General features: G+C 47.6%; 7 protein-coding genes across 28 annotated transcripts; 6 read left to right on the forward strand and 1 right to left on the reverse strand.

Annotated features, from left to right (window-relative positions):
- The first annotated feature begins 10,665 nt into the window (after window positions 1-10,665).
- On the forward strand, window positions 10,666-23,544 carry PCMTD2 (protein-L-isoaspartate (D-aspartate) O-methyltransferase domain containing 2). Its single transcript, XM_032127456.1, has 6 exons — window positions 10,666-10,771; window positions 13,140-13,468; window positions 14,741-14,843; window positions 16,624-16,795; window positions 17,629-17,752; window positions 19,268-23,544. The coding sequence occupies exons 2-6, from the start codon at window positions 13,162-13,164 to the stop codon at window positions 19,648-19,650; spliced, it is 1,089 nt and encodes a 362-aa protein (XP_031983347.1). The 5' UTR covers window positions 10,666-10,771; window positions 13,140-13,161; the 3' UTR covers window positions 19,651-23,544.
- A 1,531-nt stretch (window positions 23,545-25,075) lies between these two features.
- LOC116452755 (peroxidasin homolog) lies at window positions 25,076-70,451 on the forward strand. 2 transcript variants are annotated; one of them, XM_032127453.1, is made up of 23 exons: window positions 25,080-26,335; window positions 36,207-36,278; window positions 43,813-43,884; window positions 44,128-44,199; window positions 47,229-47,300; window positions 48,828-48,899; window positions 50,403-50,572; window positions 52,621-52,738; window positions 54,264-54,433; window positions 54,899-55,171; window positions 55,337-55,453; window positions 57,579-57,737; window positions 58,880-58,992; window positions 60,207-60,363; window positions 61,933-62,041; window positions 62,800-62,957; window positions 64,221-65,724; window positions 66,187-66,321; window positions 66,886-67,094; window positions 67,855-67,969; window positions 68,316-68,409; window positions 68,566-68,672; window positions 69,959-70,451. In XM_032127453.1, the coding sequence occupies exons 1-22, from the start codon at window positions 26,172-26,174 to the stop codon at window positions 68,659-68,661; spliced, it is 4,221 nt and encodes a 1,406-aa protein (XP_031983344.1). In that variant the 5' UTR covers window positions 25,080-26,171; the 3' UTR covers window positions 68,662-68,672; window positions 69,959-70,451. The 2 variants fall into 2 exon arrangements, with proteins under 2 accessions (XP_031983345.1, XP_031983344.1); XM_032127454.1 differs by lacking the exon at window positions 69,959-70,451 and having other exon boundaries at window positions 25,076-26,335; window positions 68,504-68,591.
- Window positions 70,452-73,407: 2,956 nt separating this feature from the next.
- On the forward strand, window positions 73,408-81,322 carry LOC116452757 (tyrosine-protein kinase Srms-like). The gene is made up of 8 exons (XM_032127455.1): window positions 73,408-73,887; window positions 76,120-76,241; window positions 77,101-77,267; window positions 78,180-78,318; window positions 78,810-78,968; window positions 79,869-80,050; window positions 80,205-80,361; window positions 80,729-81,322. The coding sequence occupies exons 1-8, from the start codon at window positions 73,532-73,534 to the stop codon at window positions 80,920-80,922; spliced, it is 1,476 nt and encodes a 491-aa protein (XP_031983346.1). The 5' UTR covers window positions 73,408-73,531; the 3' UTR covers window positions 80,923-81,322.
- A 5,137-nt stretch (window positions 81,323-86,459) lies between these two features.
- Window positions 86,460-89,085, reverse strand: PPDPF (pancreatic progenitor cell differentiation and proliferation factor). Of its 2 annotated transcripts, none has more exons than XM_032127228.1 (5): window positions 88,972-89,085; window positions 88,116-88,204; window positions 87,238-87,312; window positions 86,977-87,073; window positions 86,460-86,777 (listed from the first exon to the last, which is right to left on the reverse strand). In XM_032127228.1, exons 2-5 carry the CDS (start codon window positions 88,168-88,170, stop codon window positions 86,666-86,668), a joined length of 339 nt encoding a protein of 112 aa, XP_031983119.1. In that variant the 5' UTR covers window positions 88,171-88,204; window positions 88,972-89,085; the 3' UTR covers window positions 86,460-86,665. The 2 variants fall into 2 exon arrangements, with proteins under 2 accessions (XP_031983119.1, XP_031983118.1); XM_032127227.1 differs by lacking the exon at window positions 88,972-89,085 and adding an exon at window positions 88,651-88,852.
- Window positions 89,086-104,083: 14,998 nt separating this feature from the next.
- On the forward strand, window positions 104,084-118,847 carry EEF1A2 (eukaryotic translation elongation factor 1 alpha 2). The gene is made up of 8 exons (XM_032127082.1): window positions 104,084-104,251; window positions 105,753-105,975; window positions 110,052-110,231; window positions 111,231-111,527; window positions 115,678-115,828; window positions 117,200-117,456; window positions 117,543-117,777; window positions 118,498-118,847. The coding sequence occupies exons 2-8, from the start codon at window positions 105,832-105,834 to the stop codon at window positions 118,623-118,625; spliced, it is 1,392 nt and encodes a 463-aa protein (XP_031982973.1). The 5' UTR covers window positions 104,084-104,251; window positions 105,753-105,831; the 3' UTR covers window positions 118,626-118,847.
- Window positions 118,848-131,547: 12,700 nt separating this feature from the next.
- On the forward strand, window positions 131,548-206,484 carry KCNQ2 (potassium voltage-gated channel subfamily Q member 2). Of its 20 annotated transcripts, none has more exons than XM_032126794.1 (18): window positions 131,548-131,869; window positions 155,394-155,484; window positions 156,336-156,462; window positions 157,603-157,778; window positions 158,658-158,783; window positions 160,914-161,024; window positions 161,922-162,017; window positions 162,713-162,807; window positions 166,143-166,172; window positions 170,151-170,219; window positions 172,073-172,102; window positions 177,560-177,613; window positions 184,716-184,939; window positions 185,742-185,850; window positions 186,382-186,513; window positions 189,280-189,387; window positions 195,085-195,208; window positions 195,931-206,484. In XM_032126794.1, exons 1-18 carry the CDS (start codon window positions 131,574-131,576, stop codon window positions 196,633-196,635), a joined length of 2,703 nt encoding a protein of 900 aa, XP_031982685.1. In that variant the 5' UTR covers window positions 131,548-131,573; the 3' UTR covers window positions 196,636-206,484. The 20 variants fall into 20 exon arrangements, 19 of the variants coding, with proteins under 19 accessions (XP_031982685.1, XP_031982686.1, XP_031982690.1 ...); XM_032126795.1 differs by having other exon boundaries at window positions 185,745-185,850; XM_032126799.1 differs by having other exon boundaries at window positions 184,752-184,939.
- Window positions 206,485-245,311: 38,827 nt separating this feature from the next.
- On the forward strand, window positions 245,312-266,325 carry CHRNA4 (cholinergic receptor nicotinic alpha 4 subunit). The gene is made up of 6 exons (XM_032127238.1): window positions 245,312-246,107; window positions 247,301-247,452; window positions 250,378-250,422; window positions 250,513-250,622; window positions 259,218-260,598; window positions 265,732-266,325. The coding sequence occupies exons 1-6, from the start codon at window positions 246,047-246,049 to the stop codon at window positions 265,855-265,857; spliced, it is 1,875 nt and encodes a 624-aa protein (XP_031983129.1). The 5' UTR covers window positions 245,312-246,046; the 3' UTR covers window positions 265,858-266,325.
- The last annotated feature ends 3,265 nt before the right edge of the window (window positions 266,326-269,590 follow it).

The following is a 269,590-nucleotide window of genomic DNA, read 5'->3' on the forward strand; positions in this document are numbered from 1 at the left end:
AATGCTGCAGGCAGAACTCCTCTGGGCAGGACTTGCCCCCTGCAACCCCAGTGCTCCACATCCCCAGGAGTGCAGGAACACCTCTGCTATGGATGCAGGTTGAGAGAGCTGGGGTGTTCAGCCTGGAGAAGAGAAGAGCCTCTTCCAGTGCCTGAAGGACCTCCAAGAGAGATAGAGAAGGACTTGGGGAAAGGGTGTGGAGGGACAGGACAGGGGGGATTGCCTTCACACTGACAGAGGGCAGGGTTAGATGGGATATGGGGAAGGAATTCTCCCCTCTGAGGGTGGTGAGGCCCTGGCACAGGTTGCCCAGAGAAGCTGTGGCTGCCCCATGCCTGGGAGAGTTCAAGGCCAGGTTGGAAGGGGCTTGGAGCAACCTGGGATAGTGGAAGGTGTCCCTGTTCATGGCAGGAGGTTGGAATGAGATGGTCTTTAAGGTCCATTCCAGCCCAAACCGTTCCAGGATTTCATGATCTTGTGGCTTTGTGCTCCCACAGGTGGTGTGTGAGCAGAGGAGATGCCATTGGGAGTGGTACGGGAGATGCCAGCCCTGGGATGCGACACAGAGATGGACACTTTTCCCTCCTGGATTTCCAAAAAGCTTCACCAAACTGATCTCTGAGGTTTAGCTCAAATGCTGGGCAGTGGCTGGTTTTTGTCAACAAGATTCGCTCAGTTGCCTCAACCCAACTGTGATGTTCGCAGATCGCCCTCCTGGAAGAACGGAGCCTTTTCTCCGGTAAGAGCTTATGTTTTGAAGCTGCGGCAATGAAGAGAATTTTTCACTGATCACTGTGTTGGAGACATAATTTCTAAAGTTGCCAAAATTCAGTTTTGCTCTGCTGTAGCTGAGGTGAAATAGGGTAAATCACGTTAAGGCCATTTGGAGCTGAGTGAATTGGATCAAATGGGAATTTCAGGCAGGTTCATCACCAAGAAATTCAATTGTCTGATTAACTGAACTGAACTTCTCTGTCTGTCCCTGCACGGAAGCACAAGCACTGCTGGGTTACAGCAGAAGGAGGTGGTCCTACCACAGGCATGAAGGTAAAGGGAGCAGAGTGAAATACAGCCAAAAAGGTAAGAACTGCAGTCAGAAAAGCATAGAGAAAAGTTTGGGTTTCCTAAAGATTTCCTAAAACCTTTCCTTGAGCATGTACATGGCCATGGGTGCTCACTGGAAGTTTTTTTGCCTTCATTTGCTGTCTGCAAGGTGTGCTGGGGCAGTAAACTGGCAGAAGCTTAAGAAAGGCTCAGGATCCCTTAGCCAGTGGTCCCAAATGCCTGAAAACAAACACCCCCAGCAAGGAGGACTGCTGGAGATGGAGCCACACTTGCTCAAGAGTCCCAAGGGCAAAGTTTGAGGCTTTGCTGGACATAACTTGGAGTTGATGGGATTTTGTCCCTTTCTCACAGGAGGAAAAGCAGCTGGACTCATGTTCACTTCACCGGCTGGCACATTGTTTTCCTGAAGGGCACGTAATTGTTTTATGGGGGTTTCGTCTGACTTTGCAGTGCCGAGCAGTTCCTTGTGCCAATATTTGATTATGATGATCGAGCTAATAGACGTGCTCGCCTGTCCTTCCTTAACGAATTGGCTGAGCTGGATAATAGAGCGCTCAGATTTGTGCTAAATTGCAGCTCGGGGAGCCATCACTGGGAGATGTTATCTTCTTGGAACTGGTGTCCTTTATCGCAGGGAAGGGAATTGAATTGGTTTAAGATGGTACACTGTCAGTTTATAGGTGTGCTTAGGAGAGCTCTTAAGCCTCCTGCAGTGGGCGTAGGGTGAGAGCAGAATGTCAGAGCAGTATGGGGTTTGGCTTCAAGGATGCCAGGGAAAAGATACTCGTCAGCATATGGTTGTCTCTAAACATGTCGATAAACCATTGACCAACGAGCCTCATTTGGCCTCGCTGATACCACTGTTAATTGTTAAAAGCTGCTAATGACCCATTCCTCCAGTGGTACCTTCCACTTGTCAGCGTTGACCTAATCTCTCCCAGAGCAGCGCTCCAGCCATGGCTTTCAGCTGTAAGCAGCGAGGGGGGGGTTCTTTCCCAGCCTCGTGCATTTTTTCTGATTGTTGTTCCCCTTGCCCCACAGCTCCTCTGAGTGAAGCCTTGAACCACCTCACCCCACTCCCACAACCAAGGGGTCCTGAAAAACACACAGCTGGGTGGTCAGGAAGGGGTTGCCTCATTCCCATCAGGTTACTGGGGAGAGAAGGCCACTTTGCTCTTCAGAGATGCCATTTAGCATCAAATTCATCCCCTCTGGGCCTCAGAAAGACAATGCTGAGGCTGGGAAGCAATGGGATAGGCTGGAGATGACACCGCAGCCAATGGAGCAGCCCTGAGCTGGAAATTGCTCCAGCACAGCTTGGTTGGATATAAAGGCTCTGGCCTGCACTTGTTAGCACACTCACTTCTCCTACACTTTTACGAGAAGATATATCCTAAAATGACCTCCCACTTTGTACAGAAGGGCTTGTGGGATTGAGGCTTTGGAAAGCATGAGGATAATGCATTCTTCAGACAAACAGCTCTTGTTACTCCAGCTGCCTTCATCCCTGTCTCTCAGCGGGATGAATAAACCAGAAATTGTTGTAGAAACGGTAGTATCTGTTTTAAAGACACTTTCGACCCTGTCAACAAGGAAGTATAAGAACCTCTAAAGCCTGCCTTCATTTCTATGACTGCAGTGCTCCTTTGTTTAAGTGACAGGGACTATCTGTGATGACCTGAGGAAAAATGAGCCATGAAGGGGCAGAACAAGGACATATTCTCTGCCTGAGCTTCCCCAGAAGGACCTGTCCATGCCAAGATGCCCTCGCAGCATCCTGCCCACAGCAGGTTAACACCAGCACATCCTTATTGAAACCAGGATATGCCAAAACTTTTCCTTGCCTCTTCCTTACTCACACCAAGGCCCAAAGTCCACCTACACTGAGCATGAGGCAATGGTTTGGACTCAAACAGGGGCTAACCTGGCCTTAGCACTGCAGGGGAGTTGGTTTTGCTAAGACAAGTCCAAGATCAAGGTCCTCAGGTTTTGCCATTTGTTAGAGGACTCCTTCTCAGGCTCCAATATTTAATAATCCAGCCTAATCATGCTGAGGCTGTTTAGCAATTAAATAACATAAATCCAGAAGCCAGATTAATAAACAGTCTGGTCTGTCTAGAGCAGTCTACAGGGTGGAGAGATAAAACTATAAAATATTTATTACCAGCTTGGGGATGAAGTCATTAATTTAATAACTACCCATTGCTTTGCTTCTTACAGTTGTTAGCAGTCTGAAGGTTGCAGAAGATTAGGTGGGAAACTTACTGCTTCCCTGCTGAGTGGAGCCTTTCCCATGAAAGCCAGGGCCCAGCTCCCATCTGTCACCCCATTACGTTTGGAGGTGGTGAATGTATTACTGTGCCGCTTCCCAAAATAAAACAAAACAAAATTTCTGCTGGCCACATGGCAACCCTCCGTGGGATTTAATGATGACACTGCCCTTTGTGCACAAGGCCACTTCCAACAGCTGTAGAGACTGAGGCAGGGGGATCTCTGACCACACGCACGACGTGGCTCCCACGGTGAGCACGGCCCCAGCAGCACCGCCAGTGCAAGTGCCTTTGGGGACCAAAGCTTTGGCTGCCTCTTGTCCTGAGATGTCGGGAGCACTGTCTGAGCCTCCCTCATCAAGGATTTCTCAGTGGGTCTTCATGTTTTCAGGAGAGGGAACAAGGGTATTAGTTGTGTCCCTGCTGTGATGTGATATTGGGGAGCATCCAGGACTTAGATCCACGCATCTGCTTTGCAGTGATTATGGCTAGAGTCCCCTGATGAGTGTGGTCCCCCGCTGACAGCTACGATTTGCAGCGATGTTGTAGCAAAAGTCATGGGGGGAGAGGGAGGGAGGGCGGCTGTGCGCCCTTGGCATGTTTTGTCATCAGTTTCATCCAGGGACAGCAAAGAGGTGCCAACTGAGGGAGTGGGGTTTGAGCGGGAGCAGCGTGTGATGTGGGACATCACTGCTGATGAGGGGCTGAAACACTGCTAATCCTCCCCAATGGCTGCACTGACAGCAAAGGTAATCCAATTCCCCAAATAATTTAATCAAATTGTTAGCCTGTTTTTTAAAATAAATAAACTAAAAACAGGCACGGCCTGTGAACACCAACCACAGCATGGATGAACACAGGGGTGCAGCCAGCCAGCCCTGCCTGGCCTGTGACTGCTGACTGGCTTGGGAGGGATCAGCTCCAGCAGCTCTTAGTGTCCACGCCTGTTCCTGAGAAGGGCAGGGGAAACAGCTCAGGGAGTACTGAAGGGTCCTGGGGGGCTCCTGTCTTGACAGAGCTCAGCCACCAGCCTTGGAAGAACCCTGTTGTCCATGGGCATCCCCAATCCTCCTCCAGTCTCGGAGAGCTGCAGAGCCACAGGACTGATCCCAGGCAAAGCAGGAATGAGTGGGAATCCTAAGTGGGTGCCTTGAGGAAGTCAGAAAGGTCAACAGGAGAGAAGGTGGGCAGGGATGGAGAAAGGCATCTGTGCTGTACAGGCGAGAAAGGAAGACAACAGCTGTAAAATAGTGCTCTGGCTTCTGAGGCTCCCACAAAGGAGATCCTTGCATGAGGTTTGTGGGCAGCTCAAAACAGACAAGTCCAAACCTGGGTCTCCAAGTACTGGAGATGAGAAGCTCTGGACAGATGGATCAAATGAGATATCTTGGCCTAGATTTTGCACTAAGGTTTAATGACATCACGCTGTGCTTTAGCACAGAGAGAGTGAGATTTTAGGGGTACTTTTAGTAGGGTAGGGAGGAGAAGGAAAGAGAGAGAGAAAATTCTCGTGAATCACAACAGACCTGCAAGATATTTCTATTGTCACCCCAAAAGTAACAGAAATGATTCTGCAGAGCATTCACCTCAATTTTTCTCTCACAGCAGACTAATTTGGAACTGTCAGCACAAGTATCTTTGTCCTGACCATCCTGTACATCCAGCACAGGCAGGGCTAACTGCAGAGGCCCCACTCCAGTATCATGTCATCGCATTACCCTTTCATTTCTCTTATCAATGCTGCCATTCAGTTCCACTCCTTTTTCCCAGCCCTTATCACAGTGAGCCAAAAAAGTGCAGACCATCAGTCAGGAGGGAAAAAAAAAAAAAGAAGAACAGGTGAAATTCTGATTTTGTCAGCTAAAATAGCTTCCAGATGAGCTCTGCCCACAAAGAAGCTGAATCTTGGTGATTTAGTTGCCAAATTTTACATTTTCTCCCTCTCCCCCATCTCTCCTCTCATCTCCGAGCTCAAAGTGGAGTCCTGACACTGCAAAGCATTAATAGAATTAGTGTCCTGCTATAAACTGTTCACTGGGGCTTGTTAGCTCAATTGTTGATGCTAAATTCTTATCAGCAGAGACACCTAAAAGAGCATTAATCAAGAAAGGCTGAACTCCCCGCTTGGGTCACAGAAATTTAATTAAACCCCAAGTAAAACTGGAAAATCATTTTGAAAAGAGAAGAGATGAATGCAAAATGTTTTTCGTCATTTGACTCTGCACCTCGGCAGTTCAAACCCTCAGCCGTGATTTCAAAGAGAATTTTGCCACAGAAAAGGTTGAGGGAAACACAGACAAGACTCTCCTCTGTGCCTCCTTTAATACAAGGTCCTGATGCTCATCCAGGGTAAATAAAATATGGAAAACCACCAATTAAGGCCTGTTAAAGACCTGCACCCACTAACGCAAAAGAGCAGAATGCATGACCAAGCAACACAGTGATCTCCTTGAGTAAGGTTCTGTTATGGTTAAGGTCGTGTTATGGTTATTCATTTACAGATTTGCATCTATTTTCCATTTGCTGTGCAAAAAGTCTCATGCAGCAAACCATTTATTTGGCAGATGCAGAGAAATATCAGTATTGGTACGACCTCGTGTGGGATATTGTGTGTATTTCTGGGACCTCTCCTTGGAAAAAGAAAAGATTAATTTATCCCTGAACAGGTGCAGAGAAGGACTGGCAGAGTGATTAGCAGAACTGAGAGCCTATCTTAGGAGAGGAGATTAAAAGAGCTTGGCTTGTTTAGCCTAGAAAAACAAAGGTTAAGAGGGGATATGATTACTTTTCATAAATACATTCAGGGTGGGAGGAAGGGGAATGATTTTTGTTAGAGGATAATATGGGTGGGAGATCAAATAAGGAATAAATTTCCACTGGAAATTTGAAGATGTTTTCCTGTTGCTGGAGGAGGGAGGTTTTGGAAAGGCCTTCTGAGCAGGATGGATGAGCCCCTGTGGTCTTTGAGGGGACAAATGTGGCTAGCTCAGCCCGACCAGTGAGTCTGCAGGTAGGACACGTAGGACTGCCAAAGGCAAAGCAGGGAAGTGTGACATGGCTGCCATCTGATTGCATTTTTATTATTTATAAATCCATAAAGTCCATCGATTTTATTTAATCCATGAATCACTTGAAAGATCCAGGAATGGTTTTCTTCCTCCATCAATATGAAAAGCTTGGTTTTTGAGGATTTTTATTTGGCAGTCACCTCCTAAATCACGGCAGATGGGCCACAACAAGGCAGCAGAGGGACAGGACAGAGAGCTGCTGGTGCTCCTGGCAGTACCAAGAAGAGATGAAACACCTCTCTGCTCCATGTCCCCACTGCCAGGGATGTCTGGTGACACCTTCTCCCACTCTCAGCCAGGCTGCACCATCTCCTGGCTGCCTTCCTTCGATGACACACTTAAGTGAGATGAATCCAGGGCTTTAGGAGTCCTTTTTCCATGTGGCATTGGTTACGCACGGTGCAATCCAGTGGAAATCAAGACATATGTTCTTCCTCTTGCTTCAGCAATTACTCACAGAGCCCTGAGATGAAGTGAAGCAAGAGGACACACACACACACACACACACACACACACATAGATAAATATATATATATATGTATATGTACACACACATATATCATATATATAGATCCTTTGCATGGGCAGGAGGATCTCAAGCGATTTGCTGTCAGCGTGTTAATATTAATTCTAGTGTAAATGCATATGTCTGCATGCATTTGCATATATGCACGTGTGTGCATATGCATATATGGAATATTTGCATATGAAAGTGGTACAGAGCCAAACTGACCAGAAAAGACAACACAGCATATTTTACAAAATGAAAAAAAATGGTGAAAATATACCCCTATGATTTAATGCTCCCCCAGCTCTTAATTTATGTGAGTCCTCCTGTCACTCACTAATTACCCTGTTGACTTAACCAACCATCTGTATTGCCAGGCTGCAGGTCAGCTCGGTCTGCTGGGCCCTGGCTTGGGGGCTAAAATGCATTTCTACTGTTTGATCTTCCAAATAAATAAAAACATCTCATTTTAACTCATCATCACTGAGTTCAGAAGTTAATTCATGCTGACTGCTGTTTTGAAAATATTTATTAAAGAAACTGTATTAAAAAACATGAAGGTGGAAACTGTAAAACACGGGGAAATAAAGACAAGGAAAAGCAAGAAAAATCTTGGCTTCAGCTTGGCCTTATGAAAATTGCTCACTCTCAGCAATTATCTCGGCTAATGAAGGATGGAGACTGATTCTCTCTGGTAAGACAGTGGTTGCTGAGAGTCGGGACTCGTGCCTGTGAGGGTCCCTGCCCTGCCCCAGCCAGGGAGAAGATGCTGAGGTGCCACCTCCGAACCCCGCGGCAATGCCTGTACTGCTGGGGACACCTTGTGGTGCACGGCTGAGAGAGAAACGCTGCGATTTAAGTGCCACCAAACCCTGCTTTCCCAATCCTACCCCTCTTTTTCCATTTCCAGGGGCTGCTGGGGCTCTCCAAGCCAGGGGCAGCTGCCCACAGGCGTTCGCAGACAGGAGAGAGTCACTGGTCTATTGCTGACTGTAACTCCTGGCGAACAAAGCCCCAGTGAGCTGTAAGGAGGAAAGGAAGGTCTTTGTAAAGAGTAGGGAAAGAAGAAACACAGAGAATCAGTAGCTGGAGATCCGTGGAATTTCAACTGTTCTTTTTTTCTAAGTGTGGGGGTTTTTGCAACATTATCAGGCAGTTTTTGGTATCCTCCAGAGCTGGAGCCCCATGCTCTAACACCCATGGAGGTGTTTTCAGCCATAGCTACACTCTCAAAGAAAAGAGATGGGAAAAAGCTGCCAGGGGAGGAGAAGCAACGGGAAGCTGGGGATGAGCCCATGGAGCAGTGCCAGCGTGGCTGCCTGGGCACAGCTTGGCACGAGGGATTTGGGCCACGTGCAGCAGAGATGTGCAGGACTTAGAGGTGCAGAAAACAACCTGTCCCTGGAGGGTGACCGTGTCTTTTCAGCTGCTCCCTCCCCATGGTGGTGCTCCTGACATGTTTGGGGTGCAGGCAATGAGGTGGGGATTTGCAGTGGGTAAATATCCTCCCTGTGTGTTTCTCCTGGCTAATCCCTGTAATTCTCTGGCTGGAAACAGGGGCTGCAGGTCTCACTGATCTTGGCAGTTTAAGGCTGGAAGGAATCATGAATACACCTGGGAGGGCACAGGGTACTTGGAAATTCCTTAAACACTCTTCAAGTCCTTTCTGGGCTTCCTGAGGACTCGTTGCTGCCAGAAAGAGGCACAAGCAGCGCTCTCCTCTGCCCCTGCGAGCTCTCTGCTGACAGCACAGCTGCTTTAGCAATAACTGCACATTTTTTTACCCAGCTTTTATTATAACAATTTTTGCAAACAAAAAAACCCCCCAAAAAACCAAAATCCCAACTGCTATTTTCCAAGTGATTCCAGCAGCGAGGGGAGCAGATGCTGAATGGAATCACACGTGCAAGGAGTTTGTGTGTCCTGCGTTTGCAGTTTCCAGTGCATTGCCATTATCCCTGAGCCTTCTCCGTATGAAAGATGAGGAGAGCGCAATCACCACGGCCTGGTTTGGTTGAATCAGCAAGGAGGAGTTTCAGAGCTGGCTCTCCGCGAATAATCCCATTCTCCCAGGCAGCTGTCTTCTGCAAAATGAAAGTGCAGACATCTACAGTATTACCCTGCGCCTGTTTGCAGAGTCTGCTGTTATCACGTTAATGAGGGGAGCTGAGATAATCACCTTAAAGCATAAATAAATCTCGGATGCTGATTCACTTTCTCCTATTTGAGTCTCATTTACCAGGGTAATTCTTATTTCTTTTCCGCTGCAGGCTTGTTGTGTCTGCCAAGACAGCTTTTTTTCCACAATTCATCTCCAGAGGACTTGAATTAAGAGGCCTCTTGTCTTGTTGCAGTTTTTCCTTCTCATTTTGCAGCATATGAAGTCCTAGATCCAAGGCCAGTCCAGACAATTTTATTTTATCTGCAGCATCAGCCAATGCTGGGTGGGCCACTTACATATGAAAACAAAGATACACTTTTAGAGGATAATTTCTCTCAGACAGGTGACAGGAGACACCTTTGCAAAAATTTTCCCCAGGTCACTGAAGGAGCTCACACGGGAGTGTAAAATTTAAATTCGTGGCCTATATAACCTTGGCCTAAATAACACTCAGTTGTGGGACAGGGATCCGTCACACTTGCCACAAATGGCAAGTCAGATACTGTGAAGTTTCACAATATTCCATATTTCCCTCAAGCCCCAGCCCCTGGAATCAGGTGAATCTGCATCTCACTGATTTATCCCTCAGTAAATTCACATCTGGCATTTACGGTTGCAGGGAAAAAAAAAAAAAAAAAAAAAAAGGTAATCCGAGCATGTGACTCAAATCGGATGTTCATCGGCTCAAAATGAAGAATATTAACCAGTTCCCACCAAATTTTTTTTTCCTGATTGCCGATGATTTTTTCCCAAGCCTAAGTGATACCAGGACGCCTGGTGCTGGCCAGGCTTCACACAGGAGGGCTGCCTGTGCCAGCTGCTCACCAGCATCTCCCCAGCCCCTCGCTCCCTGCATCCCCTCCCGCATCCTGGGATGTCCTGATCCCACCAGGAGCTGGGGCAATGCGCTGTCACAGCGGCATCGCAGGGCACGAGGCTGGGAGAACTGGGACAACTGGGCGAACTGGGACAACTGGGCGATGAGTTGGAGGAGCAGGTGTAGAGATGAAGCCTCGTGCTGCGAACAAGGGAAGGGCAGAGGGTCCGGGAATGGGGAAAGGCATGCACGCTGGGATGGGGAGATGTTCCCAGGAGCAGTGCGATGGGACAGACGGGGAAAAACGAGAGTCACAGTCTGTGTCTGGCCCTGGTACGCTGCACTGAGTGTGCATGGCAAGGCTGTGGTAGCGGAGTGCTTTCTGGGAGAAGTTGCTGGAAGATTTCCCTGGATCTGATGGGGTCAATTCCAGCCGGCTCCATCCCTGGGACTCCCCTCACGGAACCAGCCGTGGTACAGTCCTGCCCCCCGCGTGGTACGGTCCAGGGGGGCAGCAGTGGTGTGCTCCCTTCCCTCCCCGCCTGCGGCGGTGGTGCGCTCCGCGCGTGCGCAGTGCCGCGGCCGGCGCTCAGCTGGGCAGTGTTTACAGCCCGAGCGCGCCGGCCTGGGCTGCGCCGAGCGGAGCCGAGCGGAGCCGAGCGGAGCCGAGCGGAGCCGAGCCGAGCCGAACCGAACCGAACCGAACCGAACCGAACCGAACCGAACCGAACCGAACCGAACCGAACCGAACGGAGCCGAGGCGAACCGAAACGGGCCGAACCTAACGGAGCCGAGCCGAGCCGAACCGAACCGAAGCGAGCCGAACGGAGCCGAACCGTGCCGAACGGCGCCGAGCCGAACGGAGCCGAGCCATCCGCTGAGGTACCGCTGTTGCCTGAATCACTGAGCGAGCTCCCCTTGGCTGCTCCCCGTGCCGTGTCGGGGCAGGGGTTCCCCGCAGGTCTGCTGGCCGTGAGCAGCTGCAGTTTTGTGCCTTGTGTATTGTTTTGAGCCCTATCCTGAGCGTCGGGCGGCGTTGGTGTGCCTGGGCAGGAACCGCTCCGGGTCCAGGTGTTCTTGCAGGCGTCTGAGCGCAGCTCCTGCCGTCGCGCTGGGCCGGTTCGTGTTCTGGTTTGTTTTTCTCGAAGGGGAAGGTGGCAACGAGGGGATGTTTGAACACTCAAAGGCGCCTCTGATGTCTCTGTTGTGGGCAGCGACCCGAATTTCTGCGTGTGGACTTGGTCCGTGCTCACATTTAGGGAAATCGCTGTTTTGCCTTGGAAGTGAGGAAAATGCACCTGGGTTTGCTGCGGAGGGAGAGGGTTTTGTTTTGAAAAGTTTAATAAAAATAAGCTCTACTTGGTTCCCATTTCCCACCAAGTGAAGCACAGATGTGCAATCACATAAAGAGAGGAGTTTGAATGTCAGTTCTGCCTATAAAGCCTGCATTTTACTGGAAATAAGTTAACGTGCAGTAAAAGTGATGATTTCAGAAGGGACTGACACCTGTTACACTGTGGATATTCCTTGGTCCCATTGTCAGAATGTCTCAGCCAGCAGTTTTTGTTGTTGTTTTCCATGGTGTAGAGCATGGAAGAGCACTTGTTGTCCATGGAGCTGAGCTAAAACCAGGTCAGACCAGTTGTCCCAGTGGGGCTTGCATACATCAGCAGGAATTTGTTGGGGATCCAAAGTGGAGCACTGTTAAAGGCACAACTTCTTGTTCTTGCCTTAAATCTAACAATGTAGATTTTTATACTTTTTTTTTTTAATAGCAAAAAGAGTGGAAGAATGAAGGAGGCCTAAGAACAAAAATATATAAAAGAAAGTCAAGGGAATCAAGGCCCTCGGTGAAGAGAGTATTTTAATGTGGAATGTTAAATAAAGACCAAAGATACAGGCAACCCTGTGTTGCAAATGCAATGAGGTTTTGTGTATGTAAGAGGAAGGGGAAAAAAATAATTGGTAGATTAACCCACCTGAGCCTTCAACCTGATGTGTTCCCACTGTGAAGTAATAAAACACAATCATTTTTTGTAGATAAAATGATGGAGTAACTGTAGAAAGGGGAGGGGTGGCATTTTATTTCAAGTTTTTTAATGGTCTTGAACTGGATTGATGTGTTTGAGACATGAATGGATTAAAAACTGGCTCGAGTTCTCTGCCTAAGTATATCCTGTTTTGTGTGCCTCTACGGGTAATCAGAATGCTGTGTTATTTGAACAACTGTGAAATTTCCTTGCGGTCAGGTAGCTTTGCTTTGTTTCCTCAGAAAATGAAAGTGTATAATTTGCTCTGGCTGAATGTAACAAATAAACCCCAACAATTTCGCTGTAGGCAGATCTTCTGATCCCAAGAATGAACTCCAAAGCTTCTGCTTTGTGGTTATTGCTGTGAGCAGGGAAAGGCATTGTAAATAAACACGTTTGAAAAATCATGGTGTGCTTTCTGGAAGGGATTTTGTTCTTAACATACGAGAAGGGGAGAAAAAGCCAGGTTAATTTTGAGTGGTTTTCTCCCCCTATACATTTTCCTTTAAAACCTGTGGGCTGCAGTGGGAATTCTCTCTGGAGCTGCCGTCTGTGTCATTAAGTGCTTTACTAATGGTGGTGGCTCAGGCTCTGGAGATGAGCTGTGTGAAATTGCATTTGCTAAAGTGCATTGGCTAAAGTAAGCAAGGTTGACAGGTCAGAATTTTGTTGGGTTTTTTGAACCTCTGTGCAATCAACATCCTGATGCATGTTCAAAGGAAATGTAATTTGAGATTTTTCTGGATTTCCTGCCTGTGTCTTAATCTTTTCAGTTGCCATTGATGCTGTTAGAGGTAGAAAGTCTGTGTGTGACAAGAATTCTGACAGACAGCCCAAACTTGCACTGTTGTTTGGGCCTGCAGTGAAAAATGACCCATAAGCACAGGAGCTGGAATAATCCTTTATATAAAAGGGTTCAGTGGAAAAGCTGATGTGCTGGTAAAACGGTGGGAGGGTTTGAAGACAGGCCTTGCACATTGAAATTGCTTATTGTGATTTTTTTCCCCCACTGGTGTCAGGTACTGGATGCCAGCTCTGCTGCCTTTTGTTTTCCATTGTTGGGATGGGGGACAGGAGTGCTGGGGTGAGGTTTTTCTGGAGCTTGTGGCCCTTGGAGTATGTAAAGACCTCTCTCAAAATACTCCATGTACAGCAGCGTAATCTAGTGTTGGAGTGCATGTTCTGTACCTCACCTTGCTTTGTTGTTATTTCACTTTCAGTGTTTATAGGAGGCTGCTGAAGATGGGAGGCGCAGTGAGTGCGGGAGAGGATAACGATGAATTAATTGATAACCTGAAGGAGGCCCAGTACATCAGGACAGAGCTGGTGGAACAGGCATTCCGAGCCATTGATCGGGCAGATTACTACCTGGAAGAGTTCAAAGACAATGCTTACAAGGACTTGGCATGGAAGCACGGAAATATTCATCTCTCAGCACCGTGCATTTACTCAGAGGTGATGGAAGCTTTGGACCTGCAACCAGGGCTGTCGTTTCTGAACCTTGGCAGTGGCACTGGTTATCTGAGTTCTATGGTTGGACTCATCCTGGGTAAATACCTTTTCAGTCACATTAACTGTTTGTGTTAGAGCTTTAAAAAGAGATTTTGAAATCAGGGATGAGGCATTCCTCCACTAATGGAGCTAAAAAGATAGCTGGGAAAGTAAAGAATGTATTAATCCAGCTCGGCAATTTATCAGGATTCTCACAGCCTTCTCTTGGGAAATGGATGGGACCCAGATTTCTGTGGCAGATCAGAACAGGCACCGATGTCGTGGTGGCTGTAGGGGATTCCTGCAGGTGGGGACACAAAGCTGGGTTTGTTTCCACTTAAGCACGACCCCAGGTCAGGATCAGGAGTACAGTGTTGAAACTGGGACTGAGCAAGTCCACAAAAAGCTGTGACTGCACCTGCTCTGTGCCTGGTTTTTGTTCATTTCTGTCTAGACTGAGACATGTTTGAAATCCACTTTTGACTCCTAACTGCCCAGCACACTGATGGGAATATTGTCTGGGAAGCACTGTAGTGCAGCAGAACTGATTTTGTGACCACATCTACAGTGGCACAAAGCAAATCATCAAAGTGTAATTGGACAATTTAAATTCCCCCTGCAGTGTTTCAGTCAGAGTTGTGCTGCCAGGATAGATACAGCAAATGGCTGTAGGGTCCTTTCTTCAATTTTGTGGGAGTGTCCGGAATTTTAAGTGCTGGGATGTTTATTCTCAGGGTGAAGTCTCACTCTCATTTCCCATTTGTGATTTTCTTCTAGGTTTGTTGGCATTACTTAGGATACCAATATGTAGCTCTAGGGCTTTTAAATTCTGTTTTGCAAAAGTTACCCTGTCAGTTCTGAATAAAAAGCATGAGTGTTGAACAACTTCTATATTTTCCAATTTGTTTTTGCTGTTAGTTGAGGTACAATGTATGATGACTGTTCCTGATTTATTGCAGAGATTTTTAGCATATCAGCAAGGGGGTATAAAAATAACATGGATGTGCTAAAACATGCAGGCCATTGGAATTTTTTTCCAGGTGGTCACTTTCACAGCAATGGCATCAGTGTTTCCCTCCTATAGAGAAGTTTCCTGCATAGTTAAGAGCAAATGAGTCAGAATCAATTGTGCAGAAGAGGCTCATTGGCTGCCAGAAATTGCAGGTATAGGATTGCAATTCCCATTGTAGCAGTGAGAGAGCTGACCCTACACAAACACTGACTCTGACACTCATGGAACAATCTGCTGGAGGAAGGAACCCAAAGTGTATCGATCCTGCTGGATTTTGTGTTGTTGCTGTTGCCATTCCCTGGTGTTCTGCACTTGCAGGTCCTTTTGGTGTTAACCACGGTGTGGAGCTTCACTCTGATGTGATCGAGTACGCGAAGCAGAAATTGGATTTTTTCATTAAAACAAGTGACAGCTTTGACAAGTAAGAATGCAAAATGCCTGTTGGGATTAATTTTGTGCTTTTGGCTTTGCTCAGGGCAGTTCTTGCTCCCATGTGGCCCCTCTGGATTCAGGGTAATCTGAGGATTCAGGCTCCTTAGGCTTGCTGAGCTGCAGTGTGTGACCTTTGAAGCTGGTGTGTGTCGTGGGGGAGTTTCGGAAATGTTTGCTGTGTTTTTAATAGCACTGCTGATGTTGCAGGGCTTAGAGGGAGCTGAAGAAGTTTGTTTATTTTTAAATGCACTTGCAGTAACGGCTTAAAACTTGCAAATAACAATACTTGGTAGTGCTTGTGATCTGAGAGCCTGATGGTGATGAGATTATGAAGTGGTTTCTGTGCTGGCCTAATATGTTATATCTGAGAAGAAGGAAAAATGGCATTTTAAAATATGAAGGTAGTTTTATGATGATTAAGTTGGTACTAAAACTGCCTGGGGTTTGATTTATGTTCTTCCTTAGACCCTCCATTCTGCTGCTGTCACAAGTAATAACTTCCCAGCCAGATAACCATTGCTAATAGTAACCTCAGCAGTAAAAGTTGTGGCTGTCATATTTTTGGATCAGTTTCACAGTTTGTTCAAATGGGGAAGCAAAGCATCTGTGAATACCTGATATCCTCCTGTCCTGGGAGGAAGAAAATTAAAATCATGACATGCAGGATTTTAGGCTATTGAGCCTTTTGCTGTTCCTGCTGCCTTGGGAAGCTGCTGAGGAGGGGGTTGTATTTTCTGCATGTTGGCAGCAGACTGAAGGTTTCTGGCATGGATGGTGCTCAACAGGGTTTTTTTCAGTCATGTTGTTATTGTTTGAGTAGATGTTTTAAGGAAGACTTTCTTCTCTCTCCAGACAAATATAGCTATGGAGCAAAAGCGAGCTGAATTCAGAAATCAACATGCCTGGAAAATTGGCATTGCTGAGTGATGTCTGCTGGGTTGTGCTCCTGGAACAGCGTGTGCAGGAACTGTTCTCTGGCTGCTCTGAATGTCCAGCACTCTTTGCAAACCCAGAAAGCTCCAGGAAGTGTTTAGGAATAAATAGGTGCTATGTTGAGCTGCCGCTCAAGATACCAGTAAAAGAATGGATGTGTTGAACACCTTCTATCAAAATCAGCCTTTAAATGTAGGGCTTAAAACTTAGGGAGTTTTGGAGCTTGTAAGAAAACCAGAGGCATCACAGAATCACTCATTTTTCTCTTAAACCGAGTCAGAAATGCTGTAGGCAAAAGGTCTTTTTTTATGAAGGGTGAAATCACAGTTCTTTTGAAGCTGATGGCAAAACTTCCATTGGCTTCAGCACAGCTTACTTCTGTAGCATCAGGTGGTAATTCCCAGATCTAAAAACCAGTTAAAAGCTTTTGAAAATAAAATAAAAATAAACCCAGGTGCAGTCCTAAAAAGACTTTGACATTTGGAAGCACAGGTCTAATATTTGTACTTGCATTTTATAACTGAGTCAGCATCAGGTGACTAAAAGTAGCTCATTCTGAAGAGTTACCTGCAGCTCAAGTATGAAATTATGCGGCCTTACCCTTTGGAGATTTTAATCCATGAATTCTGACCTCACTGTTCTGTGGTTTTGAGACTTCTAGCTGAGGTCTGTTACAATAATGTCTAGAATAGATGGGCTTTGGAGGAGAAATACTGTAAAACTGTTTTGGTTTTTTTTTTCAAGTTTTTAATAGTTCAATTTTTCCAGAATTGTGAAAATAATCTATGTGATAAATTGTCATATTCTTGTCTAATACAAGTCTTCTTCACTTTCAGGTTTGAATTTTGTGAGCCATCCTTTGTCACTGGCAATTGTTTAGAGATTTCTCCAGACTGCACTCAGTATGACCGTGTTTACTGTGGTGCTGGAGTCCAGAAGGAGCACGAGGACTACATGAAGAACCTGTTGAAAGTTGGGGGAATTCTTGTCATGCCTCTAGAAGAGAAGGTTGAGTGCCTTTTTACTCATATTTCAGTTATTCTTAATTTTGATCTTGGTTTAGTCAGTAGCTGCTCCTTTAGCTTGCCCTTGTAGCAGGCTGAAGAAAGAATTAAGTGCACCAGTTTTCACTAGGACTGAAAACTGAACTCTGCACATTCCTAATATTTAAGAAATTGGTAGTTCTGCAGTCTTTCATATATTGCAATCTGTTGTTAATTACAGTTTTACTTTGACACTGCAAAAATATGAGCTAGGTTTTGTTCAGTTCTATAATTTAGTGTTCTTTATGGCAAAACAAAACATTTTGCACCCTGACTGGCTTGTGAAAGAGCATGCAGGATGTCTCTCTTTACAAGTGTCAGTGGGTTCTTTTTAGTAAAAAGTGGGTTAAGTGCCTGACCTTTTACCTCTGTTGGGGAACTTGAGAGGAGCAGGGTGCAGGGTTTTTTCCCAGTGCGAGGCTGTGCAGTGGGTCAGTGTAGGAGATTTGATCCGATGACCTTTTCAGGAGTGAGTGCTCGTGGTGACTCAGGAGTTTTCTCAGAGGTCAGACACAGCTGCTCTGGTCCAGCCTGGAGGAAGATCCGGGCAAGCAGAGTGACCCAAATTACCAGTGCCCATGCTCTGTTACAATAGATGAAGTTACTTGGGGCTAATCCTGCAAGGAGTTCTCAGTTTTTTTTCAAAAAACCACCATTGTTTCTCCTTATCACCTTTTACTATTGCAGCTTCCAGTACTTCAACTTGTCCAGGCAGAAAAGTCATTTGTTCATTTTTTTTTGTTCAAAAATCTCACTGTAGTTCCCACAATGGACAATAATCTACCTGTTTTGCTTCAGTTGACTAAGATAACTCGGACTGGTCCTTCTGCCTGGGAGACAAAGAAGATTCTTGCTGTTTCTTTTGCTCCTTTGATTCAGCCAAACCATGCAGATTCAGGAAAATCAAAGCTCGTTCACTTGCGTGAGTACAGACATTTGTGAGCATGAGGGAGGTTCCTTCTGCTGCTTGGCTGTGAGCTGTAACATCCTTGGGAATCCTTTCAAGGAAAATTACTCCAAGCCCTTCCTTTTTTTGAACAGTTGTCTGTCTTGTGCAAGAATTGGAGTTGTATGATCTAGATTCTAAATCACAGACTCACAGAATGGTCTGGGTTGGAAGGGACCTTAAAGATCATCCAATTCCAATATCCCTGCTGTGGACAGGAACACCTTCCGCTGGGCCATCATTCTAAACACAAATGATTTCTTGTGAAGTTGTACCTGGACTTTGCAGGGTGTTTTATCCTTGTTTTTGCACATTCTGTTCCAGTCCTGAATGATTGAATCCTGTCGTGGTTCTCGGGCACTGTGCCACAAGGAGGGGAAATACACAAGCAGTACCTGTGAACAAATGTTCTATCTGCTCAAAGATTCTCACCCTCAGCAATCCAGAATTATCCTGAACCTGGAATGCTTGAGGGATACAAGTTGTGCAGTTCTTGGTTAGCTGTTTGAAATGCTATCAGTGGCCCCAATCTTTAGATTAAGACTTCAGTGTCAAGAGGCCTCTTAAGAACACATGAAGACAGAGGTACTTTCATAAAGAGATTAGTCAGGCTTTGGCCTTAACCTGGAAAGGTGTCTGCAGGACACAGAGGAGCTCAGGAAACAGTGTACAGCATGCTAGAAAGTCCAGTAAGTGCATGTTTCAGCATGATCTCACTTTGTAGTGAGACCTGCATGTAAATTACATGTAATTATTTCCTGCTTCCTTCACTCAGGTCCCCGGAAAGCTCACTTGTTGGCAGAGGACAGGGACTTTTTGTATCAGTTTTAATTCATTTTAGTTCATGGATCTGTGTGCATCAATACATTTTTTAAACATTTTTGCTGCATTTCTGAGCTGGCAGCAAATAAGTGCAGAAGACAGAATAGTCTTCCAAACCATTAATGTGGGAGGCATTTTAATACAGGAACTTACTGTAATGTTTCTATAATTACTTTTACAAAGTGGTTTCCAGCCTGTCTTCACCCACTAAGTCTGAAGCAGTTTTTGAACAGCATAAATAGTACTTGTGTTTTATAAGTGCAGAGCTTGGCAAAGCTGAAGGAACTGTACAATAGAAAAATCATTTTATGGAAGAGTTAAACAGACTTCAGGTCTAGTTATCTACCACAGGAAAATACCTTATTCTGTGTCATTAAACAGTCACAGCTCCCAGCACTAAGTCTGCATTCATACAATCTTTAAGATTACAATAATTGAGAACTTGAAATCAAAGTAGGAAGTTTTTTAATGAGAGAAATGCACAATTAAATTTTGTTTGGAAAGTTGCAACACAGTTTATCCGAGTTGACAGGAGCTGAATAGAGCTGTTTGTGTAATCCCAGCAGGGAATTCAAATGGCCTAATTTAATCTGAGCAAACAGAACTTTTCCTGGGAGTACTTTTGGGGGAGTTTCTCTGTCTCTGCTCACGGGTTTCGTTTGGTTGCAGCCCCCGTGGCCGTTCGCAGCCTGCAGGACCTGGCTCGCATCGCCATCCGAGGCACCATCAAGAAAATCATCCATCAGGAGGCGATGAGCAAGGCTGGGAACGGGCTGAAGAACCCCCCCCGGTTCAAACGGAGGCGGGTCCGGCGCCGGCGCATGGAAACCATCGTGTTCCTGGACAAGGAGGTGTTCGCCAGCCACATCTCCAACCCCTCGGACGACAACAACAACAGCGAGGACATCGAGGAGGAGAGGCCAGAGGAGGAGGAAACCAAACCCTCTGAACTGAAGCCAGACCCTCCTGTAAACTTTTTGAGAGAAAAGGTCTTGAGCCTGCCTTTGCCCGATCCCTTGAAGTATTACTTGCTTTATTACAGGGAAAAGTAGTTTTTCTTCTTCTAGAAAGCGGGAAGTAGGCAGAGAATAAAGTATTCCTTAGGGCTTGACAAACGTGTCCCACTTGCTTGCCTGCGAATGTGACACCTGAGGCAGTAGGCTGGCTGGGGAATGTGGCTGCTGTAAACTTCGACATTATAGCTTTTTTGAGTTCCTTCTTTCTTCTCAGTTGTGTGCTATAGTTTTATCCTACAGCAGGGATTCCTTAGGAAGCAAGTTGGTGAAGTGCTCAGCTTATGGAAAGGAGGATTTAATTCCCTTAAAACTAACTGCAGGAGATATTCCTAAAAATCTCATGGCTGCTCCACTGAATATGAGTTTGGAAAAACTCCTAAGCAGTTCCCCAAAGACCTTTCCTGTCTGTGCTCTCTCCCACTAAACCTGCCATGTGTTTGCCATGGTGTGTGTTTAATGGAGGATGAAGATTATTAGTTAAAACCTGACCTGGCAAATCTTGTTTCTTCCAGTAATCTGAAAAAGCACAACTTTTACAGAAAGGAAAGAATTTTTGGCATTACCCTTGTGGCATCCAGATTTTGAATGAGAAGGAAAGCATCAGCTCCCCTTTGGTTGGTCTGTTTTGCCTATAAATTATGTATAATTTTTCAGTGAAAAGTGTTTTACAAAATGCTGGTTTTTAATGGAGAACACCTGTTCTGGTGAATGAGTTGGTGTTTTTTTTTTTTTTTTTAAAGCACAGGAGGCAAGTGAGGAATTGCAAAGCTGTTTAGCTTTGACAGGATGCAGGGGTAGTTAGGGTTGGGACTGTTGTCTCTGGAAATGTTTACAGAGTAATTCTGAATGGGGAAAGGGGTAGAGACGAGCTGCAGAGCAGTGAGTTTGTGAAAGCTGAAAGCAGAATCTGGGTTTTGCTGTTGTGTGAGATAACTTAGATCGTCTGGGCTGTACAGAGTGTGGTGCGGAGCACCAGCCTGAGCAGTAAATCAGCCAAACGGAGTTTTGTGGAGTCTGCAGAATGTGAAAGCAGCATAGAGAGCCACATTGGTGCAGTTCTTAGGTGTGTTCCTCTGTGTGTGCCCCTGCTGTGGCAGGGTGGCTGGAATGCAGCTCGTGCACGAGAGTGGAATGAAATTGCTCAGCTTGGCAGGTAATTTTATTCCTGCAACAATGAAGCAGAAATTTTAACAGGCTCACGTGGAAGGACTTGTCACTCTGCAGTTCTGTGGATGTGAGCTGTAATTTTTATTCCCAAGTCTTTCTGTCATGGTGATGGAAGGAGATGCTATGGAATCATAGGATCACAAGATGGTTTGGGTTGGAAGGGACCTTAACGGGACCTCATCTCGTTCCAACTCCCTGCCATGGACAGGGGCACCTTCCATTAGGCCAGGTTGCTCCCAATGCTATCCAGCCTGGCCTTGAGCAGTTCCAGGAATGGGGAGGCCACGGTGTCTGTGGACAATAAAATACTGTCTTTAGAAGAGGTTTACTTGGTTCAGCCTGTTTGAAAAATCTACCTAAACTGGTAAAGGCTGGAAAGAAACCCTGGAGTTTGTGTTGATGTGAAATGGTCCTAAAGCTGGGGGGCTGGAAGGCTCTCCCAGTAGGCAATGAAGCTGTGTTAAGGCATTGCCCCATGAGAAGCACTTAAGTTGGTATCACTTTGATATCTTTTGGTTTTTTTCATGTGTGCTGTCTCCTCATTTTCTGAGGAGGAATGAGTGAAGACTGTATTGCCAAATGGTCCTGAGTTGCACAACTTGCTTCATGAAAAATAGTTTCCAAGTTCTGTGTGGCTTTGAAAATAAATGAGTTGCTTGTATGTCTAAGCCTGAAGTGGAGAACTTTTCCTTGCTTAACAGGATTTTTGTGTTTCTTTGGGAATATTATCTGATAATCCTGTATCATGTGGCTGCTGGCACATAACACAGTCATAGGCTGGGTTTTGCCTCTGGTTTCCTGTCTCCACTTCTGGTCTCAGTGGTACCCCCAAGCTGTCTTTCTCCCTTGGATTTTGATTTCCTTATTTGCAGTGGGGCCGTTCTGTGGCCACTGAGCTGATGGTTTCCTGTAAAGGTGCACGTCCCCGTCCTGTGATTTTGGCAACTCCCATGAATTTCTTTCTACAAATGCAAGTCCTGAATGTGGTGGTAAATAGAGGCTTAATAGAAGTGTGTAATTATTCTCAGTGCTTCCCTACAGGCTGTGCCCTCTTATTGGTTGGAAAATTCTGCTTAATAGGTGTCGTGCCAGGTATGTGCCTTTCTGGATTGTGGCACAATTTCCACACCCCTCCATAGTACAGGGTGCCTCCTGCTTTTGGCTGCCAGGTCATCCTTCAGTTTAGTCACAACACTTTTAAAGAAGTTCCCTTAAAAATGACATTAAACTTCAGGTTCCTGTTAGTAAGCCTTGCAGAGATTCTGTTAAAGCTGACTGGTTGAGAGAGGATTATCTTTCATTTATCCCTTGTTTCATTTTTATCCCCATCCCAGCCCCAGTTGCAAAAGGTATTTTATCAGATTTTTCACCAGATTTGCCTTTTTTATTGCATTTGCTAGATTTTTGTAGCTTTCTATAAGATGCATAAATACTGCTATTTTTTCCTGGATAAGGTTGAATAAATAAATATATATATACAGGAAATTTATGTTCTAGGTTGTCAAATTGTCCCCTTGTCCAAAAAAACCACAGATCTAAGCAGATAGTAGAAATTTTATGTATAATATAACTGTGAAATAGTATTGCTTATAGCCTGTAAATAAAGGGCAGTTGTAAATACATTTTCCCTGTGCACAAGCACTTGCACTGTGGTTTTGTAGGCATTTCTAACAGAGGGGTTGAGGCAGAGCTGGGTTTGTATGGATCTGTGAGCTGTCCAGGAATTGTACCTGCTTTGTTTCCTTTTGTGTTCTAAGTAGTTGTCACTTTTTTTTTGTGTGTGACTCCTTTTACGTTTTGATCCTGCAGTAAATTTGCAAAAAGAACTGAACTTCGAGCTGCTTTAGTCATGAGTGTGTAAGCTGAAAAATCTCTGTATAGAAACGAGAGTTAATTTGGCCTGAGGCATGCAGAAGTGTTATGCATCTTAAACTTTATTAATAAGTGTTTCTGTATCAATAAATTCAGTAAAGACTTTCTAGCCTTCTTACCATGGCTTTGCATCATGTTGTGATTAGAATACTTTGTAGGTGAGTGCTTATTTCCATGATTGGAGGTCAAGACACAAAACCATGAGAAAAATTGCTTAATCATGTGGTGCAGGTGCATAGTTTTAGATGAACTCTGCAGAATGTGATCTCTCAAACCTGATGAGTTCCAAACCTTGACGTCATGCAGTTGTGCAGGATGATTTTTGGGATCAGCACACAGAGAACCGATCTAGATTTAATGTATCAGAGTGGTTAAAGAGTGAACTCACTTCCCTGGCTGTTTGAGTATAAACAACACATGTCAAAAGGTGATTTAGTCCATTTCTGTACTTCAAGGAGGTGCCTAAGCCAACCATGTCAGGAGTTTGTTCTGTGCATTGTGAACTGCAGCTCCCCTCTTGTCCCTGGGCTCTGTCTGGGTGTTTAATTAACGTGGATTTTTAAGAGCTGGTGTTCAAGGCTTTCATTTCTCCAGCACTGAGAACAATATTTTGGTTTCAGCTGTGGTAGGAATCTGATCATAATAGCAAATACAGCTGCTGCTAATTAAGTGAATCTGTTAACCTTTATTCCATAGCATAATTGCCTGTCTGTATGTTTCTTCCTGTCATCTGTGTGTATCATAAATGTCCTTTACCCAGCTATAACAGGAGATTAGTCCAACGTTAATGTTTTCCTTCACGTGATGCGTGCTGAAAGAAAATCCGTTTCTGCTTTGGAAAGCCACGGATGTGTCATACCAATGGTATTGGAAATTAAATTTGTCAGATGATGTTTATGTTCACTTCATTGTAAAACGTAACAACATCACAGTTCCCTGGGGTATAGAGAGGGGGCAGGTCCCCTGAGGGAAATCATTTTACTGCAGAAAAAGGGACAGAAGGGAGAGTTAAAAAATAAAACAAAGGGTGAAGGGGAGAAAAACCCCACCTGAGGGAACCCCCCCAACTTTCTTGCTTTCTACAGGTGTGAAAAGCCTGTGTAGCAGAGGCTGGAAATGCTGGAGCATGGGACACAAGTGTTCACTTCATTCCTGGTGTTCAGGAGAGAAGTTTTGGTTGTTGCTCAGGGTTGCACGCTCCTTTTTAAAGACTTTGTCACAGTGCTGGAAAATAAGAGAAATTAATGTGAGAGTAAGGGGCCTGGGATTGCTGGTGTTCCAGAACTCCCACCAACATCCCGTTTGTCATGAGGGGAGATAGGCAAGGCAGGAGAGGTGTGGTGAAGGTCAGGTGAAGATCTGCCTCTCAGTAAAGGTGTGGGTTGTAGAACTTCCCTTCTTGCACTGAAATGACTCCCTGTGCTCTGTTAAATCTGCTGACTTGGCTCAAGATGCCATCCTTACAAAGTAGTGGGCAAATACCCCTCAATCCTTCCCAAGGCTGCTCCCCCACAGCGCAGCCGGGCTCGGAAATGCGATTCCACAGACCGGACTCGTTCCACAGAAATGGGACTGAGCCCTGGCCCAGCTCTCCTCTTTGCAATACAAATAAACCTGGAAAGGATTTTTTTGTTGTTGTTGCAGAGGGTTGGTTTAGAGCTCAAGGTTTGTGCACCACAGAGGCAGAAAACAAAAGCTTCCTATTTGCAGAGCGGCCAGATGTGCCAGGGGAAATGATGGCTCCAAAATATTGACGCATTGTTTGGAGAGAGCGTTTTTGTTTCTTTTCCCAGCTTTGAAGAACAGCTCCTACCAGCTGTGCTACCCTGTCCTAGCAGAGTCCAGTGTGCTTGGGAAGGAGATGATGTGGGGAGCAATCAGGCTGGAAGAACAGAGAACTTGAGTCAGGAAGATTTTCACGTAACGCGCGTATCCTGGTGCACATGGAGGATGTGCTTCTAATGCACTTAAAGCCTTAAAGGGGAATTAAAAACGGTCGTGTTTAACCCAGAGCAGTCTGATCTCAGCTGCCAGTTGTTGTATAAAGGCTGAAGATGATAATTTGGCCTTTTACAACCCGTTTTTGTAAGCAGGGTTGGCCTGGGTTGGGTTGGGTGGCCGCTAGAGGACACTCTGCCCAAAACCATGAGTTCAGTGAACTTGGTTGGATTTCCAAGCAATGGCAGGGCAAACAAACAGCAGATTGCCTGAGGACTAAGTGCAGAAAGCCTGCAGTATAATTCTCTTTTATAGCTGGAAAAAACATCTTTTATCTTCTATGGCATAAAATTTTAGGTGAAACCCCAAACCCAATGCTCTCCCCAAATGCTCAAGTGACAGAGAATCTGAACTGGGAAGGTTTAAATGTCACTCTCGTGAAGTACTGCTTTGTCACATCGATTATTTTTTAGTGTACAGTACAAAGCATGTGCAGTTTGATGGGAAACCATAATTTGATCTTCCAGGCTCTGTGAGATGGTGCCGTGTTTGAAATTCTTCAAGTACCTTTATATCCTAATGTGTTTTAATACCTCCCTCCTGCTCAATCCACACATTTAGGATCTTGTAATAACTTGAAACCTAAAGATAGGCTGGTTTCACTGTAGCTTCTCTATAAAGGTGATTAATTCAACTGGAAACAAATCCTGCCTTTTGCATCTCAGTTTTATCATCCAGTGGGGAGAAACAAGTGGAGGACTGCATTTTCTACTGCTCAAAATCAGTTGATTTTATTGTTTGTTTCCCTCTTCATCCCTTAGTTGCCTTGAACTTCTCAAAAATCCTGACATTCTTCCAAATGACATCCTTGTAGAAAGAAAGGCCTTTGAAATGAATCAGCTTTCACTCTGCCTAAGAAACTTTACAGATTCCAGGGTGGGGTTTTGTCTTTATTTGCAGGTTTTTTATCTCTGTTAGTGATATCTCCCTTTTAAAATCCCTTATCTGTAACATCCCATGCCCACATCAATGGTTGGAGGCATATTTTTGCTTGATGTTGTAATTACATGTGATAAGAGACAGCCTTTATCCTGGAAGTGTTACAGCACAATACATTTGACAGGCTGCTAGATAAGACTCCCTATTTAGTCTGCAGAGAGTGCTAGGGCAAAAAAATGGACATAAAAACCTTGGCCCTGCATCTTTTGCATCCCAGCTCAGCCCTGGAAGCACGGGGTCATTTTTTGGTTGCTGTCCATGGAGGTGCATTGTGCTTTCAGACAGATGCCCGAGGAGAAGGTGAGGAGTTAACTTGCTGTTCAAAAGAAGCAACAAGGTGAAAATAGATCAAAATGAAGAGTTTGTATTTCAGCGCCACAATTAGAGAGGGGTGGGGGCAGTGTGAGCTCCAGTGATGTGCAGAATGGCAGAGAGGGTGGGCGGTTGGACTGTCAAACTGCCTTAATTTAATTGCAAACACATGCTGATGAGTCCCCTCCTCCTGGACCTCAGGGCTGGGAAACTTTTTTTGTCAGCTCCCTGCAGCTCAGAATTGAGGCAAATACGCTCCAGCAAACACCATGCTGATCAAACCTTCAGCTCTTGGAGGCTTTTTGTATTTTCTCCTCCTGCCTGGTTTCTCCTGCTCCTGCCCCAGCCGCTGCCTGTGCTTCAGGACTACAGTGAGATGCATGCATCTGATGTTGGAAACCATCCCCGAGATCCCGCCCCAGACAAACATTCTGTGAGTAACCACTTCATTTTCCTGCCTTTCTTACCTGCTTGGGCTGTAGAAAGAAGGGAGGAAAAAAAAAAAAGCCAAGGCCAAAGGCATACTTTTATCCTCCTTTTTTCGCCACAAGAACTGCCTCGAGAACTGTTTTGTGCTTTTAAAACATGAAACAGAAACTGCTTCTTTTGGCATCAGTTCATTGCTAATAGGACAATCAAGGGAATTGAAAAATTTAATGAGACTAATTCCAGGGCAAGCACTGGAAGACCGTTTTGGGGAATCAAAGGTCAAAAATATTAAACTGAGCTTATGGAAAGGAGCACAGTTTGCATTTTAGGATGCTTTGTATATGGGTGTAGGGGAGAGGGGAAAAAGAGCAGCTCAGGCTTTTGTCTCCAGTGACACAAACACTTTCCTTGTATATACAACACCATTTCAGTACCGAACTTTTAAGTACTGGTTGTCCGCTTTCTATTTGAACTGTTCAAACCAAAGTTAAGGCTTATTTGGAAAGTAGCAACTGTGGTAACTCAATTCCTTGAGAAATAAGAAGGTGAGGGAGCTGGTGGCTGGGTCCATTCAAACAGGAAAGGTGGAGGAAAAGGATGTGTGATGCTTGGAGACTCCTAAAGAGCTCTTACTGATAGGTGCAGAAGAGCACTTCCCTGTGATTCTAAACTAATCCTGAATTTAAAGGTGGCTTTACGATGCAATGGCACATGACAAAATCTTTCCCTTCGTGCTGCTCTTATCTGATCCCTTGGCTTGGAAGACCTTTTTTTTTTTAAGTAGCTGGAAAGGCTTGTCAAAAATGAATCTTCATTCTCATTCTCCTTAAACTTTGCAAAACTTTTCCAACACGAGTTTGAGCAGCTTTCCCCTGTGCTTGTAACAAAGTCAGTTTTATCTCAGCTAGCACATCCATACTGGCTTTTCTCCCATAAACATCTCACTAATACTCCTAATGCACTTTCTCTGCTGGCAGCCTGTGGAACATGCTGTGGGCAGGATGCTGGCATGGGTTTGCTGCCATCCAGGTCTGCTTTGGTGGGTGCAGACCACAGAGGTTTTTGCATTAGTGGCCCACAGGATAAGATCTACGCTTGCTACAGCTGCCAAAGCTTTCTCACCCCCTGGGCTGGTGCTGGCGTGGTTATTTTCAGCGGGACCCTGCTCAGGACTTGCTCACTGGGCAGTGGTTATGTGCTCTTACAGTAACTTGCAGCATCTGACTCTTCACACTCTTACCAACATTTTCTCCCCCTTATTCCCCTTCATCTTGAAATATTAAAATATTTAAAATACCCTGACACTGATTTTAGCAAAGTAACTTGTTCCTCTTTGTTTAAACCTAGATTTGTTTGAGGGAAGGGTTTTTTCCATTGGCTGAACTGAGGTATTTCTGAGATCATTGAAGCTTAATTCCTGTTCTCTGAAATGAAGCAACGTTTGCTGTCACAGTGGAGCCTGAGAGTGTTTCTGCTAGAGATCCTTTGAGTGCAGAGGGAGGGAAGTTTACTGTGTCACCACCTCTTTCCCAGTTCTGGAATGGTGTGGTTCCGAGCTCCCTCTGGCAGCAGCACACGTCATTCTCTGCACCACCTTGAATGGGAAACTGGGTTTTAAAACATTAAAGGAATAGTATAGGTGTGAGATATAAAAATTGCAGTATTGCAAAGGAAGATCACTTTTCATAGACCAGTATTTTTTAAGGTGGTTTATGCATTTTATTCTCTTTTACTACTGTCTGCATAATTATAAGCAAATAATATGTTGGTGATCAGAGATCCTCACAGGCATAAAGATGGGTGAGCCTGGTGAGTGCTCTCTGTTGGCAGATCATGGGCCTTTGTGTGGCAAGGAAAAATCCTGACTTTCTGGCTATCTTGAAGATCTAATGTACGAAAATACATTTCCCAGCCAGCATCTCATTGTATCTGTTATAAATAGCATTGGAATAATTAAACTTTTTTTGAATTGTGGAAGATCAAGGAATGCTTCTTAACCAAGCCCTGACTCCTCCAGCTTTTTTGGCATGTTAGTGTTTCTCCTGGGAGAACCCTTGTGTCAGACTGAACATTTGGAATTATAGCAAGAATAGTCTTGATCACGGAGTTATTCTGAGCAGAAAATGTGGGATTGGGATATTTTCCACAGTTAATCTTTGGTGTGAACAGGACTGAGTCTGTGACTGCTGCTCCAAACACCGATCCCGGGCTCCAGCTCGGTTCCCTTGAAGAACAGCTGCAGTTTCCAGATGGAGTTTCCTTTTAAGTTGGGAGTTTGGGACTTTCTGACCTCCATGACTCCATGCCACCCTCTCTAAGAATCCTGGAAGAGTGGGGAAGTCTCCTGGCTGGCACAGGCTGTGCTTCACCATTGGCAGATGGCCCCTGGGGCTGCAGCCAGCTGGCGGCACTTGGAGCCGCCCATCGCCTTCTCCGAGCGATGCTGGGATTGGCATGGAACCAGCTCCAGGATTGATGAGCTGTTACTGGCTCCTCTTGGGTTGCCATTTCCCTCCTCCCTTCCCAGTCCCAGCTGGGTACAGCTGAGGATCTGGCCCAAAGTCTGGTTTTAGCGATAGACTATTTATCTTTGGTAATGGAGTGTGCTCGCTTTATCCCAAGCAGAGAATAGGATGGCAGGAACGACTACACGTGGACAGATAAGCCATAAAAACTCATTGTGTAGAACCGCAGATGTATTTTGGCTGTTGTCTGTTCAATTGGAACACGATTATCCAGATGTGATCTGCTGGTTACCGCTGGGATTCAGGCAGTTCTTTCAGCCAGCAGCCCAAGGAAGGGAACAGCTGTGGAACATACACTCCGAAAATTTCAATAGGTCTTTAACCTTCGCAGCCATTTGTTCAGCAGTGTGACATTTAAACAATAAACTTCGAAACGTGTGGGCATGAGTAGAAGAAATCCATGGAAAGAAGTTCCCCTCTGGCTGGCAGCTAATGGATTGCAATCCAATTATCCATGGGTTATTCTTCTTTCTGCATTATGCAGGACACATAATGAATGAGTACTGCTGGAGGAACATAGCTGAGGGCACAGGGCAGGATCTGGGATCTGAGCACATCGCTGGCATGAACTGAAGGTGACCCAGTTGTTCACAGACCTGGTTGCTAATTGGGCAGTGTAAGCATGGCCAGCTTGACAAGTTTTGTTTCCCTTCATCATTGTGCTGCTTTTGGTGCCTGCTCAGTTCCTCCCGCAGGAGGAAGGCTGGAGTAGGACAGGGTGTAGCTCTCTTAGTCTATTAATGAGCACAGTTTGGAGAAGGAATTTTATACATTTGTTGGGGAAAGGTTTACTGAGCAAATATGTTCTTGGAAATGCTGCTCTGTTTGTGGTCTCTGTCGTGTGTTTTGGGTTGAAGAAGGGATTACTCATTTCCTCCGTGTGTGATAATCTTATATGCAGCCATTAAATGCACACCCACACATTCTGCATGTGCCAGGTAGAATGTGTAGTATTTAATCCATATCAAACCTTCTAGAGGTGACCAAGAACTTTATGTTCTATTTTTAGAAGTCCCTTCATCGGAAGGAAAATAGGGAGGGAAGGTATTTCAAACATACTTTCCTTCTAGAAGCATTCCAGCCTCTTTTCATGGCAGCATCCTAAGTCTTGTGATTGTAGCTACCTTAAGTGTTTAAAATCCTACTTTCACTGAACTCCCCAGTGCTTCAGCAGCTGGTTCACACTTGAATATTTGTATTTTTGTTGCACTCACCACATCCCTCTCCCCATAGGGATACCAGGACTTTTTCCTGTGCTCTTTAAGGAGAAGTCAGTATTTTTTGGTGAAAGAATGTGTGTGTATTGTGTGTAAAAACTTTAACGATCATGCTCTTAAAAAAAGTGAAAGACTGACACTTAAGCTACACAAGACCCAATATTCAAGTGTTGATTTTACTTCCTCTGAATCAGGATCAGAACACACTTCAGGAGGAGGGAAAAATTGTCTTCCTTTGATGCAGGCAATACCTTGGGTAGTTGGTGCAAAGGAATTATGCATCAGGTTAAAAGAGTCCTTGCTGCCATGAATGCCCAAGAATAGACTCAGCTGGTTTGAGTGGGATCAGACCTTAATCTTCATCCCTTTCTAATACATAGTAGCTCAAACATTGCTGAATTCAGCATCTTTTTATGTAATCTCCCTACTTAAATATGTGTTTAGGACCAAAACTATGTTTTGGAGGTGTTCCTTGTTGCTCCCCTTCCTGGAAAGAGCTAAAGGGATGCCAGGTGGCATTTGAAATGATTCCACCCGGAATGAGGCACCAGCAGATCCCTCCTGCCCTGGCACTGGCCTCTCAGGCATAGCATTCCCTCCAGTTTACATGCACAGAAAAAGTGGGATCAAACCAGCTTGGTACACTGGCTGCTGGATTATGGTCAAATTCCTGCCCTAGCTGACGCAGAGGGAGCCCTTTTGAAAATCTGACTCCTGTTTGTGCGAGTTGAATCTTAAAAAGCTGGGTTCAGGAATGCCTTTGGTAACTTCTTAATTAAAATCTAGTGTTCCTAGAACTTCAGAATAAGTGGTGTGGCAATGCAACAGTGAACTGCAGCCTGTTCTGCTGAGTGAGGCTCCCTGCAGCTGCTTGTTCTCCACTGTTTCAGCCATGATCCCATCATTTCATTTCCTTGTATCTCCATGTTCAACATATCTTCCTTCCTCTTCACTCTTTGAACAGTCAGATCTTGATGTATTAAGCTGGTAACCAGGACTTGGAAGATCCCCAGCCCTGAGCCTCCCCATGGTCTCCTCATCTGCCTTGCAGTGCTGGCAGGGGTCAGCTGTCCATGTAGGGGTTCTGGGATGAAGGCTGTCATTTATTAAAGCCATCTGGGGACTCGTGTGGGACAGGGACATTCCTGAGTTGGGGAGCTGATGACAGTGAGTCTGGAAGACTTCATTTCCATCTCAGCAAGGCAGCTTTCCCTTCCTGCCAGGACTGGAGTGGTTTGGCAGGACTGGGGAACCTGCAGAGCTGACTGATGTTGTGCAGATAAGTGTAAGGAACAGCTTCTTTCTGATAAGTGTCCTGGCTCTTCTTGTATATGGGAAACTTGACTTATAAGATATTTTTAGAATATGTTTAGGATGTCTTTCATGCCCTTTCTTCACTGGAAACACTGGGAGGAACTTCAACATCTTCTCTGTAAAAGCACCTTTACTCTGGGTGTCATTGTTGGTAATGATTGTGTGGCTGCCACTTTCCAACCAGTTCTGGGCAGAACTGTCAGCATCACTGCTGTGCACACAAAGGATTCTTCTACAAACCCCGTAATTTCCATGGAGCTGCAGTAAAATGCCTCTTGTAGCTAATTATCTGCTTAGTTAACATAGTAATACATGAGTCTGTGAAAACCTAAATAGATTAAACAGAAGTGGAAGTTTCTTGTAAAAGCCATTGATTGCTTTATATGCTAATCACTGATAATTATTTAACACAAGGCTTGCAGGGATGATTGTTCTGATAGCAGCTGAGAGGCTCAGACAGATTGAGTGTCATTCTGTAAAGACCCATTTCCCCATCCATTTGCAAATTCTGGCATTCTTTGTAGCCTCTGTTAATAGTTCCCAAATTCAGAAAAGGTGGCTTACTTCACAGCAGATCCCGGATTGTCCACGTATTCCAGATCACTTTCCTGTCAGCTTGGGCAGGAGGGTTTGGTGAGATTTTCAGCTGAGCCAGTCAAGCTGATGTTGTCCAGAGGGATCCGTGTTGGGTGATGCTGCTGTCCCAGGCCTCCACTCTGTGTGAAGGTAGAAGAGGATCCAGAATCCTTTAGCAGCAGCTGTTCCTTGTGGGAAGGTCATTTGTAGTCCCAGACTGCTGGTCTTGAAATCATGGGGGAGATTTAAATCACAAGGGATTATTTTTTCCCCCCATTTTTCAAATTCCCGGGTGGAAAGAAGTGGGCAGGAGGGAGGGAACCCAGCTGCTGGGGCACAGGGCAGCTGGGAGCAGCTGCCCTGGGAGCAGCTCCGTGGTGGGTCCCTGTAAAAACCACATTTATTTCTGAAAAGAAACTTAAATTTCCAGAGTGAGGGCCCTGGGAATAAAGAGGAACAAGAGTTTCTGTGTGAGAGGAGACAAACTCTGTAGGGAATGTTCTCAATCAAACACATGCAAGCCAGGGAATTCCCAGTGCAGCCCTTCATTGCCAGCGATGCTTTAGGCTAAGGCAAGGTCTGGAGTAAAAACACTAAGGATGAGCCAAAGTATTGGGGTTTTTATATGGTAAAGAGGAATATGTAGGCTCCTCTGCATGCCCAGGGACTTTCTTTGCTGTGCAGGGACCTCCACATTGGTACTTTTAATGCTGTCTGGGGTACAGGGAGCAGAATAGCCTGCTCCATCCTTTGCCTCCAAGGCTGGATCCACCTACCTAAACCGTGTGTGGCTAATGCCTGTCTCATCTGCAGTCCACTGGGTGGTTTATGAGCCTTGCTAATTGCGATATTTGAAAAATCCCCTGAACCTGCAGTTTTAGCCAGTGACCATTTGCCCTTTCTATTTGTAGCAATTTCCTGACATAGTTATTGTATCTATTGCTAAATAAGCAATTTCAGTTCTTTTCATTGTCATGTTTTCTAGACTTCAGATCTTTCCTATTGCTTTCCTTTGGATTCTCTCCAGTTATTTCACATCATTTCTTGAAATGAAGTGCTCAGAGAAGAGATGCAGTGTTTCAGTTCCATTTTTGTCTGTGGGGAAAGCTGTTGCCTTTGTGATGGTGAACAATCCAAAAAGAACTTTGCAAAGGATTTAAAGATAGCTGGGCTCTAGAGAATCATCTAAAGGTCTTACTGGAACAGAAAACAGAAGAAAAATTTAATTATTTCATTAAAATAATGAGCTAAGTTTTATTACATGCTCCTTGGGGGTGGTGTAGTTTAAAAAGAACAGGTTGTCCAGAGAAGCTGGGGCTGCCCCATCTCTGGAAGTGTTCAAGGCTAGGTTGGATGGGGCTTGGAGCAACCTGGTCTAGCGGAATGTGTCCCTGCCCATGGCAAGATGAACTTCGAGGTCCCTTTCAGCCCAGACCAGTTCTGTTCTATGATTCTAAAAGCTCCTGCATGAACCCAGCCCTGCACTGCTCATTCAGCAGCAGGAACTGTCAGGAGGCATCTCCACCCCTGTGCTGCTCAGAGCAGGAGCACCACAGAGAGGTGGAGCAGCCAGGGGACAGCCCTGAGAGCTCTGCTGGTGACACGGGGTCACTCCTGCCAGGCTCTGCCTCCCAGCTGTGCTTTGTTTCTCTCCCAGGTGAACAAGTCACCACTGGGGAGCTCAGACTTGCTTAGAGGGCTCAAGGCCATGTGCAAACTTCCACAGCACTGTTTCCAAGGAGTCCTTTTTGTCAGGTGACCGAAAAAAACAGCCCTGGGATCGGTGGAGCTTGTGGTTTATTTTCCCCTGTGTTTTCAGAGGTGTTTTCTATCACCTGAGTCCTGGCTTTGGCTTTGTTTCAGCCGTGGAAGCCCAGTGCCTCTGTGTGAATGCTGGGCTGTGAAGGATTGCATTGTCTTTGTTCATTAAAATACTCAGAGGCTTTTTGTCCCCACCTTCAGCCAGTGACCCGAAGTTGGATTTTACACTTCACTGCCTGCTCCCTGCTGCCTTCCTTGAGCATCACCAGCTCCAGCCCTGACCCCTGTGTGTTCCTCCCACGTATTTGTAATGTCCCCTATTACCTGCAGCCAGCTGCCGGGACTAATTACAGGGCCCTTTACAACCCCCTGGGGCAGCAGAGTTGGTGTCTGTGCATGGCAGGATATAAATCAAGTTTGCATTTCTTCACCTTTTCTCCTGGTCTAGTCTTTCCTCGTTTCCTTTTAATGAGGCCGTGGAAAACAGGCAGCATGTTGTGCTATCACTGTTGCCAACATTTAATTGTGTTTGGCTTCATGGTGACAGCCATTGCCTTGAAAAATCCATAAGGATGCCCTCAAACTCACATTGTTGGGGAAGAAGGACACGGAACTCCCTCCGAGAAGAAGGGCAAGAAATGCACATCTGAAGCAATGCAAGTTAAGCCAAACACACTTGAAAATGTCAGAGGTGAAGTTTCTGTTAAAAACTGAAATTCCAAAGGGTGATCCTTTGGGGCCGCAGTTTGCCGTGGACAGAGAAGGTGAATTACAATTAGAAGTCTTGTGTTTTTTTAAATATTGTGAAGCTGTGTTTCTTTCTGCCCTCTAATTCTTCTCTGTGCAATATTTACCACTAAGAGAGGGGAAAGATTTCTTTCTATATTAGACTTCTGAATCCTTTGGTTGAAGTGGAAAAGTTAAAGGAAAAAAGTGCAACAGAAAAAAACAAATTCCACGGGCCCGTGTGCTGTTGCATCCAGTGATAACAAAGGGCTAACAAGGCAGAGATTTGATATTTCAGTATAATTTAAGTAAAACTGCCTTTCATTTTCTGCCTAAAATGTAAGAAAATTTATTATTAATCTTTTCGCATAAAAAAACTACATTTTGCAAACTGTTAACCTAAAGAAACACTACATCTTGGGACAAAGGTTTTAAACTGAAAGAAGTCAGGTTTAGATTAGGTATTAAGCAGAATTTTTTACTCAGAGGGTGCTGAGGCCCTGGCACAGGGTGCCCAGAGGAGCAGTGGCTGCCCCTGGATCCCTGGAAGTGTTCAAGGCCAGGTTGGATGGGGCTTGGAGCAATCTGGGGTAGTGGAAGGTGTCCCTGCCCATGGCAGGGGGTTGTAATGAAATGAATTTTAAAGTCCTGTCCAACCCAAACTATTCTATGATTCCATGGTCTTAAAATAAAATCAGCTTTACTCCTTGTGCACCCTCTTCCTGAGTACTTGCTCCAAGCTGTTTCATCCCCCTTGGGTCCTCACTGCCAGTTTGGGGTTACCTGCAATGACTGCACCTTTTTCTAATTTGAGTTTTATAAATGCTGGAATTCTTGTTGATACCTGTCTAAAACCAAGTGTTGAACATGCAGCTATTTGTAGAATCCTTGGTTTAAACTCTGCGTCCAAGTGTGACTTTTTACCACCAGAATGGGCAACCTGTGCTTTTTCCTCTTAAAGCAAATGCCCTTAAAAAGCTGCCTTAAACTGAAAATTAGCTGTGTATTCCCTAAATGTGATAGATCAAGCAGTGCAGGAGAAAAAAAAACCACTTAATTGTGTGCTTTGGACAGAAACCTGCAGCAATCCCCGTTTGTCAGCCTTTTGTGGTTTGTTACAATACACTGGACCACGCAAGGTGCCAAATCAATGCACGTTCTCTATAGAAGTGTTTCTCCTTGGTTAACCAGGTTAAACCACTTAGCTCTTGTTTTATTATCCCATTAGCAATCCAAACCCCATATTTTTGGGTTCCAAGCTGATGTAGTTCCATGGGCAGCCCTTGAAATTTGCCAGAATCCCCATGGCTCCAGTAATTCTAATTGAAGTTGGCACAAATTTGAAATGCAGGCAGCGATAAGCTGTTGTAAGTCTTGGAGCATTGCAGAGCAAAATGGGAAATGCTTATTATATGAGGTTATTTGAGCAGATTTAACCATTTTAGGGCACAGATGGTTTTGGTAGGGAGCTAAATTATGGGTCCACGTGATGATGGGTGTTGCTCTACAAATCAGGATGAGATGCAAGAGTAATTGCACATGGGGGGTTTTGATGCAGACTTTTTTCTAGTGCTTATGGGAATGATCCCTTGAGACCTTTTAGAGCTTAGTTTTCTGTGGAATTAGAATAAAGAATTTTCTCAGTGGAGGCTTGTCCCAGCTGTTGGCTGACTTTGCAGGGCAGACCCCAGCCATTGTCCCCACTCCTCCACTCCCTTCACTGGTCTAATGGCTTGTTTATATCCTCTGCTTTTAGAGATTTACGCTTCAACCACATCAAGGAGATACAACCTGGAGCCTTCAGAAGACTGAAGAACCTCAACACACTGTAAGTTGCACTCTGAGGATATCCATTTATTACTTGTGTTAGTACTGTCCCCTAAAATGGCTTAAAGGTGGCCTTGGGCTTTGAGTTATTTCAGTCAAGTTGTGCATATCCAGCCAAAGCTTTAAAATTCCCTCTGTTCCACCGTGGATCATGTTTCTTACCTGTTTTTATTTAAATGTGGTGTTTAATAACTTTCATTTTTCACATTTAACCTCTGTGTTCAAAAATAAAATATGGTGAATTCTAGCACAGACTGAGGGTGTTTGAGCAGGTATGGCCTGGGAACAGCCCATGAAAGCATTTCTCACCTGGGATCAAGACAGTGCAGGGATGAATTAAAATCTTCTTCCTTTCCATGGTCTCCTCTAATGAATGAACCACGTCAGTTGCTCTACATGAGTTTGACTGAGCATCCTTCAAATGCCATCTTGCCCCTATGCCTTGCCCTAAAAGAGGTGCCTACAGCTGCCCTGCTCCAGGTAGAAATGGGGGTAGAAAGCTGCCCCTCCAGCCTTGTATCCCTGTATGTTGATACTCTCACATCACTGTACACACTGCTCCACTAACCAGCTTTTCACTCTTCCCAAAGGAAATCCTGGGAACCTCTGCTTCTTCTGGCTGCTGCAGGGCTGAGGGTTTGGAGACAGATCTGAGTGCATCTGCACCCCGTAGCCAAGGAGCTGAAAACACACCAGCTCCCAAATCAGAACCAGAAGCTGTGTCAGCACAGCACTGTGCTGGATGTAGCTGGGCTGTTGAGACTCAGATCTAATTATTTGAGTTGTGACATGGTGCTAACAGCCGTAGGATTTCCAGGTCCAAGCCGGAATTCCTCAGCGAGGCAAAGCAGCTCCTTTGGGAACCTGACAGGTATTCACACATTCATGATCCCAAATGGCAACAGAAAGTTCAGGCTGGTTTTTATTGTCTGGCCTTGAGCGATCTGAAGTCCCTGATCCTGTGAAGGTGGCAGAGCTGAAGGAAGGCAAGCCTGGGCAATAAGGCATTCAGTCAGCTCCAAGCAGTTGCAGGAAAAGTAGGATTACAGCAGGACTTTATTATAGAGACCTGCTCAAGTGTTATCTTTGAAAAACCAGCATTTGCCAAAGATTGTTCCACTCTGTGTGTGGGGCTGAGTGGCCAAGCCATGACTGCAGGATGCTCCAGAGTACCTTGGCTGTGGCCCAGGACAAGTGGTCATGGAGTGGGCTGGTCAAAAACTTTACTGCCACTGATGCTATTCATCCAGAACAGCCCAGGTTAGTCTCACAAACTGCACCATGTGGTACTTAATTGCCAAAAATAATAAGGAAGAAAGGATGCTTTGGATGGATGTCTGTCATTTGAGATAGGGTCAGATACAGCGAGAAATGAGAAAAAAATATCTAGAGAGATAATAGAGTCCAAGTCCGTAGGGTTTTGCCTTATCACAAAGCTCTGCTGAGGCCTCTTGATCTCCAGCCCTGCTCTTCCACCCCTGGAGCTCTCCTGAGTCAAGGAAACAAAGGGTTTCAGATGATGTCATCTCTGTGTGATGCAGGCAGATGTTTGGCAGCAGCTCCCAGGACCACCAGGCGAGTTTACAGCCGAGCTCTGGGGAAAATGAGGATGCTGGCAGGGCTTCCTGGGACAGATGCTCCACCCAGCCTGCCAAGCTTTGTAAGGGGTCCTAATTCCTGCCCTGCCAGCACCTTGGACTGTCCAGGTCTCTGACCTGTGCAGGACTTTTGCTTTTGTCTTTCTGACTCCTCCACTCTGCATAGGGGTAGATACAGATAGAGCCTGGCTGGGGGGGAAAGGACCTGTCTCTCTCTAACACCTGTTTGTGCTCCATGAATTTCTGCAGTTCCTTTTCCTTTCTGTCTCTATACTCTCCTGGACAGAGACCTCAAGGACAGCAAGTCCATGAGCAGTACCAGAAGGAATAGGCATGAATGTACCCCCTGCCATCCCTGATCTCATGATTTGGGATGCCAGGCCAGTAAGAACAATGCATTTTCACAGGTGCTGGGCAGACACTCCTGCTTTCCCTAAACAGTGTCCTATGGCCATTGTCAGAGCTGGAATACTGGACTAGGTGAAACGCTGCTCTGAAAAATACTGCATTTTTATAATTGAGTTCTGAAAATCAACCTGATTTGCCAAGGAAACCTTTGTTTAGATAGTACTTCTGATGCTTAGTTTTATTTCCTGGTCTGGCCAGCAAACTGGAACACTCAGTTATTCTCACACTTGTAGTAGTTAATTCCCACGGCTGAGGAGCTTGATAGCTGACTGAGGGAACATTGGACCTCACACTCCTGAAGCAAATTTCTCTCCAGGAACTTTGGTTTGTCCAATTCCCACATCAAAACTGACAAGAGCTGAAGAATTTGCTGATGTTTCTTAGATGGTAAATTTTGCCCAAGGACTTGGATAGCTTTTCAAGTGATAAAGAGAATGAATCCTTTCAAATCCCTGAGAAACTTCCTGGGAAAATTTGTCCAGAAAATTTGAAGTGAGAGGTTTGGAGGATAGAATAGTCCGGGTTCCACGTGCAGACCTCTGAGCTTGCAGCTTTCTGCCATTGAGTTTAAATAAATCTTCCATAAGCAAATAAATGTTTTTTAAAGAGCTTTTTCCACTAATGGCAGAGAAAGAGCAACAGATTCTGGTGAAGCTTCTGTTCTCCATCTCCTTTAGGGCAGGGTGGCTGTTCTGTATCCAAGTTTGACAGTTTATAAACCACCCTGAAAAGGAAACCTTTGTAGCCTGTGTTGGATGCAGGGAAATGGGTTGATAGGAGAGGAGCCTGTGTGGATGTCCAGTGGGGCTGTTCAACAGTTCAAACCCTCCCCTGGCTCCTCTCTGCTTTCCTCTGGTGTGGGAGATTTGATAAATCACAGAGCACTACTTTAGCATTAAAAACAGGAGCCCTGTTTGTGGAAGAGACACAGTCACTGTTTGCTTCCAGCTGGGGACTCCTGGTACAGCACCACAGGTAAGGAGCAGTATCCCAAATCCTGCACCACTGGGAGCTTCTGTGTTGGCTGTGTGCCATTGGAGAAGTTCTCTTGGGCTAAACATCTTAGACAGTTGTAAGATTTCCTCGTCCCTTCCTACTGGCTCTGCTCTGTTCCCATCTGTGCAGATGTGGTGTGTATTTTTAAACTCTTAATATGTCCCCTTGGTACAAAAAAAAAAAAAAAAAATAGGGTAACAGGGAGAGTGAGGCAAAAAAACCTTCATGTATGCCATCCACAAAACCCCCTCAGCTCCAGGACAGCTGTTTTGCTGCAGTTTGCCATCACTTGCTGCATGGCTGAAGCCAACATTAGCTCAGAGCAGCTGCTGGGCTGTGGGAGAGAGAGGAAACTCTGTGAGCCCATGGTGAGGCACAGCCTCTCGCTGCTTCCCAGTTTTTGCTCCTTTAGGTCATTTTTGGGTGGGGATGGATGATGACACCCCTGTGAGGCCTCTCCTTACATGTTCCCACAGGAGTCAGCGCTGCCTGGTCAGCCCAGTTGGTTCATTGCTGTATTTTCAAACCACAGCCAAAGGGTTGCTGCTCCTTGCGTCTCTCCAGCACCATCCACAGAAATGTCCAACCCAGGGACCAAGGTTTCTTAACATCTCCAGTCTGCATTTTGTCCTCCTGAGACAAGAGCACCCTAGGGAACAGCGGCTCTGTGGAGACCACATTGCATGTGCCTCTGCCTGGCCCTTTGCCCCGTCACTGCTCACATCATATTTCTCTTCCTGCTTAGGAGAGAGCAAAAGCACTTCTGCTGAGCCCTGCAGCTCTGCTTCAGGTGCTGCTTGTGAAGGATCTCAGGGCAAACAACAGCAGTAGCGTGGAGTTTCTGTCTTTTACCCTCTAGTAACTCTTGACAGAATGTGTTCCTGCCAGAAAGGAGGGGATGTCAGAGCCTGCTTGGATCTCAGAATAGGAGTTTCTCCCTTTAATATGGGAAATGGATATTCCAGATCATTCTGTCAACAAGGGAGAATGAGTGGTTGAACATAAAACTCACTTTTTCTCCCCCTCTAAATACACTACGTGATGATTTCTATTAGTGGTGTGAGGAAAAAAATAGCTGTTTTTTCACAATGACTGTAGCATGTGGTTTGTCAAATGAAAAGAGCAAAGAGAGCATGGTTTGAGTCTGAATTCTGTACTGTCACATCATTTAATACATTCTTCAAAACAGAAAACCACTCATTTAATGCAACTTAAGCCTGTGCCTGGCAACCTGGGGAGCGGGTGGGGAAGGAGAAGGGAGAGGCAGTCAGGACATAAAACCTAAAGGAAACTGAATATGAAACGTTCTCTTGGTGAATCTGGGCCAGATCTCATGGTGCTTGTATATCTCAAACGTCCCAGAAGAGTTTTGCAGGAATAAAATCTGTGGGATTGAGTTCTCCTGCTCATTTGGAGTCCAATTCACTGTCTGGCATGAAAGGGAATGTCCCATCCTTTTGCTAGGAAATGTGCTTCTGATACTTTTAATTTAGCCTGTTTAGCTACAGGGTGTGCTTAAGATAATGATAGTGATAATGATCTTTCCAGCCTCTGTCTGCCAGAGCACCTATTCCCGGCAGATCTGGGATCTCAGCTTTCAGCCCTTTAAGGGCAGCAGGAATTTGGGCATTTTTGCTATGGATGGCAGCTGGGACTGATAGGCCCAGGCCATGCCAGGATTTTGCCCACTTCTCTGCCTGAGTGAATTGCACAGGAGTCAAGGAGCAGACAGCTGTGCAGGAACTATCCAAAGTCTTTCTAGGAGCCACATGTGCTGCCTTATCCATGGATTTCTCTGAAAGCAGCATTTTGGATTAAGTGGACTGTTAGGGACTTCATCAATTATCTCACTCTCAAATGTTTTCCAGGACTTATTCTTCCATTACAATGGGGAATTCTGAGACAGGAAGCAGAGATGGCTTCTTCCATGCAGTTTTTATTCTTAAATCAGGCAATGAACAAATTTTTAAGTATCAGACGATGAGATAAGAGCCCTGTGTGCTGCTTGCCATCTGAACTTCCAGGATTCATCTTATTTGGCTGGGTCAGTGATTACACTCCCTTGAACTGTACAAAATAGCCAAGACAACAAAACAGACTGGGATAATGCTTTTAAATAGCCCCAAAACACAGCCAGACAACATAATGCAGTTTGAAATCCCAGTGGAGATCAGTCCTGGTCTGAACTCTGAGCATTAAAGATAACAATCAGTGAGGGGCTCCAGCCCGTGGTGCTGCGTGGGGCTGCTCAGGCTGTTGGTATGACCCTGCTCACCTGGTCACTGTCACCTGTCCCCTGGGAGGCAAATGGCCAATGCCAGTTGTGTGACAGGTGCTCACATCCATGGGAATGACATCGATGCTGGCACCCGTCTGTCAGCCCTTTGTGTGCTCAGAAGTGTGGCCAAGGATCAGATAACAGAGAACAAGCTGCCTTGGTTGTGCTCTGGCCAGAGATGAAAGTTGATAGGGGCAGGGAGGGAAGCACTGCTGGTGCCTGTGTTGTCTTTGTCCTGTGGGTAAATAGACAAAAGCCCTCTCCCACACTGCTCTCAGGCAGTTATTTCCAGCCCTTGGGTGTTCAGTCATCAAACCAACTTTTGGGTTGATGCTCAGATGCTGTGTTTCCACTCAGCATAGCTGGCTGTCAAAGCAGGATCGTGTGTTCCAAGGACTTGACATCACTTTTGCATCCTTATGAGTGAGCTCGGGCTGTTTGACCTCAGCTGTGTGTATGGAGCCATTGCTTCCAGCTGTGCTGGAGCTTTGCAGCAGCACTGCCTTAACCTCTCCAGGCTGCCTGTGCCAGCCCTGGTGATGTGCGGTCTGGCAGTGGCACCCACATCCATGGTATCAGGGCAGCTAATCCAGAGAGGATAGTCAAAACAAGGAGAATGAGGTTTTTCTCAGCCCCTTATTACCTGACTTACAAAGTTGTTTGCTCTTAAGTTTCTCATATGCTGTTTTTGACTCTCTGTGTAATTCTCCACCTGAGAACAAGCTGGTGGAAAGCTGGTGTGACTCAGGTGCCTGGAGACAACTTGTGAAGCTGCCATCCCACGTGTGTGCTTCTGACATCTTTTATCTCTCCTGTCATCCCTGAGGTGTTTGATTTTACCTTCATCTTCTTTTCCCACAAGTTTTTTACCATTTCTCCCCATCTCTTTGTCTTTTCTCTCCATCCTTTACCTGCACAAACTGTTTTTCCTCAGGAAGTGACATTGGCTCATAATGCCAGAGGCTGGCTGCTCCTTCTTCTCCAGAAAAGTGGGGCAGAAGATTGGGTTTTACTGCGGGGAATGTGCTGAACTGTCTTCTCACCTGCTGCCTGGTGGCAGATTGTTCCTGAGGAGCAGCGCAATGGCAAAAATCAGTTTGTGAAATGCACATCCTGTGCATGTATTGAATGTGAACCAGCGTTGTAAGGTCTGGCTGCTTGCACTGGGAATTGCTGTTTTTCCTATAACACCAGAAAAATAAATCTTTGCAGTACACAGTCACCGACTCCCTCTCTGCCCACAGCTCCATTTAGGAATTTTAAAAATTAGTGTGGCTGGTGAAATCTTTGCTCTGGGCTATTCAACTCTAAAAGCTCCACCAGCTCTGAGCTTTGCCAGATCTGAACATCAGTGGGACGCCGCAGCGAGAGACCCGCGGGAGCATGGCCAGGCAGCCACGATGAACAGCTAAACTTTGTGTATTACAGAGCTATTTATAAGTGATTCATCGTGTCTTCTTGGTGTTGGGCTTGGCAGGGGCTGCAGGAGAGTGTTCTGCAGGGCTCAGCTGTGTGGTTACACTGCTGCACACTGTGGTTCTTACAGGGCTGGGCTGTTTCTGGTCACTGGCACTGGCCACCATCTGCATGCACAGTCATGGCAACTGCACACACAGGGTACACACGGCTTCCCAGTGCCATGTGGTGCAGAGGTTTTGTATTGAAATCTGGCACAAGGCTCCCTAGACCGAAAGAGGCTGTCTCTGAGCAGCCTCAGGAGTCAAAGTTGAATTTATTTCTTTCTCATTTGCAGGTATCGGTTACAAAGTGGTTAGAGCAAAGCCATCACCATTTTATAGCTCCTATAACTCTGCTGAGAACTGGTGTTTAAAACTGCATTTGTTCTTTTAAAAACTGGCTCTACACTGCCCTGCTCACTTGTTGAACACAACCAGGCACCTCCAAAACCCATCGTGGCTGTACAAGAGTGGCAGCAATGGTTTAATACCTCACTCCTCTACACTTCTGTCTTTGTGGGTCCCTTTCCCTCATCCCTTTCCTGGACAAAATTGTCAATTTGGGGTGAAAACTGTGGCAAAAGGTAAGGAAAATTCTTTGAACACTGCAAGCACTTGGCAGCTCGCATTGACCTGGCTGGTGTGAGTACCCAAACTTTGACTTTCCAACCCTGTTAAATCTTAAATTCTGTGACACCTGAGCTCAGGATTTTTCAGTGGGCGTCCAAGAACAGACGTGCTACAAATCTCACATGTGATGATTTCACCAGCTGCATTTTTCTTTCTTGATTTGAACAGGCTGCTGAACAATAACCAGATAAAACAAATTGTGAGAAGATCCTTTGAAGGTCTGGACAACCTGAAATACCTGTGAGTTGGTAGCTCATTAATTTCTTAACCTCTTTAAGATCTAACAACCCACTTTTCATGTTTGCCAGTCAAGGATGTATTTTCTGTGTTTGGAGTTCAGTGTCAGAGGTATAAAACACGGCTCTTGAGTCCAGGCAGCAAGTTCTGCTTTGGGTTGAGGGTCACTGCTGTTTCCTGTGACTTTCTAGAACACAACTGCTGATCAGTTGGCCTAATGCTGTTTCTTTTCTCTCCTTTTGAAAGCTACCTTTATAAAAATGAAATTCAGAGCATCCAGCAACATGCCTTCCATGGGCTCCGTTCCCTGGAGCAGCTGTAAGTACAGATGAGCCTTGTTTGTGTGCTGTGTTCCCAGGCTCAGAGAGCAGCAGGAACTTAGCGAGGGGTAGGATGAAGCTTGTGCTCTCTTGTCATCCAGATTTGCCAGACTACCCTGGGTTCATTTGAAAACAGCTGGTCTGAGTATTGGATTTGGTTAGGTAATACCGAACTTCCTACGGATGTTCCGCATGTTTTCTCCTGCCCCTAAACATCTGGAGCATAGGAAGAACCCTGCTGTGCTTCTGATGGCCTTGATTTGCAAGGACCTTATGATGGGAGGAGAGAGGGGTCTGCAGGATGGCTGGAAGCAGAAGGCAGCTGCTCTGCTGGGTTTGTGTCTGGGGATTCCTCAAGCAGAGAGTCAGATCTGGTCCTTTACTTAAACAGAGGGTGCTGTTGAGTTTCTCTCTCATCCAAAGCTCTGCTGGGAATGAATGGATGAAGTATGAGCTGGGAGCTGGGGCAGCTGACTATTCCTGGGAGCTACCAGAATGGTGGAGCTCCCATGCTGCAAAGCATCTAGAAATTGCAGTGGGGGAAGATGATGGATCCAAACCAACACAGTAATGACCTTCCCTCAAGCTGCCTGGCACTCTGTGCTGGATCTGGGATGAAGGGAGCCTCGTGTGTTTCCCTGGCAGCTGGAGTCCATCACAGTGACACTCCAGCAGTCCCCACTTGCTCCCCTTCTGTGTATGGCAAAACTCTGCTGTTTATTCAAAGAAGTTTTGTTTTTTGGCTCTTAGTGCTCCGTGCTTGAGGTGAGTGGGCAAACTTGTATTAAAATCTGGCACAAGGCTCCCTAGACTTGGCTCTTCCTAAACTGCGATTGGATTTTTCTTGCTTGGGACTGGTGGAGAGAGTGTGAGCTTGTATATTTGAATCGTAGATACATGGAATGGTTTGGCTTGGAAGGGATCTTAGAGCTCCTTTTATTCCAACCCCTTGCCATTGGCAGGGACACCTCCCACAAAGCCAGGCTGCTCCCAGCCCAGTCCAACCTGGCCTGGGATGGGGCAGCCACAGCTTCTCTGGGAAACCTGTACCAGGCTCTCAACACCCTCACAGGGAAGAATTTCTTCCTAATGATTTATTCTTCCTAAATAATTGAAATGCAGGAATTACTTGCATCATCAGAGAACAGGGATCAAAGGTGAAACTGGTCTAATCCCTGAATTGTTCCCAGCCACAGCATTTATAGGGCTGGAATGTAACCAAGAGTTTTGCTGTAAAAGGAATAGGATCCAGCTTGTTCTCCAGGTTGACAGAAGGAGGACAGAGAGCACAAGAGGACAGAGCACAACTGGAAGTTTCAGGCAATCCTAACAATAGGTGTGCCACCAAGCTTGTGTACAAGGTGGTTTTTCATCAGCCAGCTCAGCAAGGATGCCTGGGAGAAAATTTAGGAAGCTGAAACGGGCTCTAAGCTGAGCTTAGAGAGCTGACGCTGCCCACAGGGATATTTTAGCAGTGAGCATTCCAGACTTGATGTCACGAATAAAAAAAAAAACCAAAACCAACAAACCCACAAAACCAACAAACAATCTGCTAAAGTCCCATCTGTTTTCAATCCCAGACAGGCTGAGCTCCAAAAGAATTAGCGTTGCTCAAACCCTACCCCATTTTCCTGTCCCCCACAAGCCAGCTTTTCAAGAAAAAGTAGAACCCAATTGATGGACAGGATCAGATGCTTTCCTAAAGGTCCAAAGCAATCTCAGCAGACATCTGAGACTGATTAGAGCATGTCCCTCTCTTCCCCACTGTGACACTCCAGTGCAGAATCTGAGTCATCCTCTCCCAGTTTGAGCTCTGATACTGGACCATTTATCATGAATCCTTCCATTACAAATCAAACAGCCATGTGGAGGCTTAGGCAATTATTTCTCAAGGCAGTCAGCTACAATAGCAGAATGGACATTTGTAGATCTGTGGTTAATCTGTGTCTTCTGTGAAATTTATGCCTGTGTGAAATAAAGGAGAAGAGTTTAGGCAACTTTGGGACTGTACAAAATCCATCTAAAGGTCAGGAATGCGTCAGTTGTGCTGGTGAATGTCACAGCTCATGGCAGCAGGGAGGCTCAGGTGTTGTGGTGAGTTGCTCTGCAGGCACCAGGTTTCTTTTCTTGATGGCAAGGGATGACCTGGGGCAGGCAGGAGGTCCCCCAGGCCTCTGTAGTGGCAGGTCACACTTGAGATTTTAGTGGAACTAAAACCATTAACCCGTGCTAGCAAGAACTGGGCTGTCCCTGTTGATGTGTCATTCGGATCCAAGTGTTCCAGATGACTGCGCCTTCCCTGTTTTTGGAGGCTGTGCCTTCCCTCCACAGAACACAGCAACCCCACACCAGCCATTTGGAGATACTTCTGCTCTTGCTGGGTGGATGCACATCCTGGGAGCCCCTGTTCGAATAACAGATAAATGCAGGCTGGAAAATACCTTTGGCTGTATTTGGTCCCACTTCAACAAGGACCAATTTCAAAGTTTTCTTGGGTTGTTCAGGGCCTTTTTCTTCAAATTAATACTCAGCAAACTGATTGTCCACTCAGAAGTGTTGCAATTCCTAGGCTGGGAAGAAGTGCCTTATTGTGAGGCTGTTTCTCCCTCCCTGTCAATCCAGGGGTGTGCTGAGAAAGGCAGGGAAAATTCCTGTACAGTGCTTGGATGGCAGCAGCTGCTGCTGGCTCTCCATGGGCAATAGTTTCTTCCTGTCTCTTAACAGTGCAACAGTTCACAGGGATGGTGGTGTTGGTCTTCAAGGAAGAGCAAATCAGCAAATCTGTCCTTTATTCTTTTTGTGTTTGAGTTTATTTACAGAGAGAGTAAATAATTGACAGGATAGGGAAAGGCCATGTTTGCTACTGTGTTTGCATGTGGAAACTGGAGACACTAAAGTGGATTCTGGCTTCTCAACACCTGCCCTGAGATGAGTGTGACCAGCTGGGGGGCACTGGTGGATTGATCTGGGATGTTCTGTCCCTTAAATTGCAGTCTGCATGATTTCTGTGTGATTTCTGTATCACAGGTATCTGCATTTCAACAACCTGGAAAGTCTGGAGCTGGAGACTTTTAGTGACCTGCCTAAACTTGAAAGGCTGTGAGTAAAGATGGGCTATTTCTTGGGACTAAGAGGGTGAGGAGAAGGGGGAGGGGAAAACCCCTTTATTTAGTGTAGCAGTTTTGGTAGCACAGAGTGTGGTCTTCAAAACGCAAAAAAGCAGCTTCTTTAAAGAAAGAGGTTTTACATAATTGCCGAGTAGGAGGGTGACTGAGGATGTGAAGGGAATTTCCCATTTTATGTTATCTTCACGTTTCCATCTAAATAGGAGTAAATCTGCAGAAAGTCCTACAGCTGGTCAAGCCAAGTGAAATTTTACTCTGAGCATAAGGTCAGCAACATTAGTCACTGTTGGGCAAAGTGAGCAAAAAAAGGGGGTGGAAAAGGGATAAAGTCAGAAGAAAGTCTAACAAGAAAAACACACATCCTTCTTGAAAGCAGTAGGGAAATGGAGTCTCCTGCTCCCCAGGATTGCTTCTAGCAGTAATGCAGCCACCAGCACAACAGTCCATGTGTGGTTCCCACTCCATGGAGAAACCAGCAGACTTCTCTAGGCTGTGTGGAAATGTGCCTTATATCCATACATGCCAAGGAAATAAAATTGTGGGATCCCACACCCTTAGGAAACTTCAGACCTGGATCAGTACATGGCTGATCTCAGTCACTGTATTGGATCCAACAAAAATTCTGGATTTAAATTTTAAAGGAAGGTTTTTCAACATCCAAGCTGGGCAACCAGGCTGAACTCTGGTGCACATGTGTGTGCAGACATTTGCACTCGAGCTGTGCTGCTTTTGTGTTCTCCAAAAAATTCACCTACTAAAATTGCTTCATATCTTTTATCAATTGCTTCATATCTTTTATCAATGGTCTCTTGTGAGCTTTTGGTGTAACCAATGTAAGTAAATTCCCCCACCATTATGGGAATGGGGAGTTAGTTATCCCGTCTTGGTCCCCACTGATACATTTTAGCGCAATCAGGGTTTTTCCTTAAGAGCTGAGGAGTTTTATGTGTGGGCTGAGATTCTGAAAATGAGAATTTGCCTCAGTTTTGTTCAGAGATAAGCCCAGTTTAGGTGGCTGTTGTCTGAATTAGATTTGCTCACGGATTTGGGTTAATAACTACACAGAGTTTAAGGCAGGAGTTGTCTATCTCCAATGGCTGCCTTTGTAAAATTGTCACGTCATCTGCGCAGGGGAAGGAAAAGGTCCCTTCTAAACTGGAGCTGACCCAGGCCCAGAAAACAGAGGGTGGGTCCAATCTGAGGGGATTTTGTGCCCTTTCTCCTCCCTTTGCGAAGAAACTGCAAGGGTCCAGTTTAAACCTGTTCCATCACATCCTGAGTCAGTGTTTCCAGCCCACACCCGCTCTCGGCTTTGGCACATTACATCACACCCACCAAGGGATGAAATCCCTCCAGCTCATGGAAACAAACACGGAATTTAAAAGCTGAGCTCCATTTTGATGAGCAGCCTTTGCATTTAAACTGAGTGGTGACCTGGGGTGTTATCATCCTCACAGTGCAAATACTGAATAATGTTTTGGCATGGCTTCTCCCACTGCAGATTCTTGCACAACAACAAGATTTCCAGGATTCACCCAGGGATATTCTCTCAACTGGAATCCCTCAAGCGACTGTAAGTAAAAAACATTGCCTGCAAAGAGGACTTGTTTATCTTCAATCAGATGGGCAGGACCTGAGGAAGAATGTGCCTGGTTGGCAATGCTTTTAGTTGTTGCACTTCTAAGGCCACTGCTAAGTTTATAAAACAGTTTTGATTGGACCTGAAAGCTTATTTAAGCAGTTAGAAGTTTCTTTATTCTGGTGTCTAATTATAATCAGCTTACAAGTTAATAATGCCACAGGAATGAACATTCCTGGAAAGTCTTCACAACAGTTTGAACCCATAAAACATCCTTGAAAAATGTAGAAAGTCCAGGTCATGGATATGACCTTGAACATGTCTGTAGATCAGGATCTAACATGGAAAGAAAAATCATAGTCATAAAAGAAAAGGCTTGTTTTCTAGATTGAAATTAGTCAGAGGATGCCACGGTGCATGATTCTTTTTCCACGCAGGAATTCCCCAGGGTGCTATTCCCATATAACCTGTCTGTCTCTTAAGCTTACTTCTTTCTTGCTTTGGTTTTATGATCTCTGGAAATACGTTCTATGATGTATTTGGGGGAAAAAAAATGCAAAAAGTAAAGAATTTTGGTGTTCTGCCATGATTTTCAAGTACAATTAAATAATGTATTTCTCACTGCAGCCCTCAGTCATTTCTGCAAGCAGGTAAAATGCTTCACTTCTCTTTAACAGGGAATATCTTGTGAAATGCTGTCTGTAGGTGCCAGAGAAAAAGCTGGGGTGTCTATAAAATACTCAGTCATGGCCCTGTGTGAAATCTCACATTCTCAAATATGTGACCCTGAAAGTGTTAGACTTTTCTTCCATGTTGTTTTTTTTTTTCGGATGGCCCCCACCCATTGACTGTAAAACTGTCAGTGGGGAAGGAGGCACAAACTAATCCCCCTGTAGTCCTTATTTATCCTCACGGATAGCACTGCTCGTAGGAATGAGGTCAGTGTAGGGAAGAGGCTGGGGGCACTGGTAGGTCACTGGAGCTCCATTTGCTGTGGTTCAGGCTTGTGTTACAGTAATAAAAGTTCTTCCAGTTGTGCAGAAATGCTGCAACTCCTCACAGCTGGTTACAGAAAGGGACTGATCCCATCCACACATAAATCGAGGGGAAGATTTTTTTGGCACTAAAAGAGAAAAGCTGTAACAGAGGCAGTTCTTACAGAATTCAGTAAAGGTTGAAATCTCCATCCCAGAGTAAAATCCAATATTTCAGTGTCTCAGTTAGTCAAAAAATGCATAATCCAGTTTAACTGAATCATTTCTATTTGAAACTGGAATGGTTGATGGTAATGCTAGTTTTACAATTAAACCCTTCTACTAGTTAACCATCCTGCCAATGAGATATCTCAAATTTTCACTTGGGATATGATCAAATGCAGGGCAAACCACCCAAGCGACCCTTCACTCCAGAGGACTGCTCTCCTCCTGTGCCCTGGAGAAGGAGGCAGCACAGCAGTTGGAGGCTGGGCACTGAGCTGCCTTCTCCTGGCTCTTGCAGGCGGCTGGACTCCAACTCCCTGTTCTGCGACTGTGACCTGCTGTGGCTGGCAGAGCTGCTGAGGAAATACGCAGAGCAGGGCAGCATCCAGACAGCTGCCACCTGCGAGGCTCCCCGGGACCTGCACGGCCGCTCCATTGTCACCTTGACCGCCCAGGAGTTCAACTGTGGTGAGCGAGGTCAAACCCCTCCATCGGCCACCCTCAGGCCCTGGAGCTGGCCTTTGGTTTGGGAATTGCTTCCTCCATCCCTTTTCCTCCCTCTTTCCTCTGCTGGCATCCTGATTTCTCCCTCCTTCACTGCTGAAATGGGAAAATCCCAGTGGGGCTGCAGGAGGAAGATGGCATTCCCAGAGGTGTTGGAGGCAGCTCTGTTTTGGCTGGTGGGTGTTGTCTTGGCTTTTTGCATAGAGTAGGGCTGGTAAAGGATCTGCTGCAATAGTGGCTAAACCAGGAACCAGAGGAAGTATCCCACATTAGGCTGAACAGAAGGGGAACACTGGGAGAGCTGCAGTGGCTGGAAACACATCTGGAAACCTGTGGGAGAGCACAGAAGACGTGTAGCTGTATGCTTTGTTTGACTGTGGTGTAACTGATGGCTCTTGTTAGGCTGTTATTCTTTAAATTTAGAATTTTAAACTTGGTTTTGTTCTGAAAAATCCTAAAATTAACTGTTTCCCATAGAAAAAAGACAAAGCTCTGATTTTTAAGTGGAGGTAAGTTAAAACTCTGATTTTTAAGTGGAAGTTGGCACAAGCATTGGCTGTAATTCCATGGTACTTCGCTGCTGGTAGAGTCAGTTTGAGAAATTCCCACTCACACAGGCTTGCTGTTAGCATCCCTCCTGGATATGCCAGTCCAGCTGTGCATGGCCCTGCTGTGAGCCAAATGTGTGAGCTCAGCTGGATTTTGAAGAGTTCTCCATTGAATTCAGCTTGCTTTTGTAAAAAGTCTTGACCATTTCACAGCTTAATTTCGGGCACAGCCATGCAAAGAGTTGAGCTGGCACAAATGGGTCTGTGACCTCAACAGAGGGGGGATAGGAAGAGCCTAGGGAAAGCAGCTGGGGACACATGGAGTGGCTGTGCCGCACAACAAGCTGTTCCCAACACACCCCCAGTGCCACAGTACAGCTGTTAGTGCAAATTTGTTCTGGTTTAGGCATGGACACACAGTGGGGTGTCTGTCAAATCAGCCAGAGCACCTGGTGGGAAGATTTTGCTGGCATTTGGCTTTCACTCTGGTGGTGTGCCAGCTGGGAAGACAAATGATACAGAGTTCAGCACAAAGCTCTACCCATGCAGGTGGCTGATATCTGAGTCAGTCTGAAAGCTGCTGGTACCATTAACCCATGGCTTTGAGCAGCTGTGAGCCAGAGGCGTTTTGTACTGTGGGGCAGTGCTGGGTTTGGGCTGTGCTGGCTTTGCCTTTGGGGATTTTTTCTGAGCCATTAACTTGTGGACTAGGGAGTGAGGATACTGACCTTCCACTGGAGGGAGTGATAGGTTCTCAATTTTAGGAATAATCCAGCTGGTTTTACTGGATTACTGGTGAGCATGCAGGCTGTGAAATGGGTAAGCTTTTTGCTGAATCAAGATCAAGCATTCCAGGGCTTGTCCATAAATTCCTCCCTATTTTAGCACATCCTTTCAATGTTTAACTTGCTTGGTGCTGGAGTACATCTCAAAGTGAAGCACACAGTGAAGGGCAGGATGATGAATTAAGGACATAATGAATGAAATCCTGTTGGGAGGGAAGTGGTGTGATTTGCAGGGATCTGGCTCTGTGTTCAGGTGGAGCAGGAAGCTGCAGGCTGCCAAGGGCAGAAAAACAACCCAAGTGAGGACGCTGCTGACTTCTTTGCTTCTCTGGGGGGAGACAGGGACCAGCTCTGTAATAAGCCACTGTACAGACAGATCTGTGGGAACTGATCCACTGCCCAACATACTGAGAATAGGAACAGCAGCTATTCCCCAGGGCTCTTAGTGGGTTCGGGTGAATGATGCTATTCCTTCATGACATTCGCAGGGGTTAGTGAGTTTTGGGGTGGCTCTGAGCAGATGCTGCTGGTGCCTAGGGCTCTGCTGGTGCCTGTTTCTTGGGGCACTGCAGGATGAGTGTTGCAGGATGGGTGTTGTGTGCCCCACCATACCCCCAGTTGGGCTGCAGGTGGTTTTGTGCTGCTTTGGACTGGGTTGTGTTCAAATGGTGTTTTGCAGAGAGGCCTCGAATAACCTCAGAACCCCACGACGTCGATGTGCTCTTGGGAAACACAGTTTATTTCACCTGCAGGGCAGAAGGCAACCCAAAGCCTGCCATTATTTGGCTGCACAACAAGTAAGTCACACGCAAGGAGCCCTGGGGTGGCAAAGGTTTTCAAGCGCTGAGCTCTTCAGTGCCTGCCTGTAATTACAAAAGCTGTTTCACACAACGTTAAAGAAAAGAAGGAAAAAGAAATGGTTATCCCATGGGCTATATTTACCTTCCTTTTAACAGCATTCTCTGGTGACCACGTAATCCAAGTGGTGTTTTCATCTGCATTTGGAATATTTCATCTGCGTTTGTAATGGATTCCAAGAGCTTATAACTTTCCTATAAACATACTCTGCAGGCTGAAAGCAATTGTCTTTTGATCAGGAAAAAAATAAAATTAGTGTTTCATGTTGCTCTCAGCCACCATGCTTGCCATTTGTTAACTGCTGAAATGCTTCTCACTAAAGGCTGACCGTGTTAGGTATGAGGTTTCTTTCCAAAGGGAAAAATCGCTGTGCTCCACTGAAGGGTGGAATTTGCAAATTCGTGTGTAGGTTATGTGCTAGATGCCAGAGTGTTCTGGGAAATGCTACACAATAAAATATTCTGTGCTCAGGCAGTTGCCCACTGTGGAAGAGAAGCTGCTTTGCTGCTTTACGAGCTTCTTGTCTGGTGAAGCCTGAGCAGGGCTTGGTTATTAATAAAAATGATCAATGTGTGCTTCTTCAGCAAACCCCCCACCAGGCAGAGTTTCAGCCCGGAGCAAAAGTTTATGGCTGAGTTAAGTCCCTTTGGAAGGAAGGTTTTGTTAGGGAAATGCTGGCAGGCTCCCAAAGACAGCATTGTAAGAAGGGTAATGATAATAAATGTTCCACAAATGAGATATGACTGGAGTGAGGAGACACCAGGGGAATTAAACAAATGCCCAGCAAGCAGATTAGATTGCATAGTGGGTTCAGCCTTTGTCCCAGGGGGAGAGAGGTCCCTTCTTCCCTTTCAATCATCTGCAGCCATCCAAGATTCCTTCGTGCTGGGACAAATGGGATGCAGCACTGGGACCTTCTGCCATGGGCTGGGATCCAGGAGTCACAGGTCATTGCAGAAAGAAGGAAGATGTTTCACAGCTCTTGGGCTGGGTTGGAGTCCAAGCTGTGTTGGGGTCCCATGGTGACTTCTCAGAGCTTTTTGCTCCTCTGAGGCCTTTGAGCCTTGAGTTTGAATAGCAATGGCTGCACACAAGAACAATATTAATTCATTGTTAAATTTGCACTCAGTGAGTAAGAACAGGCCTTCCGGGCCAGGATGCCCTGACAATGGCAGTGATGCTGTGACATGGGAACAGAGTGCTCTCCTGATGAGCTGTAAATGTCCTGCCTAATTAGTAGGGAGAGAAAAAGCAGCTCACCCATGGAGTAAGCTGGAGCTGGAGCTGCAGTTCAGTGCTGTGAATCAGAACTCTTGCTGCAAATTTCACAAAGTCTCAGAATAGCTCCATGGAACACCAACTTACTGCCATGCAAGCAAAGCCCCCAGAAACCCCAACAGCTCGAGGGGGAACCACCAGCCTTTATTCCTTTCAGATTTTGCCTGTTTGTGGCTGTTTTTTCAGTAATAAGATTGACATGAAAGATGACAGCCGCCTGAACCTGTTGCAAGATGGTACCTTGATGATCCAGAACACCAAGGAGTCGGACAAAGGCGTCTACCAGTGCATGGCCAAGAACATTGCTGGGGAGGTCAAGACACAGGAAGTCGTGCTGCGCTATTTTGGCACCCCATGTAATTGAGCTTTGTGCATCCCTTGACGACCCGGCTGAGCTTGGGGGTGGGAGTGGAGCTAAATCAGAGTCAGTCCCAGCTTTGTATGTGCCAAGGTGTTCTTGGTGTGCTGGGGGACAGAGTGGCTGTCAGCAAAGTGAGGCCTGAACTTAAGGAGTTCCCACTGGAATGGGAAAAGGGGTACTTAGAGATGGAAGGTAGTTCAGCACTGGGGAGGGAGTTTGAAGTCTGGGATGAATTCTACAGCACAAGGGTGAAGGGGACACGGGCGTGGGGATACTCCAGCACTGAGTGAGTGGGTGTGAGGAGGTGGTAGGAAGGTGCTGGGGGCATTGCTCAGAGCAAGGATTTGGATGTCAGGGAAGAACCAGAGTGGGTTGCTGGGTTGCAGAGGAGTCCAAGCAACTTCTGCCCATCAGTGAGCAGGCAGCAGAGCTGGTTCCTAAAGCTTTCATTCCCTTCCAGCCAAGCCCACTTTTGTGATCCAGCCACAGAACACTGAAGTGCTGATTGGGGAAAGTGTCACCCTGGAGTGTGGGGTCTCTGGGCACCCCCACCCCCGCATCAGCTGGACCCTTGGCACGGGCTCTCCTTTGCCACAGGACTCCCGTTTCACAATCACCAGCTCTGGAGGCCTCTTCATTCAGAACGTCACCTTCTCGGACCAGGGGCAGTACAACTGCAATGCCAGCAACTCCGAGGGATCCATCCAGGCCACAGCAAGGATCATAGTGCAAGGTGAGGGCTCCCAGGCTGGTCCTGTGAAGATTCTGTGACATTTCTGGGATACAGTGTTTGGTCAGCGGGGTGTATTTGAGTCTTGTGACTGGTTCTGCTCCCATGAACTCCCCGAGTTTGCTGCCTGAGTGTTTCTTGCTGCTCAGTCACTGCTTTCCCTTCCAGATTCTCCCAGGTTTCTCGTCATTCCCACTGATCAGACAGTAACTGAGGGACAAAGCGTGGATTTCCCCTGCTCTGCTGAGGGTCACCCTCCCCCAGTGATTACCTGGACAAGGGCAGGTACTGCCTCACTTGACTCGTGGTTTCTCTCTCCCAGGCCATCATCCACGGGGTGTGGGTGGGAACAGCTGAGCTGCTGGTTCAGCGTGGTGACTTGCAGGGGTGGCACAGGACAAACTGTGAACAGCACAGACCTAGTCCCACGGGGAGGTGTGTTGTAGATCACCAAGGATGGTGTTAAGCACTGTGGAAGGAGCCTCTTAGATCTCTGTCACAAGGTAGGAGTGTGATGGTTTTCATCAGCATGGAACCCATGGAAAGCCTCACACTTCTTCCTGCAGAGGCTTCCCACCTCCTCTGAAAAGGCAAGGTCTGGACACTCCAGATCAGTGGATATCAATCACAGAATTGTTTGAGTGGGAAAAGACCTCTAAGATCATCAAATCCAACCTTTAACCCAACATTGCCATGTTCACCACTTAACTGTGTCCCTAAATGCCAAATGTACACTTTTTTTGAGCACTTTTGGGGATGATGATTCCACCACTTCCCTTTGCTGTACCACCATGTGCCAGCTCTCTGTCATTGTCCTTGATTTGCTGCCATTGGGGACACACATTGCAGAAGGGCACCATTCACTGACACACCTCAGAGTTTTCTCTTAGCTTAGGAAAAAGGATTTTGGGACAACAGGTGGTGGTGAACTTTAAAAGTCTCAAATAATTGTTAGTGCTGGCTCCACTGAACTGATCTCATCCAACACTTTCTGGGACAGGAGCCAATAATGCTTGGCCCAGAGGTCCTCCAACTTTTCCTTATGCTTCACAAGCCGTAATTAATGGTTTAATGCTGTGGAGTTTGTGGGTATTGTGTTCCAGCTTCCACAGCAATGGCCCTGACACAGAGTTAAGAAGGACCAGCTGAAATTCTGCTCTGCCAGCATGTTCTCCATCTCCTTTAACCTGTTTTCCTCCACTTCCCAGAAAATGTATCTTAGGCATGTGGAAAGGAGCACGATGACAAGAAGTAAGGTTCATAACTGCTCTGCAACCAGGTTTGCACTCATAAATCCTAAATCAAAAGTCAGCCAGGCTTTACAGCGCTTTCACATGCTAAAAGCAGGACAAGAGGAGGGGAAGTGGTGGAGCATTGCTCATCTCAAAGCCACTTTTGACAGCGTGGGGGGATTTTGGTATTTGGAATGAATAAATAGAGGTTGGATAAATGGAGGGAAATGGAATACTAAAAAAAAAATTTGTTAAACTGATGAGTTTTAATAATGTTAATTGGGTTTGTTAAAGCAATTTAGGTTTCAGCTTTTCTCCTGAAATAAAGAAAATATTGAAACAACAGTTTCCAAACCAGAAAATCAGACCAACATATTTAGAAAGACAATGCCAAATGTTCCCATTTATTTGATGAAACAGACAGTTTGGGTAATTGAAGAGTGATTTGCTATCCATCAGGGGTCAAAAAATCTGCAGGTTGCACTAAGAAAATACTTAGGAGGAAAGAAAAAAAAGTTCCAGCTCTTCTCAGCTGATCTCAGCTGATCTGTGTGTAAAGGTGATATTTCAGGGTGATTGATGCTGGAAAGGAAATGAAATGTGTAACTCACACAGACCCTTCCAGTGATGGTGATGCCTTCAAAATCTAGAAACAAAACAAAACACTTTCGAGACAATATTAATATAGGAAGTAATATAAAATCAGGTCTTTGATTGGAGGCCTCCAGGTGCAAATATGGCAAATTGCACACCGAAAATGCATTGAAAATGCACATTTGTTGAAGCATATGTTGGGGCATAGGGCAAGTACAATTTTATAAGTTCAGCAAATTTGCATAATTGACAATAATCCCCAATTAGAAACACAGGTAATGAAGTAATTCCCCCTCTTGGTTCGACCCGTTCTGAAGCTCCCTCCTCGCTAGTTGTTTATGCCTAATAAATGAGAAGATGTCTTGGCAAGGTGCCTTGTCCTTGATTCCCCAAGAAGCAAGATCAGAACTGGCCCACAGGAATTTGTTTGCCTAATAGGAAAAGTGCTGGAGTTAGGAAACCACAGAACTATACAACAACAGTCTGCAGAGCCACGAGCAGACATGAAGAATACATCAAAGCAAAAACCGTTTTGGCATCGATGGGATGAGGACAGGGAATTAACGAGCTGCTCGTTATCCCAGGTGGGCCCTTGCCGAGTGACCGGCGGCACAGTGTCCTGTCCACGGGCACCCTGCGGGTGGGCCGGGTGGCCCTGCACGACCACGGGCAGTACGAGTGCCACGCCATCAGCGCCATCGGCGTCAGGACCCTCGCGGTGCAGCTCTCGGTCACCCCGCGAGGTGAGCTGGGCACAAGGGGCTGCCAGAGGTGTGACACTGATTTGGTGTTATGGGAAATAACCATCTGAGCAGGCAGGGAGCTGCCCCCTTCCCGATGGGTTGGGATTTTGCTCTTCCCTGGGAGCAGACATCCAGCCAGGAGGGCTCCATCAGCTGGTGGGAAATGTTAGAGAGGTTGCCAGAGTGGCAAGGTTTGTAAATTGGAATAAGCTGCTGCAGTTTGGGAGTTGATCATCGGGAAGATTGCTTTGGTAAAGGAAAAACTGGATAATAATAGAGTATATTAATTGAATTCTTACATATATATATATATATATAAATTTTTAAATTTTGTCTCTCCTGCAAAATTAAGAGTAAAATTCTTTCTTAAACAAAATCTTCTGCAAAACATAATGTTTCCTTCTAGCAAACATTCTGCCTCTAGATACATTTGTCTTAAACATTCCCTATCAGGTCATAGGTTCAATCTAAATTTAGGTTTTCTAAAATCAAGACTCTGTAAACCACAAGTCACACAGGGATGCTTTTGTTTAATTAAGGCTTAATTTCTTTTTTCCTTAATTTTTTTAAGGCTTTTGTTTAATTTTTTTTTTTCCCTTATAAATAACCAAACTTCCTTGCTTGTTCACAAATAGGGCAGGGTTTTACTAATGGTAGACTGGAGGGAAGGAAACTCTCTAGAAGCATAAGTTAGTGAAGCTTCCAGCACAGAATTCACAGAATATTTTAAGACCAGGAAGATCAATATAATTACTTAATCTGGCCTGATTAATACTTCAAGAGAGCCTCATCCGATAATTCCCGAAACAAGTCATGATCCCTGTTTCAGCTGGAGCATCTTTTCTAGAAAACCTTTGAATTAAGGATTTTAAATGATGCAGCACATTCCTGTGTAATTGCCCCAAGCAGAGACACAGAGGAGCAGAAAATAATGAACATAAACTACATAAATGAATGAAAAGAGAGCTTGGCAGCGAGACAGAGAGCACAGGGTGAGCGGCTGCCCCTCTGCAGAGCCCTTGCGAGAGCAGCAGCTCAGCAGCTCTGCTTTCTCCGTGCTGAGATGGTTTTTTACCCACAGATTTCTCTATTTTCCTTGATGCATTTCTTACCCCAGTGGCTTTTTTCCCTGTGTTGCACAGTGATCCCTGTGTTCCTGCATCCCCCCCAAGACCTGGTGGCAGAGACAGGCCAGGACGTTGCCATTTCCTGCGCTGCCCAGGGAGACCCTCGGCCCACCATAACCTGGGTCAAGGTACGTGATGATTTCATGCCACTGGGGAAAGGGACGGCTCCTCCGGGGGAGAATTAAACAACTCTCTCCTTCAACACCTCTCCCAGCTTCATTAGTTTCATCAGTTTTGCAGTACACATGGGATAGACACCAACATTTCCACTGATTTGGGGTTTTTGAAAGAACGTTGCAGTTTCTCAGGCTCAAAGCCATGCAGCAAATATTCTCCTGTTCTTCCTTCCAAAGGAGTCACTTGAAGCCAGTGACATTCCAGGATGTTATAAATACTTGATTGACAATCCCTGGAAAAAATAAAAAAACCTGAAAATTGATTTTTTTTCTATGTAGTTTGTCCATATTTTCAGCATTTCTGCTGATGGCATTGGATGATGCTTTTTGGCTCCAGTTTTGACGAGGGAAAGCCACAATCCCTCAGAATCACGCTGCAGCCTTGCTGCTCTTTCCAAGAATTCAATAGGTGAAGTTCTTCAGACTTCTTTCCTGCTGTGCTGTAGTACAACACTTGGGACCTTCCTTTATACCTGCCCTGCCTTTGAGCACAGACAGGCACAGAAAATGCTTGGGCCTCACTTACCCCACAGATCTCTGGTGGAAGGTGAACTTGCCGCTTTCTGTGGGCTCAACCAAGAGTGGGAGCAGAAGAAAAAAGCCTGGAAGGGCATCAGAGCAAGCATTAGGTTGGGGCAGGGCAGCAGAAAGATGTTAAGAAGCAGGGAAATAGAAAAGTAAAACCTAAAGTCACTTCTACCACCAGCCAGGCTGAGAGGTTGGGTTTGAGTGATGCTGTCAGAGCCAGCAAAAGCTGGGATCTGCAGCTCAAGGCCAGCAAAAATCCATCAGTTTCAGGTTGACCTAAAACTGAAAACATTTTGACTTAATTTTGTGCCATGAAACTTTTGTGAGGGCATCAGGGTCTGGGACTTGTTCCAGCCAGCCTGACTGTGTGGGGTGTCTGTGTGGGGTGTCTGTGCCCCGTGGGGAGTTCCTGGGCTGGGCCAGGGGAAGGAGCAGAGCAGGGACCTCCTCACTGTGGGTCCTGTCAGGACCAGGTATCCTTGGACTTCTTTCTGGTTTCCCTGGAAGAGCAATGCTAACATCTGGTGGCCACATTCGTTCATCACATCCATCCCTGGGTTTGCTGAGCAGGCTGAAGGCTGGGGTAGTGGAAGCTTTCTATGCTCTGACACAGCTTCTGTCTTTTGATGGTGCAACAGGAGGGCATCCAGATCACAGAGAGTGGCAAGTTCCACATCAGCCAGGACGGGACCCTCTCCATTCAGGACCTGGGTGTGGCTGACCAGGGCAGATACGAGTGCATAGCAAGGAACCCCTTTGGCTTCACCTCGAGTGCCATGCAGCTCACCATCACCGGTACCGTATCTCCCGCCCTCTCCCCGAATCTTCTCTGGCTCCTGTGTGAGGAGGTGCTGTGCTGTGCCGACAGCTACACTTTGAGCAGATAATTATGTAAGAAATTATTTCTTCAGCTTCTTTGCAGACAGGTCCCTTGGATCGGAGTCACTCCATTGTGAAAGCCCACGCATCTCCCAGCTGCCCCTCGCTGTTTGCTCAGCTGAGCTGCAGTTGCTCCCTGCAAAGCCAAAGGTGTTGTCTTAAACCTCCTTCTGCAAGCCCAGCTGTCAGTGTCCATGTAGTTATTGCCTCTGCTGGGAGGGAGAAAGTTATTAAAATGTGCTGACACGCTCACAGATCATCATCTGACTGAAACCTCACACGCTGGGGGAGGCAGGAGCAGAACGACATTGTTGCTGCACATACAGGGGTTTAAATGTCTGCTCAGTCATAAAATCATAGAATCATAGAATCAGTAAGGCTGGAAAAGGCCTCCAAGATCATCAAGTCCAACCTTAGACCATGTACCACTCTTGGGAATGGGAACTAAATCTGGTTTTCAAGCTCCTGCTCTGTGCGTTAGTGAAGATGTAATGAACAAGGAGGCGTAACTGTCCTCTGCTGGTCAAAGCAGAGGTCAAGAGTGGATTTTTTGTACCTCTTAGAGGGTAAGAAAACTGTCAAAGGAAAAAAGAAATCAAAGGCAAGCAAAAAAGTTTAAAATATAAGTGAAGAGCTGTTCCAGAAACAGCCAGAGTGGATAGTGAGTCACTTATTAGGTGAATTTAGTAACATTTTCCATACAGGGGTTGTAAGCAAGGAGCTGAAAATGGTCTGAAATGTCTTTGTTGTTTGAAATTATTCCTGAGACAATTTCTTGGTTTATTCTTGATTGGTGCCTCATTCACCAGCTGGCTGTAGCATATACCAGTAGCCAACTGGGAACTGGTTTGTTCAGCTGTGACAAAGGCCCTGGCTTAAAAAATGCATCCTGTAGTAATTTTAAAGAAGTGGTGTCTTTTTACTTCTAAAGAAACAACAACAACAACTTCGGTATTTTTGATTTAAAATGATGTAGCAGAGATGTTTATACTAACTTTGAACTATTATTATCATCATAAATGTCTATTAATTACTACCAATAATTAGTAAGTAAAGTGTTCCACAAACAGAAAATTAATGGATGAGCAATATATTTAAATTAATTTCATGAATTTGAGAAGTACCTTTGTGGGAAGTAAATATATTATTTTGGGCTAAGCCACTGTGATTTGTACATTTTCTTTTTACAATTTAACCACTAACCAAAACAGACATTTTTTTTTTGCAAAGCTGTACAGGAGAAAACCCTGAATATGTGCCCACAGACATCTCCTGAAAAAGCCACCTTCTTTTTCAGGCAGCTCACATTCTTCAGAATATCTGTCTTAAAAATAAATTCATGGTGTTGATATTGCAGATGGAAACGCAGTTTGTTCTGCAGTGAGGTCACTCTGGGGCTGGTGCCGGTGCACCCTTGAGCTGGGAGGGCCAAATAATATCCAAGTAAATTGAGGGTGTTTTGTTGTTTCTTTGTGCTTGGGGAAGCCACGGACGTGGGTCGGAGCGGGGACACATTTGTGGCCACGTCGCTGCGCGAGGCCATCAGCAGCGTGGACCACGCCATCAACTCCACACGCACCGAGCTCTTCAGCAAGTAAGTGTGGGAAGTGCCTCGAGCTGGGGCCTGAAGCAGAAAAGTGTTGAAAACCCACAAGAAATGAAGCTTTCTGAAAGCTCATTTTATCACTGACAACCCGCAAATGAAAGCTACGGGATTGTTTCGAGTGTTGGAGGTTGAAGCTGCACCATGTAGGATGTGATAGAGCTTCCCAATAGGCATTTGGGACTCTGGAAAAATGAGATACACAAGCATCATCTCTTAGGTCACTTCTATCTGCATTTTGTCAGCTGGAGTTGGTTCTGTAGATAGTGAATAAAAGAGAAAATAATCAGAGTAGTCATTTTATGAATGCAACTGACTTTGTGGAGGGTGAACAGAAATAATAATATAAAAATTCTAACCATTTCCTCAATAAAAAAAAAATTCTCAAGTGAATATGATTCCCTCCTCTTCTACCCCAATATATGTTTTTATTGGAAGGATGGATAGTTTGTGTTAAGCCCAAAACCTTCTGGGTTTCAGCTGTTGAAAAGTGAAAAAATAAATCGCTATCGCAGAAAAAACCCAGAGATACTGAGAGAATTAAATATGTGCATTTTCCTGGGGAAATATTTCTCTTCTTTAATCATCTGCAATGTGCAGGCAAGCCACGTTGGTCTTATGCACTAATTTGGGGGCCAAGCACTAGACCAGGCTTAGAGCTTGACTCTTGCTGCTTGTAGGGTCTCACTGCCCTGAGCAGAGTTGATTAATTTTAATGATCCTGCATCACTTTTAATTCCTGGAAATAGGCGCCCCAAGACTCCCAATGACCTCCTGGCTTTGTTCCGCTACCCGAGGGACCCCTACACCATCGAGACAGCCAGGGCAGGGGAGATCTTTGAAAGGACCCTGCAGCTGATTCAGGAACATGTGCAGCAAGGGCTGGTCGTGGACATGAATGTCACAGGTAGGAGAGATTTCATTTCCCTTCTTAATTTTGTGCTCAGGATGAAATGAAAACAATGATGTGTAGACATCCAGGAAGTTTAAAATGTGCCAAGGTATATAAAAAATCCCTATAAATGTTGGGTATATGATGAAATGTGTTGTCTGGGTGGCAATTCTTTCTATGTCTCATGGTTTCTTTAATAGCTGAAGGGCTGGTCTTGTGTTCACAGAACTGATTTGATACCCAGGCAATGGTTTGAGATCCCTGTTTTGTAAAGGTTCCTCAGATGGCTATAAAAGCCCTATTCCTTAAAAAATATTAACCAACTAGCTGATGAAGGAATATCCTTGTGGGTCTGAAGCTCAGACCCTCAAGAGCATAGTCTGAGATGTTTCCTGCCCTCCAAATGGCAACGAGAACAATGCTGTGAACTCTGGGGTATTTGGGTGCTGTTACAGAAGAAGAGGGAATATCCCTCCTCTCTACTACTTTGACCTCTTAGCTACAAACTCAGGTAAGTCCCAGCAGCTCAGGTTCCTTCTATTGAAGCAGGATAGCAAACAACAAAGCAACATAATGCCAGAATTACCTAACGAGGTCCAAGCATGCAGCAGCTGGACCCCAAAACTTGCTGCCTGGGACTTCCTTGATACTCAGCAAACATTTTGCATGCTTCTACCTATACGTGTGATTCATCATGGAGCAGGCATGTGTGTCTGGGACCTGTAAATATTTTTTCCTGCCTGGATGTATTCCAGGGTGTGAGGAGTCTCTCTCCAAGCAGCAGGTCTGGGCTGGGCTGGTTGGACTGCCAGCCTCTCCTCCTCATTGCCCTGTCAGCATCCACACAATGCAGCATCATTCAGCGCTTTCGATGCAGCAGCGCCCTGGCAGTCACCCACGGCTTCCTGCTGCTCGTCACGTAGAGCTTGGGTGGGTGATGGAGCTCATGGTGGCAGCAGTAACCCAGGGAGCCATAAAATAAACCTAGAATAGGTTTAGAATAGGGACTGAGACCACCCCCACAGTTTGCTCTGCCAGTGACAAATTTCCAGCTCTGTGCAGTTAAACTCTTTCCCCCTTCTTTTTTGCTTTGTGGGCCTGATGCTATCCTGTGCTTCCTTTGTTTCCCATAAATTCCACAGCAAAAGCATGCTCAGAGCCCCGGCCATCCCATGCCTATCCTGACAGGGATTTGAATACAGAGCTGTTCCATGGGACAGTGGGAATCAGGAGGCTGCAGGTGATGCCTGACCTGGTGCTTTGCCCTTCCCTTTGCAGGCTATCGCTACAATGACCTGGTGTCCCCTCACTACCTGACCATGATCGCCAACCTGTCGGGCTGCTCCGCCCACCGCCGCACGCCCAACTGCTCTGACATCTGCTTCCACAGGAAGTACAGGACCCATGATGGCTCTTGCAACAACCTCCAGCACCCCATGTGGGGTGCGTCCCTCACAGCCTTCCAGAGGCTCCTCAAACCTGCCTACCAGAATGGATTTAACCTCCCCCGAGGGTTTTCCTTGGCAGAAGATGCCAGGGATCTGCCCCTTCCTCTACCTCGCCTTGTCTCCACTGCCATGATTGGGACCGAGACCATCACCCCCGATGACCAGTTCACGCACATGCTCATGCAGTGGGGCCAGTTCCTGGACCACGACATGGACCAGACGGTGGCAGCCATCAGCATGTCCCGTTTCTCAGACGGAGCCCCTTGCAGCGAGGTGTGCAGCAATGACCCTCCCTGCTTCTCCATCACAGTCCCCGCCAACGACCCCCGCGTGCGGAACGGGCGCTGCATGTTCTTTGTGCGCTCGAGCCCTGTGTGTGGCAGCGGGATGACCTCCCTGCTGATGAACTCTGTCTATGCCAGGGAGCAGATCAACCACCTGACATCCTACATTGATGCCTCCAACGTTTATGGCAGCACGGAGCAGGAATCACGGGAGCTGCGGGATCTGAGCGGCCAGAAAGGGCTGCTGAAGCGAGGGCAAGTTGTGCCCAGCTCGGGGAAGCATCTCCTTCCCTTTGCCGTGGGGCCACCCACGGAGTGCATGAGGGATGAGAACGAGAGCCCCGTGCCGTGCTTCCTGGCAGGAGACCACCGCGCCAACGAGCAGCTGGGGCTCACGGCCATGCACACGCTGTGGTTCAGGGAGCACAACCGCGTTGCCACCGAGCTGGCCACCCTCAACCCACACTGGGATGGGGATCTCCTGTACCACGAGGCACGAAAGATTGTGGGTGCCCAGATGCAGCACATCACCTATGCCCAGTGGTTGCCCAAGGTCCTTGGGGAGGCTGGGATGAAGATGCTGGGTGAGTACAAAGGCTACAACCCCAATGTCAATGCAGGGATTCTCAACGCCTTTGCCACGGCCGCTTTCCGCTTTGGGCACACCTTGATCAACCCCATCCTGTACCGACTGAATGAGACCTTCCAGCCCATCCGACAAGGCCACATCCCCCTGCACAAGGCCTTCTTCTCCCCTTTCAGGATCATGCAGGAAGGGGGGATTGACCCCCTCCTCCGTGGGCTGTTTGGGGTTCCTGGGAAAATGCGGGTGCCCTCTGAACTCCTCAACATGGAGCTGACGGAGAAACTGTTCTCCATGGCACACTCTGTGTCACTGGACTTGGCCGCTATCAACATCCAGAGAGGGCGAGACCACGGCATCCCACCCTACAATGACTTCAGGGTCTTCTGCAACCTCTCCTCTGCGCAGGAGTTTGAGGACCTCAGAAATGAGATAAAGAACTTGGAGATCAGAGAAAAGCTCAGGAGGTACTGTAGCCTAGATGTGGAAGCATCGAAATTACTGGAGACCAGTCAGTGAAAAGTTCCTGCTGCTTCCAGTACACCCATGGAATAACCTTCCCAGATACTGTCCCCCACAGATGTTAAGATAGGGTAATAACTGTGGTTTAACAATGGGGTAAGACAAATGAGGTTTCTCCAAGTGATCAGTCTGGTTCTGGGTGGAATGTTGTCAGGCACTGCTGTGGTGTAGCTTGGGAGCAGGTTGAACCTTGGAGCTATTTTCCAGTCAGACTAAACTGCGTCCTATCTGCCCTGGCTGCCTCTTCCAGGGCAGGTCTTTATCCCATTGTCTTTTAGATAGAAGCATTAAAAATATTGTCCAGATGAGTTCCTGACATACAAATTTCTATGTTGGTATCAGATTTATATTATCTCTACTCTTTGAGATCCTCTTAACTTTTTTTTTTAATATTGGTTATCCTGCAGTCTATACGGAACTACCAAAAATATTGACCTGTTTCCAGCACTGATGGTGGAGGACCTTGTCCCTGGGACCAGAGTGGGACCAACACTGATGTGCCTGTTAACGACTCAGTTCAGAAGGCTGAGAGATGGAGACAGGTATTATCATTCGAGTCACCCCAAATCGTTTGGTTATTCTGTTTGGGAGGTTTTTTGCCTTACAGGAAGAAGCAGAATCTGTAATTTTTAATTATTTATTGTCTTATGATATGAGGAACAGTGTTCTCTGTCCAGTGTATTTGCAAAAGCACTTGTCACAGTTACTGTCAAGGTGTCCTTTCTTGATTTAGTGATTCTCATTTCACTGCAGAACACTGGGAATCATTGAGGATGTTCCCAATATCTCATGAAAATGCTAGAAAATGTCCGCAGGAGCTCTTTCATAATCCCTGTTTGCTGCTTGTGTGAACGAGACACGTCTTTGCTTGGTGATGCACTTAGGGCAGGAGCATGGGGGTTTGTGGGTTCAGAAAAAGCCATCTGTGTTTGCAGCCACCTGACACCAGAGCAGATGCTCATTTTGAGGGGTGTGGGTGCTGCCACACAGATGTCGGGGAACTCTTTTTCCTCTCCCAGCCTCACTCACTCACTCACTCACTCACTCCCTCACTCACTCCCTCTTCTCCCACTCCTGAGTCATGCTGTGATTACACCCCACTGCAGATTTTGGTATGAGAACCCTGGAGTCTTCACGCCGGCGCAGCTGACTCAGATCAGACAGGCGTCCCTTGCTCGTGTCATCTGTGACAACAGTGACCACATCCAGCAGCTGCAGAGAGATGTGTTCCAGGTGGCATCGTACCTGCAGGGCATGGTCAGCTGTGAGGAGATTCCTGCCGTGGACCTGCGCCTGTGGCAGGACTGTTGTGAGGGTAAGGAGAGGGATGCTCTGGCACTCACTGGTGTGGGCATCACTCTGGATGGCATTTGTCACACACCACAGCAGCTTTTATGGCATTGTAACTGATTTCTGGCTGCACCACAAGAACCTTGTGTCAGCAAATGGGTGCAAAGGGAACAGAAAATAGAATAGAATAGAATAGTATAGAATATTTCAGTTGTGGAGGACCTGAAGCAATCATCCTGTCCAACCGCCTGACCAATTCAGGGCTGATCAAAAGTTAAAGCAAATTATTAATTATGTCTTAATTATGTCATTATTATTATTATTATTATTAATATTATTATAATATTCAAATACTTCTTAAACCCCAAGAGGTTTGGGACATTGGCCACCTCTCTAGGAAGCCTGTTAGCTTCATTTAATCTGTCTGAAAGCCCCACCTCACTGAGGGCTTTGGTCTCTGGCTGGGGGAGAGACTGAAACAGGACATGATCCCCACCACGTGCCACTTCACAGATTCATTTGGGAGCCTAAATCTCTGCCATTAAAGCACAGATCCTGCCATGGTCCCTCTGTGCTGCATTCTGGGTGCAGATGTCCATCTGACACATGGGAATCCATGAGTGATGCACACCCTGTTCCATACCTTTGTTGCCTCCTTTCCTCTGGCCCAAGAGATGTGTCCAGGGTGGATAGCACAGGAGGGCAGCACTGCCTTGTGCTGCTGAAATTCACGCAGTCCTGCTTTAACACCAGTGCTCACTGCAGACTTTCCCTTCCTTTCCAAGACTGCCGGACACGAGGGCAATTCAGGGCTCTTTCGCAGCGGTTCCGAAGCAAGAGGTCTCCTGGCTTCAGCTACCCGGAGGAAAACCCTGCCAGGCACAAGGCTGACTTGCCCAGGTGTAGTATCACCCCTTCTACCTCCATTTTATGAAACAGAAGTTTTTAATAGTCCATTCAGGCCTCTGAATCTGGCTCCTTGCAGAGGTTTGGGGTAGGGCTGGATCAGTAGAGAGATGCTGAACTCAGCCAGTCCTCCAACACTTCAGTGCAGAGCCCAACTCTGATGAGTAAATACCTGGGCTGAGGGGCTCTTTGGCTGGCATCCCTTGGCAGGTGAATCTGGCAGCTGGGCCCCTCCCTTTGATGCTCACTTGGAGGCTGGTGTTGGACAAGGCAGAATGATTCCCTCACCCAGGAAGCTGCTGTTTGCATAACCCTTTTTACTTTTTATCCCCAACCCCAGAAACGAGGTGCCTTCCCCAGGCCCTTCCTCCAGAGAGAATCTTGAGTCCCTTGTGGCTGAACTGGAGAAGACAGTCACTTCTCTAAGGAAACAGGTAAAACTTGGTGTCCCAATGTTTGTCTTTCATGGAGTCATGAACCTCAGTGAAGAAAACTTGAGCCAGCATTTTCTTCTTGTATTTGGGACAGGTTAAAGATTACCTGTGCAGTGGTGCAAACTCCTCTCAGGGCTGCTGCTTTCTCACCCCCAGGTGAATGCACTAGAGAGCCAGCTGAGGTGGCACCACAGGAACACCAGCACACGTGGACAGGGCAAGAAGACTGGGGACAAATGGAGAAAAAGATGACCAAGTACAAGGTCAGTGTGTTTGTTCTGGGCTGGGGCCCAGTGGGGTCACTCTGGGGGGACACCTCAGCAGTGTTCCCATGCAGGAAGGAATGGAGCAATGAGGTGACGAATGGGACATGAGGTAATAGATTTAAATACAGCAGGTTAGACACTCGTTTCTGCTGGTAATGATCAGTGACTCACTGGAATGGGTTGTCTGGGGATGTGGTGGCGTATCCATTCCTGGAGGTCTGTTAAGAACTGGTTTGGCAAAGATGGGGAAAGACATAAGTATAGGATGGACCGGGTGGATTGGGTGAGGTCTCCTGGGCCTATTCTCCTGTGACTCTGGGTAGGTTTATTCTAACAACATTTAATGTCCTAACCCCAAATCCAGCAGCCTCTGAAGGACCTTTGTGGGGAGAGATATCACAAAGCTCGGTGATGGAGTGGATGGACTGGTTCCTCCCCAGGGAAACAAGGACATTTGGGCAGATGGAGCAATCCATCATTTGCTTACAAACTGGCAGAGATTTCCCCTCCCCATGAGTCACTGTGCTCCTCACTCCTGAAGGCACCAGTCCTCTGTTTGCCCGAGCCAGGGCAGCACAGCTGTGAGGTGTCTATGTAAAGTCCCTGTCAGCCCCTGCCAGCCTGGGGACTCCAGCTGCTGCTCATCAGTGGCACAGTCCTGGCAGAGAGCTGCCAGAACTCCAGGTGTTCATGGGCACAGGGAGCACAGCCTGAGCTCCCTTCTCCTGCTTCCCATGAAGATCTCTGCAGCTGTGAGAGAGAGGCTGAACAGCTCCCTGGCACCTGCCAGTCTGGAGAAGGTGTTGAATGGTTTTTATGTGTTGCAAATGATTTCTCCAGAGACAGGAGCAGAGGAGTTTTGAGAAGTGCAGTTCTGCCAGGCAGTGTGTACTAGAAGGAGCATTCATTCTCTGGAAGTTAGATTAAAGGATGGGGCAAGCAAAGGCTGATCTGTGCTGATAAACTCAGCAGAATGCAGAAAGGGAAGCCTGCAGGTTGGCCAGGCTGTCTTTCAGCATGATTTGGTGTTTTGGTCCTTACAGATTTTCTCCTCAGTGACTCTGCTTCAGAAATGTGACAAAGAGTGCAGTGTGACTTTCGGGTTGGCTTTTCCTTGCCATTGTTTCAGATCCTTGATGAGCCCTGTGTTTGCAGGGTCCCTGAAAAGTTTTGCTGTGGGTTTAAAGGTTTCCCTGCCCCAGACCTGCCAGGCACTGTTCAAACAGCTCGCTCTGCCTCCAGCTGCTCCCACAGAGCTTTTCTGCTTTCATGTGCCATTTCAGGTGCCCTGTGACCTGCACTCCTGCTCTCCACCAGCCAGTCCAACCCACCCCTACAGGGCTCAGAGAGCCACCATGAGACCCCATGATGCTGTGCCTGCTCTCACACTTCTCATACCACTCCCTGTCCCAGGACCACTGTACTTTTGCCTGCATTGAACCCTCTGCACTGACTGTCTACGAGCCCCTCAGCCCCTGGACCCTTCCTGCCCTTGTTGGCCTCCTGGGGATGAGCTCTGCCCTCGATGATGAGAGCCCAGAGTCTGCCAAGGTGCCTCTTTCTTCCACAGCCCCCAGGAAACAGAGACAAATTGAAGCTGCTTTAATGCCACTGTTCTGCTCCGCTCCTCTTCCCATGCACCTCTGTCGTCACCCGTCACTCCTTGTCGGAACTGTCCCATGGACACCCATCCAAACCAATTCATTAAGAGGCAAAACCTTTCTCAAATGCACTGTGGTGCCAGGAAACATCTGGAAAAATCACTAAAAAAAAAAAGATAAAGAAACATGAAGCCCAGAAGAAATCCCAGTCATCTTCTGACACCATCAAAAAGACCAAGAGGAACCTCAGGGTTGGGTGTTTCAGGATGGGGTGCCAGGCACGGTGTGGCCACCCTTGATCCCCAGCTGAGCTTTGCCAGTCGTTGGTGACAAGTGGAACATTCTCTGACCCCACGAGTGACTTACCGTTTCTCAAAACCATTTTCCTCAGCATGACCTGCATTCCCCAACTTTCTGCCCCTTTAGGGGCTTAATTGGAATTATGCTTCTCTTCCTTTTTTTTCCCCTCCAAAAAGGCTCTTTGCTGGAAGATGTATTTCGAGTGTAAACGTAACAGGACCTGGAATAGAACCTCAGCTAATTAGGTGTAATGGGCACTCTCATTAGTGGAAGGGAGCTGCTGGTTTCTGTCAATTAGGCTGGGAGGCCATGCTGTGGTGTTTGACGCGCGGGTGTACACAAAGTGCTGTTTGTGTTTATGGCTCCCCAGTGCTCTGCAGCCAAACCAGGGCTGTGTAGGCAGCTCTGCTGCTCAGGTCTGCTGGTTTTGGTGCTCTCTGGAGGTGCTCTTTAGTGGTGCTAGAACTGAAGTCCCTGTGTACCCACAACCCCAAATCTGTGGACAGATTGCTTTTTAATACATCCTTGTAAGCTGGCCACAGGGACTGAAGAGAAAATACTTGACCCATCAGATCTCTGTACCTTCCTTATCTTTATCACTTTTCCTGCCTCCTCCCACTTTCTTTCCCACAGCACAAGGACCAGAAACTTCTATGAACATGCTTTTTCTTCTTTACTTTTTTTAGGTGTTTTATAGTACCAAAAGGGATTCAAGGCAGCAGGGATGCTCCTGGAACTGAATAGGAAAATAAAGTAAAAAAAAAAGATCTTAGAAAAAGGTTGTGATTTATCATCTCCTTCCTGGCATGGAGCTGAGCTTTGTGTGTGTGTCCTGTGCAGACAGAGGTTTGCAGGGATGAGTCTGTGCTCTGCATGTCTGGTAGGCTCAGCTCAGAGGCAGTATTTAGTCCTCAGGGATGTTTGTCATTTGGAAGTACTCTTTCATTTAGGTGCAAATGAAGATCCAAAGCCTTTCGTGTTGGAAATCAGCTGCACTTGTCTATCGCTGGTACCACTGGAGAATCTAATCTGGCATAGGTCAATAAAGGTAAATCAGGTCACAGTCTCTTTCTGCAGACCAGACGTTCAGCAAGTCCTCATTCAAAACAGTGAGGCACAAACGTTCCATGCTGGATCTGATCAGATCATCTTTCAGGGCACAACCAAGCAGCCCCTTTTGCTCCTGATGGAGTGTGACGTGAGGAGCACACTGGTCTCAAGGGCTGCAGAAGGACAGCAGAGGGGATGTCCCTTCCCTTTGGTTTGCAAACCCTTCTGTGCCCCATCCTCAGTTGCCCTCCTCATGCTGAAGTGGGAAAAATGCACGGAGACTTTGCGCATCCCTGTGTGGCACTGGGGGCGAGGCTGTGAGCTGGGCACGGGGGCAGATCTTGGGGGACTTACCCGTATATTCAGGTGCTACTTGGATAAGGAGGGAGCAGAATATTTTATTAAAGACTCCCTTTCTTCCCAGTTCTCATCTGTTCAGGAATGCAAAGGCCATGCTGAGGAGTGCTCTGTATTCCTGCCCTCTGCCCTGGGCGTCTGTGCCTGGGAGAGGGTGAGGAAATTGCTGAGTCCAAAACCCAGACAAGGAAATCCTTTTGCAGGTTTTTGGCCATCACGGGACACCCAGGATGCAGGACACAGCATGTCTAGAGCTGTTGACCCAAGGGTGGGTCCAGCTTGTTCCTCACACCCCACACGGTTGCAGTTGGCAGCCCAGACTTCTACAATTAATTTTTCATATTCCTTTTTAAGCAGCCTCTTTTAAATCCCAACTACACACCCAAAATGAGCTACAAAGACCAACTGCAAGCAGAGGAGGATCAAAATAATGGACTCAAGGCCAGGAGTGGAGTTGACAGGCACAAAACTCCCACTAATTAGATGGAACAGTTAAATGACAAAGTCCAGGTGGTGGCTGGGGGATTGGAGTTGGGATTTCTCACTAGAGCAGTGATCTCCAGGTGGCTTAAAGTGCACATGGAAGACGTGAGGGGGGAATCTCTGTCCTTTGGCTGATGGCTGTGGGCGGTGGGATTTGGGAGGGGGATTGGAGCATGTCAGTGTCCGAGTGTGACCAGGGCTGGGGAAGTGTGGCTGTGCTGACACAGTGAAAGCTGGGGGCTGCATTCCAGGGCTTGGCTCTGGATGCCATGCTGGCCCTGCATCAGGCAAAGATCTCCTGTTTCTGAGTGGGACCCATCTCTGATGGAAGCTGAATGATCACCAGACCCTGGTGGTTCTGGGATGTGAATTCCCCAGTGACCCTCTGCAACAGGGAATGAGTGTGAAGAGGCAAATGCTTTAGTGGGGTTACTCTGGGAAGTCATCGTAGACTGAAGGAAGAAAGGATCCGGTGTTAGAAACCCCCACAATATCCACCCAGGAAATATCCAAACACTTCAGATCTCTTCTAAGGTTATTTCCTTAATTCTGTTTTAACTCTCCCACATTTGTGGATGCAATTATTGTCCTATGGAAAAAAAATAGCCTCCCACACAAGTGAGATAAAGACTATTAACAAGAGTCAGCCACTTGTGACAAGAGCTGCTTGAAGAACAGAGAGCTGTGTTTATGGTGCTCCGGTAAGAAGCAAAGAGCACACTTTAAAATAATGATTAAATAAAACAACAGCCTTCCTCCTTCTTCTTCGAGAGCAGCAAGCCCGGCTCCAGCTGTGCCTGTCTCCCAGATGTGCCCGTGGCTCTGAGCGTGGGACTCCTGCCTGCAGACTCGTCCCGCCTGCAGACTCGTCTCGCCAGATGAACCAGTTTCACTTTCAGAAATAGGAAGTTCGCCGGGAAGGGCCGGCGAGCGCCCAGACGCGTGCGGGTAACGCGGGCCGGCAGGATGAGCTTCCCGGCCGGCGGCAGGAGCCCGGCACCCCCCCCTCCCCCGGCCTCCCGGAGCGCGGTGGCATAGCCCACCGCATCCAGCGCTTCACCGGGGATGGAGCAGTTCGTCAGGAAGCGTTTGACCTTCCTGACATCTTTCTGGAACAAGCTCCGTCCCCGCTCCGTGACGGAGAGCTGCTCGCTGGGGTATCTTGGCTCTGATTCCGTTTCGCTGAACTCGGAGGCGACTTCCATTTCCTTCATCCCCAAGTCCTCTCTCTGTATCGCTTTGTACGCTTTCACAGCCCGGAGCGCCGAGGAGCTGAGCATAAGCGCAGGGGACAAACTGCGTGTCCTCAGAGAAGAGGGAGAGTATGTCCTAGCCCGGCGGCTGCTGGGGGAGCCGGCCACGGGCTACGTCCCTGCTGCCTACGTGGCCAACCTCAGCCAGGGCACCTCCGCTCACCGCCCGTAAGTATCCGCTGCTCTGGATCCACAGAGGGATGGAGGCTGGGCTAGGGTAGCACATCCCTGCGCAGGGAAAGGCAGTGCTCACCCTCCCCAGCGGCACGGAGCACCAGATCCTCATCCCCTGCTTTGGCCATCAGCAGCGCTGGGGCTGAGCGGGGATCTGCCCTCCCCTGGGCATCCCTGCCCTGCAGCCCCTACAGCTCGTGGCAGTGGAGTGGAGGTGTTGGGCACAGCAAGTGAGATTTGGGGGATGCGCCAGCGGGGAGAGATGCCAGTGCTCCTTCCTGGCTGCATCACTCTCGCACTGTGGCTCTGGGCTGCGATGCGGTGTGATGGTGGGCAGGGGTGCAAAGGCTCCTGCTTGCTCCGGCTCCTCTCCCTGTTGTTCTGCGTTAAAGGGGAGACAGGAGGAAGGCAGGGAACTGGGGAAACTTGTACCTGAGCCCTGCCGGCTCCAAAGGGCTTGGGAGCACGGGAAGAAGCAGTTTGGGTTGGTACCTGCCAGGAAGCCCAGAGCTCTGCTGCTGCCATCCTGCTTACCCAGGGCTGGGGGCTTCCTCCCGGTCGGTGCCTCTCCCAGCCGACACGGAGCTCGGGGGATGTCTCAGCCCTCTGGCAGCTGGAGAAAGCCCAGGCTCCTCGTTGCATAAGGCAGCCTGGTCCCGACACGTCGGGCAAAGCGCCCCGAGACATTGCTGTTCCCTCTGTACTCGGCCCTGAGACATGCCGAGTGCGGGCAGCGCAGAGCTGGGGCGGGCGTGGCACCCTGGAGACCCCTCCGCGCTCGCCCTGTGCTGAGCCGGGTAAAGGAGAGGAGCGGGAGAAGCCCGGGAAGAGCCCCCGATGTGCAGGGGCAGTGATGGGAACCGGTGGGATGCGAGAGACCCTCCCTGCGCGTGCTTTGAGGAAGGCAAATCCAGTCTGGTTGGGCTGTGCTGGGACCACACCGGTGTGGACCGTGGGGTCGGCTCCCTGCCTTATTCCCATGGCACGGGACCCTTGGGCAGGCTACAGCGGAGCGTGTGTGTGTTTGTGTACGTGTGTGTACATGTGTGAGCACCATCCGTGAGCAGCTGGTGCCCAGCCACATCTCGAGGACAGGGACAAGGGCGATGCCACGGCGTGGAAGGCAGACGGCAGGAATGTGCCCGGCTTCCCAGCCGGAGCAAGCCGTGAGCGCACAGACTCCGCGGAGCCGCAGGTCGGAGCTGGGTGGTAATTTGTTCACCTCATCACATGTAATTTCCTGCGCGGCTTCTCAGACGCTGGCGATCCCAGCTAATGACGAAACTTTCGGCTTCTCACGTCCTGGTTGCCTTAGGCTGGATGAGGCTGCCTCTTCCTGTGCTTCCCTCTATGTCGGAAGCCAGCCAGCCAACCTGCCTTTCCTTACAGGAATTCAGTGATGAATCTCAGTGATATGACACAGAAGAGGGATTTGGCTGGGTCCTCCCCCCGGCTTGGTGCTGTGAAGTCCCCAGACAGTGCTGCCACAGCTGGAGCAGCAAAAGGCAATTGCCAGGGATGTTTCCATCGATGCCATTTGCTCATGGGCTCAGAGCCGGTTCTGCCCATGAGCTGCAGGTCAAGAAGTGCAAAGTGATCCTGTGCCTGCAGATGTTGCTCTCATGGCAGGACACAGGGACAGCCTCTCCAGAGCACCTTCCACACAGCACCAGGTGGTTGGTGCTTTATTTACCACAGGCTGTCAGACCAAGAGTGTGAACCTCACGGGTGTGGGATGGACCTGAGACCTGGACAGCTTGATACAGCAGTGTCCAGACAATGATGGAGGAAATGCCCCATCCCTGGCAGTGTTCAAGAACAGGTTGGATGGGGCTTTGAACAACCTGGTCTAGTGGAAGGTGTCCCTGCCCATGGCAGGAGGGGTGGAACGAGATGAGTTTTAAGGTCCCTCCCAACCCAAACCACTCTGGGATTCTCTGATTCTATGAAATGGTCTGCAGGCAGTGAGCCTCAATAAACTGCAGCAAGTGCCTGTAAAGCACTGCCTGGAACAGCCCTGATACAGGCAGCCACATCTACAGGCTCTGAGACACAGACTGGCCACTGTGCCACTTGCTTGGTGGCTGTAGGGATGAGCAAACAGTGGGATCACAGCAGCTGCTCCCCCTGTCTGGCTCAGGAGGTACAGGATCCCCTGAAATGGATACAGACCCATCTGTGCAGCAACCCCTTGCACCACTCTGACCCCTCTGCTCTGCTCCCCAGCTGGTACTTCAGTAAGATCAGCCGAAACGAAGCGGAGCAGCTCCTCCTCTCGCCTCCCAACCAGCATGGCTCCTTCCTCGTCCGGGACAGCGAGAGCAGCAAGGGCGAGTACTCTCTCTCAGGTGACTTTGTGGCAATTATTCAGATAAAATTAGCACAGGGAAAGGTAGCAGGCTGTTCCTGAGGGGCAAATCCTGGTTTGCTTAGCACGGGGTCAAAAACAGGGGAGTACGTTTAAAGCACTTTTCAGCACCTTGTTGAAGGGAATTGGCTGCTTTCTGAAGGCAAGGGGAAAGTTAACAGAGCAGGGATGGATTGTTGAATCACTGTGGCAAAAGAAAGTGCGTGGCTCCTGTCCGGGGTATGAAAGCCATAAACATTTCACTGCAGCCTGATGATGGTTTCGTGGCACTAACTTCCAGGGTTTCATTCCAGCAGCTTTTGTCATCTGACGGTTGTTTAAAAATATGCTGCCACTCCAGATTACCAGGGCCTGGGCTGCTCCCACATACTGAAATCCGAATTCAGGGGGTTTTGGACCAGAGTGCCATTATGATCTGGTTTTATCCCCATAAAAGCAATCCTAGGAAAACCATGGCAAACTCCACATCCCACCTTCAGTCTCTGGGCTGTGGGAGTCACAGCTGCCCCTGGTTTATCCTCTTTGAGCAGCTCCACTATTCTCTGAGCAGCCCATGGTGGAATTATGCCTGACAATAAAGCTTATTAATTATCCCTGATAATAAAGCTGTATGGTCCAAGGAGCCTGGCTCACAATGGCCAGGAGTCCTCTGGGCCAGGAGGTGGGAGCAGAAGGGATGTGGGGAGTGGGATGGAGCAGTCCAGGGGAGAGCTGTGTTGCTTTAGGTTAATTAAAAGACTGGGAATCTGGAAAGGAGAGAGGGTGAAGTCAAGCAGGGAGATGGGCAGGGGCTGATCTTTGCATGAGTTGAGTTTCCCCCAACCTGGGCTTCCCCACAGTGCGCAACCACACGAAGGTCAGCCACTTCCGAATCTGCAAGAGCCCCAGGGGCAGTCTCTACATCCAGAAGGGACACCCCTTTCCCAACATGGAGGAGCTCCTCGCCTTCTACACGGAGCACTGGAAGGTCATCCAGAGCCCCCTGCTGCAGCCCTGCAGCCCCGCGGTGCGTAGGCCAGGCACAGCTCAGCCCTGCTCCCTGGGGTCACCGGGATGGAAAAAAGGAAAGGGAAACGAGGGAAACTAGAAATAATTAGGCTGTCCATTTGGGTTTTGAGCTTTATTAAACTAAATTTAAAGCCCACCATTAGTATAGCTGCCAGCATCACCTTTCATCAGCCATGTTAAGGCTGGGCATGGCATTTATATGCATTTTTGACCAGCCATTTTCTGCAATGTCTTCTCCATCTCAAAGACTGGAAACCAAGTTGTTACAATCCCCTTCACTATGGATTCTGGAAATACCCATGCTTCCAATTTTTTCCTGGGAATATAAGAAAAAAACACATGGCTTTTATAAAGTTTTCATACCAATTAGTGCAGCACTCATAAGTCTAATTACAGTATTAATCCCAAATTGCCAACTCATTTCCTGATTAGAGTTCCATCCACTGATTATGACTTGGAAATAGCAATTAACCATGTGAATAATCCAAGAGCGAAATTGAAAGGTGTGGGATAAAAGAAAGGCTTAATGAGCTGTAGTCTAAATCAGCCATAATATGCAATAATATTAATTCACTCATTTTTATTTATTGGTGGAGATGGAGAAAAGGCACTTCTGAGGTCTGATGAGGAGTGAATTATAACTTGAACTCCTGGTATTTTGTGTAGTCTCCAAACTCTCCCCCTTGCACACCTGGGCTCCCAGCAGGGGTCATGCAGAGGATGCCCCAGGTGTTTTGTGCCCACAGTGAACATTGAGGGAAGGGCAGTGCTCGGGCTCAGCCCCTGGGCACACAGCTGGTGAAGCATCGTGCCCTGCTCCTCTGTGGGCGCCAAGGGCTGGTGCAGGCTCCATCAGCAGGTCCTGCCTGGCTGGCTGGTCCAAGCGTGCCATTCCATGTCCATCTGGCAGACTCCCCCCGAGAGGGACAGCTGGGAGCGGCCGCGCTGGGAGTTCACCCTGCGGAGGAAGCTGGGAGAGGGCTACTTTGGAGAGGTGTGGGAAGGGCTGTGGAGGAACACGGTGCCGGTGGCCATCAAGATCATTAAAGGTATGTGGAGAATCAGATGTTAACCGTGGCCAGCTGAGTCTTGTTCACTGCTGTATCATTCACCCTCCTTCATTTCCTCATCCTCTTGGTCACTGTGACTGTTTTATCAGGCAAACTGCAGTAGGACCTGGCCAGGAGCCACTGGAATATTTCTGTGCACAAACCTAAGCTTGGGCTGCATCCCTATAAAATGGCTCCAGCCAGTGGGTTCGTGATAAGTGACATCATGTCAAGTCAAATGGGTTTGTGATACATAAAATCCTGATGGAACTATGATCCTGAAAATGGGATCCAAAGCCCCATGGAAAACATCAGCTCTGAGACACAGGTTGTGCACACCTGAGCTTTGAGAGCGGGGGGGGGGGGGGGGGGGGGGGGGGGGGGGGGGACGTGAGGAGGTAAAAACGGTCCTCATCCCAGCTGGAGGTGCTGAGGTCCCAACATCGTGTGAGAAAGTGGCTCACAAGGGCTGTGTTGGCTTTTTCCCGCAGCTGACATGAAAGCAGAAGACTTCAACAAGGAGATTCAGAACCTGAAGCGCCTGAGACATGAGAAACTGATCCAGCTGCACGCTGTGTGCTCTCTGGAGGAGCCCGTGTACATCATCACTGAGCTCATGTGCAAAGGCAACCTCCACAGCTACCTCAACAGTGAGTGCTGTGCTGGCCCCACGGGATGGGGGATCCTGGGGCACTGCTTCCTGTGCCCCAGAATCGCCCTGTGAATCCGAATGGGGACCCTAAGAGAGTGCCAGTCTGGTTTCTGTCCTGTTTGGATAACACAGCAATCCATGGGCACTTGGTGGAGATGGTCTTGGGATCACAAAGTCTGGCATGATCCTTTGGGTGTCCACGTGGGCTGGGTTTGTATCAACCCTTGGGAGCCAAGCATGTTGGTTGGGACGTTTGTCCCTCCTTCTCCACCCACCCATGGTCTGCCAACTCCCACCAGTGCACAGAAATCTCACTGCCATGTTTGGGCAACTCCACCTTCTTTAGGAATGAAACAGCCAAACCTCCCCATGGGTTTGTTTGTGTGCAGAGCTCGTAACAGGCCATGGACCACTCATTACCCAGTTTAATTTTCTTGGCCTTTATTTTCCTGACCCAGCACAATCTGCCTTAAAAGCAAACAAAACAAACCGCTCCCACCAAGACCTGTTTCTCTACAGGGTACTCCCCCTCCCACCCACACTGACCTTGTTTCTGACTGCGGCTCCAGCAGCACTTGGTGCCGGAGGAGCTGGAGCTTGCAGGTACAACAGGTTCAGAGGCCTGGAGGGAGATTTGCATGGCAGAAGGTCACCTTTGGCTTTGAATAAGCCATGGATATCTGTGTCCTTGGTGCTCTTCAGAGCCTGCCCCTGTCCCATGCCTGAGGAGCACATGGCAGTGCTGAACGTCCCACACAGCACAACCAGGACAGTTTAGGAGTTCAAATTTGAAGTTTTACATGTTCCCCATGTCCCATATTGTCAGCACAGGGTCTCCTTCCAAACCAGAACCCCCATAATAGATTGCCCCCAATGCTTGGATTGTCTGGATTAACAGGTCCTGAAGGGAAGTCCCTGGGCACCTCCCACCTGCTCAATATCGCCTGCCAAGTGGCGGATGGGATGAGGTACCTGGAGGAGAAGCACATTGTCCACCGGGATCTGGCAGCCAGAAACATCCTTGTGGGAGAGGAACTCACCTGCAAAATTGCCGATTTTGGACTTGCCCGGCTCCTCAAGGTCAGTTCAGCGGGATGCTCTGTTCCCTCCCTCCTACCCACCAGCTCATAAAGTTGCCCCATGCTGGAGCCATTCCTTGCTGTCCACTTTCCCCAAAAACCATGTCTCTGTTGATCACCCCATCCCTCATGTCCCATCTCCCATTGCTTTTCAGGATGACATTTATTCCACCAGCAGCAGCACTAAAATCCCAGTGAAGTGGACAGCCCCAGAGGCAGCCAACTACCGCACCTACTCTCTCAAGTCCGACGTCTGGTCCTACGGGATTCTGCTCTATGAAGTCTTCACGTATGGACAGATCCCCTATGAAGGTAAGGCTGCCACCCCACTCCTGTGCCCTCCATCCATCTGCTGGGCAGCTCACCCATGATCCCCAAAACCAGAGTGTCGTGAATTGTTATATTGTCACTTCCCCAAGGGATATGGAAGCAGCTTCTGGAGCATGAGAAAGTTACTGTCCACTTAGGGTATGGCTTGGAGGGATATTCAGTGGCTGCAGAGTGGGTGCAGGAGCTGGGGGCAGGAAGTTTGTCTGGCTCTCCCACATCCTTTCTTCTACCACCCCTCTGGCAGAGAGACACCATTTCACAGCATCACCAGTCACATCTTGGCCACTGCATGTGTACCTTCAGGGCATCCTTTGGGGACGTCAGACTAGGGGCATCTTCTTCCTTGCAGGAATGACGAACCAAGAAACCGTACGGCAAATCACCAGGGGCTACCGCCTCCCCCGGCCCAGCCCCTGCCCTCCCGAGATCTACAGCATCATGCTGGAGTGCTGGAGCGGCAACACGGAGGAGCGTCCCACCTTCCTGGCCCTGCGGGAGAAGCTGGGCTTCATCTACAGGCGGCTGCTCAGCTCCCTCTCCTGAGGGACCCCTTCCCACCATCCTTCCTGCACAAGCCCCTCCAGGCCAGCTCTTGCCAAGAAGTTCCTTCCTTCTGGTTTGCCCTCTGACAGGCCTACAAGGAAAGCACATCCCCCCAAAAAACAGCATGTGGTCCCTCACAGTCAGGGTGCAGGGAGGCGGCCAAGGGAAAAAGCAGCAATCTGTGGAGAACTCGTTGCCAGTGCTTGGCTGTGTAACAGTTTGGAGAAGGCCCACAGAGGCATCACTCTGAGTTTACATCTTCATTTGCTCAGTAGGGTGGGAGGTCCCTGCTGCTCCCCACACCAACGTGAAGGTTTGCAGTTCATGTTCAGTTGTGGCTCTGCTTATCTTGTAGTGTGTGTTCGGTGTATTTATCAATAAATGTGTGTGCATCCACCCACAGGAGTCCTTGCAGGGCATTGCTGGATGCTCCTCCCTCAGCATGCTGAAACTCCCTCCCAGGAATTATGGAACAGCTTGGGTTGGAAGGGTCCTTAAAGTTCCACGGGCAGGGACACCTTCCACTAGACCAGGCTGCTCCAAGCTCCATCCAACCTGGATGTGAAAACTTTCAGGGATGGATTCAAGGAATCCATCAAGGACAGGTTCAAGGAAGCACTGATTTGCAACCAGTCCCACTCTTGCAACCACAGATAAAACCATTCTTGTGTCTCTTTGGACTCTGTTCATCCAAGTATCCTTGTGTGCCTCTGCTGCCCCTTTCCCAGGCAGCAGCCCCACATGCCCCAAGGACTCTGCACAGTCAGCTCCTGACTGGGCTGCTCCACTCTGGGTTCTTGTCTCACTCACCATCGTGTGGCTATTCCAAGAAAAATCTATGTCTGGGTTCAAATACTGAATGCCTCCTTATCCCACATGCAGGCAGCAAAGGTAAAACACTACATCACCCTGTTTTTCTCTTTATCCCACCCATGGGACAGGCCAAGAGATACTCCCACTGCCCCCAGCTCCTCCCTGATCCCAGGATATGGCCTTGCAGGGGGACCTTGAGCCTCTGGTCCCTCCCAAGCCGGGGCAGAGTTTGCTCCAGCCAAGTCCCTGTTGCCCCCCTGCCCGTGCACTCTCCCAGAGGCCGGGCTGTCCTTGGCAGCAGTGGAAGAACACATGGAAAAGCAGCACTGGGAGCAATGCCAAGGCTCCAGGCTGGTGCAGGCAGGGGCAGCCTGAATGGGGCTGTTGGAGCCCTAACACATTTGTGGCACTGGTGGCAGGAGCAGACATGCTGTGGGTGAAAGGCAACTGGCAGAGGTTTAGAATTCCTCCTGACAAGCCCATTTTGCCTGTTTGCAGGTGACCAGTGGGACTGAGCCAACAGCAGCGTTGAAATTTATAAAGTTAATAAAGTTTATGCAACACTCCCCACGCCTGGGCAGCATCCGTGCTGCGCAGAAGAGCAGAAACAAGTCTGGCTGTTAATTGAACAAGCCTCCAAGCACGAGGGGCCTGGAAAGGGGAGGCAGGAATGTGGTTTAGGGGTGGGATAAAGCCTGCTCTGTTCATGCCCACAGAGCTGCAGCCCTGTCCTGGGAAGGCAGCAGCTCCTGGTTAGAGTGTTCCCAGGTGGAAAAAGTACCAGGCTGGGTTTGGGCATGGTTGCAAGAGGAAATCCTCACCTTACTCAAACATTTTGCAGCCTGATCAAACACTGGAGCAGAGAGCACACCCATGCACAGCCCAGGTCCTCTCCTGCAGGAAACTAAAGACTGAAGCCATATCCAGCAGGTGAAGGGCTATGGCACACTAAGGAAGGGCAGGAACATGCCTGGTGCAGGCACGGTGGGTCTGATGTAGCACAGAATCACAGAATGGTTTAGGTTGGAAGGGACCTTCAAGATCATCTTGTTCCAGCCTCCTGCCATGGGCAGGGACACTTTCCTCTAGACCAGGCTGTCGAACAGCAATTAAGACAGTAAATTTGCAGGTCAGGCTAACACCAGATGGAGCTCAAAAATAAGCAGGAGGAGAAGGGTGTGTATGGGGTGATGGGGCTGGTGTGGGGCTCAGCCGTCTATGGTGGGGTACCTGGAGAAGCCCGTGGGGCTGGCAGGGCACCAGCCCGTCAGACATATGGCCCAAAACCAGGTCACTCAGCAGTCACGGTGACCTCTTGGGGATGTGGAGGGGGAATATGGGGATGTGATGACACGGTGCTGCCCCACAGCAGTTTTCCTTCCTCCTCCTCCTCCTCCTCTGCTGCATGAAAAGCCAATCCGCAGCCTGGATTTTCCCTCCAGCATGGTCTGCTGGGTTCTGGCATTTCTCTGAGTCTTACTTGCTTTATAAAAGTAGATAAACTTGGTGGCCGGGGGTGGGGAGCCCAGATTTTCCTATCTGCTGCCAGGATCTCAGCCTGGGCTGGGCACTGCAGCCCCTCTCCCCCCAAAAAAATGGAACCAGGTTTTTCCTTAAGTCCATTCCACAAAGGCAGGAATGCTGGGGTCCCAGTCCTTCTGGAACCACTCCAGAGTGGGCATTGCAAATCTTGTTGTTGGTCCTGTTGTTACAGGTATCTCCTGCTCCATTTGCAGCCTGGCATGTGCCCCGTTTGCAGATTCAAGGATCGGAGCCTTGACCCAGTGGCATTTGGAAGCAGCCTCAGGCTAATGCGATGTATTTCAGCTGCACAGCTCATTTCTATTTTTAAGGTCCCACGTCAGCCTTTGAAGGGTGAGGGGGAAGCAAGGCTGCTGGAGGGAAATAAACCAAACCAAAACAACCCCCAGCAGCAAGAGGCAGGGAATGTAAAGAAATACTTCTCACTGGAGGTGGCGGGGTGGCACGAGGGCTGCTGCAAGGGATGAGAGTGAGCAGAAAACACCAGCGAGTTTTGAGCAAATATGTGAATTAACAACAGTCAAAACACCACAGAGGGAGCAGAGGTGGGCACATCAGTCCCAGTGGATTTGATGCCATGGGAGGTGCGTGCTTGCCCCTCCAATATCAAGCCCTATAGGAAGAAGGGGATTGCTTAGGGAGGGGTGCTGTGTATGGGGAACCCCTTTGATTGTCTTGCTTCTACTGCCCAATGTTTCCCTTGCTATCCCACCACAGCAGCAGTATGAGGACACAGGAAATCAGCTGGAATCATAGGATCACTTAGGTTGGAAAAGCCCTCTAAGATCATCGAGTCCAACCATTCCCCCAGCACTGCCGAGCCCACCACTAACCCCAAGTGCCACATCCACAGGTCTGTTAAACCCCTCCAGGGATGGGGACTCCACTGCCCTGGACAGCCTGTTCCCATGCTTGGTAACTCTTTCAGTGTGAAAGTTTGTCCTGATATCCAACCTAAACCTCTCCTGGCACAACCTGAGGCTGTTCCACGACATTGTGAAATGAGAGTTTTCTCTCATCACTTGTTACTTGAGAAGAGAGACACCCACAGCAGTGAAGATGGAAACAGGACAAAAATAAACATGCTTGGCTGTCAAATGCTTTTCCAAAATATGTCTGAATGCTGTGAAGGGGAAAGAAAGAGCCTAAAAGCCTTTCAACCCCAAGCAAAAAAGGCAATGCCAAGGGCTTTGCCCTCAAAAATGCCATGAAGCTGCCCAGGAGCACATCTGGGGGCATCTGGACTCTCCCTGTATCTTCACTCCCAGCAGAGAAGGAGTCTGAGTCTGTGACACTTCACAGACATTCAGAAACACAGCCTTGGATTCTGCAGGGTTTTTCCAGGCAGTTTTGCTTCACTGGACAGGGAACCATGGGCACAAGGGCAGCCACTGACAGGTGCTGCAGTCCCTGCTGTAAATCCAACCCACCCCAGAGCAATGTGGGAATGAACTTAACTGCCATCCAGCATCCAAAACCTGGATAGGGGAGCATCCATGTGCTCATGGCATCGCAGAGCAGCTCAGTTAGAGTTGGATCAGGCTGGGGAATGTGCCCAGATGAAAGCCAGGGATGTAGGATTGGTGCCTCTGCTCTGTGACTGCCTCCCCTGGGTGCCTGGGGACAGTTGCTGGGTTTGTCCCTCCATGATCAAGCAAATACAGTAATATTGACTTTACCTCTGTGTGTCCACACTGATTTCCAGGCTTGCAAAAAAATACTTGTCTCTCCAAAATATGTGGCTTTTGCTAGGAACCAGGATCAGAGGAGATCCCTGAGGCAGCCTGGGGGTGAGCAGCACTCAAAGGGCTTTGCTGGGGCATGGGAAGACCCTGGAGAGGTGCCACAGCCACACTTTCCAACCAGCCTTGCCCGCTCTTTCTCAGAAAGGGTCTATTTTATCTTTATTTCCCCATGTTTAGGGAAGTTTAAAGGCTGCCATGTGCTTCCTGGGATGTGCCGCCCTCCCAACAACAGCAGTCTGCTGCCCCACTGGAAGTCACATCCGATCAGTTGCTGCCATGAACATGGGGGTCACCCTCAGGGTGCTGGCAGCCCCTGGGGTCCAAACTGTTCCAGACTGCTGGAACCCCCCTGAAGCCATTCCCCTTGGATGCACACACTTACACAGGGGGAGCAGAGGTGCCAGTGCTGCCCTGGCCCCTCCAAGGCACAGGGGACACAGACCCTCTGCCCCAAAAACAAGGACCCGTGCCTGGGGAAGCAGAGCTCAGTGAAAAGCTTACTCAACACTTTCCACTGTCAGAAACAACAGAGCTGGAAGTGACCCTGGATGCCCCTGCAGAGCAGACAGAAAACAGAGCAGCCACGTGCCCCCAGCTGCTCCCTGCCCTTTTCCCTGCCTGCCTGGGACACCAGGAGGGAAAAATCATCGCTCAAGGGTCCCATGGCCTCAGCTGCAGCCCCTGGTGCACGCAGGGACAGCCCCACTCCCCATGCTGTGCCGAGAAGCAGAGCAGGAACATTTGGCACCTTTAAATCAACCTCTGCCAAGTTTTTTTACTTTCCAGCAGGAACAAAGTTGCTCCCTTCATGCAGGCACCTGCAGGCTCTTGTTTTCCCAGCTCTCAGAAGGATCAAACAGCCAAACTGAGTAATTTGCAGGCAAAAATCAGGCAAAACAGCACTTGGGGCAGTGCAACACATGGGCCAGCTGGGATCCAGGGCTGCCAAACCGAGTGCAGCCCCTGAGCTGCCATCCACACCATGAGCTCCGGCCCGATATCCAGATCCACAAAATGCATGTCCTGAGCAAGCCGTATCTCTCTCCTCATTATGGAGGGGTCACTGTGCACCCAAATCCTCCCCCCAGCCACACCTGCTCAGGCCCTGGCACTCGCTCCTGCCCCTCGAGGTACCAAAGCAGAGCAGGGCAGCCACGTGTTTGGGGAGCAAAACAAGTTCAGTGCCAGCAGGGGCAGGCTGTGTAGCCAAGTAAGGAGAGAAGAGGGTGAGGGAAGGCGTTTGCAACACCACCACAGCCCAGCCAGATCCTCCTCACGTGCAAAACACACACGGCCCAGTGAGTCAGGCTAGCACGTGGTATCTGGCACCACTGCATCCTGCTCTGCGGCCAGGAGCCGTGCGGTGTCCTGGTCCAGCCCCACCAACACCCCCAGCACCGCTCTGCTCCCCCCTCCACAGACAAAGAACAACCCACAGCGTTTTAAAAGGCTGCTCAAGTTTATTCGTTGCCATTGTACAAGTTTAGGAAAAGCTTTGGGAGGGCTTAGTTACACTGAGAGAGAGTAAAAAAGGCTGGAGTGGAATCGTCGGGGTTGCTGCACTTCTCCATCAGAAAGCAGCACCTTTTCCTTGGAGCAGCCAGCTACTCTACAGGGGAGGGGGGGAGCAGCCGCCGACCCGCTCACACCGAGGGCCCCGCGCTGGACTCGCTGACGTGGCGCCTCCGTCCCGCGCCCGGGGCTGCCACCAGGGCACAGGCCATCGGTCCTGTGGCCACCCGCAGAGCTCCCAAGCTGCAACACAGAGCAGAGAGAGAGTCAGCACTCATGCCAACCCCGAAATGTGGCATTACTGCTCTGCATTTATTCCTGCAGCCCTGGGCATGGACATGGCTCATTGGGTCAGAATGCACCTTCGGGGATGCAGCGGGGATGTCCCCAAGTGCCCTGGGTGCTGCATTGGTGCTCCCCTGTGTCACCTCTAAGCACTCACCTCTCCTGGGACTCTGACACCGTTGTCATGGCTGGGTGAGTCGTCTTCCCAAAGAAGAAGCTGGCCCACCACTGGCCGGGGTCAGACTTGGGCAGGTCTGGGGAGCAGTGCATGACACGGAGAGCCCAGGTCACTGCAACCTGGGCAGCCCCATGGCCACCCCAGCCTCATCCCACAGGAGAGGCTGGGTCACCTCCAGTAAGATTTCCCAAGGAGGGACTGGGAGCAGTGTCTCCCTGGGCCACGACAGGTGACACTTACCCGGGCCATGGGGGATGACCTCCCCAGAGTACTCTGAGCTGCAGGAGCTGGTGCTGGATGTGGAGCTCAGGCGCCCTGTGGAAAAATCATGGCCATCAGAACCACTGCTGAGCCATGGTCATGCCACAAGAAGGAAAGCACAGCCTTGGCATGGCTGTCCCTGGGTGCTATTGCTCAGCCTCATCACTAATTCGCTCCAGTACTTGCCCAGTTTAGGGCCAGGCCAATAAAAACCACTAGAAGGGAATACTGTGGAGATTCCAAGAGCAGGGAGCAGAAAAACACCTGAACACCTCTGTAGGAAAAAACCTGCAACCCCAAGGACATAGTTTAGTGGCTTTGAGAGGCCTCTGCAGATGAATTGAGGCCATGAGGATGCAAATTCCTGTGTATAATCCATGTGCTTTTAGTACAACAGCTACGAGCCTGCTGCTTGTTTCAGCTCAGGGGGAATCCTTTAATTCTCTCTGGTTTAAGCAATCCATTAAACCAGAAAGTCTCCCCTGGCTGAGGTACGAGGAGCTACCATTGCCCAGACTGGTTTAGCAGCTCATTTCTGAACGAAAGTGCAAGGTGAAAGTGCAAGGTGAAACCATCCACTCTGGCCCCTACAACCCTCATAACAAGTGAAGGAGATTTGAGCCCCCTCACCAGCTGGTACAGCTGGGCTGGGGGGCCCAAAGGGGGGCTTGGGCAGCAGCACAGACACTGCTGGCTGTCCCCTTTTCTCAGCAAATGCTCACATGGGGCTGCAGCTGAAAGCACAGACCTGAGCTCAGCTCCATCTCTGCAGGAGCCACATCCCCCACACCTGGCAGAGATCCCCCATATGCTCACCCACCACCCCAAGCCCACGCCGGCCCCCAGCCTGCCCTTACTTCTGCGATAGTTGTGCGTGGCCATGAGGGAGCCGCTGGATGGAATGGATGCCATGGTTCCTGATCTTGGTTCTTGTGCAGATCTAAACCTGGGAGCACAGAGGCAGCTGTCAGCACCCACCCCTGCACCCCCGAAAGCTGCAGGGGTGTAAATGGAACCAATGTGACTTCTGGAGAAAAGGGACGTGCAACCCTGCAGTGGGAACGGCGGCTGGTGCTCACTGCACGTGGATTAAATCCACAGAGCTCCAAGAGCTATGTGCAAAACCAAAATAATTCCCCTCATCCACAACCGCCTGCCCAGAGCACAGTCTGCACAGCCCCTTCCCGACCCCCCCTCCTTCCAGGGTGTTTTTCTTGCAGAAATCCAGCTCCCCTCCTTGGATCAACATCTGGAGTTACAAAATCCCAGGCGGATGTTGCATAAGGAGCAAAGAAACATTCAGCTGGGGCACATACCGGGGCTGTTCCTGCAAGGAGCTCCAGCCCCAGCCTGTCCTCAGCAGCCTCCCCATCACCCACAGCCGGTACAAACCTGCCTGCCTTTAATGTGGTGAAATGTTCTGAACTGGGGAAGTTTTTTGCCTCTTCCGGGTACAAACCACCTTCCTGCCAGCAGCTGACTCTTCCCACAGTCTGACCCCTTCTTCCCCAAGAAAGCTCTTAAAAAGGCTCAGGGGGCCAAACGTCCCAGCTGCCAACAGCTGGCGGACACCGAGCCGCATCCGGGAGAAGCAACCTTTCCTCAGCGGGGAAACCGAGGCACGGGCAAGTCCCAGCGCAGCCCCCTGGCAAAGCAAACGCGCCGATCGCTCGCTCGCTCGGGGCCGCCCCGTTCCCCCCGCGGGCAGCGCACCTGGGCTGTGTGCGGGGTCCGGCGTGCGGGGTCCGGCGGGCAGTGCAGGGGGTCCGGGGCGGCGGCCGCTGTCCGCTCGCACCGCACGGCCTGAGCCGCGGCGCTGCCGCTCCGCCCCCGCACGGAGCCTTTATCCGCTCCGGACGCGCCCTCCCGGCGGCCGCCAATGGCAGCGGGGGCGTGGCCGGACACGCCCCTGCCACCCGAGGGGTCGCGATTGTCGCGACGGGGAGCGGGGACAGCCCCCAAGGCCGCGCGGAGCCGCCGCGGAACGCCCCAACAACGCCCGGATCCCGGAGAGAGGGGATTGGAAATCCTGCCCGCCCTTCGCCTTTGAGGTGGTTCAGCTCCCGTTCTGAGCTGGTGAAGTTTTGTTTTTTTTTTTTTTTTCTCCTTTCAAGCGATGCCGCCTTTTACATGAGGGTAAACATGAAAAATAAATAAATACGGATTCGAGGGATTCCAAGCTGGCTGGGCTTTATCAGTTTTGGGAAGGAACGCTTTATTTCAGAGGATAAACTTGCAACAAGGCCAAAGTACAACCTGCACCACAGTCCAGCTCCTCCGTGTTTGGGCACCGGTGAACAATCCTGCTCCATAAATCACTGGTTTTGTGGGACGTGAGTCTGGGAGAGACAAGGCAATGGATGTGTGTACAAGGAAGCAGATCTGTGTAAGAGGAACGGAAACTTCACAGAAAATTTCTTTCTGTATGGAATGGAAATGGGGTTGAGAACGAAACACTCGGAGAGATGCCAGAGCCTTGGGGTATCTCTGCAAAGGCAGTTTGGTACTTGATATACCTAAAATGTTACTCATTTTTTTCTCCCCTAAAATTCAGTAATGCTCCAGAGCAGAGCTCTGCAGCCCAGCATACTGAGGATCTCCAGTAAAATCCTGCACTTTGAGTGCAGCTGTGGAAAAGAGCATTTTTTGGGGGGGTGATACTTCAACCATTTCAGGGATTGGAGGCAGAAGGGAGCCCACCTTGCAGCCTGGGGTGGTTCTGGCACAAACTCCCAATGCAACAAGGTTCACTCCTCCCCCGGTTAGTGTTTTTTCTCATTAATCTGGAGTTATTCTTTAAGCACCAGAATGAGGAACCAGTGCCAGGGGAGGCAGCCCTGGGTTGCTCCAGGGCATCGATCTCCCTGCTCAGCTCATGGGGCAGTAAAAGGGCCGAGGGTGTGTTTCTCAGTGGGGTATGACCACCCCAGCATGGGGACACTCCATGTGAGCCATGTCCCCAGCTGACCCAAGAAGAAGGCCACACTGTCCACTGCCATGGCAACTTCCTGTTCTACTAGCTAAAAAAAAAAAAAAGAGATCTAGTGTGGAAATGTGGAAAAACCCACAAAAACCACAGGACTTTGTGTTGTAACACCTGCTATTGCTCATGGCTTGCAGCAGCAATAATCTACCCTGTATTTGGCACAAATTGTATTGTTTGCTATGACAGTTGTCATGTTCCAATTCCAAAATGCAGGATTTGACTATTCTCTGATTGGCAGTAATATAAAACAGCACATTAGCTTTATTTTACTTGCTTTACAGAATTTCATCACAAGGTAAAATCAGAATCTGTCCCATTAAATAGGCATTGAAAATCTGGACAAAAGTCTCAAACCCATGAAACAGGTGAAAGTTTTAACATAAGATCACATGGTTTTCACAATTACTTTGGATTAATTTTAGGATTTTTTTCTGTGCCTGTCTGAAATTTCCTGGGTCCCTCATGACTGATCTAAATAACTAAAATACTAAAGATTTATTGCCATAAAAGGATTTCTGTTTTCCAAGTGATAAGAATTTTATGACACGTATTGATCTACTGAGGTGGTAGTAGTCACTGAAAGATGGATCTTCCCATTTATTTTTTTGTCCTTTTTGCTATTATTATTTTATTGAGAACATGTGAGAACAATTGGCACAAAACCTTGAGATGCTGATAAACTGATAAGCCGTGCACATATCCGAAGCACTAGTTGATCAATGTATATTAACTAAGGTTACTTGGACAAGGAAATTTAATACTTTCCACATCTCCTCTTGGAAATAAATTTAATAGTCTATCTCACCTCCCATGTGTGTCCCAGTAATCACCCTGTAATTTTTTTTCCCAATTAATTACAGCCTTTTAGATGATGAACGGAGTCTTTCTCATGGGGACATGAAGTCAGAGTATTGCTTGGAAAATGCAGCCTTACATACAAATTATTTCTAAGCAGATTTTTCCCTGTGTCTCACTCATCTCAATGCGTGTTTGGAGACTCCAGAATTTATTCCAACCTAGTTTGCAACTAAATTAAAGGAGGGGAAGGAAACACCAGAAGGAAGATTTCATGCAGTTTGTCAGTGTAAGCTCTGTTCTATTGAGGATTATTTCCTTGTTTTTGGGGGTTTTATGATCTTTATTGTGATTTAAGGAGGAAAGTGCACAGGATTTTTTTTCTGTGTTCTTTCTCTTCTGTTCATGTGACCTCCCTTCCTCATTTTTCATTTACAATGCTCGCTCGGAGAACACACAACAGTGGCAACATTTAGGAGCAGGGCAAGATTTTAATTGTAGTCTTCCAAGGCAATGACGACGACGAACATAAACCATTCTATGTGAATTATGTTACAGCAGAGAATCTCACTGAGGAATAATGAGGAAGCAAACAGAAAATATTTGCAGGAAGGGAAAATTGGAGACAGACCAGATTGCAGATTTCTGTAGGATCTTTTTCCTTAAGCCATATCCCAGCCATGCTACAAATATATCCTAGAGCAGGAATTAACTGCTTAAGGAGGTCGTGCTAATGGGGATGGTTTTAAAGCATGAGAAATTTTGCTGTTTGTGTTTCAACACCAGGGAAAGAGGCATCATTTGGAGTCCACTAAAGTAAATCTCCACGCAGACATCTGACAGGCATGAATATGTGGTGTGCATAAATAAATGCATACTGTGCAACAGAATTCTTATGGAAATTGCCATATTGCAGAGAATGTATTTTAAAAATACTCAAGGTATCAAAAGTGCATCACCTCCTGTGCTGCTTAGCTGCTCCTGGGATATTGGGGGAACGCTTGACATCTCAGTGTTCCTAATTCTGTCAGTGGGCCCCACTCCTGGTGTCACTGAGTCCAGCTTTTGACTGTCACAGGTAATTTTTCCCTTTAGTATTGAGTTTTAGGTCTGAATTTAATTTAGACTGCTGGTGTGATCAAGTTCATTCAGTGTGGGCTTCACTTAATAGATGGGCCAGGGTTACCACATTGATTTGCATAGAAATTAGAATTGATCAAAACTAAATTATTATTTCAAGTTGAAAACCACCCTCTTCAACCTTGCATTCCCATAGAGCACCTCCTAATTGATGAGCTTTTATCGTTACAGAATGGTAACATAATAAATGCAGGTAGGGTGGGATTTTCTGGTCATTTTGAACATTGTAGAATGGATAATAAGTTTGAATCTGAAGAACTTCCCTTTAAATGTTATGAAGACCTGATACATTCTGATATTTTCAACATTATTTGGGAATGAAAAAGGCTTGATTTTCTGCTTCACATTAAAAATGTGGTTTCCCATTTAAAAATTAATCAATTAAGCTTTTGATGTTGGTATTCATGTGTTCTTATTTATTTGAACTTTTTGTGGATATTTTTGCTAGTAATTCCATGGGAAAGTGACCTTGTAATTCAAAGGTACCGTATATTTGCTACATTAAAAGTGAGGTGCTGCTCTGTTTGTTGCTGGGTTGTGTTTTCTCTCAGGATGGCACCACTGAATTTTCTTGGAGAAAGTTCCAGTGCTGCAGTGTGGGGTGGAGGGTGCAGCTCAGCACACCCCGGCTCCTGCCGGACACGGGGAGCCATGAAAAAACCGCGACAATTCCATCCGGGATGCAGGCTGGGGAAAAACCCGGACTGGACTTTTCCTGGAGTACGGAATGGGGAAAAACCCGGACTGGAATTTTCCCAGAACACGGAATGGATACGGGGGAAAAACCCGGATTGGATTTTTCCCGGAGTACGGAATGGATTCTTGAGAAAACCCGGACTGGATTTTTTAAAAAAAATGTAATGGGAGAAAAATCCGGACTGAAGATGATAGTACTCGTTACCTCTCAAACTCAGAACAGATTTTCATTCCCTCCTCTCCCTGCACACCACAAGAACTCATCCTCAGAGCTGAAGAAATCGACCCGGTTTATTTGTAACATGTCCCTGAAATGGAATTTAAAGATTCCGAATATTACTACCCTGACTACCTCCCACCCCCATTCAACCTGTGGGACCTGAAGCGGCTGGGCATCTTTGTCCATGTGGAAGGGGAAATGGATTTCTGTCCCAGGCCCACGGGATCTCTAGAGAAATACATCGAGTGCCTGGTGCAGCTCATAAACAAACCAGAAATTGCATGCCAGCATTTTGATTTAAAAATGCATTTTTGGGAGATCAGAACCAGTTCTTAATGGTTTAACAAACTGGACTGAAACAAACCAAAATTCCCCATGTATGTAATTTGCCAGGCACAGTTTGACAGGCTCCCAGTAATGGCTACATGTTTTCTGCACAATAAATACCAGCCTTGGAGTCACACTGTTACTTCTGTTTGGAATGGCGCTCTAGGTGTCATTCCAAAACTGCCACTCAGCCCCTGGGGACTGGCTCAGGTGACCCTGCCTGGTTCTCTCTGCTACCCTTGGCTTCAGCTGGAGCAGAGGAGACCGACACTGTGCCAGATGAGGATTTTTGGAAGGGCTGTTTCTCACAGAGCATCCAACAATATTCTCCGGGCAAATCTTCTCTCCATGGTGTAAACTTCATTTCCCATACATATTTACATAAATTTGCTGGTGTTTCTCTGAAATTTCAAACACAAGGTAATCTCTGTGATGGGACACAGCTCCTTGATTTATTTATTTACATTACATTAAGCAAAACAGAAATGTGAGGGCTCCTCACAAGATTTTTTTAGGACATCATTGAGGACACAGGGATCTTTACAGAATTAACTCAGACATTCTGCAGATTCCTCTGCCCTCCCTGTAGTTTTGTGGGATTAAAACACAGCCATGCCATTGACACCTGTCTCATTATCTTCAAATGGCAGTCCCTGGACTTATTACCAAAGTAGTCAGGTTAAAAATGATTGTTGAGGCTTAACTATTATTCGATTGCCAGTAACGTTTATCAGTGCTCTTTGCATTTGAACTGACTCAGGGGAGATTGCAGGGGGCAATAACTGGGCTGATCTGGCTCAATGCAACGTAATTGCAGGGTCACTCATGAGGTGTTTTCTATCATGTCCTACACGGTAAGATGTAACCAATAGCAGTATTCTGTGATCATCTTCACCAGCTGTTAAACTGGGTGGGGCAGTGATCGCTATCTCCTACCATGACTCATCCCTGACAAGCTCCCTCCAGGTGCTATCTTTGTTCAATGGGCAATCAAGGACCCACCACGTGACTCATAGAATGACATCATCCCACTGTGAGCTGCTCCGCCCAGGGGGAGGAGCCAAGCATTCCCACCTGGATATAATCTGGGGTTTGAAACAGCACAAGAAGCCTTTACCTCTTAAAGTGGTGCAGGCTAAGAGCTACTACTGGGCTGTCTGGTGAAGACCAGACCCTTCTACAGGATCCCTGCTACAACAGGACCACTTCATTTGGACTGCCACCACCACCACCACCCTGGCTAAGAGGGTGTCATGTTGTATCCTGACCCTGTCAGTGTTTTTGTTCTATTTCATTTAGTTTAATTTTCCTGTTAAATTATAATTCTGGTTTGCAATCTGCCACTGGTTTGTTTTCAAACTGGCACGTTATCAGTTTGTTCATAAAGCTGGAAATGCTTTTAGGAGTCTGTGGTAGTGCTGCAGTGAGGCACTTGACCTGAGACTAGCCAGTGGAGGTGGAAAGGCTATCCCAGCCCATGCACTTGGAGAGCACTTAACAAAAAATCCCTCTTTTGTTTGTGTGTGACCGTGGGGATATTTTCATGCACTGAAAAAAAAGTAAGTTTCCATGAAGAGTTCCCAGAAAACACCTTATATGATAAAGTTTTAAACATTAAAACTGATGTATAGACACCAACCCTCCAATAATCTCTCTGATGTTCTCTCTCTGATTCTGTCCACAGACAATGCCACACTGTTGTTAGAAAAGCAAAGGAGGGGGAGAAAAGGAAAAAAAACCAAGGGCATTTAATGATGAATTCTAAACTCAATTTCTTCCCTGTCCTGTCCTCCCCCCTTCAGACACTGAATTATTTAATGAAAAGATCTGAGGGCACATGAAACACATTACAAAGGAAGATGTCAGCTGGGGTCTCCATTACCACAATCTTCTTGTGTGGTTTTTTTCACTGACAGTCTAAAACCCAAACTAGCCATATTATTTGATGGAGTTTAAAGAAGCAGAAATTTTCAGGGGCAGGGATAACAGTCTTGTTTGTAATGAAAGATAAGCTAATTTCCTTTGGAGTTTTTAATTGCAAGACACAGGGAAGCGATAAAACAACATGAACAAATGGTCTAGAAAGTATATTTGTGATTGGGTGAATTTGTGATGCCAAACTGGTGGCAGCAATAGTGGATCAGGGGAAGAAGGAGAAGTTACTGGGCCAGAATCTTGTTTAGACAGTGCATTTTTGGGGCGAAAACTGCAAACTGGTTACAGAGCACTTGTTCTGATAAATCAAGTTAGGAGAGCCTCAAATACAGAACAGTGCTAAAAGAGTTGCTCTCCATGTTACCCAGCTGAGTTTCTAAAGGGTAACATATCCTCTCATCTGTGATGCTGTAACAACCCTCAGCTGCCAGTGCCATCAGTGGAGACACTCTGGTGTGTGATCTCACTTAAAGATATCACTGGTGTGTTTTAAATACATTGGAAAAAAGAATTTGACTTAGATATTTCCCCTATTTTTATTGTGTATTGATATTAGGGGTCTGTTACCAGAAATTTAGAGATATTAGAGCTCTAGGTAGATCCCGTTTCGTGGAAATGAGAAAGATATAAAAATGCATTTGACTTTTTTTGAGTTTGCTTTATTTAATATGAATTGTTCTCTGTATTCCTATTGCTGGGAAGATAGAAACTTGCTAGTGAGCTATCTGGGAAAGTCAGCAACATTTATGTAAACCAGGCAATGTTCTGTGTAAATTATTGAATATTGGCACGCACCTGGCTGAAAAGGTTGAACTAGAGATGAACTAGATCTACTCAGAGGTGGGATGAAGCCACGCCCACTCATCCTGCAGATCTAAAAAAGGCTTAATTTATGCTTTAGGCTCTATCCCCCAGTGTAGCCTCTGTCCTGGTGTCTGTGCTGTCATGGCCACTGACGGGAAGGGCTCTGCTTTTCCTGATGTCTTCCCTGGAGGACAAACATAAATATTGTGGGAGGTCTGCATAAATAAATACTTCTTTAAGCCCAGATAAATTAAAGAATAAAAATTCATGGAGTACAGTTATGGTCCAGAGTCAAGTCCATAAGTTTAGTGATAAATTTTGGGGTTTACCAGGGTAAAATGCTGCCTGAATTCAGAGCTGCATTTGCTGCACAAACCAAGGTCGTGCAAACGTGGGAGACTGATTTAGTTTAAATCTGGCTCATATATCAGTAACAGAATTGTTAATTGACTACAGAATCGTTTATAGCCACTTACACAATATCAAGGACTCTGATGCTAAATTTACAAGTTTGTTTATCAGGCTGGTGAACAGGAAAACCCTTTCCTTGGAAGCTACTGCAGTTTTAAATGAATTCATTGATATAAAGCTGCTATGTCAAATTCTCAGCAATACACTCCAGTTCTGCCTAAGAGAATGAATCTGTGCCAGTTTACAGTGTCTGAGACTTTGGTCCCATGAGTCCATTTTTAGATTCACATTTTGACTAGAATTGTATTTTAAAGTGTAAGGCAGAATATTATGTGGCATTTTCTTCTACTCTGTTAAAATGATCCCAGTATAATGGAAACAGGGGAAAAAAAAAAAAATCACTTATTTAGGCAGTTTCCAAAACTGCAGTTCTGCAGAAAGGAGGCAAGTGAGTAGTTACATTTAAAAACGTTGGTAAATTGTCAGGAGCACGGATGGAAGAAGAAATGGAAGCGGGAATGTCTGCACAGCTTCAGCAATGAGTCTGTGTTTGTGGGTGCAGTGCACACGTGCAGAGCCTCCTGTTGGCACAGCCAGCTCTGTGCTCTGGCAAAAATGCTGTGGGTTTGGGAAAGTGTGTTGGGTTGACCCTGAGTTGATGGACAGTCTTTAAGACCAATTACGCTTCTCACAATTTACATATTTAAACCGCACAGAAAGGCGGGACTTCCCCTTTTGGTCGGAGCTCGCCTGCTGGAAGGTGGGGGGGCTCCGAGCCTCCCGGCCCCGCTGGGCCGGGCCGGGGCCACTGCCCCTTTCCCCCTTTCTCAGCACCACGGCACGGACCCTGGGTCGCTGGGGGGGACTGTCCCAGAGCCGCAGGCAGCTAAAACCAGCCATGGACTGCTCACAGCTAAACCCATCCAGCGTGGCTTCTGGGAACAGGCGGGTCCCTCTCCTCTCCATGCGGAGCCGGCGGAGCCAGCGGGAGCCGGCAGAGCCTCCTGTCTGCAGCCAGCACACTCCGTGCTGAACTGAAGAGGACACCGTGCAGCCAGCAGCACAGAGGGAGCGAGGCTTTCCCCACCGTAAAGCCCGAACAAGAACACCCTTCAACGTGGAGGCTTCAGAGTCAGAGAGAAAGAAAAGTGAGTCACGTGGGACGGAGCTGGAAATGGCGACAGGAGAGAAGAGGGCGGTGCCGCGATTCTGGCGCGCAGCTTAAAAGAAACCTTCTTGCATGCCGTGGTAAGAAACCGTAATACCACAAACTGTTTGTCTCTTTAATCCATTTGAAGAACATGGGGGGATGGAGTATCCTCGTGTGCCTATGAAGTTTGTGAAGAGTGCCTATGTCAGGCTATATAGAAGTAGTGAGAGGCTGTTAGAGACTTGTGGCGAAGAAAAGCCTCTGTGTGCAGGCCAAAATAACTTATCCTTAAAAAGATGAATAACCCCATGTGATGGCCCATGTTTTGTAGTATGAAAGAACTGTGAAATTCTTCATGGGAGAGATGTTCTACACACAGCAGACTGTTTGTTTCCGGGCGGGTGTGCTGTTGGTGGCAGTTTGGGAACCACGTGCAACTGAAGGAAAACCTTTTCTTCCTTAAGCATAAGAGAAAGACTTTTCAAGAACTGCAACACTGACTAACATCCCATGTTCTGTTATCCCTTGTGTGAGCTGGATAAAAGGAGAGAAGTGCTGGAAAGAGGGGGGGGGGGGGGGGGGAATTTACTTTAATTTTGTTTTGTTGTTTTCTCTTTACTTTTAATTCTGTTAGTAATAAAGCTCTTTCATTGTACTGCAACTGTTTAAGGTTTGTGCCTGCTTTGCTTTTCTCCTAATTCTTATCTCACAGAAGAAAAATAAGTAAATAATGGATATTTTGAATCAAAACCACTACATTTAATTGGTGTTTCTGCCCGGTTTCGAACTCAACCCGCTACATCAATGGTGGAGAATGCGGGCAATTAATGAGCGCTGTGAGATGAAGATTAATTAGGAGAAAATAATAAGCAGAGCAAGTAGAAAGTTATAACATTAAGTAGAATAATAGAAGAAATTTGCTTTGTAGTAGTGGTAAAAATTCTAGGGGTGGAGGTTTATGGAATTTGTTTTCTTTTAGCTCTGGTTTTGCTATTTTAAGTAACTTTTGGGATATGTAAATTTTAAGAAGCGAGGGGTGGAATGTGTTGGGTTGACCCTGAGTTGATGGACAGTCTTTAAGACCAATTACGCTTCTCACAATTTACATATTTAAACCGCACAGAAAGGCGGGACTTCCCCTTTTGGTCGGAGCTCGCCTGCTGGAAGGTGGGGGGGCTCCGAGCCTCCCGGCCCCGCTGGGCCGGGCCGGGGCCACTGCCCCTTTCCCCCTTTCTCAGCACCACGGCACGGACCCTGGGTCGCTGGGGGGGACTGTCCCAGAGCCGCAGGCAGCTAAAACCAGCCATGGACTGCTCACAGCTAAACCCATCCAGCGTGGCTTCTGGGAACAGGCGGGTCCCTCTCCTCTCCATGCGGAGCCGGCGGAGCCAGCGGGAGCCGGCAGAGCCTCCTGTCTGCAGCCAGCACACTCCGTGCTGAACTGAAGAGGACACCGTGCAGCCAGCAGCACAGAGGGAGCGAGGCTTTCCCCACCGTAAAGCCCGAACAAGAACACCCTTCAACGTGGAGGCTTCAGAGTCAGAGAGAAAGAAAAGTGAGTCACGTGGGACGGAGCTGGAAATGGCGACAGGAGAGAAGAGGGCGGTGCCGCGATTCTGGCGCGCAGCTTAAAAGAAACCTTCTTGCATGCCGTGGTAAGAAACCGTAATACCACAAACTGTTTGTCTCTTTAATCCATTTGAAGAACATGGGGGGATGGAGTATCCTCGTGTGCCTATGAAGTTTGTGAAGAGTGCCTATGTCAGGCTATATAGAAGTAGTGAGAGGCTGTTAGAGACTTGTGGCGAAGAAAAGCCTCTGTGTGCAGGCCAAAATAACTTATCCTTAAAAAGATGAATAACCCCATGTGATGGCCCATGTTTTGTAGTATGAAAGAACTGTGAAATTCTTCATGGGAGAGATGTTCTACACACAGCAGACTGTTTGTTTCCGGGCGGGTGTGCTGTTGGTGGCAGTTTGGGAACCACGTGCAACTGAAGGAAAACCTTTTCTTCCTTAAGCATAAGAGAAAGACTTTTCAAGAACTGCAACACTGACTAACATCCCATGTTCTGTTATCCCTTGTGTGAGCTGGATAAAAGGAGAGAAGTGCTGGAAAGAGGGGGGGGGGGGGGGGGGGAATTTACTTTAATTTTGTTTTGTTGTTTTCTCTTTACTTTTAATTCTGTTAGTAATAAAGCTCTTTCATTGTACTGCAACTGTTTAAGGTTTGTGCCTGCTTTGCTTTTCTCCTAATTCTTATCTCACAGAAGAAAAATAAGTAAATAATGGATATTTTGAATCAAAACCACTACATTTAATTGGTGTTTCTGCCCGGTTTCGAACTCAACCCGCTACAGAAAGTTTTGCTTGGCATTACACTCACTTGACTTTACTTAACTGTGCACACATCAAAACCCTTACTCCTCTATCTAACAGAAAAATGACTTTGAAATATACACAGTCATCTTTCTTGGGTATGCATGAAGATGACGTCAAGCATTGTGGTATATTCATTTATGAATAATTCATCCAACTGCACACAGTTATTTATTACTATTATTATTATTAATAATTATGTGTGTATAGCTGGAAAAGACAGGAAAGCTGTAACTGCTGCCTCATGAGAGATGCTTGATCTTAAGAATTTGGTTAGACCAAGATGTGTGATGTGAGAAAGGGAAGACAGACAGTGATAAATAGATCCGATGACAGAAAGGCTTTAATAATGTTGATGGGGAGAAATGTCATTTGTTTGAGATGATTGCCTTGGGAGCACAGGCTACTGCGAGTTCCCTTGGCAGGAGCTGAGCTCGTCTGCTGCTCTCAGTGAGCTGTGGCTATTCAGAGCAGCAGTTTACATTAGAGCACATCTGGATATTCAGAGCACCAAGTCTACATTAGAGCACATCTGGCTCAGCTCTGCAGTCTCCGCGTGGTCATGGGAGCTGAGATGGGCAAGAATGTCAGGAAAGGGCAAGAAAGGCTGTCCAGGTTAGACCAGCCACCCAGAGGAACCTGCATGGGCCCAGAGGCAGCCCTGTTTGAAAACAGACTGCAGAATTCCTGATCTCACATTATTTAGCTCTCTGAGAGAGAAAAGAAGGTGTGGAAGCAGAAAACAAAGAAGCAAAGAGGAGCTTCACACCAATAAACCACTCTCGGACAACATTTTGCTTTTATATTCCCCCTGCAATTCAGAGATATCACAAACACCTCATTGAAATTACATCAAATGTAATGCCATAATTTACTTCTGGCTTAACTCAAGGAAAATATTTACACTTCATGACAGAACTGGGTAAAGTCTCAGTAGCAATTAATCTATATTAATTATAATACCTATTTGCTGTGTTTAGACTTTTAGGAGAGCATGTGAGGAAATAAACTGAACTTAGTGCTGGTGCAAAGTTATTTATCTTGAATTCTTCTTTATGCAGTAAAAATGGAGTACTGTAGGACACCTTTGGTCTGCTTTTCTGATGGCTCTTGCATGAGGCTGGGCTGTGCTTCTTCCTTTCAAGGACTGTATCTCTATTTCTTTGCATAGAAAGAAAACAGCAATTTACAGTCATCCCTCTGTCCAGCCCCAGCTTTTCACTAGTGAGAGCAGAGCTTCTGGAGTAACATCCAGGCTGGCATTCCTCGTGGCTGCCATCTACCCTGCCCAAACCACCTCCTTCAGAGGAGCCCTTTTATAATGACAAACACACAAGTGCTCAGTGAACTGAACACTCACGGGCAGAAACACCCCCAGAGCCAGGCAAATCCAGGCAGGCAGCCTGGGGTGTTCGCATCCCAGATCCATACAAATTACCAGCACTGTGGATTATTCCCTCTCCCAGTCACACTGTGTGGGGCCTCTTGCAGAAAAAAATAAATTCCAGTTGTTATGTATGGGCAAATTGAAATTTTAGTACCATTTAAAGCATCAAATCTGAACTCGGGCTGTGGGGCTGGATGGGGTGGAGGTGATGATGATGATGAAAGGAGTAAGAAGTCCCTGCCATGTTTGTGTGAAGCCTGCCTGTCCCTTCAGGGGGAAGGGGGATTTCTTTTTTTTTTTGAGGCACCCTAAATCATTTGGTGGTGGTTTATGGGGAGGGTGAATCCAGCCTAAATACGATGTAGGGGAATTGTTTCAGCTGGGCCGTGGATCTGATGGCAGATGGAGGGAGATGAGGTGCTAAACTTCAGCCACCCTCAGATTTTGCTTGCTCGGGTCTCTGTTATTTTACACAGCTGAACATTTAAGGGCAAATTTACACCATTTTTGTGAGGGAAAATTATTGCACTCAGGCGTGGCAGTTGAGCTTGATGGTCCCCAGGGACCTCATGTGTTCAGTGAAGTCCTTTGCCCCCAGTGCCAGCCAAACCTGGGCACACAGCTGTGGCTTTAAGCCTCTCGAGGCTGGGGGTAAAGTGGCTTAAGGGAGCTGGGATTAGCCAGGTCTGACAGCCCTCTCTCCTACTCAGGTCCTGGACTATTTATAGGCTGATGGGCTGCCAGGCTCTATTTCAGTGCAGAACAGGCCACTGCCCAGTTCCCTTCGTCCTGCCTGGGAAAAGGGATAGAAACTAAAATTCTGTTTACTGGAGAAGGAAAGGAGACAGGAGCAGTCCATCCCACGCTCACCTGGCAGAGGTGACCAGGATTTACTCCATCTCCATCTTCATTGTAAAACCCAGCCATTACTCTGCTGAGGGCAGTTCCCAGGCTGCCTCAGCCCTTGTGTAAAAAAAGGGAAGAGCACTAAAATATGGATAGGAAGGATAAGGGATTTATAAACCTCTCCCTCCTCTATGTTATCATGCTTGCTGTTCATCTCCAGCCCATCCAAAACTGTGGTAAAGCTTCTACCCCTGTCCCAAAACTAGGCTGGGGTAATCTCTTTAAATCCTCTTAGAGCCTTCTCCTTGGAAGTTTCTTTTTATTTTTCCTGGCATTCAGTGCATTTTATGTTGTGCAAGGAATGCTTCATAAAAACAAAAGATAGCTTGACTATCATATTTCTAAGAAAATACCAATGAGCTATAATATTCATTAAAAAAGGCCTCCCTTTAAGCACTAATGAGAAGTTAGGAACATTTTTATCCACATAATGAGTAAGTTTTTAACCCTCAGTCTAGGAAGGTAAGAGTATCTTCATAAGGGTATCTAATTGAGCTGTTACATTCACTGGAAGGATGGTCTGGGCCATAAAATTAGTCTGGATTATTTCATATCTTTATTCAAAATTAGCTTTCTTTTGACCTATATTTGGTTTTGGGACACAGAAAATTTTGGATTGGCCTTGGAAATGCACAGCTGACACAGGTATGAATATTCTGACCACTACATATTGTTGTTTTTATGCAAAGAAAATGTCATTATATTACTGAAAGAGATTACTTATGGTTTCCTTGTCCTCCTAGGACTTGAACCCCACTTGCTGTTAAATGAGATGATGTTGATAAACCACAAATTCTTGAGCAGCCCCTGTCCATGTTGCAGGTGCAGAAATCTGTTTTGCTCAGTTTGTCCCTTGCTTTGCCACTTGCTCCTGGGCTGATGCGTTCCCAGGGAGGCAGAGATGTGGGGCAGTGCCCTCAGCATCTGCCCATGGTTGTGTTTGTGCCCTGCAGGGACCCCTCTCCTCCCAGCCCCTGTGGGAGCACAGCCCTTCTGCACCACTGGCCCCAGTGGGGGCAGAGCAAGGGATGTGGGATTTGGTGGCCCCCTCCAATCCCAACCCTGTCCCTTCTCTCCCAGGCTGCCACAGGGGGTCCAAGCCCCCCCTTCCATAATTTCTCCTGTCTTCCAAAAAGCCCTTGCCTCCATCTACCTGTCTTCCCCCCTTCTCTCTATCTCTAGTCTCTCCATCTCCTCCATCCCTTCATCTCCCTCTCATGTCTTCATCTTCCAGCTCTCCTATTTCTCCATCTTTTATCCTCCCATCTTACCCCCATCCCTCTATCTTCCATCCTGCTGTTTCCCTCTGATTTCAGTCTTCCCATCCCTCCATTTTCTATTCCTCCACCTCTCCATTTCTCCTCCATTTTTCCCATCTTTCCATCCTTCTGCCTCTAATCTCTCCACCTCCCTCTCACGCCTTCATCTTCTGTGTCTCCTGTCTCTCCATCTTTTATCCTTCCACATTCCTCCCCTCTCTCCATCTTCCATCTCACTGTTTCCCTTTGACTTCAGCCTTGCATCTTCCCATCCGTCCGTCTTCCACCCTTCCATCTCTCCCCACCTTTCCATTTCCCCCATCCCTTTATCTCCCATCCTTCCACCTCCCTCCCATCCCTACACATTCCCTCCCAGTCCCCCGTCTCTCCCGCCTCTCCCTTCTTCTTCTCCTCCTCCTCCTCCTCCCCCCGTCCCCCCTGCGCCTCCTCCTCCTCCTCCCCCGCCCGGTACCGCATTGCCGTAGTGCGGGGGGGCCGCTGCATTGCGCTGCCGCCGTCGATAGGTGGGCCCCTCCCGCGGAGATAAAGGCGGCGGAGCCCAAGCCGGCAGCCTCTGGCCGCCCCGACCGCCGCCCCGGTAAGAGCTGCGGGACCCCGGCGGGATGGGGGGGACAACCGGGATGCGGGGGGGGTGTCCTGCCCCAGGGGCTGCGGGGGATCAGTGCCCTCCCCACCCCGTGCGTGGGTGCTGTCAGCCCCTGGGGTGGGGGGTACCCCGAGAAGGGAAAGGATGGGGCTGGACCATTCCTTCATCCCGCAGGTGCGTCTTCCCGCAGGTGGGAAATAACACGCAAGCCGTGGTGCTTCAGAACATGAAAATCCTTCTAAAGGTTGTGCATGAGGAGGAAAACCTGATAATCCCCCCGAGCTCCCCCCTTGTTCCCCCCACCCTGCCTTTAGAATCATAGAATCCTCGAATGATTTGGGTTGGAAGGACCTTAAAGATCAGCTCGTTCCAACCCCCCTGCCATGGGCAGGGATGCCTTTAGCTCCCTAGGGAAGGAATAAAAAAAAAAATCCCCAATTCCCAAAGAGATCCTGCATCTCCCCCCGTGTGCCAGGGGTCTGCAGGGGGGAGAGGGACCCGCACCCAGGACTGGGAGCTCCGGGACCGGGCATCACAGTGGAGCCGCAAAACGGCCAGATCCGGGCTGGCTGGGTTCAAGGGCAGGAGGGACGGGACAGCCGCGGCTCCTGCTGCCCAGGGAAGCTTCTCGCTGGGAATGTTATCACCCGCATGACCGAATCGCTATTAGAGCAGCAAACTCCTCCTGACCTCCTTTACTTCTATGGGCAGATTCGTGAAATTGGATTTTATTAGACGTCAGATTAAAGCTCCTAATTGTGCCCGGTTTGTGTGCAGCTGCAGAGTCATGGCAACGCCGGGAGATGCCAGGACAGCTCCCCGGATACATCCGTTTGCGTTTTTAGCCTCCTCCCTCTGTTCCATCCAGTTTCATGGCAGCAAAATATAATAAACCCCCCCAGTGCAGGCTCAGAGGAGCCCTCGGCAGCCCCACTGTTGGCAGCCCTGCTTGGGGGAGCAGGCGAGGGCTATTTTTGTCCACCCCATTTTGCAGACGCCCAGTTGTCACCTGAACTGTGCCCAGCTGGGGAGTGGTGAGGGCAGCCCGGGAGGACGGGCACCCTCGGCTCCTCCCAGGGCACCCACGACATGGAGGAGATGCCCTCGGGTTTGGAAAGAGCGAGAAGGCAGCGGAAGCAGCGCGGAGTCGCAGGGAGGTTTTCCAGGGAGGAAGGGCACCTTCGAAGTATCGATGACGTAGCCCTGGGAACTGGGGGTCTCCGCGAGGGCGGTGGAGGGCAAGATGCCGAAAAACACGGCATCTTGCTGAGACTTGGAGGCTGGACGTGGCAGCCCGAAATAGCCCGGCTGGCCTCCTCCGGAGGCAGGCTGGCTCTGACCCAGCACGGGCAGAGCTGCCAGACGAGGCCGGGCACCCCCGGGCGCGTTGGTCCAGCGGGAAGGTGGGGCGAGGGGAGGACAGCCTTTCCCGAAGGGCTGGGAGGGGGCTGGCACAGGGGGGCTCTTTTGACGCCTGCCTCTTCCCCCGCAGCCTCCCCCAAAAGGCAGCTGCGTTCCCACCGCCCTCCCCAGCGCCGCCCGCCCCGGCCAGCCCCGCGTAGCCCAGCAGCATGGGGAAGGAGAAGACGCACATCAACATCGTCGTCATCGGGCATGTGGACTCTGGGAAATCCACCACCACCGGGCACCTCATCTACAAATGCGGGGGCATCGACAAACGGACCATTGAGAAATTTGAGAAGGAGGCTGCCGAGGTGAGGAGTCCGCCCCTCAGCCTGCCCCCAGCCCGCATTCCCTCCCGCGGGGATGCTCCACGCTGATCCCCACGAGTATCCCGCAGGCAGTATTCCCCTTTTGCTGGTGCTGCCCTTCTCTTACCTTCTATTTCTCCCTTTGTTCCCATCTATTTTTCTCCCTTTGCACCCCTGGGTCTTCCCGACTTCTCTGGCCTTGGGAAAATAGGCCATTTGGGCGCTCGCCACCCTCTTTTCCGGAGCTGGGGGACTCCCAGCTGCCGGCTGTTAATGAGGGCAGGGGCACGGCGAGGTCTGCAAGATGGGTTAGGGAACCAGCAGTAATCACCAGGATTCTGGAAAAGCCACAAATCATGGTGCTTCAAGGCATGAAATTCCTTTTAAATACGGTGCACGGGGGGGAAAACCTGATAATCCCTCACTGCCGAGGTCAGGGCTGCCTGAATTTCACTCCCAAGCATCAGCTTCCAGTGCCTGCTGGGGACAAGGTGCAGCATCAGCTGAACCACTCATTTGATCCGGTTGAAAAACCCCATTCCCATTTTCCTCAGGCAGGTGGTCTGGTGTGTAGTTTGATTGGTAGCCTATGCTACAGAAAAGCTGGCTAGAAATCTGAGCATTTAAGTTAAATTCTTTTGTTTGACCCTTATAATGGGGGCATTTGTAACAATTTTATCGTGTGTGCATTTAGAAGCTGTCACACAGCAAAGCACCACCCGATACCTGCAATGTGGCAAAGCCCGAGGTTAAAGAGGAAGAAACAGTCTTGGGAAGAAAAATGTGAATTGGGAGTACTGAGAAATTAATGATGGTAAATTCTAGAGAGGTGGGTGAGCCGGGAACAGCCTGGCTGTGTTATCCATAGGGCAGCTCCTGTCACTCAGAAGATGGCTTGTCGTCATCGCTCTGGGAATCTTTAATGCAGATACCCCTCCTTTCTCCTTTCTCCTTTCTCTTTTTTTTTTTTTTTTTTTTTCTGGTCAAGATCCCACATTTCAGTCACCAAAAAAAAATTTACAGAGCTGCCACTCTTGATTTCACATTTTGCTGTCTGTCTTAACCTTTTTAATTTGCTGATAGCATCTGAGCTAAATCCCTTATTTTCCTGCCTTACTTTCAGCCTTTTTTCCCCATCCTTGAGCAAAGAGCCTATTCCTTCATACAAAATGATCCCTTTCCCTTGATTTAAAATGATTGCTGATATCCTTCCATAAATTCCCCCCTTTACCTATAAGGTCAGATAAGGCATGATAAGGTTATCGTCGATGTGATTGCAGTGGTTTTAATTGAACAGACACTTTCACTGACTTGCCAGGATCCGCGGGCACCGGAGGCTGCTATTAATAGCCTATTGACTGAGCTTACAGACTCCATTTTCTGATGCAGGGCTGGGGAAGGGTTTGCTTCCATTAGGTGGCATTCACAGGAAATGGAGGCCTGCGTGCACCCAAAAAGCCAACAAAAAACCCAGGGTCTGTTATTTTATTTAAGAGAAAAGAGTGAGGATTTCTCCCTTTTTTTTCTTCTGATTCAAGGGCAGAAGTAACAGTATCTCTGAAAGAGGAGTTGTTCTGTTTTTAAAAAAAATAAATAATCAGTATTTGTGGCCTCCAAATAGAAAGCTGTCCCTCCGCTGGGGTTTGATCAGGGAAAATCAGGCTATTTCTGGCACTGAACAGGGAAGGTATTGTGCAGAGCTAGATAATACCCTGGGTTTTTCAACACCAGCTCTGGGTAACTGAATACACCCCGTGAAAGGAGGGAAACTGCTTGCTAAATAAAGGATCTCATTTGTCTTCACGTTACGTGTGATGCCGAGCTCTGGGGGGGGTCTCACACGTGATGAGCAGCTGGTTGTGTGTGTGGACATGGCTGATGGCAAGAAGGTGCTGATTCCCACTCATCTGCCATGGGAGAGCCAGGGGCTACTCTGTGCCTCAGTTTCCCCTTCTGGAAGGGAGGGAATAGGCTGCTGATGGGGGAGAGGCTGCGGGATGTGCTGATTGACCTCCTGCCCGAGAAGAGCCCATTGTTAATTCAATGCACAAATGCACCATTCCCTGCTGTATCTCCTTCCCCAGCAGTAAATGAGCACACTCTGATGACTCCACCCTGTTCCCTGGGAAGGGGGAGTTTGATGTGCATGCTGGAAAGGGTTAACTAGGCCCCATCCCTGGAAGTGTTCAAGGCCAAGTTGGATGAGATTTGGAGCAACCTGGTCTAGTGGAAGGTGCCCCTGTCCATGGCAGGGGGGTTGGAATGAGATGACCTGTGAGGTCTTTTCCAACCCAAACCATTATTTGATTCTAAAAACCTCCAAGCTCCTGCTCTACCCCCTCCCTAAATCCAGTGTCAGGAGGATGCTCAGGAGCAGAGACTTGATTCTGGATTTTTCCATCCCAGTGAGAGCTCACAGCTTCCCAGTGGAGATGGGGCATCACCTCCTCGACCTGGCATCCCCTCTGAGGAGGGGAAGTCTTGCCCCTGGCTTTAGGATTTTGCCTGTAATCCTCCAGAGCAAGCTGCAAAGTCATCGCAGCACTCAGCTGTTATGAAACAGGCTGTCACCATTAATTCTTTGTGCTGGCTGGAAACAGGGCTGGAGTGTGGGAGATGGAGCAGACCAGCCCCCAGGCATGGTGTGGGCAGGCCAGGTTTAGACGTGATGCTGCCTTCTCTTTCTTGGGGAGGCTCATCACTGGAGCCTTTGGTACCTGCCACTGGGAAGTGCTTCCCTCTGACCGGTGATTGGTAATGGGCCAGAAGAAACTGTGGTTGCAGAGAACAGAGGGATGGATGGATGGGAGCAGGGTATCACAGCTCTGACCTTGCATAGCAGTAGACCATTAAATCATCTGCAAACGACCTAAATTCCTTTCTCTGCCTTAAAACTCCCTTGTATCTGAGGCCAAGAGCTGAAGGCCGCGGCCCATTTTAACCCCTCGCTTTGGCCAGGCTCCTCTGACTGCCCCAGCACACAGCGGGGTCAGCAAGGGTGGGCTTGTTGTGCCCCATCTCCACCTCTGCAGGATGCCAGCTCAGACTGGGAGCATGACCTCCACGCTGGAGGGAAATCCAGCTCTCCCTGGTGCCATGACGTCAAAGGGCTCCAACCCAAAGGAGAAGGCACTTCAGAAGTGCCACTGTGGTTTTACCAGGGAATGTGCTTTATCACTGGCAGAAAGATTTACTGGAGCTAATCTCCCCCAGCATGATTTCCTGCATTACAATGTTGGCTGAGATTTTGGCCATTTGGCAACGACAGTTGGTCTGGCTGCAGCTCACAGTAGCTTTTCCTGTGAATTTGCACACTCTGTGGCAAAAATCAATCACATTTCTATTCTGCTCGTAGCAACCATCCCTCATTTCATTTTCTTTTAACCCGTTCCACTCCTACACCCCTGCCAGTTTTGGGCTCGCTCATGCAGCAATGCCCTTTCCCCCTAACCAGCTGCCTCACAGGTCTGAGTCATGGATTAAAATCACAGAATCAGAGAATCATTTAGGTTGGAAAAGCCCTCTAAGATCATTGAGTCCAACCATTAACCTAGCACTGCCAAGCCCACCACTAGACCATGTCCCTTCATATGCATCTCTGTGAAACCATGGGAAATAAAACAAAATAAATCCCATAAACAGACCTTTTTCAATAACTCCATTAAGGTGAGGAGATGGGATAAGTATATAAATATCCTCTCAGAGACATCTAGTGTGACAAGAAGCAGCTTTCCATGTCTCTGTACAGGATTTCCCAGCAGCAGTGCAGTATCCTGGTGTTTCATGGAGGAGTCCTCATGGGTTGCTGCCTTCAGGTCCTGCCCATCCAGCCCTACTCACAAATTCACTTCATTCCAACCTCTCCTGCATCCTGTTGAGGAACATGTTGAGAGCAACATCTCCTTTCCCCTGTATTTATTAGTAAATAGACCACAGCTCTCACTGAATTTAGGGAATTTTGCCTTTAATGTTTGCATTGTGACCCTGTGTGAGCTTGGGAAGTGCCCTGATGGGTGGGAGGCCATCAGCAGTGCTGTGGGCTTGGGTTTCTCACTGGTTCTTGCCTCTGTGTTGGCTAGATGGGGAAGGGGTCCTTCAAATACGCCTGGGTGCTGGACAAGCTGAAGGCCGAGCGTGAGCGTGGCATCACCATTGACATCTCGCTGTGGAAGTTTGAGACCACCAAGTACTACATCACCATCATTGATGCCCCTGGCCACAGGGACTTCATCAAGAACATGATCACTGGAACCTCCCAGGTGAGAAATGGGGCCCAGGAGGCGGGGGCTGCTGGAGGGGGGAGGCTGAGCCTTGTTCACAAGCCCAAGGTCACATAGGTGCAGTGGGAGTCCTTTTGGAGGTGGGGAGTTGAGAGAGAAAACATTGAGGAGTGTCCAGCAGGGTCCAGGGTCCTGCACCTCCCTGGGTGTCTGGGACAAAGGGTGTCTTTGGGCACAAAGAGGAGGTTTCTCCACCCCATTTCCACCCACGTGAGAAGGTGGGATGAATGTGGCCTGCCTGGGATCTGGGATACTGTGAGCTACAGGCCTTTGTGTGAGGGTATCTCCACATTATTTTAGCCTCAGCCAAATGAGATATACAGGAAACTTCCAACAGTCCACTAGGTTTTATTGGATAAAGGAGGCTCCACAGATCTTTTCTCCTTCCTTTTCCTCAAAACAGCTGTCTTTGTCGCACATCATATTGCCAGACCCAATGGTCTACCCTTCCTGAGTAGGGTGGTTTCCTTTCATTGCACTGTGGGACATTCCTGCATCTCCCTGTGACTGGTGGGTGCTGGGTGAACCCCAGCACATGCCCAGTGAGATTTCCATTGAGGTGCCAGCTGGGCTGGGCATGGCTTTTTGCCAAACCCAGGCAGCTTCTGCTGTGTATTCTGGGTACAAAAGTAATCTGGGGAACAGTTTCCATGGCTGGAGTCACACCCATCACCCAGAGAGGTTTTTTGTAAGACTTCAGGGGGGTTTTAAATAAAACCTTGTCTGTAGATGATCAAGATGAGGTCCTGGTCAGAGTCTTGCATCCAAGAGGGATCCACCCCGGTTTCCCACTCGCAATGCACAATGTGGGTCTGGCAAGTCTGAAATAGCACAGCTGGGTCAGTTTTGAGGTGGATCAGCAGGATTATGGGTAGCAGCTGGCAGGGAGTCATCTGGAACTCCCTCAAAGCCCTCAGGAGTGTCACCAGGGCCATGCTCTCTGGGGACAGCAGCAGCTCATTTGCTCTCTCCCCCTAGGCTGACTGTGCTGTCCTGATCGTCGCTGCCGGCGTGGGTGAGTTTGAAGCCGGCATCTCCAAGAATGGGCAGACCCGCGAGCACGCCCTGCTGGCTTACACCCTGGGGGTGAAGCAGCTCATCGTGGGCATCAACAAGATGGATTCCACAGAGCCCCCTTACAGCGAGAAACGCTACGATGAAATCGTCAAGGAGGTCAGCGCCTACATCAAGAAGATCGGCTACAACCCGGCCACAGTTCCCTTCGTGCCCATCTCGGGCTGGCATGGAGACAACATGCTGGAGCCCTCTCCCAATGTAAGTGTGCCTTGTGTTAGACTTCTCCCCCCACCCCGGGGATCCTGACCCGGGCTGAAGATGAACTCTGTGCTCTGCAAACGTTTCATGTGCCCGTTGTGCACAAAGGCCCATGCTGGCAGCACAGATGATGTGCCATGGAGCTCTGCTTGGCCCTGGGCAGGATGAATGGGCTCACTGTTCATGGGTGCTGTGCCCTGGCCAGGCACCCCAGCAGCTAAACATGAGCATCTTCAGGAGATGATCTTGCTGGCTTTGCTTCTGGGCCGGGACTTGAAGTTTTTGCCTTGTCAGAACTCACAGTGACGTTAGAGCAGCCATTGTCACTCTCAGCAGGAGCAGCAGATGTGTTTTTAGGGCATTGTTTTCTGAGGGGAATAACACAGTCTGGTGTCAGGCTTGGAGCAGCTCCCCCCTGCAGCCAGGCTCCCTCATGCTGGGTCTCAGTCCCCTTTCCCACTGATGCTCTGTGTCACTGCCATGGCCAAACCTCCAGTTCCAGTGCTGGGATCTCACTCCCACAGGTGATGTTTTCTTGAGGAAGTATCAGGTTTTCCATGCCAAACCCAAAGTTCTGTAGAGCATCCATTTGGAGCTGCTCCTTTTCCAGTTGGTTTTTACTCCCTCTGTGATGAGGATGGTGGGGAGACAAAGGCAGGGTGCTCTGGGGGGGGCCTGTGCCATCAGTTCACACAACAGAAGGAAGAGCTTAGGAAGGATGGAGGTTTTGGCAGACAGGCTGCCCATAACACTTGTTATTCTGACACTGGTTTTGTTGAAGGAAAAGCTACCCCAGGGTTAGTCTTCTAAAGAAGTGATGGGCTGGAAAGTCCTGGCCAGAGGAAGGTCCATGCTCTTCTGATGACTTCTGTGTGACCTTGAGCAAGTTGCTCAGACCCCAGGAATCTCTTGTGAAACCAATGGGAAATTTGATGCTTAGGGGGACTTCAGGACATCACCTGTGGATTACAGGGCAGGGCTTTGTGACAAGGGAGGCAATCCATGAGTCCAGCAGCAACTGAGGGAGGTCAGGGATCACAAGCCTGGGTGAGGGGAATTCTGCAATGCAAACTCACACAGTCACAAAACACAGCTCCTGCCCTGCACAGGAAGGGCAGCTCACTTGGGATGGTTTGGAAGGAAGGAATTATCGGGGTGCTTGGGAGATTCCTGTTCCCTGAGGAGCAGAGCTGGGATAAAGGTCAGCCACGGCCATGCCAAACCCAGCCCCGTGGTTCCTGGGTGCCTCAATCAGGCAGGCTCCAAATGTCAGCAGCTGCTGGGCTGGGAAGATGATCCTGAACAATTCTCCTATTAATAGGCTGCAGAGGGGAGGCACAGAGCAGGAGCTCAGTGGGCCCCTTCCTCCAGAGGGGTCTCAGGGCAGGTTCCCAGTGTAATGTGCTGCCTGACAGAAGGCAGGGCGTGAAATAACTCTCTCCTTTGTCCTAAGGAGGCAGCTGGCTTCTGGGTGCTGCCTGAGCTGGGGAATTGGGAAGAAAACCTGGCCTGGTCTGGAACAGCATGAGCTCTGCTGGAGAGGGTGCAGGGACAGACTCCTCCTCCCCATATTGCACCATCTCTAGGAAAGCTTAAGCAGGAACCTGGTGTAGATGTCTCTTCTCTCCTTCCTCGCCTGAAAAAGCTCTGATTATTTTCACTTGTAATTTCTGGACAGGTTTCACTGAAGCACAAGGCAGTCAAGTGACTTGTCTGTCTGTCAGGGGACTTATCAGAAAGTGGGGATTAGAGCCATGATGTCCCTGCAGCTCCTGTTGCCTCTGAGCAAGGGGGGTGTGGTGGTATGTCAGGCTGGAACCAGCTCTGTGTGGGAGACTCCAGCCCACATCCCTGTTGCACAGAATCCCAGGGCCAGCTGCAAAAAAATGACAGCTGGGCCGTGCTTCCATCAAAGTTTTGCACTCAAGAGCTTTTTGGGAAATGGGGTGTTCTGTGAAGCAGCTATGTGATGCTGCAGCTGGCAGAATGGGGCCGTTCCATGTGGTTTGGGAGACTTTCACCCCATGGGATGCTGCAACCCAAACACACCCAGTCTCTGGTGCTAGGGAGTGTGGTGGCCTGGGGCTGCAGCTTCAACACTGGGGTGTGTGGGTGGGGGTGTTGAAGTGCTCATGGGCTGGGGAAGGTCAGGGAAAGGCAACTGCTCTGTACAATAGACTTTGAGTGTAGAAGAGCTGGAGCTCAGCTGTTATTTTGGGGGGCCGGAGCCTGTCTACCTGCAGGGTTTGGTCAGATCCTGCTTTTGCCATAGGAGTGGTAGAGTAGGAATTGCTCCTTGGGAAGCAGATTTGGGGAATACATGACAGTGGTTTTATTTGGGTGGCCATAGGAGGCAGCACAAACCAGGTTTTACAGACGCTTTTCACCCTGAGGCCATGCTGAGGTTTCGAAGAGATTTGTTCCCGGAAGGTGTCTAAGTCTTTATCTGATTCTTGGCTTGTCAGAAGTTCCCTGGAGAGAGGGATGGCTCTGACAGCCAGGTGTCATGGGCAGAGGTGGTCATTTCCCCATGTGCCAGAGCTGTGTGGGGCAGAGGGATGGGAGCTGTGGGCACTTGGTGGCTGTCATCCTCGAGAGCAGAGCCCGTGGGCAGGTGGCCACGGGGCAGCTGCTGGCACAGGTCCCTGCCTGGCGTTTGGGCCCTGCCACAGCAGAATGGGGGAAGGTCTGAGTCATCCTGCACATGACACGAGGCTCCCTCGATGCCTGGATGGAGTTTTCATTTAGCCAAGCTGTTGCCTGGTGCTGGGTCTGGCTGCAAGGCAAGAGCTGCAGTGCCCTGGGAAGAACCTGCTGCAAAAGTGTCCCCAGGCTCCTCCTGCCACTGCCATCAAGAAAGACAAGTGGTGTCAGACATGACCCTCTGAAGGGGGCTGACCTGAATGCTTTGGATGCAGGCTGAATTCCCTGGCTGTGTCCAGTCTTTCCCACTCTCCTTCCCAAAGCTGGTGCAGATTGCAGGACAGGAAACCACCCTTGGCATAGCCACATCCTCCAGGGATGGCTGTGAAGCTGGGGGCACTTTGGGGGTCTTGCTTCACCCCAGCTCCCCATGCCCACTGCACTGTGCCACTGGTGTTGGTAAGGGAAAAAAGCCACATCCACAAAGTGTGTGATGGATTTGGGACACACGGGAAGCATTTGACTCTGGAATGGGAAAATACTGTCTAACCCTCTCTGTGCAGAGGCAGGGGAATGGCCTTGCAGACTCTGATCTCTGCTTGTTGTATTAGGGTTGTCTCAGACCCAGGACTAAATTTTTCTTGCTAGCAAGCTCCAGGTGCTGCTACACCATCCAGATGTGCAGCATCATCCCAATAAAGCACTGCAGTTCCCTGCATTAAACCATGGCTGCTGCCGAGCACATTTCCATTCCTCTCCACCTCTTTCTGGCCAATTTTTAGTTTCAAAGGTCCAGTTTAGGTCAGGAGAAGGGAACATCTATGAAGAACAATCCTGCCTCTCAGCAGCTGGGTTTCCAGCATCCTCCCAAGCCAGGGGTTTAGAATCCAGACCTTGGGGGGTGATAGCAAGACTGAGTGGGGAGAAGCGTTTGTGTGGGGCTCGCTTTGAAGGAACTTGGTTCCCAGGACTGAAGGCTGAGCACTTTGTAGCTGGGACTTGGCTGCAGACCCTGTGTTCCCTGTGCTGGAGGCAGCATTCCTGGAGGCTGGGATCCAGGCAGCTGGTGCAGTGCCCATGGATTGTGTTGGAAGTGGGGCTGTGAGTTTGCTGGCTTTAACCACTTCCATCCTTCTTCTCCTATTAATGGATGTCTTGCTCATTTCTAGAAGACAGAGGGAGAGATTGAGCAAAGGGGGGCAAATAAGCCTGCAGGGATGGTGGAGTGGAAGGAGCTCCCCAGCCCCCTGGTAAAGCCAGGACATGGCAGGACTGACTGTATGGAGGTTGTCCTGGTGGGACATCTCTCTGGGTTCACCTCTGGGTGCTGAGGACAGACACACTCAGTGAATGTTGTAAGTGTTCAAGGCCAAGCTGGATGGGCCTTGGAGCAACCTGGTCTCATGGAAGATGTCCCTGCCCATGCCAGAGGGGTGGAAAAAGATGGTCTTTAAGGTCTCATCCAACCTTGTGATTCCATGGTTCTCTGTTGCTGCTCTCTTCTCAGATGCCTTGGTTCAAAGGCTGGAAGGTGGAGCGCAAAGAAGGCAACGCCAGTGGCGTGTCCCTGTTGGAGGCCCTGGACACCATCCTGCCCCCAACCCGCCCCACAGACAAACCCCTGCGCCTGCCCCTCCAGGATGTCTACAAGATTGGAGGTGAGCCCTGCCACTCCTCTGCCTTAACTGGAGTCTTCATTCCATGGGAATTTGGGAATGACATTTCCAGGTGTTGGAGGGATTTGATTCTTCAAACCAGAGATAATGTTGGAGAAAAGGGTGGTAGCTGCAGTGCAAAGGCCCCATTTGAGCCTGGGCTGTCTGGGGTGGAGGGGACATGCCCAAAGGTGCCCAGGGACCAGAAAGGACCAGCAGGTTTGTGAGCTGTCCCCAGGGAACACATGATGCCAAAATGGCTGCAAATTTGTGTGTCCCAGAGATCATGGCTGGCCAGGCAAGTTGGAGGCAGCAAAAAGCATTCTGTGACCCAGATGAGGGACAAGACCAGCAGGGAGGGCCGCTGAAGCTGGTGGAGCTTGGCTGTGACCTGCCGAAGCTTCCCAAATGCTGGTGTCCATCATCGGCACGTCCTCCTGCCGTGCTGTGCCAGCCATGTAGGGAGCGCCGTGGCTGACGCGTGTCCCCTTCCCTCTGGAGAGGTGATGGGGACACTTTGCTCAGCTATAAATACCCTGTGAGTTCTCTCACCTGCTGGCATAAGTGGACAGCACTGCTGACTCCCTGGGGCTGGATTAGGCAGGCACGGCCTTCTCCAGCCCATTCCCACACTTTTCCAAGGATACATGCACTGCAAGGGTTGAACATGGGATTTAGCAGGGTTTTTTATGCAGGCTGCTCTTGTTTGCAGTGGAGATGAAAAGTGGTTAGAGGTCTGTGTCCTCCCCTAGCTCAGCTGGGGCAAAGAGATCTGGTTTTACTGGGAGGCAGGTCCTTGGGGAGCTGAGACACTGTGGGAAGAGGGAAGGTGGAGGCAGCAGGGTGGATGTGGAGGAGCAGATGGGTCCAGCCAACCTTCTCAATCTCTTCAATGTTGTTTCTCTCCATCATTCTTCACCTGCCTCCAAAGGGGAATTTTCCCAAAGTCTCCTGGTGACACAGGCTGTAAAAGATCCCAATCATTTTCTGACCCTCATTTTCTGTCACAGCTGGTGGTGTGGCCGTCAGGGATGCGTAGAGTGTTGTTGCACGCATGCTATGATGTCCTAGTCCTCCAGGCAGGAGGTGCCACAGCTGCTCCAGGAGAAGAACTTTTGGGGCATGTGGATTGAGCAGGACTTTCTGACTGTGGGTTACTTCTTTTTTACAAAACTTTGAGTAGGAATGATGGACTCATAACAATTTTCAATACCCCAGTGTTGATCTGCTGAAAACTTGGGGGTTTTGGGCAAGGAGCAAACATGTTCTTTGGTGAAAACCACCGAAGATGTCTTGCTTTTGCTGAATCCAGGCTCTGGCCCAGCTCTGACCAAGCAGATTGAACTTCGCTGCACTCTGTCCTTGTCTCTGCAGGGATTGGCACAGTCCCCGTGGGCCGAGTGGAGACCGGAATCCTGCGGCCTGGCATGGTGGTCACCTTTGCCCCTGTGAACATCACCACTGAGGTGAAATCCGTGGAGATGCACCATGAGGCCCTGAGCGAGGCTCTGCCTGGGGACAATGTTGGCTTCAATGTGAAGAACGTCTCGGTGAAGGACATCCGCCGCGGGAACGTCTGCGGGGACAGCAAGTCGGACCCGCCGCAGGAGGCAGCGCAGTTCACGTCTCAGGTGAGCAGGGCTGGTGATGCCACCATGCCTCATTTGCCACCATGCCCAAGCTCCCAGCCTTGCCATGACACTGCTCTGTCCCTCAGGTGATCATCCTGAACCACCCTGGCCAGATCAGTGCTGGCTACTCGCCCGTCATTGACTGCCACACCGCACACATCGCCTGCAAGTTTGCCGAGCTGAAGGAGAAGATCGACCGGCGCTCCGGCAAGAAGCTGGAGGACAACCCCAAGTCCCTGAAGTCGGGTGATGCAGCCATCGTGGAGATGATCCCTGGCAAGCCCATGTGTGTGGAGAGCTTCTCCCAATACCCACCCCTTGGTAAGGGAACGGCTCTTTGGAGGTCTCCTGTGGAGGAGCATGAGGGCTCTGTGGGTGCAGAGCTCACATCAGACATGCTGAGCTTCTCCCAGCGGGATGGCGAGGGAGCTGAGGATGTTTTGTTGCTGCCCCATGTGCTGGTAGGCTGGGGTGGGGCAGGCTCTCTGCCGAGCTGAGTTTCTGAAGGCTGGGTTTTCCCTCTGGGAGCAACGAGGTTTCCTTCACAGTTACTAAACCCTGATAGTTTCTGAACACAGAAACATTTTTCCAGTTTCCTCCTCTCTGCCCTAAAACAACTAGTCAGGAGAAGAAAGAGGAAAGTTTGCTCAGTGGAGGCCACCTTTTAAAGTAGGGAAGTGCCATGCTTGAGTTCTAGGATGGTTTGGATTGGAAGGGACATAAAAAAGCCATCTTGTTCCACCCCCCTGCCATGGTCAGGGACACTTTCCACTAGATCAGGTTGATATTGCACATCTGGAAGCTTCAGCAATTCTGGGAGCTTGCAGAGAAGAGATGGGGTTTAAGTTTAAAAAATATTAATTTAAATAGAGGGGAGCCTCAGTACTGGTGGTCAGAGAAAGGATTTATAGCTCAGGAACCTGCTCCAAGGGCAGGGGTAACACATGGCACCATGAGTGGAGGTGTAGACCCCACTACCACTCTCCCAGAAGAGCTCAGCCTCAGAGTCTCACTCGCATTCCCCCTCTCTCCGTCCCTCAGGCCGCTTCGCTGTCCGTGACATGCGGCAGACCGTGGCCGTGGGCGTCATCAAGAACGTGGAGAAGAAGAGTGGTGGAGCCGGGAAAGTCACCAAGTCTGCCCAGAAGGCCCAGAAGGCTGGCAAATGAATCGTGGGCTCCCAGTGCATCGCGCAGAAACCATCCCTGACACCAGGACGCTGCCACCGTCTCCCCCGGGCGCACGTGTGCACATCAGCTTGTAAGAGTTTATATGTCAACGACTGGATGCTCACCATTAAGGTCCAGTGGAAATTCTTTAAAAGGAAAAGCATGTTCCAGCGTTTGTGAGGCTTCATGTTAATTTTACCAATAAAACTGGTGCAACATCCACAGTGGAAAAAAAAAACAACCCAACAAAACCAGACAAACCCCCCCCTCCCAAAAAAAACCAAAACAAACCAACCAACCCAAAAGGTGTGGAGCTGTGTGTGTGTGCATCTGTCATTGAGAGGGGCTGGGTTGGGTGGGGATTGTGTAGTCCCACCTAGAGTAGATGGTGGGGTCGGCACAGGAGGGCCTGGGATGGAAGTAAGGAGGAAGGAAGGCAGTTGTGAGCCCATATTCAGGGCGTTAGCCAGCACCCAGCCCTTCCCCAGCTTGCACCCCTTGACCTGGGTGATTCCCCCAGCCTGAAGCAGCGACAGCTCTCACAGCAGTTGTGATACTCTCCTTAACCAGCTCAAGATTCTAAAATCATTTTCCAGGACCTTTATTTTATTTTTTTCCATGCAAAATAGGCTTAAATTGACCTCCTAGTTATGCCACTGAAAGGAAGGAAAATAGAGCACCCCATGTCTCCTGGAAGGGCGAGCAGCATCACTTTCGGTCTCTGTCATACCCCATCATTTTGGGAGCAGTGACTGAGACTGCCTTCTCTCCCCACCTGCTGCTCTGTCCCCAGGATCCCCCAGCCTTTTCCAAACAACTCAACAGCAACATTTCTTCCTGATTGAAGCCCAGACATGACTCAGGTCTCACAAGAAGCCCCAAAACTCATGGTCTTCACCCAGGGCAGTGTTTTGACTTCCATCACAATCTTGCAGCCCCAGGCAAGGTGTGCACCTCTCCCAGCTCCACTCAGTGCAGCTGTCCCAGTCCAAAGGGCTGTGGGTGCTGAGTGGTTGGGATTGACCAAAAAGCAACAGCCAGGAGCTGTGAGGGGAAAAGAGTGGGAGCACCGAGTGTGAGGAGGAGCAGTAGATGGTACAATGGACCAGGCAGAAGGAGGGAGGTGGTGTGAGAGTTGTGCTGCCACTACAGCATTGTGGGGATGTTTCCAAGGGCCATTTCCTCCCTGGAGGAGGCATTAGCAGCGTGCTGGGGCATCCTGAGCTTGTCTGTGCCTCTGGCTTGGCTTTCAGGAAGAGACAGTACTGGGAACAGGCGGCCCTACATAGTCTCTGTGAAGGGCAGCATCGTGCGAGGCCCTTCCCAGGAGAGCTCCAGAGGCACAAATATCACTGCTGTTTGTGTCACAAAGCCCTTAATGATCCTAATTAACATCTGATGCTCTGCAGCACTGAGTGTCCCCAGGCAGAGCCTCAAGGAGCTGACATCAAGCTGAATTACAGAGAGCTCTGCATAAACTCACCCTGCCTGCTCCCTAGACACTCTCCCCATCCCATGTCCGGGTCTGACAGCCACGGACATGGACCGGCTCCCTGGGCTAAAATCCCCAAAACTGTGCACAGGCCACCAAGGCTCCTCACCCCTCTCCGCACACCCCACATCCACCAGCTTCATCCACAGAAACCAATTTGATGCCAAAGGTCTTTGCAGTACTGGGCTCTCTGAAGTGCTGTGTCCTTGGCATTCCACAAATTGGAAGAGGATCTCGGGATCCCTGCGAGGCACAGCACAGCCACGGGGGAAGGCTGTTTTCCCACTGATACTTTAATCTCATCTTCCAGCTCCTCCTGCATTTCCCAGTTCCCAAGGCGTGTTTTCCCTGAGACAACTTGTGCCTCTTCCTGGGTATTTGCAAGCAGGAGAACATCCTCATGTGCATGATTTTCCTGCATCCTTAAAAGCAGCACCAACAGGAACTCCTGTGGGAATATCCCTCCCATGCTGTTCAGGAACCTCCAGCTCCCTGGTGCCCCATGGAAGCCAGCTGCTGGCACAGCAGGAGTGAGCACCACCGTGGGGTCAGGGGGGGGGGACAGAGAAGAGCAGGAGCAAAGTCTGCACCTCTCCTGCTATTTTAAAAGCAAATACAGGCTTGACAAAACCACGGCTACGTTTCCATAGAAATATGCCAGGGGAGCTGTGAAAGATACTCTGGGAGCACTGCACAAGTGGTGAGGTAATTAATGATGGAACTGCAGAAAAGCAAAAAATATAAAGCCAGAGGACTTAACTCAGACTTGCTCATGGCTCAGAGCAGGGCCAAATTTTCAGCCTCATTTAAGTGTGGGTTGGCACCCCAAGTGATCTGCAGGAGCAGAAAGAAGAGATGGTGCCTGAAGTGAGATCTCAGCAGTAGCAGCAGCGTCCCCCATTTTGGGAGGTTTGGGTCAGGATCTTTAGCGAGACAGAATTAACAGAAATATTGTGATTTAAACCCACTTCAAAGCATAAGCATTTTCCCAAAAGAAAAATATGCTGCATTCCTGGGCATCTCAACGCAGTATCAGTGAAGCCACAGCCTGCCTCCAGCCAAACCTTGGGTTTGAATCCCTTTTGGATCAGTGTTTTGGGACTGGATCAACAACCCACCACGTGCAAATCATTGCCTGGCCCCACAGGGCTTGCAGGCAAACAAGCAATGGTGCCCTTAGTTTGACATGATCCACTTTGGGATCCTACCAAAATGATAAGCAACCCAACAGGCCCCTGAACTGGACCACAGGTGGATTTTGGCAAAAAATTTTGAGCAGTGAGCTCAAGCTGGTTTTGGAACTATCAGCACCGTGTCAGAGCAGGTGGGTGTATGTGACCCATGGCAGGTGATAGAGCTGTGGTGGTGAGATGGATTTCAAAATACCAAATTCTCCTCCAGTTGCTCCCTGCCATGGGCAGGCATGCTGGGGCAGGCATGCTGGGACCCCACAACCCAGAGCTCAGAGGCATTTTTTCATAGCAACATTTATTGTTTTGGAGTCATTTTCCATCCCAGTCCTCCCTGAAGGCGTCGCGGTGGCTGCTTCCCGTCGCAGACTCATCGGTGCCATCTCGTGGAAACGGGGACAAAGTCCTCCTGGAACAGCTGCCAAGCAGAGGAAATCCAGACCCACGTCCCTGATCCTGGCAAGGCAGCACGTCCAAAGCAAAAAGAACAGCCCGGGGAGACGCATTGAGGACCAGAGTTTGCAAATGTGATTGTATTTCCTGAAATTAAAAACTGGTGGGAGGAAAATTACTCGAGGTTGTAGGAAAGTCAAAAACCATCAGGGCGGGCTCCACTGTACAGCTGGGGATCAGCTCTTCAAGAGAAGAGAACCCAAAGGACCTGGAAGAAGAGGGAAGAAGAGAGAGGTGTGTGAGGCTGGATGTGAACCAGCACCCAGTTTCCCAAAGGGACGTAATCTCCACGGTGCAGCACAGCCTGTGCACAGCATGGCACTGATGCCTTGGTGGGGGTTTCTGATGGAGAAGGGAAGATCCCAGGAATGGGACCATCCTTCAGGTGTGAATGGACACCTCTGCCAAACCCCAGCCTGGTGCTGGCTGCTCTTGTGGCATCCACCGGAGATGAAGGAATGAATACTTCTTCTTTCCCACCTCTACCCTCGTGTCTGGCTGTGTGCTGTTAATAATTTAAGGTAAGTTTTCTTAATCCACTGGAGCTGATTGGCTGACTCAGCAGGCATTTGGGGCTGCTCTAAAAAATTTATAAGGCTTTTGCAAGATTGCAAGTGGAATCCAGGCTGCAGATGCTGAGCTGGGGGAATTCGAACTGCCTGGTGCCCTTCTGCACTTGGAGCGGAGTTAAAGCATCAGCCACAACCTCTTGTCAGTCTGGGCAGGTCCCTGCAGAGAGGGGGCACAGGCCACACGTCACTGGCGTGCAGGAAACCTCTCCAGTCAGGGCAGTTGCTCTCCCATGGCTCCGTCATCTGTCACCAGATTTTGCTGAACCCTAACCCCACGCAGGCAGTGAGGTCCTGCCTGTCTCCTGCTGACTCAAAAGTCTTGGTGGCACCTGGAGCATTTCAACAGCATTTGAAGACACACCCCACTAAGGGAGAAAAGCAAATGAGCATCTCCTGACCTCCCATTCTGTTTCTGCTGCCTTGGGTGTCAATGTCACTGACTGCCAGGGAGGCCAAGGTGCCCTTCAGCCCAGAATTCCCAGAGGACATCACCCAAGGGGGTTCTGCCATCGCCTGCTGGAGATGGAGATGCTGAATCATCTGTGGTAGAGGTGGGAACGATGCACATGCAGCACAAAGTGACTACACGACCTCAGAAAGTGACTTCGTCACTGACCGATGTCTTTCCTTGTGTCCCAGCAGGTGCTTCTCCTCTCGTTGGGAAGCTGCACAGCACATTCCACCTTGCAAAGCTGCACTGCCAGTGGGTAGCTCTCCATCCAGCGTGGGTGTGAATCACCTCTGCTCTGCTCTCCAGCCCAAATGTCTGGGCTTGGCCTCTTTCTGAGCAGATCCACACAACGTTGGGCACTCAGGTCTGAGCAGATGGGGCTGGGGCCATCCCCACAGCCTAGGCAGTGCCTGGCCCAGTGGGGATGAGGAGCTCTCCCTGGGTTTAGCCTCCTTGGGGCTGGACACAAATGCCTCAGACTAAACCTTCTTAGGAAAAGAGGGTGGGCCAGACCAAAAGTTGGGGCAAAAGGCTGATCAAGGCAGAGAACATCCTATGCCTGGGTGGGTCTCACCTCTCCATCCCGCTTCCATCACACCCCCTTCACAAAGTCCATCAGCCATCCTTGGCCCCAGAGGTACAAATTCAGAGAGGAGGGTGGCAAACCAGGCCCTCCCCTCTCCCCCCTGGCATTTCGTAACATGCCAAGGAGCAAACCCGGGAGTTTTTGACTCATTTCCTTTAACCACCTCCCTCTACATTCCCCCAGTGTGAGATCCACATTTTCAGGTGCATCTGCAGCCAAGGGAGCACAAAGCAGCAGCTCTGGCCAGGGCAATGCACCACGTCCCATCCTTCTCTTGGCCTGTGCCCTACCCTGTGCAGAGATATTGCTGAGCTGAAGAGAAACTGGAGCTGTAGCACAGCCCAGGGTCCAGCTCCGGGCCAGACCCCGCCCTTCTGCCTCGGGTAGCGTTTGGCCACCACTCCGATGTTTTACGTAGAGGTACAGCAGCATCTTCAAATAACTCATTTCATCTCTGCTCACAAACACTCCTTTGCTGCCTACAAATTTAGGATGGCCTGGTTTTGCTTAGTCTAAATGATTTGCAATCATCCCGTGTCTGGCACTATTCTCGTGCCTTATATCTGCTAAATGTTCTCTGCAGTCCCGGCCAGCCACAGCCGAGCACTAGAGTGATGAGTCTGGAAGCAGCCAGGCTTTGGGATGGGAGTACAAGTAGGGGAAAGAGAAGACGAGGATCCCCGGATATCAGCTTTGTGGGGATGTGATGGGTGTGACAGCAGTTACTTCGCACAAGCTGCGGGTTTCTGAGCTGGGTTTTGGTGTGGGGCGGCAGTGCAGGGGACACAGGAGTGTCTGTGCCAGCCCTGCCACCTCTCACACATCAGCGGGATGGGAAGATCCTCTCCAACGCGCGCCAGCTCCTGGGACACAGCCTGGAATTCTCCCCCAGCACCGACCTGAAGGACTGCGGTGACAAGAGAGGGCGGCTCATGCCGGGCGGGAGGCGGCTGTGATTTATGGGGCCGCACCGGCCCCTCGGATGCTCCGAGCGGTTCCCATTAGAGCGATGGCTGGGAGGGAAGCGCTGCCGCAGGTCGATAGCTTTGGTGTCCTCCCCGCCCATAAATCTCCGCGGGGACCACGGGGGATGTGCAGGGAGCGGGGACAGGGAGGGGCGGCTGAGGCTGAGCGCGTCTCCCGGTGCGGCTGAAGTCCCTCTCGCGGGGTGGCCCGGGCAGCCGGGCTGTGCCCAGCTGACAGCTCCTGTCAGGCTACAGACACAGCTCAGTTTTAAAGCTGCCTCCCTTGCTCTGCCTGCACACGCAGGCGAGCACACAGAGATGCTGAATGAGAGGTTTTGAGGGCACAGCCGGAGCGTCCGGATGCCCAGAGGACAGGAACAGCCTTTGGAGCAGCGTGAGCAAGACAAAGTTGCGAGAACAAAGCAGGGGCTGCATGAAAATCAGGCTGGAAGTGAGGAAATGTCACCCTGCAGGCACAGCACCCGCATTTTTGCCTGGGGGAACGTGCCCAACGTGCTTGATCCTGCTTTGCCCAGCACCAAGATCCCGAGATGTTTAGCAGGTGCTTCCCAGACAGGATCCAAAGTGAGCCCACAAAGAGGCAGTTTCATGATCAGTAGAACCAGGGGTGTCCATTTTCACATGGATTTATGTTTTGAATAATGTCCTGTGGGTTCTCTGATGTCCATTATTATCGTGCCCATGCATCACCATTTCCCGCAGTGAGGAGATTTCTGCCCTCTCTCTCATCACATATTCTCACTCAAAGCCATCTGAAACGTCCCCCCTATCTTTAATAGAGAAGATAAAAATTTCCCAAAAGCTCTGCAGTTATTAAAGGAGAGAAGGGAGATGCAGATGCACATACACCAGCTTACCTAAAGACCTCAGGTTAAAGATAAATAAATCATAAACCCTTGCCCTTTCACGTTCTTTTGATTTCCCAGGTGTCCAGGCTGAAAGACTGAAGGCAGCCTGCAACAAAAGCCCATGGTGCAGGGAAACTACGAATTTAGTTACTTCAAGAGTTTTTCTTTGCAGATGACACATGGTGTGTGCTGTGACAGAAGCAGGAGCATGGAGACAGCCGCGTCTGTCTGGCAGCTCCCCAACAGAACACTTCAATTTTTTAACCTGAAACGTGGATCAAAAGCAACCCTCCTAACTAAAATCAAAATCTAATATTCCTTCTTTAGCATTTTTGGAATGGAAAAAAATTACATGGAAGAAACGGAAAGCAGATTTTTTTAGATTTGGAAGGGGTTTTTTTTAATCTCTCTCAATAATGAAGGGGTAAAATAATTCGCCTTAAATCTTTTCAGTATTTTAGTAATTGGGTTTGGTTTTCTTACTTGCCACATCTGGAGATTTTGACATTTCAGTAAGAAACAAAAAAATTGAAAAAAAAAAAAAGCTTTTGCAACAAAAAAAGAAAACAATTTTTTCACCATGCAGGTTTAGAGCTTTTGCATCTCCTCATGCTGCTCCCCTCCTGCTGGCAGGGACCCTCCCAGCCAGCACCTTGTACCCCCTTTCCCTGCTCTTCTCTAAGGAATACCCCATCCCTGGGACAAGATACAATGGGATTATCTCTTTCACACACCCCTTGTGATCCAGCACAGCTCCCCAAGGGCTGTAACCCCAACAGGGCTGGAATCCCCTCACATCCTGCCCCAGCATCTCGTGCCCTATACACCAACCCCCCTTTTATGCCCCAGCACCTACCAAGGTTGGGCTCTAGAAGGTCCCTCCCAGCCCAGGACACCTGGGACCATTTGGAGCCCATTTATTTGAGCTGGTTTCCCTTCCATGGCAGGATAAAGCACAGAGCAATCTGATGTGCCCCTCCTTGCAGAGATGATGTGTCAGAATCAGCTATTTCAGTATGGGCTTGTTTCTTTTGGATGACAACCTCCAGTCCCTAAATATTCATGCAGGTTTTGATTCAGCTTTGAAGCTGGTGGGAGGCAGGTGCTTGAATGGGAACAAAGCACCTAATGGGCTTTATGGGACTGAGTCCCAGCCAGGATGCAGTTATGGTTCTGGGAGGTGCTTTACTGGGAGCAGAGCCAGTCCTTAGCTGGGTTCCAAGCTCCTGAAACCAGGCAATGCTGGAAGAGCTCCTAGATGAGACCAAGTTTAGTTTTGTTGCTGTAAATTGGGTATTGTGGAGAGCCCAGCGCTGGTTTGGAGACACGGGAAGGGGGCTGCTGGTGGGAAATCTTCTCCATCTCTGAGTGGTCATCCCCAAGGAGCTTGTGGTGGCCATCAGGGTGTGGGAGGAGGTCCTGGAGTGGCCCTGTCATGGGGAATGAGGGCTAAGAGCACTGAGGTGATGGATATTTGATGGTGTGGCTTTGGTCCTTGTGGGTGCAGGAAGAGGCAAAAACCCAAGGAGGTCAGGAGGAACAATGTGAGCACTGGGAGATGTGAGGGATGACTAAGAGAGCTAAATTTACAGAGTCTGGGAAAAGGAAGGCTCAGGGGCAACTGTGGTCACGGGCTAAAAATACCTTCAAGGTAACAGCATAAATGAAGAAAGGGAATTACACGTGGTCCCAAAGGAGGCGAGGGCAGGAGATGGAGCTGGAGGGCAATGACAGAAGCAATTGGGGCAATGGAGAGTAGAGATGGGGAAGGAGACCTGGCCAGTGGGGAATTTGCCAGAAGGGTTTGTGGCAGCTGAGCAGAGCAGAAGCAGAGCAGTCAAAAGGTGACAGGGAAATGGGCTGGGTGCTGGTCCCTCCGTGACTTATTTTATGCTTTGTGGGTGCTCTGAGAGCAACACAATTTAACTCAAGAGAATTCACCTTAAGTTGGATTTTTTTCCACTTGTTTCTCCTTCCACATGCCCAGTCAAGTAGATGTTCTTTCCAGAAACTGGTTTTCTTTACTGTCAGACCTCCACAGCACAAATTAATATTTAGATCGCAGCAATTTTAATCACCCTTAGAAAGGAGGAATATAAATTTCTAGTTAAGAATGGAGTGTGTGTGTCTCCTAAGTCAGTTCAGTGTAACTCAGGGAGATTTCTGTTCATACAGTCAGACGCTTCCAGCTGCAGCTCAAGCTGATCTCATATAGCAGGATTTGTCGTGGGTTTTTCTGGAGCAGCCTCCAACGAGGTCAGTGCTGTCTGAGAACAGGGCAGGAAGATGGATGGTGGCACAGAAATTTTGCATCCAATAAATATGTAATATAAAATAAGCAGCTCTGTCAGCAGCAGGATGAAGGGAGCCTGGCTTCTTCTTATCAGCATGTTGCTTGTAAATTCTGATTGAGGATTTTTTTAGTGACTGGGAGGGGTGGCCTCCTCATGGGTACCTTTTCCTGTGCCTGGTAAAGATGAGAAAGCACTGCAAAATCCCCTTTGGAGGGGGAAGAAGGAGACATTGGGGAGCCTCTGTCTATCAAGGCTTTTAATGAAAATTGATAGAAACTTAATTAGCATTGAAACCGATGACTGTCAGATTTGATTTGAACTGGAAAACCATCTGGTGCATCTTCATTTCAGGTGATTAAAAAAAAAGTCAAAAAAAAATCAGTGGCGATACTATGGTCGTGACTGATTGCCAAGAGCAGCCTTTGCTCTCTGCCCAGTTTGAGCCCTCTTGCTCTCGAGGTGATCCTTCTGCACCAGTGTCCTCACCACCGTGCCAACCCTCTGCAGCTCTGCCCACATCTCCCCCTCCAAAATGTGGAAGCTTTGGCTGAGCATTGCCTTCTATTCTAGCCAGAAATGTCACACTCACCTCTCTCCTTTGGAAATCTGTACTTTAGAAATCTAAATTGTCTCCATTTGTGCACGTGAATTATCTTTCCTGCAGCATTTTTTTCTCTGAGGGCTGCACCTTATGCTGGAGAAGCATCCCCTTCCAGGTTGAGTTCCTTGTATGAACCAACCTCTCTTGGGTCAGGGCTGCTGGTTTCAAAGCCAAAACTGATTTGGCATGTGTTGGGGAGAGTCAAGCAGGGAAGAGACACGAATAATCAATAGACAGGGGCTCTCTGGGGCTGTTTCCTGCTCAGAGAAGAGGATGGGGTGGTGGGAGGTGAGGGGGAGCTGAAGCAGAGCGAGATGGGTGGACACTGGGTGCAGAGAGACCGAGCTGTTCGTGTCTTTTCCCTTGGCAGGTTAGTGCTGCTGGGATGTTGCAGCATCCTGTACGAGGGGAGGTAAAGCCATCTGCTTTAGGGTTTGAAAATAGCTCTGGGAGAGAGCTGTGAGTTATAAAACCCAGGCTATGGGTAGCACAGTTCACACAAACCACCAGCTGGGTGGGGATGGAGAAAGGGCTCCCGTTCAGTGTTTCAAGCAGAAATTTATCCCTGGAGTCATTCTACATATTTTTTACACCAGTCATTTCTTACTACAGCTCAACAATTGCCAGGGGACAGAGCATGGACTTTCTGCATCTTAACATGGATTGATGGATTTCATCCTACCTTCAGGGTCTAAGCTATCTGCCATGGTGTTTGTGTTTTAAAGCCATCACGAGTGTTGAAAGCAAAGGACTGACTCAGTAATTCTGTTTGTTTGTGGAGACATAATGTCCTTGGATCAGATAAAAGCACCTTCCCACTCCTGCTTTTATATACCTCATTAATTCCCAGTGTTAATGGCTGTGTCTTGTCTTCTGCCACCCAGGAGAAGTAGCACACAAGTGACTTCATCTCTGAAATTACCTGCTGCAGGCTCCGTGCAGGACATCACAGCTCAGTAAGTGTTTGTGTCCCAGCTGTTCCCAGAGACTGCTGCTCCTCTCAGGGCTGCAGCTGGCCAGGCACTGGAGACTGGATCAAGGGACAGCTCCTGTGAGCTGGTGGGGTGGGAGGTGGGGCTGGAAAGGGGAAAGCCATGTGTTTCTGAACACTCAACTACAGCTGGCGGTGCCAACCCATGCAATAGTGTAAAAATGGAGTTAGAGATGCCCTAAGAGTCCGAGGTGAAAAGAAAGAAGGGGTGAGGCTAGAACAGGCCTTCATCCACAATTTCAGGCCTTTTCCATCTCTCAAGGACCACTCTGATTACAAAAGGAGGCAATCCTTGATGCCACTTGCTCTCAAGGCTTGTCTTTGTGGATTTGCCTCCCTCCCAAGCAAAGCAACAATCCCTGACAGTCCCTACAACCACGCCGTGCCTTTCCTCAGCTCCCCCATGCCTTGGAAAGGGTGAGATCCCACCCCTTACCTTTCCCACTCTCGATTTCTGGTGGTCTCAGAGATGCAGGATACCCAAAGCTGTGCTGCAGTGTGACACTGCAAATGGCCAACTAATGAGGCAAAGATGAGCGCTTGAATTTAGATTCTTCTTTAGGGCTCACAGACTATTTGTAATCTTGAATTTGTTAATTGAAAATTGCTTCCTTTGTTTGTTGTTGGCCTTTTTGTGGAGGGGGATATTTCCTGCTTTGGGTCTGCGTCACTGGATCTATAATAATGCACTTTGTACATTAGTGCCAGGCACATTTGTAATTGGCCACCCTATTAAAGAACACTAATGATCTTACAAGTGTTCACAAATAATGAATAGAATGGCCCCTCATTGAATTGAGCAATTTATTCACTGACATACTTGCTGATCTGTTTTTCCAGTATTTAACCCAGCTTTAGTTTTCTGTCTGCCTTGCAGAGATGGCTTCTCTTTCAGCCATGTGTTGGAGAGAATATGGGTCACAGGAAACGTTCTGTTCATACAAAATGTAGGGCTGCTCCACGCTTGCTCTTCTCTCAACGTGCATGACAGGGTTTGGGCAGTGAGAGGCAGCAGCTTTAATCTCAGTGCTCCTCTCATCCATTAGTTCTCACTGGGATCCTCCTGAGGAATTAGGAGAGGACCAAAAAGCCAGGACTTGCGAAGTGTACTCTAAAAGGTTATGTTGGTTTTCTCATTTAAATATGAGTTTCAGGAAAAGCTGGTAACAGTACAGACTGGCAGGATTGGTTTTCCAATTAAACACAGCCCTGGGTGGCTCCTGCAGCCATAAAACTCGGGGCCATCATTTTCCTGCTTCCCTACTAACATTGTGTGGAGGTATTTGTGATGAAAGGAGCAGCTTATCTGAGCTTGCAGTTCATTTTACATACAAAAAGTTTTGTCCTGAAGCCTTGTTTTACTTAAGAAGAATATGCAGAGGTGTGCACTTCACAGACCACTTGTGATTTTTTGGGTTGTAAGGGATAGAACTGTTACTGGAAAGGAGCTGATGATCTTTGACTTGATTTTATTTGATTGCAGGTCTTCCCATTGAACTGCTAAGAACCCATTCCATGGAGGATAATTATGTGGGGCAGGCACCTCTGTCATATCTTCTGCAGTCTCCCTGTCTTCTCCTGAGTCCTGTGAAGGTGTGTCAGGAGGAAATATTCCTTGGGGCAGAATCCAGCCATGGTGTAAGGGGGAAAAATGGTGCTACTAGACTATAAATACTGGGGTGTTAAAGAGCTGATTTGTGTCAGCACATCTGGAAATGGACTTCCTATGCTGGGAGTTTGGCTTCTGAACCCCTTGGTGACCACATCATGATGGGGTTTCAGTGCATGAAGGAAGCTGAATTTGGGCTTCCAAGATGATAGGTTGGGCCTTCGGGAAGCATGGAGAAAGGGAATGACTTTGCACGCTGGGATTTGTGAGAGGTGGAGCAGGACTGTTGCCGAGTGGGCTCATGAACATGGGGCATGGATTGGGTCCCTCCTGTGAAGCTGCAGCAATGTCTGCACTCGCTGCCTGTGGGACCACGGGGATGGGCATCCCCTCCCAGGGTGCTGCCCAGCCCTTCCCGGGGGTGCAGAAGGAGCCCTCCCCGTGGTGATTTTGAGGGGGGTGACAGAGCCTGGTTTTGGGAGCGGACACTGGGTTGGGGGCAGGGGGAAGATGTTGTATGCTGATCTGAGAGTGGGATGTCAGAGCCCGCTCTCGGAGGGACCTACATTTGGGGGAACAATGCCAGACCCTGATTTTCTTGAGGGGCGCGGCCGGAGTCGCTTTTTTTTAAATTTTGGGGGGAGAGGAATGGCAAACCCGGATTTTTGGGAGTGGAGGCAGCGCGAGAGGCGGCTGCCGGCGGGGGATGCCAAGGGTTAAGGGGGCGGGCGGCGGCGGGGCGGCGCTGGCGGAGCCGATTGCAGCGGCTCTTGCGGCTTCGGCTGCGCCGGGCGCGGAGCAGCGGCGGGGAGCGCGGGCGGAGCCCCCGCCGGAGCCCCCCGCCGCCCCCGGCCCCGCCGCCCCCCGCCGCCACCATGGTGCAGAAATCCCGCAACGGAGGCGTCTACCCGGGGCCCGCCGCGGAGAAGAAGCTCAAGGTGGGCTTCGTGGGGCTGGACCCGGGCGCCCCGGACTCCAGCCGGGACGGAGCGCTCCTCATCGCCGGTTCCGAGAGCTCCAAGCGGGGCAGCATCCTCAGCAAGCCCCGCTCCGGGGTCTCGGGCAGCGGGAAGCCCCCCAAAAGGAATGCTTTTTACCGCAAGCTGCAGAATTTCCTCTACAATGTGCTGGAGAGACCGCGGGGATGGGCTTTCATTTACCACGCATACGTGTGAGTAAAAGGGTGGGGGGCAAACCTGATGGCAGAGACCCCCGCCCCCTGTTCGGTGTGCCCTCCTCCATCCCCTCAGCCCCCCAAATGCGCCGGAGAGGAAGGATGCTCCAGCTGCAGAGCGGGTGCGGGGAAGGGATGCCGGGTGCCAGGGCTGGTTGGGGAGCCCCGGGGGATGCTGCGGGGGGCGGCGGCTGAGCCGCTGCCCCCCATCCTCTCCCAGAGCAGTCGGGCCGCCCGGCCGGGCCGCCGCTGCATCCCGCATCCCGAATCCCGCATCCCGCATCCCTCGCCCCAGCCCAGGCGGTGCCCGGGGACGGGGCGGTGATGGCCATCCGGGGAAGGGGGCGGGGGGGAAGGAGCTGCCCCTGCAGAGCTGGCGGGTGGCTCCCAGGAGAGGTGCGATGCAAGGAGCCCCTGTCGCCCCCTGCCCGCTCCTGCTTGCGGGGGAAGGGGCTGCTCATACGGTCGGTGCAGGGGGCTGGAGCAGCGGGAGTGATGGGTAGCGACTGTTCCTCCGTCTTGCTTGAAATCACCATAGCAATGCTGTGAGCAGAGGAACAAAAAGCTCTGCTCAGGCACCGTCTCTCCTCCCCCCCACCCCCCAGCATCCTTCCCTCCCCGGCCCCATCTTTGCCTTCTGGCTGGCTGCAGTCGGTTTGGGTCTGGGGTTGGTTCTGGGGCTCTGCTCAGGGTTATGGAGGTATTTCTTGTCCCCCGTGGGAAGCGTCTGAATGGGAGATGTGTCTAGAAAGAAATGCTAATCAGTGTCTGGGGCTCCCTGCCTGTACGGCCGAGCGGTAAACAAAGGAGCATCCCTTAGGTGCACATCTCCCCCCTGGTACCCGGGTTTTGGGCAGAAATGGCCCCGCTGACCCGCGTTTGGCAGAAGGATTCCCATCTCTGAAGCACTGCTGCATAGGAGAGCAGATGACTTCCCGTTGTTCCCAGGATTGCGAAGGGAGGGTCAAGATAAATCTCGGTGTTACTGCAACTCCCTTCCCTCTGGGACTTTCCACAGTCCCACTGGGCTCTTCCGCAGGCCTGGGCTCAGGCTGGGATGCTCCTACCCTGGTGCCAATGGTTTTTTTGTTTAGTTTTTGTGTTTTTCCTCATGGCCAGGGCCTCTGCCAGCCATAGCAAAAGGATTTTTGGGGATTTTTCTGGTTTTTTCCCCCCTCCATCCTTTTGCTGTTATGCTGCTGTAAGATAAGGAGTTGGGATGTGCTTTCTGCTCCTCAGCCATTTTGTACAATGAGGCCTTCCTTGGAGGTGTTGGTGGGACCAGTCAGAGAGGGGAGATCCTGGCTGGGTGGAAGGGGGAGCTTTGCTGAGCACTGCAGCGAGTTGGGGTCCTTGGGGAAGCTCATCCCCCCAGGGAAATGGGAGAGGAGAAGAGAGAGCATCTGTGGAGCTCAGTTGCAGCTACGATGAGGAGTGTGAAGTCCAGCACTGGGCATACTGAGCACCCTTCATGCTGCCATCCATCCTCTGGAGTTGTGGGTGGTTTGTGTCGCAAAATCTTCCAGAACCATGTGGAGGGGCCAAGTGTTCACGTTATGAGCTGGGTTATTGCCTGTGTGTGTGCACTGAGGGTGGGGATGTTGTGTGCAGCATTAAATGCAGGTGAGACCCCAGCTGGGGATGCTGGGGTGACAGTGACAGAGATGGAAGGGGCTGAAAGCCGAATGTCAAGCAGAAGGTGAAGCTTGTCCGTGAGGGCTTTACATACATCTTTGGCTTCTTCAGCTGCTCTGTCTTAACTTCTGACCTGTTTGGCTCTCTGCGGCGGGGTTTGCTTGGGCAGCCAGGAATGCTCCCAGGGCAGGAGTAGGGTCACCCTAAACTGCCCTGTTCCCAGTGCCAGGCTGTTCCCAGTGCCCCCTGGCTCTCACCATGTAGCTGCATCCCCCCCAGCCCAAGTACCTGCATTTGTTCTGGGCTTGTGACTCCACTTGTATCCGCTGTGACACCACAGGGAGCCATGCAAAACCAGCCTCTGCCCCCACCCCTCACGTACCTGCTGGGAAATGGAGGCTGAATTCAGGGCTGAAGTGGTAATTGCACCAACGTCTGTGAAGTGGCAGTGATATGATTATTTTTTTACAGTGCATTGGGAAGTTCTATGGACTCCCGTGTCCTGTACCATACACATGATAGGTTTAGCCTTGGCAGTTTGCTGATACAGTGTTTGGAGAGCTGAAGGATATGGGAAACTTCACACAAAGTTACCAGGATAAGCTCCTGCATCAGTTATCCCCCCTTGCTGCCCGGGTGAGTGTAGTGTGGCCTGTGCCAGGTCTGTGGGTGTTGGAATGGGTTTTGTAACTGGAAGTCAGTAATGCAGACAGGACAGATAAAAAGCTTATTCAAAGATGTGGGAGGATGACAAGATTGCCTCAAGGTCACAAAGTTTGTGTGGAAGAGCTGGAGCCATTTCTATGTCCCGATAACCAGTGCAGTGCCCTACCTGTGCTACTGGGGTCACTCTGTCTCCTCCTGCCCCAAACCCCAAACCCCATTTTGTGCCAAAGCCTGGAGCACAGAATCACCTTTAGCCCTCATCCTGCAGGAATGGCAGTCCTGAAGAAGACTGTGGATGAGAATGCCCTGTCCTGCCACTGTCTTGGGCTCAGTCAGCCCCCCCCTACTACCAGCACCGCTATTTCCCTGCTCCTGCTGCTCACAGGGACTTTCTTGCATGGAGATTTATTTCCAGTGTGCATGAGTTTGTGATGCTGCAAGGCTGGGGTTTAGCTCATAGAGATGCTCACAGACTCAGCTGCCTTTCCAGGCATGGAGCTGCTCCGGGGCTGCTCAGGCAGCTCCCTGCATCCAAAGCCAAGACAAAAACTACTGGGACTCTCCCAGTGTGGAGATGTTTCAAGAAATATGAGAGGTGCCTCTGGGTAAGTACCTCTGCTAAATTCCTGCCTGCAGAGGCCCAGGCTGGTTCTGCACCGGGCCACTGATGCTCTGCCTTGAGATGCCTGTGCAGGTTGCATTTATTTCCAGTGCTGCATCCTAGATCGAATCCATCTGATTTCATTCCCCACCTCTTCCTGCTGTCGATCATCCCCTTTCACAGCATTTCATGCATAAGAAATCAGGGAAATTCAAACCAGGGAAGCTCTCACTCCCCCAACCCCGGTCTCATCTCAGATCTTGCCTCTCTAAAAGCGCCGTTACCTCTGTGAGCAAAAGCACGGTTTTATATTTCTGTGTCATGATTCATTTTTGTGCTTAATAGCTCTTCCTACACTGACACAACTGGGTGACCTGCTCTTGGGAGCTGTGTGTATGATATATACGATATATTTTGCACAACCCCATGGACAGCTGAGCCTGGTGGGCCCTGTTTTTGAGTGTAGCTAGAGGTGCTCTCTGGCTCCCAGAGGTCTGAGCCTCCCTTATCTCTCACCTTCTTCTGATATTTCTCTCAACATCTTTCTATTCCTCCCCATGGGGTTTTTTTTTTTGTTGTTGTTGTTTTTTGGGGTTTTTTTTGTTTTGTTTTTTGGCAGATCCTTAACAATGCAGCACATGGCTTCATTCTGTTCAAGGCTGAGCTGAAACTTGAAAAGTTGAGCTGTGTTTAAAGAGCAGGTCAGGCTTTTTGAGGGGTGCAACAGCACTTCGATCTCAGGGTAGCTCTCTGTACATGTGGGCATTTGGCTTCCAAAATTTTTCCATTTTATTACTCTGAATAATTTTTTTTTCCCTTCTAGTCCTTTTGGCTTGGTTTCTGTAGCCTGCCCTGTGCTCAGGAAGGGCTGTAATACTTGAAAGTGATTTTTGTCCCTACCTGCCAACTTATTTCAGGAGGGATGACTGTTCTGTGCCAGCCTTAGCAATGTACTTGCACTGGGCATCCCCATGGTCTGAGGTGTCTGGAGACACATTTGCTGATCCCTGGGTGAGCTGCTCATGTTGGGTCCCTGAGGTGATGAAGGGGCAGCTTTTGGAGCAGTGGCACGAAAACAGCCTGGATTCAGGCACTTTTAAAGCTGCATGCTCAGGAACCAACACAATTCTTGCGTTTCCTACTTAGAATTTACAACCCTAATGCGTCTCTTTAACTGTGTTAAAAATAGTTTGGGTGCATTTTTCATCTGCATACTGTGCACCATACATTTAGTTAATTAAGCAAGTGCATGGACTTAAATTATAATAAGGAGGAACATTTCCTCCCTGTCTAATTCTATTAAAATTTCCTTGTACCATCTCCATCCCATTTGTTCTTCCCTTTTCACCCAGACAAGCCACCTCTCTCTCCAGTGTCCTGCCTGCATCCTGGCATGGCCATGGCTGGCACGGGGGGGAGCATGGAGAGTGGATGAGGTGCTTCCCTGGAGTTCCAGGTTTTTCTTTGCAGAAGTGGCCTTTTTTGTGACCCCTTTCACTCCTCAGAACTGATAAAAGCATGGTTATTTCACATAGATCCGTTCCCAGATAATCTCTTACATCAGAATTCGGGGTAAATGTGGTCTGACAGTCTCGATTGTCCATCCCCAAGCCCTGAGGAGTGGTGGTTCATGGGCAGCCCTCACCCACAGCCAGGGTTGTTGTGGGCAGGTATGATGCCACCAGACTCAGCCCATCCACCAGCGACGTACAGGGACCTCTCCTGGCTTCTCCTTCCCCCCTCCAGGTTGAGCGGGATGAAGGGGCCAGTACAGATCTCCCACAGGTGCTGATCTTAATGGACCTGCTGGGCTCTCACCTCCAGTGCTGCTGCCCTGAGCTGTGGGGTCGTGTCCACCCCAGGGACCCGGGGACCTTCCCTGTGGGATGCCTCACGAGCTCCTCTCCAGCTGCTTACTCAGAGCTTGGTGGGAGCAACCTGATTACAGTCGCTTTAATGTGTCACGTTCCAGCCATCACATTCGCCCCACACTGACATTAAGTAAATGAAAAACAAGCTGATCCCCTGGGCGACCTCCTCTTTGTGCTGCAACACACCTCAACTAGATGAGTCTCACTATGGCTCGATGTATAAAAGAAAGGAATAACCCAAAAGGCAAGCCCCAAATCCTGTACTAAAGGGAAGATGGGCATAGCTCAAAGAGATATGGTAAAAAAAAAAAAATCAGGTTTCTTGATTTGGTTTTTTTTGCATTTCAGCAGAAGGAAGGGATGACAGGGTGAGACACGGTGTCATTCCTTTGGCAAGGCAGGGTGAGCAGGGCAGAGGATTTGCCTGCCAGGCATCAATGGTGCTCACAAGGATACAAAGCATGTGAATTTAGTGTTTGGCTTCTGGGAGTTAAGTAGCAAACACTTAGCCCTGTATAACCCTTTTTAAGGTAGCCCAAATGCTCAGTTGGTTTCTTAGTTCCAGAAGAACAGATTATTCTTTAAATAGTGGTGACAAGGAGATGTGCCAGTCCCTTTTCCTGCCATGGAATCTCCTCTAGAACAGATATGGTAGAGCTGAGTGGTTCCTACAAAGGGTTAATGGCCTGTCCCTGTTGGTGTGATGGCCCTGTATATCAAAGAGAGGAGTCTCCAACACTGAGCTACACATTTCTTTAGAGTAATGCGGTGATTTTTATCCCCCCATGATCCTAAAGGAACCACATTGCAAAGCCAGACTGTTGTGTTGGTCTGAACTGGGTTTCATGGCTGTATTTAGAATGCATTTAGAGTGTATTTAGATGTACTTGAAGGGTGAGCACATGATGGCAAAACCAGGGAGCACAGAAGGACGGTGGGTGCTGGGTCCTTCACCACCATATATTTAAATGCCTCCTAATCAGGTTACAAGACAAAAAGACTTGGGCTGTTCTGACAGTCACCTGTGACAAAAGATGATTCCACCAGGACTGCAGGAGTAGACCAATGTAAATTTCAATGTAAATCTTTTCTCCCAGTAAGAGCGAGCTGTGTGATGAGCAAGTCGTGTGAACTTCCTCAGTTCCTGAAGCTGTGGTGACCTCGGCTCCCCACGTGGTTCTTGTGGCCTTATCCTGGGTGAGCTGCAAACGCAGCCTCCTGTGACACTGACAGCAGAGGTGTCTTGGGGGCGTCGTGTGCATTTATTGTGAGGCACTGAAATAATTACTCAGTGTTTGATGGGGAGTATCTCACACAAGGCACTGGCTGGGATGGCAAGAGCTGCTTCATTACAGCCTCGGGGCTTCTTGGCTGTATAACTGCCAGTAGATGAGCAAAAGCAGAGAGTTCCTGCAGAACTCTCTGGTCTCTCTCTGGCATCGCTCCAGCCTCTTAATGTGCTTTTTAGATGTGTGGAAAAGTTTTGGTGTTGGTGAGCATCCATCCAGTGATTTTTTTTTTGAGTGGATTGGATGTCAAAAGCAGACTTTTGCGAGAGAGGAAGCAAGAAAACCTCTGGAATCTTCTCACCTCTTGCTCTTGCTGCTGTAGGGCGGTGATTTAAAGCTACATCAGAGTCACTGGGACTGCTGGGTGCAAGCTCTGTAACTGAGCAGTCACTTGATTTGTCTTGGGACCTATAACGTCCAGATGTTTAAGGCGTAGTGGGCTTTCATTGTGAATGTGGTGACACTCAGATACATGCTGGTTTCCTCGTGGAAATCCCACAGGAGCCTCAGTACAGGCTTAGGTGGGCAGGTTTGCCATGTGGAGGTGTCCATTTCTCTCTGTTGATGGCAGAGGGAGCTGAAATTCCCTTGCGCACCTCAGTGAGAGTTGGGTGGGACCAGTCCAGGCAAGGAGGAGAGAAGACAGAGCCTGGCAGGATTTCAAACTGAAAAACAGGAGTGAGTTGAGGCATCTCCCATCTCCTGCCACAGCCTGTGGGAACTGGCGTGTTCAAAGCCAGAACTACACTGTGGACACCCCACCAGGTAAGGTGAATGGGAGAGATGAAGCTGATCCACACTGAAATGGGATGACCTGGATCTGAGATCCACCTTGGAGAATGGAACTTTCATAGCAAACCCCGATCAACTCTTGTGATCTGCAACACAAGACTGGGAGAAATCAGAAGTAATCAATCCTTATTGACACTGGTTGTAGTTCCTAAGCAGCTCCAGTTGTGTTTCAGAGGGAAGTGCCCAGTTGCCATCTTCATTCAGGGGTCCTCCTTTTTTTGCTGCCTCCCACGGGAGGGTGGGACAGGGAAAGAAATGAGAGGACAGGCAAAGGCAGAGGGAATGACTGGGTTAGGAGGCAACTGCTCTTCATCTGAACTTCCTGGCAGTCCATCATGGCTGGTGCTTGGTCTCTTCAGGACAGATCTTGCCTTCGGGAGGGTCTTTCCCAGGCATTCACAAATTCCTCATTTGTAAACAAACCCTGATCTCCGTGGCAGTCCTGCTCTCTCGTTTAGAGCTCTGCCAGCCCTGGGGAGGTGACAGTATGGGAGCAAATTAGGGCTGGGGTGGCAGCGGAGCTGCTGTCACGCACTGCAAGGGATGAGCACAGCAGGGCAGGCACTCCTAACGCTGCTCCCACAGCGAGCCTGTCACTCTCCATGAAGTTATCATGATGCCCAGGAAAAAAATAAACTCTCAGAAATCCTGACTCAAGGGTGGCTTGTGTACCCCTCGTGTGTCTCTTGTGTGAGGGCAGTGGGTTGTGTTTGGGTACCTGCAGTGTCTGTTTCTTGCAGATTTGGGTTGATGTGGTGGGAAAAACTGATATGGGGTGCAAAGGAAAAAGAAAAAAACAGTCAAAGAATAGTTAAAATGAATAGAAAGGGGAAAAGATTGTTCTATTAATATTACAGCAGTGTACAAGCACCCCTAAAGGGAGTAGAAGTCTACAAGCTTCTGTTCTGTCCATCAAGTCAAAAAGAGCCAGTCCCTGCTGAAAGACGGTGTATTGAGCAGTCAAGACACAGAAAAGGTGTAAAATAGCTGTTGGAGCATTGCTGGTAGATGTTCTCTTTGCTCCCCTTCTCTTTTTAACAACATTTCCTGTCGCCTGATTTGCTTTTTGATTGTTGGTTGGTTTCTGTCTGGGCTCCTTGGGTTTGCAGAGGAAGGTGGGGTTGGCTTTGGCCAACCTGTGGTCTGAGAACCTCAGCAGGGCTAACGTTGGGCTGAGAGGATGAAGGTGGCATCTTCCCAATGACATGGACCACCTACAGAGGGACGCTTTGCTGTGATCTGGCTGTTCATTACAGATGCAGCACGTCGAGGGCTGTGAATGGGTCCTATTGACTTTGTCCTGTTGGAGTGTTACATGTGGCAGCGAAATGACAGCTCTGGGAGACGTTCTCCTGCATGTTTATGGGTTTGTGCTCAACTCAGAGTCTCCAAGTGGCCATCAATTGAGTTTATGCTTGCTGGGAGGTTTGTTACCTGATCTGAAGAACATAATAAGGAATGTAAGAGCACTCCATCTTTCACTCAAGAGGAGAGCAAAAGAAGTAAATATAAATATCTGTATATTATAGCTGGACAAACAGGGAGTGAGGCTCTGTTGCCTCCTGCCACTTCAAGCCATATGGTGGCTAAGCCTGAGTGCTTCCAGGAGGGGCAGTAAAAACTAAAACATCTCCCCAGTAACAAGGACTACTCAGTGCTCTGGAGGCAGGTAGACTGCAGGCAGGGCTTAGGCTGGTGTGACCATTGCTTCAATGCTGGACATTGTTATTTTTCAGTGGTTACTCATCCTTCCTCTTCCTTTATGCCTGGCAAGGCTGGAAATGCCAAGTCTTGCCCAGCTGACCTCTTGCTAGGCCTTCCTCCAAGTTTGCTGGGGTTTATTAGCAGTGATTTGTGCTTTAAGGACTAGTGAGATTCCTGAGTCATCCCCTTAGGCAGGGAGCTATTTATTTCAGTGTGTGTGTTACACTCCCTGGGAGTGGGTGTCTCTCTTCCGCTTTTGGATCCTGCCCTGACACTATATAAAGACTCCAGGCTTGAATGAGCAACAAAACCAACCCTCAAACTGGCTCCATCCTTTGGAAGATCGGTGCTGCTGATCCCATCTCTCCTGGCTGAAGGAGCATGGCCGTCTGGAGCATGGGTAGGAGCTTGCATGGGATGTTTGTCCATCTTGGGGTGTGGAGCTGCTGGGACCTCTTGTGGGGACCCAGCACAATGGCTGTCCTTGTCCAGGGGAAGCTCTTGCTCTGCAGTGGCTCATGGCTGAGGGGGAGGTGGGATTTGTACCGTCTTTTTCCCCCAGAGGTTGCTTTGCTGGTGCTGTTGGGTTTTTGATCAGTGGGAGAAGGAGAGATGAGGTGAGTGTCTGTAACAGTCTCCGTTGGTATTAGAGCAGGGACTGGAGGTGCCATGGGCTAAGGTGGATGGGCTCCTCTGAGACAAAGCCAGTGCAGGAATTTCATTGGGTCATTTTTCCCTGGATGGGCCTTTTCAGACACAGCCCATGGCTGCAGAAAGCTGCCCTGCTGTGAATTTGGGGGGGAAGGAGAGCCCCTCACAGAGCACCTCTCTGGGAGATGCACAGAAGCCAGCATGCTAATGGCAGTGTTCATCCAAAAGCTGACTTCACACCCAATTAAGCATCACCCTGAGCCAGAGGGACAAGTCCTCATGTCGTTATGTCTTGAACTCAATTGCTGGCACTTCATGAGGGCTGTGTCTCCATAGCCTGAGGGAACGAAGCATTTAATCCGTATCAGCACTAAAGAAACTTGGTTAATGTGATCTCGTGGTTTGGTTCTTGTGGGTAGGGGACACACATCTCTGTCATGGTCTTTTTCTTAGTTATGGCTATTCCTGTAAGGAAGGGAAAAGACTTAGACAGAAGGAGAATTTCCTGAGCTCTTTGTCTGTAATTTATCAGAATTTTGCACTGAATTTTTCTTCTTTGCCACATTTTCTTCTTATAACATCTAGATGTTTTTAATGCTATTCTTAATTAGCAGCTTCTCACTTACCGTGCCAGCTAATGATGGGATAGGAAGAATTTCTGCACTGGCCTTGTGTAGCTGATGATGTTTTTCTTTTCTGCAACAGAAAACAGATGTAATTCAAAACCTTCTCTGAGCTGCCCCTCCAGGCCCAGAGCCTGTGCTCCCCCGAGGCAGTTGTGGCTGGTGGGAGCATCTCAAGTCATGTTAAATGACACAGAGAGAGCTGCTGGGGCTTAGCAAGGGAATCAGTAGATTAATGGGATAAATAGAATCATAGAATTGGGTTGGAAGGGACCTTAAAGCTCATCTCATTCCACCCCCCTGCCATGGGCAGGGACACCTTCCACTATCCCAGGTTGCTCCAAGCCCCATCCAACCTGGCCTTGGACACTTCCAGGGATGGGGCAGCCACAGCTTCTCTGGGCACCCTGTGCCAGGGCCTCCCCACCCTCACAGGGAAGAATTTCTTCCTAATATCTAACCTAATCCTGTCCTTTGTCAGTTTAGATAACACCATGTAGGTATGAAACTTGGTTTTAAATTGGTGACGGTTTTAGTCTTAGTATGGGGGGAATAATTTGAGGTTGCAATTATAGGGAAAGTGTCTGAATAAGACAAGGGAATGGGACTCTAAAGTTGTTTCTATCTTACATGTTTTACCAGGAGCTGGGAATGTAAATATCTCAAATAGGTGGGACACATCCCAATCTCAGGTTTCCACTCAAGCTTTGGAATAGCCAGACCTAGGAGACCTGCTAATAATTCAGGGTTAGATCTTGCCTGGACTTGATCCATGCATGTGCAAGAACTCGGGCACCTGGGGAGCACCTCCATCGAACCTGCCATTTTTGCTGCCCATCTTTGCAAGCAGCCGCCTGTGGGTGTGCGTTTGGCAGGAAGCACCTGCCCAAACCCCACCCTGCGCTAGAGAAAAAGCTGAACCTCCATGGAGAAATTCATGAAGGTAATGAATTGCCTCTCCATCTGTTTCTGGGGAAGCCCATCTGCCCTGCAGCCACATCCCTGTGGGATGTGTTGGGAAGAGTGGCTGGAGTCAAGACTGACCCTGCGATGGCATTCCCTGCTGGCTGCAGTGGCCTGGTGGGATGTGCATCTCATCTGGGAAAAGCAAGGGCTGGTAAAGCCCAGGGAAGCACCACAGGCCTGATGGGCTCGCTCACTTCTTTTCCATTTGCTAAAAGACGGCAGAAATTAAACGAAGATTAATTAAACTTTTTTTTTCCCTCCTTCCTGCTTCCTCTTGCTCTTTGCTGTTTCTAGGGAAGACTGAAAATATGTGCTGGAGAGGAAGCTCAGCTCTGAGCATCCTTTCACGAGTGCAGCATATGGCCCCCATGGGACTGCAGGGAAAGGCCCTCTAATTATGGGGAATGTCCTGTGAGGCTGGGTTACACAACCAGGATGGAGCTGCTCCTGCTTTGGTTTAGCAGCAGGCTGAGGATGCTGTGACTCCAAATACTACCTGGCTGTTATCCATTCATTGCTTTGTATCACTGTTGGTGTCCTGAGCACACAGCACAGAGCACGCACGCGGCTCCGAGCCAAGCGGGAGGTAGCAGGAGCGTGCGGGATCATAAAAGGGCCATTGGATATTTACAGTGCCCGCTGACATAATTCCCAGACAGCCCGAGCATATCTCGGAGCCGGCTGATGAGTCGCCAGGGAGATCTGGCTCCGATGCTACCGAGTGAAGGTGACTCCTGCCCGGCTCTGGCAGGAGCAGGATGCCCTGGTGGGGGATTCGTGCTGCGGCGTCTGCTCGCGGGCTCCGCACCGGCTGCTGCCGCTGGCTCCGGAGCCAAGTCAGCATCCGGGAGAGGGGTTTAAGACTGTTGCAACTGCCTTGAGCTCTTACCTAGGGGAGAACCAATCCCTTGGCTGTGGTGCTGGGCATGGCCTGGGGTCATGTGCTGGAGGACACTGCTCCTGTGCGCTCCCGGGTGGCTTTGTGCTGTCGCTTAAGATGCTGTGTTGGCTCTGGTCCACGTGAGCCCTGGTTGCTGGTGTGCTTTGCAGTGGTTTTTGTGCCAGGCTTTGTGCTACTCCAGAATGATTTATTGCTTGCTGAGGGTCATGGACGTATCTTGAGCTAGACCTGGGATTAACCTCAGGTGTGCCTCTGTGTGCTGGGGGGAATCATCACCCCCTTTTCCAGCTGGGAGCTGAGGTACAGAGGAATTCAGTGACACAGGATGCCTGCAGCATAAAAATCCAGCATCCCTTCTCCCCAGGCTGTAACCCTAGCCTCTCCCTCCTCCAGCTGCAATAACCATTTCCCATACAGACAAGGAGCCTTCAGGATGTATCCTTGTCCCATCAGGCCTTCCTAGGTTTTGAATTATTAAATATTGTCTCTGATCTCCATTATAAATGTTTTAAAGGCATAGTTACTTATCAGAATAGAAAATGCTCTGGTTTTGGCTTCATCTGCTTATGGGATTTACAATAAATGAGAACTGTTAAAAAAAAAAAAGGGGCTGAAGGTGTTCAAGGCCAGGTTGGACAGGGCTTGAAAAAACATGGTCTAGTGGAAGGTGTCCCTGCCCATGGCAGGACGGTGGGAACGAGGTGATCTTTAAGGCCCCCTCCAACCCAAACCATTCTGTGATCATGAGAGGCTTAGGTGACAGGGAAACACAGAGAAGTAACATCTTTGCAAGAGGATGCCAGTTTTGTCCCAGCGGGCACTGGTTTGTGTCTTCTGTTTAAAACAAAATTCCATGCAAATTCATTAGGGTTAATAGGCTGAAGAGCGTTTGTTGCCGTGACTTCCATGGTGCCAGATTATAAACTGTGCTCTGGGAGTGCTCCTTCCCACATCCCCATCACCTCCTCCTCCCGCAGCTGACAGAGGCCTTGGTAAACCAGCCTGACCATGTTAGAACAGTTACAAGGACTGTACCTCTGGCTTAGAGGGAGCTAGGAGAAGGTGCAGATGCAGAACAGGAGACCCAGGGCCAGCTGCAGATCCAGCCAGCTGCTGAGCTCAGTGCTGGTTTCCCAGCTCCTGGAGCCTGCAGTCCTGGCTGCGGATTGCCGTAATTCCCAAGGTCAGATTCGTGCTCGCTGCTTGTAAGGAATGGGTGGCACCTGCAGCTCTGCAGGAGATGGTTTGAGCAGCACAAACCCAACCATAGTCGTGCTGTTGGTCATTCCCTTGCTGCAGCAGGGTCTTGCCCCACAGCTGGGCACATCTGTGTGTGTCTGTACCAGGCACCTGCAGCATCCCTGAGTGGAGCTGCTGGATGTGACCCAGGCAGGTGATTCCCTGTTTTTTTTCCAGAGGAATGAACTGTGGAAGCTGGCTTGGGACTAAGCTGCGAATTTGATGTGGGATCTCACTGCTGCCAGGCTGGCTCTGATTTCCTCTGGACCCCACGGGAGAGGCACCATCTCCTTCTCGTGTTCCCAGGCTAAGCTGCAGCAGCTCTCCCAGGCAGCAGTACAGCTCGATGCCGCAGGGCTGGGGGAGCTGCTGGGGGACTTGGATCATGCCTGAGAAAAGGGAGTTAAAAGCAGATTTTTGCAAGCCTTTGCCTGCCATTTTAAATGGGAAGGATGTTTCCCTGGCAACGAGATGGATGCTTCCCAGCAGAGCATATGGCTTCCATCGACTTTGATTTACCAGCGTGTTGAAATGGCAGCTAGATAATCTCTCTTCAGCTTTAAAGTGTCCATGCCCTGTGTCCCTGTTCCTTAGGAGTTTTTAAAGGGTCCAGCCCCTGCAGTGCTGCCCCTGCTCCTGTCCCAGGGCTGGGGCTGCTGGTGTCCCATGCCAGGGCTGGGTCTGGGGACCTTTGCAAGGAGGGACCTGCACAGAGAACCTGAGCATCACCCGGAGCAAGGAGCTGCAGGGTGGGAAGGAAAACCTTCCCTGCCTCTGCTGCCGTTGCCCAGGCGAGCAGCTCCTCCTCCTCCTCAGAGATTATAATCCACAGCTCTCTCTTCCTATTCTCCTCCCTGCTTTAAATCATTTTTAGATGTTTTCCACCTTTCACCACACAATCATCTGCCTCCTGCAGCTTGCTATTTATTGTTGTGTTTACTGGCACAGGGAAATAAGTAGAGGGAACAAACCTGTCATTTGCTGTGCGGGGGAACACGGGGGAGCTGCTCTCCGGGAGCTCGTGGCTTTCCCAGGCTGGCTGGTGTGTGCCAGCCCCATGGAGCTCACATGGCAGCCTCCTCTGAGGGGCAAAAACAGAGGGGAAGAGGTTCTTATCCTCACTGCTGCCCATCACTTTGGAAAACTCGATGAAAACCAGCCAACAGGTCCAAATTTTAGGTAGAGAGGCAGCCAGACAGGGCAATCGTTTGAGGTTCATCCATTGCTTTAGGAGTCAGGAGATCCACAGAGATTTAGTCACCACCTGATTGGCGCTGTCTGAGCCTGATTCCCATCTGCCCACGTCATAGCAATGAGCAGCAGTGAGGGACGGGGTGAGGTTTGGGGACTGGCTGGGTAATGTAGCCTCGACTGAAATGAAAAGGTTGTGCTGACCTGTGAACTGCTGCACTGCAGGGATAGCTGGGGGGAACACGCATCGCTCCTCCCCTCTTCCACTGATGGAAGTTTTGGGGGAGCTTTGCATGAGGTATTGTCACCTCTTTTGCAAGAATCCGGGTGAGCACAAAAGCCGTGATCTGCACATGCTCGCTCTCAACACCCGGCCCTGCTTGCAGCAGCCCCCCAAAGCTGCCCAGCTCAAATGAGGCTCCCTCATTAACTGAGGTTGCCTTTATTTCATCTGGCAAGGATCATGGCTTCCCTCCACATCCCGGCGTGTGCAGCTCTCTGGGCAGCCTCTCCCTCTGCAAACGGTTCTCGATGTGTGAGCTGTGCTCACCTGCTCTCCCATCCACACCTGGCCATCCACCTGCAGAATTCGGGTTATGCCGGGGAAGAAGTGAGAGGTGATAGAAGTGATTAATTGTCCTTTGGTGCTGGGGATTAATTTATCAGGTGCAAAGAGCTGGCACCGTCTGTGCAGGTGTCACGAGCTGGCCGATCTCTGCTGTGAGCCAAGGAGGTGCCGATGTGGGTGGTGGCAGGATGATGTCCCCATCGCTCGTGGGGAGCACACAGCTGGCACAAATCTGGCTGCTGCTCAGAGAAACTTTGCTGATGGAGAGGAAAAGGTGGAAAAGGACTTTTGAATTCAGAGTTGCAACTCTTGGGAGACCCAAAATAGTTCTGTTAGTGGTGAAGTTAAGCAGGGATTGACTGGCAGCTGGCGTGATGTTCTCCCCCCTCTGCAGCATAACTGGGCTGGTTCAGCAATTTTTTAGGACTAAAGAGCACTGCCTGCTTAATGATGAGCTCTCCAGAGATGCAAGTTTGTTTTGCATCCCTTTACCCTGGGCAGCTCCTCTGGGCTGCCTGTCTGCATGGCCCAGGTGCTGCTCCTGGAAAGAATGTTCCCATCCTGATGGGAGCAGCTTCACAGACATGGAAAGCACCAGGGCCATGTTCTGCCACCTCTGCCGTGGAGGATGATGACAGCCTACCAACGTGAGGAAGGATGCAGAGCTCCAAAACTGACCACAGGCTCTTTATTTCTGGGGCTGGACCCAATCCTGCATTTTCTCTTGTGCCAAACTCAGGTGTCTCTCAGGCATCACAGGGTTTGGAGCCAGCTGAGCTGGATCCTCTCCTGGGGCAGTGCAGCCCCCTTGGCTTTCAGGGCATTATTCCTGATTTGTGCTGGAGTGGGTGAGAGGGAACATCAATCCTGATTATTGTGGCATTCCTCTTATTCTTCAGATTACTTTTTTTTTTACGTAGCTTGGGGGTCATGATCTTTTGGGAGCTGAAATCAAAAAGCTGTAAGCCAATTCTTTTGCACCTTGGCTGTGAGCTCCTGCTCACTACCTGGGACAAGAGAAGTAAAATTAAACAGATGTTGAAATTACCAACTTTTAGACATATTCTATGGGTAGTTTGCAAATACTCCCTTCTTTTCCCCAAGACTCTGTTAATTAAACAAACCAATGAGCAAATGAAATTAGCAGGGCTTTGGTAATCCTTGCATTTTACACATTGGTGTTATCCATTAGCCTCTGGTTCTCAGAAACCACATCCTTGTCTTCTAATTGTCAAGGAATGTAGCAGGGAGGGGACCCTGGGAAGTGACTGGGGCATCTGAGTGCCTTAGAAATTGTCAGTATCTCGGCCATTCTCCTTCACTCTTATCTGGGAGGGAGCCCAAGAGCAACAGTTCTGGGGTCCTGCTTTTACAGGAGCACAAGCCAAGGGCCTCACCCATGGGGAGACAGGGGTTTTTAAAGGTAACACAAGGATTTTGAGTCATTTAGTTGCCTTTGGTGGGTCTGGGATAGTTCAAGTGGCTGCTGAGAGCTGCCAAGCCCCTGTGGCAGCAGCTCCCTGTGGGTGCTCTCAACAAGGATTTTTGTTGCTGGGGTGCTGGAATTCGTGGTGCTGTGGAACTAGTGCAAAGTCGGAGGTGGGGAAGTGAAGCTGAAGGAGCTCAGGGGGATGGAGCTCGTCCTTCGTGGGCAGGAAACCTCGGGCTCCAGCTGAATAGCTGCTTCTGGGACAGACCTTTGAAAAACCAGCTACTATTCCTGTCTGCCGCGGGAACCAGCCCGATTGGAGACAATCTTCCTATCTGCAATTAGACCAGAGCCTATTTTTATATATCACATTCCCTCGAGGAATGTTTAGATGAGATGCAGCATTACACTTTATAGGGACAGCTTTCTTTTAACCCAGTTTTAGAGCTCACTTAAGTCAGATCGAGTGACTTGCCCAGGTCGGTCAGAGGAGCTTGACCTCAGCAAGAGGAATTTCAATTCCTGCACGGTCCAACCATGCAGCGTTTCCTTGGCTTCTGAAATTTATTTTTCTTGAGGTGTTGCAGAAAAGCAAGACTTAGGAAACAGAAATAAATTGATCTTCATATAGGGATAAAGGTTAGATTAGGAAGGTTTGTATTCCTGTGCTCACTAGCAAGGATTTCTCCAGGGTGGGGGGGAAGTAGAGGCTCTTTTGGGGGAATACCCTGTGGGATGAAAGAGAGGCAGTGCTCAGATTTCAATCTGAATAATACGGGTATTGCATGAGACAGCAACTTTCCCTCACATTAAAATCAATGAACATGATCTGAATAAATGCCTGCACAGACATTTTAAGAATTACTTAAATGTCCAATATTTTATACTCTTAATTTACCTCCCAATGCACTGTAATTACACCGTGGGCTTTAGGATTCTCTCCCATGAACCATTTCTGCAGCTGCATGAATATATTTCTCCCCACCAAATTTTTTGAAAGAAAACCTCAGCCCAGCAGAGCTGAATCCCAGCAGGAACAGACTCTTCTGGCAGGTGCACAGGCTTGATTAATACTTTGGGTTTTCCTCCAGACATCTGGCTCCTCTGAGGCTGCGTGTGCAGGGCGAGGAGAATACGCAGACAAGCATTTCCCAGTGATTCATTCTGGGTGAGGACAAAGCAGAACATTGGAGCTAGAACTTTGCATGCAGTCATTATTATTAATAAGGCTTTTATTCAGCCTAAGTTAAATGATTAGAGCCAGCCTGTAAAAAACCCAAGCAATTCCTTACATTTAACTCCTTTTCCCACTGTAAGTGTTCAGATCTTGATCTCCATTCCCTGGCATTTCCAGATGGCTTTTGTTCTTTGAGGCTTCAATCCAGAAAAGCTCTTAAGCTCACTCTCACTCCTAAGTGTGAAGATAAACAATCCTTTGCTGGACTAGGGATAAGTTATGTCATGCAAACCCAATTTGTGCTCAAATTCCTGCAGTCCGTGGGTTTGGATCAGGACTCTGGCTCTGGCACTCCAGACAGATGATGCCAGTTCTGTTCTCTGACTGTTACAAGTACAGGCAAAAGGCTGGAGGAGCCCTTGGAGTGGAAACTGATTTCAGAAGTGGTGGATGTTGAAGGATAAAATGTATTTGAACCTATATCCTGCTCTTATTTCTGAGAAACGTGCTGCCTAAATAGAAGGAAGGCAGGGAAAGAGGTTTTATTGTGACTTGGTTGTGCAGCTTTGCCATGCTCTTACAGGGGGATTTCACAGATGTGTGGATGTGGCACTTGGGGACATGGTTTAGCGGTGGCCTTGGCAGTGCTGGCTTGGTTGGGCTCGATCTTGGAGGGATTTTTCAACCTAAATCATTCTATGATTTTCCTTCCCATCCCAGCGCCAGCCCTCTAACATGGATCTCTAAGAGCTGTTTCTCTGTAGCTGGATGAATTCTCACCTCCCAGCCCACCATCTAACTCCACAGCCTTCCCTGGAACACTGCTTTGGCCCTCTGGAGATGCTCCAGTGCTCCACTTAGCCGACCTGCTCCAGTGGAAGGTGTCAGCCCCAAGGCAGGGGGTTTGAATTAGGGGATCTTTAAGGTCCCTTCCAATGCAAACCATCCTACCATTCACACCACAGTCCTCAGTGCTCTTTATGGCTTTGTACAGCCGGGGGGCTCTTATCAAGGCTGCTCAGGCATCACCTGGGTGCACTGAGAATGCACAGGAGCTGTAAATGTTGTCCCAGACAGGCCTTTGATAATGATTTATTAAAAAGTTTATAAACCATGACAATCCCTGCCTTGGAGCCAGCCAGTGTGTTTACCACAATGTTTCCCACCTGCATGGATGCTCAGGGATCCTCCAGGCTCATCCAAGGAGCAAGATCTCAGGACAGAGGATGGGGCTGGGCATGGCCAAGCCTGAGGGGATTGAGATGCCATCAGGAGTTATTTTTGGGAAGGAGAATGTTTATTGAGGCACAGCACCAAAAGGCAGGACTCTCCACTTCTATTTCCAGCTCTCCTAGTGAGAGAATTTGCCTTGGGAGATGATTTTGGCTGAGACCGAGGGATGTGGGAACCCGGAGTGAGGTATTTAGGCTTCTATTCAGCCTTGTAAATGAGCAGCCAGGTTGCAAGTCACAGCAGGATTGCTTACATGAATAAAGATGATGGATGCTCCTGGCTAAGGGTAGGTGCCATACGACAAAGTCTTTATCCCTGGAAAAGTCATGGCTTTCTCAGCGTTTTGCTTCTGACTCAATGGAGGTTTAAATTGAGCTGCAAATACTCCCATTCTGATTTCGAGGCTCTCTGAGCACTAAAAGGCATTTGACAATCTCTGTTTCTCTTTGGTGTGGATGCTCTTTCACCTTCACTTATTGTCATTTCTGTATTTTCCTGGCCTTTGATTTACATCAAAGTTTTAGGTACTTGAACTGCAGCATTTTACAGAGCCCACAGCAAATGGATTTACTGGGATTGCAGCTGGATTGCACATAAGCATGTTGGTTTTATTTTAGCACAATTATCAATGTCTTGTTTACATCCCCAAAGTAATTTTCAAGTGTTTTAAATGTTTTAAGTTGCTTTTCATTGTGCAGCTCTCGAATGCCTGTAGTGAAATACTCCTTCTTTCCAGCTTTGCCTCTTCTAATTAAACAAATCATTTATGTCCTTTCCCAATTCCAGGGAAAGCCATCAAAGTGGGCAACAAGCACAGTGGCTTGTTACACGCTTCTGTCACGTCCTCGTGTTGTATCCATCTCCATCACATCCAGGAATCCAGTTGCTAATTAGTGGTGCTCCATCAGAGGAACCCAACGTTTCTGAATGTCAGTGAATGTTATTTGAATATGAGTATTTCAGGAATAAATTTAGAGGCCTTTTAAAATTCTTATGTAAATGGGCATGTAGATTCCAAGGGGGTTTCTTTTGGAAGGCAAATTAGATGATTAACCTGAGCAGCTTTATGATGATTCCATCATGTGCTTTCACTGAGGAGGGGAAAAAAAAAAAAAAGGGAAGGACAATCTTTCCTGTTTCATACCTTTTTAAGTATTTTTATTTCCAAGGAGGAGTTCAGTCATTCCTTTTTCTGTTGCTAACCTGAAGCACAGTGGATATGAAATCTGGATATGCAGATTTTGTGCTGGGATTTAAAAATTGTAATAAGAAGCTTGCATGGGTGTTTTAAGTCAACATAACCTTTGGATGTAAAGTCAGACTTTGGAGGTCTTTGGATTTACTGGTATTAGCAGCAGTCAGATTTGCACAGCTGAGTCTTGGCTGAGCTTAAAGGTCTCAGCAACAGGCGTGGGGGATGTGGGAGCAGCAGGAGGTGCAGGAACGGGCGGTGGGTGACAAAATGCACTGAGGAGTCCTTCTCCAGGCTGGAGACAGATTTCTCCTTCCCATCACTCTGAGGAGGAGACAGTGGTCCCAAACCACTCTGAATCCTGCCTGGAGTTTGGGGGATGCAGGTGCTGACTCCAGCCATGCCTCAGGCAGGACCTGTCTGCTCAGGAGGAGGATATTGTCTTCCCTAAAGCTCTAAGCAGAATTGGCATCTTTAATGTAAAAATCATTAGATGGGACCTAATAAATGTTCCTTATTGCACATTAACATTTCCCAGAGTCAGGCTGCAGACGTAATTTTCTTTCATTAGCTATGTAGCTTTAAAAATTAGATTCATCCCAACTGCTACACTATTTATTGGCTTTTTTCCCTTTCCTTAGCTATCCATTATTATCTGAAGCCCTTTCCTGATCTGTCTGGGTAGATTAGGTGGAATTAAAGCAGAGTCCAGCTTCCCGTTCCCCACTGCCCTCCCTCTGTGACAGCTCAGAGGATACGTGCCCCGATGTGCATGTACCTCTCAGCTTCCCTCTTCCACTCCTCCATCCAAAGGGGATCTGCAGATCCCTCAAGGTCTCCTAGGAGCCATATAGACCTCAACCCCCCCAAATTCAGTTTCCTTGCAGAAAGGTGTCATTCTCTGAGTCTCCTTTTCCAGCCCCCCCCCAGAGGCTGGTGGGCCACATGGTCAAGCAGAGAAGCTGTGCATCACCGTGGAGCTATTTTTAGGATGCTTGTGCAGCTCACCCTGTGCTGAGCCAGAGCTTGCATCCCTTGCTGGCAGGACTGCTCCTTTCCTGGTGTCTGGGACAGGGAGATTCTTTACCCATTGGGACTGAGCCAGGGGGAGGTTTTTGTCCCTGTGGGATTTGGCCATGGATCTCCCATGCTCCGCTGGAGAAGCTGGTGCATTCCCTGCTGCCTCCCGTGCTCGGCAGTGCTGTAATTAATGCTGGCCCTGCCAGCCTGATCTGCATCAGGTCTCCCTGGCAATGGAAGCCCTGGGGAGCCCAGAGTGGAAATTACAGCAGCTCTGAGCTGGCCCTGGGGAGCTGAGGAGCACAGAGAGGCTGGGGATGAGGCTGCAGGGATATGCTGGAAGGGGGAGAAGCAGCACCCAGGTGTCTGACTGCTCCAGTAGCATCTGGAGCTGCCCCAGTTCTCCCTATAACCACGGTTTGCACAACCCATCCTTGGGATTTGGAGTGATAAAGCAATTTCTGTTCCTTTTTTTCCCCCCTGTCCCATCAGTATCTGTCGAACGACTGCTTAACATACAGGAATCCTCTTTTCAAGTGTGTGTCCCTGCAGGACTCATGATTTGAGAGTGCCTTCATTCTGGATCTATCCAAGGTGATCAGCTGAGCAAACACAGTGTGCAAGCCTGCCCTGATACTGGCACTTTGCTTTCAGCTCTTTCTCAGGCACTTTGCAGTGATGTTTGATCACAAAAATAAATACAACTCACATTCTACTTCTTTAATCAGAAAATGTAGAATCCTCTTTTCCCTTGATCCCTTTCCATTATCTTTTGTTGCTGTTGTTTTCCTCTTTCTTCTCTCATTGATTATTCATTTGTTTCTCACTTCAACATAGAAGTTTGCAGCAAAATCTGGGCCATCCCAGGAGTGGGGCTGCCTGACCCAGTTGCAGCTCCTTCCCTCCTGGAGTGTGGGATTCTGCTCTCCCTGCATGGGGTGGGCAGCAGTGGAGCCCCTTGCCCAGCTCCCATGGCATGGCCCCAGCAGTCTGGAGGATGTTGGGATGGATGGAGTCCCTTTGACTGCAGGGCAGGTTGTGGTGGGGTTGTTGATGGCAAGGGTTATTTTAAAAGACCAGCTTGGGGAGAAAAGATATTGAAGTGGGACCTAGACAAGACATTGAGGGACATCATGAGTGGGATTGCAAGTGAGGTTTTCTTGCTCTCCTGAGGTTGTTTCAAGTGTCTGCACATGAAACCTGGTGTAGGAAGGGGAAATTTGCAGTGAGAAATCAGGCAATTTTCCTTATCTGCTCGGTGCTGGATTCATCTTGTGGCTGATAAAGTTCAGCCTTGGCTGAGATGGCTCTGAAGGTCCCTTACCTCCAGCAGTCCCTACCTCACCACCACGTTTCAGCCTGTGGTTCAAATAAATACTGCAAATCTTCCTATTTTTACTTGCTACTGTGACATTAGTGGTCACTGCAAAGCCACAAGCACGACCTGGTGGTGTGAAACTCCTTTCCTTTATTCACCAAAAAGCAACAGCCCCCACTAGCAGAACCAAACCTTATAAATATTCACAATGCAGTTTGTAGGAATGTGAGACAAAGTCAGACTGATGAATTATTTAATGCTCTTAAAGAATGCAGCTTTTAGTTTCTCCTTGCACTGGCCTACTTTATTGTATTAGTAAATCGATCCCAAGTAAATTAATTTCCCCGCTTTTGTTGGAGCAAGCAGTGGGCAGGGGTGGAAGCATCCAGCCTTGAGCAGATGCCAGGACACCTTGGCAGCTGCGGATTCAGGCGCCGAGTGTCAGGAGAGAGCCGAGCTCCTGTCACTCATTCGGTGCCCTTTGATTTGCATCAGAACATCCAGCACTGGGCAGCCGTGATGGGAGCAGGCAGTGAGTGACAGGCTGGGGTGGCACTGCTCAGGCTGCTTTTGGGAGGCTGCCCGTGGATGTAGATGTCAATGAGAGCTGGATGCATGCTGGGGTTTGGGCATCTCCCCAGTTCTGTGGTAAATGAGAGACTGAGAGAGCTGATATCAAAGTTGGGTCGCCCTGAGCTTATTGCAGGGTAAGGCTTCTTTTGTCCATGAAGGGCTGGGACAGAGACCAGTCCAGCTCTCTCCCCAGTGCCAACAGCACCAAAATCACATTCCCTTGGGCTGGATCAAACCCCTCTTCTGTCCCATGTCTGGCCACAGAAGAGCAGAGTAACAACAACCCACCTCCCAGTGATGCTCCAACAAACCCAAAATGTCACCAGCCTTTCCAGCTAGTGAGGAGTTAATGTGGAGTACCTGCCTAAGGAAGGAATATTAAATCCACCCAAAAATGTCCTACTCTGGCAAGAATTGCAGCAGCACTTCTGTGTGAGCTTTTGAGGATGGAAATGCATAAGTCGAGCATGAGTGGAGCTCATGCTCAGCCCATGCTCCTGCTCCTCAGCCAGTCTGGCCCCCTCTTACCCCAGGTAGAAATGTCCCAGCTCATTTGGATGCTTTTGGACGCATGTTGCTGAAAGAGCTGACACTTCCTTGGGGAAAAAATGTCAGATGTGATCAGAGCTATCAGCTGGAAGGGGAACTGGATTGGCACTGGCCAAACTGGGGACAGTCCAGCGGGTCCATGCACACATAACTGTTCCAGTTAGCAAAACCGGGCACTTGACTTACCCTTTTTACCTGGTGGTGTAGCAGCAGTGCAGTAAATACTCAGAGAGAAACAGACCCAAAATTGCTCTCTGAGTTAGCTGGATGAGTATGAACATTTACTGCCATTAAGACTGACCTTGTCTCTCTCTCCCTTTTTGTGTTCTGTAGTTTTCTACTAGTGTTCTCCTGCCTGGTGCTGTCTGTCTTTTCGACCATTGATGAGTACCAGAACAGCTCAGAAGGGGCCCTTTACATTTTGGTAAGTGGGGACTGACAGTGAGGTATTAAAGTCAAAACCACACAAATCCCTGAGACTGGGGCTGTTTGAGGCAAGAATTTAAGCTGTCACTTGTGAGAGGGGGACCACTGGGGCCTGTAGGTCAGAAGTGGGGAAAATTTAGGAAAAACATCTGGGGCTGCTGGATTCACCCGTCTCCTCTCCTTTTGCCTGTTTTCCTCTTCCCCATTCCTACCCTTCATCAAACCAAAAGGTGCTGCAGGCTAATTAGGGCTTCACCAGGTTTGACAAATGAGAAAGGTGAGACAAGATCTCAGAGGGAAGGGAGCATGCACGGGATGTTCAGGTGGAAACGGAAATAGATGGAAAAAGCTCGCCTGGCATCAAGGGATGGAGAATCTACACCACCCCTGCTCCAGCTCACCCAGCACACACAGGCAACCAGGCCAGTTTTCTAGGGAAAAAGCTGAAATCCCCTTTTGTCATCCTCTAGGATTATTCTTGTTCAGTGATTCCCATCTGCGCTCTTCCCTCAGCACTAACAGATTTGAGTCCTGGAGACTGGTGGTAGGGAGACAACGAGGTGTTCATCAGTCCTGTCATGGGGGAACAAGCACAACATGAGGAGGTGTAAAACTCCAGTTCATGGCTGCAACGTGCAGCACCTCTCACCACCCTGGGGAGGGGGAGGGAAGACACAGAAGCAGAGATCTGATGATCTTTCAAGCCTGGGCTCTCTGTCGAGTGGTGCAGACAGCTCGGTGATGTATTTGCTGAGGTGTATTTTTCTGAGGTTGTGGGTTTGTCCTGGGTTCCGGAGCGTGCTCTCCATTATCCTTCTTTCCTGACTGATGGCACTGTCCCCCTCACAGGAAATTGTCACCATCGTGGTGTTTGGGGTGGAGTACTTTGTGCGGATCTGGGCTGCCGGCTGCTGCTGCCGATACCGGGGCTGGAGGGGAAGGTTGAAATTTGCCCGCAAGCCTTTCTGTGTCATCGGTAAGAGCTGAGTCCCTGTATGAGATTTCCCAGCCCAGGATGGCCACTCCAAGCACTTCCTTGCATGGTGCTGCAGTGTATTGCATGTATTTTGGGGGTTAAACTTCAGCTGCTTCATGGTCACCTTCAGGAAGAAAAAAACCCAAAGGCAGAAGTCCTAATCCATGGACATGCTTTTCGTTGTTATTCATCACAGGGCTCTCCTTGTTTTCTGCTGACCTGGGAGCCATCCCAGCGCCCTGCATACCTCAGGCATCACTGACAGCTGTCCACAGCCACAGAAACAGGGTTTAGCCAGAAGAAGCTGAGCACAGGACCTGGAATCCTGCAATCCTGTGTCCAACCTCCACACTGAATTGTTCCCAAGTCGTTGAGACTCCATGTCTCACTTTGCCTTCTCTGGTGCTGCTGAGCTGCCTCACAAGGGAGTTGTGAGACTTAATTAATTCTTGTTTGGAAAGTGCTCGGCGAATCTCCTGTGAGAGGGGCCATCTGGGCACAGCAGTGATATTTTCTGGGATTAGAAATGGACGGAGTGGTCATGCCCTTCACTGTGGAGACTGCCTTTGACTGTGTGGGAGCTGGCAATGGGCATGTGCAGGATTTCCGTTTATTCTACAGAAAAACACTCCTATAAAATTTGTGTAGCAAATCAGGGAAGAGGGAGGTTTATAGGATCTTTGATATATATTGAACTAGACCTTCTTCTTGGCCTATTCCTTGGACTTTCTTTGTCCATATGCGCCTTAGGATTACCGTGGAGGATGTAGAGATTTTCATTCCCAGTTTAGATGTGGGAATTCCCTGCTCTTTGCAACAGGCAGCTATGGCTGATGAAGGAAGGGGCCTTTGGCAAGGATTTAATCCAGTTTTAACACTGAATCAGATTGAAATTCAGGCTTTGCAGCATTTGACACTTCTTCTATGGGAATGATGAGTGTGGAGAAGGAAACTAGGATGTTTCCACATGGTGTGCAGTGACTCCTTTCATCCAGTTTCAGATTAGTGCTGTGTCCTTCCAGCACAGGATACAAGTGTAGGAGATCCCTGTCACACACAGCCTGAGGCAGTGGCAATGCCATTCCCTTTGGTGGTGATCAGGCAGCATTTCCTCATCTTTCCCTCCCTGTGTTCCCGCAGACATCATGGTGCTGATCGCGTCCATCGCCGTGCTGGCGGCAGGGTCCCAGGGGAACGTCTTTGCCACCTCAGCACTCAGGAGTTTGAGGTTCCTGCAGATCCTGCGCATGATCCGCATGGACCGGCGCGGCGGCACCTGGAAGCTCCTGGGCTCCGTGGTCTATGCACACAGCAAGGTGAGCAAGGCCCAGGCGAGGACGTGGAGCTGCCCTTTGCGTTCTCCCCACCAGAGACACTGCTTTGGTTCAGCTCTCCATCCCAAAGTTCTCCCAGGCCTGGGGAGATTGGAAGGACACCGTAGGTAACACATGGGAGCAATGCAGTCAGAGACACAAGGTCTGATGGAGCACTCTGACCACTCAAGGAGGGAAGGGAGAGAGATTCCAGTCATGGAACCAATCCCTGGTGTAAGGGGATAAGTCTGGGAAGAGTTTGTTGGTAATTTTTTGTTTCCTGCTGCTGTATATATGATTTTAACATTTCTCCTGCTTCCTTCACTTTTCCCCAGAGAAGCTTAGCCAGCTTCTCCAGCACTGTGTAAAAATTTCAGGAAATCTGTGGGTCTCTTTTGTCCACCCTTGCATTAACCTAATCAGAAAATACTCACTCCTGTGGATTCTGAATGAAAACTTCCCTGCAACTGGAGGATAGTCCATGCAGACCCAACTTCATAGCTCCTCCTCGTTTGTTGGATTGGACCTGCCCTAAGCAGAATCTCCAGGGATCTGGGGATTCCTGTTTCAGTTTCAACTCCACTTCCCTGTGTGAACTGGGGAAATATCTGAGTTTTTAAAGTCTCAGTTCCAGTTCTTGCAATAATGGAGCTCTTAACACTCCCTTCTACATTTGCTGTGTGTGTTTGTGTGATTTGGTCTTCAGGCCTGGCAGAGCCATGGTCCCATCTCAGAAAGTGCCATCACTGATCTCCAACCAAAGCCACAAAACCTAAACAAATGCAGGGGAAGTTCAGATCCAGCAGCAAGCAAGGAACTCAGCGTTTGGAGATGCGCACCAGGACTGCAATTATTCTCTTCTTTCTTTTAATGATCTCGCAGGAGCTGATTACTGCCTGGTATATTGGCTTCCTGTGCCTCATCCTGGCCTCTTTCCTGGTGTACTTGGCCGAGAAGGGAGAAAATGAGCACTTTGATACATACGCAGATGCACTCTGGTGGGGTCTGGTAAGTAATTTCCATAGAGCAGCTGCTGGTTATTAAAATAAAATGTCCATTAACCCTCCATCTTCTATCACTTACGTGAGGTATTGACTTAGAGAGTGCTTAGTTAACATTTTTATTAAATGGTTTCAGGCTGTTCCATTTAGCTCTTTTTCTTATATAAACCTCATAGAAATTGTTAGGGGATCACATTTCTGAATTAGCTGGAGCTGCAGGGCAACTGAGAACTCATGTGCTCCCAGTCGTGGGATTGAGCTCTGTCGTGACAGAGGCAGGTCAGAGAGACATCCCACGCCATGGGGTGCTTTGATCATTGTTTTGACAAGTATTGCTGCCCTTTAATTATTTAAATTGCACTTGGGCAAGGCTGGAATAAATTTTATAAAATTAATAGGGCCTAAGTAGCAGAAAGACTCCAGCGGGGCAAGCACTCCCTGTCACATCTCTGCTGAAAGGGCAATACTTGTGGTTTGCTCTGCGTGTGCGTGTGCATGTGAATTATTGGATTACCCGATTACAAAGAGAGAATTAATGACGTTCTAATCTTCTTGTGTTATTGTTCTTCTGCTCCATCACTAGTTTGGCCTTGATTACAAAGCATGTAATGAAAATCCCCGATCTGATCAAATCCCAATAACAGGCTTGGGGAGGAATCGGCTGATCAAGCAGCTCCTCCATTCCAACAAAAGGAAAGAGGCAGCAAATTGCTTTTCAAGCCCCTTAGTTAGGACAGAAAAATAAAAACAAAGCCAAGTTTAACATAACGAGAAAATAAGCAATGAGGGAAAAGTGACAGCCCAGATTAGAGCTCAGTTTGGGGAGAAACATGGGCAGATTTATCCCTTCTGCTTCTGAGACTTTTTTGCCACTGAGAAGCTCAGAAAAAAAAAGAGCTTCATTAAAATAAATAGTTTTTGTCAGTGTCCAACTCCTGAGTCCAATACAGGCAGATGTTGAGAGATGGGATAAATCAAATATCAGGTTCAGAAAATTATCCCTTGGTTGATCTTAGTATATCCAATACTTGTTGTCTATAGAAATTACAAAAATATTGTAAACCAGCTCTGCAGTGATTATGGAGAGAGTCTTGATCTGACTTTGTGTTTCAGTAAGGATTAGCCACTTTGATGCATTTTTTAACCACTTGGTCAAAACAGCATCTAATTGATAAGGCTTTTAGTGGGCCCAGTTAAAAGGCACTTTGGGACCACACTTCCATTTGTGTAAAAGTGATTTTTTATTCTAAATGGAGTGCATATTTCCAATGCCACACCAGCATGGTGTCAGCTCCCATCCCAGGGGCCAGCTCTGTCCATGGAGGCTGTGTGACAGGGACAGCCTTTGGGATCAGAAGTCTCAAAGATGTTTCTAATCAGACCATCCCTCTCTGCCTTGCCCTGGCAGTCCTAGGCTCTCCAAATCCTCTTGGAAGCCTTGGGGGAATACCCAGCATTTCCCATTAGTGATGTCCATGGACTGCAGCGGGAAAAGGTGTCTTCCCCTACAGTTTGAAATTCAGGGGACTCTGTCTCCAACAAAGCTCTCAGGTCCTTCCCCAAAACACAGGCAGCAGCTTCCCAGCTCTCTCTTGGTGCATTGCAATAACACAAACCCCATCCCTAAATGAGGTGGTGAAGGAGACATAATTCATCCTCTCAGCCTAACAGGCTGTTTTTAAATCGAGGAGGGGAGACCAGCTGATAGGCACTGCTGGGAAGACTGGGAATAAACAGCAGCAGATCTTTGTGCATGCAAATAGCTTTCCTGAGCTGCCAAAAGGGAGTTTGGGGGAACGGTGCCGGTTCGCTTCCCCTGCCGAAGGCACAACCCCTCCTGGGGGAGGTTCTGAGCTGCCGCCAGCCTCTGCACCAGATGGCAGCTCTCTCTGTGACAGCAAAAGGCACCAAAACGCTCCCAACTGGTGTGAAAACTCAGCACGTGAGCAGGGCAGGTGGAGCTGCCCATCCCTGCTGGGTCCCAGGGTCCCCCAGCTGCACCGTGCCTTGGACAGCTCAGGGCACGCAGTGACCCTGCTCCTCTGTGTGCCACTCGGGGGTTGCGGGAGTTCTGGCTGCCCTGTTTCAGTTTTAAGGCTGTCTGACTGAGGGCTTGGCACTGCTCTCCTCCCTGCAGATCACTCTCACCACCATCGGCTACGGGGACAAGTATCCACAGACCTGGAACGGGCGGCTGCTGGCGGCGACCTTCACACTCATCGGCGTCTCCTTCTTCGCCCTTCCTGCTGTAAGTGGGAGGGCTGAACTCACCTGGGCCTCATCCCCTTCCCCTGGAGCTGAGGGCACTCTAACAGTTACAATGGGATGCCCTCAGAGATCTCCCAATTGTGATTCTCTGTGGCTTTTGACTCAGAAAATGAGGGAGGAAAATGGAAAGCCTGTTTGAATATCTACAACTTGGGCTCATGTGCATGAGCAAACGGGATGGCAACTTTAGATTTGGCTCTGCACAAATATTTGTGGAAGCAATAAAAAGCATTTTTTCCCCAGAAGGCTGTTCCTTGGGGTAATTAATGTCTTTAAGATGAAAGAGGGTAGATTTAGATTGGATATTAGGAAGAAATCCTTCCCTGTGAGGGTGGTGAGGCCCTGGCACAGGGTGCCCAGAGAAGCTGTGGCTGCCCCATCCCTGGAAATGTTCAAGGCCAGGTTGGATGGGGCTTGGAGCAACCTGGGATAGTGGAAGGTGTCCCTGCCCATGGCAGGGGGCTGGAATGAGATGAACTTTAAAGTCCCTTCCAACCAAAACCAGTCTGCTATTCTGTGGTTGCACCATTTCAGCAAATCCCCCCCGTCCCTTCGGCAGTGTGTTTCAGTGTGTTACACGGAGCTGGATTCCTGTGGGGATAATCTGCTGAATACCAGTGTGCTGGGGTTCTTTTGTATTTTATCAGTTGGCTGGAGGTAGTTTGGGAAAATTTGCAATTCCATTGAGTGCCTGCAAAGTCTGCTGCCCCTTGGAGAGTGTCTGCCGTGGCTGCCGGGATGGAGGCTCCTTCCTTCCTCTGTGTTTGAATCAAAAAATGAGCCAGAAAAAAACCTTTGGAGGGAAAGCTGGCCATCATTTTACAGTGGAAGCTTAACTAAACCCCTGCTAGCAGCAAACTGTTGTTCTCTTCCCCAGGGCATCTTGGGTTCGGGGTTTGCTCTGAAGGTTCAAGAGCAGCATCGACAAAAACACTTCGAGAAGAGGCGAAACCCAGCAGCGGGCCTGATCCAGGTGAGGGTCACATCCAAGGAGCCTTGTGGTTACATCATCCTGGTTTTGGGGGACTTTATAGACTTTTAGTAGTTGGGGAGGAGACAAATGGGGCCGTGTGCATAAGGTGTGAGACAGCAGCTGGTGACTGGTTTTGTCTGGGAATAAATGCCAGGAAATCAACCACGGGAAAATAGCATATGTGGTAGGGAATCTAGAGAGAAAAGGGATGAAATTCAGCAAGCAGCCAGCTCAGCAGGACAAATGCATTAGGACAGTCTGTTTTCACCCTTTTTTTCTCCCCAAAGAGAATATTTATACTGATATAAAGGTACAGTTAGGAGCATTTTCTTCACGAGAACAGATGTCTGTGCAGAAGGCTGGCCTTGGTGTACATCTTGGAGAACTGAAATTAGTCATTTTACATTCCCCTACTCCTCTCTCTCCACATTTTTTACTCCTTAATGGGCAACAATGCCCATTTCATTCCTGACCTCAGCCTGGCAGTGAATGCCTGGCACCCACAGCATTTTTAACTGGGCTCACATGGTCAGGAGCATCATGGTACCACCTCAAATTTGTCACTTACCAAATCAAGGAGAAGGCAGAATGCTGGATCCATCCCATAGCACTTCGTGTTGGTTGATGTTTATAAACTCAGGGGTGATTCTGGCCATGCCTGGGTGCACAATCCCACTGGGTTTTCTCCTGCACAGGCGGCTTGGAGATTTTATGCCACCAACCTGTCCCGGACGGACCTGCACTCCACCTGGCAGTACTACGAACGCACCGTCACCGTCCCCATGTACAGGTACCTCCTCCTCCAGCTTCCTCCTCCACTGCCTTCCTCGTGATGCCACTGTCTCCATAGTTATTTTTGTTATCTGGATATATAATTTTGCTTATTTATTTACTTTTGTTTTGGTTCAAAAGGTTGATTTCGAGCTCCTAAGAGCTGGTATATGCTTTTTCTTTTGGAATTTTTTTGCTTTGTATTTTTTCATTGTTTTTCCTTTTGACTTGGTTTTAATTTCCTTGTTGCTTTGTGTTTTTTTTCTTCCCATGTCTTTGTGTGTGTACACGCTCTTCTTTTCACCTTTATTTCTCCACGCCTGCTGGTAGTTGCATTTTGTTGTGACAGTTGCCGTGCCCAGGTGTGAAGACCTCCCTCCAAGCTGCCCTGGATCATAGGTAAACACCACCCTCACCCTACCTGCAGCTCCTCATGCCCTCTCAGGCTCTTCTTCCCGGTCCAACTGGTCTCTAATGGTCCTTCTGCCTTTCAGCAAACTTCTCTCCCTCCCTCGACCAGCCTGGCACTCTGTCTGGTGCATTTCCCCGGGGTCCTCCTTTCCTTTCTTTTCCTTTTTTTTCCTAAGAGGAGGAAAGCTAACTCGGGGTTCAGGGAGCGTTTTCCCATTTCTTGTATCTCATTTACCCATCCCAGTGTGTTGACACAAGCAGGGAATGCTGTTGGAGCTGTGATGGATGAGGCTGTTGAACACCAGAGTGTTTTAGCAGCACCCATCTGCCTCACCCTACCTGCAGTAAAACCAGGCAGGTTTTTAAGGTGAAACCACACACGTTAGAGCAGTGCTGTGGGAATTCACAGCCTCCTGGGAGTTGGAACTTCATGGAGCTGGGGACAGAGTCCCTTGCCATGCCTCCCAGCCCTCCAGGACATGGGGAAGTCCTTCATGTCCCCTTTGGGCCTGGTGGCTTCCTCAGAAGCTAAAATGCATAAAGTTCTATTCATTTTCACCCCACACTGCCCTGCATCCTGGGCAGGGCCATGCATCCCTTCCTGGTGTATTTTTAGGGGCTCTCCATGACTCTCTGGGTTTGAAGAATGGTTGGATGGGTTTGTTACATATTTCTGTAGCTCTGTGGGGTTTTGTTGGGCATGATGGGGCTCCCTGTGCCTCATCTCCGTGCTCCCACACAGGGCTGTGGTCCAGTATTGGGCTGTGCCACTGCAGGAATAATCCCTTCCTGTTTTCCCATATTCCTGGTGCCTTTTAGGCCTCAGGCAGACAGCCTGGATGTATTTCCTGGGGTAAGCTTAGGCCTGTATTTCGAACACAGCAGCCAGCCTCTTAATCCATCATAAAAACCTGTTGGGAGTCCCATTGTTGTGGTCAGTAATTTCTCCTTGGATTCATTCCCAGTGTGTGTCTGATTGGTTGCTTTTTCCCTAGAAATTTATGAACCAACTTCAAGATTTTGTCTAAAAACCCCAAAACAACAAAAACCCAACAGAACAGAACAAAGCTGTTTTCCAATAGCATTAAACCCACCCATTGAAACTCTCCCTCCCAGTACCCGACCTGCTGGCTGTACCTTTGCAGCACTGCCTGGGATCAGCTACTGGAGAGGATGAGGATGGAGCTTGGCCCAAAGTCCACTGCAAAATGCAGGCATTCAGGGCTTATTTTCAGTGGACTTTGACAGATTTTACTGCTCTTTGAAACACTGAACTTACCATGCAGCCAGACGTGCAGTGACACCCTTTTGATTACCTGGTACTCAACCCCCTTGTTAAAACCTGTATTTCCATGGAGCTAATATGCAGGAAGAAATCTGAGCTAAAGATCTCCAGAAAGGGCTAAATAAAACTCTGGGGAGGAGAAAGAGAAAAAAAATGTAGTTTGAAGAGCCTGCTTATCTTGAGTAAAAAGCTAGGACAGATTTGTAGCTGGGTCGCAGCAGTTCTGCTGGCTGCTGCTGTGGGTGCTGCTCAGCCCCACACAGCAGTGTCACCCTGGCCTTCCTTAGGCATGGATTTCTCTGCACTCCAGCTTCTCCCTTAAATCCCAGCTCCTGTTTGAACACAGATCAAGTGAACATCACCCGGGCGAGTGAGCAGTGGGTACACCAATGGATTCAGCCCTCAGTGAAACTGCTTTTTTTACCAAAAAAGCAGTGAAACCCTTCTGAGTTTATTTTGAATGCTGTCAAATAAATAAATAGGATTTAAAAACAACAAAAAAAAAAGGGAGCAACTGTATGTTCTGGCTGCAGCTTGCATCACTCACACTGTCCATCTCTCCTTGCCTCCCCACTTCCCCAAGCCAGCTGGCAGGCACTGGCAGCTCTGTGCTGGTCCTGGCGCTGCTGCAGCCGTAGCAGCACGTCAAGCCCAGCAGCCCCTTAAGGCCATGGCTGCTGACATGTGGCTGCAATGCACAGTGTGGTTTGGAAGTGGGCTGCAGGAACACAAAATCCCCCTCTCTGGTGTCCGGGGATGATCTGCAGTCACCACAACCTCGGCATCCTTTCTGCTCAATACTGAGCTGCTTATTCCTCATAGCAGGAGCCTGTGCCTTTAGCTTGTCTCTCTTTCCAAGGCATCTCTGGAAAGGCTTGGCTGATTGATATGAGAAAATTGTTACACGTGCCTTGGAGGAGCTCACATGGCTCCAGAACATCACTCCAGTCACTGCAATAGAGCTACTCTGACTTGTTTGGGGAAAATGTGGTGGCCTCTGAGAGAATTCCAGATTTCATCTTTAAATTCAAAACGTGACAGGACAAAATTTTGAAATATTCACAAGGCTTCTCTGTGTGCAGGTGTGGTTTGGGTTGTGATGCACAAGTGGCTTGGTGCACCCAGGCACCCCAAATAACCTGTTCTGTATCAGCCACTGGATTTATTGGAAAAAAATCTGCTCTTATTGTCACTCATGAGAGCAGGGCCTTGATTGGAGCTACAATCATATATTGGTCCTCACTAAAAAATAACCAAACCCATGGGCACATCCTGCCCATTCAGCAGCCCAGCCCAGGGAGTCTCTGGCTGGTGGGGCTGAGGGCTGCGGATGTCCCATGGAAGGTCTCTGGGAGGCTCCCACACTTTCCCTGGCCCGTGGTGCCCATTTGCTCTCGGAGCAAGGTGCCAGCTGCCTGTCCCCGAGGGTGACACGGGTGTGCCGTGGCTCCTGAGCCAGCCACAGCGGGAGCCAGCTCAGCCCACGCTCCCGTGCTCACCTGTGAGCTTGGCCACAGCATCTGCTCCCGGGGACACACTTCGTTCATATGCTAATTTTCTTTATTCTGTTTCTTTTCCCCTCTCCTCCACCCCAACTTTCCCCCCTGTTTTTCTTTCTCTTACCCCTTTGGTTTTCTTTGGTGAAAACACTTGAAAAGCACGCAAACGCAAACGTATGGTGCCTCCAGGTATGAAGTGCATGTGACTCTGAAAGTGTGTGTCATGTCACTCCTTGTTCTTCATTTGGGACTGTAACATGCAAAGCCTTGAATTAAAAAAAAACCAAAAACCAAAAAAAAAAAAAAAAGAAAGAAACCTTTGAAGATGAGTTTTTTTCCAAGGAATGAGTGAAAGCCCAAAGCAGACGCGCCCTCCTGCTGCTACTGACTAACCCCCTGCACCTCCATGTACATTTTAGCTATTGGTACACACAAGTGTTGGGAAACTCTGCCAAAATGACGATGTAAGGAAGGAGAATGGGAGCGCGCTTAATAAGCTTGCTTTGTTAAGGATGATTTCTTGATGGTCTCCCCCAATCCATGCAACACTTAACAAGAAAACATCCCCAGTCATCTTCCATTTCCCTCTGCCCTCACTCCCTTGTGTTCCCTCTCTCCAGCCCTCTTCTCCCATCCTTCATTGTGTCATTTATCTGGCTCTGTGCTGCAGGAGTTGTGCCCACCTGGTAACGCTGGCTTTGAGTTTGCTGGTATGGTGGCACCACAGGGCACATCAGTGGTAGCACAGATTAAAACCTCCATAGCAGCTGTGCCTGCTTTCGAGGGTAAAACCTGGAGAAGAGAAAGATCTGGGATGCCAAACTGATATGATCATTCATTTCTTCGAGTAATCCAATCTGATTTTTGGGGAAAGAATGCTTCATCTCAGCAGGACTTTTCCATTTCAGTTTTTAGTTCCAAGGCCCACCTAGAGCTAAGCAGTTATTAGCCACAGTTATTCAACCTGGGACTTAACCTTTTGGGATCAATCCCAATGCAAAGTCCTGGATATGGCTGTGTAAGATTTATGATAAATAATATTATCTCAGGTTCTGCAGAAAGGAGTAGATTTGCAAATCACAGGCGTATTTTATGTAAGATGGGTATCTGAAGGTGTAGTCAAGTTAATATTTTAAGATAGGGAATAAATGACTTGCATTTCAAGACTGCAGGCCAAGCTTTGTTCTTAGAGCAGTTTAAATCCTCACTAGATGCAGTAATGCCACTAGAGCTGATGTGATTTAGTGTCTGATTTCGAAACCTGATTCCAGTTTTCACAGATGCAAGTTTTACAGCCTTAGTAAATCACATTTACTGCTCTGTGTGCTTAATTTATAGCAAATTGCATGAATGAACTGCAAGTATAATATTAAGAATATATTTTCCTGTTGTGCTGAACATCAACCTGTTTTAAGAATCAGACATTTTTCTACTGCTGGGAGAGGAATAAGTATGTGCCACTTCCGTTTCATTTGTTGTAATAAAGTATCTTATAACCTTCATAAATGTTCTCAGTCATGAAAAATAGCTTCAGCCGGAGACATAAAGCCATGGTTAGGGCAAAAATTGGCAGCTCATAGGAACTCCAGCACTGCAGGGAGGCTCATTTAGGTTCCCATCCCATTCCAGCACCCATCTCCTTGTCACTGCCTCCCTACTTGTTCATACTGGGACTGTTCCAAAAAATCATCGTGGCGTCCGTGTGCGTGCTGTGGTGTGTCTGTGTAGCTCCCACTGTGTCCTGTGCTGCTGCCCTCCTCGTGTCGTGGGGTTCTGGTGGTGTTCTGACCTGAGGCATGATCTCCCTCCTGTCCCCAATGCTTGAAAGTTGTCTGTGCTCCCAGGAACAGCGGATCCGCCTTTCCCTGTGGATGTGGGAGCCGGCACCCGGAGTTAGCGTGGCCTTTCTCTGTGCTGTACTGGGAGGGGTGATGGAGGCAGCTGGGGGGACCTGCAGCAGCTCAGAAGTGTTGCTGTGGTGGGTGGCATGAGCTGTGTGTGTCCTGTGGTGTGCAGATTCCTCACCCAGCTCCCCCTTAACCGGAACGTGCTTTCCTTGCTAACCAGTGACACACGGACCAGGAGGAGAGAGAGAAAACGTGAGGAGCCCCAGCCAGAGGTTCTTTCTGCACCTGGCATGGTGGCACCTGCGTCCCCTGTGCCCTGGGCACACACCAGGGCAGGGTGCTGTGCATCCGTTCCACAGCAAAGCTCAGTTCAAGAGCTATGCAGAGTTCTGCCTTTTTTTTTGTTTTTTAAGGTTCTGGAGAAATGGTGTGGTGGAGTAGCTGTTCCCCAAGCTGCTCTTGCAGTGACAGGTTAGGCTGAGCATTTAGTTGAGATTAAATTTCAGGTCAAGTATATGTATAAGTTTTCACCCATTTTTAATAATAATTATTTCAGTAAAATACTGCTTTTTTCCACCTCATGTGTACCAGGCCCATGAACCAACCACAGAAATGGTGAATTTCTGTGTTTGTTGTGTGTCTGTACTACTCATGGAAGCATCTGTGGTGGCCCAGGAGGTGGCCACCTTCAGCACACTGCAGACCATGGGCTGATGTAAAAGACATAGTTCCTTTTGGAATCCTGAATCCTTCAGTCTTTTGAGCTAATGAGCTCCTCAGCTGAGACTTGCACCAGTGAGAGCCCTGGATTTGCGATCCCAGCTGGAGAAAGTGGCACAATTGTCCTGTGTTCTGCTGGGTATGGACCTCCCTGAGGAATTAATTCACCAAAGAAGAGTAGTGCACCCTTCATTACCTGAAGTAATGAAGTACACTCTGAGTACACTCTCTGCTGGATTTTGTGCACCACCTCTCCCATCCTGGAACGCATCTCCAAACCCTACGGTGTGTTTGAAGGGAGCTGACAGCCCAGCACTCGTGCACGGCTCCACTGCATCAAGGTCAGCTTCTTCCTGATGTCTAGAATGAGGAGGATCATTAATTCAGCAGATCAGGATGTGCTTTTCTCTGGATGGAAGCGACTGGGGAGCTGAGCCAAAATTTTTCAGGCCTATTTTTACTCTTTTCTCCATACTTAGAATTGGAAAATTTTCTGATTGCCTCAATCTTGTGAACACAAAATCTCTGCTGAACCGCTATGGTTTTGAGGATAAGTTTTGTGCCTGCAGAGAAGAGGCTTTTCCAGTTGAGTTGTTTTTTTTTAGTTAAAGTGTGAAACTATTGGTCTCATAATGGCTGAAAAAGTGTGGGCATGAATATCTCTGCCTTTATTTTATTAGAAGCCTCATTTCTTACAGTCTCCCCCTGACACCTCCAGCCTGTGTTTCTCTTGGTTGGAAACGTGGCTGGGAATATCAGTGTTAAATATTTATGGAGCAAGCCCTGGTCTCCCAGGGTCTCAGGGAAGAACCCAAAAATGGATGTGGAGCTAATTCAATGGCTTTTAGCACAAATGCAGGATAGGCCACAGGGTGTTTGTTCATTGGATTTTTAATTCTTAACCAGGATTGTCAGGTCATTGTCAGGTTTGGGGTTCTTTTTGTTTGTTTGTTTGTTTTGGTTTGTTTTGGTTTTTTTTTACCGAGAAAAAAAGGAAGCCCCGTGGCTCCTGGAAGGCAGTGACACAAGGTTTTGCCTCATTTTGGGGGAAAACCTGACATGGACAGTAGGGAATTGGTTAAATTTGACCCAGGAGCACACTGCTGTTTCTCCTGAGATGCTCCCAACCCCAGGTCTTTATTTTCTCTGTTCCACAAGCTGCTCCTTCCCATGCCTTCCCACATTCCCAAGAGCAGCAGGGTTGAGTTTGAGTTTTCCTATTTTCCCCCAAAGCTGGAGTTTCTCTCCGTTTAGCAATGCCAACCTGCCAGACTACAGCTCTGCCAAAACACCACTGGGCTGCCCAGGAACCCTGGCAGCTGCTTGGTTTTGGGGACGTTCAAAATCCAGTGGTGCAGACAAGTTTCTCTCTCTCTCTTGCTGTCACTTTCTCTCTCTTACCCCACTGCTCTGCCTTAGGACACTGTTGGAAGTAGCAGCCAAACCCCTCTCCATCCTTCCTGAGCTGTCCCCCAGCTGCAGTTGGTGGCACAAAGCTGGTTCTGGTTGAAAGGATGGGGCAGCAGGGGAAGTTGCCAAGATGGGAGGCTCTGGAACCAGTTCTGTCTGGATACTAATGCTCTTTGTTTTCTCCCTCTAGACTAATCCCTCCTCTGAACCAGCTGGAGCTCCTGAGGAACCTGAAGAGCAAGTCGGGACTGACATTCAGGTTAGCAGCAGAGTTAAGAGAGTTTGGAACAAACACACTTTGCAATATTTTTCTTCTTTTTCTTTTTTATTATTTTTTTTCCTTCCTGCCTTTTGCGTATGGACGTCCTTGAAGATGAAAGAGGTTTGACAGCTGGTCCCCCATGGGTCACTCAGTCACCTCCTCCCTGCCCCTCTCCCGTGCTCTACATGAATTCCTTCAGCCTAACTTGGCTCCGGAGCAATGTCACAGTGCTTCACTGACAACGCAAAGTCATATTCTCAAAGGGGCTGATGGAGGTAGTGATCCCAGTTTTCCTCTGACCTTTCTGCTCCTCACCACACTCAGAGGACACTCAGGCCCATGATGTGTTAATTCATTCTCTCTTCCCTCCAGTGAGAGCAGGCAAGGTTGCAGCAGTGAGAAATTTTTGCTAAATTAGCAGTGGCAAGGTTTACACGAATCCCCCAGAAGAGTGGGAGTCCTGCACCTTCACCCTCTGCTTGGGAGGGATAATTCTTGGGGTTTTTAAGCAGTCAAGGCTGTCCTGTTGATGAATGGGGAGTGTACAGACCCTGGGAGGGATGGAGAGGTGCCAGTGTGCATTGGGGCCAACTGGGAGGTGTGGGCTGGGGCCTGCCCTGGGCTGTGTGCCTCTGCAAAGGATAGAGCCCTGGGTCAGCCCAAAAACTTTAAAATATGAGTATTTGAGCTAGTGACTGAGGCTGGGCCTCCAAGCTTTTCTGAGCAAGAAGCAGAGGGGGGGAAAAGAGATTTTTATTAGTCTCTCCAGGCTGCTGCCTTTAACTGAGGGAGAGGAGTCGGGCTCTGTGCAGGTCTCAGTGGTCACTGCTGAGCAGTGGCAGGGCCAGGGCTGGTGCAGCATCATGCTCAGAGGGCACCTGTGTTAGGGGAGGCAGAGCTGTATCTGCTGAGAAACACGGTCTGCTCCCTCTCTGGGGGGCTGCAGGAGCAGGGCTGATCGAGGCCCCACACTAAACACCATTCCTGAGTGTAGGAGTTGTGAATCGGAGCAGCTGAAGGCAGAGCAGGTTTCCCTCATTGCTGGAGGGAAATGCCACCATGATGCCTGGTCAGTGAAGGTGAGAGGTTTTTTTCAGTGTGGCCTCAGCATGGCTTGCAGTGTCCTGGCTGCCCTTTTGTAGGTGTTCAGCTCACTTTGTCATCAGTGATTTTTCAGAGCAATCCAGTTTTGGATCTCAATAGGAAACCGCAAACACAGATTGTGGTGTCCCACTCCCTCCATGTGGCCTTTGCCAACTACTTGAGTAAAGTAGCTGCCAAAGGCTCTGGAGGCATAAACCCCACCTGAGGTGTCAGGATGCCGGGGCAGGGGTCCATGCTCCTTCCCACCCATGTCCAATCACAGCACCCGGCATGAATCCGTGCATTCGGAGATCTGACATGAGCTCTGTCCCAATAGCCAGGGAAGAAAAGCGAATGCAGCAAGGTCATGGGAGCTGTTCAAACCCTTCCCCATGTGCAGAAACATGAGGGCAGTGCGTTTCCAAAGGAAGGGGGCCGCTCTCTGAGCCTCTCAGAAGTCCTCCTGTGCTCACACAAATCACACGACCCCCAAGTGTCTCAGTCGTGCGTAGGCACAAGGATGGGTTGGGATAAATTCTTCAACCCTGTGCGTTGTATGTGTCTTCTCTGAGGTTGTGTGAGTCTCCAGTGATCTCCTGTCCGGGCCAGAAACTCCAGGAATTAAGTGCTCCTTTCCCTTTCTTCTGTCCACAACTTCCACTTAGTTGTATTGTTTGGTATTGTCGTTTCGTTATGTTTTAACAGTGAAGCAGCAACATCTTTTGCCACCTGACACCATGCTAATGTACTATTGCTTCTGTTTAAAGGAAAGAGCAGCAGCCCGAACCATCGCCAAGGTCTGTATCACTGCCAACACGCCATCCCCATGCATTCCCTGTAGATTTCTATGTGTGTGCGTGTGTGTACCATGTTGTGGCACCATCGAGGGAAGCATTCCTAGGTATTACCGTGCTTTTCCTGTGCTGTGCAGTCCAATGTATCTACGTGTATGCTGGACCTTAAATCATATCTTCCTTCCAGTCTGCCTCGGGCTGGAGCTGCAGGGTAGCGAGGCTGGGGGGGTGCAGGGAGTGGTGGCAGCACGGGCGGAGCTGGCAGACACTCACCGGGGTGACAGCAGGGGTTGGGTTTACGCTTCTTTGTTTCATTTCTTTGCTGAGGTTGTAGCTGAGTGAGTTGGTATACCGCAGGCTCAACGCGTGCCCAGGGGCAGGGGACGCTTTGCCCGTGTCCCTGTCACCCGTGCTGGGCAGAGGTGACATGGGGAACACGAAGCCATCGCCAAGGCGCCGCGTTAGCGACTTCTGCCGAGCTCCTCTCGCTGCAGGGCACTGCGTGGACCTGCTGCTCCGTGGGACACGGAGCGCTCTCTGGCACGGCGCGAGGTGGCATGGCAGAGACACCCTTTGTCCACCCCGTTCCCTGGGGAGGAAGCACATTCCCTGCTTCATCTTCCCTCCACGCCTCGAGCCCACGGTGCAGAGCGTGCTCTGGATCGTGGCGAGCACTTTCCAAGGGCAGCCGCAAATCTCACTTGTGGTAGAGCTTTTCTCCATTCGCAGCTCCCCGGGAAAGCGACAGGGCTGGTGTTTGGGATACATTTAGGACACTCTTCATCCACTTAGAAGTATTTCATTCTGGGATTTTTTTGTCCTATATTTTCCAGTTCTTTTAAAAAATAATTCTGGAGCTGAATGTCTTTTTTTTTCTTGGCTGATGAGACACAAACTGATGATCAGCAGAGATCATCTGCTTGGCTTTCAGATCTTCCATCTCATTCCTCAAAACACAGCTTACAGCCTAAATTTTGTAAACAATGAATACATTTTCAGAAGTACAGCTAGAGCCTGGCATTCTGCAGATGTACCTCTCTGCCATGCCTCAGCTTATAAGAGGCCAGAAACTAATTTTTCCTTGGCATGAAAGCCAACCAAAGATATCTGGGTAGATATAGTGCTGATTAAAGGGTGGAAAATTTCATCTTTCCTTCCTTCCTTCCTTCTCCCTCTCCCCCCCCACCTATTTTTTTTCTGTCATTCATTTGAGCTTTTCTTTGCAAGCAGAACCTTTGTAGCACTCCATCTACTTTCCTGCCAAATAACCCAAATCTCCAAGATCATGTTTCAACTATCCAGATTTTTTTTTTCTTTTTTCTGCTTGAGGTCTTAAGTGTAGCTCAAGTGAAGGCAGCCTCCATCCAGTATTATTAAAGCAGGGAGCATTACTTGGGAAGGGCTCTGTGAGAGCAGACCAAGGCTGAAATCTTGGCCACCTGCCTGTGGCATCAGGAGGGTCAGAATTTCATCCCAGGATCTGGCTGCCCCACTGCCCTGTCTCAGCCAGTGATAAACTTTGGATGCATCAAAGGGTAAATCCACATTTCTTACAGTGCAACGAGACAAAATCCCTGCTCAGCCCCATCACCTCCATAGCCAAGAAAATCTGAGGCCTGACAGTCCCTTGCAGGGTTACACCAGCCAGCATCCCTGCAATCACAATAAATAGTCTTATTTCTGAGTCACTAGCCTTATTTTTAATTTTTGAATCTCAGTCCTGCCTTGCAAGGTTCATATTTATTTACTGGAAACCTTAGGTTGTGTACAATATTTCTTCTTAAAGGTTGCAGGTTTTTCCCTGTTCATTTTCTACTTCCTCAACCTTATGTCACAGAAAGAAGTAAAAATAGTCCTTCTCTGTCCTTTTTCAGAGCATTTTTTACTATATACCTTCATCAGAGTCATTTCCAAGTGCTGTTTCCTGCTCCTGTGGTGCATCTGTCTCTTGTGACACCGATGGGTTTTGTTGTTAAACCCCAGCCCAGGAGGGCTTAAGCTGAGGGTCTGCAGCTGCTGTGCAGAGCTTTAGAGTTTATTCCATATCGTTCAGTTCTGCTGCAGGGCAGCACCAAAGCTCCTTCCTTCTATTCTGTTAGGACAATACCAATTCTCCCTGCTCCCACTGTCCTTTTCCTTCCATCTGACAATGTCTCAGACCTCAGGAAAGAATCTTGTGTTCAGGGGGGCCCCAAACTGCCTATTTTCCCCAACAAAATTTTCTGGGTCTTTTACATTCACATCCCAAATCTGCCACCCACTCTAATTTCCAGCAGCCTCCCGGTGATGCTCAGTGTGTCATCCTGCCCTTAGAAAAGAGAACTCATCCTGTTTCTCTGCCCACCTGGCAGTTAATCACCCACTTGCTGATGATGCTTCACTCAGGAAGCTCCTGGGGATGAATTGTCTCTCTTAGCAGACCCCAGCTCCACACTTTCACTGCTTCAGCTGGGAAAGGATTTGCCACTTTGCATTTCCATTGCTGTGAGGAAATACAGCCTTACACCTGGAGGTAGCTGGATGTTCCTCCTGTTTTAGTGATGTGTAGGGAGTGGCTGATTTCCTATAACCCTCTTTCCACAAGAGATACACCACAAAGTCCTGGCAGCAAATGGAATAGAAAGAGCTTTTTCACTATTTTTCACTTTAATATATTTTAATTTAGAGAAGGGATGCTGGGAATGTGCTGTGCAGGACAAGCATTGCCTCGTGAGGTCAGGGAGCATCCCAAGCATTCTGCCAGTGCACAGGGTGGCTGTCAGGGTCCTGCCCTGTGACCCCAGTGCTGCTGTGGCCCTGCTGATTTCTGCCCACTCAGCACTGGGAGAGCTGCTGCCTGGGCTGAGAGGACATGAGGAGGTGATGGGGTCAGTGTGGCAGAGGCTTGGGGTCACCTGGAATTTCTCATGGGTAGCTTTTGATTCAGTCTTAGCATAAAATGGGACAGCTGATCTGAGAGTCAGGTTACGTCCTTTCTCTATGGTTTCTGCTTTGTTTTTCCACCACGAGCTTGTCTGCATCCACATCCAAGTGCTGGGAATGCTCTGTGCTGGCCTGCTTGGGGGCCAGGAGCTCACGTCCCCCAGGTGGAGGTGGAGCCCAGGCTGTGATGAGCAGAAGAGATGCTGGTCTTTTCCTACATGCTGTGTACCTCTTCCCCCCTCTTTATTTTCCTCCGTTTAAGAAACAAATGCTTTCAGAGCCTCCTGTTGCCTGTCACTCTGGGTGTTGTGTCCACCCTGCCCCTGCCCTGGCCAAGCAGTGCCACCTGCTCCTCCTCAGGCTGGCTGTGCTGCTGGGGCACTGGGACCCATCCCACGTCCGAGACCATGCTGCTGCTGCCATGCAGGGTCCAAATACAAGTCCACTCTCCCTCATATCCCCAAGGAAGGGGGTCTACTCTGTTCTGGGGCTTTTCTCACCCCTCGTGCTGCAGAAAGCCAGCAGATCAGAGTGATAATGGGGGGGTGATTACTCTTCTGTTAATCAGGCTGGAAATTAGCTGTGGCATCTCATTTCTGTTTGTTTTGCTTTGATTGTAATGTCAAAAAGACAGACACATGGTTAGCCAGGGCTATGGAGGCTCCTGTATGAAATGTGGGCTTCAGATGCTCTTCAACAGATGGTTTGAGAAACATCTGAAGGCATCCACAACCACATTTCTTCCTTTCCTTTCAAAAATACAATTGGATGAAAAGATAAAATTAATGAACCAAATGATCACAATAACGCATTCATATCAAAGAAAAAGAAACAGAAGGATTCCAGGGAAGTGGGAAGCTAAAACTCAGATTACTTTGTCCAGCATGAGTTCAGTGCTGTAGGTAATGAGAGTAACCTCTTTGAAAGGTTGTTCTCAGCTGTGGTTTGTCCTTGGCCCCAGTGAGCTCAGCAGGACCTTGGCCATGTTCTGGGTGAATGCTGGGCTGGGTCCCCTGTACCGTGTGTGTATATCTGTGTGTGTATCTCTCTCTCAGTGTGTGTATGTGTCTGTCTGAGATACACACAACCCCAAGATCTCTGTTCAGGGGTGTGATTAAGGCTTTTGTACGCACTGGAGGATGCCTTTGGTTGACTCAGTGGGCCCCTGCTCATCCAGCCAAGGATGTCCAAGGTGTCCTGAACCTCTACTGCCTATGGAAACCGGGGTCAACCATAGGAACCCCACGGGCCACATGAGCCTGGGCTGGTGTTTGGCCTTCTAACCAATTTAACTGGTGTCAGAGACTCATGCTGGGACTGACAGTAATCTGGAAATAATCAGTTGCCTTTAGGGGAGCGGATTATTTGCACGGAGGAACTGCATCTTTCTGGAGGGACTGCAGAGGAGACTGAGGAGAGAAACCCACGCGTCTCCCTGAGGCTCTGCATGCTCAATATCCCACTCCCACGCCAGCTCCAGGACAGCCCTGGTAGCACCACCGGCCCCTGGGGCTACCTGGGGATGCAGGGTCCCACTGTGGGCACCTGAGGAGTCCCCAAGATGCCGAGGGTGGTGTCAGCTGAGCTTGCATGGGGTGCTGTGCCCATGAGCTCCTCCGACTGCTGAGCTCAAGCGTAAAACAAGATTGGGATTTGATGCCCTTCAGCCTTTCCAGTCTGCCCATGAATTCGGCAAGAGCTGCCTGCTGGTGGTTGGTGGCCTGGTGGGGTGATGGGGCCACGTCATTCCCCTTCCACAGGTAGAGGGCTGCTCCATGGCGTGGAGGACCCTGGTCCTGGTGGGGATCTCTGGCAGGGCAGTGCCTGAGCAGCCATTTGGGATGGAGCTGTGGTGGTGCCTCCTCAAAGTCAGCAACTCCCCACAAGTGGTAGGGCCTGTCTAAAAAGCATTACGAAAACCAGATGTGTGAACACAGATGTTCAACTCCCTTCCCATAAGGGACTGCACCACACCCTGCTTTTATCTTTTTTTTTTTTTTTTTCAATGCCAGGCTTAATAGAATGGTATTTCCCATACAAAAAGTGCAAATAATTCACAGATTAACTAGCTCTCTTTGTGAGTGGGGTTTTTTGGGGAAAAAAAAAAAGAAGAAAATTGAGCTTTTTGGATATTATTTGACAAAACAAGTTACAGTTTTGTCTTTCCATGGTTTACACAATTTGAAAAAACTTATGGTTTTTTTTATATATTTAGAGGAAGAACAGAGTATTTTTTGTTTCCAATACAGACGAAAAATCTTCCTGCAGTTAATTGTAGATAAACTGACACCACCAACTCAATGAGCAGAATGCCTCATGTCTAATAATTAAATTTACTGACCACAGTGAAACAAATTTCAGAAACCCTCTTGATTTTTGATTTTTTTTATTTTTTCCTCACTTAACACTCAAACAGAACAATCCTGTCATGAACCCGGCCCTCAAAACACCTGTCTTTTAAACCTAGAGTCCATAATCAAAAGTTTCCTGTCTGGCATTTGCTTCCAGGTCTAATTTTTACTCTCCCCTCATTTCCAGTAAGAGCAAACCGTGCAGAGAGTCACTATGCGGATGCTGCTCAGGAAACTCTAGGTACCACGGGAAATGCGTCGCACGAAACTAATCAAAAGCTGCACGGCTCATTCTCCCTCTACCCTGCTACCACCCGTTCTGATCACTTCTCTGCTTAATAGAGGTACTAGATGAGTAAAAAAAGGTGGAAGAGCCTCCCTGCTGCCCGCCCCGAAATTAGAGCCTTCCCTGGCTGCCAGTTGTGCAGAGCACACGAAGCGAAGAGATGAGGATGGGGAATTTGGGCTGGGCGAGCCAAGCCAGTGTCTGCTCAGCAAGGGAGGAGGCCAGGAAATGAAGTTTAACAAATGATGGAAAATTAAAAAAAAAAAAAAAGGAAAAAGAGAGAAAAGAAAAGAAAAGAAAAATGAAAAATTTAAATTTTTTTTTAAAAATACCCTTTCCTCCCTGTCGCTCCATCCCTCCTCAAGGTCCAGGGAATCCTTGCAAATTGACTTGCACTGTACAGCAATGTCTAGTTAGTAGCATGAGAAATACCAGCTTCCTGCCTCTGCTCAGTCACCATTCCTTTGGCTCTCTGACCATGACAAATTGACCTTTCCTAGTCTGGTGGCCTTTGGAAGCCACAGCTTGCCTATCTAGCACCTCTACTACGCAGCTAGAGAAGGACTAATCTCAGCCTGTCCTGCCAGACATAGGGGACACGGGCTCCCCTGAGCGTTGGCATTGGCCTTGTGAATGGTTCTGTTTCTAGACCCCGAGGGGGACAGACAGCTTTAGCTCAGGGCTTTGTACGAGCAGGGTTTGCATCTTTTTCATCCAGTTGACAACTGCTAGGTGTTTTCAGGGACTTCCCAACGAGCATCCCTTAGTGCACCCATGGCCATATACACAGACACGTAGATCCTATCTTATTTGTGCATAAATACTTCCACACCTGCACTAGAAGAGTCTCTGCCCCCACCCCAGACACTGCTCCTCAGCAGCAAACATGCACCTTCTTGATCTCCCACTGCCCAGAGTTTGCATGCTGTGAATGCTGGCAGGGGACCCCCCGAGCTCCTCGCCCCGCAGCCAGGCAGGTGGGCAGCCCAGGAGTGGCAGGGCACTGAGTGATGCCGCATGTTTGTGAACTCGGATTTTTGCATGCTCTTTTTTGGAGTCCGTTTTAATTCTCAAAATCACCAGTCTCTGTATCCCTCAGAAAGCCAACAAATGACAGCTTTGAAAGTATAAAACTGCAGCTCTAACAGTATATGTATCTCTGATTTTCTTCATTAATTGTTTCAACCTGTATCTTTTCTTTTCTTGCTATTTTTTGACCTGCTGGCTATTTTTATTCTCTGTCAGTCTAGAGGGTAGGGCTCATGGCTGAGGTTTGCGTGTACCAGGTGCTCAGAAGTAGAGTGGTAAATCCCATCTCTGAATGGGTAACAAAGAGGAATGGGGCATGATCTAGGGTTCATAAAAAGCAGTTTCTCCATGGTAGGAAATCCTCTACATCTGGATAAAAAGCCTGAACCTCTGAGTCAGCCTCCTGCTACATATTTGGTGGTGCTGTGGCTTTCCTTGAAGGTTAGCCTTGAGAAGTGTGGGTAAATACTTGGTGATCATCAGTTGCACAGGCAGCATTTCATGACATTTCCAAATGGCAAAGATTTGGTCAATAGCCTAGCTGAAAAAATGATCCTGACTTCTGTGGTGTTTCCATTTGCCAGGTGAGGTTGTTTTATCTGTGGAGGTGTAGTGTGAGCAGGGACTCCTCCCCAGAGAAAGCCTTTTCTCAGTTGCTTCACACTGAGGTTGTTTTTGGCAGAGATGAAAATGAGCAGTGCTATTCGTAATCTGGTCTCTCATCTGTCCATGTCTGGTTTTGTTTTCTGGAAAATCAGCCACTCTGATCTCAATGTCTTCCTTGCATGTCTTCCTAGGCATGGATTTTTAATTGCTAAAGCAGTGTCAATTTTTTTCTGTTTTCTACTGAATTCCTTCCCACTGTGGTCCTCATTTCATCTCCCCCATCTTGAGTTCTGCAAGGGAAAGGGAGGATGGAACAAAGTGTTACCTCAATATCTTCTTAATCTGCTGGAGCCCCTGAAAAGGAGGATGACAGACTGTGGTTCTTCCAGTCAAAAAGGAGTCTTGGACTTTGGAATAGCTACAAGGGCATCTTTGTTACCTGCATCCATCCTGAGTATAGTGTTACACACCCTGTGCTTTAGTAAAACTGTGGTTTAACTGTGAAGGGACGTAAAAATAATTCAAATGTCTTGTTTCCCTGGACCCTTGGGTGCCTGCCAACAATCCCCACTGCACAAACTCTTGGGGCAGGTGCCAGCACTTTGATGCAGCTCAGGCTGAGTGCTAAAAGCCTTCATCTAAGATGCACATAAGGAAATAACAGCAAACCATGAGGCAATCATGGAAAACTCAATGTAGGTAAATTAATAGGAAACTCCTTAGAAGCTGTGGTTTCTTAATGTACTAAACCAATGATCTTTAGTTAATAAATGCAATAACACATTCATTTTTAGGCAGTAATGTAACTACACCAAGCCAGGTTATCAGCTCTATCATATTGTGCTTTGTAAGAGACTTTCCTGACACACTCAGAGATGAGGGCACCTCACAGTGGGAAGAGGTGGCACCCAGAGCAGTGAAGGAAAGGTGTTTGCAGAGCCCTTGACTGGCCTGTGGCTCTGGGTGGAGCAGATTTCTTAAAGGCTTGTCTGGGAATGATCAGCCAGCTCAGAGGTGCAACCTGGCTGCTTTGCTTTGCTCTCAAAATGCAGAACAGCCGAGCTGGCAAACAGTAAGGCTGGGAGAAGAGGCAGGATGTGGCTGATGTGGTGTCTGACAGCACCCAGCATCAGTTTGGGAGAAGAGGGCTGTGAATTAGGAAGAGATGGGTGATCCTAACAGAATGCTGCAGAATAGCAAAGGTTACAGACATGAGTCTGGCTCCAGTGTCCCTTCACTCACCCAAGGCCCTGTGCTTTTCCGTGCTTTTGTGGTGGTGCAACTCCAGTCTTTGCCATCGCAGCATCAGTGGCTCCCATCCAAGTCTAGCACTGTGGTTGTGGATGAGGAAAAGGAGAGGGATTACTCACCATGACTTGATCACTGGCTGATGTTTTGTTTCCCTTATGCCCAGGTTTCTCTGCTTCTAGAAACTCCATTCTCTAGGCTGAATTCACCTTTCAGCAACGGCTTTTCTGAAATCACTGGAGACAAACCAGGCTTGAGCCAGGCCCTCTCTTGCTTTCTGTTTTAGTCATGGCAAATTTTGCATACACAGTTTTATTTTCCTTTCCTTCATGTCTCCAGTAATTGGTTTCTGCCTCTTATTCACACCAGCAAGCAGACTGGAGCCCAGTGATAGTCGCAAAAGCCATCATTCACTCCTGGCACTCCTGCCTGGTTTTAATGAGTTGTTCTCATATGCCACGAGCTCAGCACAAACTCTTGATTTAAAAAAAGCCCTTCATTTACCAACAGGAGACAACCTTTTTCTCCTGGCCACAGCTTCTCAGAAGAGTGAGCACTAATAATGGTTGAGTTTGGATGCAGAGATGGATCTGAGTCTGTGCTAATCCAACTCATTCTGGCTAGCCGAGAAGGAAGTGAAGTAATGGCTCAAGCACAGTTTAAAATCAATGACAAGACCTTACAACTGATACTTTTTATTGATCCAAAATTACTGCTAATGTAATCAGTCCACATTGCATTAAAAGTGCTGATTTGATACTATAGAGAACTGGAACGAACCCCAAACCAGAGGGTTTCAAACAGGAGCTTAAACCCCTGGCATCCTAAGGAAGCTGATGGCAGCTCATTTTGAAGGTCAGTTCTCTGCTGAGTGCTGGCCTGTTGGACTTTACCAAAATGCAAAGCCCACTAAATCAGTGAACATCATCCAGTTTCTCCAACATGGACTCTCATTTTTTGACTGGCAACAGAGAAAAATCAGCTCAGTTTCTATCCTTTGTTAAATTCAAGTCAAAACGTGAATATTTATAAACCGTCCCCAAAGTCAGCCTGGAAAGGCGATTTTTTGCTATCAAATCTTTTTGTAGATGCCACCTGGAGTGGTTATGAGGACCTAGAATTAAATCACGCCCTCTTAGGCTATGGTGGCTTCCCCTAAGCTGTGCCTCTGGTTGCAAAGCCGCAGTTCCCTTTCCCTTCCTTCCCCTGGCACGAGCACAGCTCCTGCCCCGTGAGCGTCCATCCGTCCCTGCTGTGTGTGTGGCTGGGTTCCTGCTGTCCTCACGTTCATGTCACCAGCACGCCCCACTCAACTGAGGCTCATTTACCATCCTGGAGTGACATCCAAACACCACCTCTCTGAGATACTCTGAGTCCCTCTGCATGACTTTCTGGTTGAGTGAGAACATGATCTTGGATTAGCTGACAACATATATCCCTATGTATGTCTGTATTTCTTTGGGATTTTTTTCCTACCGGCTCCTGCAGACCCCAACAGCATCCTCCTCTGCAGGGATTGTACTTGCATGTGATTCCAGGTGTCGTTTCCAATGAGGCGATTGCATGGCAGAAGAAAAAATTCAGTTAATTGTTCATGGTGTCTCATGTCGTCTATGTTAAAACAGAGAAGTTACATCAAGTGTTGGGTTTTTTTCCTTAGTGAGTACTTGGGAACAAAACCCACCCAGATCTTAATTGTTCATCAGATTTCTACGAGGTTTTTTAATGTGTTGCACCTCATGCTGTCAGGCTTGAAACTCTTTGCTCGTATCCCTCACCAAGTTCAACCCTTTATTTTTTGCTTTTTGTGATTCCTGCAAACATTTGTAGCACATTTGTTGTGGGAATGGAAAAGGGGCTCCAAGGAAAAGGCCCTGCTGTACTCAGTGAAAGGCAACTGGTTTTATGCTGGGATTGGTGATGGGAGAAACTCAGCAGAGGATAGGGCACAAAGAGATCGCTTTGAATCCTGAATATGGCTGTGTTGCTAATGCATTTTTATAAAACTTGCTTTTTAAAAAGGTAATTCAAAGTAATAGTACTACTGAAACACAGTGGATTCAATAAATATTATTCTGTAAAATCAACAAAAATAAAGAAAAAAGATCCAGTTGGCCTGTTAAGAATCAAAAGGCAAAATTTCAATCTGGTTTCTAATCCAAGAAACTCAGAGTGAGAATTTCTTTTAAACCTTTGGCTCACTATGTACAATGGTTTTTGGTAGCATTAGTAATTAAGGCTTACATCCAGAAAGGTGTTTAGGCACGTGCTTGTTCCCAGATTCCCATGTGGATTTGTACCTCTGACCTGGATTTCAGCTCTGCCGAGGGTCTGTTGATCCCATGGCTTTCAGACAGACCCCCGCAGATGGACACCACACTGGAAATTCAATCCCCAGCACTTACCTGAATTAAAATTCATCTTTAATTGGAATAATTCTGCCTTTTTTAATTTGGTCATGAGCAAATTTTATTTTCTCTCCAATCCATCTTTCAATGTGAAATTGCTGCTGAACTCATGGCTGCAGCCAACCCTGCCCTGCAGCCCAGGGGATGCCGTCCCCACACAACTCTGCAAAATGCTGCCTAAGCACCTTTCTCTCCCTGTAAATGTTTGTTGTCTCTCAATGTAAAGTGACTTTGTAAAAATAGCACCTTCTTACCCGGCAAATCTGCTCCCTGAGTGTCCTCGAGTCACATCTTCTTCCCTTGCTGGCCGGAGCTGGTGTCTGCTCCTGTCAGCAGGGAACAGCCGGCGGCTGGGAAAAGGGAGCAGCGTTTTGCTTTGCTTCAAAACCAGCAGCCAAGTTCTGATTGAAGAACCTCATGCCAGTTTTGAAGGCAAAGAAGGACTGCGTGGCTCTGACTTTTAAGTTGGTGTTGCTGAAAGACACAGCAAAAAAAAGCAGGTCTTTGGTTGGTGATGTGGAAATTAAAATTTCTGAAATGTTCTTCCCGCAAACTGAGGCAGAGAGTTTGCAGCAGAATGATAAGTGGCTGCTGCAATGGTACAGAGTGTTGGGAATTAAATCCCTGTCTTCACTCAATTTTGATACACCTATATATAAAATACTGGCTATTTGTGCAAGTACCTTGCACTGATTGTCCAGCCTCTAATGAGTGGAGTTTAATCATCGATTGCTATCAAGAAAATATGAACTGATCCCAAACTATTTGCAGTCTGCTTTCCCCAGTGCTGTCTCTATAAAGTTTGTGGTTTCATAAAGATTCACAAAATCTCTTTGTTCTTAAATTTTCACATGAAAATTCCATGTCTTCATTTGGGTGAAAGGCTTTAATTGCAAATTTCAGAATTTGGAAACCAATTAGAGCGGGGTGGTCACTATTTCCCAGTGAGATCATCTCTGTTTCTGGGGAGAGCTTCTTTTCCAACCATAATTGCAAGGATTCTAGTAGGAAAAAAGGCAATAAAATGCCATATTCTGGAGTTTTAAAATTTTGCTTTACATGTTTATGACACCCATAGCAGTCCTCCAGGGAGATGGCAGATAGCTTTTAGATGGAATTTTTATAGGATACAAAGGAGTTGCACAATTCAGCGTTTGTATTTATGTGTTTTAATATGTAACTGGATAAAGAGGAGCTCTTTGGAATACATAAAGGGGGCAGATCATGTTTGAAGAGGGAGGAAATACAGGAGCTGAAGAAAGGGAAAGGACAGATCTGAGCACCAGAAGTGAAGTGTTTACACAAAAATTCTAAGATAATGGTTTGGGGTTTTTTTATTGGTATTTTCTTATTAGTCATAGTGTTTTGGAAGGCAGTTGTGAAAGAAAAGCTTCCTAACTCGTGATCGGAGTCGATCAGTGATTTAAGGAATCATAACCTCATTGTTAATGTCATTCTGTCCCGCCAGCCCTGGCATCCCATGAGGGGCTTCTGTTTAAGTCCTCATTATTTTCTCTCTCTTACGAATCATTCCCATTTCACTCATGATGACGGAAACATTTCTACAATGCTTTCTTTAAAACAAAAATAAAAATAAAAAATACATATTGGAAAAAAGAGAAAAGCCAACAGCAAAGCTACATGTCACTGCTGCTTGGAAGTGCTCTTGGTTTCTAATGGCTGGTGGGGAAGGACTGCGTGGTTTCCAGAATGACTCCTCCTGCTGTCTCCTTTTTGTCTTTGTTTCAACGTGTTTCTCTGAACAGTCAGAAGGTCAGTTTGAAAGATCGTGTCTTCTCCAGTCCCCGCGGTGCTGGCACCAAAGGGAAAGGCTCTCCACAGGCTCAGGGCATCAGGAGGTCCCCCAGTGCTGACCAGAGCATCGAGGACAGCCCGAGCAAAGTGCCCAAGAGCTGGAGCTTCGGAGACCGCAGCCGAGCCCGGCAAGCGTTCCGCATCAAGGGAGCGGCGTCACGGCAGAACTCAGAAGGTGAGGGCTTGGGGTGCTGTGCTGGACCCCAGATTCCCAGCTGGCCCCCACATCCTCTCCCTCCCCACATAAGAAGGGCAGAGCTGCCAGCCAAGATGTTGGAACTCCTTCCCCTCCCAGTCTTTTAGCTTGGAGTAGCCTGAGCAACTCGATCAAGTTGAAGATGTCCCTGCCCATTGCAGGGGGTTGGACGAGGGGGCCTTTAAAAGGTCCCTTCCAACCCAAACTAGTCAATAATGATTAGAAGAGGCAAGAAAGCCCCTTCTGATATCCATGATAATGTTTATATTTCTGCACGTAAGGATGGGGAAAGGAGAAAGAGTCAGGCATTGAGACAAGAGGAAATAACCTCAGGTTGTGCCTGGGGAGGTTTGGGGTGGATATTAGGAAAAATTTCTTCACTGAAAGGATGGTCAAGCCCTGGAACAGGCTGCACAGGGCAGTGGTGGAATCACCATCTTGGAGGGATTAAAACCACACCTAGATGTGGCACCTGGGGACATGGGTTAGTGGTGGGCTTGGCCATGTTGGGAGAGTGGTTGGACTCAATGATCTTAGAGGGCTTTTCCAACCCAGATGATACTGGGATTCACTGATACAGAGATGGGTGAGAGCTGCAGTTGGCTCTGCTGAATGTCACCTTAGCACATCCTGGGAAACGCTCTCATTTGGATGCTCAGCAAAGGCTTTTCTGCTGCTTCCCCTGGGGTTGCTGTTTGTGATCTGCCTCATCTTTCCTTGAGTGGCACTGGCACGGGAAACAGTAACGTGTTGTGTTTCTCCTTCCCTGTCCCAAACCCAGAAGCAAGCCTCCCTGGAGAAGACATTCCTGATGAGAACAAAAGCTGCAACTGCGAGTTTGTGACGGAAGATTTGACACCAGGGCTGAAAGTCAGCATCAGGGCAGTGTGGTAAGAGAGGGAGAGGGGGGGATGCGGTCCAGAAGAATAAATTAGAGAGAAAAATGAGAAGTGTAAAGCCCAAGAAGTGCTGGCAAATGCTGACATGTGTGTGCTGCAGACTGTTTTTCCCCTGGGTGGCCTGCCCTGCTTTATAGACAATTTTGCCAGGAAGGGCAATTTTTGCTTAGGGAAGGAATAAATGGAGAAACAGGAAAATCCCCCGCAGGGATGCATCCAAATGACCATTTTCACCATCTCTGAGATTTACTGCTGACATTTATAAAAGTGGTGCGGAGAGCACATGCACAGATGACAGTCCAAGGGGCATCAGGGACCCCCTGTCGCAGACAGGGCTTCAGCCACCAGCCCCCGCAACCCCCTTCCCCTCTCCTATTGCTGCATCCTCTCCCAAATCCACAGGGTTGGGATTTATTCCATTTTCCTTACAAAGCAGCTCCCTGTGGTGTTTTTTATCCACCATTAAGCAGGTCAGGCTGCACCCAGGGACTGTGTTATGATTTTGCTCTCTGTCTCCTGCAGCATTATGAGGTTTCTCGTCTCCAAGCGCAAGTTCAAGGAGAGTCTCCGGCCCTACGACGTGATGGATGTCATTGAGCAGTACTCAGCTGGGCACCTGGACATGCTCTCCCGGATTAAAAACCTTCAGGCCAGGCAAGAGACCCCTCTCTTTGCTTCATTTCCCACTGCTTTTTGTTCATTGTGGAGGTATTACAGAGAGACACACTTTCCTTTGCAGCTACAGATTATTGTTTTCCTTTCTAAGAAAAATCCTCAAGGAAAACATCAGTGCTTATGGCTGGAACTCACAGGGACAAGCAGGACAGGGACTGCCACTAAAACACCCTTACTGCCCATCACAGGACACACAAAAATCATGGCTCATCCTCCTGCTTTATTTTGGGAGATTTTTCATTATGGTATCCCATAGGAAAGGCCGGTGGGTATTTCCATGGTCCTCCAGGCAGGGTGCCAAGGTTGCCCCAGTGTTAAGGCTCATGTGGGTTATTTGGTATCTAAGACAAAATTTGGTGTCCTGGCTGTGGCCCTGCTGCCACAGACACAGAGAGCAGGGAGGAGGCAGCAGCTGCCTCCCACTGTTGGGATGCTAAGCCACTTGAGGAGGAATCCCTCCTCGGATGGTGCAGTCTGCTGAAAATCCGTGCAGATGGGAATTTCTCATCCAAGCCCACCGACGTGGGTGGGGTTTAGCTGAGCTGCATTTCAGCTTCTGTGCTCAGATTTTAGGGAGAGATGTGTTCATTTTAATAGGAGAAGGAATGTGGAAAAGGGACAAATGGAACTGAGAAGGTTCCATTTTTTTCATGTTTCTCCTGGAAGAAAAAAAACCCCAGCACATAAATTTGATTCCTTGAACAGAGGATCAGAGTTTAATCTTTTAGCCTGACCACTCCTCCCTCAGCCCTGATGGGGAAAGCAGACCCCAAGCCTCCAACACCCCCGGCTGTGTTGGCTCAGCAGAAGTAGCACCAGTTCTGCTGAGCTTGAAGGACACCCAGAACTGTGGCACGGCTTGGCCATGGGCAATCTCCAATCAAAAAAATACACCATTTGCTTTTACACTTGGAGAATGAAATTGCTTCCCTTGATGGCTGTGGCAGCCCAGATTCCTCTAGAAGGCATTGAGGAAGTTTTCCTTTAATTTCAAACCCATCTAAGTCCCTGATAGAGTCAGCAAATGTGAAGAAAAGAAGTGTTTGTGTATGCAAACAGCTGACATGAACCCCAGGAATGAAGCAGGAAAATTGTCTTGGGAAAAAGAGGAATCTCTGTTCTGCCATGAATCTCTCAGACACCATTTTAACTCTGCTATTTTTGATACTCAAAATGCAGAGGTAACTTTCTCAGCCCTGCTGCACACTGTGCTTTTCCCAGAAGGAACATTCTCCCTTGCTATGGAGACCAAAATATCCTGGAGAATTTCCTCGGTGTGAGCCTCTCACTCCTGTTCAGTACAAATTCAGTGATCATAGATCCAAGATGTGTAGCTGAATATAGAGGGGGAAGAGGAGGAGGAGGGGATTGAGATTTCTTAACTTTAGTAACCTGAAACAAGAGGCCTCCAGGCCGCCTCCGCAGTGGGTACTGGGCCATCAAGGTTGTCATCTCCGCTGGCTCCAGGTGGAATCCTGAGTCGCCAGCAGCCTGAGGGCTGCGGCAGATTGCCTCACCACCCATCCAAGTCTCCCAGTCCTTCAGGGGGATGTGCTGAAAAGCCAAAGCAGTTTGGTTGGCTGCTTTTTTGGGAAGGCTGGGGTAAGGAATTGCAGCTTTCAAAGCTGAGGGATTCTTCCCTCAGCTGTAGCTGTGGGACTGTGAGGATGAGGTTCTGGGGATGGACAAGGCCACCAACCATCCTCTCACAGAGAAGCCAGGAGGACCAGGAGCTGCTTCAAAAACATGAAGCACCTGGATTTGGGATCCAAGACTACCAGGCAGCTTCAGTGGTTTCAGTGTCCCCACTGAGCAGGAGATCAGTGATGGTGATGGGAGCAGACCCCTTTGGGGCCACACTTTGGGCACCAGCAGGTCCCATGGCTGGTCACCTGCCCAGTACAACTGGAAGGACCCCCTGTAGACAAGGCCATGGCCGATGTTGGACCCTGCACCCATGCGATGGATCCCAGGGAGGAAGTCATGGGGCACCTTGGAGAACCGATATTTTAATCTCCCTTGCCTTCATCAATCAAAGCCCTGTGTTCTCGCTGCCAGCTCAGCTCGGCAGGGCTGGCTCTGACCTCCCCTAGCCAGGGCTTTGGTGGATTAAAGCTGCATCCAAGCCTATTTCTGGGGTGTTTACATGCACTTTCCTCTCTAATCAGTAAAGCCTCTGTCTCTGTCTGCAATGTGCTCTTTTCAGCGTTGTGTTCACATTGTCTCGTGTTCCATCCTGACACCTTGCCAACCATGGATGTCTCCCATTCATTGAGTTATCCAATCCTGCAGCGTTCCTCGCCGACTCCCAGCAGCTCATGCTTCCCTGAACTAGCTGAGGATGTGTTCCCTAGCACTGGAACTGAAAGGAGAATGAATATATGTTGTTTCATATCCAGCCACCTCAATGGGATATTACCTCACATATGCAAATATATTCCAGAGGGTAAAGCATGTTGCCTGTTATATCTGGGGCGGGGGGAACTCCTGATGATGTTGCAGTGGTGCCTAAATCTCCAAATCTTACCCTGAGGTGGGTAAGACTCTGGTTTTTCACCAACAACCAGGTGGTAGGAGAGAGCCTTCTGTTTCCAGCAGAATATATTTTCAAATTCTCTCTCTTTCTCTCCCTGTCGTTCTGTTTTTCAGTTGTTTCTTTCTGCGACTTTTCTCTGACCAACTTTTCTCTACGTGTTGCTTCATTATGCATTTTGCTGGTGTCTTTTTTCTTATTTACTTTGCCAGGATAGATATGATTGTGGGTCCCCCACCCCCTTCAACTCCCCGGCATAAGAAGTATCCAACCAAAGGACCCATGTATTCTTCCAAAGAGTCTCCCCAATACTCGCCTAGGTTAGGATTCACCAAAATGCCGCTTTCTCTGGAATTTTTTTCATTTGCTTTATGTCAAACCCCTTTCATGCCAGTTATATGACGGCATTTCTCACTTAGCAGTGCAGCCTGCTAAATCATGACTCACGAGGGTTTGCTGCTCTGGGTGTGCTCTGATTTGCCTTCAAGCCAGAGGGGTACAAAAAAGGGGACGTTCGTTCAGTCATCAATAACCATCAGTTCCTTCAGCGAGCCTATTTCCCATTTTCAGTCTTCTTTGAGGTGTTAGAAAGCTAAATTATATCTTTTCCAAAAATCTCATATTTTATCAGGCTGTCTTCAAATGTAAAAGGTGGAATATTTACTCACAAAGCCAATGTAAAGTGAATAATCCACTTCCTGAAGAATGACACTGTCCACACACAAGCAAAGGAGCCTTTGCAGCTCTTTGGACAATGAAAGAAGTTTATTTCAGTGGGCAAAATAAGAATGAAGTGTTTTGTAGCTGATGAACACAATGGTCTCTATTTCTTCCTGGTGCCACTTTACTGACCATGGAGGAAAAAATTGTGTTAAAATACTGCAACCATGGGACTCATATTCCAAAAAATACTAAATCAATCCTGATTTTCCAAGCAAAAGGAGCAGGAGTCAAACCCAGCCCTCAGTCACACAGCAAGAGATTTCTCATTAAGTTCTCTCCTTAAGCAAGACCCTATCTGAAGCTCATGCCATGAGGAATATATTCCTACAAAAATTCCCATTTTAGGGCATTCTGAGATCTGGGCAGCAAGGCCATGAGCTGGGTTGTATTTTTTCTCGTTGCATTGAGACCACTGGAGCCCAAGGCAGGTATAAATATTTGCTAGAAAGTCATTTTCTATGCAGAAATAGTAGGTGATTTTTAAATGCAGCAAGCTTAGCCTTAAATATTTTTTTTCTAAATATATTTGCCTCCCTAAGAGCTAATATGTGACAAATCTCTTGATTTTTATTTAAGCTGCTCTGAGTAATCTTCACTAGAGAAATGTAAGTAAAAGGAATATTGAAAGCTTACATTTTCCCACTCAGCTAGCTCAAACATTAAAAAAATAGAATTTTCCAGAAGCCCCAAGCTTTATGCTTGAAAAAAAAAAATGCTTTCAGATGAGCATTTTTTCCCATTTCTCCTCCCTGCCAAAACAAGTCTTTGAAAATGAAATAACCTTGTTATCTGAAGAAACATTTAGATTTTAAAACAAAAATACATATTCAAGAGGATTTTGCTGTATTTAACCTTTAAGATGATATGTGCAAGAAGCCTTCACTAAAGGCAAGACTTTCTTGTGAAAACCTGTGCCTCATACACAGCAAAGGTGATTGATGGATCTGAGGGGAGGAGGCCTCAAACTGGGATATTTATTTTATTCAGTCCAAGTCTGTTGCTGTATCAGCTTCATGCTAATGATTTCCCCCCCGCTGTTTTTACAGTTCCTAATACTGATTAAAAATCCTTTGCACATGCCCACAAGGCTCCTGGGATGTTTAGAGGTTTTTTTTGTCATTTCTCCCTTTTCCAATGAAGTTTTTCATTTCCCCCTCATTGAGCTGTGGCTGCAGAAAGCAGCAGTGTACAGAAGGCTGCTGAAATCTCTGTTCCCACCCATGAAAAGGCTTATGCTGCACTTAATTTTTGGCAGTTTTATCCTCCCACAGACACCAGCGGCACTTCTGAGGTGCTCAGGGGGCTGATGGATGGGAACCAGGGCTCTGAGCAGCCCCAAACCCAGATCCAAAAATTCTTGGTCAGGCTCTGCTGCTGCCATGCCCTTCATCACCCCAACACCACGTGGGTCTGTGCCATGGGGATGTGTCCTGTGAGGTCCCCATGGATGGCTCCGGCCTCTTCTTTTCAGTCTGCACACCCCTGTTTTAGCCGAATTCTGCCCAGAGAAACATCGTGGAAGTGATGTCCCATGAGCTCTCTTAACCCTGTGGATTGCTCAGTTCAGCCAAAATCTTCCTGCAAGCAGCTCCTGGTAAGGGCAGGGGGATCCTGGTAGATGCCCACAGCTGTGGTTTGGCTGATGGTGTTTGCTCCATGCTCTACACACAGATAATTTGGATAAAATTCCCTTGATCAGCTGATTTAGCCTAGAATAGGTGCAATCTCAGCTGTAATTTTTAGACAACAGTTGTTGATCAAAATTTGCCCAGAGCAAGATTTATTGCCAAATGAAAGGGTAAGTAGCCAGTCCTGTGACATGGATGAAGGGGGTTTGGCTTCAATGCCTGGATTGTTTACAAAAATTTATAAGAGATAAAGAAAAAAAAAAAAAAAGAAAAGACTTGACTATCTATTCCCAAACACTTCATTTTTATCTCATTTGAGCCGTTTGACCTTTTGATGTCTGCTTCTGGCCCGAGGGTGACATATTACACCTCTTTGCATGCACTGTTAGCATGAAGCATAACGAAGCATGAGAAAACCTGCACTGTGGCTGATGCAAGAATTTACTTTTTTTTTCTATCATTAGAAAGAAGGAAAGGCAGTAAAGTCCACTTTAAAGAGCAATCCCCTCTTCTCTCTCCCTCCCAAACTGAGGCCCAGCAGAGCCTACCAAGGACAGCAGATGGCACAGTTTGTCGTGCATCCGTAGAAATCTCTGAATCCTCTTCTGCCAGAAAAGGAAAAACATGGGGCTGCCTCTTCCAAAGCTTCAGCTGAATTCTTCCCTCTGCACGTGTGTGTTGGGCACAGATGAAATAATTATTGAGAAGACACAAGACTCCCCATGGGCTGTAGTGTAGAAGTGGGACGGGCAGCTCAGAAGATTCTTGGTCCTTTGTCACGCTGTAAGAACACAAATTATCCCCTTCTGCTTTGCTAAAGTGGAATATGTTCTCTCTTCTTCATCTTTTGAGCTTTGTTGCCCAGTTTGGACAAAATCTCAAAATCTTGTAATGGCTAAAAGGACCTCCTGCTCTTGGTGGTCCTCTTGGTGGTCCTCCACCCAGCTCGGTGCAGGTGGGTTGGGAGCTGATAAGGAATTCCTCTTTTCTCTTGTGTCAGATAAGGCACAAATGAAATCTCTGCGCTTTGCTGGGGATAGGAGCACTCTCCTGTGGTCCAGCTTGTGCCGTGGGAAGCAAAGGGGTGGGAGACCTCGAGCCTGGTTTCTCCCATAAAGAGAGAAGGACTTGGTTCACCTTCTTCTCCCCTCTCTGCACTGAAGCCAGAGGCCCCGAGCTGCCCCCTGCACCATCCTTGGTGCTGCCCTGCCTCCGAGGAGAGATCTGGCTCTGCTTCCTCAGAGCTGTGGAAGACAAACACCCCAGGAGCTGTGTTCAGGTATAGACACAAAGGGAATGAATCAAGCAGGAATTCTGGGCTCTGGTGTCAATTATATAATGGGAATGGGCTTCTGAATGCTTTATAGGTGAGCTCTGTGAAGGGCTTCAGCCCTGCTCCTACATCCCAGCAGGTCTGAAGGCAGGTTGTGTCCTTGAAGGTGGGTGACAATTTAGTGCTCTTCTTAGTGATCACTCCATCTGCAAAATGCCAGCTGGCCACTGAAATGGGCCATGTGGGGTTCACTCTCTGGATAGCTCTTCTCTTAAGATATGAAAAAACAGCAGAAGTCCTGCCTTGATTTCTGCAAGGTTAGAATTAGGGTACACAAGACTCTCTCTGTTTTTACTATGCAATGTTCGGTTCTCCTCTCTGTTTCACAGTCTGTCCTGCCTCCCTGCTCTACTCCACAGCTGGTGAGGGACATCTCATTTCCATTAGTGGACACATTTCAGTGTCAGTGCCGTGCTGGATGGGACAGGAGGACAGAGCACCCTGATTGTTCTTGGCCTTCTGCAATATTCAATAACATTTAGGCTTTGGGCCTCTTTAAACTCGTGTTCATTGTTTTACCAGTCTACTTGCTTGTGCATACAGGAGAGGAGTTCATACAGTGGCTGTACCACGCCTTGACTTGTGATTCCCCACCAAGGTAGCCCGAGGTATCCAATTTAACAGCTCTTTGCTTACACGGTAACAACATTGTCGTAGGATTTCTTGTGCTGTATGTCCTGTCAGTAATTGCATCCCTTGTGGGGAGTTCCTGTACATGTCAGTGATTTCCTTCTCCCATTACAAGAGAGAAATAAGGCATGCGTATTCCTCACACTTGTAATTCCAGCACTTGGTGCTCCTTGTACTCCTGTGCTTATATTGCTAAGCAAAGGATCAAACATGGCTTTTTAAGCAGAACAGAATTCTGTCACATCCCTGCCCAAATGAAGTAGCTTCTGGGATCAAAGCTAAACTCTGAAACAATTGTTGGCTTATATTTTCTGTCTTTGGTGTGATGTGCTCATCCACTTCATCTCTTTGAGCCAGATCTGGTGCTGTAAAGTGCTGTTGCTCTAATATAAGCTAAGGGAGCCACGCTGGTCCATTCCCACTGGTACCTGCCCCTCAGTGTCAACAGCCAACATCCGTATGAAGTCCCTGTCCAGTGTGAAGAAAACAGATAGCTCTTGTGTTGGAAATAGCCTCACATCTCATTCCTTTCCTTGGTTTTTGTTTGTTCATTTTCCCCTGTCTGTCTGTGTTCAGCTCCTTCCTTTTCCTCCTCCTGGTGCATGGACCTGTGGCCCACAACGCAGAACTGCGTAAGAAGCATTTTGAGTTTTCGCTCAAGATACCTCAGCCTGGTTTCAGTCAGATTAATTAACCCTTCTTTCCCCCCACCACCCTTATGTTTGGTGCATTATGCAAGAGTAAAGTTTGCCCAGCACAGAATTATTCTATAAACCTGGCTGCCATTAAGAAGTTATTCCAAAAATGAGTTGCTCCCCTGACTTTGGAGGGATCAAGAAGCTCCAATGTTTACTCTCCAGAAATTTATATTTGATGCCTCTAACAAAATTGAGTTCCAGCTTCCAAATGGGTTCTGCCCTCCTTCTTCCTCTGCATATGGAGCTGTTAATAAACCCAGGTGTTTCCATACTGGGAGTGAGGAAGTGCAAATGTGATGTGTAAAGAAGTCAGTACCAAATTATGTGCCTTGTAACCTTTGCTGGCTGATTTGGCAGGAGCTTCCTCTGCTGTTCCCAACTGGGAGCCCTGCTAATAAGAAACTTCTAACAGTACAAGTGTGAACTGCATTGAGATGAAAACAGTTTGGTAATGTTTGGTGAGTTCTGGCCAAATTCAGCCTTGCTGTAATTCCACTAAAACAGTTGTCACTGCACCTGTTTGTCTGGATCTTAGGACAAGCAGCTCATTTTCATGGTCATGAGAATTACACACAGACATTTGCATTGAGGAGAGGAAACTGCTGCAAAGACTGAAAAAGATCCCATTGATATATGCTAGACAGAAAACTTGATCTTCCCCCAAAATAATAATTTCTCAGTACAAATAAGAAGTTAATCAATTTGGAAGAAAGCCAGTTAAAGAAATTCTTTGCAGTGGGTAAATTTACTGTGCATAATGTGCCAGGTTTTATCTGTATAAACAGAAATGGATAATTTCAAACTCTGCTAATACTGCTCTGAATTTTGCATCTGAATTAACACTTCAGTGCCACTGCGTGTCTGTGAGTAATTTGGAGTGTTAGTTGGGAGAGAGGCTGTTGCTTTGTCCCATGGAGGCACCACAAGCGGTGCCCTCCTCACCTGCTGCCTCCAACTGACTCCAGATCCTTTTCCGGGGGTGGGGGGATTTTCTGATCCCGGTAGAGTTGACCAGATCGTTGGGAGAGGATCCTCCATGACTGACAAGGATCGGACCAAAGGGCCAGCAGAGGGGGAGCTGCCTGAAGACCCCAGCATGATGGGCAGGCTTGGAAAAGTTGAAAAACAGGTATCTTGGGTTAGGAAGGGGTTCTTGTCAGAACGTTTTGCATGCATTGTGTTGTTTTTTTCTTGCCTTTTTCTCGCCTTTTTCTCTCAGTGGGACATTACCTTTTAGTTAAAAGAAAGTGAGAGCCAGGAATATTTTGAAAAAGAAGCAATATAGATGTTATGAAAGGGGACTAAATGTCTTGGAAGCCTAAGTGCTACCTTTAAGCCAGGCACTTTGAGTCTAGTTTAGTGAGTTTGTCAAATGTCTACATAATTTTTGAAAACAGCACATTGGTTTCTTTGCCGCTGCACTGGACATGCTTCAAATGAGTCCCTGAGCCTGGCTGCTGCTGCTGCTGGCCTTGCTGAAGATTTAAAATCTTCCTAGAGGATAAGGCTCAGAAATCCCCATGGCCTTCTGAGCCCAGACAAGTGCCAAGTGCAGGAAGGAGCTGGAAGGAGCAAGTGTGCTCCAGCTTTTCTGGAACTTGGTGCCTGTCAAAAAGGTTAGAGGAGAATAAGGGAAATCCTGTTACAAGGAAAACCCTGTAAAAAGGTGGAGAATTAAACCCTTCAGAACAATTAAATATTCACTAAAAGTTTGAGATGCTGTGGGTCAGTGTAGGTGGAGGTGATCTGTGAAGCCCAGCCCCATACTTGCGTCTCAATGGAAGTTGCTCATACTCAGGATGTTAACATGCTTCAGCCTGCACATAGTGCTGGAACTGTGGTGTTTTTCAGGTTCAGTCAATGGAGAAGAAGCTGGACTTCCTGGTGAACATTTACATGCAGCGGATGGGCATCCCACCAACGGAGACGGAGGCTTACTTTGGGTCCAAAGAACCAGACCCAGCCCCTCCCTACCACAGCCCCGAAGACAGCAGGGAGCACATTGACAAGAACGGCTGCATCATCAAGATCATCAGGTCCACCAGCTCCATGGGTCAGAAGAACTTCTCCGCCCCACCAGCCCCAAGCAACGCATGCCCGCCCTCCACGTCGTGCCAGCGGCAGAGCCACGGCTCCTCACCCGTCGGAGACCCCGGCTCGCTGGTCCGGATCCCACCTCCACCCTCCCACGAGCGCTCCCTGTCCGCCTACAGCGGCGGGCACCGGGTGAGCGCGGAGTACCTGAGGAACGAAGACATTACAACCAAACACCACGAGAGTGCCATGAGAGACAGCGACACGTCCATCTCCATCCCCTCGGTGGACCACGAGGAACTGGAGCGCTCTTTCAGCGGCTTTAGCATCTCCCAGTCCAAAGAGAATTTGGACATCCTTAACAACGGTTGCTATGCAGCCGTGGCCAAAATCAGACCCTACATTGCAGAAGGGGAGTCAGACACCGACTCTGACCTCTGCACGCCCTGTGGCCCCCCCCCAAGGTCGGCCACGGGCGAGGGACCCTTCAGTGACATGGGCTGGTCAACCCCCCGGCAGTGAAGCCTCCCTGCAGCCGTGAGCCACATCCGAGCACTGGCAGCTGCCCGCTCCAGCTGTGCACATGTCGAACTTCTCAAGGAGATTGACAGCTAAGGTTTTCCTCTTTCTAGGACACCCTTAGCTGGCAGATACTTTTCTTGCAGCTTACTCTGGGGGGGGGAACGAGCAGGTCCGAGCCTGCATTTGTGGAAGAGGTCACGGTGATGAGCGAACTGGAGCCGTGAAGTCCAGATTTCTTTCATACTCTCTTTCTAAGATCATTAGGTGAAACTATTTCATGGCGCAGGGTAGGCAATTTGCATTTCTTGGGAATCTTCAGAAGCGCAGGGCAGGAATAAATCACCCGGCCAGGGCTTTTGTAGATCAAATTAACTGGTGGCTGACAAGTGTTAGGTGGGAATTGCTACATCATGGCACGAGTTGATCACACCTTTAGGTGTTTTGGAGTCACAGACTGAACACGTGTTTTTTTCTGGCTTAGATTTCAGGGCACGTGTAATAATGAGGGGTTGTTACTCCGTGGTTCCTCATTAGCTGTCAGGAAGGTGACATAATTCCAATATAATACATGGAGATGTTGTGTAGGCCCCTGGAGGAGAGGGATGGTGGCTGGGATAGTTGCATGAGCAGAAGACATGGCCTCAAGTGGGACAGGCTGGGGCACTGCTCTGAACCAGAGCAGTTTGGAAATGATCCCATCTTAGGAAAAACTCAGCAATATAAGCTTGAGTGCAAGAAGAGGGACAATCCAGAGGGCAGAGAAATGAGACCGAGACGGAGGTCGATACACTATGGGGATGGAATTTTATATTTTAAACCATGTATTATATTTAATTATCTCTCCTTCTGCTGACAAGGGACCTGGGGGTGCTTTGAAGGCAAAGACAAACCAAAGGCAACCCCTCTGGAGGGCTGCCACGATCTCAAGCCATTCTTGTGGCCAACAGCGCTGTTGGGGAGGCACAGCCACCAGGCAGAGAGTGGACATGCAGGATGCTGTGGTCCCCACTTTGCTGTGAGTGCTGAGCTCCATCCTCTGGAAGCCCTGTTGGTCAGAGTGGGCGCTTTTCTTACAGTTTGCATTGTGCCTGAACACTTTTGCACACACTATGCCCATGAAAATCTTTCCTTTCTTCTTCTGCCCTGCCAAGAATCTCACCCCCACGTTCTCGAGACATCCTTTGGTTTGTTTGGATCCCTCAAGCTGAGTTAAGAGGCACTGCTTTGTTTCTTCATGGTCTTTCAGAAGCCTCTTAGCTGTGCTTGCCCGCGAGTTGTGCCAACCCCAGTCTGCCCCGTTTCCTTGCTGTGGAAGCACTTCCTCTTGGAAAGGTCACCGTGTCATTACCAGGAACCTCAGCAGCTCCTTCAGCTGGGGGAAGGCGAGGGGAAAAGTGACGCTCAAAGTTTCTTTTGGGACCAAAACAAAGTCACAAAGTGATCCTTTACATGGATAAGTTGGTAGGGGTTTTTTTGCAAGGGGGGGATCAGGAGAACTTTGGTTTGGGATCTGTTTCCAGGGCTGGGACACCATTGCTGGCATTGTGCCTCTGAACCTTGCCGCGCATCCACAGCCCAAATCCCACATGTGTTTTCTGCTGTGATTTCAAACCCTGTCTTTCCACATTTTCCCTGTGTCTTATCAAGAGCCTGTTATTTAGGTGACAACTTCATTTCTGTGTGGCCTTTGAGAGGCTGAACATTGACTTGCTTGGGGTGAAGGGAGACTCACAGCCTTTTTCTCTCCTCCTGTTTGCTTGATCAGACACAGCAACCAGGGGAGAACCAGGATAATTTTGGCCTTAGGGAAGATGTGGGTGCAGTCTGACAACTTTCAGACAGGAAATAAAACCATTTTTTGCTAGTGCCCAGGACCAGCACACAGGTCTTATCATGGAATAAGGAAGAGGGAAGGATCTTCACAACTTTTCCTGCCATTTTTCACCATTCAGGAGGGGAAAACCTTGTTCTTAGGGAGCAACTGGGCTTCCAGCCATGCTAGTTCCTTTCTTTCCCCTCTTGAGCCATATTTTCGTTAACTTCTGCAGTTTTTCCCTCTGTTTGTGCTCCAAAACTCCTGGCTCCAGATTTCTTTGTGCAGAGTTAACGCAGTGATGCCCTTGACTTCTACAGAGAGACAACTTTAAATGCCAAATGACCGTAAATTGTGCAGATTTGCCTCTGGTGTGTTCCGAAATGAGATCCTTTCTGCTAGAACAAGAAATGTCAGCAGGTCCTAAATCTAACGTGGTGGCCTGACCTTTCTACCGACCACAAGAATGGAAATTGCATTTGGTGAGGCAAAAATCAACATCGCTCCAGCCAGCTGCTCGCTGCAAATTTTGTACAAGTCAGAGATAACAAAGATTTATTCTCTTATTTGTTTGCAATTACTTCTCAAGGCCTGCTGGAAATTTGGCATAGAGGGTATGATGTAGAGGCAGGAATGCCAGATGAGGATGAGGATAAGGATGATGTCATGCAGTCCTATTGCAGCACAGGTACATGACTGGTCTTTAATCACAGAATCATCGATTCACAGAACCACAGAACGGTTTGGGTGGAAAGGGACCTTAAAGCTCATCTTCAGGGATTGCACGGGAAAGATTGAGTTTTTCCTCTTCAACCTCCTACACTGGAATCTATAAAGGTCTTTTGACTTGCATCTTGAAAAGTTGTTGGATTTGTCCCATAATCAGAGATTGCAGAAAACTGGTTTTATATACATGCAGCACAGATCATATCTGGCTGCTATTTATTTCACATAGAATTTTTTTTTAAGGTATAAGATATATTTTTCTGTGGCATCATATCAAAGAAATTCTGATACACACCTCCATGCACAACCATGCCATAAATCATCACTTCTCATCCATCCAGGCAAAACCCCATGTTAACTCACACTAGAATTAGCTACAAATAATGCTCATCATTTCCATGAAATTATTTAAGCCTGTATAAACAATGGCAGGGCCTGCTTGTTGCTTATTGACAGGAATAATTTCATTTTTCCCCTAAACCATAGTCCAGTACTCCCTGAAAAGTCTTCCCTTCCAACCACTCAGCTCCCCCATGTCTGCACCACACATTCCTGGTGGCAATCTCCCACAAGTCTTAACCACCAGACTAAAAGAAAATAAATCAGTTTTGGGTTACTAATAAGGCAATCCCGATGACAAAGACCTTTAAAAAGGTGGACAGGCAAACTTTGTCCCTCTGCTGAGCCTCTCTTGGGCTACTCTTTGTACTCTTCCTCTCAGATCTTGTTCCATGTATTTTGGAGGACAGAACAAGTTTTAGGCAATGCCAAGTGTGGACAGAGGAGTCCAAAGACACCTGAAGAAGATGTGGAAGCTAAATTTCCAGCAGACCATCTTGAACTGCTCCAGGGCTGCCCATGCCCACGCTTGGTTCCATGCCCAGAGCCTGGTTCCAGGTGAGTCTGGCTGAATGGGAAGCCATGACCTTGGACCAGAGCCTGAGGTATGGTCTCCAAGAAACCAAGAAACTTTGGGGCATTTTTTTTTCCAGAATCTGGGTCTAGGTCTGGAAAGAAATCCTGCAATTGGCCCACCCATGGGATGGAGCAATGCCTGGGGCTGGGACATGAAGCCACAGTAAGTTTTTGGGTGCTTCAGGTCCAAGTGTGAGTTCAGGTGGTCTGAGGAGTTCTCTGAACAGGAGAGGTGGCTGGAGATGTTGCAAGGCTGGCCTTTCATAATGTGACCCCGAGACAGAGGAACAGCCATAAGCCAAATTTCCCAATATTTGGGAAGGGACTTTAATGTTAATCAAGGGCAGATTTTGTATGTGAACTTCCTTGTTGACCCATTTTCTTAATAACAATTTTTAAAGTAAAAAATGTCGAGGAGCTCACCAAAACCAAACCTCTCATCCAGCTCAGAAAGCCATTCTATTTCTTTAGACAGACTATGTGATAGATCAGATTTTCTAAAAATGCGTTTTGTTTCAAATGCTGCTTAATAGGTCCAAATAAATTTTGCAGGGTCATTGCTATTTATGGATAAATAGGTATATTTTTACATTTTAAATTGATTTTTAAAACTTAAATTATGTGAATTTTTAGAACAAATTTGTATAATCTACCTGAGAAGCCAGAGCATCATCTCAGATACAAATGCTCCCCTTCCAGACAATCGCCCAAGAGAAAAGAAAAACACCTTCACTCATACTTTTCCCAAGAGGGAGCTACTGGAAACCTCATTTTCCTGATCTCCTCAGACCACCACGGTCACAGCAACATTATTGCTAGGACTAAAATGTAAGTATTTAAAGAGAAACTGAAATTCCTAAGGAATTTACCCAAAGTTGTACCATACAAACACCCTTAGCAGTGACTATTTTATTGGGAATGTTAAAAAGCCCAGGAGCAGGATAAGAATTTCTGTTTCTCCATCATGTGAATGCTCAGGCTGAGCGAGCCCTGAGCCTCCAGCCCTTTCTTCCCAACCCACAGCTGCACGTCCACATCCTCTCCATCCTCTCTCTATCACTGGTCAGCCTCTTCTGTTCTCATCAGCTTCCTTTTCCTGAGCCAGAAACAAGGAAATCAGATACAAAAGCTCCTTCAGCTCCAGGTAGCATTGAGGCTGTGCTGGGGAGGGCTGTGGGGAGGGCTGAGGGCAGCAGCCCCTCCGAGCCCCCTGGGGTCACTGCTGCTCAGAGGTGTAAAAGCAAACCCTTGCTTTTAGCACACAAACACCCCGACTTTTCTGCCTCACAGAGCAAAACCTGCTCAGAGCAGGGGTGTGGGTTCGCTGTTTTTTTAACAATAACAATAGGGTGGGTTTTTAATGATAAGGATTATAATACTGCATAGGAATCTTCTTTAGTATATCTTAGTGTTTGATGCCCCAGTGACACAATACTGCTTGCCTTACCTTAGTGTCTAGAGGAAGAGGGATCACACACCTTTTGATACACTATTAATCATGCTTCGAATTTAGGTAGCAGCAGGGTCCTTTTTAACTTATGAATGTGCTTTCTGGACTATCTCACTGACTGTACTCTCAATTTTGCCTGCTACTGCATGCAGCCTGAGATGAGTAGACAGCAATATGCTCCAGCTGTATCTGCACTCCCAGATTGCTGTAGTACCTGACAAGGTAACATTGCCAAAAGCATCACTCTGGGGAGAGGCTGTCCTCCTAGTGAGCCACCTCGCAGGGTGCTGCGGTGCTTCTGTAGGTAACACTGATATACCAAGTGTCTTTCATGCTGCAACTGGTCATCACCCCATCCCTCTGATACAGCATGCACAGACTCCATTTCTACTGCTTGTGACTACGGGGTAAAAAAACCATGTTTGTACCTGTGGTTCCTTCAAACGTGTAAATGGAGAGGAAAAAATACGAATTGTGTTGGCTGTGTCACAACCTCCTTTCCATCTGGGTGCCTCTGAAAAAGAGCATCTCAGATAGCCCTTTCTGAGGGTTTGGAGGAACAAGCAGTGCCAAGGATGGAGGCCTGGTCTTCATTTCAAAGATGCCATTTGAACCCACACGTGTGGGACTTGCCATATGTCTGGTTTAATTCCCATAGGATTCTCTCACCTGCATCCAGCCCTGGGGTGCTGTGTGTGTTTGTGCCTGCAGCACAGCCCGAGGCACAGGGCAGAGTGTGACTTCCAAACCTTGGAAACCACTCTTTGGAAATTCCGTCCAGCCTTCTCTACAGCCCTTGGTGGTCTCGGGCACCCTGCAGCTGTGCCATAACCATTCCTCATGGAAGCATCTCTCACTCTCCTTATGGAGTGGCGCTGGGCTACATTTTTATCTCCATAAATGTTTTGCCGGTGTTCTCCCCACTGCAATACCAGGCTGTCATGAGGCCTTCAGGGTTTGCCCATCTCGCTGGTGTTTGCAGTCTCTTGTATCTCTTGGCACTGTTGCCATGAGCTGGTTTGACCCTGGCTCCATATCCTCCCCTTCCTTGCCCAGACTATTTACCAGGGAAGCTGTAAAGCCAGAACTCCACTCTGAGACTTGGCCTGGCATCACCAGATGCACCAGAGAGCCTTTGTGTTGTGTTAATATGACAGTTTTGCTTTTTGTAGGCAATTTTTTTGCTTCCTCATTGAGCCATCGTGGCCTCAACACATCCCTGGTTTGTTCTGCTGGAGCTTTTCCACACAGGGATGGGGTCTGTGTTGTCTGTCTGTGCCCTGTGAGGGTTTGTCCCCGTGGCTTTAGGTGACTAAAGTGAAACAGGGATGAGGGTCTGGCTCAGGTTTTCTTGTCCAGGTGAACATCGCCGAGAAGAGCTCACAGGCTCTACCAGTGTAGATGTTTTTGCTCCCTGAAGAGCTGTTTTCAAGACCCTTGTCCAGATGTGGCTGCGCATACCAGCTCTAGCTCGGTAATGAGAACTGGAAAGCAGCTGGTCCAGGCTGTGCTGTTTCCAAAGCTACCAGTGAATCCAGAAGCATCTTGCCCTCTCCTAATTCCTGCAAATACAGCTGCAGGTGAACTGTTCAAGCAGCATCTGTTTGCCTGGTTCTGAAAACCTGAGCTCACCACAAAGCTCAGTGCCAAGCCCAGGTGGGATTTCACCTGCAGCTATGCCTATAATCTTAGGGCAGGGTTAATGATTTCAGGTAGAAGCCATGCAGAACCTCCAGTTCGGATGGTTCCGACCCCAAAACAAGGCTGAATGTCATGCTGCCAGCAAAGCCTCTGCTGGAATTCCAGCTCCATTTGACACTGATGATTGTGGACCTGGGGAGATGCTCTCTCCTTCCCACTCCACACAAGAAAAGGTCAGCACAAGCCTTGCAAGCCACAATGGGAAAATACCTCCTTATTTTAGCATGCCATGGGCACCTCCCATTAAAGCAGAAGCAGCATTTCACAGGAATCCCTTAAACTTGACCAACACAGTGGCCATGACCTAGTGTTTTCCATATGCAGTGATGCTCACGAAAAGGATTGATCACAGATGTAGATATGTAGGTCTCAGTTCTTTAGCATCTCCACAGACACCATGCTCAGCCTTGCTGAGGACCTGAGGAGAAGTCATCGAGGCTGGTGACAGGTCTTTTCTGTCCTGCCTGGTTATTCACACTGGTCCAGCATCTTCCCTGGAGCTGGAGTTACCCCGTGCTCCTGTCAGCAGGCAGGATTGAGACCCTTCTTTGTTGGTTACTCTTCCCTCTCCCCAAACCCCTAAAATTTGAATTTTCTTCACTTTTTCTCAAAAAATTCACGCACAGTGTAGAGTACCTGAGACCTTCAGGAACACCGAGGCAAAACAAGACATAGCTGATAAATGACAGAGATTTTGTTATTTTAAATCAAGAGCAGATTTTAAACATAGTTGCAGTTACTGTGTGGTGTATCAAACGCTTTAGGAGATTCAATAAATTATTCTTATAAATGTTCTATTCTTTTATCAGTAATTCATAGAGGTGGGTGCCACTGTTCTTATACAGCAACAACGCTCCACACACTAAAACTATATTCCTGTTTCTCCAATATAGACACTGTATTTATGAAATTTATCTTGCTTGGTGTCACTTTGGCACATTATCCACATGTACTGCACACGGATTGCACACTACATGCCACGTGGTGATAGGTATCTCTACATGTAATCAACATATGTGCGTTGAACAAAGTGTCACCTGCCTGATTTGTGATGGGACTCAGCATAACTGGGAAAAGGGAAAAAACGAACATCCAGTTTTGTTAAGAAATTCACGGCATTTGAATGCTTCTTTAAACAGATTTTATCAGGAAGCTAAAATATGAGATTGCCTCTGTGATGTTAATTTAAAAATACCTGAACAAAACGAACACAGCCCATAAATACTTAACAGCTACTGTATTCCTATATATTCTTCATTGCTATTCATCTGAACTGTAAATTCTGTACAGATTGAATGAAGCTCACAGTTTATCTTTGTCATAACCTGCAAGATAAAAGGACAACACAACTTTGGCTGCAGAAGCGTGTGCATGTGGTTCGAGTACATGCACCCACGTGTGGCTGTACGTGCACGTGGGTATGAACACGTGTGCACACGTGTTCTTGATCAAAACAGATAAAGCTGCATCGGAGATGCACAGGGGGAAGAAAAACTCTGTTTTGGAGTGAGACAGTGGGTACAATAAAACCTAATTACTTTTTCAATAATTTGTTTCATGCAAAAAGGAAGATTTGCAGAGGGGATTGGTGTGTGACTGCCATCCCAAGGAGAAATCCCACTTCTGAAGGAAGCACAGGCCCCGCAGCAGAGCGATACAGTTCTTCGAGTGATAATTTCTTTGGCTTCCTTTCAAACAAACAAATATAATAGAGTGGCCAGTGCCAACTTCAAGTCCAAAAAGCCCATTCCTAAGATGTGTGGCCAAACAGTTGTCCTGTGCCATTGGAGATCCAAGGGCAAAGTCTTTATGTGCTGTGCCAGGGTGTCCCATGGCAGCGGTGCTGACTGAGGGCAGTGCCAGGATCTCCCACAAACCTACTGCCCAGGCAGAGGATTCCAGTGCCCCATGGGTCTTACCTTTGCCTATATTTAAAAAGCCCCTAGGTAAGAGATGTTTAAGAAAAGAAACATTAAAAGCCTGTCTTTGATCTTAGAGTTATGGAAGAAATGACAGTATTACAACCAATAAATCAGATTTTCCAAGCAGGCCAGCCTGCAGACTCCAATTGCCCCTATACAGAGATTTTACCAGCCTCACCAAATGAATCATCCTCTAGTATTGAATTTTGCCAGTATTTTCACAGACATAAGATTTATATTGGGTAGAACTTACCCTTCAGTGTTTAATCTAAATAAACAAAGGCATGAAGAGCTAACTTTCCCGGTTTAATACTGCTGGATGCCTTGAATAAATACTAATCAGATCTTTTCATTGGCCTGAAATTCATCTCTAGGTCCAAAGTTCTCAGCTGTAAGAGCTGATTCAGTCCTAAATAAGTTACTGAGCAAAGGGTACATCCCTTGCTGGAGTGTGTTGCCGCTTCCCTGAGACACCTTGACACTACCATGGTTTATAACAGCATCTGGCTCATTTGGCCTTACCCGGGCTAAAAATGGTTCATGCTTTTGTCCTGAGAGTGAGAGCTGAGAGGTGAATTTCCCACCGGGATGAGCGTGGGGCCGCACGCCCGCGGCTCCTGCTCGGAAAGCTCCGGGGCTCACTCGAGCCGGGAAGTTTGGTTGTCCTTTAGAAAGCAAAGACAGCTGCTGCTTTGCTTCCTTTCATTTGCTCTGTTGCCTTGGCTTTCTTGCACTTTCGTTTCATCTCCAAAGAATTTCTCATAATGCCTTTGGTACTTATGTACAATTTGAAAACATTTTGTATGTATGGAATGAGACACACTTTTCTCTTGTAAAATAGCAATCGGATTTCTTTTCTCTCTCTTCTTTTTTTTTTTTTTTTCTTTTTTTCTTTCGGTGGATGTGTAATTTCCTCTGTACTTTTCAATCATGACTTTGTGCAATGTACATTTTATAGGGACAGGTGCCAAGGGAATGACCTGTAGTTTTTGTGAGGGACTGGCTAGAAGCTGACAGACACAGTCACACATGGTTTTACATGAGCACCGTGGAAAAGTGACGTAGCCCAGACTTTTACACTGAAGCATTGAGCGTGGGTCAGCTTGTACCTTCACAGGAATGACTGTGGCAGCTGCAAAACTCTTTATGTGTGGTGTGAAGACCAACAGCGATGGTTGCAACCGGAAGGGAAATGGAGGAAAATTAAATAATCACAATCATTAATTTAAGCCTCAAAGCATCAGAATGGAAAATTTGCATTCAGTAAAAATGCCAGAGATTTAACCTTCATGAGATGAAATACACATTTATTTTTCTTTGCACTTCTTCTGTTCTCTTTGTTTCTTAATTTCTGGGGATTTCTTGGTACTTTGGGGACGTATTTCATGGTGGGTGAAGAGGAGAGGAGACCTGAGTTCTTGGCATTAAACCTCCACACATTTTTATTTCCAATGTTAGAATATATTTTTCTTTCTGATGTATAAGATAAAGCTCAGAAATCTTAAGTGCCCTTAGTTACAAGGACACTGCCCCGTCAGAGTCCTTTAACAATATTGACTCTCTTAAGGTTCAACATCAACCACATCCTGACAGATAAAAGATGGTTACTGAAGCCTTTCCCCCCCTGTGCCAGCTCCTTTTCACCCTGCTAAAAATGGAGGTTGGTGTCATTAAGGTGGGCTCAGAGCCAAGAAATGGCACTGGGAAGGGAGTTATCCATGAGTTACTTGCTTACCAGGCATCGGCCCTAAGTTAAAAAAGCTGCATTTTGGAGCACTGTCAAGGAGTGAAGTGGATTGACTGACAGTATTGCCTGTGGTGAGGTTGGTTGAAGAAACAACAGTTCCATTTTGTAAGAGAAAAGAAAAAAGTAAAATCCTTTCCTCCATACTAGTATTTTTTCCAGAAAGATGTAGCATGAGAATCTGGATGATCCAGGGCCTGGATTTTAGAAAGCCTGCCAGTCATTTGGGCAAAGCAGTGACAGAGGCTTGGCAGAGTAAACCGTGTGGCCAGGCACAGCAGCCCTCGTTTTGTGCCAGAGGCCTTGGCTCAAAGCCTTCAGCAGCTCCATCCTCCCCAGGGCTATTAGGGAAGTCCAGGTGTGAGCATTTCCCAATGGATACAGCACACTGAGTGGGCTTCACTAACATCATTCTATTTTATCTCATTAGGTTTCACACCAATGAGATAAACAGGAAAATCCTCAGTTTGCTGAGCCACATTCCCCAGTCATCTGCAGAGGATTATGTGCTGCCATCCAAACACTGTTCTGCTGCATCCCACAGGGATGCTGGTGGAGCCAGACATGGCACCTGCTGTGCCAGAGCAGAGCTGCCAAGCAGACCTGAAGCCCTTGCCCATGTTTGCCAAGCCCAGAGAGGAGACCAGCAGGAGGAGGCATTGCTTTTCCTTGGATATTGGCTTCCTGATACTCTGGAAAAATCAGGAAGGCCATTTCCCTGCAGCAGAAATAAATATTGGAGTCTTAGGAAAAGATTTCTGTGAATACAAACTTTCTACATCCCTTAGGAGTGCAGTTGCTGTCATAGGAACACATCTACTGGGTCTTCTCACAGATAAAGCTCCTTAAGGGAAACTGATTTTTATTCAGATTCTTTGCCCTCGGTGCTGTTTAGCTCTTGGTCCATCAGGATGCCAGGAGCTGGGTCCCAGCGAGCTGTGATAACAACCTTCAGTAACTTGACGATGATCCCATGCAAGTTCACAGCCCCCTGACTCTAAGTTTCAGAATTTAAGCAAAAGTGGTTTTCCCAAATTAGCCCAGTTATTTGGGATTGCATATGCAGTCTGAAGTTCTGCAGGATGAACTCAGTGCCAAAAACTCTGATGTGCTCTGTTCCTAAGCAGCATCCCAGTCTGGGTATTTTTTTTGCCTTGTTTGCTGACAAGGATTTGCTATCCTTGAAAATTAAAGGAACATTTCTTCCTTATTCACTGGAGGGGTAAGCAGGTGTTGCAAGATTAAGACTCAGTTTGTAAAACCTCAATCCTACTTTTGGGCACTGCCTTTAAGACACCCAAAATTGATGCTTCTCAGTCCAAGGTGAAAAAAAAGCCAACCCCAGCTTTTGATCCCCAAAACACCTGATTCCAGCATTTTGTTTTCCAACTTAGGCTGGGCAGAAACCTTTTTCCTTTAAGAAGCTGTGCAATAACTCAGTGGCAGAACAGTGAATGAAATCTCTCTGATCCATTACATGCTACTCCAGCTCTGCTCTGGGGCATAATTTACCCTTATTACTTTCTTGGCAGCTGTTTCCTGTTTCCTGATGAAACCCTGTTTCCATCAATAGTAACCTAATGGTGGTTTTGGGCATAAAGTGTCTTTCTGGAGAGAGAAACCCTTTTCAGCAAGATGGTCACTCTCTTTATGTAAGGAAGTTAATAATACATGGTTAAAGGGAAAGGCAGACAGAAATTGAAGTGGAAGGCAGAGGGCATGGGACACACTTTAAAGGATTATGTAATTTGGCATGAATAAGGAATTCAGTGAATAATGGAACATGGGATTTTCATACAAAACTCATGTGCAAATTTTTTTTATCTCCTTGCCCTTGAAGGACCATTAGCATGAGACAAGTCAGAGATGGAGAGAGGAGGTTTTTGGACACACCTAAAAAGCTGGTAAGATTACTCTTTACACCATGGATGCCAAATAAAACAAATAAATGTCCCAGAGCTCCTCTTTCCACTTTGGATTTCAAAGATTTCTCAGCTTTAGTTGAGCCAGTCCCAGACATTCCCCCATGACCAGACCTATAAATGGCACATTTCCCAATGATTTATTGAACAAATGTTTTAGATGCACTGACACACTTTATCACTCCAAATTTCTAGTACCAAAAATGGGTGGAAATCCTCGCAGTTTTCTTTTTCTCCCTCTGTCACTGGTCAGCATTGGTGTAAGGGTTTTGTTGAACTGGCATATCTAACTTCTGTAGTTTTTGAGCACAAAAGCAGTGCATGGATTTGGAGCTGGTTCTCCAAACTAAATAAAAATCACAGTCTCTGTGTCTTTTCAGGTCCTGATTTCTTCTTAAAGGATAGATGTTAAAATATTATTTTATTGTTGGCCTTTTCCCGACTCAGCGGAAGCTTTTACTGAAATCAGAGTCTGAAGAAGCCAGTGAATATAAACCTATTAACACACTTTTAATTGAGCGGTTAAACCAAACAGCAGCAAGGCACAATAGATGAACAGGGAGAACTGGTGCACCACGTAATCTCATCTGCTATTCATCAGTGGAGCATCACTAGGGCAGGTCTTGGAGTGGCTCAAAGCCGAAATTTCCTCTCCAGCCCATCTGCAGAAAAGCGGGAGCTGCTCTCCGGGAGGAGGGAGGTGAGCAGCCCTCCACGGAGCTGGACCCTAGAGGGCAGAACGAACTTGCTGCTGAGCTGGAAACCCGCCCGCGGCTGCTCAGCATCACCCCGGTGGAGCACACTCACTGCCTTCCTTTTCCAGCTGAACTTCTGGGTCCTGCAGAGTCCAGGAAACCACATTCCTGCTGGTGATTACAGCTAAGCACCATCTGGACAAACACAGTGAGGACTTCCAGGGAAGCATCACAACCAGCAACACTGGAGCTGTTTTTCTGGGGAGAAGCAGGAGATTGCCCCAGAATTGAGCTGTGCCCCAAAACTCAGTAGCTCGAAGCATCTGAATTTCATTTCTCCTAAATAAGGGAGGAGGGCAGGCAAATTTGGGGTCTTCCCTGATTTAACAAGTCTCCCTTAGGATGTCTCACTCTTGCTTTTTGCAGAGTGGAAACAGCACTGCTGGCAAAAAATAAAGACATTCAGTGAAACTGGGTCCCTAAATGGGGCAAAACAGGTTTTCTTGCAAGGAATGGGGTATTCTGAGAAGTGGGAAAAGCAACTGTGTGGGAAGAACCAGAGACAGGAATATTAATGTTTCCTGGCCTCTTGCCCTTCAAGCTGAGGGTGGGAGGAGAAGAAACATTATTTCGGTTTTATTACATGATTTATTGATAACATCGAATATATTATTCAAGGCTTCCTTCTCATCTGAGGTCTGCAGGCTTTTTGTTCAGCATGGCAGGAAGGGCTGGGGTGGGTGGAGATCCTGTCCTGTTTTCCCCATCTCAGCCACATCCCTGCTAGTATTTCCATGGTAAAATAAGGAATTTTAGATTAAAGTCCTGTGAAAAGGCAGCATCCCAGCAGGACATCGTTGGCGTGCCCGGCTGTGCAGCCAGGAGCCTCTCCCCAGCAGAGGGTGCAGGAGCTTTATTTCCAGAGTCGGTGGCTCCTCGCATGTTTAATTTGGGATATTTATTAATGCAGTGCTGCTAAGCTGGCTCTGAGTTCTTTCATCTGCATTGTGTCCTGCAGATTGCAGAGACTGGGCTCACCTCATCCATATCCAAAGGTTCGTCCTGTGAGAAAAGAAGGAGCTCCCACGTAGGCTCGGGTGTATTTCAGCTGGAGGGAGAACTGCACTATTTCTCCCCATCTTGCACAATTGCAGGCTGTCCCGTGTGGAGCAGAGCTATTTAGCTAATGGACACACAGCTCTTTGAAGATGTATGGCCCTTTGTAAAGCCCTGTTATGATTTCTCTGCATTACTCATAACAGGCAGTGGTGCAATTCATCTTCCACCGCAGCCTGGAAGCCTTTGGGACCAGCTGAAGAGCTGATTTACTTCATCCTTTCCTGATGAAGAGAGGGTTGGGAGGCTGAATTTGGCCTTTGAAGGAGATGCTCCATGATGGATATTGATAGGGAGGGTGTTTGATAGAGAAATGGGGTGGCTGAGAGAGGAACAAAGGCAGATTGTTTGCAAATCAAATTGCTGCAGGTATAAAGTGGGTGAGGTGGTGTTATGCAAAATGCAAAAAAGCTGCTTTCATGGGCTGGAGTTTAGCAAAAGTGGGATAAACACCACTGGTTCTGCAGAAATGAGTGCTTCAGGCATCCCACTTCCCCACAGCATCCCAAACTGCTTGGCAGAGCAACTTGTGCACTCACATGGAGGCATTGGGACACACAGAGGCAGGGTGAAGGCTCCTGATGCTGTCCAGTGGCTGAGGCTTAGCTTAGGAGGAGGCACAAAAAAAGCCAAGATCACCACCACAAAATTCAGTAGCATTTGAGAATATTATCTGCCACATTGTGGGGTTGTATATGAGTAAATCTTAAATAGGCTTTTTATCACATTGCCTTCAAAATGGGAATTTTGATCAAACTGATTGAACCTCAAAGCTGCACCTCAATCATCCCAGGTGAATGAGGACCTGGAAAAGCAAAAAAGCAATCAAGGAACTTTTCAATTCCTTTCATTTCCAAGATTTACAGTACCCAGAAACCACCAGTACCAACAAATGGGATGAAAGCTCAGTCCTGTGCTGTGCAGAGAGAAAATTTCTTTAAAATGTCAGTGGATGGATGTGCCAGGTGCTGAGCTTTATTCAGCATTCTCCCTCTTGCTGTACAAGAAAGAAATAAGAGTCACTGAAAGGAAGGATCCAGCTGAAGAATGAAAGAGAAGCCAACCTTGGCCTGCAATGATAAATCCTGCTCCTTAATTCAGCACTGCTGCAGAGAGTTTTGTTCTTGCCCCGCTTCCAAGCAGAAAAGGTTTGATTCCCAAAGCCTGTTTTCTCCTTCAGTCTTCACTGATATTGATCTGTATGAAAATGGATTTTAGGAAAAGGAGGGAGAAAACAGCCCCATGACCTTCACATTTATTCAGCAGTCAGAGTCACTTGAAAAATATCTTGATTATAGCTCGGCAATTTTCTCTGGCTGGGCAGCTGATGTAGGCAGGAGAGCTGCACAGCAGCAGAGTTTGCCTCTGTGCTCTGAATGAAGCTTGTTTCAGTGGGGTTTTTGTCCTATTCAGCCCTTGTGAAGCAGAGTCCAGGTAAGTGGTTTTGTGAACAGAGTTCTCTGTTGTGTGCAGGTCAGTGGGTGCAGCTGCACTGGAGCTGTTTGCAATTATGAGAGAGTTGATGAGGTCCCCATCACCCCCACCCAGATGTGTTCCTCCAATCCTCACCATGTGGGATGCCCAGCATCCTTCCCAGGAGCCACACAGCTGGGCTCCAGTGTCACATGTGACTTGTGGGACAGCAACAAGGACGCTCCAAGCACTGCTCACATGCCACTAATAAACCAGATACATCCTTCTTAGGCAGTGGGGCATGGAGGGAACCACAGGACAAGTGCAGGGACTGGAATTTTAGTGGCCATGACTGAGCATAAACAGAGTTTTGGACTCCTACAGTGAAGGCATCTGATAAAGCCAGAGTCTGCTGAAGGCAACACACAGAGCTTTGTTCATGTGGATTTGGAAAAAATCTTAAAAATTCTCTGCTTAGGGAGGTTGTATTAACAGGAGGTCAGAGAAATTTCCAGGCATCTCAGAGATGTGGTGGCAGGTGGGATTGGTGTCTGATTTCTGGAAATCCTTGCTCTTGTCAGAACTTGCACTGTAGTTTTCATTCTTGTGCAAGGTATGATTTATGTGAAGAAAAAGAAAAAAAAAAAAAAAGAGCAACTTCTACAGAGGAAAAGAGAGGTTCTGTTCTCTTGCCTTTGGCTAAAGTATCTGCAGTATTGTTGGCAAAATAAAAGGAAAAATGAAGCCTTGTTTTCATGGACATGTGGGCAGAGAGCCAGAGGGCTTGTGAAGAAAGCTCCAAACTGGCCCTGACCTCTCCCTCCCGGGCAGAGATCTCCCCTTGCCTGGGGGTTGTAATGAGGATCTGCTCTCTTCACAAGGATTTTAAAAAGCATTTAATGAGTTCCCTGTTCGGAAATCAAAAGCCAACACAACAGCACCACAGTCTGCTCTTCACATCTCAGGGATACCATCTCTAGTGTTATCTCCCCCTCTGGAGCAGTAAAGGCAGGCATAGAAAATAAATAAATATCCTAAATATCTCTTAGTCCTAAAACCTCCAGCCACCAACTGTATGCACAGTCAAGGCAGCTTTCCTTGGGGTCTACACAGGGGCAAGCACTGAAAGAAATGCTCTGCTGGAGACACTCATTAATCCCCCATGCAGAGAAGACACAGAGAAGCTCTGAGGGCATCTTCAGATGTTGAGAGCTCCTGGTTTTTGCCTGTAGAGCTGCAGATGCAGAGTCCTGGCCAATTCCTGTCATGCCACTATTTGCTGAGTGAATTAAAAGTCTGTGCTTATCACAGGCACACAAAACAAGTGCTATCTCTGTAATTAGACTGTGAAAACCACAGCACAAGCTACAATTTCTCATGATAATAAAATAGTTCATTAGCATAAGTCCCTCAAGAGCAGATTTTAAAAATAATTGGTTTAGATTTTGAGCTAACATCTGCTTTGATTATTAGCTCTTGGACACTTTGGTTTTAATTGGACAATTTAAAGAAAATGTTATCCAGTGCCACCGGTCTTCCTTCAATAGAAAATTCCTTTTTAAAGAAGAGTTCTGTGAAAGTTTGCCTTTCTGAAAAGAAATGTGTGTGGGTAAAAAAGTCTGTAATAATAGCAGTTACAGCTATTCTTAACTGTAATGGTGGCCAGGGCACAAAATTAGAAGCAAGTGAAATTGGGTAGTATTTTTGAAAGGAGTAATACCCATCCTCTAGATCTGAGCACAACTCCCTGGAGGAACCAAGCATCTTGCAAATCACAGTTTCTTCAGGTGCTGGAGATGCTGCTCCACCTGGGGTTGTATATTTTACAGTGACACTCAGGGACATTTTTGGGGGGTCCCAGCCCAGGAGCCGTGCAGCTGCCTGCTCCAATGGGCTGTGCTGGCAGAAAACCCATTACTGTCTGCAGAGCCAGGGACAGAGAGACAGACTGAGCTGCTAGAAATGGCCCAGGAAGTTTTCTGTTACAGAGAATGGATCACATGCACAGAACACCAATTGAAAGAGCTGGAAATACACAGCAGATGGAAGAGACCTGTTTGTGCCAGAACAGAACTTGGCAAAGGGTGGCTGAAGCTGTTGAGGTAACATCAACTTCTGTTTCCTTGGAAATGTGTGTGAAATTTTCTTTTTAACCTGAAATCCTGTTGCAAAAAAAATTGTGAGCAAAACAGATTTTACAGCATATGAGGGAGAAGTTTCAGATCACAGGCTGAGACAAGACTCTTGAATCTTCCTCTTCCAAAACGTCAGTCCTGGCCCATCCCTGGTGTTTCTCCTCCTGTTTTTCAAACTCCAGCCTTCGGCATTGCCAGACATCTCTTGTTCTGCTACTGCTTTTCAGCAAGTCTGTATCATTCTCAAACCATCCTCTCACATTCTCCAGAAGCTTGGCCCATCTTCTCCCCAGCTCTGCTGTTGCAATCCCACCTTGAGACCCCCCCTCTTCCCAGGCTTCCCACAAAGGTCTCTCACAGGAGGTCAGAGCTCCCCCAGGTCACTGCTCCCATGGAAATGATTAGAGAACCGTTCCAGACAACTTCTCCCATCCCAGCCCAGATTTCTGGAAATAGCAGCCTGCCCACATTTGGACAACTTGCCTGATACGAGGCAGACGAAGCCTCTAAAACTCTTTCCCTGACATTCAGAGCTGCTATTTTTTAAGGCAAACTGTTGCCTTGGTATTTGTATTTGAAACGGGTTTGCATTTCCTTAACTCTGGTGCCACCCCCTCGGCAGCATGAGACACTCTGTAGTTTTACAGGAGCATTTGAGGCACCAGGCTGTCCCTGAGAGCTTTGCTCGTGTTCCCAGGATGTGCAGTCCTTGAAACACCTCACTAAAAGGATGCTGTTGCCCTCGGCACAGCCAAGAGTTATCCCAACAGGCAAATCCCAGTCCTTACAAACCAGTGGGAAAAGGACCAGTTCTAGCACATTTTGTACTCCAATTCTCTCTCTTTTTTTTTTTTTCTTCATTATTTTGTGACTTAGAAGCTGTAATCAAACCATTTTGTTTTCTCAAAGGCATTTTAGAACAGCTGGTCATTCAGCATGGATCAGCTTCTGTGGAGCATTATATCCTACAGGAAGAATAAGACACAGTGTGGATGATCAAACCGTTAAAATCTCCCTTGCCTGGAAGCAGAACACGCTGAATATAAAGCAGAAATGAAAGATTATACATTGGGTCTTCTTCATATAAAGTTTTTCTGTAATTTTTAAAATTTGTAATTCTAATCAAATTACTAACAGGTAAGGGAGGGTTGGGTGCTACTGTCAGGTAAAAATATATTTATGCTGAAAACTCCCATAGCTTTTGGCAGTTGAGGTTAAGATTAGTTAAAGCCTAGCTAGAAAAACATGGAGTCACACAGACTTCAGAGTGGGAATATCCTGGGCTGTGAAATTTTCAAAAGGGACAGCATATCTCTGGAATTTTGTACACCAGCAATTGCCTGAAAGCAGAATTCTGCTTAAATGTGGAAGGATTTGATTGCACAGAGCCTGCCATGCTTGCTCTAACACGATGATGGATTAGAAAGATGGAAAGTTAAAAGGGTATTTCATCACTCTCTTTTTAAGGGGTGTTTACTGCAATTGCTCATCGCAGCCATCACATCTACAAACCTGCACAGAACCTCACATAAAGGAAATGCTGGGATCAACCCCAAGTTTTTAATGTGGGTGTTCAGTGCAGATTGAAAGAGAAGTGAACGGATTGAGTGCCAAGCATGAGCACATTTCTCAGGAGAATGAATCAATTCCAATACACTCAGGGTGAAGGAAGAATTTCATGCTTTGGTAACTTTTCCTGACACTGTAATTTATATGGGCCCTGCCTGTGTAAGTGCTGATCCGAGTGTTTTTCCTGAGGAAAACACAGCTCATTTTCCCTGTGTGACACCATGAAGGGCTGTAAGCTGGAGGAACCTCTGGGTGCCTCCTGCTCCATCCCCCTCCCTGAGCAGGGAGGACAATGGTGTTAGACCCAGCTTTGAAGTCAGACCCAGCTTTGAAGACAGACCAGTCTGCTCAGTCCATTTTGCAATTCATTTTTGAATGTCTCCAGGGATGGACACTTCACAGCCTCCACAGGAAACCTGCAGGGGAAGCCTGAAGCTGAACAGCAGAAGGGCTGACACAATTTTGACTCTCTGCTGCTGACCCAGTGGTGGGCTGTTCTTATCAAAATAGAGTCCTTACCAAAACAGAGACAGCACTCAGTTATCTACACTCAACAGACCCATAGACAAGTGCTACACTTGTGCAGTTTCTCTGCCAAATCATGTAAGCACATAATCAACTGAAATCAAGTTATGGCATGACAAGTTAAAGCTCAGCAGAGGAGAGAAGAAAACCTTGTCCGTGCTTTCATCCCTTTGGATGGTGAAATGTATTTGCTTAAGCTTCCTCATTAAATCAGTTTAACTTGGCCATATTATCTGGCACTCTGGACCAGTCCATGCTGATGTGGACTAAGGGAATGACTTGGGGGTCTCCCCTCTGTCCTTCCCTTTTCCTCTCTGCACAATCGAGTTGCCTTACAGGAGACTAAACACCAAGGATGTTTCTTCCAATGCTACTCAGACATGAATCTCAGGTGACATATATTCACCCAACTCCTCTGTTTTAAAACTGGTGAAATTCAGCATGTGCTGACTTTATGAGTAATCTCCAGATCATAACAGTATTGGCTGGAGAGTGCTCCTGGAAGCCTCTAATCCAACCTCCAGCTTGTAGCAGGACTAATGCCAACACTTGATCAGGCCAGACATGGCCAGAAATCCCTGACCTTGTGGATTTTATCCCTGCCCTTCACACTGTCCTATTTCTCCCTATTTTATCACTCAGTTAGTATTTCTATTATTCTGTCTCCAAGACCCCCCAACTGCCATCACGCACCACTGTGCAGAAAGATGCACAGATACAAAATGGATGTGATTTGCCTCGAAAGTGTCGAGCTAAGCAAAAACCAGCAGTGTCTTTATTTTGCAGTTGGAGACACACGGAGGTGCAGATCTGCCTTAGGGCACATGAAGGGCAGAAGGGACACAAGAAAAAGGAATATTGTGACAAGTGAGGCCTGAGCTTGTGTCTCAGAGTACAGAGAGACAGGCTGGTGGGAGTGACGGATGGGGAGTGAGAACAGCAAAGTGTCAAGAACTCAGTAACCTGATGCCTGGAAAAAATTGGCTTTCCAGAGTTCAAAATCACAGAATCACAGGATGGTTTGGGTTGAAAAGGCTCTTAAAGCTCATCTCATTCCACCCCCCTGACATGGGCAGGGACACTTTCCACTATCCCAGGTTGCTCCAAGCCCTGTTCAACCTGAACTTAAACACTTCCAGGGATGGGGCATCCCAAGACTCATCTCTTGCTATTTTTATCTTCTAGACCCCAGCCCAAATTTTATCCAAAGCAAGAAAATCCCATTTGCCTCCTAATCTTTTCCCACCACAAGAGCATCCTCAGGAGTTCTTGCTGATCTTCAGAGTTCTTGCTGATCTTCAGAGTTCTGTCATCTTGCAGTAGCTCATGATTTACTCCCCAAGAACACCTCACAATCAGAGGCTGCAGGACCTGGGCCTGTAATCTATTCTGGGAAAGAAATCCATCTTCATTAACTCTGGAAGAAGTCATGTGCATCCAAAGTCCTACATTAATAATAACTGGTCCCACGTTTGATTAAAATGGGGGCACGAGTCCAACACTCATTAAAAGCAAGGGCCCAAATCCCATAAACATTCCTGGTGCCTTAATTACAATAGAAGAGAGAAAAGGTAGCAGTTAGTCATGTACTTTGTGACAGGCAGTTGCTCTGTATTACAAGGGCAGAGGGAATACAGATCTTATTGGAATGCATCAAGAAACAGCAGCCCTCAAAAGAGCCCGAAGAAAATGTCTACCATATATTAATGATTTTTTTTCCATCTAATTTTCCACTTAAACAAGACAGCAGTATCAGTTTGCAATCAGCTGAGGCTCTGGCACTAGCTCCCAGTACTTCCTTATCACATTTACAACAGCTCTTCCACACAGCGCGGCTGGAATTAGCATTCAGGACCAGCAGCAGGGCAAGCTCTCGAGCCAAGCACCTGTAGACGATAGAAATTAAAATCAGGAGCCAGAGCTGAAAGCCAGATCTCACATACAAGCAACCCAAGCCTCCAGAGGTGTAGTAAAGACTGGGGGATTTCACGCTGCATTGAGCATGAATGGAGCCTGATTTCTAGGACCAAATCTGTTCTTATTAAAGGCATACAGAGCAAGGATAACACACGAGGTAAGATTTGGGACTGGGGGCTGTGCTTTGCCACAGATTAATCTTGGTCAATCACTTAGCATCTCACAGCCTGAAGGGTGGATGGAGGAAAACTGCCATTTTCATTTTACAGGGAGCTGAGGGATAGAGAAGCTGAGACCTTCTGGGCAGGAGCCAGTGGAGGAAATAGGCAGCAGAGTTGCTTGGATAAACTGTTCAAATAGCAAATGTTTATTTGAGGGGAGAAGAAAAATCCCAAGAAAAAATCCCAAAAAAAGCACAGATACCCTCTTTCACCCATTAAAATGCACACATGTGGAAGAGGAAACCTGCCTGCACTGAGGGCTTGGGGACAGTCCCTGGCTGAGGTGACTCTGCTCCGTATCAGACTGTGCACTGAGTTACCTGAACACACAAAGCCTCTGTGCTTATCCCCTCAGCCTTGTCTGCTCACGCAGCCCAATCCAGCAGAACACTTATCTGCTGCAGGCAGGCAGCTCTGCACAGCTCCCAGGCCTTTGTGCCTTCCCTCTGTGTCTTTGGAGGAACCACGCTGATCTCCCTCATCATGCCTCTGGTCACTGACAGCTCCCATCAACAGCAGCTCCCAAATGGGGCTCCAGAGTCACTGGCTCCAGCTGGAGCTGGTGCCTCTCCATCCTACAGTGCCCCACCCGGGTGCTGTCACCACCTCGAATGTTTTCTTCAAAGACATGCTGAAAAAAAACCCCAAAAGTAAGATTCTCTTTAATTCACAGCCATTTTTACAGTGCCATAGACCATGAAAAGGCAAAGATCACCATCACGTTGTAAGCAGTCCAAGGGCAAGGTGAAAGCCTGGCTGCACTCCCCTCTCAGAAGCAGGAACTGCCTGCTCCCAGTGTTTTAGCTGGGCACATGCCCCAGGAGAGGTGGAGGATCCAGCTTTTCTCCCAGATAACTGAGCTATGATTTGGTCCGTGATTTGGCCCTGGGAAAGGAGCTCAGAGGACTCCATGCAGACAGTGTATTTTGTTTTCTTTGGCTGCTCTCTTTCTAACCTGAGGTTACACACTGAAATAGAGATTTCCTGTTGACCCCCAGGTTCTGGGAGGCAGAGCTGGCTGTGGAGATGTTCCTTTGTGGGTTTGGGCCATACATCCCAGGGGCCTGTTACCACCTCAGGCACTGGGAAGGAGGATGGGGTGTGCTCCTTGCATTCAAGTCGTGGCACTCAGACCCTGACCACTCAAGCTGACCCAAAGGAGGTCTCTCCTGAGCTGGTGGAGCCAGACTTTCAGATGTTCACAGGTTACAGGCACTCACTGAGCTGAGAAGTGTTTTGTAGCACAAAGACCCAAACCCTGTCTGGGTAAAGTGAGGCAGGACCCATCTTTGGGCTGAAAGACAGATACATTAATCTTCTCCTCACACCTTCCCAAGCAGGACTGAAGTGTTTGCCTACCCTTAGTTTATATGAGGTAGATGAGAGTTTGGAAAAACAACATTATACTCCCTGAGCACTTCAGAGAGAAGTGGCAACAGCTCCATGCAGCAAACCCAGCTCTGCCTTTCCTGTGCATCCAGCCAGGGGAGGGGACACGAGATTTGGCTCTACCAAAAGCAGCAAAGGGACTGTCCCCATCCTTATCCCCATCCCTATCCCCAGGCCAGCCCTGCCTGGCCGTCCCTGCCATCTCACCCTTGGCCATCCCACAAGCACGCTGCAGCAGCTCTCTCCTTCAGAAACACTAAATCTGTGCTCTGCTTCTCCCTGGACTTGTCTTTTCATTCCAGATGGCACGTGATTAGAGTCCTAATCGGCTATTAGCTTATCAGCAGCATCCCTAAGCACTGACCAACCCGTAATAAACAGAAAGCAAAAGGGAATTAAGGAACAGTGGATTGGCTGGTTTAGCTTATAAGGGTTTGCAGGAAGCAATTAACTGGAATCCTCTTGATTGGTATTTTGTAGAGAAGGATGCTCCTATTGACACCCTGGAGGAAAAACTATTATGGGGAGGAGAGTTAGAATGGGAAGGGAAAATATATTGAAAATGAATTGAGCTCATTCTTTTACCTTAAGCAAAGAAAACAACAACAAAAAAGTGAAATGTTATTTGTGGTCAGGCACTATTTCCACCTCCACAGGCTCTGAGTCACTCTGACATGAACAATCCAGGGTGTATCAAAAGCTCATTTGGCTCCAGCAAGATCTGTCAGTCACATCCAGAGGTTGCAAAAAACGCAGCTGAATTCCATGATTTTCACTGGAATGATGCAGATTTGCATCCCCTCTGATGATCTGGCCTTACCTATGCCAGGTGTGACACAGAAAGGGGCTGGAACATTTGAGATGATCAAAATAATACCTTAAGAAAGTTGGAAACCAGGTAAGACATCAAAATAAAATGAGAAGCTAATAAGGCATTTAGGGAGGCAGAGGAGAGGGAGAGCATCCCATCCTGAAAGGCTACAAAGGAAGGAGCTGAATTACAGAGCCAGATACAAACCTGGTTTGGATGTGATTCATTCAACAGGGGAAAACCCATTGCATTAAAATAAAATATAGAAACTTGCTCAGTGCTTGGAGAACCACTGGACACACAGTGTCTGACACCTCTGTGACGAGCAGGAGTTCTTCCCCCAAATGTGCCACTTAAATTAAATTCAGAAGTGAGCTCTAGAGTCCTTCCAGAAATGGCCTTGTGCTATATTCAGCTTGGGAAGTGCAATGGAAAAAAACATTCCTCTTTTTTTCATTATGGCTTTGTCTTTTCTTCTCCACCCCTCTGTTATTTTGGCATAGTTCATATACCAGAGGTCACCAAATGTGTCCTCAGGTCCTGTGGACTTATCCCAGGCTCTACTGCTCCCCGACTGTTCCAGCATGACAGTGCTGTGTGTGGGAGCTGGCAAGCTCTTTCTGGAGGCAACACTGCAAGGATAAACATTTCCCCTTACCAATTACTTCCTCCTCATTACAACTTGGAAATCTATTTATTGCCCAATTGTCCATCTTCAGCCAGGCTACATTTCGAATCACCCCTCGCTGCCCTTTGCTAAATATAAAATTACTCCTGCTATGGCTTGAAATTCATTTGATTTTCCCATATTACAGAAAGTAATCTAAAATTTGACACAATCTGAGGCTTCTCCCTCTCTCTCCCCTTGTTGGGTCTTGTTAAAATAATAATAAAAGAAAAAGTAAGTGAAATCTTGGGCTTCTTTTGAAAGATATAACTGATTGGTGTAACCCAGGTCCTTTGAAGCACCAAAGGAAGCTCTTTATTCAACAGAGCTGGCTGGTTCTCAGTGTGTCAGACAAGCTCTCCAGGTGGGATGAATGCATTCATGTGATATTTTATTCATACCTGGCTGTGCTGAGGCAGAACTGATAACACAGCACTGCTCAGAGGGTGGGAGGTGGCACAGCTCAGTTTGAGCCTCTCAGACTTTTGCTCAGCCCCTCCTGGGCAGGCTCTGCCCTCAGCCCTGGCCAGGCAGGTTCACGTTTCATTTGTCACCAGAACAGTCTATAAATAGGATCCTTGGCTAACCCTTAGATGGCAGATCCTGGACTCTTTCCCAGCCTCTGTATGTGACAGAGCATCTCTAGGTCAGGAATTGGTAGTGCCCTGTCCCTGAAGGACGTTGTTGGGTCAGTTTTGCCAGGATAGAAAATTTAAGGTTGGAGTTACAAGATCTTCCACATTTTGGACAACCTGGGAAGCAGGTTTCCTCACTCTAATCTATTTTTTAGATATGATTATATTTATAATGCTCTATTATTTGTATTTTAAGAAGGGCAGCAAGGTTGCAAAGTGACTTCCATTCCACTGCTCAGTTTCCCATGGTGCTTTCAAAGAACAATCTGACAAATCTTGCCACTATGGCTTGGGTTATTCACCCAAAAAACAGCCTTCTGGGATCTGAAAGGAGGAGAAGTCTGTGTCCTTTGAAAAGTGGAAGGCAGCTGAGAGACCAAGAAATTTGTCTGTTTTTCCTTCCTGGAGACAGGGTGAAGACTCGCACACAGGCTTAGAATCTCCCTGGGTCTTCCTGGTTGAAATCAAGAGGAATTGTTAGCACTGAATGGGAGCTTTTGGGGGGAAGGATTGCCTGATTTTGAAAATCCCGTACACTTTTTTAAAAATTACTTTTATTATTGTTTTAAATAAAGGTAGTGGGAGATCCCAGTGAGAAACTGCTCAACAAGAAGGACACGAGAAGGGTGGGTGTGTTCTATGGGGAGTGGTTTCCTTTAATTATCAAACCTCAGAGGAAGCTCCATGTTTCACATATTAGCAAAAGCTGGATTTTCCACCTTGCAGCAGGTATTTGGTTGTGACTAAGTGAACCAAAACTTCAGCAAACCTCTCCCTTTTCCCTTTTCCAACAGTAACTTCATGGTGAAATTCCACCCTGAGCCAACCCCCAGCTCTGAGTGTGCTTTGTATTGACATCTCCTGTTGGCAAAAGAAAGGAGGAAGAACGGAGTAATCTGAACTGGAACACTTTGTATGAGTCTATTAATGTTTGATTTCTGGTGCCCAGAAAGAGGATGTTAACAATGCATCATTGCTGAAGGCTCTGCACAGCCTGGGGACGAGGACAGCAGGGTGACAACTAAAGCAGTGAGGCACAAGTGTGAGCTCCAGAACCATAGAGCTCTACCAGGATGTTTCCATCGTGCCATTTGCTCTTAAACCACGATAATGACAGAGACTGTGAAGACCTGTGGTACAATTTAGTGTAGGTGCAATTACCTCTTCTATTGTGTGCATTTCCCTTACAGAATGTGGCATCTCGGGGGGTACCAAGCAATACGTTGCCAACCCCATGACTACATTTAAATGTTTAATGCAAAATCACCTTACTGAAAAGATGGCAAAAAAACCCCAACCCTCTCCAAAAAACCCTCACAAGCTGGTTGTGTTTGTGATAGCTGTTAAACAAATATTAGTGAGCAGGATGTCACAATCTAGCTCAGCCCAGTTTGTAAATACTTTCTCTCAATTTCTCAATGCTATAGCAGGAGGGAGGAAAGTTGGATTTAGAGTCCCTACTCCTTTTTTGTGGATAGGTTTTTGAGGATAAAGCCCATGAAGTTTCTTAAAAACATTCAGTGTATTTAAGTGTGTTTAATAACTGCCTGTGAAACCTAAAGTAAGAGACAAAGAACCATATTCTCTCCTGGATAAAGCTAACCAAAATGTAAGATGCATCTGCATTATAGACTCTTAAATGAGAATCACCCAAGGAAAAGAATATGACCTTAAATTTAGGAATTTGTCTAATGAAAGCTGGTTTCTAAGAAGGGCATTATTACACTCTGTGAGAAACTGCGATATCAGTGCATTCTTCTCTTCTCCAGCAAGACTGACAGTGCCTCTGGTCAATGCCATTAGACTGAGGCTCCTGGAAGTCTTTGAAATGTTTTTCTCCCGGAATGAAAGGGAATGAGTCAGATCAAAGTTGAATAATGCAGGCTAAAAAGCCCCTCTTTTCCTCTTCCACTTCCTAATTAAGATGAGTGTGTAATCTCCATGAAGGCAGAGGTTCAGCAAAACCAGGGAATGGAAGTGCTGCAAATACAGAGCCAGAACCTTTCTTCACTAATTGAACCTTTTCAAGTAGGCTCCACAAGCCATGAAGAGACAAATCACCCTCCAGGACTGGGTGAGTAGGAAGAGGGGATTGCTAAAGACAAAAGCAGGAGGAAGAGAAAGGGGAAAATATGCATTCTGGATCATGTTTTTGAGTAAATTTCCAATTCCCTTTATCAGCCCGTACATGCTGTCCAGCTCTATGCAGCCTGAGATTGGTGACATTCTCCCTAATTATCATATTGAAGACCAAACCCAGCCACTCCCAGAGCGTGGCTTTAGAGCAGCCTCTGAAGGAAATAACACGGACTCATTTTGGGAGAGTTTAGGGGTTCTGAACATGAATATGATCATTTCTTCCACAGCAAACCCAGTGCTGTTAACACGGAGCAGCTGAACAGGCAGAAGGTCTTAGCTGCTGCCTTTTTTAGCTGCCAAAACAAAGACAGTGTTGGGTGTTGGGGACCTGCCTGGCTCTGCCTGAAGGGTTTTCCTGTTTGCTCTCTTCTTGCTTAGCAGAACAACTCATCACAGCAAAGCAGAGCATCCCAGGGACTGCTCAAACCAGGGCTGGCCTCTGCCTGGCTCAGGACACAGACAAGCAACAAAACTATTGTTTGGGATAGTTTACTTAAGTATGGATTTAGTCCTATTGTGCTGCTGTCTCAAATCACTGACACCGTGTCACATCCATCCCCTGCACAAAAACACACCCTGTCTCCTCTGCTCCACGCATCTGGCCAGCATTAAACGGTGGCCAGTGGGAGTGAGGTGAGCCAAGAGGATAAACAATTATCCCTTGGTGTGGCGAGATGCTCTGGGGGAAGGGAGGAAGAGATTAAAATAATCTTTTTGGAAAATGGATCAAAAAGCTCTAAGCAGAGATTATCCACAACCCAAGCCAGGCCCAATGCCATACCTTCCATAAATAAAAAAACCAACCCAGTAAAATGAAAAGTCATAAGATTGACATAAACCCCACGGAAATGCGTGGCTATCTCTCTGCCTGGCTGTTTGGACCTAACAGCAGCAGCAGAATGACAACAGACAGATTAGACCCAGCAGGGCGCCTGTGGAATCTGTTCCACTAATCGCCTCCTCCCACGGGCTTATTATTATCTCGTGTGAGTAAAATCAGCTTGGTCCCACTAGATCCCTATAGAGGGAACCAAGAAGCTCTAGTAGGGCCTTTCTACTTTTCCCACTGGTGATAGATGAGGGCAATCCATCTCTAAAGGATGCCAAGAGCACGGAGAGTGCACAAAGATAATCAGTAGATTGTTTTGTGATTGTCAAATTCATGGTAACAGTGGGTTCTGCTACTTCCTTTAGGATAAAAGAAGAAATCTACAGAGAAGTTTACCTGTCTCCAGAATTTACCTGTCTCCAGAACTGCTGCTGGGGAACCCCAGCAGAACCAGGAAGGCATGTGGGGACACAGATCTGGCAGGGTGAATTTGTGGGGACAGGCAGAAGGTGAAAAGGTTTTTGTTTACTGGGAATATCATTAGGGAAGACTCCCACGCTCTTGTCCCACCGAGAAATCCCAATATCTGTGAAGTGAGGCTGGTGGTCACTCCAGAGTTCTTTCATCCCAGAGAGAGTGAATGGAGAAGTTCAGAGACATGGAGGTGGAAGAGAAAAGCAAAAATGTTCCATTTTGCCTCCAGTTTCAAGTTTCCCAAGAAAAAGGATAAATATTTCATGACTCCTTTTTCTTAAAATAAAACACTGTGAGTCAGAGAGAAACTGGCAGCCAGATCAAGTGGGCAATGCTGAAAGATGCAGCTGGTTGTCTTCAAGCTGAAATGCCATGGCATGAAGTGACAGATAAAGGATGCTGGAGTCAAACTGACAACTGACCATGCAGGAACACTTAGCTGAAAGCTCAAAGTGCTGCAATTTCTGTTTATAGTATGATTATGTTTCAAGTTACACAAAGGGAATGAGCAAACCCCTGGGAACATGCACGTGGTAGGCAAGAGCAATAGAGAAGCTGCTTTTTGTCTGGCCTCTGGTCCACTCAGAGGGAAACAAAAGTTAATTTTATGTTGTTGATTCATTTCTCCTCCTTCTCATTTCGCTGCTTCACGGCTGTTTTCACTCGGAGGTACCATCTTCGAGGCACAGATTGAGTCCAAAGCCTGGGCAGCTCATCTGCATCCCTCTTTCTTGAGGAGCAAACAAGGCCCTTCTCCTGCGGCGGTGCTGAGTCATTATTTTGGCACAAAGGACGGTCTGTTCTGCAAAAGGAAAACGGGTCTCAGAGGGGCCCTTTTCCGTGCTTTGACACACACGGAATTTGTATAGACATGCGTGTAAACAGAAAGGCAGCGCAGGTCCCAGCAGGGGCGGAGCGGGAGCGGAACGAAAGCTCAGACGTCAGAAAGGATTTAGAGTGATCGGGAATGAAAGGAAGGACAATCTGGGGTAGGGAGAGGGAAGAGGAGAGGACGGAGCGGGACAAATGTCGGGAAAGGTTGAAATAAAAGAAAGGGGAGGGAAGGGGGAGGGGGAGGGCAGCCAGGCGAGAGAAAAAGAGATTGCAAAGTGATTAAGACGAGCAGGCAAAGGGCTGTGCTGGGGAGGTGTGAGGACGAGCCAGCTTCAGCAAAGAGCCCGACAGGTCCAGCTGGACAGGTCCGACCTCCCTGGAGGCTCAGCCCAGCTAGCCCGCAGGCAGTACCAGGGTTTAGTGCTGGGTTTAGTGAGGTGCTGTTTCAGGGCTCTGCATTGGGATGCAGAGGCCAGACTTTAGATCCCACTTTCTTCCAAAGCAGGGATACAGCAGACACCCTCCCTCTCCGGGCACACAGCGGAGCTGGAAGCAAACCCTTGGGATGGCTGAGCCTCCTCTGCCCTCAGAAGTGGCAGGAGGCACATTTTACCGAGGACACTTTTCCCGACCAAGTTTCCACATTCCCTAGGACAGCCAAGCCCTGTCTTTCAGCTTCTGAGACATAACTAAATAATACAGGTGTTTCTCCCTCACCTGCATGTTCCCAAGTCCCTGCAATGGGCTCAGTCCATTATGCAGTAGGATAAAATTGTTATTTTGTACCGAATTCAAATGAGATTCCAGGGTTATGCATGGAGAGATAACTTAAGAGGCTGGACGAAGAGCAGGGACAGGTTATGTGCTGCTCACAGGGCCAGGTGTTGGGCTCAAGGTCAGCAAATCAATCACCATCCAGGAGACAGAAAAGAAGTCGGGCAATGCAGAATCTGTCTCTGACATGCAGATCCTAAACACAGCCTTCAGGCATGGCTCCAGTGACAGAAATAAAGGGTTTCATTCCCTGTGGCACCATTGCTGCTTCTTCTTTCAGCACCTGGGCAATTCGTCTTCCCAGAGAGAGGACAGCTTTCATAATCCATTATTGCACTCACTTGAACTTCTTGTCCATCCATCACACATGCCAGCACTCACAGCAACGTGGACCTCACACTTCACATCCCTGAGATGTGTCCTTCTCCTCACAGGGTTGACTTGCCCTCAGGTTTCTGTCCACAGAATGTCAGCTCCATAAATTACTATTTCCAAGTGAAAGCTTGGCGCTGTTGAGAGAGCCCAGCAGCTCTCCCACCCTCTTCCTTCAGCACTGTGTAAATCTAACTTTCACCTGACAGCTGGAAAAATAACAACCCACTTCTGCCTTTTGGTTTATACCAAGATTAGAGTTGAAATATTTTATCAACAGGAATTCTGTCTAACATCTGTATTTATTTTAAATCCCAGCCTGCCTTCCCTCTCCTAAGAATAGTTGCTGTCAGCCCTGCTGATTGTATGTGAAAATGGATCCAAAAATCCCCCCCAAATATATAAAAACCAGCAGGTACAGTGTTTGTGGGAATCTGTAGAGTCATCCCAGTAAAGTACATGGGGGATTTATCCCCCAAACGCATGTTGTTGTATAAAACTCTGCGACTCCTTAGTGCCCCGTGGAAACATGATTCATAAAACCATATCACTGCAGCAAGGCCCCAACATGTCACACAACTAAATGTGATTAACCACCTTCCCCGAGTCAATTCAATCATTTCAACCCATCTCAGCCGTTTTTCTGTGAGAGTGTAGAAAAAAAAATAGTTGTTTTAAGGAATGGCTATCCATGGGGGAAGAGGGGAAAACATCTTCATTTGCTGTCAGAACAGATTAGCTGCCCAACATGGCTGAGGCTCAGCTGGGCACCGCTGCTGTCTGACACCTGCAGTGGGACACAGCCATTCCTCCAGCTGCTGGCACCAAGTGGGGTTGTGCTGGTCATGGGGAGTTAGAGAAGGCAATGCCAGCCTGTGGTGAGCAGGTGGAACAAAGCCAAGGAGGTCCTGTTCAGGCTCTTTCAGGTTTTGGTTGACTTTTGTCCTCTCCATATCTTCCATTATATTGATTTCTTTCTGTCCAAAGGAAGAGCAAAACTATTTACCCTACTGACTAATGAGAAGTGCAGAGCTTCTGCCAGTCCAGGTGACATGGGAACAGTGTTGTTCCAGCAAAGCCCATGCTGGTTTGTGGCTTCAGGGTGAGATCCCAAAAAATGAAAACCTCAGCTCCATTTCCAGCTCAAACAGCACCTTGCTCTTCTTCCCTATTTTGTTTGCCCTTGATCAAAGTCAAGCGCTTATTAAGAGCTGACATGAGTGTCTGAGAGTGACTACAACTCTTATTTTCCATGGGGAATAATGGTAAGTAATTAATATTTGACCAGGGGACAACTTGCTTCACAACCTGAAGTTTTTAAAGCTGTCAGTCAAAAAGCATATTTGTAATGGGCTTAACAATTCACTCCTCTGCAATTCCAGGAGGGAAAACCTGGATGAACGTGCACTGTTAGGTCTAAAAAAGTAACACAAGAATGATATGAAAATAAAAGATCCCAGCAGTCCTCTGGGTCTGTGAGAAATCCTAAGTGTTGCTGTGCAGGAAAAGGGTTCCCTTCCCACTGGGAGCTATTGCCTGTTCACTGACACCTCCAAATGCTCAGGGGAACATGGGGGAACATCAGGGATCCACACATTGCAGTGAAGACCAGATTTGGGGTTGCTTCCCCACTCCCCATGCACTCCCTTCTCTTCTCCATGCCTCACCCAAGTGAACCCTTCAGCCCGCAGGATCTCGCTATTTCCTGTTAGAAAGGTTTGGAAACAGGTAACCCTTTGCACTCCCTCCTCCCCTCGTCCCCTCCTGCACATCTTGAAAGACAACACGGCACAAATTGCCAGCAGAAGTAGCTGGAGAGCAGGCGAGCCACATCTAATGACACCACTCAGCCCCTAAATGGCTGTCACTCCCATTACGGAATTAGTCCTGACAAGGAGTCATTCTCCCTGCAGTAAACACACGCAGGGAGTGCAGCAGGCTGCTCCCAACTTTATTCCTTTGCTGGTGCTGCTGAAGCTGATGTTTGGCACCTCCATGAGGTGCAGAAAAAGCGATGGAAATTTTCCGTATGTATTAACAACCCCCCCAGTTCTCACTTCCCGCTGAGCCACAAGAACAGGGGTCCAGACTGTTCTGTTCTGCCATAGAAAGGAAGAAATTCACCCATTTCCTTGAAGCACACACCAAAAGGGTAATTATTTATCATCTTGGCTCACTTATCTTTTTTCGAGCATTCCTGGAAACCTAAGTGCTTTCTCCTGTCCCTCCTCTGAGGCTTCAGGTTGTACTGACCGCACCAGAACAGAGGCACCTGCAGCTCTGTGAATCAGCTTCCTCCTTTTTCATATGTAACAAACAAAAAATATTTGGAAAGACAGTTTTTAGACCAGAAGAAAGGCTTGCAGAAAAGAAAAGCGAGAATCCTCTGACTAGGTGCTATCAACAAGGAACTTAGAATATGGGAGATCCCCAGTGTTAGGCTTTGTCTTTGCAGCTTCACTTCATGCCCTTAAAGTTGTTGCTCCCCATGAAATTTCCATTCTCTAGTCTCTTCCTTTCTCTCTTTTTTTGGTTTCATCTTTTAACTGAGAAGTGAAGAGAAAGAGAATAGAGCTAGGTTTAACAGAAAGCTTAGCTTGATCTTCTGCCTGACTCCTGACATGTTGAGAGGCGAGGAAGGGGTGGGAGCAGCTCATTGCTATGCTGTTGTTGCATGCCAGGGAATGGCTGATGAATACATTAAATGGCCCAGCCCTGCAGGGCAAGGTTATCTCCCTGCTGCTCGACCCTCCAGCCTCAAGTGAGTTCCTCTTCCGAAGACAACCAACTGCTCCACTGAGCAGGAGGAGGAATTAGGAATCCTCTTCTGCTCAGCCTGAGCAAACAGCTCAAATCTGAGCGCGGTCCTCTCTCTGAAATGCCCCAGGCTCTGCAAACAAATGCAACACACAGAAATCGCATTTCTCTGCTGCGTGATAACCCCAACCAACAAGGTATGAAGGTTAACAACCCTAAAAAACTCCTCTCCACGCCCATCTCTACATGGTAGCAAAGCTTTGTTAACCCTAGTAACACAGACCTCACAGTTTGCACAGACTCCTTCTTGCTCAAGCCTTTCTTGTCTCCTGCTTCCTCTTTTCAGAGGTGGAGAGTTACCCTCAGACTCTGCTCTGCAGCAGATCCTGTGCAGAGGTGATCCTCTTGTGAGGAAGGCCCCACATTTCTCAAGACTTTAAATCCACTCCAGACTAAGTGTGGATGTGGGTTTTTCCAGGCAGAGGCTGTCAAGTAGTTCTGCTAATTGTTTCCATTATTTTTTTAAGTGTTAGGTTTTGAATTTGTATCATGCTGAAAATTCAGGTAGGTAGAAAACACCCCTCGCTGGGTCCATGTGCAATCCCACGATCCCTGTTCTGTCTGAGTACTTCTGGCTCACAGCACATTGTATTTAAAAGTACCTAGATAAAAGATTTTTTTTTCTCTACTATGTGGAGAGAGCAGATGATCTCTGTTGAAAGCTGAAAAATGCTCTTTTTGGAGTCCTTTCCTGGTCACTTGCAATTTTAAATTTCATGAGGAAGGGAGCAGATGAACCAGTTTCTGTCCATCATTTGCCAGGAACGTGTAACCAGCACTCAACAGGAATCATTCATCTGATGTACAAGACCCAAATATAACACAGCTCTGGAAGGCCTCACAGCATTGAGTTCTTCTGGTCTAGGATGCTCCAAATCTGTTACTGACAGATTGGGCCTTCAAAGCTGATCCACACAAACAAAACAAGGGATTGTATTGGCTTCTTGAACCCCTGAGAAGCCTCTGGAAGAACTGAACATGACTTTGAAGTTTGGCTCACTTTGTTTATCCCCTATCCCATTTGGTACCTTTTGAAGTTTCCTCTCATTGTTCCTCAATGCTCAGTGACTGACAATAAAAAAGCAATATGTAAAAATATAAAATTATTTATGTGGGGTTTATATTTACTATCTATGTATTTATCTATATATTTGTATACTAAATATATTTTGTGTGTGTATATATAAATATATATGTGTATATATAAATGTATGGGTGTTCTAAGTGAGCCTTTAAAGGGTTCCTACTGCCTGTCTAAAAATAAAAAGATGTTTAGGGAAAATGCAAAACTATAATTTCTTGTGACACTAAAGTTATGTTTATTTAACCGATTTCCTGTGCTGCCTTTCAAGTCTTATCCTGAAGAAACTGTTTTGCCAATGCTTTATCATATTTTCACAACTTGGACTTTAAAGAAAATGATCATCCCTGAGCTATTTTTTTTCTAGATCTTCAGAAACTTTAAATAGCATTTTCTCCCTTCATCACAAAAGCAGTTAAGCACTGACTAAATGCGTGAGCAGAAATATCTCATTTCCTTCAAGCTTTTAAACTCTCCTTGTCAACAAATGATTTGAGCATCTCTGCAGAGTGTACTGTCACTTCTCTGCCATCTGTCATCTGTCACTTTTCTCTCTTTTTCCCCCAGGAGAAATGTCAATCGCTGATTTATATTTCATGTTTTCCTTCACAAAGGAAAATCCTGTTAGGATACAAATGAATTTTGTAGCTCTTACTCAACTTCTCAGAGGCTATTAATTGTTCTCTTCCAGGCACTATGTAATTCCTTCCTACTGACATATTCTGGTTTTCTCCTTTTTTTATAATTTTATTTTAGGAAGCCATACCTTCTGTTCATTTGAAACTAAGGCAAGCATAAACAAGTTTCATCAAAAGTACTAATTGTTTGTTGATACTGCTGGGAAGATGTGGAATCAAAGGTCTGTGGATTATACTAAATTAGAGGGGAGAAACATTTTTATAATTTCTCATGTCTAGGACAGTCTCAGACTCACAAGATTTGCTTTTGGAAAAAATATTTTTAAATCACCCATGGCAAACCATTTCCAACCAGCTCTCACACACTGTGTGGAGTAAGAGATTGCATGTGGGCAGACCAGAAAGAGCTGACGTGTTCAGACAGAGATAGACAGAATTAAAGATTCCCTTTTGATTTTAAATCTAAGAAAGAAGGGAGGGAAGAGATGGTTTTACTGCTGTATTTTTAAATTGATCCATTTACATCCATTTAAATCCTCTGTCTGTCTAGTCTCTTTGTATAAGTAGGAAAATGCTCACATGGAAAACCACTGTTAATTTTGCATCAGAGGACCTCCTGTTCAGCAGTTTTTGGCTCCCGAAGTGCAGTAATGGTGTCTGACCTTCCCTTGTCCTTGGATGCTCCTGGTGAGTTTCCCATTATCTGGCTCAGAAGAAGTGACAAAGGAAAAGGCACCGTGGTGCTGGAGGGAAGCATCACAGGGGGTTGTACTGGAGAGGCAGAGAGGCCAAATTCAGAGGAAGGGTTGGAAACCTCTCTGAAATTCTCCATGGTTTTACTGCCTTGGAATTGTGTGGGCAGTGGAGGAGTGTCAGATGGAGGAAGTGCTTTTCCAGCAAGGGCAGTGACCATGGAGGAGGAAAGCCAGGCTGGTCGTGGCCTGTGGTAGACTTTCCCCTTTTAGGGGTGTAGGGCAGAGTTTGGGAGCTGCCAGAAATTTTGGTCCGAGTTTATTCTTCACTCTCAAAGGAAGGTTTCACTTCTGAGAGGAGAAAGTTTTGGACACAGCTGGTAAAGAACCCAATTTGAAAATTGTAATAGTTGCCATGTGTTTATTTCTTCTCCATCTGCCTTTGATCACTTCTCTCAAGCTCTGGAGAGTCTTCAGCTAATGGGTAGGATTTTCACCATTAGCTTAGAAAAACTGATGGTTTCAAGATTTAATTAAAAGTAGCGCTTGTAGTGATTTTTGAAGTGTGCCCATTGCACAGGGAGGTACCCACACGAAACTGCTGCTGTAGAGGAAATGGTGTTGCTCCAGCTTTGGGAAGAGCCCTGGGCTGGATCAGCAGCTCTGATTGTGGCTACAAGGTGAAATGAACTCTCAGGAGCGATTTTTTACAGCCCCTCTCCCCGTCTCACATTTCTACCTTTCTTGGAAAACACTGATTTATGTTCTGTTTAAATGCCGTGAAGAGAAGCTCAGTCCCTGGGGAAGCAAACCAGGAGCTCTGGTAACCTCCAGCTGAATCCCTGTGGTGGGATTCAGTAGGAAAGGGTCACCCAAGGCCCCGTGCCCCTCACAGCCCTTCCATGAGCGTTTTCCCATTAAACCAGGGTTACTGAGGTGAATTGTGCCATTGGATTTTGGAGCCGAGCGTCTTCAGTAGAAAGAGGCGCAATGCGAAGCTAAATAACAGATGAATAATTTCAACAGAAAAATGTAACACATTGCCCAGAGGAGCCTGGTGATATCATTTACCTCATCTCCTCTATGCCTCAGATGATGTGCTGCTTCCAGCAAAAGGTGAAAGCCTGCTCACCCCTCCGCATCCCTGTGCACTACAAATTAGATCCAGATGAAGCTGACTTTGATTTAAACACCCTTGCAGGAGGAACATCGGCGAGCTAATTAAACTTGCAGCAGTTCACCTTTGTGAGAGCTTAATTAGCTGAGATACTGCCTTCTCTATATTTATCTAGCGTGTCTTGCAGAGATGTGTGTTGAGAGGGGGGTTGATTTGTGGGTTTTGTAACCACGAGTGTGCATAAGCTCTTCAGTTCATCTCCCTGGAATGCTGGGTGTGGGGTGGTGTAGCATCAATGGTTAATTCCTTTTTTTTACATGGAGCCTGAATATTCAAGGTCCCTGAGTGTTTTCAGAGACACAAGTGCCATAATTTTAAACTGAGTTGCACCATGAGATGTGTGCAACACTTACAGTGCTTGAATTGCTGGTGCGTGGCCAGAGCCTTGTGTGTCACCCCTGCTGGTGTCTGGCTCAGGAGCACAAACTCCCACTTTGATAAGTGGTCTTTGCTTCCAAAGCACGTTCTCTGTGCTTAAAATAAAGTACAAAAGCCACTGAAATCCCACCTCAGCCCTCTGCACAGCACATGCCTTGCAGCAACTTTCCTTCTTGACTGGATTTCTCAGGTTGTTAAACTTCTCCTTCTCTCCTTGTCTTCCTCTCCTCTGTTCTTCCTCACATGGGGATGTGGTTGCTGGTTTCCAGTGCAAATAGGGCAGGTGCTGCCTTTACTGAGGGAAATGTGAGCTGGGTGGGAGAGGGACACATTGCTTGTGCATAGTAGCACCTTTTCTCCAAACCAATGTGTCAGTTCCGTGAAAATCTCATGACAAAGCTTAAAATCATGAGATTTTTAAAGATGATTTGTTTTCATGTTTGATTTGTTTGTGATTTACCAACCTCCTTTTTTACTTTAGCTGCAAGTATCAGATTTACAAATCCACATTTAAAATAATATAAAATATAGCATTTTTCATGGCTCCACAATCTGTAGTTTTAAAGGAAAAGCCTTTCACCAGCCGGCTTTGTGAGAGTCGGGTTTAGTGACTTCTATTCATGGGTAGCATTTTTTCAGGCAGGTATCATAAAATCCTCCAAAATCCCACCTTGGTAGCCCAGGCTAAATCCAGCAACTCAGCCTTACCTTCTCTCTTTGAATGGTTTGAGGGCTCACATCCCAAACACGTGAACATCATTAAATCTGCAGCTGCTGTGACTGTGTCACTGTTGGACTTTCACTCTCTGGACCCAGGAACTTTCCCCTCTTATTGAGAGCCCGATGTGACCAGTGGCTCCACAGAGGTGGCACAGAATGGCTCACACAGCCCAGGGTGCAAATAATACCTTGATTCCTCAGTGTAACTCCAAACTCTGTAGAAATAGCAGATTTCTGTTAAGGCTAGGTCACCTCTCATATATACCCTGAGAAAAGTCATTGTGCTCCCCTGTAAAATTAAAAAAAGTATATGAAAATTATATAAGTTGCACAGACTACTGCAATTCTGGAGAAGAATTGCTTTAAAAGTACATATGTCATTGCCTTCCCCAAAAAACTGCCAGTGCTCTTGGAGAATACCTGGGAGCAGTCCATAAGAGGGGAATAAATATTCATCAGGGCTTTGGTGGATGGCTTTGGAGGACTTCTAATTACCTCTGATTAGGCTTACAAAGCCTCCCTTGTGCACACTTAACTAGTTCAGACTTTTCTGGTTGTCAGTGCTTTCCTCCCCTGAAGGGCAGCTCTGGGCTCTGCTCATACCTGGCATTGTCACACACAGCCAGGGGGAGGGATGCAGGGAACGGAGGTGGGAAATGAAAACGGGAGATTGAGAGAAAGGAACTGTCCTGCTGGAGGTGCGGGGCCACTGCCAAATGTGGGAAATGCAGGGAAATCGAGCTTCTTCCCAGCAGTGAGGAGAGCATGGCTGGCACCTTCTGGGTGCAGGCCACAGGCTGAAGACACTGATCCTTGTGGAAATCATTGCCTTGCTTGGGACAACATCGTATTTTCCCAAGAACTAAGTGTCCCAGGATGGGATGCTGGCCACTATTTGATGTGTGGGTGGTGATTTGGTGGCAGCAGCAGCCCAGCTCCCCAGGAGGTGCCATCAGCCCTGGCTTTCCCAAGGGTCCCACCCTCATCCACCCTGTGAAGGGTGCACGTAGCCAGTCAAGGGCCATCTCTAGCCTTGGCTGCCTTAAACACTCTGCATCTTCATGGGAGATGAGGTATAAAGTTAAATTTAAATTTTTGGTGCTATGTTTCCCTAAATGTGGTATCTGAGGAGCAAGGAGAGCCTTGCAGGGCTGGACAACGTGATGTGGGTAAAGGAAAAGGATGTGCGTGGCTCTGAGCTCCCACTTTGGGACCAGCACTGCTGACCTCCTTGGATTCCACCTACACAGACATCCTTGCAGGGACCATTTTGCAGGCTTCCACTTGCCCATTTATTCAATTTTCATGGCTGACAGCTGGATTATTTGTGTAAAGATGTTTACATCTTGGATAATCACCAAGAAATTGAAGTGCTGACTAGAGTGAACCATCCCCTCAAACGTTTGGGGAATTGCTTGTAATCAGTTGTTGCTATGACTCTGGACACATTTCCCTGTATCCTAGCAATGATTGTCTCTGACTGAAGCTTTGGCTGCTACCTTTGGGATCCTGATGGAAATATTCTGACGGTCAGCCCCTTGTCTGCGCTTGTGCTGCCTCTCACGACTGATCTCCTGCCCTGCTCCACAAAACTGGAAACTTGCCTCAGGCAATGTCATTCCTTGCAACACAGCAATTTACACCTTGCTGAAAGGATTGGGATATTAGAATAACATCACTTCTGTGTGGGACCTGACTGGATTTTTAATAAACTGTGTTGTGATCGGTGCTTACGAGTCACCGGCCATAACGGAGAGGAGCCACTCCCTGCCTTCCAAACCACTGTCAGTGAATTCCCCCTCAGAAGCTTCATTGATTTTTGTCTGCATAATTTATACATTTGTGTTTTCCTCCTGTGACTAGAGGACCAAAGAATGGCAGTGCATTGAAGCAAACACCCCTCAATGAAACACTTCCATGAATTCCAAAGCACCTTCACTCAAAGGAGGAAAAAATAACAAACCCCAGCAATAAAAAAATATTACAGTTGTGTGGGTTATCAACCCTCGAAAGTTTTCCACACTTCCAGGAAACAGCATTCCAGAGGAGAACAGGCCGTGATGAGGTGGGGCCAGAGGTTTGGCTTTCTCATCTTGTTTCCCCCCTGGAATTCTGCATCAGACTCACTGGCAGAGGCTGAACGCTGGTGCTGGGGGAAGGGCTGAGGTTCAGAGCTGCCAGACCTTGGGGTTACACCACAGGGCTTGTGATGTCCCACCAACAGCCTCAGCCACTGAAGGTAAATAAACATCTGACAGCTCTGGTTTTTCCCCTTCTTATAACGATAAAAAAAATCTTAGTCAGGAAGTGAAGTGTATGGTCTCTGTAGGATGGGGGTAATAAGGATTGCAAAGAGCCTCATACACATTTAATCCTATGATTTTGAAGAAAAACTCCTGCTCTTTGGACTATGACTCATGCTTGTGGGTGCTTTTTAATGTTAAGTGGTCAGCACTTTCTTCCTTGCACAAAGCAAGGCTCAGCTCAATGATTTGAGTCTTCATTAAGGACTGAGATGAGAAATCTCTCTCCATCAGAAAAGAGATGCCCCACAGGAGCCTCTTCTGCTGCAGGTGTTTGAATACACGGAACAAAATGGCTCTTCAGCCCTGCAGCACAGCCTTTGTATTTGCTATTATAGTTGATTGATTTTTCACTCTGTGCTGTGTGGAGCTGTCTGTCTGATTTCCATTTAAAAACTCCATTGCTCAAGGAATTTATGGGCTATAGGACGTAAGTTGTATGTTATATGATATATATCCTAAGCCATAGCATCAAACTCAACTGCTGCCACATAGGAACAGCTCTTTATCCACCAAAATTTGCATCCCACAAAATGGATGTAATCTGTGATTTCAGTGTTGTCCTGTTCCAAGAACCTGGCTTGATTCCCCTGCCAGTAACAGGATCATGACTGAGAATATTTGAGGATTGCAAATATTCTATTATAAGCATTTTCTGGATAGGCAGAGGGAATAATTTTTCCATGCCCATCTTTTCTCCCTTTACACAAATTTAACTTTTTGTTGCAGCCCACAAATTAATTGGCTCCTCTCTGACTGCAGTAAAATGCTTTCATCAGGTTTACAAGAAAAATAATGTTACCACAGGCCTTGCTACTAAAAGGGGGTTTTATTTTTTGCTGCTCATTTATCCACACCTGGTTTTGTGTGAAATAGTCTGGGGAGTCCTTTTTAATTTCTCTCCTAGTCCATAATGGCAAAATTTGAAAGAGCAGGTAACTTTTACTCCTGATGGTCTGGATAGTCCTGAGGACTTCAAGGAAAGTAAGTCGAGACACGTTGTGGTTTTGGAGATGGATTACAAAAGGAACTATCCCAGTGTCCATGTCTCCAAACTCCCATCCCCAGGTCATTCTGTACAGTTTGGCTGCATTTCCATCCTCACAGATGAGAGGAGGTGGTAGATCTTGTTCTTTGGGTGTACCTTGGGTGTGGGTAATCCCACGTGAGTTTCAAACCTGTGGAGCAGGAGATTGCTCAGACCACGAGTTGTGTCCCCCAAGGGAAGGAGCCATTTGATTTCTACACCCATAAGCCAGAGCTGGGAATGGGTTTTCATTCAGCTCCATTCAGAGCTGAACGTGTGATCTGAAGTCTGTTTCCAGTTGCAAACATGCTACAGGAGATCAAAAGAAGAATATTTCATCCCCTCAGAGAATGAACTTTTATGTGTCTTGCTCAGTGTAGAAAATGTCTTCTTCCTGTTGAACAGTGAAATAAAAATGACATGACTGTTTCCATTTGCCAAGAGCATTTTCAGCCTGAGCCAGCCCAAAGGCACAACTTGGTATTTTCAAGTGTCAATCAAAGATGCTTTTCCTTCAGCTGGTGCAGGGTCCAACAATGGGCCATATGGGACACCAGTCTGTGCCAAAAGAAGAAGAATAGAATCAGGAATAAAATATGTCAAAGTATCTTCATGCTAATTCCAAGCTCTACAGTCATCATGATGGGAGTTGCTGTAGTCATGCCAGCCCAATCATCTTGACTGGCAAAATTAGAAGCAGCCCAGGTATAAATATCCCTGAACTTTTGGATGTTTAGAGTGGCAGGATGAGGCCTAAAGACATCGTGATAAATTGTTTTTGTAGAAAAGTCCAAAAAATAACTGAGTTCCTGAATAGCACGAGACTGCTGTGGTTTTCTGACAATACTTTGGTGGGCATGGTCCAGATTTCCAAAGATATCCAGGCACTTGAAATCAAGTGTTTGTGTTCCTGTACTCTGAGCAGTGAGTAGTGCTGTAAATAACTGCTGTGCAAATACAAGTGTTGTACATGGATCTGAAGCAAAGGCCAGTGTGTTGTTAACATGCAGGACAAGAAGCTGTAATTTTAGAGGAAGATGCCATATTTTTTGGGAAATCAGTGGGAAATGGGTGCCTTTTGGAAAAACTTCCTCCTTAATCAACAACACTCTTGCGATCTAGAAAATTGTGGGAGTAACAGATGGCCGATGTTTCTTTTCGTGTGGGCCAGTCAGCAGGAAAATAATAGAAGCCTGTGTCTTAATGAGCAGAGAGAAGATGTGAGCCTGAAGGTACCAGAAACATGGGAGGAGGATGCAGACAAATCAGGCTCTACCTTCCCAGTTATCCAAAGACCTTCTCATCTGTTGCACAAAAAGACATGTGAAGGGGAAAAGGACCTTGGCCCTAATCCAGATTTAGGGCATCTTTTTCTGGAGCTCTTGCATTGTCCCCTCCACCTTCCCAGGTGCACACTGGGGAGAGGCAGCACCCCCAGCACATACCAGTATGGTGAGTGTGGTCACAGCTTGTGTGCAGCCATAGAAGATGATGCTCTGAACCCTCTTTATTATTATTTTTTTTTACTTTGAACATAGACTTTATAGTAGGTACCAAAGGTATCTCAACTGGCTTGATCATAGCTGAACTACCAGACAGGATGATAGCATCTCAGCAACTCCCAATTCCAAAAATTTCCTAAAAAACTCCCACCTTTCCTTTCCTGTTTGTGCAGCACTTCTGAAGATTCATATCCTAAGACTGACTGTGAGCCATGTATGAATGATCCTGTCAATAACGAAATTAATGGAGAAATACAAAACTGGAAAAGAACTGCCACTACAACATCTACTGCAGGAAGCTTTTGGACAGTGCTTAAGGAAGTCTAAACATGAGGGTTTTTTCATTCTAGCTCTTTCTAAGTTAAGACAGAAAACAAATGCTGTTGAACTCTGGAAATCAGAAATCAGAGTTTCAGGGTTGCTTCCAAAGCTGTGGGAAAGCTGCCCTTATTTCCCACACAAGCAAGGCAGGACCCTGGTGCCAATGAGTGTGAGCCAGTTACTACTCAACTATAATTGAGATTTAAGAGCTATCATTTCCTATTGGTTAACCAAGGAAATATTTATGGCCAAAGCTTTGTGCCAAGCACAATATTTATGACCAAGTTTTTACCACTGACTGCATTTTTTTAATGCTGATTTTTGCACAGAGGACACAGATCACATTCATACTGATGTGCCCATGAAAATGAAGGCTGAAGTCATCAAGACAGAGCTTGGAGTAGGGTCTATCTCTGGCAAAGCTCATCCTTGCCTTCACAGCAGCCTTGGTGAGGGCACTTGAGGTATTTCAGGCTCAGATCACTCTGCTCTTCATGCCTGGCTGAAATATCCTCTGTTCAGGGAGCTGAGGCCTGGCATGGGAATTGTGCTAGGTCATGTCTTGATGCAGTGGCATCAAGAGCTTCAAATTAGGGCACCTCCTGAGCTGCACTGATGCAAACAGGGGTGGCTGGAGAAGCTCCCAGCTCCTGCTCTCCAGATGGATGAGCAGGTCCTGCACCTGACCTTCATAGCCCGGGGTGTTCAGCAGGTTTGTGACACTTCCCATCATCAGGCCAGGAGCTCAGGGGAGGTTGTAACTTACTCAGTCACCTCATCCAGCTAATTACATCCTGTTCTCATCAGTCCTGGCTTTGCCTGTAGCCTGCAGCACCCTCAGACAGGTTTGCACTGGCTGGGAAGTTGTGATCTCTAGCTGGAGCTGATCGGAGAGAGGAAAGGATTTGTCAATCACTCAGCTCCAGATTTCTTCAGTGAGTAAACTGGGCAGTGTTTGCCCTCTGGTGAGGAAGGACAAGAGCCTAATTTAGATCTACAAAGCTGAGCAGTGAAACCAAAGCCATCCTTGGAGAACAAACTTGTCTGGAGAAATATGCTTCAGTTCTCTAATTTAAAAATTCATCTTCATGGATCTTAAGAGAAGTGAAAGCTGCCTCCTTGCTCTTTATGGGCTCTTTACAATGGAGTCTGGCATTTACAAACAAGATGTAGAGGTTCATCTGATCTGTAACATGAGCCCTTTAATAGTTGTAGAGCTGGAAGTCTTAATGAGGCCATGACTTTCTGCTTTGCTTCATTTCCTCTTTCAGTGCTTGGCTCACTTTGTTTCTTGCTTTGTTTAAGCACAGCCAGACCACAAATCCTCCTGTTGCTTCATTAATAAAGAGCCTTACTCAGAAACTCCCAGGATATGTCTGAGTGAGCAACAGGAAGAGGAGAAATCCAGAGAGGAAGAAATGTGTGGATTAGTGTGTTTTGTTGGCATGATGAGTCACTGGTCAGAGGAAAAGAGAATCAGCGTGTGGCTGTGGAGGACAGAGGTGGGAACAAGTCTGGAGACAGAGGGGGTGAGAGAATTCCCCCTGCTCTCCATCAGCACAGGCTGTTCAGAGGTAAATACAACTGGATTCTCCCCAGATCTTCGTTACAGAGTTAATCCTGCAAGGTACTGAGCTCCCTTAGCTCCCAGCCCAGCAATGAGTGAGAATTCCAAGGCAACACAAAAGGTTAATGCATCAGGGCTCTCGTGCTTGGATTCAGATCTGATGAGCACACAGGGAGGAGGGGGAGATGCTGCATTAGCCACACTGCCCTGCTGTGGAGTGTGCGCATCCTCTGCTCCAAGCCCCACTCAGCATCTCCTCGTGGCCGGAGCCGTGGGGCTGCCCTGGCTCAGCACTGGGGGGCTCTGACTGGACAATGTGTGCCTGGGGTGTCCCGAGCACCCAGGGCTGGGCTGCCAGGTGTCTGCTCACTGCGTGCACCCAGAGAGGGCCACTGCTCTGGAGGGGAATCACGTGCGTGATGCAGCATTGGAGCATTTCAGACCCACACCAGCACAGCTGGGTTCTCACTGGGGGTGAGCTTTAGCAAAGCCATGGCACTGCCTTTGTCTGCAGGGCCTGGTCATTGCCATGAGGGTGCTCCAGGGAATAATAAGAGGATATGGAAGAATTCTGCGGCTGAAACACATCCACTCCACAACCAACTTCCAAGAAGACAAGGAGCCTGGGAGAAACCTGGACTCAATAATTATATCAGCTGCTTTGGAAATAATCATTGCTACATTTACATACATTTACATCTCTCCCTCTTCTCTGTGTGCTCATTAGGATTTGAATCATTGTACATTCCTACACTGTTGTTTTACTGTTGTTCTTACTCCCATGCAGGTGTCTCAGCTCCCCTGCATGGCCAGAAGTCTCCTACGCTGTAAAAATCCTTGATTTAGTTAAAAATGTCTTTAAAAGTCTTCTGTCACTTCAGAAACAAACTGAAATGAATATGAATAAATCAGCCACTCTTGAGAGGCCAGCAGTACCTCGCAGGTTTCCCCAGAGGCAGATGGAGCCTGCTCTGCTCAGAAACAGCCCTGCATGTCCCTCTGCTCTGCTCATTTCAGTGCACACTTCACTGAAAGGAGATCTCCCCCCTTTCACTGTTGGTTTTCTTCCTTCTGCTTTTGCTCTACCTGAAGCCTCTGTTGATGACAAAGCATTTAGGAACAGGAGAGGGAAATCTTTATCACAGAAACGAAGACAAGGAAAAAATTCCGATCCCCTTTGAATGCATAGATGGTGTTTCTCAAGCATTCCATTAACCCGCGCTGTCCCCTGTGCCAAGCCCAAATGGGGAATGGGTAAGGAGATATTATCATTATTGTGTCTCACTTCTGTGGATTTAAACATCCAGATGACATTTTATGAGATAAACAGAGGTCAAGGGCTTGCCCTGGAGAGCTGGTTGTGACATCCAAGACAAGATCATGGAGAGAGAGAGCAAATTCAAAGCAAATGTGCAGTCCTAGGATTCCCTGGCAGTGCAGCTGCTTCTGCCTCCTTGAGCAGCTGAGTTTTTTCAATATTGAATGAGTGATGTCAGGAGAGGGGGCTTAGGCACAGTTTGTGTGTAGGCACCCACCTCTCAGGGACCTTCAATCCCCTTCTGCCAGTGCCTTTTATAGGATAAAAATTATTTGAGAAAGCGTTGAAGTAGTCAAGAGATTTACAGGAGTGCAGAATGCAAGAAGGCACAGTCAAGACTTAGCAGATCCTTGCAAAATCATGGAATTCCATTAAATGGCTCAAAACTGAGCTTGTTACTGGCTTGCCCTTTTTCCAAGGACAAGTCTGAGATTTCACTGGAAACCTTGGGAAAATGCTGCCTTGTTTCTGTTTTCTTCAGTCTACAATCTTCAATAGCTGGGATGTTTGAATCATTTTTCGTGAACATCTGGATCACCCAAATTATCCACGTCTTTTTCAGACAAAGGAAGATAATAATGAGGAGGAGGGTCAGAGCTGGGTCCCTGGAAATCAGGCTGGAGTTGCAGCTTTCTACCACAAAAAAAAAAAAAAAATCATTAAAACCCTTAAATGGCATCTTTTGTTCCAGTCAGAGTCCCTTGCACACGTACCAGTGGAAGTCATCGCCTTCCAAATACACACAGGAGCTGATGGAAATTTTGTTATGGCCCAATGATGCAGAAAGAAACTGGCAGTGAGATTTAACAAGGTCACTTCGAGGCACAGAAACCTCTGTAAAATATGCTCATTCCCCACATGGCCAGCGAGGTGAGGAATAAATGTTTCACTCATAGGAAATGGTGATTTACGATTAATTTCCAAAAGAAGGAAATGCTTTTTTAATCAAAATAATTTATAGGGTTAATCTAAAGGCAGTGTTTGCTCGCCAGCATGGAAAGCCAGGCAAGGTGAAGATGGATGGGGTTTGTCCATGGGATTTGAATCAGCTCTGCACGGGAGGCCCTGTAGTCAAGGATACCTGTATTATTTATGGCCAAGGTTTTCAGAAGGGAATAGTTGATCTTGCATCCCTTGGGTTTGGTCGCTCAGTGTGTGACCTGTGCAGAGCACCAGCCTCCCTGAAAAATGGCCTTTAGAAATCCTGTTCCTCACTATTTATTTGTTGTGTTTGGTGCTCGTGGCTGGATGTAGGTGGGCAGAAACCCAGGATCCCCTCATTTAATGCTGCTGGGTCAGAACTGAGCAGGGCTGGACCTAACAAGGAATACAAGAACCTGCAGACTTCAGATTCCACAGAGAAAAGGGGTTTAAAGAAATGCTGGGAGTTTTTTTGTAGTTGTTTTTGGGAGTGTGTGGCTGCAGTAGGTGACAGAGTGATGCTGTTTTAACCCTGGTGAGGAGTGATTGCCCCTCTGCTCCCCTGTTGCTGGAGGTGCTCAGAGCTGCACAGGACCTGGCTCTCAGGATGTATCCCACACTTCAGCTCCAAGTTAATTTCATCTCACATCTGCTGCTTATTAAATTAATGCTAGATGGTTCCCTGGAATGAGCACTACAGATTTTTATAGCATATCACAGGTGCTCAGGTGCTGCAATGAGGGTCAGGAGTCTGAAAGCAAAGCAGGCAACTGTACAGGGATCCATAAAGTGGGAAAATACGGTGTGGTTTGTCACTGGAAAGGCTGACAATTGTTGAGGAAGAGATGAGATAAGAAAAACAAGACGAGTTTGGTACTATACTGATGTTATTTATAATCTCACTACAGACCTAATTTCTCTTGTAACTTTAATCCTCCCCATTTGCAGCAAGCAATCTATTATATTGGAAGATATTTGAGATGCTTTGGGAGTAGGGAAATTATTATACATAAAATATGTAGCTAATATTATTAGAACAGACTTTGATTAATTTTGCAGCTGGCAACATTACCCCTGCCTGAAAATTAAATCCATTTGCTATCCGTGTGGAAGTAATTATGTTAATATCAAAGCTAGTTTTAAAATGAAATGGGGAGAGCTCCACTCCATGTCTCCCATGCAAGGAATCAGGGATGCGAGACGAAGGGCTGGAGTGATAATTCCTTGCTAACACAAGGAGTTATCCTTTCCTCCACAAAATTTGCAAGACTTAACAGAGTTTTTTGTGATGTATTTAAGGTACATTCAAGCATATAGATAAATTCAAGTGACCTTGTCTCAGTCTCACCCTTGGTTTGCAATATTGCCTGTGGGCAGACACTAACATTTGTATTTGTCCTGCGTGTTTGTGCAGCACCAAGCGCAGCAGAGCCCTGCTCTCATGGGCAGGTTTATCACCCCAGTAGTTATTGACAGCAAAGATACGTGCCCAAGCCAGAAATATCTCAGTCTAATTACACTGGAATGATTTTGAAAAGCAGTTGGACGAGATTAAAGAGACAGCTTTTGTTAATTAAGAACTGTTTGGGCTTCCGGTGCTATAAAGATCCCAGCTGGCCCCATATCCACCTCTGGCTGCAGCTGGGCTCTGGATCTCCCCCTTTGTTTCTCCTGCTAAAGTTTTCCTCCCTGCAGCCTGTTTGCTAGAGTGCAGGGATTCTCTCCTCCTCCTCCTCCTCCTTTTCCTCAGCAGGAGGTGGGCAGGTCTGACTACATTAAATATACAAACACGCTGTGCTCACTCTCTGCTCCAGAGGCATCATCGGTGGCCCGTCAGCAGCAAAATCCGAGCGAAGGCTGCCCCAAGGGCTGGGGGAAGGCGGAAAGCAGCAACAGCAAATAAACCAGCAGCCAAAGCGCCCCGTAGGAAAGGGGAGAGGAGCAGCAGGGAGCCCAGGGAGGCTGGGCAGCCCAGGCTCTTACAGGAGCTCTCTGCAGCCATTGCACATCACTTGTGGGTATCCGAGCAGCAGCGTCCCAGGAAAGAGCATCCTTCGAGGAGGAAGAGCTGGAAATCACTCAGAAGAGAGAAGAGAATAAAAACAGAGCACCAGCTGTTATCCCTTCCCAGACGGAGAGAGAGCGAAAGGAGTTTAGGGGAATGAACCTGGAGGATCCGGAGACTCAGAGTGGAAAAGTTGCCCTGACGGGAGACTCTGCACACTAAAGCTCTGCTCCACGATGGGATTTCTCGTGCCTAAGGGAAACCTCCTCCTCCTGCTGTGTGCCAGCATTTTCCCCGGTAAGTTTGAGAAAGCTCTTCTCCCCCTGCTCTGCTCTTTAGTTCTTTCTTCCCTTATCCCTCTCAAAGACACACTGCAGAGACCAGCCCCTGTCAACAGGGAATTTCCCTGACTCCTCCACCCTTCTGCCCCATCATTTCTGGTCCTCTGAACACCAGCCTCTGCTGAGCAGTGCTTTGCCTTTATTTTCTGCTCCTTGTCTGATTTGATGGAGAAAGGATTAAAGCCACGGTGGGAAGGGGACAGGGGGGGGAAACCAGCTGGGGGCTCAGCATCTTTCTTCTTGCCTGGGCTTTTCTTCCTTAGGTAAAGTGTGTTAATGTGTCTCGGGGCTACAGCTCCAGCTGGGGAGAGCACAGCCAGCGCTCAGCTAATGCTTCCCTTTGTATAATCCAGGGCAGCTAAAGACTAAGTAGAAGCCATATTCCACGAGGGACGTGGGGAGAGCCCCCGGCTCCCTCTCCCCTCTGTCTGGTACAGCCGGCACAGGAGCACAGCTCCTCCGACAGCCCCTGGGTGAAACTTGGCTTTAATTTTTAATAACCACCAGGCACCTCTGTAGCTCCTGGAGCCTACGTGTGGGGTCAGGACTGCTCCTCGCAGCCTCCAACTTTTAAAGTTATGCCTGAGCAAAACTGGGATCTTGTTATCCGACTTGTTCTCTTCACCATCCTCTTCCTTGCCCCATTGTTGTTGTGAAATGCCCACTAAGAAGGTTAAAAAGCTGAATTTCTGTCTACCTTTTTTTTTCCCTGATGCTTTTGATGCCAGTTTTTATGTGTAAATCTGATCCAAAATCCCTATCTCCCACCACGAGGCTGCTCTTTCCCTTTTGGCTTGCCCTTCTAGCATCCCTCTTCCCTGCTTGCAGACTCCAGCGCTAGAAACTTGCCACAAAGTGGCCATAAAAATTACACCAGATTCAGGGGGCAATGGCTCATGTAGTGTTTTCTGAATGGTATTACTGGTGCTGCCATTTTCTTCAGACCAACCCTGCTCTGTAAGAGTGGGTGAATAGAATGAGGAATACCTGGCAATGCCTGGGATAGAGGGGAGGCAAATCACCCGAGTAGCATCGCCCTCCTGTGTGTCCCCAAGTGCCCATCGCTGGAGTTTGCTGGAGTTTCCCTCTGGAGAAGGCTCCAGCTATGCCAGCTCTTGGACCTGCAGGTGTTTCATTCCTTCCCCACAGCCTTTGGCCATGTGGAGACCCGAGCCCACGCAGAGGAGCGACTCCTGAAGAAACTCTTCTCTGGTTATAACAAATGGTCCCGTCCTGTTGCCAACATCTCGGACGTGGTCCTCGTCCGCTTCGGCCTGTCCATCGCCCAGCTCATCGATGTGGTAAGTGCAACCTCTTTGTGCAACAAAGGCCAAGACTAGCCAGGCTGGGGCCCAGGTAGAGGCTTTAGAGATTGTGCAGATCTTGCTCCTGCACTTTTCTCCTTCCTGTCCCTATTTGCACGTGGTACTTCCCAGGACAGTGTGTCCGTGCAGCTGCGCATTCCTTGAGCAGGTACTGGGGGGCTTTCAGAGAATAGTTTGGGTTGGAAGGGACCTTTAAAGGCCATCTCATCAAACCCCCTTATTTTTCAGAAGAGGGGATTCCCTGCCACTTTCTACTGTAGTCATGGGACAGAGTGAAAAGGGTGATAATGCCCCAGCCCTGGAAGTGTTCAAGGCCAGGTTGGATGAGGCTTTGATCAGCCTGGTTTAGTGGAAGGTGTTGGAGGGGGTTGGAATTGGATGAGCTTTAAAGCCTCTTCCAACACAAACCATCCTGTGATTTCTATGATAATGGAAAGAAGAATGCAACTTAAAGACATTACTTGTGTGGGACAATCATAATAGATGACTCTCCACACAGTGTTATATTTTGAATTTAGAGTTTTGAGATGAAAAGGAAGCAGCTAAGATGGTTCAGGAGGTGGGGAATCAAAGACACCAGTTGCTGGAGAGTCTCATCTCCTCATGCAGAAGCCATCAACTTCCAGCTTTGCAGCACAGAAATGGTCTCCCATTCCCCTCCTCACTCTTACATCAGCCTGAGGGATCCAGGGCTGTTTGCAGTTGCTAATGTTGAAGTTGCACGGTTCTCATCTGAATAATTGATAAGACTAAAGATGAGACATTAGTGACTGTGGAGGCATGAGAGAGACTTTCCATTATGCAGCTGCTGAATCGTGGAAGAGGGGGGATCGATACACCTGCTCCACAGTGCTTTCCTGGTTTACTTAAGAAAAATTAATCTTCTTAAAATCATGTCAGTGGTTAGAAGTGCAGCTTGTGGGCAGAGCTGTGCCGGGACCTGTGGGCATGGCTGGAGGAGAGCTCTCACCCCTCCTGCCCCAGTCTGTGACTGGTGACACTCCTGCCACCAGTGTGGCTCTTCAGCTCCTCTCCCCCTTCCCAACAGTGACAGTTTTGGTGCAAACCCCGCTGCAGTTGTTAGACCCAATGCTCAGCTCCCAACGACAAGGAGTCTGAAAGGGAAATCAGAGCTGTATTCAAACCCCAGCTCCTGCTGACAAAAGCTGGGGGCAGGGGAATAGAAATCAATGGGGAACTCGACATTCCTGCATGTCCTTATCTCACCCTGGAGTGCTGAGGGATTTCTGAGCCCAGAAATAAGGGGGAAGGGATCAAATATGTGTCCAGGAGCAGCCACCGAGAGATGCACTTGGACTCCTGTGCCTGTGTGTCTGCAGGACCTCACGTGCTGTGTTCACCTTGAGAGAAGGGGCCAGGTAGTGCAACATCCCCATGGCTGTGGAGTCACTGCTGTCCTCTGGGCTGCTCCATGAGGAGCATCCAGCTGTGCCAGCTGAGGAGGAACTCGGTCATTAGCACATTGCAAACCCCTCTGAGCTAATCCCATGGGACTGGAGCTGTGCTTCACTCAGGACAGGAGAACAGCAGAGCCTTGGGTGTAGTGATGGGCAGGAGCTTCCACAAAGGGTGGTTCCAGGGAGGAAAATTCCAGTAAAGGGCAGCACCTGCTACACTGGGATGCCCAGTGCAGGGCCTGTGGAGGAGACCTTCAGGTGCTTGAATTGTGAAGTAGTAAGAGAAGCAGGTTCTCAAGGATCGGTCCAGGTCATGGCATTCTTCATCTCCCAGCAGCACCCGAGGAAGCAGCTGGATATTTTCTCTCCCTTTGTTTCTCATTGGAGTGTTTTTGTATTCCTCCTTACTCCATGTGCTTCTGGTCCCTAGCCCTGGAGGAGAGAATCTCTGATCAGGTTTTACATCTGGTGCCACAACAGCAATGAGGAGGCTCAGGGAGGAGGAGGCAGAGCTCCCCCCAGACCTCCTGGATTTTAATGTTCACAATCAATCCTGAACTGCCACAAGAGCAAGGTTAATGATGAGCAGTTTGCTGTCAGATGAGCCCTGCCAGCTCAGCTGCGTTTGATGCCAACCAAGGCAAGAGAGAAAAAGGAACCACACAAATACACCCTGAGCTGTGGTGGGACTCTTCAGTCAGACCAGCTCTAGGCTGTGCTCCACATAATTCATCTGACTTACTTACAGAGGGCACAAAAGGCAAACAGAAAACAGCAATTAACTCTACTGCAGTGCTGCCAGCATTGTATCTGCCTGACATTATTTACATATATATACACAGTCCTACCTTTCCATCCTATTTGTGCATAGGAGTGGGAAAAAGTCTACCCATTGATGGAAATACACCAGGCTTCCCAAGAGTTCAGTGTCAGTGGAGCAGCTGGGGTTTATCCAGAAAAGCCAGTCCATAGTGCCACAAGTTCATGTGTTTGGTAGAAGGAGAAATGCTGCTGAGCTTCTTGTTTCCAGAATTGTGTCCATGGATAATGTTTCACAGGAGAACACCCATGCAGATGCAGCTGAGCATTGGAATCCACCACACGTGTGTGAGTAAGGGTTTGTATATCCATCACTGCCTTCCTTCAGCGCTCAGGTTGAAGGCAGGCTGGGGAGCTTTTTCCTCTACCTGGTATCATCATCCCAGGCTGAATCCATCAGCACTGAGGAAAATCCCAATAAATTCCAGTCCATCTGCTCACAGGATTGCTAGGTGCAGGCTCAGCTGTTCAGTGGTATCAGACAGCTGTGGCCTGTCCCATGTCAAATGACAGAAACATCTGCTTTTTATTTCCAAGATGGAACTTACATTTATTGCAGAAGAGATTTGTAATTACATAAATGAAATACAATTAAGAGAAATTAAGAGGGTTCTTTAGGCCACTTAATCTGCTCCTGTAACCAGTATCTGATCTTGCATTTCAGGATGAGAAAAATCAAATGATGACCACGAATGTGTGGGTGAAGCAGGTGGGTGCCCCCAAATATGTATTTTTCCATGTTCCTTTTCAGTTTTTCTGTTGAACTCTTCCAACTTCGTAACCACCTCATTTTTGGCAGGAGTGGCACGACTACAAGCTGCGCTGGGACCCCCAGGAATACGAAAATGTCACATCCATCCGAATCCCCTCGGAGCTCATCTGGAGGCCAGACATTGTCCTTTACAACAAGTGAGTGTGAGCACTGTGGCCAGAGGGGAAAGCCATCCTTGCAGATTTTCTCTGTTCATGGGGTTAAAATGCTTCCTGTAATGATTCCTCTTTATTTGGTTCTCTGTGGTTGGATTTCATGTAGATTCTATAACATCTGTCCCAGACATGCCTTAAATGATATGACTGAAGTTCATCACAAGGGCTTTGCTCTCCTAATGATCCTTCCTCTGAGCAGCCAGTTTTGTTGGGGAACGCCAGGTATTGTTTCCTCTTCACATGGCAGATGCACAATTAAGCTGGATTTGAGCTTTCAGTCCTCTTCAATTTCATTTCACCCAAGAGCTCTCCCCTAATTCATCACCGTCAACTGGAAAAGCCAATTACTGAGGATGGGCTTAAATAAGGAATATATGCTGAAACATGTCAGGCTTGTGCATCTACAAACAAAGGTTTCAGGTCAGCTAAATACCATTCTGGAATGATTCCTAATTAGGTATTTGTTCCTCATCCCAGTTGTTTGGAATCTGTCTCTGGTATGGACACTTCTAGGAAGCAGGTTGTGGTTTTCTTTCTTTCCTTTGCAGCCTGTTGATATTCTTAGAAATGCTGCCCAAGTGCCAAGGCTGTTTTCTCCCTGGAGCCCCACCACAGCTCTCCAGTCTCCCAGGATGTCAGATATCCCAGTCCCCTGCCCCAGCACAGGCCCCAGAGAAAAAGGCATCAAAGAAAAGCATCTTTGCATGCGGCTGACACTCAGAGAAAACCCTCAGAGCAGCAGCCAGTCTCGGTTTTAATAAACAGTTGCCTGGTTCTGGCTTTATATGATTTTGTTTCTGTTTAAAAACCAAAATAAATGGCTGAAGCTGGAATCTGCCCAGGGGAATGTGAGCTTTGGAGACTACAGGGGCTGTTATCTTTCCCATTAGCTTGTTTCTGATCCTCAGTAGTGTGGAGTGATTGAAAACCTCTTGGAAATCACTGCATCCTCACCGAGCACCTTTCAGAGATTAGCCCAATGGAAATGACTCATCTGGAGGCACTTGGACCATCCTGCCCTACAGGGACACACTCTGAGCATGAGCATTGCACTGCAAGTGCAGTGAAGACCAAGAAAGGTCTTCACAGCTTCCACTGGGGAAAAAAAGTCCTTGTCGTTGTTTAGTTAATGACAATGGCAAGGATTATTATTTTCAGAGCTCCTGGTGGTTGTTGTGGTGGACCATGGTGCCAAAGGAAATGGTGCGACCCAAATCCCCACGGGACCTTTGTGCATCAAACCATCCTTTTGCTGGAGCTACTGGCACATAAGAACCTGATGTGTCACCTCTGCTTCCTCTCCCTTGGCTCAACACGGTTGAAGAGGATGGTCCATGCAAGGAGGGGCCTGGAAATGAAGAATCACAGAATGACAGAATGGTTTGAGATGAACAGGATTCTAAAGATGATCTCATTCCATCCCCCCTGCCATGGGTAGGGACACCTTCCACTAGACCAGGTTGCTCAAAGCCCTGCCCAACCTTGCCTTGAGCACTTCCAGGGATAGGAAGGATTCCAGAAGGAGACCTTGGTATTCTTTAGGTCTCTGGATATTTTGGGATTTCACGCTGGAGGCATCCCTCAGATGTCCAGGACACCCAGACCTCAAGCTGGGCAGCCTTTGGCTCCTGCCCCTCACATGCTCTGCCGCTCTGCCTTGTTGTAGTTTACTGTTGCTGCAACTTGAGTCTCCACAGTGACTCCAGGGGTCTGATCTCCTGGCCACAGCAGCCACTCCAGAACGTCCTTCTCATCCTTTTCTGGGCTGAGAGCCTTTAGGCCCTGCCCACCTTACTGCTCTGACTTGCAGTAGCAAATCTGACTATCCTGGGACCTGCTCGCACAGGGAGATCTCGTGCCTCAGCTCCTCACATCCAAGCTACTTCCCTCCCTTGATCCGTACTTAGCATTAATAATCACGCATTCATCTGCTGGTTGTCATGAGTCTATCATGCATTTTTAATTGGTTACTTTAGCCATGAATTAAACATGGTGTAGGCTAGGCACCAGACATTAGTGGGTTTCCATTAATTCTATATGTCTTCACAGCTGTGTCTCCCTGTGCAAACTGTTTTCTGCCTTGAGATGTACTTCTCTCTTCCACCTAACTTCCTATCAAACCCACCTGCAGCTGCAGTCAATATCTGCATCAGGTTTCACATTTTTTAGGGATTGCAGGGCAAATGCAAGGCAAAACCTTCAGAGTGGTGGGGCACCAAAGTGAGGCTCTTCTGCAGAGCATTTCACCCACTGCATTCCCAGCCAGGGCTTCTCCTGGTGGGCATCTCAGCTGGAAACGATAGTGACTAGTCATGGTGATGCTAACAAGGAGTCGATCTCATATTTTACAAATATATATAGATAGTTTAGAGGGAGTTTAACATAGCTGCACATAATTCTGGGTCTCTAAGAGCAAGAGAATGTGCAAAGTAGCTTTGGTGGAAGAGAGTAAGAGGCCACACTGACCTTTTTTACTCTGCAGGCTTTTTAGTGTGAGCTAATTATTGCTTATCACATTCTCTGGCAGAAATATGGTATTGCTGTTTGGGATGGAATCCTTTAGAAAAAAATTATACAAATACCTCTTCTGTTTTCCTCTTGGATTATATACAGAAATGGTAAAAATTCAGTTTATTTCAGATTTACATCTTTAAGGAAACCTAACCCTTTGTTGTGAGTTTGCTCTCATATCCTGGCTCGTTATTGTAAAAAACATTCCATTTACCCACTCTAGAGACCCAAATTAAATCAGTAAATTCAGCTGGTTTGGCCTAGAGAGTAAATATAGTTGTCAACACTCATAAGGAATCAGAAACCAAATTAATATCCTACAGGGAAATTAATATGCTGTTGAATTTTCGGGCTTGGTGAGATAAGTTCCAAGACTCTGCAAATAGTTTCTACTGGATGTGACACAACATATGTAAAACAGAGGAATATGAGTTCACAGTGAAGTGACAAAGCCTCCTCTTTGCCAAGAAACCAGACTGTTCCTTATCTGAGGTTGTAAAGGCTCTTCAGGCACCACCAAATCATTTCTAAATGAATTATCTAATCCTCTGCTTTGATTTGTTTTTCCATTCATGAATGGCTTTGAAGCACATTTTCATTTTTCTCTGTATATTTGAAGTATACAAAAAAGAATTGTATTTTTTTCCTCTAATGAGGGAATAAGCTCTTGAGGGTTGAATTTTTTGTTTGTGGTTAGGGTTTTTTTGGTGGTTTTTTTTTTGCTTCTCCACCACTCTGTTGAGCCACTTGTTCATCATAGGAGGTCCAGAGGAGAAACCTCTGAAAGGACAGGTTTATATCCAGGTGTTCAGCTGCTAAAGGGTGCCCGGGGCAATCCAAGCCCATGTCCTTGAGCCTAATGCATGGTCAGGGAATTTGAAATGTGAGCTCCACTGGCTGGTTTTCAACTGGATAATCATGGTAGTATCACAATGTTTGTCTTCTCCAGCCTGGTGATTTAAAAACCTAGGAAGAAGCTACTAGGAACATTAAGAATTCAAAAGTTTTGTTTTTCTTGGTATATTCTGGGGTTAACTGTTCCAGAAAGTAATCCCTGCTTTAGACTCCACAGTGACAAACAAAAAGAAATAAAAAAGACAAGATCAGATACGAAGGAAAATCAAATACAAATTTCTGTAATTAGGGGTAGGAAACATCTTGAGGAATTCACCCAATGGTAAAATGGAAGGAAGGGATTACTGGACTGGGTTAGAAGATCATCTGGCAGGCAGCTTTTGAGAATCATGGAAAAGCAAAGAGTTGTTTTGAAAATTACTGTAGCAGCTTGTTCTTGTGAGCTATACTGTGATGTTTGCAAGCAGTTAGATTTAGGGAGTAACACTGGTTTCATGACTCATCCCAAAGCTCTTTGGAGGAGAAATACCAAAAGATGCCCCAGTGCAACCTTTAAAATTGGAAACATGCTTGACATTTTTCTTTGTGTGCACTGGCACAGATCTCATCATTGTGCACCAACTGCATTTATAATAGGCAAAAAAGTCACTGATTCACTCTTCAGCTCTCCTGATTCTTCTGGGAGCTTCGGTGGTTGTTTTTCTGGAGAGGGATGTCTTCAGATGCTCTGAGGTTTGCTGCCAAGCTCTACCCAGTAATACAGGAGGTGATAGAAGGAAATCTATAGGAGGGATCCCTCTCCTGGGCTGCTGCTCTGTTCACACCCAAGGGCTCCTCCTACCACTCTGCTAAGGACCGAGCAAGAGCTTTGCCTTCAAAGTGCTGGCGAGGATCCTTGGCAAAGGGGAGAATCAGAGCAAAATGCACCAATCCAGCACAGCCAGAGCCTCCTGAGACACTTGTGCTCATTCCATCAGCGTAGCACAGCCTTTTCTGAGAATGGTGCCTGTTTTGCTGGGGGACAATCAAAATTTCATTAGTTACTGCTGGTTTCTAAACATCTAAACCAAGCAAAAGCTGGGACGTGACTGAAGGAAGTCCCATCAGTGCACAGACATCCCCACCTGCACCCAAGAAGTTTGTACCCAAGTTGCCAAGATCCTGGAGATATTTAAAACCCAGCTAGGTAAGGTCCTGATCCTCTTGTGGCTGACCTGCTTTGAGCAGGAAGTTTTGGGCAGGAGACAATTCCAGAGGTCCCTTCCAAGCAGTGCATTTGTAGTTATCATTTGGTAACACAAAACAGTAGTTAAATAACATATTTTCTGGTTTGCATTTGGAGAGAATTTTAATCTGAACATTACAGAAGCATCTCTTTAATGTGTACCAAAAGGGTGCAGGCTCTTAATACTACAATTTTTCTTTGTTACTGCTCTTTGATGAAAAATGCTTTAAATGAGGACATTCTACTATATCCGTGTATGTATATAGATAATTTTCAGGCTCTTAAAGCTCTATTTGGATTTAAATTGCATCATCAGAAATTAAAATAAATGTGTGCCTCATTTACATGCATTCTGAAAACACTTAATTTTGTGAGATGATGTATCTCCCAACTGCAGGAAAATAGAAAGTGGCAAAAGAAAATAAAAATTCTCCGTCAGCAGAGCTTTTTAGTGAAACATGGCTGGTGGATGTCAGTAAAACAATGCCATCCTCAAACCCTTATAAACTTAGGATATTTGGAAGAGCAGCCTTTATTCTCAAAATGAGAACTCAAAGGCTGCAGCACACAGCAGAGCTCTTTCCTTGAGAAAAGAATAGGTAATTGTCTTCTCTCTTTCTTGGTGAGCATGGCTGTGTTTGACATGAAAATACAAGAGCTCCAGTTCTTTATTACTGACATATTTTTAAAGCTGTCAGGTCAGAGTAACCAGGAGAGCCTGACTATCTGAATTCTCCAGTTCTTGTGATGTTTACCTTGCACTCACGCCTTCTTCCAAATGGATTTTCATGACAACTGTCACAACAGAGTGGTCTCCACTGAGCGAGATGAGAATGTGCTACTGCTCTAAAGGAATGTCTGCAGATTTTCTCTGTCCCACTACATCAGCTCTCCTCGTGTAAGGCAATATTCATGTGGTGCAGTCAGGGCTGTCGGAACAGGACTGGGTGTTCCCACAGCAAAGCTTTCCAAAAGAGCACAGGGTTTCCCCAGTCTCCTGACTGCAGACTGTGTTCTCACCTTCATCCCTTGGAGGAGATTGGGGAAAGACTTTGGAAGGCAGTCAACAGCCAGGTGACCTTGTTTGCTCCCTCTCTCATGTGGAGAGGAGCAGAATCAAAGTCTCACCCAGGAGGGGAGAGAGAATCTCTCCAGGCTCCCCTGCACAGGCAGGGTGCCAGCAGGCACAGCTTCCAGTCCAGTAGACATATGCTTGAAGGTCCAGTGTGGGTGGAAAGCTTGCAGAAGGAGGCAAAAATATATGGATGCATGAAGGGTGAGACAAGTGGGAACACTGCCTTTGCATGATGTAGCTGGGTTATATTCTATGTACACAGCATGGCTGATTTACCCTACTTACAAACTCCTCTACGTTGAACTGCAGTGAGAAGTCCAAACACACCCAGTAAAGTCAGGAATTCCTTCCTAGTCCTGTTAGGTGGGTGAGGCAGGAGCATCCCAGGGTGTTTTGTGGCTCCTCAGAGTCAATAGTGGGCTAAATCCGAGGAGCTACTCTGCAGCTGGTTTCACTCCTGCCATGGCACTGCAGGCAAAATCCAGCCTGGAAAGCAGTGCCAGTGTTATTTGTAGTAACATGTGAGCCAAAGAGGACCAAGGATGAAGCTGGGTTTGTTAGATGAGCAATTAAAAAATTAAAAAATACATTCCTTGTTAAAAAGCAGATAGTTTACAGAAACAAGTGACACACAAGATCTGCAGCATCACAATGGTTCCATCTACACTTGCAGAAGAGGAGTGTGGCTGATCACACAGAAACTGCAAAACTGCCAGGGAAGGCATTTCTGGGAACGAAACACAGTTACATGAATTGTTATCATTCCTGGATGACATCTTAGCAGGAGCTTCGTGTTCTTTTCCAAGAGTTTTTGAAGGAAAAATGCACACCTGTGTTGTTTACCCAGCCACTTAGGCACTGCTCTACCTAAGAAGGGAAACACTCATAGTGGATGCTCATAATCCCTTTTCTCTAATAAGATCAATTATAAATATTGCTCCATTAGTGAGCGATTTAATCATGCCTCAGAGATATCATTAAATGCAGAATTGGATTCCATATTCCTACTGAGATTTAAGCAGAAAACCACCGAGAACAGCAAGCACTGGACTGTCACTTGCTGTGCATATTTCATGTCTCAATTTGGCTTTACTGTGCTCCTGGCAAAACCCAGGAGAAAAAAAAGAAGTGGTTTTCATCAAAATCACATGTTCTGAAGTGTAACTTAGATTTAAGAATGAAGAGGTAAGACAGGAGCTGGATGGATTGTACAATGGCTCAGGTTTATTTGCTTCAGAGTAGATCACGGTGCTGATTTTGTTTTAATCCCTTTGGGAGAGTCTTGTACATAGTTTCCCCTTCCTTTTTTTTTTTTTTTTTTTAATAAGTGTTTTAAATCTTTAGAAAAAATTCCAGTTATAGGTCAAAAGGCACTGTGTCCTTTTGTGTTCTTTTGTTTTTCCAAAATCTGCCACAAAGAACAAAGAAGAGTTTAGTATAACCTGGTTCTACACCACACAAGAATTCTGAGTTTATTTTTCCATTAATTCAAGCAGCCTAGAAAATTGTCTCAAGGACATCTGGGCTGTGATCCTGAGGATTGGGGACATATTCCATCTCTGCCCAGAAACCGTGTTAGCCAAGGCAGCTCAGCTAGGGCCAGATCCTGCCACTATTTCTCAATAATACACCAGTCTCATTTTTGGGATGTTTCATAGGGCAAGAAGAAATATGTGATGTGAGTTGTGAGGCCCTGGTACAGGCTGCCCAGAGAAGCTGTGGCTGTCCCAACCCTGGAATTGTTCATGGCCAGGTTGGACGGGGCTTGGAGCAATCTGGGAGAGAGGAAGGGAAAAAAAAAAAATGTCCATGGCAGGGAGTCGAAATGAGATGGTCTTTAAGGTCCTTTCCAACCCAAAGCATTCCATGATTCTATGATTCCATGAAACTATCAAAAAGTCCTTTTGTTTTTCAGTTTTGCTTATAAATGAATGGATGATCTCCTAAAGAAATGAATTTAGAAAGTTCCTCTGCCTTCTGCAGCTTGAGGAGCTCTGCTGGATGATCGCCCTGTGTTGATGATCCTGCTGCTGGTGGGGAGGAGGAGAGATGTGACCCCTGTCACTGTGTGGCTGCTGTCAGGGCACATCTGGGCACTGGAGCAGCAGAGCAGGGCCCAGGGATTTTGCTGACTGCAGGCTGGGCTGGCTTCAGCCGGAAGGACTGGGCAGGTGCAGAGAGCTTTCTATCTATATCAGCCTGAATAATTCATCTCAAGTTTTTAGCAGAAACTCTCTTCCTCTGCTCTGCACAGCCTCCCCGTTGTCTGGCAGTGCTGCTATTTGTAACTGGATTTCTTCCTCCAAAAGCCTGGAAAATACAGTTTATTTTCATACAATTCCAATACAAAATCCTGTACTGTTATCTATTTATCCGATACCACCACACAGACCCCAGCTGAGAGTCCTTGTGAGAAGACACCACAAAAGACAGTTCTCTTCCTGACTGGGAAATCAAAAGATTAACGTTCTTTATTCCTATTAATAGGATGTTCTTGCTGTTTTTCACATAAAAGACTGAATGATTACCCAACACTCTTTCATTTTTAGCAGCTGTCACAAATAATTCTGCAGAGCCCACAGCTACGCTACCTGATAGTACTTCCTCCCACCTCTAAAACAAACTCACCCCATTCCAGAGCACTTATGGGACACTTTTGGGGAAAACAAATCACACCAAGGAACTGACTTATGCCAGGGAAAAGCTGATATTTGCATGCATTCCAGGGCTTGTGTAAACCAAGAGTTCAAAGTCCACTGGACTGAGTGGATGGATCCAGTGTTTGGACATGATGTGTCTCTTGCATCTCTCAGGTCATCTGGAAGCCAGGCACTAAATATCCTCTTTCCTTAACAGAGTTGACATGTCCTAGAGAAGTCTCAGACTTTTTTTATCTTCCATCTGTTCCCAGTGCTGACGGTGACTTTGCAGTCACCCACCTGACCAAGGCTCACCTCTTCTACGACGGGAGAATTAAGTGGATGCCCCCTGCTATCTATAAAAGCTCCTGCAGCATCGACGTCACCTTCTTTCCCTTTGACCAGCAAAACTGCACAATGAAGTTTGGCTCCTGGACCTACGACAAAGCCAAGATAGACTTGGTGAGCATGCACAGCCACGTGGACCAGCTGGACTACTGGGAGAGTGGGGAGTGGGTCATCATCAATGCTGTGGGCAATTACAACAGCAAGAAATATGAGTGCTGCACAGAGATCTACCCCGATATAACTTATTCCTTCATTATCCGGAGGCTGCCGCTGTTCTACACCATCAACCTGATCATCCCCTGCCTGCTGATCTCCTGCCTGACCGTCCTGGTCTTCTACCTGCCCTCTGAGTGTGGAGAGAAGATAACCCTGTGCATCTCCGTGCTGCTGTCCCTCACTGTGTTCCTGCTGCTCATCACGGAGATCATCCCATCCACCTCCTTGGTCATCCCTCTGATTGGGGAGTACCTCCTCTTCACCATGATATTTGTTACCTTGTCTATCATCATCACTGTCTTTGTGCTCAACGTGCACCACCGCTCCCCCCGTACCCACACGATGCCAGACTGGGTGAGGAGGGTCTTCCTTGATGTAGTCCCACGGATCCTTTTCATGAAACGTCCCTCCACAGTGAAGGACAATTGCAAGAAGCTCATTGAGTCCATGCACAAAATAACCAACGCGCCAAGGCTTTGGTCCGAGATTGACGTGGAACCCAACTTCACTACCTCATCCTCCCCCAGCCCCCAGAGCAATGAGCCATCACCCACCTCTTCCTTCTGTGCCCACCTTGAGGAGCCAGCCAAGCCTCAGCCCATCTGCAGGTCCCCCTCTGGGCAGTACTCTGTGCTGCACCCAGAGCCCGTACAGGTGACCTGCTCCTCTCCACAGCCCTCCTGCCACCCCCCGAGAGACACCCAGGCCACCTCTGCCTTGAAAGGCAGGTCACTGAGTGTCCAGCAGATGTACAGCCCCCACAAGGCAGAGGAGGGGACAATCCGCTGCAGGTCCCGGAGCATCCAGTACTGCTACCTGCAGGAGGACTCTTCCCAGACCAATGGCCACTCCAGTGGCTCTCCGGCATCCCAGCGGTGCCACCTCAATGGGGAGCAACCCCAGCACAAGCCCCCTCAGTGCAAGTGTAAGTGCAAAAAGGGCGAGGCAGCCGGCACAGCAGCCCAGGGGAGCAAGAGCCACAGCGCCAAAGAGCAACACCTCGTGCTGATGTCCCCAGCCCTGAAGCTGGCAGTGGAAGGGGTTCACTACATCGCAGACCACCTGCGGGCGGAGGATGCGGATTTCTCAGTAAGTATTCCAACGGAGCCTGCTCTCCTTCAGAAAGTCAAAAATGACCTGCTAAGGGAGCTGTATCAAGCCTTGAGCTGTGCAGAGTGTGTGATGCAGGCTGAGCCATCCCTCTGTTGCGGATTTTGGCCACTGTAGGCACTGCTGGAGATGTCCTTGAGGTTGTTGCACAAGTGCCAAGGGGGTTGCACAACCAGGTCATGCTCAGGGCTGCTCTAGAACAATGGATTCTCCCGCAGAAAATAAGAGTAAAGTTGTTGTTAGGTAGCAGAGATACAGTTAGGATTGTGAGAGACCCAAAACACAGCCATCTCATGGGAACAGAGAATTATTTTTTATTTAAGCCTCTGGCGAGCAGGAAATTCACACTTTCTGCTTTTTATTAATCACTGACTCTGACTGTGGAGCCCAGGAAAGCAAATTGCCCAAGCAGGCTGTGGATGTGGGAAGCTGTAGTAGCGTGGGGATATTGCAGGGGCTGTTTAGCTCTGCTCTCATATCATGATGTGATTCCCCATTAGTGGACTTCCACTGGAGCAGTTGGCTCTGTGCAGGGAGGTGGGGGAACAAATTTCCTGCTTATTCTGTGGAGGTAAATAGGCCTACAAATAAAGGAAGTAGAAGCTGAAAGGATTTCTTTTCATGGAGATAGCGATGCACCCAACAAATGCCACATCCCTTCACAGCTCTTGTAGCTCTTTCCTGCAGGACTATGGATACAGTGTGCTAATAATTATGGCCATAATGAAGGCAGGCACAAGATAACCTGAAGTTAGTCATCTTATTAAAGTCTTATCTAGCTTTTCCTGGGCAGATCCGTACACAAAGGTGCTTTTTAACTTTGCCTACAGTTTAAATTTCTTCAGATTTAGAATCAGTGCAAGACATAATGCATTTATACAAGACTTCCTAGGCATGGAGAGCATCTTTTATTTGCATTTTTCACAGCACTGAGCACTGAGCAGCAGCAAGAAAAGCTTAAATACTCCTGTCCATTTCTATACTCTTTGGTATCATAGTTAAGGGCCTCTGTTCTTCAATGGATTTCACTTCACAGCATCCCTTTGAGGAAGGAACTGTTTATTCCTTATATTGAGGAGTTACAGCCAAAACACAAACCTCCTATTCAAGGTCACAGAACAAGTCTGTGGCAGAGATGGGCTGTGAATCCTCATCTTCATTAGCTGCCAGTCCAAAACTCCTTGCCAGGGTAAAGCATTTCAGAAGCACATTAGGAGTGCAGGAATTAAACTCTGCTCTCTCCCCCTGGCAATAATCACAAGTAAACCCATGGATGTCAGTTCAGTTTAACTCAATTTTTCCCCACGGTGCAAATGAAATAATATTACACCAATAACACTTCCCGTTTCAAATTATTCTCCCTGCTGAGCTGGTTGGTGTTATCAAGAATGGACTCAATTAGTATTTTGGGTTCCTTCCTCTTAATTTTTTTAAATGAAGCAGTCTTCATAAGCCACAGATTTTCTTCTGATACCTTCTGCTGCTCTTCCCTCTTGAAATGAAGTGATTATCCTGAAGAGAAAGCTATTTACAGCACTAAACATCAAAAGAAGAAGAAAAGGAGCACTTTTGAGCCTTTGGTCTCTGACCCAACCTCCTGCCAGCCCAGGCTGTGAGAAAAGGCACCAGGAAAACATCCAGCTATGAGCTGTGGGCAGGTTTGTGGGCTCTCCTGGGGACTGGGGGTGACCTTTCTCCACTATTCCACAGTAGCTGTGGCTGGCACAGAAGGCAGAGCTTGAGTTTTCAGATAGAGGGGGTAATGCTGACTCCAGTGTGGGGCTGCACTATTTTCTCTCCCTGGACCCAAGTAACATCAAGTAGGAAAGCAAAATTTTTTTCTCCTGGTGGAAATGAAAAAGAAGAAGGAAAATGATATTCTGGAACTGAAATGTACTGTGAGGAGCAGAACTGATGTAATGAAGTGAGAATTTATTGGGGGAAAATATCAGTACTCAGAAATTTGCTTTCATCTTAAAATCAAATTGTGGAATTTCTTCATGGAAGTCTTCAATAAATCTATCAGCAGGCACCTCTGATGCAGCTGCTGAGACACATCTCACAGTCTTGTGGGCAATATTTCCAGGGACATTCACCTTCCCAGAAGGAGAGCAGAGCTTCTTTTAAGTTCCTGTCTTTTTTTTTTTCTAAAGCTCCTTTGCCACAGGGGCAGTGCTTCTAAATTAAAAGTAAATAGCTCATTTAATTAAGTGCTCCAGCGAAGAGAAAATGGGAAATGCAAGAGGCAGTTGTTTGTTACAGAAAGATATCTGCAAACAATGCAGGCACAATGGGACACTGGGGAAAACGCACGGCGGAATTGTCCCGGCGTATGATGGAAATGCCATTAGAAATTAATTACAGACTGAAAGGCAAAACAAGTTCCATGGCACACATCAGCCAAAATAACCACACACCACCAGCACCATCTGGGAAATGGATCTGTCCAGGGCTGTGTGCATCTCCGGAATACTCTGGTATGAAGACATTTAAAAATAAAATGGGAAGGAATAAAGCTGAGGGGGAGGAAGCAGGATAATCTCACTGGGTTATTTTTAACAAAGTACAATAAAACCACCTGGGACTGCTCTAATCTGTGTTGCAGAGTCCGGGTCCTGGGGATCAGATGTTACCAAGGCACCTCAATCCTCCACTCAAATCCTGAGGCTCAGACCCACAAGGAGCTGGCCCAGGGAAGAGCTGCAGATACATGCTTTTCGGAAATTTGAGTGGGGGAGTCAGCTGGTGTTTCCCCTGATTGTTTCCCAAAAATAATTTTGAGTGAGCTGCTTAAAAACTAATCAAAATAGAGGTCAAGAGTTGTGGTGGCAGATGTTGACAGCTGCATGGATGTCAGAGAGACGTCTGTGGATCAGACTGCACGTGGGGTGCTGGACCACGGGGAAATGCTACAGTGATGGCAGAACACAAAACAAAAAATCCAGATCATTTTGTCTCACTCATCTTCTTTTTTTTTTCATTATCTCCCCATAATTTCCAATTTCACCCTCTGTGCTCTCAGTCCGAAGCAGGGTATTGATTTTACAAACATCTGATGCACCCCCAGCTATCATTTTCAAGATGGGCTCAGTATTTCTGCATACATCATTACATTAGAAAGCAAATTTCTGTCCAAGTTGTTCTTCTTCGCCCACTTTCCTCTTCTTTGCTCAGAGAGAAACTCATCAAGTTTCTTTTCTTTGTGTGACCTAGCACTTATTTTTACTAGCATAAATATTCAAAGAAAGTTATTTTACCAGAATGAGGGATTATTTACTCAATCCAGCTTTCCACTTGGACATCAGGTGGTAAATTTCAGATTTTCTTAACACGTTGGCTGCGTCATGAGACATTAATCTCATAAAAACAATCATCCAGAGCTTGCTTAGATGCCTTTCTCACGAGGAATTTTAAGCATCAGAGACTCCAACTCTCAGCAAGTGATGAATAGGTCAGAAAATAGGTGCAGCAAAGGGGAGTTACCCACTGAGCTCTTTCCACAGAACTGTAAAATCACAGAGTTGTTTGGGTTGGAAGGGACCTTAAAGCTCTTCTCATTCCACCTGCCATGAGCAGAGCCCCATCCATGCCCTTGAACTTTCCAGGGATGGGGCAGCCACAGATTCTCTGGGCAACTGTGCCAGGGCCTCAGCATCCCCACGGTAAAGAATTTCTTCTTCTTTTCTAATCTAAAGTACTCTGTTTCAGTTTAAAGCCATTTCCCCTTGTCCTGGCAGTACATGCTCTCATAAATTTGAATAAATTACAGTTCACAACCCAAGTAGATTATAGAAGCTTGGGATGAGACAATTCCTTTTGATTTCAAGGGTCACTATTTTTTTTACTTACCCTAATTATAGATGGTTGTGTAGAGGGCTGTACAATCATAAAATAACATGATTTTCCCCAAGAAGGTGACAAGATGCAGGATGAACCTGATTGTTTTCTCTGCCTATTCCATAGTAAAGGATGGCTTAACTTTATGCTGGTTTTAAAAGGAATAAATCTATCCATTGCATGAAAACATTGAACCCATTCTTATGCTTTTGACAACGTTCAGGTGTTCCTGAAATTGAAAATGCTTTGTCCAGAGATAATGTAATATGGTTTCCAGTGCATGCCTCATTTCCCAGCTCACCAATCTGCTCACTGAGCCAAGGAGCTGAGCAACACCTCTGTACCTGGAAACATCCTCTGCTGCAAATGGCATTTCACTGATATCTGGATTGCTTCCTTTACCAAGATGCATTTTTGGCAGCTTTGCCGTCCCCTGCTCCTTTCACCACTCACAGCCACTGAAGAGGTTTGAGCAGGCTCCTGCTGAGATGTTTTCTCCAAAGAACACGGCAGCGTGCCGAATTTCAGCCCTCGGGCCTATTAATCACCAAGTGGGAAGTTGTAGGAAATTATAATGGGTACAGTCATATCAAACAGAACTTTGCCATCTGATCAGGCCTCTCCCTGGGAAAGAAATCAATAACAGCAATGTAATAGAAGAAGTTTTCATATGTGTATAGTTTCTTAATGAAGCAACCATTTACCATTCTGCCTCATGGTACTAGACCTCCCCCGAGAGGAATTGCTGGAAAATCCTCCTACAGCAAGGCAAAAATGGGGAAAACAGAGGGTGAGGGTGCTTTTATTTGCTGGCTCGTTTTCCCTGCTTATTCACCCAAAGCTGTAAATCCCTTCACAGAAGGAGTTTTGCTTTGTTAATCTGTAAGCAAATCTTTTTATGAGCGTGGGGAATCTTACCCCCCACCCTCTCCAGCTTGAATCACAGCCTCACTGTAACACCCAGTTACAGTTGTTGCTCATGGAAAATGGGAGAGTGAGTGTGCAGAGAACCTTAATTATCCATGGGGGTGTGTCTGTCATCCATAGGGATTTGTGACTTCACACACACACACCCCTGCAGTCTGGGAATCTCTCAGGTTATTGATAGAATAAACCTTTGTCATTTTATAGGACTGCTAAGTATGAGCGAGACCTTCCCCTCCTATCTCTGGAATTATATGAAAATATCCTATTTTGGAGTCAAGGTCTAAGAGTTTTCACAAATTTTAATCTCAAGTAAATGTTAATGATTGGCCTTTCCCCTCTGTGTTCCAGGTGAAGGAGGACTGGAAGTATGTTGCAATGGTCATCGACAGGATCTTCCTCTGGATGTTCATCATTGTGTGTTTGCTGGGAACTGTTGGGCTCTTTCTCCCACCATGGCTGGCAGGAATGATCTAAGTACAGCACCAAAGGGAAGAAAGTATTGTCCCACTATCCCACTCTATGGATTTTAGTTCACCTGGAAGGAGAGAACAGAGAAGTGGAGGCAGCCCTTTGAATAATTCACTGCTCGTCCACACTTGAGCTGCTCCTGAGCTCTAGGGGAATCCTTTCCAAGGTTGCATTGTTTTGCCAAGCCATTTTCATCTCCTCCATCTAATTTAGGGGAAAAGTTCTTATCAAAGTCTGTACATAGCATGGTGGCATTCATTGGCATATACCCAGCAGTGTAAGAACACAAGCTTATCTGTAAAGCAGCACAGAAGGGGCTCTGCACCCACAAACCAGCCCCTGGCAATAGCTCCAGTCATCCTCAGCAGTCTCACTGTGCCCTGCCCAGTGATTTTGCCCTGTCAGGCTGAAGTCTTTCAGGACTGTGTGTCCCTGTATGAGTCATTTTATAAATAAAGTTCCAGATTTGGGATACCTGTGCAGGATGTGGTCTGTGTTCAGCTGGTAAAGACAGAGAGACTGGAAAGGTTTAAATAATTGCTTGTGACCAACAGTGATCATTAGATGCAGATTTTATACAGATTTCACTTTGGCCAGTGCCCTCCAGAAGCTGTGGAGACTGGGGCTGAATGAGGATCATGCAAATGGAGGGAGGATTTGGGGTTAAGATTGGGACCGTGTTGATAACACTTTAGTGTACTTTTCAGAGGAAATCTCCTGGATCCAAGTTATGGCTTCTGCAAGACAGCAGAGGGTCACCCTGAGCTGTAAAACCCCTGGTGTATGTGGAGAAGATACCTAGACACGGGGAAGCCAGAATAGAAGTCCAGGATGACATTAGGATAATAAAGAAATGTGCCAGGGTCACCTACAGTGGGTTATTTAGAGAGAGAGACCCTGTGATCTCCCTGGGCAGCCTCCGTGCTCTGCCACCCTCAGTGTAAAGCAGATTTTCCTCATGTTGAGGTGAAACTTCGTGTGTTTCAGTCTGTCCAGCTCAGTTTGGTCTGGCTCACCAATCCCATCCTCACTGCTGGGTGCCAGCTGGCTACAGCCCACAGCCCAGAGTCTCCCTGCTTCCTTCAGAGCTCTCAGAGGCATAAGAGCTTATGAACATTTCACCTCTGTGTGCAGGCAAGGGCAGATGTGGTCTAAAAATCCAGCTTGCCCCAGGATCTGCTGTAAGAGCACGACCCAAAGGCCAGGCTGGCAGATCTGGGATCAGCACACACGAGACTGACTGGGCACTGGGAAGTTAACCGTGCCCTGAATTTAGGGGAATACACACCAGGAGAGGCAGGCAGCTGCCTGGAGACCAGCACAGACGGTGCTGGTGGAAGCCAGAGCCAGGTGAGACCCCAGGCGAGACCCCAGGCGAGACGTGTCGCCCCTGTGTGGTAGCCTGGCACATGAGGCTTGTTCCTGCCACATGGCTCAGTGAGCAGCACAGAGCTGCTCAGGCTCGTGACAGCAATGCTGGAACTGAAACAATGTGGTTTAGGGACTTCTTTGAATTTCAAGTTACTGCACTCAACCCAAACAACGCAGGTTAAAAATCAATGCAGTGATCAGCCTGTGAGGCCTCAGCTAAGAAACTACAACTGACCTCTGTGTTCACAGACTCAGCCAAGTGCTTAAAATCTTTTTGGCTCACAAAAAAAAAACGGAGTAGCCGTGATTTGGGCCAGTTCCACGAAGAGCTGTGCTGGCACAGCATGGGGAGGGAGGGAGGGAGGAAGGATGAGGGAGCCGAGCTGCTGTTCCTCGTTGCTTGTTTTCAGAATGAAGAGAGACTCAGCCTTTGGAGATGCTAATTTATCCCTTTTCACAGTCAGTGAGTTTGCTTATAGCAATGAAAGGAAAACAAACAGTCGAACATCTTCAAGGTCTAGTGCATAGATGTACCAGCACAGCTGCAGTCTGTGTGCAGGGCTGTGACACAGCGGGGCTGCCTCTCGGTCTGTCACTGCCACGACAGGGTCACAGGGGCAGCCTGAGCCCTCTCCAGCACCTTTTCACATTTTGAGTGCACTGACAAAAGGATCATGAAGGTGGCAGATTTCTAACCCTGGGCACTGCTGGGTCAGGGGCATCATATCACAGCAATGCCCACAACAGCTGCTCTGAGCTCCCTCTGCCTCCCCCTCCTCCTCCTCCTCCCCCTCCTGAACACATGAGAATCACTAACAACAGAGCAGGTGGGAGGCTTGGCTGTGCATGCACATTTTTAGCAGTGAAACCACCAGCAGTTTCCAACTGGGATTGAGTCAGCAGCAGCTCGAGTCTCTGCTCACATGTCCCAGCAAACACGGGAGCGACAGCCAAAGCCAAGCCAGGGTGGCTGGACAGCAACAGCTGCTGCTGGGCCCCTGAGGGCAGAAGGGAATGGTTTGGAGGCACCAGGAGAACTGATAGAGGTTTAAGGACAGAGTAAGAGCCAAATATTTAAGGTGGCATATTGGGAAGTTCAGTAGGGACAGGCACAGGCTGTCCTTTGGTCACAGCAAAGGGTTCGTCTCCAATCCTCACCTTTTCTGCTCGAAGTTATGGCCAGTGCACACAGTGTGAAGGGCAGCGTGGCACTTTGACTACAACACAGCAGGACATGAAACCCCGGGCAGAATGGCCCTGCCATGCAGGAGGGGGAGGAGGAAAGAGCTCCGTTAGCACATCAGAAGTATCAGGTGTGGTTAGGAGTGCTAAGGATGTGATTTTGTCCCTGAAGAGTCAGTGCCACTGCAGGATCACAGGGTTTGGCAGGACAAGATGAGAAGTGTCAACTGAAACCAGTTACAAAGGTGTCACTGGTGTTTGGGGAGAAGCTGGGGTAGGCCAGGTCTGTGGCATCCTCTGCTTTGTTAATGTCATAGCAGTTTTCGTTCACTGATAACTACAGTTCTTCTCATGTTGCATTAGTAGTTTCCCAGGTTAAAGTTCAAATAAATTCTTGTTTCTGCTTCTGACGTGCCTCTTTTTAAAGTCTGAGGGGAGAAATTAGGAAACAACATCTACTGCTCTTTCTTAGGCAGGTTATTCCATCTTAGAGGTTGTTTAGGAGGATGCTATCCCTCCATAGGATTCAATGATCAGAAACTGGAATAAAACTGGGACATGAACCAGACTATAACTGTAGAATAATGAATAATTGTGCTATTTCAAACCCATGGAACACAAAGAGGGGTTTTTAGCATATGAAAGACTCCGGGAAAATGCATGCAGCTAGACTGCTGGCATTTGTAATGTTCCCAGCTCAGAAATTATTCCCAGGACTTGAGTGAACAAGCTGGCATCAGAAGAAGAGTGAGGAAGCAAGAGTGGGACACAACAAGAGCTCTAAAAGTTTCTTGGCAAAGATCCACAGAAAAGTAAATGGTTTTCAGGTTCGAGTGCAAAACTAAGCTCAGAGACCCCAAAGGCATCAAAGACAGCAGATATGGATGTTGATCTTTTCTGTTTTACTTGTGCAGGAGAGATTGAATCCTTGCCATGGTGTTTGATGCTTTCCTTCCAGCACTGCTCCTTTGGGCATGAATGGAAGAAAAATGACTGTAACAACCTCAGTTACCTCCATTGTTCTGTTTTTCCCTACTTCTTCTTTCTTCTGCTTCCCTAATGCTCACTTTGCCTTATCATCTTCCCAGCCACAGAGGATGCAGGGTATTTTGTCTGCAGCTGGCTGGTAGGATGATCAATGTAATCCCCATTTCCCCAGCATTTTCAGGGCTGATTTCCATCTCAT

This window comes from Corvus moneduloides, chromosome 17 (assembly GCF_009650955.1).
Source record: "Corvus moneduloides isolate bCorMon1 chromosome 17, bCorMon1.pri, whole genome shotgun sequence".
NCBI lineage: Eukaryota > Metazoa > Chordata > Aves > Passeriformes > Corvidae > Corvus > Corvus moneduloides.

Coding starts and splice junctions, on each gene's coding strand:
- EEF1A2 (XM_032127082.1), top strand. CDS start 105,832: ATGGGGAAGGAGAAGACGCACATCAACATCGTCGTCATCGGGCATGTG. Junction 111,528..115,677: donor TGCTGGAGCCCTCTCCCAAT/GTAAGTGTGCCT, acceptor CTCTCTTCTCAG/ATGCCTTGGTTCAAAGGCTG. Junction 117,457..117,542: donor CAGCGCAGTTCACGTCTCAG/GTGAGCAGGGCT, acceptor TCTGTCCCTCAG/GTGATCATCCTGAACCACCC.
- LOC116452757 (XM_032127455.1), top strand. CDS start 73,532: ATGGAGCAGTTCGTCAGGAAGCGTTTGACCTTCCTGACATCTTTCTGG. Junction 77,268..78,179: donor TGCAGCCCTGCAGCCCCGCG/GTGCGTAGGCCA, acceptor TCCATCTGGCAG/ACTCCCCCCGAGAGGGACAG. Junction 80,051..80,204: donor GACTTGCCCGGCTCCTCAAG/GTCAGTTCAGCG, acceptor ATTGCTTTTCAG/GATGACATTTATTCCACCAG.
- PPDPF (XM_032127228.1), bottom strand. CDS start 88,170: ATGGCATCCATTCCATCCAGCGGCTCCCTCATGGCCACGCACAACTAT. Junction 87,074..87,237: donor GGTCATCCCCCATGGCCCGG/GTAAGTGTCACC, acceptor ACTGCTCCCCAG/ACCTGCCCAAGTCTGACCCC. Junction 86,778..86,976: donor GTGTCAGAGTCCCAGGAGAG/GTGAGTGCTTAG, acceptor TCTGTGTTGCAG/CTTGGGAGCTCTGCGGGTGG.
- LOC116452755 (XM_032127453.1), top strand. CDS start 26,172: ATGCTGATCAAACCTTCAGCTCTTGGAGGCTTTTTGTATTTTCTCCTC. Junction 52,739..54,263: donor ATTATTTGGCTGCACAACAA/GTAAGTCACACG, acceptor CTGTTTTTTCAG/TAATAAGATTGACATGAAAG. Junction 62,958..64,220: donor CGTGGACATGAATGTCACAG/GTAGGAGAGATT, acceptor TTCCCTTTGCAG/GCTATCGCTACAATGACCTG.
- KCNQ2 (XM_032126794.1), top strand. CDS start 131,574: ATGGTGCAGAAATCCCGCAACGGAGGCGTCTACCCGGGGCCCGCCGCG. Junction 157,779..158,657: donor TGGTCTATGCACACAGCAAG/GTGAGCAAGGCC, acceptor ATGATCTCGCAG/GAGCTGATTACTGCCTGGTA. Junction 172,103..177,559: donor CAGCCCGAACCATCGCCAAG/GTCTGTATCACT, acceptor CCTCATTTCCAG/TAAGAGCAAACCGTGCAGAG.
- PCMTD2 (XM_032127456.1), top strand. CDS start 13,162: ATGGGAGGCGCAGTGAGTGCGGGAGAGGATAACGATGAATTAATTGAT. Junction 13,469..14,740: donor TATGGTTGGACTCATCCTGG/GTAAATACCTTT, acceptor CTGCACTTGCAG/GTCCTTTTGGTGTTAACCAC. Junction 17,753..19,267: donor ATCAAAGCTCGTTCACTTGC/GTGAGTACAGAC, acceptor GTTTGGTTGCAG/CCCCCGTGGCCGTTCGCAGC.
- CHRNA4 (XM_032127238.1), top strand. CDS start 246,047: ATGGGATTTCTCGTGCCTAAGGGAAACCTCCTCCTCCTGCTGTGTGCC. Junction 250,423..250,512: donor CGAATGTGTGGGTGAAGCAG/GTGGGTGCCCCC, acceptor CATTTTTGGCAG/GAGTGGCACGACTACAAGCT. Junction 250,623..259,217: donor GACATTGTCCTTTACAACAA/GTGAGTGTGAGC, acceptor ATCTGTTCCCAG/TGCTGACGGTGACTTTGCAG.